This window comes from Spea bombifrons, chromosome 9 (genome assembly GCF_027358695.1).
Source record: "Spea bombifrons isolate aSpeBom1 chromosome 9, aSpeBom1.2.pri, whole genome shotgun sequence".
Taxonomy (NCBI): Eukaryota; Metazoa; Chordata; class Amphibia; order Anura; family Pelobatidae; genus Spea; species Spea bombifrons.
This window is the reverse complement of record NC_071095.1, coordinates 28,162,090-28,432,707: the sequence shown is the minus strand read 5'-3', so window position 1 is coordinate 28,432,707 and position 270,618 is coordinate 28,162,090. Positions and strand designations below refer to the sequence as shown.

The 270,618-nt window shown below is 49.8% G+C and overlaps 1 protein-coding gene, 2 long non-coding RNA genes, 61 other non-coding genes and 13 pseudogenes across 64 annotated transcripts; 75 read left to right on the top strand and 2 right to left on the bottom strand.

The window, feature by feature from the left end:
• Window positions 1–58,747: 58,747 nt before the first annotated feature.
• On the bottom strand, window positions 58,748–58,856 carry LOC128466761 (uncharacterized; annotated as a pseudogene).
• A 7,672-nt stretch (window positions 58,857–66,528) lies between these two features.
• On the top strand, window positions 66,529–67,174 carry LOC128505100 (uncharacterized). The gene is made up of 2 exons (XR_008355536.1): window positions 66,529–66,724; window positions 66,981–67,174. It is a non-coding gene; the product is annotated as an uncharacterized LOC128505100 (long non-coding RNA).
• Window positions 67,175–78,471: 11,297 nt separating this feature from the next.
• Window positions 78,472–87,318, bottom strand: LOC128505098 (cytochrome P450 2C16-like). Its single transcript, XM_053475399.1, has 9 exons — window positions 87,108–87,318; window positions 84,688–84,850; window positions 83,887–84,036; window positions 83,126–83,286; window positions 82,564–82,740; window positions 81,886–82,027; window positions 80,651–80,838; window positions 80,011–80,152; window positions 78,472–79,100 (listed from the first exon to the last, which is right to left on the bottom strand). Exons 1-9 carry the CDS (start codon window positions 87,273–87,275, stop codon window positions 78,883–78,885), a joined length of 1,509 nt encoding a protein of 502 aa, XP_053331374.1. The 5' UTR covers window positions 87,276–87,318; the 3' UTR covers window positions 78,472–78,882.
• A 3,483-nt stretch (window positions 87,319–90,801) lies between these two features.
• Window positions 90,802–93,561, top strand: LOC128505099 (uncharacterized). The gene is made up of 3 exons (XR_008355535.1): window positions 90,802–90,927; window positions 93,066–93,122; window positions 93,291–93,561. It is a non-coding gene; the product is annotated as an uncharacterized LOC128505099 (long non-coding RNA).
• A 15,428-nt stretch (window positions 93,562–108,989) lies between these two features.
• LOC128466730 (U2 spliceosomal RNA) lies at window positions 108,990–109,176 on the top strand. The gene has a single exon (XR_008345525.1). It is a non-coding gene; the product is annotated as a U2 spliceosomal RNA (small nuclear RNA).
• Window positions 109,177–110,323: 1,147 nt separating this feature from the next.
• Window positions 110,324–110,514, top strand: LOC128466729 (U2 spliceosomal RNA). Its single transcript, XR_008345524.1, has one exon. It is a non-coding gene; the product is annotated as a U2 spliceosomal RNA (small nuclear RNA).
• Window positions 110,515–111,661: 1,147 nt separating this feature from the next.
• Window positions 111,662–111,852, top strand: LOC128466728 (U2 spliceosomal RNA). Its single transcript, XR_008345523.1, has one exon. It is a non-coding gene; the product is annotated as a U2 spliceosomal RNA (small nuclear RNA).
• A 1,147-nt stretch (window positions 111,853–112,999) lies between these two features.
• Window positions 113,000–113,190, top strand: LOC128466727 (U2 spliceosomal RNA). Its single transcript, XR_008345522.1, has one exon. It is a non-coding gene; the product is annotated as a U2 spliceosomal RNA (small nuclear RNA).
• Window positions 113,191–114,337: 1,147 nt separating this feature from the next.
• LOC128466726 (U2 spliceosomal RNA) lies at window positions 114,338–114,528 on the top strand. The gene has a single exon (XR_008345521.1). It is a non-coding gene; the product is annotated as a U2 spliceosomal RNA (small nuclear RNA).
• Window positions 114,529–115,664: 1,136 nt separating this feature from the next.
• Window positions 115,665–115,855, top strand: LOC128466724 (U2 spliceosomal RNA). The gene has a single exon (XR_008345520.1). It is a non-coding gene; the product is annotated as a U2 spliceosomal RNA (small nuclear RNA).
• A 1,140-nt stretch (window positions 115,856–116,995) lies between these two features.
• Window positions 116,996–117,186, top strand: LOC128466723 (U2 spliceosomal RNA). Its single transcript, XR_008345519.1, has one exon. It is a non-coding gene; the product is annotated as a U2 spliceosomal RNA (small nuclear RNA).
• Window positions 117,187–118,322: 1,136 nt separating this feature from the next.
• Window positions 118,323–118,513, top strand: LOC128466722 (U2 spliceosomal RNA). The gene has a single exon (XR_008345518.1). It is a non-coding gene; the product is annotated as a U2 spliceosomal RNA (small nuclear RNA).
• A 1,136-nt stretch (window positions 118,514–119,649) lies between these two features.
• On the top strand, window positions 119,650–119,840 carry LOC128466721 (U2 spliceosomal RNA). Its single transcript, XR_008345517.1, has one exon. It is a non-coding gene; the product is annotated as a U2 spliceosomal RNA (small nuclear RNA).
• A 1,136-nt stretch (window positions 119,841–120,976) lies between these two features.
• Window positions 120,977–121,167, top strand: LOC128466720 (U2 spliceosomal RNA). Its single transcript, XR_008345516.1, has one exon. It is a non-coding gene; the product is annotated as a U2 spliceosomal RNA (small nuclear RNA).
• Window positions 121,168–122,303: 1,136 nt separating this feature from the next.
• LOC128466718 (U2 spliceosomal RNA) lies at window positions 122,304–122,494 on the top strand. The gene has a single exon (XR_008345514.1). It is a non-coding gene; the product is annotated as a U2 spliceosomal RNA (small nuclear RNA).
• A 1,136-nt stretch (window positions 122,495–123,630) lies between these two features.
• LOC128466717 (U2 spliceosomal RNA) lies at window positions 123,631–123,821 on the top strand. The gene has a single exon (XR_008345513.1). It is a non-coding gene; the product is annotated as a U2 spliceosomal RNA (small nuclear RNA).
• A 1,139-nt stretch (window positions 123,822–124,960) lies between these two features.
• On the top strand, window positions 124,961–125,151 carry LOC128466716 (U2 spliceosomal RNA). The gene has a single exon (XR_008345512.1). It is a non-coding gene; the product is annotated as a U2 spliceosomal RNA (small nuclear RNA).
• A 1,136-nt stretch (window positions 125,152–126,287) lies between these two features.
• On the top strand, window positions 126,288–126,478 carry LOC128466715 (U2 spliceosomal RNA). The gene has a single exon (XR_008345511.1). It is a non-coding gene; the product is annotated as a U2 spliceosomal RNA (small nuclear RNA).
• Window positions 126,479–127,614: 1,136 nt separating this feature from the next.
• LOC128466714 (U2 spliceosomal RNA) lies at window positions 127,615–127,805 on the top strand. The gene has a single exon (XR_008345510.1). It is a non-coding gene; the product is annotated as a U2 spliceosomal RNA (small nuclear RNA).
• Window positions 127,806–128,940: 1,135 nt separating this feature from the next.
• Window positions 128,941–129,131, top strand: LOC128466713 (U2 spliceosomal RNA). Its single transcript, XR_008345509.1, has one exon. It is a non-coding gene; the product is annotated as a U2 spliceosomal RNA (small nuclear RNA).
• Window positions 129,132–130,279: 1,148 nt separating this feature from the next.
• On the top strand, window positions 130,280–130,470 carry LOC128466712 (U2 spliceosomal RNA). The gene has a single exon (XR_008345508.1). It is a non-coding gene; the product is annotated as a U2 spliceosomal RNA (small nuclear RNA).
• A 1,139-nt stretch (window positions 130,471–131,609) lies between these two features.
• Window positions 131,610–131,800, top strand: LOC128466711 (U2 spliceosomal RNA). The gene has a single exon (XR_008345507.1). It is a non-coding gene; the product is annotated as a U2 spliceosomal RNA (small nuclear RNA).
• Window positions 131,801–132,938: 1,138 nt separating this feature from the next.
• Window positions 132,939–133,129, top strand: LOC128466710 (U2 spliceosomal RNA). The gene has a single exon (XR_008345506.1). It is a non-coding gene; the product is annotated as a U2 spliceosomal RNA (small nuclear RNA).
• A 1,147-nt stretch (window positions 133,130–134,276) lies between these two features.
• On the top strand, window positions 134,277–134,467 carry LOC128466708 (U2 spliceosomal RNA). The gene has a single exon (XR_008345505.1). It is a non-coding gene; the product is annotated as a U2 spliceosomal RNA (small nuclear RNA).
• Window positions 134,468–135,614: 1,147 nt separating this feature from the next.
• Window positions 135,615–135,767, top strand: LOC128466732 (uncharacterized; annotated as a pseudogene).
• A 1,136-nt stretch (window positions 135,768–136,903) lies between these two features.
• LOC128466706 (U2 spliceosomal RNA) lies at window positions 136,904–137,094 on the top strand. The gene has a single exon (XR_008345503.1). It is a non-coding gene; the product is annotated as a U2 spliceosomal RNA (small nuclear RNA).
• Window positions 137,095–138,230: 1,136 nt separating this feature from the next.
• On the top strand, window positions 138,231–138,421 carry LOC128466705 (U2 spliceosomal RNA). Its single transcript, XR_008345502.1, has one exon. It is a non-coding gene; the product is annotated as a U2 spliceosomal RNA (small nuclear RNA).
• Window positions 138,422–139,557: 1,136 nt separating this feature from the next.
• LOC128466704 (U2 spliceosomal RNA) lies at window positions 139,558–139,748 on the top strand. The gene has a single exon (XR_008345501.1). It is a non-coding gene; the product is annotated as a U2 spliceosomal RNA (small nuclear RNA).
• A 1,136-nt stretch (window positions 139,749–140,884) lies between these two features.
• On the top strand, window positions 140,885–141,075 carry LOC128466703 (U2 spliceosomal RNA). The gene has a single exon (XR_008345500.1). It is a non-coding gene; the product is annotated as a U2 spliceosomal RNA (small nuclear RNA).
• A 1,136-nt stretch (window positions 141,076–142,211) lies between these two features.
• Window positions 142,212–142,402, top strand: LOC128466702 (U2 spliceosomal RNA). The gene has a single exon (XR_008345499.1). It is a non-coding gene; the product is annotated as a U2 spliceosomal RNA (small nuclear RNA).
• Window positions 142,403–143,544: 1,142 nt separating this feature from the next.
• LOC128466701 (U2 spliceosomal RNA) lies at window positions 143,545–143,735 on the top strand. Its single transcript, XR_008345498.1, has one exon. It is a non-coding gene; the product is annotated as a U2 spliceosomal RNA (small nuclear RNA).
• A 1,136-nt stretch (window positions 143,736–144,871) lies between these two features.
• LOC128466700 (U2 spliceosomal RNA) lies at window positions 144,872–145,062 on the top strand. The gene has a single exon (XR_008345497.1). It is a non-coding gene; the product is annotated as a U2 spliceosomal RNA (small nuclear RNA).
• A 1,136-nt stretch (window positions 145,063–146,198) lies between these two features.
• Window positions 146,199–146,389, top strand: LOC128466699 (U2 spliceosomal RNA). Its single transcript, XR_008345496.1, has one exon. It is a non-coding gene; the product is annotated as a U2 spliceosomal RNA (small nuclear RNA).
• A 1,141-nt stretch (window positions 146,390–147,530) lies between these two features.
• On the top strand, window positions 147,531–147,721 carry LOC128466698 (U2 spliceosomal RNA). Its single transcript, XR_008345495.1, has one exon. It is a non-coding gene; the product is annotated as a U2 spliceosomal RNA (small nuclear RNA).
• Window positions 147,722–148,865: 1,144 nt separating this feature from the next.
• On the top strand, window positions 148,866–149,056 carry LOC128466697 (U2 spliceosomal RNA). Its single transcript, XR_008345494.1, has one exon. It is a non-coding gene; the product is annotated as a U2 spliceosomal RNA (small nuclear RNA).
• A 1,144-nt stretch (window positions 149,057–150,200) lies between these two features.
• LOC128466695 (U2 spliceosomal RNA) lies at window positions 150,201–150,391 on the top strand. Its single transcript, XR_008345492.1, has one exon. It is a non-coding gene; the product is annotated as a U2 spliceosomal RNA (small nuclear RNA).
• A 7,186-nt stretch (window positions 150,392–157,577) lies between these two features.
• Window positions 157,578–157,785, top strand: LOC128466736 (uncharacterized; annotated as a pseudogene).
• A 1,144-nt stretch (window positions 157,786–158,929) lies between these two features.
• On the top strand, window positions 158,930–159,120 carry LOC128466694 (U2 spliceosomal RNA). The gene has a single exon (XR_008345491.1). It is a non-coding gene; the product is annotated as a U2 spliceosomal RNA (small nuclear RNA).
• A 1,855-nt stretch (window positions 159,121–160,975) lies between these two features.
• LOC128466751 (uncharacterized) lies at window positions 160,976–161,146 on the top strand (annotated as a pseudogene).
• Window positions 161,147–162,290: 1,144 nt separating this feature from the next.
• On the top strand, window positions 162,291–162,481 carry LOC128466693 (U2 spliceosomal RNA). Its single transcript, XR_008345490.1, has one exon. It is a non-coding gene; the product is annotated as a U2 spliceosomal RNA (small nuclear RNA).
• Window positions 162,482–163,625: 1,144 nt separating this feature from the next.
• Window positions 163,626–163,816, top strand: LOC128466692 (U2 spliceosomal RNA). The gene has a single exon (XR_008345489.1). It is a non-coding gene; the product is annotated as a U2 spliceosomal RNA (small nuclear RNA).
• A 1,144-nt stretch (window positions 163,817–164,960) lies between these two features.
• LOC128466691 (U2 spliceosomal RNA) lies at window positions 164,961–165,151 on the top strand. Its single transcript, XR_008345488.1, has one exon. It is a non-coding gene; the product is annotated as a U2 spliceosomal RNA (small nuclear RNA).
• Window positions 165,152–166,295: 1,144 nt separating this feature from the next.
• LOC128466690 (U2 spliceosomal RNA) lies at window positions 166,296–166,486 on the top strand. Its single transcript, XR_008345487.1, has one exon. It is a non-coding gene; the product is annotated as a U2 spliceosomal RNA (small nuclear RNA).
• Window positions 166,487–167,630: 1,144 nt separating this feature from the next.
• Window positions 167,631–167,821, top strand: LOC128466689 (U2 spliceosomal RNA). The gene has a single exon (XR_008345486.1). It is a non-coding gene; the product is annotated as a U2 spliceosomal RNA (small nuclear RNA).
• A 1,144-nt stretch (window positions 167,822–168,965) lies between these two features.
• On the top strand, window positions 168,966–169,156 carry LOC128466688 (U2 spliceosomal RNA). The gene has a single exon (XR_008345485.1). It is a non-coding gene; the product is annotated as a U2 spliceosomal RNA (small nuclear RNA).
• A 1,144-nt stretch (window positions 169,157–170,300) lies between these two features.
• LOC128466687 (U2 spliceosomal RNA) lies at window positions 170,301–170,491 on the top strand. Its single transcript, XR_008345484.1, has one exon. It is a non-coding gene; the product is annotated as a U2 spliceosomal RNA (small nuclear RNA).
• A 1,144-nt stretch (window positions 170,492–171,635) lies between these two features.
• Window positions 171,636–171,826, top strand: LOC128466686 (U2 spliceosomal RNA). Its single transcript, XR_008345483.1, has one exon. It is a non-coding gene; the product is annotated as a U2 spliceosomal RNA (small nuclear RNA).
• Window positions 171,827–172,970: 1,144 nt separating this feature from the next.
• Window positions 172,971–173,161, top strand: LOC128466684 (U2 spliceosomal RNA). The gene has a single exon (XR_008345481.1). It is a non-coding gene; the product is annotated as a U2 spliceosomal RNA (small nuclear RNA).
• A 1,802-nt stretch (window positions 173,162–174,963) lies between these two features.
• Window positions 174,964–175,136, top strand: LOC128466742 (uncharacterized; annotated as a pseudogene).
• A 1,826-nt stretch (window positions 175,137–176,962) lies between these two features.
• On the top strand, window positions 176,963–177,133 carry LOC128466750 (uncharacterized; annotated as a pseudogene).
• Window positions 177,134–184,334: 7,201 nt separating this feature from the next.
• LOC128466737 (U2 spliceosomal RNA) lies at window positions 184,335–184,529 on the top strand. The gene has a single exon (XR_008345529.1). It is a non-coding gene; the product is annotated as a U2 spliceosomal RNA (small nuclear RNA).
• A 1,773-nt stretch (window positions 184,530–186,302) lies between these two features.
• LOC128466748 (uncharacterized) lies at window positions 186,303–186,505 on the top strand (annotated as a pseudogene).
• Window positions 186,506–187,649: 1,144 nt separating this feature from the next.
• LOC128466682 (U2 spliceosomal RNA) lies at window positions 187,650–187,840 on the top strand. The gene has a single exon (XR_008345480.1). It is a non-coding gene; the product is annotated as a U2 spliceosomal RNA (small nuclear RNA).
• Window positions 187,841–188,984: 1,144 nt separating this feature from the next.
• LOC128466681 (U2 spliceosomal RNA) lies at window positions 188,985–189,175 on the top strand. Its single transcript, XR_008345479.1, has one exon. It is a non-coding gene; the product is annotated as a U2 spliceosomal RNA (small nuclear RNA).
• A 7,186-nt stretch (window positions 189,176–196,361) lies between these two features.
• LOC128466735 (uncharacterized) lies at window positions 196,362–196,569 on the top strand (annotated as a pseudogene).
• Window positions 196,570–197,713: 1,144 nt separating this feature from the next.
• LOC128466680 (U2 spliceosomal RNA) lies at window positions 197,714–197,904 on the top strand. The gene has a single exon (XR_008345478.1). It is a non-coding gene; the product is annotated as a U2 spliceosomal RNA (small nuclear RNA).
• A 1,144-nt stretch (window positions 197,905–199,048) lies between these two features.
• On the top strand, window positions 199,049–199,239 carry LOC128466679 (U2 spliceosomal RNA). The gene has a single exon (XR_008345477.1). It is a non-coding gene; the product is annotated as a U2 spliceosomal RNA (small nuclear RNA).
• A 1,144-nt stretch (window positions 199,240–200,383) lies between these two features.
• On the top strand, window positions 200,384–200,538 carry LOC128466753 (uncharacterized; annotated as a pseudogene).
• Window positions 200,539–205,800: 5,262 nt separating this feature from the next.
• On the top strand, window positions 205,801–205,992 carry LOC128466738 (U2 spliceosomal RNA). The gene has a single exon (XR_008345530.1). It is a non-coding gene; the product is annotated as a U2 spliceosomal RNA (small nuclear RNA).
• Window positions 205,993–207,136: 1,144 nt separating this feature from the next.
• Window positions 207,137–207,327, top strand: LOC128466678 (U2 spliceosomal RNA). Its single transcript, XR_008345476.1, has one exon. It is a non-coding gene; the product is annotated as a U2 spliceosomal RNA (small nuclear RNA).
• A 1,796-nt stretch (window positions 207,328–209,123) lies between these two features.
• On the top strand, window positions 209,124–209,301 carry LOC128466739 (uncharacterized; annotated as a pseudogene).
• A 1,144-nt stretch (window positions 209,302–210,445) lies between these two features.
• Window positions 210,446–210,636, top strand: LOC128466677 (U2 spliceosomal RNA). The gene has a single exon (XR_008345475.1). It is a non-coding gene; the product is annotated as a U2 spliceosomal RNA (small nuclear RNA).
• A 7,145-nt stretch (window positions 210,637–217,781) lies between these two features.
• LOC128466733 (U2 spliceosomal RNA) lies at window positions 217,782–217,971 on the top strand. The gene has a single exon (XR_008345527.1). It is a non-coding gene; the product is annotated as a U2 spliceosomal RNA (small nuclear RNA).
• Window positions 217,972–225,093: 7,122 nt separating this feature from the next.
• On the top strand, window positions 225,094–225,264 carry LOC128466749 (uncharacterized; annotated as a pseudogene).
• A 1,778-nt stretch (window positions 225,265–227,042) lies between these two features.
• On the top strand, window positions 227,043–227,235 carry LOC128466746 (U2 spliceosomal RNA). The gene has a single exon (XR_008345534.1). It is a non-coding gene; the product is annotated as a U2 spliceosomal RNA (small nuclear RNA).
• Window positions 227,236–229,013: 1,778 nt separating this feature from the next.
• LOC128466744 (U2 spliceosomal RNA) lies at window positions 229,014–229,203 on the top strand. The gene has a single exon (XR_008345532.1). It is a non-coding gene; the product is annotated as a U2 spliceosomal RNA (small nuclear RNA).
• Window positions 229,204–230,347: 1,144 nt separating this feature from the next.
• LOC128466676 (U2 spliceosomal RNA) lies at window positions 230,348–230,538 on the top strand. Its single transcript, XR_008345474.1, has one exon. It is a non-coding gene; the product is annotated as a U2 spliceosomal RNA (small nuclear RNA).
• A 1,144-nt stretch (window positions 230,539–231,682) lies between these two features.
• LOC128466675 (U2 spliceosomal RNA) lies at window positions 231,683–231,873 on the top strand. Its single transcript, XR_008345473.1, has one exon. It is a non-coding gene; the product is annotated as a U2 spliceosomal RNA (small nuclear RNA).
• Window positions 231,874–233,017: 1,144 nt separating this feature from the next.
• LOC128466674 (U2 spliceosomal RNA) lies at window positions 233,018–233,208 on the top strand. Its single transcript, XR_008345472.1, has one exon. It is a non-coding gene; the product is annotated as a U2 spliceosomal RNA (small nuclear RNA).
• Window positions 233,209–240,391: 7,183 nt separating this feature from the next.
• Window positions 240,392–240,582, top strand: LOC128466734 (U2 spliceosomal RNA). The gene has a single exon (XR_008345528.1). It is a non-coding gene; the product is annotated as a U2 spliceosomal RNA (small nuclear RNA).
• A 1,144-nt stretch (window positions 240,583–241,726) lies between these two features.
• On the top strand, window positions 241,727–241,917 carry LOC128466672 (U2 spliceosomal RNA). The gene has a single exon (XR_008345470.1). It is a non-coding gene; the product is annotated as a U2 spliceosomal RNA (small nuclear RNA).
• Window positions 241,918–243,061: 1,144 nt separating this feature from the next.
• On the top strand, window positions 243,062–243,252 carry LOC128466671 (U2 spliceosomal RNA). The gene has a single exon (XR_008345469.1). It is a non-coding gene; the product is annotated as a U2 spliceosomal RNA (small nuclear RNA).
• A 1,144-nt stretch (window positions 243,253–244,396) lies between these two features.
• Window positions 244,397–244,587, top strand: LOC128466670 (U2 spliceosomal RNA). The gene has a single exon (XR_008345468.1). It is a non-coding gene; the product is annotated as a U2 spliceosomal RNA (small nuclear RNA).
• Window positions 244,588–246,347: 1,760 nt separating this feature from the next.
• On the top strand, window positions 246,348–246,544 carry LOC128466747 (U2 spliceosomal RNA). Its single transcript, XR_008345535.1, has one exon. It is a non-coding gene; the product is annotated as a U2 spliceosomal RNA (small nuclear RNA).
• Window positions 246,545–248,306: 1,762 nt separating this feature from the next.
• LOC128466745 (U2 spliceosomal RNA) lies at window positions 248,307–248,503 on the top strand. The gene has a single exon (XR_008345533.1). It is a non-coding gene; the product is annotated as a U2 spliceosomal RNA (small nuclear RNA).
• A 7,901-nt stretch (window positions 248,504–256,404) lies between these two features.
• On the top strand, window positions 256,405–256,620 carry LOC128466740 (uncharacterized; annotated as a pseudogene).
• A 13,486-nt stretch (window positions 256,621–270,106) lies between these two features.
• Window positions 270,107–270,278, top strand: LOC128466752 (uncharacterized; annotated as a pseudogene).
• Window positions 270,279–270,618: the final 340 nt, after the last annotated feature.

The following is a 270,618-nucleotide window of genomic DNA, read 5'->3' as shown; positions in this document are numbered from 1 at the left end:
TTTTTTCCAGGGACAATTTCAATCAATATTTAATTTACTATGTTGTGATTGAATGGGTGATATACAGCACATTTCAAACCCTCCAACCTTAACTGTTTAAGCAATCAATATCACCCTCTACATTTGTCCATAAATACAAATGAGCAAAACAGTATAAGTGCTATTAATCTGCCTGGTCCTAAAAAAAAATATACTTATAGCCATAGAATTTAATTTATATTTTAAAATGTATTATTATACCCATAGAAAATAGATGGCGTATGGGAAATGCAACGTTGAGCTTCAAAGAACGGAAGTGGCGTCACTTTGTGTCCATAGACAATGCATTTAGAACACCAACCTGCGCGATGCATTCTAGGAGCACTTTTAAGTTAAATCATCATTTTAAATCAGTTTTATAATTTGCCTGAGATATTAACTTGAGCGTCACACAAGTGTTCACACTGTAAGTTTCAGGAAAAGTTTTTGATGCCTTGTATATTTAAAATATGGGATCACTCCCACAAAAGACCGAGAGCTAGACTTCGCAAAGGATCATAATAAAATAATGAGAATATTGCCTTAAGCACCTTTAGATTACTTTTTATTTGTAGAATTTTTAAATTTTTTTATTTTAAATTTTGTTATGAGTTCTATTCCTGCCTCAAATTGGGTGCCACGATATACATTTGTAAGCAGAACACCAAGAACATCCTATGTGGATTACACTAACTCATGCCGGTATTTAATTCCATGGTAAAGTGATTTGGAATGATGAGTTTTAAGCAAACAGCAGGAGTTGGTTATTGTTATGGATAGCCAACACACATAATCCCATTTCACTTATCCCTTCACAATTACCTCTCCACTCTTCTCTTCTTCCTCTCACTCCTTTGTCTTTCAGAAAATATTCCATTCTGGATCCCTCCTGACCATGGTTGGTAAGAACGTCAAAAAAATAATTTGGTGTGACCATACAGAGCGCCAGTACCCCAAAGCTGTGATCAACCAATCAAATCTCTTAATTCAGCTAAACTCACACCACTGACTGTAGTTCTTAGAATGTTCCATTCATCCTCAATCCACGGGGAAGCAGAACTCATAAATTAATGTCAACACATGCACATTTTGTCGTTTTTACTTTATTTTGCCTTTTCCCCTCCGAAGGTTATTAGGGACAGCGGAACATACCTCAATGATAAGATGTATCTATGGAGACATGAGGTGAGTTCTAGTGTCCCTCTTCATTAATAATAAGTACCTCATTGAGTGTCACAGGGTCGTACAACACCACGTGTTGCATGGTCTTATCACTTTGAAAGGGTTAATGCCCCCTTTTCTTGCTCTACCCACAAACCTGTCTCTCATTACATCTGTAAAAGGAGTTATTTAATCTTGCCATGCCCAGTTCTCCTCAATGTACTGCAGAAAAATCATTCCATCCCAGTGGCTAACACACAGTCGCCAATTTTTTTTTCTCAACCTTCCTGTCTATCGCTTTCTTATTATATATATATATATATACAGACATATATTTAAAATATATGACAATGAATATATTCTGGTCTCGCTTTCTAAGAAAGTGCTTAGGATGTTTACGTTAAGAATGTATCGATATGGTGCTATCGGAAAAATTATGAGTGAACAAAAAGTTGCAAAATTCTAGAAAAACTAATCCCATTCATTTTCTTTTTGTGTACCACTTTGAATGTATGAGAAATATTTTTCTACTTGAAAAAATAAACAGTGTGAAAGCATTAAAATGGGTAGATATAAGTAATTTGGTTACCATATTTGAGCCCACCTTTGCAATTTTACTAGGTGGAAGGGTATAAAAAAGAAAGGAACTACAAAAGAGAGACAACCATGCATTATGAAAACTATTCTAGGGTCTATAAAACATTTCTATAAAAAAACCGCTGAGCAACAATTTATTGAGGACAGAAGCACACAGAAGATGTTCAAGAGAACTGGTCCTTACGCTTCAAACCAAACTTAGTTAATGGTACAATACGCAATTCAGATTTGACTAAATGTGTGTAAAGGTATATAAATAAGTTTTAAATCACATTTGAGCACATTAACATTTTTTTTTCCTGTGGAGATTTGTTTTTAGGTTATTTAAAGTGAAGATTTTATTAAGCAAAAGAAGAACACACCAAAAGTTTGTAATTCTTCATATGAACACGATTTTTAAAGTTGGAATTTCCAACCTGAATTGATGTTTCCTTAAACATGAGTGAACAAAAAGCAGGGGAATGATATGACGTCGTCATAAAAAAAACAACAGTTAAGAGAATCTGGATGAATTAGAAAAAGTAATTATTGAAATAGGAACGTGATATTATACATTTGAACTGTGATATCTTTAGAACATTTTTTGTTCTGTAAAGCAGTGATTGTTAACAACATGGTAAAAGAACAATTGTGCTTGAGTACACAATTTTAGGGCAATCAAAGCTCAGTGAATGGGATTTTTACAAGTTGTCACTTAGCTACAACTAAACCATTTGTTTGAAAAAAGTTGTAACTTTGACAACTTTGCTTTGAAGCTGAAACTCGGACTTGGCAATAACTCTGTATCTCTTTGGTGAAACAAATGATTCTATGATATTTTGTTCTGGAAACCCACAGTACATAGTCCATTGCACCAATAAAACCTCATCTGCTCATCATGGACACATCATAAAGCATTATTTTCCACAGCGAAAATCCTTCAAATGTAGCTAATTAGTGCCAATGAGAGGTTTAGATATCCATGCAAGCAGGGAGAGAGCAACTTTCCATGACTTCCATACACACTGCTTTACAAAAGTGTCATCATATGCAGAACACCTTAGTTCATAACCAAGTTATGTTGTGCAATAGAAAGGCGAAGATCCTCAGCTACCCCAGCTACTCTTTATGTAGTAGAAAATATACCTGTTAAATAACTTTGTGTCATAAACGTTGAATCCACCTAGGGGCACTTGTGTAAACGAAACAGAGAAGGGGCAAAATACAAAAAATTATAGTGTAGCAGAAAAAAAACAACAATTGTGGTGATAATTGCATTTAGTGTGTCTGTGTTTTCAATGTTTTTCTCAATATCCTTCACTCTAAATAAGAAGGAAAAAAAGACAAAACAGGAACCAAATGGTGTGGTATCTTCACATATGATCAATAATGTACAGAAGATTTACACTAAGAAGGGCACACTGAAATAGTGTGCTGGCAAGCCTTCAATTAGAAATCGCTTTTGTGATCCTCATGGCTTATGATTGAAGGCTTATAATTTCAGTTGTTGTTGTTGTTTTCTGCCACACTATCATTTTTTTGTATTTTTTTTTCCCTTCTCTGTTTCTTTAATAAAAATTAGTCCAAAACGTAAACCGCATATCCCTAGCTACACAGCAATTACATGTTTACATTAGCTGGTATTTTAACTGGAGAGAAATAAAAATGTATTACAGGCCATGATACCATATTTTCCTGAATATAGGCCGCACTTTCCCCCCCCACGCTTTAATGCGCAATTCGTATCGCCCGACACCCACACACACGCTAATGAAACCAGACAGTCAAAGTAACACATATGCACACGCACAAAAATACTTACCTAGTTACAAAAATATACCCAGACACACAATCACATACACACACTCACATACCCAGATGCACACACTAAGAAAATCAGATACACAGACTGCACACACATATGCACACACTTACACAAACATAGCCATAAAGACAGACGCACACAATAACAGATACATTCACTGACACTAAGTTACTAACATACAAAAGCAAAACTTTTTGCACCACCGGGGAAACGTCCCCATCTGTATATGGGAAATCATGCTGTCAGTCGACAGCCCAGGGTCTCCCCTGTGAGCAAGCGCTTGCATCATTAGCTTCCTGCTGACTGATCTGGTGTTTACACCAGAATAATGGAGAATGCTCCAAACAGAAGTCCTGACACTGATAGAAAGAATAGTAAATGTAAAAGGTTTCCAGAGGAACTGCAATTAGCAATGCAAAACAATGGAGCCCTGCTTGCTGATCACACTGTAATTATTAATAATAATAATAATAATACATGTAAAATGTAAAAAATAGGTGCCCAAACATCTTGTTCCCCTGCCACTACAATGACAGGCTATACAAAAAGTGTTATAAAGAAAAGGAAAAAAGTGTATGAGTACACTAAATATGGAAGCTGGGACACATGGGTGAATAAAGATATGCTAAAATTGACAGAAAGAGCTCCTGTCACTTAGGCACAATTAAAGTGGGAAGTAAATTTGTAAATAATGTATACACTTACAAAAGGAAATATTGGATCAAACAATTACTAGATTATTAACCCAAAAAAACTTGAAACTTGAAATGTGGGATATTATTCTACCGAGGGGATGTTGTTGAATATAAATCAGTGGGGGGGGGCTTTATCAGTGGAGTCCAAAGAAATCCTAATTTGCGGAAGTAAAATTACAAAATCTGTTTTTGGAAACCCAACATATATCATACACTAAATATGAAAATCGTGAATCACAGTTTAATAAAGATATGTTAAAAATGACAAGAAAAGCACCTGTCACTTAGGCACAACTAGAGCAGGAATGGAATTCCTAAAAATACACTTACAAAAGGAAATATTGAATAAAACATAACTTTTACTAGATCATTCAACAAAAAAATCATAAAGAGATAGACGGCTGTGAAGAGTTACTAGTTCCCGCCCGAATATAAGGTTCAAAACTGATTATATAGCAATTATATCGCCATTTTGGTGTCCTTGCATGGATATGTGGCTTAATTGAGTCAATCTCTTCAAAATTTGACACAGTGATGGGCTAAGCAATATAAAGCCATATATTGTGACAGAAAACACAATATTTATGCCTCAAATAGGTGCTCTTAAATAGTGTTTAATGGGAGTGAGCTGATTCCTAGCATTGTTGCCTATTCGTTTTAGTAGCACCCCAAAATCAGAATTTATATTCTTTTTAAGGGTGTGCTTCCCTTCTTGTATTTTTAACCACCTGCCACATAGATATATGGTGTAGTCCCACTGATTCAGATCCGTGGTAAGTAACACGGCTATTTTAGGATTAGATAGGAAACAGCACATCGTTGTGGTTTTTTATTTGTGCATTAATCTAAAATTCACTGTAAGCATCTGTCTTTTATTAAAGCCATTCATATATTTTTATATTTAACAGTGTTGTACTATTGTGCTGTCTTTTACTCGTTTATTACACAGTCACATTCTTAACTTTGTCACCTTGTCATTGAATATGTCAATTGGGTTGCGTTGTACACAAACTATAGGTTTTGCTGGTAGCGTAAATGGCCAACTGTCTTAATAAACTCTACTCAGGTACAGTATTTCAACTGAAACACAGTGTGCATACAGTCAGATACCCATGTTTTCACAATATTCTTCAAGAGTAATTGTTTTATGTTGTCCACAAACTGAGTTAATTTTTAAATTAAAAAACAGCCCTAATAAAGCCCCCGGCAGTCCACATATATCAATAATTATCGGATATAAAATACACTATAGCTTCTCAAATCCACATTTCAAATACATTTTCTGCACTACACTATTGAATTGACTTGCAGTATCAGCCATTGTAAAAATAAGTAAGGAAAAAAACACAACAGGTTGTTGGAAGGCGATTTACTTAGTAACCAGGTGGGTGGCTCTGGGGGCTTGGTCTATACAGATAATAGGCAGAAGCATATATTTTGCCCCCCAAATCAAGGACAGAAAGCCAGTAGTGTTAAACGACAAGCTAAAGGTCATGTCTACAAATGCTCGCAGTTTAGGGAATAAGATCCATGAACTTGTAACAGTTGTGGCAACTGAGAATGTTGATATAGTGGCTGTTACTGAGACATGGTATAATGAGAAAAATGACTGGGACATATCAATACCGGGGTATTTATTATATAGAAAAGACAGAAAGGTCAAGAAAGGGGAGGGGTGGCCCTGTATGTGAAAAAATAACATAAAATCTAACTTCATACAATTTGGTGAGGAGAACATAGAGTCGGTTTGGGTTACAGTACAATTAGGCAAAAGTAAAGTAACTCGTGTAGGTGTGATTTATATACCCCCAGGACAAGTAGAAGAACTCGATAATCTACTAGTGGATGAAACAGCTAAAATGAAGGGGGAAGTTATAATCATGGGTGACTTTAATCTCCCTGATGTGAACCGGAAAACAAAAGTAGCTGGTTGTACCAGGAGTGCGGATATTCTAAACTCCCTACTGGGATTATCTTTAAAACAAGTAGTTGAGGAACCAACTCATAAGAAGGCCATATTGGATTTAGTGTTCACAAATGGAGATTTGTTAACAGGTATTTCTGTAGGTGAAAGTGTGGGATCTAGTGATCATCAGTCTGTGTGGTTTAATATACGAACAGTGACTGAGTCACACCACACAAAAACAAAAGTTTTAGATTTTAGAAAAGCTGACTTTTCTAAAATGAGAATATGTGTAGAGTCATTATTCTTTATTTTACGGTCCTAACACAACAGGCATCAAAGGCAATAACTTTCCCGTAACACAAAAGTAGTGATGCTTCCGAGCCTCTTTTGATACTCCATCCCTTCTCTGGGGATAATCTTGACTGACTCTACTAAGGTGCAATTTGCACCAAGATGGACAATTTCATCTCTCCTTATAATATAAATTATGTAATGATCAGAGTCAGCGTAGGCCTTTTGGTAGAGAAACTCAGTGGTGTATTTTGCTCCCTGAAAGTCTAGAAAGTTTTATTTACTCTTTTTGAATCTTGACGTTGTATAATTAATGCGTTGGGAATTTTTTTTTATCTTGTACATCTTGCCATGGTCAGGAACCTCCTTCTAATGCGTTGTACTGGCATATAGTCCATAGAACCTCTGTCAAACAGACTGAACTGTCTAGTAAAGAAGAGTAAAGCAAATCAAGCAAGCAAATTTGAATCAAGTCTGATTTTTGCTAAAACAAAACATGCACTATGAATGTAATAATATATTCTTATTACTTGAGCTAATGTGAAAATGTTTTGACATATAACATCTTATATAAAGTAAGCTAATAGGGTTTTGCATAAAGATGTAAAATGGTATAAGTGGTGCACCATGCAGTCATCATGAAAATTATTGTTGTTTTATCTCAAAAGTCCATGCACAGGTATTAGTAGTGGAACCTTGTAGACTACTAGTACAGTGCTTCTGGACACAACCCATTTTTTTCTTAGTGAATATTGCTTCTGTTTTGGAATGTTGTTTGGAATCAGATAGGGAGAAGAACGCTCAATGTCAATGAGTCAATGTTTTTAAGTGGATTGAGTTGCAGCCATAATTTGGCCCAGTAATTTGATTTCAGCACCATGGACAGAGCTACTGCGAATGTACACTGTATAGACAAAAATATTGGGACACCAAAAGAGCCTTTGATGACACTGCATTCTAAATACAAAGACACTAATGTGTAGTTCATCCCCCCTTTGCAGCTATAACAGATTCCACTCTTCTGGTAATGCTTTCCACAAGAGTTTGGAGTGTTTCGGTGGGAATTTTTGTCTATTCATCCAGTAGAGCATTCGCGAAGTCAGGTTCTGATGTTGGATGAGAAGGCCTGGCTCACAATCTCCATTCCATTTCATCCCAAAGGTGTCCAATGGGTTGAGGTCGGGGCTCTGTGTGGGCCAGTCAAGTTCTTCCACAACAAACGCATCCAACCACGTCAATATGGACCTTTTGGTGTGCAATGGAACACAGTAATGCTACAATAGAAAATGGGCTTCCCCAAACTGTCCCCACAAAGTTGGAGGCATAGCATGTTGAAGGGTCATGTTCTAATGTTGGACTTAATCCTAATACTGCACTTGATGAAGGAGCAGAAAGTTCCATATTATTAACTAAGCATCTTGACAAGAGGCATCACTTCAAATCCACACCACACAAATCCATGCACAGGCATGAACACAGGCATTGGCCGTGCATTCTCAATCCATTGATACCTTGAGGCAGGCTTAAATTAAGGGAACATTCTGGTAAAAAAAATATTGTAGCCATGATTCTTTCAAAAAAGTGCCCTTTTTTCCACAAAGTGCTACTTTTGAATAGTTTGAACTGCATGATGACCCAGCACCTGGGTAAGAGTTTGCAGGCTGGCTGAAACCCCGCCTCCCCGTCTGCAAGTTTGCTTCTCATGCATGTGTAGGAATGCAGAAGAAAGAAGAAAAAAATCTAAGAGAAAATTTGCCTCAGCTCATAAATGGAACAATCATTTCGGTGACCTGGGACTGTGTACTGTGTGTAAGGAATTTACACTTTTAGAATACAACGTTGTAAAAAAAATGAAAACAAAAATAACGCATTCTTATAGTTATCATACAGGTGCCACCTGCCCTTGATATGGTTAATAGTCTAACCCTTAATCTGCCAGGGGAAATGAAAGCAACAATGTTGTGAATAGAAGGAAAGGTTAGTTGAAGAAGGAGCTTACCTTGTGCATTTTTCACATGGTTTTGAGACTTCCCATCCACCTCCTTGTCCTGACAATATTAGGTTGACATGGTTTTACGTTGCTTGCTGTGGTATTTCTACTTTGTCTTGTCTTTTGTCAAAGCGGGAAGTCACGACCAGCTCCTTCTCGTTGGATGATCTGGTGGTCCGAAGGTTTTGGCGAGACGAGTTCTGTGGAGGCTGACGGCACTCAGACAGAGGACTTGGTAATGAACATCTTGCTAATGTTTGGTGTATCTGTCACTGTATTCGGCAGCTGGAAGGTTTTCATGGTTTGTATGTGCTGGTTTATTTTGAGTTAACCCCAGGATTGTTTTTTATTTTTTGTATCCTTCGAAAAGTGTCTGTTTAAACATTTCTGAAGCGTTTGTGCTCAGCTGTAATTTTCTTCATTCTTATTCACCGTACCTACACAAATTATATATTGCTTTTATCAGAGCAAGAAGTACTTTCGTTAAATATCATTATTTCATCAAATAATCTTTTTTTTTATGACAGATTAATAAAATACAGTAAAAAATGAAAAAAACACCTTTTCTGCCTTTTTTTAAAAAAATCATTGTTTACTCATTTCCAAAAGCTTATGAAATAAATGCTCAATACAATATAATACCTGTATTTTTATGTTTTGTTTTTTTGCACGTTATAGGGTAATAAATACAAGTAGTGTATTGGTATTTCAAAATACACTTTTTTCAAATCGTTTTTAAAATAACCGATGTGCGCGTTTTTCAATTTGGGATTTCAACATCTGGTCATCCTGCACCTATGTCATATTTGGGACAACTTTGAACCCAAACAATTCATATTACCTAGACACCCCAGTATTTTTGGGTGTTCTTTTCACATACATTGTACTTCAGGTATGAATTTACAAATCCTGCCAAACAACACCCTGAAATGTGATCAGCAACATGTCCTGGGTACAGTGAAACCACTCAGGCATGGGTTTGCCAGATTCTTTGGAAAGTAAAATAAAATTAACTTGTTCTCTTCTGCTTTACAGAATTTGATATCACTATCTATAACTAGCAGCACCTATGAACCACATAATCATTAAACCCAAAGTGACATCTGTGTGCACCACATTAAACAATTTTACTGTTTGAACAGGGAAAAGAAAAAATGTCGGTGCGCTAAGCTAGTCACAGGCTCGAATAATACAAATGTATAATACGAGGCCTACCAAACAGGTGTAAGCATGCTGCAAAAACAGTGTATTGGCTGTACAATGTATACAAAAAAAACAAAATATATATTTATATATATATTTTTTATATATTTGTTGCCAACTTTATTAGGGTAAGAAGCGCAGACAGTTTTTGTTTTTTGTATACATTGTACAGCCAATACACTGTTTTTGCAGCATGCTTACACCTGTTTGGTAGGCCTCGTATTATACATTTGTATTATTTGAGCCTGTGACTAGCTTAGCGCAGCGACATTTTTTCTTTTCCCTGTTTGCACATATTTGAGGTTGTTGGCTCCTCATCAGTCTGGTTGCAGCTTGCTGTCCAGGGGTTAATAGGGAGGAGGTTTAATTGCACCTCCCCCAACACATTAATAAGGTTTTGGTAGCAATATAAACTGCTTTGTGTGTCCACTACGTAGGAGGTGAGAGTAGGTTCTCACCCTATTGAGAGTGTGCCTTGACGTGGCGGGTGAGCTTAATTATGCTTTGGCCAATTCATATAACCAAAACCTCTCATTTATATTATGTTTATATATTTGTTGCCAACTTTATTAGGGTAAGAAGCGCAGACAGTTTTTGTTTTTTGTATACATTGTACAGCCAATACACTGTTTTTGCAGCATGCTTACACCTGTTTGGTAGGCCTCGTATTATACATTTGTATTATTTGAGCCTGTGACTAGCTTAGAGCACCAACATTTTTTCTTTTCCCTGTTTGCACATATTTGAGGTTGTTGGCTCCTCATCAGTCTGGTTGCAGCTTGCTGTCCAGGGGTTAATAGGGAGGAGGTTTAATTGCACCTCCCCCAACATATTAATAAGGTTTTGGTAGCAGTATAAACTGCTTTGTGTGTCCACTACGTAGGAGGTGAGAGTAGGTTCTCACTCTATTGAGAGTGTTCCTTGACGTGGCGGGTGAGCTTAATTATGCTTTGGCCAATTCATATAACCAAAACCTCTCATTTATATTATGTTTATATATTTGTTGCCAACTTTATTAGGGTAAGAAGCACAGACAGTTTTTGTTTTTTGTATAAATTTTACTGTTTGATCTAGTTCTTATTAAGAACTGCTTACATTGGCAGTAGTTTCTAAAAATGTCACTGGTACAAAAACAGGGAAAAACTAGAACAATTACAATTAAGCTAACGTATAAATAGCTTTATGACTTTTTTTTGTAATCTGACAGTAACGTCAACCACTAAAACAGCAAAGGAAAAAGATCATAATTATGTCTTAAAAAGTTTTACATCTATGTTCTGGGATTTTATGCCAAAAAACTGATGGTATTTACCCCACCTCCAAAGTCAGGCAAGTATAAGGTTGGTTATTCTGTTTTATACATATGGAACATTTTCTACTTTTCCCATACTGTAGATCATGAACAATTGTTATATGTATCCATCATTTTTTTTAGAGAACGTGAAAGACACAGATCAAACATTTAATGGAAGCCTGGTATGCTTTTAAAGTAAACAAAAACACATAGGGTCTTGCTTTAGTTATGTTGATATCTCACTGATCATTTTAGACCTTGGCATTACTAAAAAAAAACATAGGGTGGCATGAGACATGTGGGTTGCCAAGTGCATTAGCAACTTCCATGTATTTAATAGAGATTTGCCATCCCACACCTGTTATGTTAGACAATCGCATAATTGAATTTCTCATGCTAACCACTTCCTGCTAAATATATGCCAGGATGGCTACATTTTCCATATTTCCAGGGCACATACACTTTTTACATATTGTATATTTCCTGCAATGTATGAGATGTATAACAAAGTAACTGATTCCCTTCCATCAGTTTATAAATCCCACAATGCTTCAGGGCACCACTTTACCTCTTCCGGTCAGCAAAACATGAAAAATATATCATGGAAAATGTGGCTGACGTGGTCACCCTAATATAAACTGTGACGGAGACTCGTACTCAGAAAAGAGTCACTTTTTTGAGGTGATCCTGACTGAGCCGCGTCAATCCCTGGGTACCAATGGAGAGCTCAGTTTCCACAGATGTTATGATCCAAAATGCAATGTGATCTGATGTTGGGATCCTGAGTGACAGCATCGGAAACTTCCCCAGGAATAGTCCGTGCGGGATCCGGGCCAGAGTTTCATAGCCGCAGCTGTGTAAACCCCAGTCCTAAAGATTGTTAATAAAAGCAGTGTTCCCAAACAAGCTCCCTCTCTGTACCCACCACCGAGTTTTGCCCACCACAAGCTTAATGTAACATCAAAAGAGCGACGTGATAGGGCAAAGAGTGTCCGTAACGATGCTTTTCCAATAGTTGGCGGGCATCTACACGGTTCCTAACCGCCATACAGTTCCATGAATTTGCGACTAGGTCCTGGTCAGGCGCATCGAGCAAGAGTAACTTAGACATAAGAGGGGACTGTGCAGGTAGGTAAGGAGTCTCCCCAGGAATCCACCAGTGCCCCCTTCCAAAACTCAAACATGAGTTCTTAGCCTTAGAGGGTTACCATGACATAAGCATATTGAGCACCTGCATAGGACTCTTATTAATCAAAGAGCCTCTCCTAGAACTATGATGTGGAGGGTGGGTAGAGACAGCTTCCTCTTAAATTGTTTATCACTATAACACTGTGCAGCTTAGTTTGCATAGACTTATCCTTTTGATGGCCTGTACTTGAGATAAGGACCCTCTTAATATTTTCTACAAAGACAAAGAGATGTCTTTGAATGCTACCAATGCTCTCGATATGTCACATTCATGTGCATTCTGATTCTGAATACAATTAGTGGTTCAAAGAGGCTTTGTCATGCTGATATTGTTTGGTGGAATGGTCTAAGTACTATCGTTTGGGTCATATTGAGTCTGTCCTTTCTTCTTGTACTGGACGTTGTTAATGATTACTGAACCAATGGCTATGAAATAAGAACATACTGTGTATCTTACACTAATACACTAATATTAACTGCTATCACAGTGATACAATGTTGCCATTAGCATGTAAGTACTAAAATATACTTTTGATGCGGTTTTTGTCAGATCAGGGCACATGTGCTAAAGCTGAGAGATCCTGAAATTCATGTTTATATGCCGCCATTAGGGAAAAGAGTTCAACACCCATGATTTAATTGCATTTGCATTGCATTGACAGTTTTACAGTAGGTGTGCTTACCTTACACACATATAGTTTTACTGTTTGTTGTCCTTCTAAATGATAGCAATATATATTTGTATTGAATCCCCTTTTCCTGCCCCTTCCATTTTCTCTCTTCTTTAACCTACTATATATTTTGGTTTATATTGGTTTGGTTTTTTATTTGTTGGTGGACTACATATATTCAGCCTTTATTAACAACTCTATGACACATGATCAAAATGATGTCATTCCGCAGTTCCGCACACCCTCCTTGACTAATCACTGCAGCATCTTTTTGCTGTGTGAGCTAGCTTCACGTTCCGCTGAGATCCTCCCTCCCCAAGGCATCGGACAGCATTACAACCAATGCTACGATTCATTGATCAAATGAGATTGATTTCTCATCGTAAGAAGAAGCCTGGCCACGCTGCAATTTATCATTATTCCATTAGTTTCTGCTCACAACCCCTCCTGTAGAGCTTTAATAACACTCCAAATGAATAGCTGCTATGGTGAACACTGCAGTATCTCAAAGGCAGAATTTCAGTGACCTTCCTCAATGCCTTTCACTTTTGTACAATGGATAGAAGCTGAGCAAAAAGGACACATTTTTTAAAAAGCCATCCAAAGTCTGAAATGTCGTATGTACATAGTCGGGTCTTTTAGCAGAGTTGATGGAATATACTAAGGGTTGTATTTATATACAGCTCTTTAATAAGTACAGCTAAATTCACCTGGAGTCATTTTAAAGAAACAAGAATACATGATCATAAATAATAACAGTATAATACAATACTATGGATATGATTGTCTAGTGATAATGAAAACAGGAAAGATGCATCCCTATTTCATGTTTTTTTTTACTGCATGTTTATTATCTTGATGACTGGTAGGTTTATGGAAAGAAGCTGTGATGCTGGATATTTAAAAAGCAAATGAAAGGATTTGTAAACTTTGGAATTAAATGTTACACCAAAACAAATACTTTAGGCATTGTGGTGAAAGGCAAATTTCAAATTGAATATAAAAGTGATGTTCCAAACACTGACAATAGTGTCTAGCATCAGAGGTATGTGCCTCCTGTGTGATAGACCTCACACCCTTGTTCTTCAATTTGGCTTGCTCTGTCAGTCACTAATAGTGCCATTATACAATATGATAATACTGTCATCTGTTACTGCAATGTGCATATTACTGCCTCATTTGTAACTGCAGAAGTGGGCATTCAAGAGAGCAAAAGTATAGTAGAATCCAAAGCTAAACCTACAACAGTACTTTTGGATAACATTATGTTATGAGATGCTACAGTATGTTTTTTTAAAACAACATGGATTGAGGTTTGATGAACACCATGGATGTGAGCGTCACCATGACACCTGTTGGATAGCAGAGTAATGCACCAGGACTTATCAATGTCTGACCTTTCTTAACCTGTATGGGTAAAAGAAAGTTGCCAGTCCAACATGAAACGGTCACATTTCCAGGAACTTGAATGCGGCAATAGTTGTGCTGATTTTAGGGGTTCATCTTAATCCTGAAATTTACAATGATCCTCTTTTAACCTGGTCCAAGTTAATCATATCAAAGTTGAAGTCAAAGCGATGTATGATATAATTGCCAGCGTAAACCTAGTAGCAGGGTTCGTCTAACACCAGAAATAGATGTTAAGCTATTTTTTATTTTTCAGAAATGGATTATAAACATTTTTCAATTACATTATGACTAGCTGAGTCGCTGTCCACATCATGGATCCGCCTTTCTTGAGTAGAATGACAGAATCCAAATATCTGGGTCAAGAGCAAGCCAACAACAAGCCAATCAGATGTCAAGCAGGCCAAATTGCTTGACCCTGGTTGGGTCAAAAACAAATAAACAGGACAGTGTCTCTCATGCATATCCGTTCCTTTGAGTGTTGCAGTCCTAGGGCCTGTCACAATGCCTATAATGTAGTGTGATACTTTTATAAATAACTCCTTGTAAACATTTGAGGGACCCGATAGAAAGTATACCATTTTGTGGCTATTCTATGAAGAAAATATCATTATGAATGAGATCTGAAGACATGTAGAATCACTGAAGACACGGTATGCTATGATTACCGAGTGAATGATTTTGTTTTCATTTTCATTCTTGAATCCCAGTGTGCAGGCCAAAGCCATTTTGAAAATGACAACCAATGGCGTCTTGATAACAGAATCTCCATAGCAACACACATCCTTAATCCCTATGAATAAACGCTTCTCACAATCTGCATGGCATGCCAATGACACCCATTACACAACAACAGGTTAACCTAAAATAGTGCCATTCTAACAAAAGCATATTTATTTTCATAAATTCAGACAAGAAAAATACAGTATCAATTATGATGCTCTAAACATTTATGGAATTTTCAGCCAAAAAAAACAAAAACACAGAAGAGGTTGCCTCTTTGTTTTTACTGCGCTACTGAACTTCAGTTATTTGCCCTCGTGCACCCACCTACTGTCCTTGAAGTTGTTGAAGATCTCCAACTACATTTGGACAGTGTTTGCATTGTGTGTGTGTGTGGTTCTTCATATGCTCCTGGACTCTATCCAGGTAAAAGACCTCATCTTGATATAGTCCAAGAAAGTCACAGGTTGTGAAAGTCCTATGTTTTATATGCAGGGTAAGGAAGTGATGCAGGTCATTGCTTTGACTAATTATACCTTCCAATGAGAATGTCATTAGCACAATGTGTTGTGGCTGAGTTGAAAAAGAACGGCAATGAAGAAGAGTACCGTGGGGAGGGGTAAAAAATGGTATTAGGAAAAGTGATAATTATTTTCTGGCTTCTCTGGTTTTAGTCTGTTTGCAGTTCTAAATCTGATTGTTTTGTTTTAGGAAAAGAGCAACAATAAAGTCCAACACAAACACACTCTGATCTACATGGTGATTGAGGGTCTAGTATTTTACTGCCTAGTTTAAATAATACACAGTGCTAAATATATCCCAAGTCTGTCAGCTGTCCCCAATGTCATTCCTTGCCCTGGTTTTATGGACCTTCCTAGTGTTTCCAGATCTGCCCGTTGTATTTAATTTGGAATTTAGTACATTCGAGTGATAAGGGGACATCATTCCTAATACTCTGTGGTGGTAATGTTCTACAAAAGGATTTATTTAAACATTTAATGTATATATATATTTATTTTTTTAATTGTATATTTTTTTTTCACAAACCTTAGAATAGGTGTAATACCACAAAAATCTGAGATACTTGATTTTGCGGGTATGACTCTTTCAAACCATTGATAGGACGAGGCCAGAAGCTATCTTCTTCCAACAAACCTCACCACTAGAACTATGCATTTTACAGGACTACTGCTCTGCTTGCAGAATAAACCGATTTTAGAGTTTCACGCCAAACATTTTACTAATTAGATAATATTAATTCAAAGGATATGTCTGCTTCTTGACTTCACAGTCTGGTCGGAAACTCATCATATTGTATGATTTGGCTTTGTGAAGCTAATCCACCATATTTTTTTTTTAAACACACATTATTTTACAGTTAGTAACATACTCCACCTGGTGGTTTACAGAGAGTAGCTCACTTGTTTAAAGTCTTAAAACTGTTCTTATACCCCAGAGCAGGAAGAACCAGGGATTATGCTTGAGACCTCATAATGTAGGGCATGGAGCCCAATGAAATATGAAAAGATTGCATTTTAAAAATGTTAATATTTATTAAAAAAAAAAAAAACTTTTGGTTTGTGCTGTATCTGAGTAGGTATGAAAATACGTCAAGAGTAATGAACCCAGCTATCAGATCATTCTCAGCCAACATTTATACAGGTCATCATGGCCACCTTTGCAGAAAACATTTACATACATAGAGAGGAAGCAAATCCATGTAGTGATTGAGAGCCAGATGATAGGAGTCAGGATAGCAAGCGTCCATAAAAATATTAGATAATAGAATGATTTTTCCCCTTAGCTTATAACAATAGAAACATAGAAACATAGAAAGTGACGTAAAGTAATATTTTCAAAATACTAAAGTAATAGAACTGTACCTTACAAAATGTGCCATCGGCCTTTGTAAATTGTTGGAATATTTTTTATGTTTACAAAGCTGTTGTTTTATTATCCTAAAACATCTATTTTCTAGACCCTTTATGCACTTTATGACCAAATGTAAGAGAACACCCCTTAAGTTTAGCTGTTTCAGCCGCACACATTGCTAACCCTTTGGCAGTAGGATGGGTTGTACTAAAGAGAAATGTTATTGTAGCATCTAGGAGTAACCACGCACTGAAGCATATAGTGTGTAAAAATCACCTATCTTCTGTAGCAACCAATGTTTTCTTTCGGTCCAATCTACATTAAAGGCAGCCCTGGTAACATCACTTACTACACAGTTTCAAAGTGCCTCTGGAAGAAACATTAGCCCAAGGACTGTGCGTCGGAATGCCAAGCATCGGAATGGTGTAAAGCTCACTTGTCAATGTACTCTGGAGCAGTAGAGCAGTATAAACTAGACTTATGCACAAACTTTAATTTTTAATGAAATTTACCAGTTTTGTGTGTTCCTACAAATCCCTGATAGCGAGAAAGATTACTCAACAATATTTGTTGTGTGCTTTTTGGCACCATTTCAAGCCTCTTTGATAAGATTAAGTGGGAAGGGATTGTGTGTAGGAGGGTACATTTACTGTTGTTTTTTTCTTTTTTTTATACAATCTGACCAAGCATCAGTAGATATATAAGTGTGCTGAATTTTAACTTCTGAATAGCAGTTACAGACTGATGATAATTGGCGTGTGGGACAGTTGGTAGATGCTCATTGCTTATTTACCATACTGTTAGGTGAATTAAGTAGTGTAGAACATTTTCATGGGTGGATTGGAGACACTGTAGTGTATTGTATATTACTTCATTATTGATATACAGTGACCGCAGAAGCTCTTTTAGGGCTGATTTTTTTATAGGCATTTAAAGAAACCAAAATTAAAGATAAAATATAACATTCAAAAAGTCTGTAATAAAAGGAAAAAAGAACAATCAGATAGCCCCAAGTTAGCACAAGATTGTCAAACATACACCATAGAAAAACAAAATACACACAGTGCATATGGATGCACCTGATGACAATTAGTGCTGAGTTGCAACAAGTTACCTTAATTGTTAAAAAGTAACATTAAAAAGCATACACTGTATCTCCTTCAGTAGCAATCCTTGTACAAACAAGTAGTAAATTAAAATAAATCTAGATGGCACTGAATCAATTAAATTATGATAGTAATATCAATTCATGTACCATGCATAAATGACGTCACCAGCTAACTGTATACCAGACATCAATCCGTGCATCATCTTAAAACACAGAACTTCATACAGAGCGTTACCGGTAAATTGCTATCTTGATATGCACTTTGTGTTTTTTATTTTCTTCTGATGTATGTCTGATGTCCTTGTGCTACCAGGAGGGCTATCTGATTGTTCCTTTCTTTATTTTATTGGAGACTTATTCAAAGTTATATTTTATCTTAAAAATTGGATTCTTCTTGTGCTTTTTGGTCTATAAATTATTTGTGTGTTTAAGTTGAAAACTTTTCCTGAGTAGAGTTTATTAAGATAGTTGCCATTTACTCTACAAGAAAAACCTCTAGTTTGTGCAGGCATTGAAGCGCACTGGTGATAAATAATGTGTCCTGCATGACTAGTGGGGTTCAGGGAACGGGAACAGTGCATTTGGGGCTGCCCATGCATTTACAAGGGGGACACACTGTAAATTTAAAGGGACCACTATCTATCGAATGCATTAAAGAGCATATGATGGCTAGAGTTCCTCCAATTGTATATACACTCACTGTCCACTTTATTAGGTACACCTTGCTAGTACTGGGTTGGACCCCCTTTTGCCTTCAGAACTGCCTTTATTCTTCGTGGCATACTTTCTATAAGGTGCTGGAAACATTCCTCAGAGGTTTTGGTCCATATAGACCTGATGGCATCACAGTTGTTGCAGATTTGTCGGCTGCACATCCATGGTGTAAATCTCCCATTTCAGCACATCCCAAAGGTGCTCTATTGGATTGAGATGTGGTGATACTGGAGTCCATTAGAGTACAGAGAACTCATTGTCATGTTCAAGAAACCAGTTTGAGATGATGTGAGCTTTGTGACATGGTGCATTATCAGAAGATTGATAAACTGTGGTCATAAAGAGATGACATGGTCAGCAACACGACTCAGGTAGGCTGTCGCATTTAAACGATGCTCAATTGGTACTAAGGCGCCCAAAGTGTGCCAAGAAAATGTCACCTACACCATTACACTGACCCACCACCAGCCTGAACTGTTGATACAAGGCAGGATGGATCCATGCTTTCATGTTGTTTATGCCAAAGTCTGACACTGCCATCTGAATGTCGCAGCTGGAATCGAGACTCATCAGACCAGGCATCATTCTTCCAGTCTTCTATTGTCCAACTTTGTTGAGCCTGTGTGAATTGTAGCCTCGGTTTCCTGTTCTTAGCTGGCAGGAGTGACACCTGGTGCGGTCTTTTGATGCTGTAGCCCATCTGCTTTAAGGTTCGACATGTTATGCATTCAGAGATGATATTCTGCATTCCTTGGTTGTAACGAGTGGTTATTTGAGTTACTGTTGCTGTTCTGTCATCTCCAACCAGTCTGCCCATTCTCCTCTGACCTCTGACATCAACAGGGCATTTTCATCCACACAACTGCTGCTCACTGGCTATTTTCTCTTTTTCAGACCGTTCTCTGTAAACCCTAGAGATGGTTGTGCGTTAAAATCCCAGTAGATCAGCAGTTTCTGAAATACTCAGACCAGCTCATCTGGCACTAGCAATCATGCCATGTTTAAAGTCACTTAAATCCCCTTTTTACCCCATTCTGATGCTTGGTTCAAACTTTAGCAAGTTTTCTTGACCACGTCTAAATGCCTAAATGCATTGGGTTGCTGCCATGTGATTGGCTGATTAGCTATTTGTTTTAACAAGCAATTGAACAGGTTTTTTATATTTAAGTTTATTGATACAAAACTGTTAATGATAAAACAAACATTTTGTGCCTGTTTTGACAATATTACGTTATCAGTCGATAAGCAGTACTGCGACGCAGCGCAGGGCAATACACGTTACAGTATGGCTTTAGTTATGGAAAGCTCAGTAATATGCAGTAAAAGCAGTGTACAGTTACAATTCCAGATATGGCACATATGGTTAGCGCATTAGTTGAACACAGCCTGGGGAAATGGGATGGTTGGGGTGGGTGAGGGGATTGGTCGAGGAAGATGGGGCTAGTCTTCAGCCTCTAGACTGTCCTTGAGAGAGTAGTCTCTCAGCAGGCTGTGGATAAGCCTGCTGCAGTCACGGACTGTGACCTGCTCCCTCCTCAGCACCAGGCGATTCCTGGCAAACCATAGAGCGTCCTTTACACAGCACATGAGACGCCAAGCATCCTCAATGGCGCTCTCCGTGTGTGTTCCTGGAAAAGGTCCGTAAAGTACAGAGTGGTAGTAAAGGTGCTTTCTCTCGATAGAGTCCTTGAGATCCAGCTCCAGGGCTCTGAACAAAGCCTGTGCAAACGGGCACTGCCAGAACAAGCAATTGAACAGGTGTACCTAATAAAGTGGCCAGTGAGTATAATTAGTATAGCTTTTTAAGAGGGTCTGGTTTCCTAAATATGATTAAATCTGGAAAACACAAGGTGAGAGGCACATGCTAATAACATGAGGTCACCCTTTCTACTGCTGTAATACATTTGTTATTAATAAAATATAATTAACAATTATTTACATTAAGGAGAATAATTAGCCATATCCATCACAATGCATGGATTATAATATAGTGGTAGTGCTGATAAATTGCACTCACTATTAATGCAACTACATACTATTACTGTACGGTAAAATGTAAGTGTTTTAGGAAAAATATGATAATACCGTATGATATGATGACCTGAAACTATTAACACTGTTTTATCAACAACAAAAATAGTTCATTCTTAAACTAAACGTAAATATTTTATGTTACATTATTTGTTTAATTTTTGGTAGTTTATAGAAAAAAAATAGGTTCTGTATATTGAATGTTAATTACTTTGGTGGTAAACCCAGATCAACAAATCAATATGAAATAAAAATAGAACACAAAATAATATATAACTTTTATTGAATCTATAATAAAATAAAAGCGATTAATATCAAATCCCTCCACACATCTGAGGCAAACACACAAATTAATATTCCATCAAGGATGTGTACGGGATATCAGGAGCGTTCAAAATAAGACAAACAATATAAGCTCGAAAGGGTTTGTGTGATCGCCAGAATTTAGAATCCAAATTTATTCCAGCCCCATTAAAAAAGGTGACCAGATACATTCCAATAGGGACAAAATAATTTAAATCAAGTGGGACATAAACAAACAGGTCCTACTATAAATATACTGTACATAGTAAACAAATTGGAAATAGTTAAAACCCTAATCTCTTTGGATCCCAATTAGAGTAATAGACAGCTAGGATTACCTTTTCTATGAGATGAATTCAGCTGATCAATCACCAGAAAACAGAAAGAAAAACAGTTTTTCCATTATGATATGCCTTAAAACTGGAGTCTCCACCATATTGTTAACATGATTAATATGTTCTAAGATTGAATTCCTTTAATGGTTTTGCCAGTGTATTGGATGCCACATTGGCAATTGAGTAAATATACAACAAAAGTGCTTTTACAGTTTAAACTTTTCTTGATGGTGTATGTTTGCTCCTTTATTGAGCTTGAGAAAAGACTAAGAAAGGGGTGATATATTTACACGCCTTACGCTTCCCACATCTGTAGCAACCATGAGTTGGTTTAACCGGGTATGGGTTAAATATGGGTTAAATGGGTTAAATAGAATCATATACAGGAAGAAGCATATGGTATTAAAAGCTATCGTGGACATAAGAGAGTGTCACAGATTGTAAATGTGTTGACGTAGATGTGCAAGCCTATGTCTACATAGATGCTTTAACGTCATAGCCAAGCACAAAACAGCTGCTAGGGCAGGATAACTATTGAAAGTTTTGTGTATGTGTTTTTTGTTTTGTTCCTTCTCACTGAATTTAAGACCACATTTCTTCTTTACTTGTTTCAGGGATAACAGTAACATAACAACTACCTAGGATTGTTCTCTGAAACCTTGGACATCAACTAATCCCTCCCCCCCAATAAAAAAAGACTGGTGAAGGATCATGCTCTTCATATTTTCAAGGTATATTTTAGAAAATGGTGATCATTTCATATGGCTAGTTGGATGCGATATGGCTCATATTGAAGTGTTTGTGTACTCCTTACATATATCTGCAGTAAGCCTCAAATGAAATAATTATTTGATGTAATTTCTCTGCACCAAGACACACAAGGCGAGATGAATGAGAAGTAGAAAGCTCACACACAATAGGGATGAAAGGAGGCTGTTCTATGAGATGGATGCCTGATACTGCGTCACTAGCTCAAGGTGACTCTTCCCACTAATGTGCAGATAATGGATGAGGAGGAGGGAGGCCATGGTGGGAGAAAGACGTCACTGATTGCTTTGCTGCATAGTAATGGTTAGACAGTGGGGCTTTCTATGACTAACAAAGATGTGAGGCTATCCATAAAAGTGATTTTCTGCACACATACTGAATACTAGCAGGAAAATGGCTTGGCATGCTGGTCTGGTAGCAACTGTGCAAAAAAAGGAATCAAATCTGTTTCTTGCAAGCAAATGATTTTGTTGAGGCCAGCTTTCCACGGTAATGTTTTCTAGTGTCATAACTGCAGAAAGTATAGTATCAAAGTATTGGTCTGATCCAGCATAAAACTCCTAGAAATCTAGATCTGACTCCAATTTGAGCCTTTTGAAGCACAAAATATAATCTTATTAATATATCTTTATTTACAAAATTTGATTGGTTCTATCTTTATTGTAGCTAGATAGAAAATTCAATATGGACCCGACAAGTGGTTATATTTGGTCTCATGAAAAAAATATTCAATCGCTGTTTGATTCACACCAGGATTCCTACAATGTCTTTATTTAAAAATACATTTTTTTGGATATTCTTTTTTTTCCAGCAGTAACAGAATACCTCTCAGCCATGGATGGGGGGATTGGTCAGGCGCCCTAGTGATCTTGGGTGCACTGAGAACACTTTTGCTTCTTTGACCTGCTTAGTGTCCATGCTGTAGGATCAGATGTAACAATACTCCTTCTTTTATAGCTGCGTTCCTCAATGTGACATGGTAAAATCATGTTCATGACTTCATGTTGTTATGGTTTTATGGTTTATATTTAATAAAATCAATAAGATGCTTCCTTTAAAAAAAAAAAGTCTTGAAGATGTAATTTTAGATCTTTGGGATTTTTGTAAGATCTTTTGATTGTTACATTATAATGATGCATAATCGGGGCATCATCATGTAGGACGCATGTACAAAAGAGGTGTTTGTGTGTCACTACAGAGATGATTGTTTAGTTTAGCATAGCTCCTAGAACCCTATCTTTCTGTATCTTGGTGGCTGGTCTTCGAATGTAGACTGTCAAGAGAGTCTTTGCCACTTTTCCTCTCCTCCGCCAGGCCTCATAATGATCTGTAGGCAATTCTATTGGCTCCCTCCTCAATCGGTGTTGGGAGAGGGAATGCTAAGGCTGGCGTGATGCGAATTTGGCTCTACACTGGGCGGTATATACTGTATGCCCTCCAGTGCTGGCTTTGGGCTTGGCTTTCAGTGCACAGGTCTTACTTGCAGTCCCTGAACAGACAATGCCATCGAGTGTAGGCTAAAAGCTGCCTGAGGCGTCAAGAGACAGACAGAGTAAAGTTGCCCCTTCCAGTGACAAAAATGGTCACAATTGAGCTGGAGGATTTGTTTTTTTCTGAGTCGTGGTAGCCCTTGTGGGTGGCACCCTCAATCAGATGACTCCAGTGGTCCTTCCCCATGGAGAAGAAGATTCAATCTTCCTACAGGCCCTTGAGCTGGGAAGTGAAGGGCACCTTCCTTTCCTTTAATACTGAATCTTCTTTTTCATGGCCGTACATATTGTGACGCTATTTAATGACGCTTAAGTAGCATAAATAGGTTGGCTGAGGAGCAGGGGAGCAAATTGCCCCGGAGCCCCCCAGCATCACCACACACACGCAATTACACTAGCATGCTCTCACAGACAATTATACATCCATGCTCACACACACTTACACATCAATGCCCACACACACACAGTTATACATCGATGCCCGCACAAACAAGCTCACGCACAATTACACATCCATGCACACACAATTACGCATCGTTGCTTACACACGATTATGCAATTACACATCCATGCTCTCACACACATATACACAAATACACATCCATGCTCACAAACACACATACATACATACATATTGAAATACAAACAAACAAACATACAAACTCCCATGCCCGCTTACCTCTCCCCTCTCCAGCACCTTACTGTCCAGCTGCTCGCACACTGTAAAAGCAGCCTCGGTTTCACCGTGGGGTCACATGACGTTACATGATCCTCATATGTTCCTGTCTCCCTGTACCAGTTCAAATAGTTGTTTTCTAAACAATTTTGTACCTGTATGAGCAGACAGGAACAAGTGGTCGCAAGGTCCCTTGACTGGCCCCTAGAGGAACGGGCCCCATTGCAGCTGTGACTGCTGCAACCTCTGTAGTTACGCCACTGCTGGGGAGATCTCCCTTATAACAGCACAGGGAACAGGGGGGCTTGGTTTTGTGGAAAAGGGAATGTTGCCCCCTGGCCCTGTTGCCCTACGCCAGGATACGTCACTGGTCAAATATATCTTCAGGGAGTGAGGCCCTGAAAAAATAAAATTTGGGGATCTGGTGAGCGTCATGGCACTTAAATGGACACTTTTTTGCACCTTATCATCCTCTTTTTCTTTTTTTTGCACAAAAAAAGCACTGACCTCAGGGCTTCAATAAAAATGGGCATTTGCTAAGACAGCAGGAAGATAACTGGTTAGCTCTCAAGAACGGTCTGGCGAGCTCAAGACTGTTGTCAGCTACAACTTGGTTGGCATTTAAGAATCATTAATGTATAAAATACCCAGAAAATAATCAATCATTTTGCAACGCAGATAGGGGCCACATGTTTAATACTGCAACAAATAGTAAACTGTTTCATTATTCATAAAATCTTTTTTTTTCACCGAAGGCAGGTAAAAATTGTACATTGTTCAAGTAATACTATCTGCCGTTTTAAGATGCTAAAATAGAGATTTTCAAATATTCAGACTTAAAAATTTAAAGATTCAGGATATTTGTATTAGTTTGGTAGACTGGATATGATAACAGTAAGCTGAACTAAATAATATTAACTGAAACGTGGGACAAAGAGGGTCACATTTTTTTTTCTATTTTACATTTTTCTCGTTATTTTATTAATAACGGACTCGAATAAACCGCAATGCTTGATAGAACCCGTAGTCAAGCTCGGAAGGATATGCTACTACTACAACTCCCGTCGTGCTTTGTCAACATGGATCTGGTCAGATGATCCAAAACAGCCAATCAGACTGGGTGACACTTAGGGTGAGCGCTGAGGGGTTTTTAGTCAGTTATAATTGTGATGGTTTTGCGTTAAGAAGCCGTGAACGTCTCATAGGTAAAATGTTTAGAGGGTTAGTTTATCCATTATAGGTAGACATTCATAGTCTTGCTAGACGGAATTATTCAGTTTTTTGTTTTTCAATATAATTGTTTTCAAGAGGTTGAGTTTAAAATGGAGGATCGGTTTTTACCTCAGGAAACTGAGATATGTGGTGAAATTTTTTCTCCTACCTTCCACTACCAAGGCTTCCATCAAAGGAGAGAACTGACGTGATGGTGGTCTATTTGTGTAAGATTGTGTTATCTACACAATTTCATTTACATGTATATTTTCTGATTTATATACACTTTGGTGTATTTTGAGGCTGTGGAACTCTGTGGTACAATAATACCTGCCATAACTTTCTGAGCTCTTATAGGAGGGATACATCAGGTGAGGAAATAAATAGGATTACTTGAATTGGCCTAGTAAGGATGAAAATACCTGACCCCCCCCATCAGCATTGCAACCACTCATGTTCACTTTCTCTTTCCCAGTTTCCATTTTAACATCCGCACTTCTCTACTCATACCCCTCTCCATCAGTGTCCTTACTGCTCTGCCCATCAAATCTCTATGGATTTTAAGGGTATACGGTTATGATGGGAGGCAGGTCTAGACTGGGCATCTGGCACTGGGCAAATGTCTGCTGAGCCTCTGGCCACACGTGCCCCAACTCTCCACGGGGGCCATGCCCCTCTGTCCCTGCCTCCCGGGTCCATAACCCTCTGTCTCCCTCCATGCAATGTCCTTACACCTGTGTCAGTTCATCTCTGTCCCCATCAAACTTTTGCATACCCATCTTTGCCCACCATTCTTGTATTCTGTGGGCATGGTGTGGAGTGCACTCTGCGTCCATGACAAGCAAGAAAGGTGGGTACAGAGGTATAGTGCCAGCATAGCAGTACCCCTAATTCAAACTAAATTTTCATATGATTTTAGTTCATTCTTTTAACCCCTTAAGGACCGGGCTCATTTTTCGTTTTCTACCCTGTGGGACCGAGGCTGTTTTGACACTTTTGTGGTGGTTGTGTTCAGGTGTAATTTTCTCCTCACCCATTTAGTGTACCCACATAAGTTATATATTGTTTTTTTCAGGACAAGATGGGCTTTCTTCAGATACCATTATTTTGATCGTATCATCTTATTTACTATAAAAAAAATAAAAAAAACATGGTGAAAAATTGAAAAAAAAGACATTTTATGACTTTTATTTGAAAAATATTTTACTCACCTAAAAAAGCAAGTAAAAAAACTAGCTAAATAGATTCTACTACTTGTCCTGAGTTTAGAGATACCCAATGTTTTTATGTTTTTTTGCTGTTTTTTGTAAGTTATAGGGCAATAAGTACAAGCAGCGTTTTATGATTTCCAAATCTTTTTTAACAAATCTGGTCAGTCTGCCTCCATCTCCTCTTTGGAACATCTTTGAAGCCGGTTAACTCAATTTAACCCCCTCAAACCATATATTTTTGAAAACTAGACACCCCAGGGTATTCCAAATGCTGTAATTTTAACCCTTTCCATGCACCAATTATACAACTACACTTTGTCAAACTTTGTAATAGTAATTTTTTTTATTTTTTTTTCCACACAAATTGTACTTTAGTTATAGATATACAGGTTCTGGTATATACCACTGTCTAACAACACCCCAATGTGTGTTCAGGAACATCTCCTGAGTACAGCGATACCCCACATGCATGGGTTTGTCAGATTGTTTGGCTGGTAAAAGGCTACTTTTGGGGCATGCGTAATTCAGGTGGTCATTTGGTCATTCTGCCTCCATCTCCTCTTTGGAATATCTTTGAAGCCGGTTAACTAAATTTAACCCATTCAAACCATATATTATGGAAAACTAGACACCCCAGGGTATTCCGAATGCTGTTATTTTAACCCTTTCCATGCACCAATTATAGAACTACACTTTGTCAAACTTTGTAATAGTAATTTTTTTCACACAAATTGTACTTTAGTTATAGATATACAGGTTCTGGTATATGTCACTGTCAAACAACCCCCCAATATGTGTTCAGGAACATCTCCTGAGTGCAGTGATACCCCACATGCATGGGTTTGTCGGGTTGTTTCAGATTTAAAATGCCACATTTGGGAAGTGCGCTTTTTTTCTCCATTTTGGTCAGTCTGTACCTATGCCCTATCTGTGAGCTAGGCCACTCCAATTTACCCCATCAGCCATTTTTTTTATATATTAGACACCCCTTGGGTATTTGAAGTGCTTTTATTTTAACTCTTTGAGATTTTTGAGAAATTTTAGCACTTGCTCAAAATAATAAACTTTATTTTTTTATTTATTTTTATTTTTTTAATACTTTTTTTATATTTTTTTTTACACATTTTGCTGGTACTGGATGGTTCATCTAGTGACATCACTGCATAATTATTTTTAAATGTTAGCACATATTTTTTTTTTTTTTTCCATTTTTATTTTTTTTTTTAATATTTTACTAATCACATAGTGATTAGAAAGCTGGGCTCCATTGACTTGCATGGTTGAATGCAGTACCTGTATTCAACCAGCAAGTGGAGCCAGTTCTCTAGAGGGTCTGGAGACCCTCTAGCGAACTTCTTCGTCTCTCTTGTTTTATTTCCCGGGCCGCCGCCATCTTACTTGATGGCGAAGATCACCGGCAGCGGCGGCTGTGACCGCTCTCCGGAGCGGTCACAGCCCACCTAAAGGTAAGTGTTTGGTGTCGCTGGATGCCTCCTGATCGAGGCATTCCAGCGACACCATTTAAGTTTAGGAGGCGATCGTTGATCGCCTCCTAAACGCTTTTAAAACGGGCGTCCGCCGCCATACAATGTATGGCGGTTGTTGACGCCCCGGGGAGGGGCCAGACATGGCCCCCGATGCCGATCTCGGCCTTGCTGAATGCCTCGACGTCGAGGCATTGCAGCAAGGCCGTTTAAGCGAAGAAAGTGATCCTTGATCACTTTCTAAGCTTATTTAACTTGTTGACGGTTCAGGACCGTCAAAGGTCATTTAGTGACCTTCTTGTCATGACGGTCCTGAACCGGCAAAGGTCGCGAAGGGGTTAAGGAAATAAAACTGATTGGTAGCAAGAAACGCGCATCCTCACACCGCCAAGTAGGTCAGAGATTTCCATTATACTGTGTAGTATAAAAAACCATAGGCCTATTATTGGCATTATTGCGATATATATTCATTGTATGCATAATATGGTAACTGTAACAAGTCAGTACAAGATGTATGTTACCATGTCCAGAGATTCTGTGCAGGTAGTTCACAATATGCCACTAAGAATTTCAATTTAAACAGACAGTCCCACAAAACTGCATATTGAGGTACAAAACAGGTAAAAGAAAAGAAGAAAGCCCTTGCCTGAAATAGAAATCTCAACTCCTCTGTGGTCTAAGGAAGCCAATCGCTGGTTGGAATTCCAGGACAGCACTGGAGCTTACAGAAGGAGAGCATATGTTTTATTGTCGCCATGGGGGGTGCACATTGAAGACGCATAAAAGAAAACATGAATGTCTCACCAGCCTCACCAAACTTCTCCATTATTGCCACATCAATAAAAATATTTAATTTTTTGTGTTCATATTTTTTGAGGCTGCTATTGTTGGTCATTTGATAAATGGAGTGTCTTTTCAATGTCGCCACACTGAGCTGACTCTTTATGGCAATGCCAATAAAGTCCTTTTCTCTATAGACCTTTATTATTCAGCGTGTCAAGCTGGGTGATAGACTGAGCCATTGTATTCTTTACCATAGACTTTATGATTAGGAAGCAGATGTTTGTCTACTATATTGGGCTATGACGACAGAGGTAGAACATGTTGTAATAGCTAATATGCAGCTGCCTGAAACCATTATATTGTGCACCGAGCACACAACTTAGTTTTGATCTGATATTATTAATAAAACTTAGTTCCCATTTAAGTGTCGTAATGTTTTCCTTTCTCCAGGTATAATCCTCTGTTTGTCATCTTGTTATCAAATGTGGACATCTTTTCAACATGTCACTTTGTGAGGTGGAGCCTCTCTGGTTACAGAAAACAAATGTCATCCAGTCATCTGTACAGGTACTGTGTTTTTTTGGGGGGGGGGGTTATTTTTTACATGTTTGATATGTAGTGCAAAGAGCTGTTACCACAAAAAATTATAAATGTTCAAGTATATGTGTGTGCATGCAAATTATATATTTAAAAAGAAAAAAAAAAAGGACACAACACTTTATTTCAAAGTAAAACAGAATAATATATGGACCGTGCAAAATTTGTGCTGTGTAGATAGTGACTGGCTAGATTTAAGGTAATTTACAGTAAAAAGTTTTATTCCGTAAGAGGATGTTCTGCAGGAGAGTTATAGATTCAAATTCTTTTATTATGACAGTTGGTGCTAGCAGTATCTCCAGCTGGGGGGCTGAGCTGCGCCAGCATAATTAAGTAGGTGAGGAGATAGAATACATTGCACTAATGTAACTATGCATTACGTAGGTCCATCAAAGCTCTTTCTACAGCAGAACCTGTAGAAACTCAGACCTTTATCAGCCTTTGTCTCCCTTTATCATCTTGCTTAACGAAAGAGCCACCCACATACTATAAACACCCTCTCCCCCGATTGGGGTAACTAGTCCAAGAAGCCAGGATAATGTAGACGGGTTGTGTATATATTCTAAATATAGACGCTCTTATTGTATTATGTTGCTGCAACCCAAAAATAGTGTACCCTTCAAATACACCACTAAAAGTAAAACTATAACGAAAAAACACCAGTGAGGGTGCGCAAGAACAAATTCTTTTTTCTGTAAGAACAAATGATATACCGTATTTGCTCGATTATAAGACGACCCCGATTATAAGACGACCCCCCAAAATCAAAATATTAATTTAGGAAAAAAAACAAAAAGCCTGAATATAAGACGACCCTATAGGAAAAAAAGTTTTACCAGTAAATATTAATTCATGTAAATATATTTTTTAAATTTCCTTTTATTTGCCAACCTGCCCCCCCCAGTTATGCCACTCTGCCCCCAGAAATGCTTTATACCCCCCTATTTGCCACTCTGCCCCATGATATGCCTTATACCCCTATATGCCACTCTGGCATATAGGGGGTTAAAAGGCATATCATGGGGCTGAGTGGCATATAGGGGGTTAAAATGCATTTCTGGAGGTATATATGCATATCATGGGGCTGAGTGGCATATAGGGGGTTAAAATGCATTTCTGGAGGTCCAGAAATGCATTTTAACCCCCTATATGCCACTCAGCCCCATGATATGCCTTTTAACCCAGCATGTACTGGCTGCCTTGGCTTGATAGGAGTGTGATTGCTGCTAACAGCAATCACACTCCTATCAAGCCAAGGCAGCCAGTACATGCTGGAACCTGGGGATGATAGTAGTGGGATTACAGCCTCCCTATGCCATGCTACAACCCCCACCCCCCTTACACATCCATGATATCACACACAAACACACATTCACAAACATTTAAATACTCATTCATTCCATTAATCACACATACTTCACACATTAATCACACATACTTACCCAAAAACCCTCCCCCACCCCCTTACCTGAACTGCAGATCTCTCACTCGAAAACTTCTGCAGGGGACCGGCTGTACGAACAACTGCTCTGGCCCCGCCCCCAGAGGAGGGAGGGGGAGATAGAGTTCTGTGAGGAAGCTACAAGCTTCCTGTCCTCCTGCTTCTAACGGAAGAGACGCTGCTCGCCACCGGTAAGCAGCATGGCCCCAGCCATTTTTTTGGGGTCTGATTAGAAGACGACCCCGATTATAAGACGAGGGGTATTTTTCAGAGCATTTGCTCTGGAAAAAACCTCGTCTTATAATCGAACAAATACGGTATACATAGCCAGGATTGATCAATCTCCAAAGATACATATGCAACAAAAAATAAAAAGCAACATAGTATAGAGATGTTGGTAAAATTCAGCATGTATCACTATTGTATCCCTCTTGGAGTAACACTCACAGTTTAATGAGCCCTATGATCCCAGCTCAAAGATATCAGCGCTCAGTATATGTGTTTCCAGAAGAACCTTAAGGTCTGGTGGATGTGGGAGAGATTCTTAGGTGTAGGCGGAGAGATGTGCTGCATTTCTCCTGATGTACTACATCAGTGGGGTCCGGCCATATATGTGTCTTGATTGTGGTAAAACGTTCCTCTGTAGCTCACATCTTGCGTTGCACCCGAGAACTTTGATGTTAAACATCAAAGAGGTCATGCTGTGAAAAGAACACCTAGTAAAAGTTATGTTGGGGTTGTTCAGCTGGCAGATGATTTTAGAGGAAATATGTTCATTTATGTTTCACTTGCTTATCATCTAATGCCTAAAAACTCAGCAAATGAGTGTAGTACCTTTTTAAAGTACTTGATCAAAATTTTATTAAAATATATTTGTTTGTGTAAATAACCAAATTTTATGAAGAAAATGCATGGGCGTACCTGAATATTTAGCACCCGGGACTGGTTTTATGTTGTGCACCCACCATACACTTTAAAATGTAAAGACAACTACACTCTTACCCATGCTCACATTCTCTCATGCGCTCTTTCAATGTCTCCCTACTTTCTCCACAAATCGTTTCTTCTCTTGTATCTTATTTCTTCTGTTTTTGTCCTCCTCTCCCCCTTCTTTGTTCTTCCACTTCTCTGTGAACCAGGCAACTCAGAAGTGCAGTTATGCTAAAGGGTAGATCCTACAGACATAACATTTCTCCTGACTGAAGAAACACAGCCTGTGACTCCACTCTTTTGTATAAGTGAAGCGAGAGGCCAGAATAAGACAGATTTGCGGGTTAATAGCATGTCTTTACCTCTTTATTATTTAACCCCGGATGGTCATAATAGCTGTTACAGACGGCACTTATTAACCCCGGGCCGTCACACCAGGTATCCCAGAACACTTCTGGAAAAGGACAGAGCCTCCAGGCACTCTCTCTCTCTCCTCAATTGGAGGAACAGGGGAGTGGCTGTCCTTGTAGAATGCCCTTTTGTAGAAGTACTCCGAGAGGCCAGAATAATGCAGAGTCATTGAGAACCGTCCCCACTACTTACCTCCCCGGCGTTTTGAAATGGATCCTAAGAAAGTAACTGCTATTTTGCAATGGCATAAACCTACTGATCATAAAGGAATACAATGTTTTGTGGCATTTGCTAATTTTTGTTTTAGAATTCTCTGGGACTTCCCGGTGATTATTCAACCTATTATGGCTCTTTTAGCTAATAACACTACTGAGGCTGTTAAAGAGGCACACTAAAAAACAAATTCACCTCTACCCCTATATTGATTTTTCTTGAACCCAGAAAACCATACACCCTAGAATTCAATGCTTCTAATTCCATGGTAGGACCCATTCTATCCCAAAGACTAGATAAAGAACCCTAAACTCGGCAGAACGAAATTATGGTGTAGGTGAACCGCTGGCTATTAAACTAGCACTTGAGGAATAAAGACACCATCTTGAAGAAACCTTTCATCCTTTCACTGTTTTCACGGATCACAAAAACTTAGAATACTTAGGTTTGGCCAAACGGCAAACTAAAAAACTGATTCAACATGGTTTTTGTTGTCTTAACTTAGGGAAAGAGGTATCTGATTACATGCCCTCTTGTGCAGTCTGTGCCCAATCCAGGGACTTGCATAACAGACCTTCTCATTTATTGCATCCATTATCTGTTCCCACAAGACCAGGAGGGTATGACTTTGGGAACCCCATGTAGCCGGTGGAATTCGCACTTCTCCAATTTGCAAAAGAGATTATTCTCTCGTAACCTCTGTAGGACTCGGGGTACATCAGCGTGGTGGCTTTCTATGGAGGTGGAATGGATCAAAATAATGTCTAGGTATACCACCACACATTGTTGGAGCATGTCCCTTAGGACATCATTTATGAATTCCTGGAAAACCGCGGGGGCATTGCAGAGACCGAAGGGCATAACTAGGTATTCATAATGCCCGCTCCTGGTGTTAAACGCGGTTTTCCATTTGTGGCCCTCCTTTATCCTTACTAAGTTATACGCCCCTCGCAGGTCGAGCTTTGTAAATACCTTGGACCCTTTTAAGCGATCGAATAACTCGGTAATGAGTGGAATCGGGTAGGCATTTTAACCGTGATACGGTTGAGCCCCCTGTAATCTATACAGGGTCTCAGTTCGCCGCTCTTCTTTTTCACAAAAAAGAATCCGGCCCCAGCAGGGGGAAGAGGATTTACGGATGAACCCCCGGAACAGCCCATCCGCAACATACTCCTCCATGGCCTTATTCTCTGCGACAGATAATGGGTAGACTCGACCTCGAGGGGGTATGGCACCAGGTTGCAGCTCAATGGCGCAATCGTACGGGCGGTGAGGTGGGAGCTCACCAGCCCGGCCCTTATCGAAAACATCATGAAACTCTTGATACTCCTCAGGCAACAAAGAGACCGGAGAAGTGGTAAGCACCTTCACCACTCTCCCTAGGCATGTTTTGGAACAATTAGGCGACCATGCCAAGACTTCGGCCCTTACCCAATCAAACACGGGATTATGTTTGCGCAACCATGGATATCCTAAAACCACAGGATAATGAGGAGAGTGTATCACCTGAAGTTGAATAATTTCATGATGGAGAGCCCCGACAGCCATAGACAAAAGAGCGGTTTCATGGGTGACCTACGGGGGCTGTAACGGTCTGCCATCGATCGCCTCAATGGCAAGCGGAGCAGTCCGAAGCTGCAACGGAATAGAGTGCTTCTGAGCAAAGGTGCTGTCAATAAAAAGGCCCGCTGCCCCCGAGTCAATGAGTGCCTCTGAAATGACGGAAATCTTGCCCCAAGTGAGACCCACCGAGACTAGAGGTTTATCCTTCTGGACATCTGGGGACGCCGAGATGCCTCCTAAGGACTGTCCCCTCTGGAGCCTTAGGTGCAGGCGTTTTCCCGGACGTGTAGGGTAAGATCGCAGCAGGTGCCCTGTTTTACCACAGACCCTCCCTCCTCCTAAAGGCCCTCTCCTCAACCGAGAGACGGGTAAATCCAAGCTGCATGGGTTCCACAATGCCTGAAGTGTCGAGACCAGGAGGCATGGGAGGAGAGGGAGGCACGGGTGGGGATGAAAAGCTCGGGGCTAAACGTATAGGAGGCCTCCACAGGCGCTCCCGGAAGGATGGTCCTCACGGATTCGTGAGTCAATAAGGATACAAGAAGAGACCAATTCCTCCAAATCACTGGGAAGGTCCCGGGCCGCAACCTCATCCTTCAGTATATCCGAGAGCCCATTAGAAAAAGCAGCCACGAGAGCCTCATTATTCCAACCAACCTCAGCGGCCAGGGTATGAAACTCAATAGCATAGTCCGAAACCGTCCTTGTACCCTGCCGAATGGACATTAATCGTTTGGCAGCCGAAGCAGAGCGTGCCGGTACATCAAATACCCGTTTTAGAGACGCAACAAACTCAGGGTAATTGTGTACTAAATGTTTCTGTGTCTCCCAAAGGGGATTCGCCCATGCCAAGGCCCTGTCTGAGAGTAAAGAAATCACAAAGCACACCTTACTTCTGTCAGACGGAAAGGCCTGAGGTACCATCTCCTCAGGCCTTTCCGTCTGACAGGAGTCTGACCTGGTTCAGGAAACCTCTGCACAAATTAGGGTCGCCCCCATAACGCTCGGGAAGCGGGGCGGACCCTGTCAAGCCTCTGGCAGTATTAAAATCACCAGTGGCAGACGGAGCGGATGCAGCAGCAGGTATAGAGGCAGCCTGTGCTGTGGGGACCTGAGCTGGTAGAACCAGATGTGCAGTACTGAGCAACAAGGTCTGGAGAGCTAACGCAAGTTGGTCCATGCGCTGGTCTACCTGGTCCAGCCTGGTAAAAACATTTGGTGGATTGCCTGCCCCTTCTGGGTTCATGGCCCTTGTGTAATGTTAGGGACCAGGAACCAGACTGACACAAAACGTAAAAATGCAATCACCTTTATTGTAGTGACAATAGTGAACAAAGCCAAATCGTGATCCAAAAGCATATACCAAAAGACAAGCCGGGGTCAGGAACCAAGACAGGTACTCAGACAAGCCGGGGTCAGGAATACAGAGATCAGCGAAGTCAGGAACAAGCCAGGAATCAGGAGCCGGGATGGACGTCAGAGAAAGCCAGGTCGTACACAGGAATTCAGGAACACAGGAACACAGCAATAGCACTTGCAGCCGGAAACAACACAAGGGCAAGGAGGAAGTGAAGTTTAGCTGCTTAAATAGCCAAAAGGGGCTGGCTGTGGGCTGGACAATGGGCTGAGTCACAGGAGTGACAGGAGTGTAGCCATGGCAACCCAGCCAGGCTGTATAGCCTCCAGCAATGCAGCAGAAAAGCAGCTAGACCATAACACCCTATTTGTTAGAGACATATTCCGGCTCCACGGTTTACCTGACAATATAGTGTCCGATGGTGCCCAATTCAATTCACTTTTGTCAAGACCTGCACATTAATGTGTCGTTCTACTGTATTCCATTCTTAGGGTAATGGCCAAATGGAACGCACCGATCAAACTTTAGAACAATACTTTGGTTGGTTTACCACTTACCTCCAGGATGACTGGGTCCAACTTCTTTTTGAGTTTGCTTATAATAATCACACACAGCTTCATAAATATGTCTCCAACTATGGCTATCATCCATCCATGCTTCTGGGTTCTCCTACTCCTAGTGCTGTTTCTGAGAAGAACCTTGACCAGGTCACAGCAAAGTTATACATTTGTTGCTGACCAGCTTCGATCCCCAGCATCAGAGTACAAAAACAGAGGACATTGTTCAGTTGTCCACAAAGCACCTCAAACTGTCTTGTCCCACAATGAAATTAGGTCTGAAATTCCAGAGCTCCCAGATGCCACAGCAGAGACAGTTTGGACTAATGTGGCATCGAGCAGGTTGACCAATAAACAGAAAGACATGGATGGCCATTAAAGGAGGCTTTCTCCTAAGAACATTCATGTTTGCTAGGTGGCTGTGCAGGTTCAAACACTGCCTACAATGCATCATAGCAGAGGATACCTCACTACATGTAATGCAGTTTGAATGGGAAGAGATCTGTATGCAGGGTAAGGCACAGATTAATAAAGGGCAACTTAAAGATAATGTAGTGAAATCTTGACTCTCAAGGGCTTACCGACCACGAGGCCTCGTCTCCATCGAGCTCTCGGGGATCTGACGATCCAGACCCTGAGCGTTTGCCTGACGTAGTTGAACCACCTACCTGCCTAGTTGCTGTCCCTATTTTCATGGAGGGCGGATTTTAGCACCTTGCTAACGGAGTTGAAGCAGACGGTAACAGATGCCGTTGCGGGCCTCAAATCAGAGCTCGCGTGTGTGGAAGGCAGGATCTCCAGACAGGAGGAAGAGCTAGTGCAACAAGCGCTGAAAATAACTGACCTTACCGAGATCGCTTTACGTCACTAGAGGAATACAGAAGGCGGCTGGAAGACCTTGATAATAGAGGCCGCCGCCATAACATTCGTATACGTAGCCTGCCCGAAACGGATCCCCTGACACAGGACGATGTCGAGGACCTGGTGGTGCGCCTCTTTCCAGACCTCCTGGGCCTGCCAGTGGACACTGTCCTATGACTGGACAGAGCATTGCGACCTAGAGGTCCCCCGATATCTCCCCCTCGGGATGTGATATGTTGCGTGACTGATTTTCACGTTAATTTGGGGATATCCCCTTTAGCCTTCACGCGCTATCACGGAAGCCTCCGTGCCATGGGCTCCTGGAGGGGACTGAGTGTTATCCCTTTGTGTGTTATTAATAAAAATATATTTTATTATTTCCTAACTGTTTACACACAGCACACTAAGGTCTGGGAGATAATCTAATCAAGACAATGTGTATTCCTTATTTTAGTGGCGTCTGTATCCTTTTGTATTTTTAATCCCTTTACTGCCCCTGTTGTCTCTGGGAGGCAGATTAAGGGGCCGGTTTGTAGCCCAATATCTTATTTTATGTTAATGTATGTTTTGCTGGATATATCCAGCCGTCTGTGTCTAAAATGAATCAGTTCTCCTCTTGTTGTACCTAAAGACTAGTCTTGCCTGGTTATTGGGGTACTGGATAGCAATATCCCTTTACTTTGCTTAGGGATATTGCCTACGGATTGCAGGGAATTATTGTGCTGTAGGGAGAAGTCGCTCTTGGCAGAGAGGGACAACCTGAGGTCCCTGGTCGGTCCGGCACACGTGTAATCTGGAGGTACCACGATTACGCTTCGCTACCGGCTTTCCTGAGAGATCTCCGTCTCCCTGACATTTCCGTGGAGGATTGGAGCTTACCTGATCTTCGGCAAAGTCGTGGAGCTTCTACCCGGGGATCAGGCGCTACAAGAAGAAACGGTGGCTGCCCAGCGAGGCCATCCAGATGCGGAGTTGGGATACGCACCCCTTCTGCTGGTGCCGCAGTAGCCGCGGCTGAGGCATGATCCACCACTCTTGGTACGGTTACTTCCACAACGATTCCCATATCCCAGTCTGCTGATGCCCGGTACATGTGCTGCGGTATTTTAACTTTCATTTCTCTCCCCGAAGTTCTACTACGGCCGTGAGGGATGCCCCTACGATACTTCACTGGGCACTTCTCTTGTGACTTTAACGTGAGACGTGCTTTTTGTTCCCTAGGTATTTGATTCCTTTCCCTTTCCTCTTTGTCCCTTACCTTGCCCTCCCTTGCCTGTTTCTGTGTTTGTGGTCCTCCCTTCTTCCTCTCCCCACTCCCCCCTTTTTTTTTTCTTTTTCTCCGTCTTTGTTTGTCTGCACCTTTCTTTCTTCTTAACTCTTGGCTTGGTAAACATGGCTTTCCGTCCTACGGATCTAGTGCTGTTCTCACTTAATTCTCGAGGTCTTAATGTTCCTGAGAAGCGCTCTGAAACATCATCAGACATTTCTTCAAGAAACTCATTTTCGTGGCTAATCACTTTGCATATTATAGTACAAGCCCTTTGGCTCAAAGGGGGTGGTTATATTGATTTCTAAGCATTTCCCTTGGTCGGAGGTTGCCTGTCTGTCCGATGAGGAGGGTAGATTTCTTTTTGTTAAAGGGAAGGTGGCTGGAGTCATGTATACCTTCGCCAGTATTTATGTTCCCAATATCAAGCAACATTTGTGGCTTTCTAAAACTTTCCAGAGATTTTGGGATTTCCAGGAAGGAGTCCTGATTTTTGGAGGCGACCTTAACGTTGTCCTGGATCTGAGGTTAGATTCCTCTACCGGCCTGTCCCAGACCCCAGCCTCCGTGATTCAGAAGATACGGGGGCTGTATTGAGAGAGGCACAGCTGGTGGATTGCTGGAGGGCTCTACATCCCTCAGATAGGGATTTTAGTTATTTTTCAGTTCTTCATACGCGTTACTCCCGAATAGATTGTCTGTTTCTCCCGCATTACCATCTGTCCTCCCTGACGAAGGCCCATTATGGCTCTATCACTTGGTCGGACCATGCCCCTATAATGATGCCTCTTTGCTCTTTGTTACATAGACCTACTCAGCTTACCTGGCGCCTGAATGAATCCTTGCTTTCTGATACTGTGGTCTTTGATTCAATTGATTACCCTCAGAGATTACTTCAGCTCTAACTTGAAACCAGAGGTGTCCCTACCTGCTTTATCTTTCTGGTATTGATTCTGGCTTGTTCCTGACCTACGTAGTGTGCTGCCTGCCCTGACCTTTGCTTGTGACCCCGACTACTCTTTTTTTTTTTTTTAATTTCATGTTCCTGTATTATCCTTGCACCTTCTACGTTGCTATCAGTGGTGATCGGCTCACATCTCCGTTGCGCTGGTTGCTGAGAGTCCTCTCTCCGATAGAAGGCGCCTTTTCTGCAGCGCGGATCCACAGCCCGTACCTCAGTCGTGACATCTTCCTTCTAATATCACCGCGATGTTTGTTTCTTATTAGTCTGACTTTTATAACCATTCCCCCCACGCAGACGTGTCTTGAGGGTAAGGATATTCGTAGAGCGGTTCTGGCCCAATACCTGTCACAACACTTAAACCGTAAACTGACGTTGGAGGCCTCTGAGTCATGGAGAGCCCGATCAAGCTCTCTAAAACGGGGAAATGCCCTGGGCCAGACGGGTTCTCCTTGGCCTACTATAAAAAGTGTTTTTGAGTTTTGGGTACTCGTTTAACGGCAGTATATAATTCTATTTTGGAAGGGGCATCTTTCCATCCCCATACTCTTAAAAATTCCTAAAGACGGGAGAGATACTGAGATGTGCGGAAGTTATCGATCCATATCCCTAAGCAAGCTGAGGATTAGCCTGTGACAGTCTTGGACAGTGACCTGTTCTCTAACCACAATCAGACAGTTCTTGGCAAACCATAAAGTGTTCTTAACAACACATCATGCTTCTTCAATGGCAACTTCTGTGTGAATAGGAGTGGAACCTCCTCTCCATTTAGTCTTTTTGAGTTAGTTTTGCAGGGTTCTTGGCAAAGCCTGTGCAAAAAGACACTGCCAGAACAAATGTAGTGAGGTCTCCTCTGCTATAATGCACTGTGGGCAGTGTCTGAGCATGCAAAGCCCCCCAGCATGCATGAATGTACTTAGGGGATGGCCTCTGTTAATGGCCATGCTGTGTCTTTTTGTCCATTGATCAGCCTGCTCGATGCCACATTAGTCGAAAGTGTCTCAGTGAGCACTGGAATCAGTTCCATCGTGTCATTGGCTCTAACCAGTTTATAGAACCCACTTAGGGGACCACAAGTTGATGTTCCTTTACAAACTTACAAGCATCCAGGTAAAAGTGCTATAAAAAAAAAAAAAAGTTAGAGTATACTCTAAACTCTTCAAGCTGTACTACTGCGGACTTTTGGCGTTACAAGCTTTTATGCACGTATCTATGTTGTGCCCATACAGACTGTGAGTGCAATTCGATCCCTTACATCTGTTTTGTCCAAAAATACTGCACTATTGTAGTCTGCTTTTTTACAGATTCTTAACGAAGATTATTAAAAGTCGATCTTCGTTCATTTAAATTGGAAAATTGCATGACTGCGCTAGCTTTGGTCAACTATATCTGACACCAAAAGAGGACGCTGTTTTTAGAGCTGAAATAAAGAAACCGACTGTTGCAGCGTCATTTCTAAATCTCAAGCCAACAGGTGGCGCTGTATGAATAATGAAAGCAGAGTTCAAATCAAGGAAGGCGTGACAGCAACTGGGAACCAGCAAGAAGAAAAAGCCTTTACCAAGTGATGTGATCTCAAACCAATAGATGGTGCTGTATAACTAATGAAATTACAGTACACCCTCTTGAAATTCAAATATCATTTATTGTTTATATAGCGCCATCAGGGGAATAATCTTATTTCTCAGGACCAGAACTTTCCCTTCAAAATGGTAAGGCTTCTGGGGCTCCATAGCCTAATTCTCAGTCTGCCTTCCCAGTTTTTAAGAGCCACGCCATCTCTGCTGAACCAGACCCTTGGGATCTTGATGAAGTCTGTAGTGATGGCAAAAGGCAGCGGGTCGCAATGTCTCCAAAGCATGGTTTCTGACTTTACAAAGTTGACCTTTGCACCTGAAGCTTAGCCAAAGTCCTCACACATCTGCACGGTGCTTTCAGCCACAGGCGATCTGTGCAGAAGACAATGACATCATCCATGTACAGTGTGGTTTTTATCTCTGTTCTGTTTCTTCCTCCTGGTGTGGTGATTCCTCTTATCTCATGGTTCCGTCTGATGCAGTCCACAAACAGCTCTATGCAACAGTACATGAATGCTAACCTACCATGTCTGTGTAAACCACATGTGCTGAGTCACATCTGAAAGCAGTTTCAAAGTCGATCGTCGTTCATTTAAATTGGAAAATTGCATGACTGCGCTAGCTTTGGTCAACTATATCTGACACCAAAAGAGGACGCTGTTTTTAGAGCTGAAATAAAGAAACCGACTGTTGCAGCGTCATTTCTAAATCTCAAGCCAACAGGTGGCGCTGTATGAATAATGAAAGCAGAGTTCAAATCAAGGAAGGCGTGACAGCAACTGGGAACCAGCAAGAAGAAAAAGCCTTTACCAAGTGATGTGATCTCAAACCAATAGATGGTGCTGTATAACTAATGAAATTACAGTACACCCTCTTGAAATTCAAATATCATTTATTGTTTATATAGCGCCATCAGGGGAATAATCTCATTTCTCAGGACCAGAACTTTCCCTTCAAAATGGTAAGGCTTCTGGGGCTCCATAGCCTAATTCTCAGTCTGCCTTCCCAGTTTTTAAGAGCCACGCCATCTCTACTGAACCAGACCCTTGGGATCTTGATGAAGTCTGTAGTGATGGCAAAAGGCAGCGGGTCGCAATGTCTCCAAAGCATGGTTTCTGACTTTACAAAGTTGACCTTTGCACCTGAAGCTTAGCCAAAGTCCTCACACATCTGCACGGTGCTTTCAGCCACAGGCGATCTGTGCAGAAGACAATGACATCATCCATGTACAGTGTGGTTTTTATCTCTGTTCTGTTTCTTCCTCCTGGTGTGGTGATTCCTCTTATCTCATGGTTCCGTCTGATGCAGTCCACAAACAGCTCTATGCAACAGTACATGAATGCTAACCTACCATGTCTGTGTAAACCACATGTGCTGAGTCACATCTGAAAGCAGTTTCAAAGTCGATCGTCGTTCATTTAAATTGGAAAATTGCATGACTGCGCTAGCTTTGGTCAACTATATCTGACACCAAAAGAGGACGCTGTTTTTAGAGCTGAAATAAAGAAACCGACTGTTGTAGCGTCATTTCTAAATCTCAAACCAACAGGTGGCGCTGTATGAATAATGAAAGCAGAGTTCAAATCAAGGAAGGCGTGACAGCAATTGGGAAGCAGCAAGAAGAAAAAGCCTTTACCACGTGATGTGATCTGAAACCAATAGATGGTGCTGTATAACTAATGAAATTACAGTACACCCTCTTTAAATTCAATTATTATTTATTGTTTATATAGCGCCGTCAAATGCCTTAGGGCTGTACATATCAGGACAGCTGTTCCTTAGCAGGTCTAAATATTGGGTCACAAGGACCTCATATGAACAACACATGATATATAACATCGGGTTATGATTTATTCAACAAAAATAAAACCAAAATGGAGAAGCCATGTGAGAAAAACAAAGTACACCCTTACTGCTTTCATGGGAATTAAGATGTTAGCAGACAATAACTGCTAATCAAATGTCCTAGATTAATTGATCAGCAAGTGTGACTTATCCATAGCCTGCTGAGTCTAGAGGCTTAGCCCCTTCTCCCTCATCCCCTCACACTCTTCCCCTCACCCACCCTGGCCACTCCACTACCCCATTTCCCCAGACTGTTTCCACTAATGTGCTAACCATATGTGCCATGTCTGGAATTGGAATTGTATAATGCTCTTACTGTGTTTTTGAGATTTCAATTAACTGAAGTTGTACTGTAATGTGTATTGCCCTGCGCTGTGTCGCAGTCCTCTTTATCGTCTTTCTGTTTTATGAAAAAGGGGAATCAACCTGTTTTATTGTTTTCTGATTGTATTAATAAACTTAAATACAAACATTGATCAGCAAGTGTGACCACCTCTATAAAAGCAGAAGTTTTAGCAGTTTGCTGGTCTGGAACATCCCGATGTGTGTTAACACAAGACATCAGCAATGATCTTAGAGAAGCAATTGTTGCTGTCCATCAGTCTTCTGCGCAGATTATCAGTCGCAGAGAGTGCTCATCGAGACATGCAAAAACTTTGACAAAGCTTCAGGTGCAAAAATCAACTGCAGGAAGTCAGAGACCATGCTCTTCAGACACTAAGGTCCGTCTTTCGACTCTCTGCCTTTCACCATCAATGCAGACTTCACCAAGATCCTAGTGGTCTGGTTTGGCGGAGATCACACAGCCCTAAAAAGATGGGAAGGCAGACTGGACTATGGAGCCTTAGAGACCTTACCAAACTTGCGTGCAACTGTCTCCATGTCTCGCTTTTACGTCCTCTCCCTCGGAGCAGCCGGGGAATACTAACTGGAGGAAGTTAAACCAGACTTAAGGTCATGTGACAGATTGTATAGTTGTAAAGGGGGAGTTGCGCATAACCACTATCTGTAAAACGGGCCATCAGTTTAACTACCTTAGCTGTAGTCTACTGTATCTGAAACCAACAGAGGACGCTGTTGAATTGTGTAATAAAAGGAAATAAGCCATTAGATGGCGCTGTGTAACTAAAGATCGTAGACAAAAACAACAAAGAGAACATTTTGTGACGATGCGATGACAAATAATGCATCCTGCTGTATGTAGTGTTTGTGTAAGGGATATAGCTAGGTCTCCAAAAAATCCAGGGCTAGAGGCCATAGCAGATTTTGAAGTGGTCCCTTGCAAACAATTTTTGACCTGCCCTAGGAGGCCATGGATGTGTATCTGCAAGTGTGTGCATAAGTATCGTGACATCTGTATTTCCACCTTTCATGAGCAGAGGTTTATTAATGTGGGTAAATCAGCCTTTAGGACTAGAAAAGTTAATTTATCTTATTAAGACCTAGTTAGATCACAATTTGGGGATCTGCTTGTGGAGATGGAGTCAGCCAAGGAAGCTCAGGGACAACAATCAACCTGTGTGAAAGTTTTCTTTTATTGGACCCCAGTTATTGAATGCTTACACCTAAGAACTGAAAGTTTTTTAGTTGTTTCAAAGATTTTATTTATACTAGGGTACTAGTTATACTAAGGTACTAGGAACAGGTTATAAGTGGTCATCAGCTTGTCCACCCTCACCACACATGTATCAGACATGCAGTACTACTATCTTATGGACATTCTAGAGGAGGGGGCACTAGTCCTACTCCTCTCCTGTCCCACTCTCCTGAACCTCCTTATTTTCCTCCACCTTGGTCCAAGCCTACAACCCACAACTAGCCCAACCATACCACTGCCCCATCTCCCCAGGTCACTGTTTCCAATGTGCTGAAATGTAATTTTACCCAGCTATTAAAGATTTCTGAGCTTTCTGTAAATTTGAGTTTGTACTGTACATGAATTGTCCTGCACTGCATCGCTGTAGCCATATCGGTTTTTTTTCTGATTTTAGGAACGCTTGTTCTGATGATGCCTCTGTTTTTATGATATTGAATATAAAATTTCAATTATAAAATCCTGGCTACAAAATAGTAGGCAGCCAAGCACTTTGCAGGGAGAGAGTCCCTGCTCTGGTCAGTCTTGATCAAGAGAAAGCTTTTGATCATTTGTCCCATGATTTTAGGGGTTTTGTTTAGTGGATATTTTCTACATTATTTTTTCAATGAAAGGACTTTCTTTTAAAATCATTTTTAAAAGTATACAACACTATATGAATAATATATAAAAATAGGAATACCCCCCACACACACACACACACACACATTTTTCATGATTTTGCTATGATAATTATCAGTAGAGTGGTTAGGTTGACCAAAAACCATAAAATAGATTTAATATGGGTATCTTGAGTTTGGAAGTACTTAATTTCTATAGAATTCCAGTTTCTTTCTAGCAATTAAAGGGCAAATATTAAAAGACATATGAAACCGCAAAAACGAAAGCACGTACATAGCAGGGATTACCTGATAGAAAGCATAGGGTAGTAGTAGAAAACATAACTTTTATTCCAAATGTTGTCACCGGAACCGCCGCCATTTTGGTATGTATGTGCAGGTACAGATGTTGGTAGAGGATTGAAGCGCGAAAGCGGTCGGTAGAGAAGGTCGGGAAACATTTAGAGAGCGTGAGAGAGTAAACAAGAATGAGAGAGTGAATGTGGGCCCACATATTTTGGATAAAACTCAAGAGCTTTTTGCTTCATTTTCGTCTGATTCATGGAGGGTCTGGCCTTGTTTTTGGGTCTACTTACAAATCTCTGAATTTACAAAAGTTTGGTAAATTTGCAATTCGTACAAATCTGAATGCACAAGTTTAGTGCTGGTATACTTTTGGAACCTTCATTGAGAAATAATGGCTTGCTGAATCTAACATCTGTTTAATATAGATTGTTTCAAAAATATTTATAGTTTTCATTTTAACAGTTATCCTGTCTAATTGTTTAATAGTATACTTGCTTTTTATTACGTTTAATCTCTCATAATGTTTGCATAGATACATCTATTGTTCCTAAATCTGTAAATTCAGCTTATCATTACCAAAGAGGTTCATTAATCTGCTGATGTTTACATGAATACATCTATTGAGTCCAAGTCTGGACTCAATATGTAGAGACTAATTAATCTTGTTACGTTTGTCTCTTATGTATCTCACAACACATTTAAATCACATTTTCAGGCTTAGGTTGTGGAAAGCCAAGGCAACTCAGAGACAACAATTAAACCCTATAAATGTATTGTTTAGGAAGTCCAAGAGGTTGAATGTCTACATCTAAAAAATGAAAGTTTCTTGTCAGAATTATTAGAAATGTTATTTACAGTAGAGAAACATAAGATTCTACAGGGAAAAAAAAACTTATGTTGTGAAGCTTTTACCTTTACCTTATTTGTTATATTGTGTTGGAAGTTCTACCATGCTGTTTTATGACTGATGCAGATGGCCGGCACCTTGTAGTAAAAAATACAGTTTCATCTCCAATCATTCTTAAACAATCAGATGCAATGCTTTGTTATTTGAAACCAAAAGGGGGTGCTGTGTAATAAATGTTGGAATAAGAAACCTTTCTTCTTCCTGGTGTGGTGATTCCTCTTATCTCATGGTTCCGTCTGATGCAGTCCACAAACAGCTCTAGCCAACAGTACATGAATGCTAACCTACCATGTCTGTGTAAAGCACGTGTGCTGAGTTGGAAAATTGGAAAATTGCATGACTGCTCTAGCTTTGGTCAACTATATCTGACACCAAAAGAGGACGCTGTTTTTAGAGCTGAAATAAAGAAACCGACTGTTGCAGCGTCATTTCTAAATCTCAAACCAACAGGTGGCGCTGTATGAATAATGAAAGCAGAGTTCAAATCAAGGAAGGCGTGACAGCAATTGGGAACCAGCAAGAAGAAAAAGCCTTTATCATGTGATGTGATCTGAAACCAATAGATGGCGCTGTATAACTAATGAAATTATTGTACATCCTCTTGAAATTCAATTATTATTTATTGTTTATATAGCGCCATCAAATTCCCTAGTGCTGTAGAATGGTTTTACATATCAGGACATAACAATCATCTGTTCTTTAGCAGGTCTGAATATTGGGTCACAAGGACCTCATATGAACAACACATGATATATCACACCGTATCATGATTTATTCAACAAAAATAAAACCAAAATGGAGAAGCCATGTGAGAAAAACAAAGTACACCCTTACTGCTTCCATAGGAATTAAGATGCTAGCAGACAATAACTGCTAATCAAATGTCCTAGATTAATTGATCAGCAAGTGTGACTTATCCTTAGCCTGCTGAGTCTAGAGGTTTAGGACTAGCACCTTCTCCCTCATCCCCTCACACTCTTCCCCTCACCCTCTTCCCCTCACCCACCCTGGCCACTCCAATACCCCATTTCCCCAGACTGTTTCCAGTAATGTGCTAACCATATGTGCCATGTCTTGAATTGGAATTGTACATTGCTTTTACTGTATTTTTGACCTTTCATTTAACTGAAGTTGTACTGTAACATGTATTGCCCTGCGCTGCCTCACAGTACTAATTATCGTCTTTCTGTTTTATGAATTCCCAAAAAAAACAAAAAAAAACGGCCATCAACCTGTTTTATTGTTTTCTGATTATATTAATAAACTTAAATACAAACATTTATCAGCAAGTGTGACCACCTCTATAAAAGCAGATGTTTTAGCAGTTTTCTGGTCTGGAACATCCCGATGTGTGTTAACACAAGACATCAGCAATGATCTTACAGAAGCAATTGTTGCTGTCCATCAGTCTTCTGCGCAGATTACCAGTCGGAGAGAGTGCTCATCGAGACATGCAAAAACGTTGACAAAGCTTCAGGTGCCAAAGTCAACTGCAGGAAGCCCATGCTCTTCAGACGCTAGGGTCCGTCTTTCGACTCTCTGCCTTTCACCATCAATGCAGACTTCACCAAGATCCTAATGGTCTGGTTTGGCGGAGATCACACAGCCCTGAAAAGATGGGAAGGCAGACTGAACAAAGTCAAACAGAAGACTGGACTATGGAGCCTTAGAGACCTTACCAAACTTACCAACTTTATTGAGAACCTTGTTTGCGTGCAACTGTCTCCATGTCTCGCTTTTACGTGCTCTCCCTCAGGAGCAGCCGGGGAATACTAACCGGAGGAAGTTAAATCAGACTTAAGGTTATGTAACAGATTGTATAGTTGTAAAGGGGGAGTTGAGCATAACCACTATCTGTAACAAGTTAAAACGGGCAATCAGCTTAACTACCTTAGCTGTAGTCTACTGTATCTGAAACCAACAGAGGACGCTGTTGAATTGTGTAATAAAGGGAAATAAGAAAACCTCCTGTTACTTCTGCATTGCTTAATCTCTAGCCATTAGATGGTGCTGTGTAACTAAAGATCGTAGACAAAAACCACAAACATGACAGAACATTTTGTGACGATGCCATGACAAATGACGCTTCCTACTGGATGTAGTATTTGTGTAAGTGCAGGGATATAGCTAGGTCTCCAAATGATCCAGGGCTAGAGGCCATAGCAGATTTGGGAGTGGTACCTTCACACACACAGACAAATATTTGCAAAGCATTTATAAATTAACAAAATTCTGATTTCTTTATTTCCAGAAACCACTGTGAAATATGGAACCAAGTCTATCTGCTTTAGACATCCTTTTTAAACTATAATATGTACATATTATCCAAAAATGCTTACAAAGGGCTGGTCCAACCTTGCCCTTTGCAAACAATTTTTGACCTGCCCTAGGAGGCCATGGATGTGTATCTGCAAGTGTGTGACATCTGTATTTCCACCTTTCATGAGCAGAGAGGTTTATTAATGTGGGTAAAGTTACTTTATCTTATTAAGACCTAGTTAAATTACAATTTGGGGATCTGCTTGTGGAGATGGGGTCAGCCAAGGAAGCTCAGGGACAACAATCAACCTGTGTGAATGTTTTCTTTTATTGGACCCCAGTTGTTGAATGCTTACACCTAAGAACTGAAAGGTTTTTTTAGATTTTATTTCTAGACAGTCATTTTTTAATGCAAAAGACACAAGGTTTATCATTTTCTATTGGGAAAAGAAAAAAAACGGAAGCTCTCACGTCTTGCACATCTCATTATGATCTAGAATGTAGGTAAAAGAAGGGGGCCAAGTCTTTGACCACTAGAAGGATCTCTGCTCTCCTAAGGCAAAAGACCCATCAGAGACAGATAGGTTCCTGGCAGGGGTCTTTCACGCAGGTGACCTAGTAGACGCTCGTGTATTTAAGTTGTCTGTGTTAAGATTGGCTATCCTGTGATTCCCCTACCTTCTACCTTCTGCTTTGGCAGCATGGTCTGCCTCCTCCAAAGATCTTGGAGTGAAATATCTTTGGGCTCTGCTGCTTCCTCCAGCCACGTTATGACACTTGGCATGTCTGCCTGCTTTGGCAGGGGTTGCTGCTTGTTGCTTATCCTGCTGAAGGGGAGGCAATGAAACTTCCATAAAAGTCCTGCAGGGTTGAGATGCAGAAAATCATGTTGCCCTTGCGGTTCTCTTCAAAAAAGGGCACATGTCTTTAGACCTTACCTCCCTTGCTGAACTCTTCTTTCTCAGTCTGGGGTCAGAGTGTTTTCGGTTCCTTTGGCTTGGTCAGTGTAGGCGATCGTTGAAGATTTTCTTTAGCTGCAATCTGTGTTATTTGAAACCAAAAGGGGGTGCTGTGTGATACAAGTGTTGGCCCAGCATACCTAATCCTCAAAGCAGTAGATGGCGCTGTACAAAAAAATAATTGTAGAGAATACCGACGGACAAAAGACAGCACAGTGAGATTCAAAATATAAACAAAGGAACAAAAGACTTGTTACTTTTGTAACAGTTATTGCAATTCAAACTCATTTTACTGGTCTCGCTAAGTATCCTATTGATGAATTCTGTGTTATACAGTTTGTCACAGAGCCTTTTTGTCACAGTGGAGCCGAGTCCCCAATCTTCGTCTTCTGGGGCTGCACACCCCGAAGGGATATGCAACCTATTCCTTCCTACCCAGGCAAAAGCCTTATGTGGGCTGGATCTTCTAGGATCTCCCAGTGGAGATGCCAGTGGGCAAAAAGTTAAAGGCTATTAGGCTGTTCAAAATCAGTTAAGTTGACTCCAATGTAGTAAATTTCTAATTATTATTATTATCTTTTATTAATTTAGCTCTAACAAAATTTACGCTGCACTTCTTAGAATACATATATTCAAGGGGTATGACAAGACTAGAATTGACTGACTAAAACCGATACATTAGGTGCTCGCAAGTTAACTATCTTGATTAATCAAAACCAGTTGACCAATTGGGCTATTAAAATAAGCAATTGGATAAAGTAAAATCTAGATCTTTGAAAACGTATCCCATTATTATCTAAAGGCCAGATAATCAAGCTTTCCCTCTCTCAAAGGTACTTACTTGATCTTCGCAAAAAGCCTTAACAGAGCAACGTTATTCATGTCAGAAAGAAACTACAGAGAAAATAAAAGCAGTTTGAAAGTTAATTTGAGTTGGGAAAATTGCATGACTACTTTAGCTGTAGTTAAATATCTCTGAAACCAACAGAGGATAACAAATAATATAAACTTAAATTAGAAAAGTGACTGTTTCCATATCTCAAACCAGTAGATGGCCTTGTACTACTAATGATCATAGAGTTAAACCTGACGGAAAAGAGTTGGTATACTTCTGGAAGCTGAACTGAGAAATAATGTTTCCCACAGTTTAATAGAGATTATTTAAAATATACTTATTTTAAATTCATGTAACAAATATTTTGTCTAATTGTTTAATAGGATACTTGTTTTATTACCATAAATTATTATTTTTACCATAAATCTCAAAATGTTTTCATAGATACATCTATTGTTCTCGAATCTGTGTTTCAGCCTTTCAACACCAAAGAGGCTCATTAGCCTCTTGATGTTTAAATAAATACTTCCATTGTTTTCAAGTTTGTATTTTAGCCCTTTGTGTGTGGAGAGGGTAATTAATCTTGTTATGCTTGTCTCTTATGTATCTTACAACCTATTTAAATCACGTAATCATATATTCAGGCTTAGGTTGTGAAAAGCCAAGGCAACTCAGAGACAACAAAGAACCCCTACAAGGGTAATGTTTTTGAAGTCCAAGAGGGTGAAAGTCTACATCTAAAAAATGAAAGATTTTTGTCAGTGCTGAAATATAATTTAATCCTCCTTCTCAAGACTGCCAATGATGGAGCCATCTCTGATCAAGTTGAGGATCAGCCCTTGACAGTCTGGGACAATGCCCCTGTTGGCTAAGCATAATAAGGCGGTTCCTGGCAAACCATATCCTTAACACAACACGCTAGGAGACGTGCTTCTTCAATGGCAAGCCTCTATGTGAGTTCCTGGAAAGAGTCCATAGAAAAGTGAACGGTAGGAGAGGAAGTTCCTCTCCAGCGGAAGATATCTTGGGGCTCTGCTGCTTCCTCCGGCCACACTGCATGATCTGGAAGGTTAGTCTGTGTAAGGTGAGGAGTCCGGTATGCTGGATATACCAAATGCAGAAGGTGAAGGCAGGGTCTGATTCGTTAAATACAGCAAGTCCAATAACATAGCCGAGGTCAGGGTCACAGAAGGCAGCGTAGTCCGAAAAACAATAGCCGAGGTCGTGGTACAGAAGGCAGCGAAGTCAATGGATAATCCGGGTTCAATAACAGGAATCAACAGCAACACTAGGAAGAGCTCTATTAGGCACAATAACTGAGCACTGAGTGATACTCGGTGCCGGTTTTTAAATCTACCACCAGGGGGAGCTCGGCCTGCGTGCGCGACGTCATTGAAGCACGTTCCCCGCCGTCTTCGTTCGGAGGATTGCTGAAGTTCTCCTTTAGCTATAATCGAAGTTTTCTGAAACCAGAAGGGGGTGCTGTGTAATAAATGTTGAAATGTCAGCATTTAATGTAGATAAACAGAAGATTTCGTTTTGGGAAAGAAAAACAGTCCCTTAGATGTAATCTAAGCTATCTGAAACCAAAAAGGGCTGTTGTGTAATAAATGTTGGAATAAGAAATCCAAATGTTGCTGCAGTATTTCTAATCCCCAAAACAATAGATGGCGCTGTGCAAATAATCATCATAGACAGTTCCGACGGGCAGAGGACAGCACAATGATTATTATACTATTATAGTGGTAAAAGGATCGACAGACTTGTTACTTTTGTAACAATTGTTGCAATTCATACCCACTTTACAGGTTTTATTAAGTATCCAATTAATCAATGTCTCAGGAGAATCCAAGATCTAGTAGCAAATGCCTGCTGAAGCTGTCTATGTTAAAATTGGCTATCCTGATATTCACCTCCTTCAGCTTTAGAAGCATGGTCTGCCTCATCTAGGGCTTTTGGAATGAAAAAGGGCTTCTTCTGCTTCCTCTGTCCATATTGCTGGGTCAGGAAGGGCAGTCTGGCCCAGAGCTTGGGGTGGTGGGACAGTCCTGTTGCTTTCAGAGCTTGAGGCCTTGCTCTGGGCACCTTTCTTCTGTGTTGTGAGGGTATTCTTCTTGCATCTCAACACTTGACAGGTCTGATTTTTCTGGCAGTGCCTGTTTGCACAGGCTTTGTTCAGAGCCTTGGAGCTGGATCTCAAGGACTCTATCGAGAGAAAGTACCTGTCTTACCACTCTGTACTTTACAGACTTTTTCCAGGAACACACATGGAGAGCGCCATTGAAGATGCTTGGCGTCTTATGTGCTGTGTAAAGGACACACTGTGGTTTGCCAGGAACCATCTGGTGCTGAGGAGGGAGCAGGTCACAGTCTGTGACTGCAGCAGGCTTATCCACAGCCTGCTGAGAGACTACCCTCTCAAGCACAGTCTAGAGGCTGAAGATTAGCCCCGTTCTCCTCGGCTCCCTTTATTCTCCCCCTCACCCACCCTGACCATCCCATTTCCCCAGGTTGTGTTCCACTAATGTGCTAACCATATTTGCCATGTCTGGAAATGTAATTGTACACTGCTTCTACTGTATATCACTGAGCTTTCCGTATACTGAAGTCGTACTGTAACGTGTATTGCCCTGCGATGCGTCACAGTACTGCTTATTGACTATCTGAATAGATCTATGTACTATCTGAATAGATCTGAATAGATCTATGTATTCCTGTTAAAACAGAACATCAACCTGTTTTATCTTAAACTGTATTAATAAATATTAAATACAAAACATGACATGTCTGATTGCTGGGGCAGGAGTTGCTGCTTCCTACTGATCCTAATAATAATGATCCTGCCAGAGGGGAGGCAATATAGCTTCCCCCGTAAGTCCTACAGGTCTTAGACACAGAAAATTATTTTGCCCTTGTGCTCTTCAAAAGGGTTGCATATCTGTAGACCTTCCGTCTTTGTTGGTCTTGCTGAAATCGTTGGCTTCTTTCTCATTCTGGGGTCAGCGTCTTTTCACTTCCTCTGCCTTCGTTGTTGCAGAGGATTGCTGAAGCTCTCCTTTCGGAAACCAAAAGGGGGTGCTGTGTAATAATTGTTGAAATAAGAAAAACAAGTCTTTTTGTCAAGAATTCTTTTTGGGAAAGACAAAACACTCTGATTTTATGAAGCTTTTACCTTTACCTTATATGTTATATTCTGCTGGAATTTCCACGTTGCTTGTTTAGGACCCTCGTGTTTTATGTCTAATGCAGATGGCCAGGCCCTGGTTCTACAACTACTGTGAATTAGACTTCTCTTCATCTCCTATTAATTATAACAGAGATACAATACTCTGAGTTATACTGAGTTATATGGCAAGCATATCAATGCATTTTAAGTTTCTAAAGATTTTTTTAAATTATTGAGCAAACTGGCCTTAAAAGTCAGATTTGTTTGCTTCAACCATTTACAAGTTGTAAAGGCCATCTCCTTTTACATAACAGTTTGGCAATCCAATCTAGCATAAGCATACATTAAGTCAATTTAGCTCCAACCAACATAATTATTTCAATACAATCCATATGGATTAACTTGCTGATTAGTTAACAGAGAGCTGTAGTAAGATAAAAGCTCCTTAGGGGTAGTCTAATTTGCTTCAAACTAGACAGTTTTTAATTAAATAAAGCCTCCTTTTAGTTAAGAGTCAAGTAGCTATAAAGTTTGTAGAGTGATAACTCAATCAACTGGTACATTCATAAATAAGGCCAGTTCATCTTTGAACTAAATATGGTTTGCCAGCCTATTTCCAATAGACCTTTGGACTGGTAAGTGCTAACTGATTACAGACAGAATGCTCTTACTATGCAAGTTTAAAGCAAACAAAATAATTCTGAGAGAAAAAAAAGAAGCGCTATAAGAAATAAGCCTAAAATAAAAATCCCTATAGGTAACGTGATTTGCCCTATCGGTAGATTTGAGTACACTCTTAACTCTTGATCCTGACATAGATTGAATGGGGTCCAAAGAGTCTGCCTAGCGAAAGATGAAGTTAAATGATCATAAAGTCAATAACGTATGACAAGGCGTTTAATAAATGTTGAGTCCTTGGGAGTATAACTTTTGACAATTTAACACATACGGTTAAATGGAAATCTAGGAAGGGAAAACCGTTCTGGTCACAGTTATAGTACACCATTGCAATTGAAAGATTTCTACAAAAGCATGTCTTTACACGTTCCCTCTTTGCTGGTCTTGCGGAAATCACTGGCTTCTTTCTCATTCTGGGGCCTGAGTCTTTCTGGTTCTTCTGCCATTTTCCTTGCTGCAGATCGCTGAAGTTCTCCCTTAGATTACAGCTAAATTATCTGAAACCAAAAGGGGGTGCTGTGTAATAAATGTTGAAATACTAAAACCAATGTTGCCACAGCATTCCTCATGCTCAAAACAATAGATGGCGCTGTACATCAAATACAGCATTAGATGTAATTGAAGTTATCCGAGGGTTATTTTTGATTTGTCTGTAATTCAGTGTGTTATGTGGTTCACTTTCTTCTGTGACAATTTGTAAGCGCAGGTTACTCTCTCACTATCTCTTGACCTGGAGTCTTCCCCTTGAGATTTTTCAGAAGGGAGTTCATCCAGTAACTCTGTGTTTTGTATTCTAACTATTGTGCTGACATCTTTACTTCAGCCTTTCATAGACCGGTTTATCTTTGATAGATATACCTAATGTTCTCAGACGCCCTTTTCAGCCATTGATAAGCAGAGAGGTTTATTAATTGGAGAATGGCGACACAGATACACCTATTGTTGATCTGTATTTCAACCTTTCAGGAGTACAGAAAGATACTAATCTTCTTAACTATGTCTTATGTTTAATCAATCCTAGCTAATCACAATTTCAGGCTCTGTTTGTGGAAAAGGAGCCAAAAAGGCCCATGGACAATTAACCTTTGGAGATTTTTTTTAGTCTCAGTGATTAAATGTTTACACCTAAGTACTGAAAGTTTTGGGTTTTTTTGGGGGGGGCAGATTTCAGTCATACATAGTTGCATTTTTAAGAATAGACACAAGGTTCAATATTTTATTTTGGGTAAGAAAAAAGCAATGTTATGAAGCTATTCAACAAGTTTATTCCAAGCCAGTCAGTCTCTAAGTGTATAAAACCAGTTGGCCAATTAGACTACAACATATAAAGAATTGGATAAAAATATAATTTGAAAAAGCAAAATACAGAGTTTAGAAAAATATCCCAAGGCCAGAGGATTAATTTTTCCTTTTCTTGATCTTAGCAAAAAGCCTCAACAGAGACATATGATTAAAACTAGAAAGCAACTACAGAGGAACTAAAAGCAGTTTGAGAGTTAATTTGATTTGGTACAATTGCATGACTCTTAAAGCTGTAGTCAACTTTATCTGATGTTGTCAACTATATCTGAAGCCAACAGAGGACGCTAAGTCATAAAAGTTGAAATAAGAAATGCGTTTGCATCTCAAACCAATAGATGGCCCTGTGCTACTAATGAACATAAAGTTAAACTCGACGAAAAAGGGTTGGTATACTTTTGGAAGCTGCATTGAGAAATGTTTCCCACTGAATGTAATAACAGTTTAATAGAGATTATTTTAAATTAATTTAACAAATATATTTGATATAAATAAATATATAATTATTTAATATTACACTTGTTTTTATTTTTCTCTCATAATTAATCTCTTATAATGTTTGCATATATACGTCTATTGTTCCCAAATCTAGGGAGAGGGTAGATCGTGAGAAGGGGGTTAGGGAGAGGGTCGATCGTGAGAAGGGGGGTAGGGAGGGGGTAGATAGTGAGAATGGGGGGTAGGGAGAGGGTAGCTAATGAGAAGGGAGGGAGAGGGGTAGATAGCCTGAGAAGGGGGGGAGAGGGGGGAGATGGTGTGAGAAGGGGGTAGATTGGGTTGGGGGTGATCCTGACATAGCGCTATAGATTGAATGGGGTTTAAAGCAATTAGTACCCATGCTTAGCAGCTACATAATCCAAAGAGTCTGCCTAGCGAAAGATGAAGTTAAATGATCATAAAGTCAATAACGTATGACAAGGCTTTTAATAAATGTTGAGTCCTTGGGAGTATAACTTTTGACAATTTAACACATACGGTTAAATGAAAATCTAGGAAGTGAAAACCGTTCCGGTCACAGTTATAGAACACCATTGCAATTGAAAGATTTCTACAAAAGCATGTCTTTACACGTCCCCTCTTTGCTGGTCTTGCTGACATCACTGGCTTCTTTCTCATTCTGGGGCCTGAGTTTTTCCGGTTCTTCTGCCATTTTCCTTGCTGAAGATCGCTGAAGTTCTCCCTTAGATTACAGCTAAATTATCTGAAACCAAAAGGGGGTGCTGTGTAATAAATGTTGAAATACTAAAACCAATGTTGCCACAGCATTCCTCATGCTCAAAACAATAGATGGCGCTGTACAGCAAATGATCATAGACTGTCCCGACGGATAGAAGACAGCGCAGTGTGATGCAAAACACAAGTAACAGATACCTCCACTATTATAGTGGTAAAGGCATCGATAGACTTACTTGTTTCTTTTGTAACAATTGTTGCAAATTATACTGATTTTACTTACTACGTATTCAGTTGATTAATGTCTCAGAGGAGGAGCATCAACAATCTAGTAGCAAATGCCTGCTCAAGTTGTCCTTGTTACAAATCCTGAGATTCACCCACTTCAGCTTTAAAAGCATGGCCTTCCTCTTAGAATGCTCCTTCCTCTGACCACATTGCTGGGTCTGGAAAGGAAGTCTGGCCCAGAGCTTCGGGTGGTGGAGGAGTCCTGTTGCGCTAGGAGGTCAAAGCTGTTCCCTGGGTCACTTTTTCATGTGCTGTGATGGTATCCTTCTTTGCCTTTATCTCAACCCTTGGCATGTCTCCTTGCTGGGGCAGGGGTTGCTGCTGATCCTTGTGACGGATCGTCCTGTGTCCCAGACTGGACACATCCGCCCGTCAGCTCCTTCCCTCTCCCAGTAAGCGGACACGCTGTGGCTGTCCGAAGAAAGCAGTCACAGACCAGCACTTCCCTCAATCATGAGACAGAACTTCATGCTTTGAGGTTAAAACAGAACTCTCTTTATTACAAACACACAGAACTTATATACAATCTCCATTCACTGTGCACGGAATCCAACCCCCAATCCCATCAGCCACATCCCCTCACAAATCCCATCGGTATACAGGGGATGTATCAGGTGAGGGGATTAAGGGATACAATGGGTTTCCCCCACCTGTGTTATCCCCCCTGTAGTGCGGGTGCCGTCTGGGCAGATAGGGCTGTGCTGGCTGATTAAGAGCCCCAGCCAGATTATAGGATCGTCTCTTTGAAGGCTGGAGCTGCAGCCACATTCAGACCGGGTACACATAAATATAATAATAATAATAACAGTGAAGATCAGACATAGGTTCTTCACATTCCTAATATTAATAATTATCCTGCTGGAGGGGAGGCAAGGTAACTTCCCTGAAAGTCCTGCAGGGCTGATAGGCAGAAACCCCTTTTGTTCTTGTGATCTTCAAAAGGGGTGCATGTCTTTACACCTTCCCTCTTTGCCGGTCTTGCTGAAATCGCTGGCTTCTTTCTCACTGAGATCTTTCTGGTTCCTCTGCCTTCATCGTTCCAGAAGATCGCTGAAGTTCTGTGTTAGATGTAATCGAAGTTATCTGAGTGAGGCCCATGGACAATTAACCTTCGGAGATTTTTTTGGTCCCAGTGATTAAATGTTTACACATTGTTTACACATTAAGTGCATTAAGTTGGCAGATTTCAGTCATGCATAGTTGCATTTTTTAAGAATAGACACAAGGTTCAATATTTTATTTTGGGTAAGAAAAAAAGCAATGTTATGAAGCTATTCAACAAGTTTATTCCAAGCCAGTCAATCTCTAAGTGTATAAAACCAGTTGACCAATTAGACTACAACATATAAAACTTTTTTTGAAAACGCAAAATACAGAACTTAGAAAAATATCCCATTATTATCCCAAGGCCAGAGGATTAATTTTTCCTTTTCTTGATCTTAGCAAAAAGCCTCAACAGAGACATTATGATTAAAACTAGAAAGCAACTACAGAGGAACTAAAAGCAGTTTGAGAGTTAATTTGATTTGGTACAATTGCATGACTCTTAAAGCTGTAGTCCGCTATATCTGATGTAGTCAACTATATCTGAAGCCAACAGAGGACGCTAAGTCATAAAAGTTGAAATTAGAAATGCGTTTGCATCTCAAACCAATAGATGGCCCTGTGCTACTAACGAACATAAAGTTAAACTCGACAAAAAACGGTTGGTATACTTTTGGAAGCTGCATTGAGAAATGTTTCCCACTGAATGTAATAACAGTTTAATAGAGATTATTTTAAATTCATTTAACAAATATATTTGTTTAATAATTATTTAATAGTACACTTGTTTTTATTTTTCTCTCATAATTAATCTCTCATAATGTTTACATATACGTCTATTGTTCCCAACTCTATAATTCTGCCTTTCAACAAAAAAACAGTCTGATGTTATGAAGCTTTTACCGTTACCTTATTTGTTATATTCTGTCTGAATTCCTACATTACCCGTTTAGGACCATCCTATTTTATGGCTATTGGAGATGGCCAGCCCCTGGTTCTACAACTACTGTGAATAAGACTTCTCTTCAAACCCATCCAGTTTAATCTCCCATCAAGTTATATATTGCAAGCATATTAATGCGTTTTAAGTTTCTGAAGATTTTTTTTTAATTGTGCAAACTGGCCTTAAAAATCAGATTTGTTTGTTTCAACCATGTACAAGTTGTAAAGGCCACCTTGACCTCTTTCATCTGTGTTTAGGAGTGTGGTAACCTTCTCTCCTTTCACTCATAACCATACTTTTAATTGAGCTCCAAGCAACATAACTTGCAAACTATCCAGAATTTACCTTGCTAGTAAATGCTTCATGTTTTATTAAAGACGGAATGGCCATATTATGCAAGTTTAAAGCAAACAAAGTTATTTTGTGATATTATAATTAGGCCTAAAATAAAAATCCAGATAGGTAACTTCAAGTGGCGCTATAGATTGAATAGGGTTTAAAGCAATTAGTATCAATGTCTAACAGCTACATAATCCAAAGAATCTACCTATCTGAAGATGAAACTGTGGTAAATGGTTTTTGAAAAGAAGTCAATAATGTATAACGATAAGGTTTTCAAAAAAAAATTCAGTCCTCGGAATATAACTTTGCAAACAATCTACAACACAAATGGTTAAAAAAAAATCTGTGATGGAAAACAGTTCTGGTTGTGGTACACCATTGGGATTGAAAGATTTATTATTGATGCCACGGGCACATACATGTGAGATGCACTACAAGATACTAAGCAAAATGGAATCATATGCTTTAGGGAAAGATGTTTTAAAGATAGCAGAAAGATGAATGTTGATGGTTCTCTAGGCTTTGTCCTTGGCTCTGATGAGCTTATTGATCGCTCTAGGGGACCGCAAGTCCGGTTTCACTCCCTCCAGTTCATTTTCCTTTTCAAATTTGATAACATCCTGGTAGAACCAGAGTGTATAACATGAAAGTATGAAAGTCTTGTGTAGCTTCACACTATCAAAGGTGCTATGCCCCCCCTACCTCAATTGGGTAACATGGTTTGTTGGTGCCCTTTTCTGAAGAGAGACCTTGAGGGGTTCTTGTCATTGTCTTACACCTCATTTTCCCTGCTGTGCATTCTCTTTTTGCTGACTCTCTTCAATTTTGGCTCCAGAGGGGTGCCTGCTACAGATGAAAGAGGAGGGAAAGGGTCTTGAGAGAGTGGGCTGCAGTGGTGGAGGAAGAGGTTTGTGCCACTAGAGGGGTTCGTGGGTGGCTGAAGGTGGAGGTCGGACAACAGGAGGAATCAGGATTTCTGTCTCTGTAGGGGGTTGGGGAGTTGAGCAAAAAGGGGGGAGGTGCTGCTGACTTATGGCTCTTAGCATTTGGCTTCGGGATGGCCACTCTTTTCTTGTGCCGTGCTGGCGCTCTTGCCGCTGCTTGGGCATATCTCCTTGATTGTTGGGGCAGTTATTATAGATATGACCTGCATCCTAACAGAGCTTGCAGGACATTCCCTTAGGACAGTTCTTTGTTTTATGACCAACAACTTTACAGTTTCTGCACACTTAATTCTTCCATTCCTTTCTCTGGTGTCCAGGCTTACTGCATTTGCAGCTGGTTGTAGGCTATATGAAGAGCTTTGGTCTTGCCTCAGACAGACTAAAAGGGACAGTCCTTTCCTGTCCAAAAAAACATAGAAACATATAAGGTGGTGGCAAATAAGAACTATTCGGCCCATCTAGTTTGTCCAACCTCTGAATGCTTTCCATAGTCCCTGGCCTTATCTTATGTCTAGTTTAGCCTTTTGCTTATCCTGTGCTTGCTTAAACTTCTTCACTGTATTTCTACCGCTTCTGCTAGAAGGCCATTCCATGCATCCACTACCCCATTAAGTAAAATAATATTTCATGATATTACTGTTAAACCTTTGCCCCTCTAGTATAAGACTAAGTCCTCTTGCTATGGTAGTATTTATCATGTTTCTATCATATCCCAGGCTATGTATGTTAAGATCATTTAACCTTTCCTGGTAAGGTCTGAAGGTCTACACTGCAACCCATAAACCATTTTAGTAGCCCTTCTCAGAATTTCTCCAAAGTATCTATATCCTTCTAGAGATTTGATCTCCAGTACTGTACACAATACTCCAAGTGAGGTCTCACCAGTGATCTGTACAACCTCATGAGCACTTTTTACTGCTAATACCTCTCCCTAAACAACCAAGCATTCTGCTAGTATTTCCTGCCACTCCATTGCATTGCCTACATACCTTTAAATCCTCAGAAATAATTACCCCTAAATCCCATTCCTCTGATGTTGAGGTTAGGACAGTATCAAATATTCCATACTCCGCCCTTGGGGTTTTATGCCCTTATGGCATTGCTTTGCATTTATCCACATAAAGTTATTTGCCATTTGGCTTATCCTTCCAGCCAAATGTTGCAAATCCTTTGTGTTATCAGCAAAAAAGACATATCTTACCATCAAGACCTTCTGCAATATCACTAATAAATATATTAAGGAGGATGGGTCCAAGTACAGATCCCTGGGGTCCACTGCTGGTAACAAGACCGTGTTCTAAATATACTCCATTACAACCCTCTATTACCCAGTCACTGTTCATATATTAATCCACACAGACTGATGATCACTAGATCCCAAACGTTCACATACAGAAATATCCAATATGAGTTTTTGAGTTATGGTTCTTTAATTGCTTGACAGTAGTATGTGTACCACATTTAAACCGTTACCTGCATTTCCCTTCTTTGAATAGGGCAGTTTCACACAAATGAATAAAAGGGTATTCGGATGTTGCCCCTGTCAAAGACTCTCAGGATCATCTACAGGCTGCAAATGAAAGAAAGATTTTCTACAATAGACCCCCAAAAAGCCCTGGTTACTTAGTGTCTCAAAGGGGCGGCTGATCTTGCTGACATTGTTGGCTTCGTTCTTGCTCTGGGGTCAGATTATTTCTGCTTCCTCTCACTGAAGTTATGCTTTTAGCTGTAATCTAAATTATCTGAAACCAAAAGGGGGTGCTGTGTAATACATGTCAGAATAAGAAAACCAACTGTTTCCACGGCATTCCTAAAGCTTAAAGTTTTTTTTTATTATTGAATGTTTATTTTCAATAGACAACAAATCGATACAGCTATTCATAAAATCAGAAAGACGATAAGCAGTACTGTGATGTAGCACAGTGAAATACACGTTCTACTACAACTTAAGGTAACTGAAAGCTCAACAATACAGTAAAAACAGTGTACGATTACAATTCCAGGCGTGGCACATATGGATAGGACATTAGTGGAAACAGCCTAAGGAAAAGGGGTAGTGGAGTGGCCAGGGTGGCTGAGGGGAAGAGTGGAGGGTCCTAAATCTCAAACCAATAGATGGCGCTGTACAACAAATGATCGGAGACGATGCTGACGGGGACAGCACAGTGAAAATCAGTAGCGTACCAAGGTGGGGGGGATCTTCCTGGGTGCATCCCTAGAATTTTCATTTCGGTGAATCTTTGCTATATACTAAGCCAGACACTGAAGTGGTAGGCCTACACCACATCAAGGTGTTATGCTGTACCCCCGTCAATGTCTGCTTCAATATATAATGATAAGTTATGTTGTACCCCCGTCAATGTTTGTCTACTGATAGAAGCTATACAATTTTAAAGTGTGTGTGGGGGATGCCACATACAGGGTACGCCCCTGGTGAGAATCATAGAAACATAGAAACATAGAAACATAGAAAGTGACGGCAGATAAGAGCCAGAAGGCCCATCCAGTCTGCCCAACCTCTGAGTACTCTCCTTTAGTACTTGCCCTTATCCTATATCTAGCTTGGCATTATGCCTATCCCATGCTTGCTTAAATGACTTTACTGTATTAACATCTACCACTTCCACTGGGAGGCTATTCCATGCGTCCACTACCCTTTCCGTAAAGTAATATTTTCTGATGTTACCATTAAACCTTTGCCCCTCTAGTTTATGCTTGTGTCCTCTTCTTGCGGTTTTATTTCTTCTTTTAAATAAACTTTCTTCCTTTACTTTGTTGATTCCCTTTAAGTATTTAAATGTTTCTATCATATCCCCCCTGTCCCGTCTTTTTTCCAGGCTATATAGGTTAAGATCCTTTAACCTGTCCTGGTAAGGTTTATTTTGTAATCCATAAACCATTTTAGTAGCCCTTCTCTGCACTTTCTCCAACATATCTATATCCTTCTGGAGATCCGGTCTCCAGTACTGTACACAATACTCCAAGTGAGGTCTCACCAGTGATCTGTACAGCGGCATGAGCACTTCCCTCTTCCTACTGCTAATACCTCTCCCTATACAACCAAGCATTCTGCTAGCATTACCTGCTGCTCTACTGCATTGTCTACCTACCTTTAAATCCTCAGAAATAGTTACCCCTAAATCCCTTTCCTCACACGTTGAGGTTAGGACAGTACCAAATAGTCTATGCTCTGCCCTTGGGTTTTTATGCCCCAGGTGCATTACTTTGCATTTATCCATGTTAAATGCCAATTGCCACAGCTCTGACCATTTTTCCAGCTTACCTAGATCGTTTGCCATTTGGCTTCTTCCTCCAGGAACATCAACCCTGTTGCAAATTTTTGTGTCGTCGGCAAATAAACATACCTTTCCATCAACACCATCTGCAATATCACTAATGAAAATATTAAAGAGAATGGGTCCAAGTACAGATCCCTGAGGTATCCCACTGGTAACAAGACCTTGTTCTGAATATACGCCATTGACTACAACCCTCTGTTTTCACTCAGCCACTCCTTAATCCATTCAACAACATTGGGATCTAAACCCAGAGATTGCAGTTTATTTATAAGTCTTCTATGTGGGACAGTGTCAAAGGCCTTACTGAAATCCAGATACGCAATGTCTACTGCACCACCTTGATCACCCAATCAAAAAAATCAATAAGATTTGTTTGGCAAGATCTTCCTGAGGAAAACCCATGTTGTTTTTGATCTTGAAAGCCATGTGACTTCAGATGTTCAATCAAAATACAAATAATGAATACCTCCGATATTATAGTGGTAAAGGCAACGATAGACTTTCTTACTTTTGTAACAATTGCTGCAAATTATACTGACTTTACTTACTACGTATTCAGTTGATTAATGTCCTGGTGTGTGTGTTTTGGTGTCGGTGTGTTAGAGCCTTTCCTGGTGTGTGTCTGGGTGTGGCAGAGCCTGTCCTGGTGCGTGTTTGGCTGTGTCTGTGTGACAGATTCTTTCCTGGTGTGTGTGTGTTTTGGTGTCTGTGTGGTAGAGCCTGTCCTGGTGTGTTCTTAGGTGTTGGTGTGGCAGAGCCTGTCCTTGTGTGCGTGCCTGGGTGTCTGTGTGGCAAAGCCTGTCCTGGTGTGTGTGTCTGGGTGTCGGTGGCAGAGGCTGTCCTGGTGTGGGTGTCTAGGTGTTGGTGTGTGCACTGTACTTACTGTAGTAATAAATTGATGTATTTAATGTTTACTTATAAAACGCCCTCCTGAATTTGTAGTCACTTCAGAGGACAAAACTTTCTAGGCCCAGAAATCAGTGAGAGGAAAAGTAAAGGTATTGTGTTATTTACTCTTATTTTAATCTGCATATTTTATCACAAAGGATTAATCGCAGAATCTTGAATGGTCGTTGGGATCTTCAGTGAAACCCAATTTAGTTGTAAGAGCTGATTTCATTATTCCTGTTGGTTTCACAGACCTTCCTCCTTAAGAGAGGGCCTTTTAAAATACTGGGAGACCACTTTGCACCATGAACTGTGTGCATTTAAAAAAAAAATAATAATAATGTATCTGGGTCGAGGTATTCATTGGATGATGCCAGTTGTGGTGGTGTTAATAGCCAAAAGTTTCTTAAAAGAATATTGTAAGGAATAATGTGATCACTGTTTTGTTCAACTGAATAAAATGGAACTTTTTCATCTAAAAATGTTTGCAGTTGCTAATGTTTTGATTCCTTTATGTCTAATTTATTTAATTTATTAGGGCCTTTTAACACTTTTGCTTTCTGGCATTTCCATACAAATAATGTGATAAAAAGAATGTTTAGTTATTTCTATGGCAAATAGTGTGACTCGGATATGTATAAGGGGTGCGTGTGGGTACAAGAGCTCGACCACGAGATACAATACATGGGGCTGGTCTTCAAATGTTTCCAGGGCTGCTTTTCATTCCCATTCCGGCCCTGCAAACCCTTGGCATGTCTCCATGCTGGGGCAGGGGTTGCTGCCTAACCCTAATAATAATAATCCTGCTGGCGAGGCAATAGCTGAGACGCAGAAAATCATGTAGCCCTTGCGGTTTTCTTCAAAAGGGGCGAATGTCCTTAGACCTTCCCTCTTTGCTTGACTTGCTGAAATCGCTGGCTTCCTTCTCACTCTGCCTTTCTCATTGCAGAACATCGCTGAAATTCTGCTTTAGCTGTAATTTAAGTTACCTGAAACCAACAGGGGGTGCTGTGTAAAAAATGCTGGAATAAGAAAACCAAAAGTTGGTGCAGCATTGATAAACAATAGATGGTGCTGTACAACAAATGATCGTAGACTATACTGACTGACGGAAGACAGCACAGCGAGATTCAAAATACTAATGAGGATAATGAATGCCTCCGCTATTACCAGAGACTTATTTTCCGTAAGCACTGTTTACTCTCTTACTCTGTCTTTACCTGGAGTCTTCCCCACAGACCAGATTTTTCAGAGGGGAGTTCAGCCAGTGTGTTTTTGTTTTGCAACTATCATACTGACATCTTTATTTCAGCCTTTCATGAGGTTTCAAAGAGGTTTATCTTTGAAATACACCTAATGTTGTCAGACGTCCTTTTCAGCCATTGATAAGCAGAGAGGTTTATTCGTTGGAGAATGTTGACACAGATACACCTATTGTTCATGTATTTCACACATAGCTGAAGTTTGAAGAATAGACACAATGTTCAATATTTTCTTCTGACAAAGATATAGTCAACTATATTTCATTTCTAATTAGCTTCAATGAACATGACTACTGGGAAATGTTGTGGTGGGTTGACATGGCAGACTGGTTGATCAATGTGTCTGGCAAGTTAAAAGCTGTTAGGCTCATTGGAAAGGGTTAAGTTGTCTTCAAACTAGTCAATCTCTTATTTGGTTGAACCAGTTGACCAATTAGAATACTTAACCTGGTTACCAACACAACAGCCATTAATTCCCACCATTATTTGAACCTACCTTTAGCAAAGAGTCAATTTGTGTACATTGGTATATAGGCGATCTGGAAATAAACAAAATTTGGGTCTGTGTGTCAACTTTCCTTTATGAAAGGATGGATGTTTCAGTCAGTTTTACCAAGCTTTTGGCACTGGTGAATATTATGGTGGAATGAATACATCCCAGTATATTGATGCCAGATTTCTACCATTTTCCAAAAAGGTGAGGAAACATACTTTTTGAAAAGCAAAATATATAGCTTGGGAATATTGTCCCATTTTCATGGACAAATCATTTTCTATGTGCTATATTCTCCAACATAGGGGATGGTAGTAGAGATTAATGGTATATATTACATATTAACACATATTACTCTATATTTAGGTGGTTAGACTGAGCTCTTGTGGCCAAAGAGCTGCCCTCGGTTTGGTCCTCATAAATGTTATTTTTTTGTAATGTGGGATACATTTAAACTTAACAGATAGTGATTAAAGTGTGTCACACATGGCTTACTAGACCATATGAGATAAAAGAAGGCAGTCTTCAAAGGTTTCCCCTTGCTTTTCCCTTTTGATATTCGGCCTTACAGAACAAATTATGTGAGTAGCAGTTTTTTTAGCCTGTCTGTACTAATGCTCAATGCAATGATTCAGATCGGAAAGTAACTGTAAAAGTATAAAAGTAGTGTGAATGGTAATCACAGTTCATTTAATATAGCTCTTTTTCATGGCTGCTTTAACCTGTAGTCAACTGAAAGAAACCAACAGGGGATGCCATTTATTAAAAGTTAACATAAGAAAACAGACTGTGGCTGCAGCGTTCCTAACCCTCAAACCAATAGATGGTGCTGTACAAATGATCGCAGGCAAAAAACTGAAGACAGCAAATCTGGAGCAGCCCTGACGAGGGATAATGCTTCCTGCTATATGTAATGTTTGTGTAACAGAGAGTATGACAAAAATACACTTATTTTTTACATTTTTTATAACGTTCATTTTATCTAATTGCCTATTCAATTTATGTTCCTTTAAAAGCATAGTATACTTGTTTTTATTAATACCATTAAACTCTGATAGTGTTTACATACGTACTGTGTTCTGACAAATGCTCTTCGGGAATTCAACAAGTACTTATTGTTCACTAGTCGAAAAAGTTAATAACTCTTCATACTTACGTATGCCTCTTAACACCTAGTTAAATGTCAGGATCTGCTTGTGGATGAGGAGTTAGCCAAGGAGGCACAAAGACAACTGTAAGGTCCTATGCAGGTTTTTATTTATTGGGACCCAATGAATAACTGTTTACACTTGGAAGAACTGAAATTTTACATATTCAAGGTTTTAAGGAGAAACGCAATGATCGAGATTTTGAGAAAGCAAAACAAAATAGGAAAATTTAATTTGTTCACTTTATTTGTTTTATTCTGTTCAAATTCTTATTGATTTTTTACATCGACCATAATTTAAGACAACTCATCTTCACTCAACATGGCTAATGGCAAAATGTGATGGCGTACATTAATCTTTAATTAAATAAAACCACTTCACCAGCTAGACTTAAAAACCTGGTCACACAAGCACATCAGAGCCAAGAACAATGTTCAGTCCAGGGCTACCAACATGTATAAGGACATTCTCTCGATGGCCATTCAGGAAGGCCTCCCCCTAAGGACATTTATGCACGGGAGGGGGTTGTGCAGATACATGCATTGCCAAAAGTACATTGTGGAGGAGAACAGATCTCTTCATGAACTCTGGTATTAGCCATTGGGTAGGGGCATAACTAGAAACCACCGGGCCCCCCATCTTCAACAGCTAGTCTGTGCCATCACTGCCCCCACACAACTGGTCTGTGCCCCCCACACAAATTATGCACACTTACTCATACTCACTAACATGTACTCAAGTGCACATGCATGCTCACTCACGCACTCACTCAAGTACACATGCATGCTCTCTCACACACACACAAAGTACACATGCATGCTCTCTCACACAAACACAAGTTCACATGCATGCTCACACACATCCATTGTCATGTACCTACCTCTCGTTGCCGCCACACCTCCATGGCACGCACTAGGAGGGGCGGCATGGGCATGACGCGGGATGCCGGTTCTTCTGGCGACAGTGGTCTTCCTTCACCCCAGTTATTCACTCCCTGCACCTGTACATGTACTGTACGGGCTCAAAATTGTTTTCAATGGGTTTAGGGACCGCCCATTGTCCTTAAGGGGATAACAGAGGAGGCGCAGCTGTTAACAGAGGAGGCTGTGCTTCTGTGTGCCTTAAAGAAGCCGCCTCCCTTAACCCCATTCATTGCCAGAACAGGCTGGGGTCAGTGTTTCTCCATTAACCCCTCCGTTGCTGGAAGAAGCGAGGGGTTTAGCAACGGGGGAGGTGCCTGCCACTCCTATAAAAGCCCCTGGAACCATGATGGCGGTGCTCAGGTATTAAGGTGTCATCCTGCTGCTGTTATCCTGTCCTTGTGAAGCCTGCTTCTTGACCCGGTTTGCACCCCGTCTTCTGCCTTTTGCTGCCTGCCTTGGACCGTGATCTGGATTACTTCTTGTCTGCCACCTGCCTCTGACCCTTGGAGCCTGACCCAGATTGCTCTTGTCTGCTGCCTGCCCTTGAACCCTGGACTGTGACCTGGATTAGTTATATTTGCTGTTTAACCTATTACCATTTGAGCTGGTTCCTGTTCTCGGTTTCACCACATTGTGGTGCCTCCTTCATTGTCTCCAAGCTCTCTCCTGCATAGTGGGTTCCTACTCATGATACCTTCCCAGGTTGTTACATCCATCTGTGTGTGTGTGTATATATATATATATATATATATACACATACATACATACATACATACACAAACACATATATCCTGCCCCCACTTACCTCTAGAGGGGGAGGGTTCCCTACTCCTTTCCTGACCCACTTGCTTCTTCAAGTCTTTCATTTACTCCACCTTGTCCCAAGGCCTAATATCAAGTTAATACCTATAGAAAGGGGAAAAACGGTCTTCTGGCCATTAGGCTGAAAACATCTATGTCTGTGAGGCCAAAAAAGCATGTTTTCTTTTTTGTTTTTAGCACACTAGCACGTCATGCACCTCTGGACTTTTCAGGCACTTTTGTTTTTACTAGCTTCAGGCTTTTTAGGCTAGGTGGTAGAATAGGATTTTTTATGACACCTATCCAAAGAAGGTTGTGTCTTTGGCACATTTTGTTTTTTACACTTTTTTTCACTTTTTTTGTGTTTTTGCACGGAGCACATTTTTTAATTTCTTAATCACCAAACATAGCAATTATGGCTCCCATGCAAATTAGATTTTCTTTGTGAAGATGATTTGGACCAGAGCTTTCACTGTCTCATAGGTGCTCACATGATCTTAGCAAATAGACTCAAGGAAATGACATTATTCAAGTAAATAAAAGCAGTTTGAAAGTCAATCATAGTTCTTTTAACCTGGAAGAAACGCATGGCTGCTTTGGCTGTAGACAACTATGTTTGAAACCAACAGAGGTCACTGTTTTTAGAACTGTTGCTGCAGCATTTCTAAATTTCAAACCAATAGATGGTGCTGTATAACTAATGAAAAAGGAGTTCATAGTCAAAGAACAAGAGATTCATGTTATTGTGTGGGAAGCAACATTCCCAACCCCGGTAGCACTCTGAGGTTCAGAGTTGAGGCCACAAGTGCCCCATCCCCAGAAGCAGACACAAGGATGCAGAGTGCAACAGTCCCATCCCCCACAGCAAACAAAGAAGTAGAAATGCTGGGTGAAGAGGAACCTTATCTCCAAGACTTTTACAGGCAGTTCAGAAATAGCAGCCAAATCACTCTAGACTCCAATTTTTTCATGGAAGATTCCATTAAGGCAAATCATTTTTCTAAGAAACCCCTTGGTTAGCATCCATTTATTAGTTAGCTATTGGGATTGCGGGGAACGTAAGAAAGGGGTTGTGTAATCCTTTTGAGGAGCACGACAACCAGAGACAAAGATTGGAGATCTGGTGTCTGCCTTGGCCCTTACTGAACACCAGCACATCTTTCACCTTTTATTTTTGTCTTCATATTGGCGCTCCAATAAAGAACAAAAGGTCAATTCATTTCTTTTAATCAATAATGAATCAATAAATTGTAATAAATATATGCAAATATATAATAATAATAGTTAATGATCAACAAATAGTAAATAAATAGAAACAAAGAAAACATAAATCAAGCAGATTAAGTGTAAAATGAAAATGTATCAATATTTGGTGTAAAAAAAGTATTAACAATGAAATTAACAACATTAAAAAATAAAGATACAAAAGTAATATATAAAAAAGAGTAACAATTAATACTTTTCTGCATGAGAGTTGCAAAAAGGAGTTGGAAGGCTTACTGGTTGCTGCTATGGGATAATACGAGACTCTCAATAATAAAATCCTGATAATGCATGAATTTCAAATGATCCGCCACGTCCAAATCTTGTTTCTCACGAAACTCTGCCCTAGGGCAGAAAGCACTGGGAGTAATTTGTCTGCGCAAGCCTTTGTGTCGCTACTCAATGGATCAACATGATCCAAGTCAGGAAGAAGAAAAGCACTTCCCAAGTCATTGTTCATTTAACAATTGCATGACTGCTATGGCGGTAGCCAACTGTATCTGAAACCAACAGGGGACACTGTGCAACAAAAGTTTAGATAGGAAATCCGACGGTTGCTACAGCATTTCTAAACCAATAGGTGACGCTGTATAACTTGTTTGGAAAAGATGATAGCTTCATTGGCTAACTGACGTATAATGGATTGGAAGCTTTCAAGACCATCTAGGTCTTCTTTTCAGACATATTATACCATAATATAATATAAGTATGATATGCCTGATGGTCTTGAAAGCTTGCAATTTTTTATACGTCAGCCAACAAAGGTATCATCTTTACCTGTTTCTATGGCTAACAAGGTACAATGATCGTAGACAAAACAGACCTGTTAACTACTAGCATTAAAATGTTCTTCTTTTAAAAGTATAGTATAACTCTTTTTATAAACACCATTACACTCTGATTATGTTTAGATAGATACAACTTTTGTTCTGACATTTTTAATTCAGCCTTTCATGAGCAGGGAAGTTTATCAGTCTGGTAATATTTTTATAGATTCACCTATTGTTCTAAGTTCTCTTTATCAGTCATTCAGTGACAGAGGAGTTTATTAATCTGAGAATGTTTACATAGAAAATCTTGTTTTGGGGTGGTGTGTTTAATCTTGTTACCACATCTGAATATTTTCTTTAAGTAAATCTCAGTTTATTAAGCACCAATAAAAAAAAACAGACAGTGTGGTATACATGTACAAGCATGACACAATGCAAACTACACAAATCGTGTAAAGAGTACATAGCAAAGCGTACGAAGGTGGCAAAAATAGTCGGTCAGCAGTGGAGAGACGACATCGGGACAATCACACGGAAAGACCATGTATCAAAGAAAAGATCCATAGCGTACAGCATCGCCTTGCCATAAACTGAGATAAAACAGAGGCACATGAGGCCCGTATAACGAACGAAAACAAAATAAGGAAAAGAAAACCAAAGGCGAGGATCGCAGAAACCAGTCCGGTGGAGCACTGACAGAAAACCTGTAACATCTGAATATTTTCTATTCTGAACCTCAGCCCTAGGTTGACAAAACATGCAACAGGCCGACCCAAAAAGTCTGTTTAAGCTGTATTCGTAAGATAAGCATGTATTCTGAATACATAGATAGCGATCCCTGAAACCAACAGAGGACGCTGTGATTTTAAGCCTGAAATAACACTGTTGAAGCTGCATTTCAGCCTCAAACCAATAGACTGCGCTGTATAACTAATGAAAGAGTTAAAATCGACGAGTAGGTCACGGCATACTTAGTGAAGCTGAACGGAGAGTATTTCAACTTCCTTTCATAGCATAATATCAGATAATGTTTACATAGTTACACCAATTTGTTCTTAGATCTGTATTTCAGCCTTTCGTGACCAGAGAGTTTAATTAACCCCTTCTTCATTGAGGTTACTTTGTACCTGAAAACATGGAGTTTTCTTTCATCTTTTCATTTGATTTATTTAATTGTTCAGCTACCATTCCTGAGTTTCATTCTTAGTTCATCTACAAAGTATACATTGCTGTTTTTTTCCAAATATGTTCAGTCTTTTATTATGAATAATATATACAAAAAGGAATACAAAAGTAATTGTGCATGACAATTTAAGCAAAATATACCAAAATATATTAATATGAGTGTCTTGTGTTTGGAAACAATTTAAATTCCTAACCTCGACATGTGAGAAAAGGATTTTAGGGGTAATTATTTGTGATGATTTAAAGGGTGTTAGATGATGCAGTAGAGCAGCAGGTAATGCTAGCAGAACGCTTGGTTGCATAGGGAGAGGTATTCGCAGTAGAAAGAGGGAAGAGCTCATACCGTTGTACAGAACACTGGTGAAACATCACTTGGAGTATTGTGCACAGTACTGGAGACCGGATCTCAACATATATAGCCTGGAAGAAAGACGGGACAGGAGGGATATGATAGAAAAATTTAAATACTTAAAGGGAATCAACACCAAAAAGGAAGAGAGTTTATTTAAAATGAGAAATACTACCACAACAAGAGGACATAGTTGTAAGCCAGAGGGGCAAAGGTTTAAAAGTAACATCAGGAAATATGACTTTACTAAAAGGGTAGTGGATGCATGGAATAGCCTTCCTGCAGCAATGGTAGATGTTAATACAGTGAAGGCGTTTGAGCAAGCATGGGACAGGCATATGGCTAAGGTAGATATAAGATAAGGTCAGGGACTAAGGAAAGTATTCAGAGGTTGGAAGTCTGGATGGGCAGATGGGCAGGTTCTGCCGTCACTGTCTATGTAAGAATTCCAAGATATCTCTAGCTATTAAAAGGCTAATATTAGAGGGTATACGTTGCTGTACCAGTGTCTTGTATTATTTTCCCGTTAGTAAATTGGTTTGTAACGTGACCAAAATAAAGCTAATAAATAAATCACAATTTCTTGAAAATGTAGGGGGTTCCAGTAGGACTTATCAGTCAGCTATTGTGTTTATTCTCTGCCAAAGTTAACCATGATATTATTATTATTAATTGTTTTATACAGCACCATCATATTCTATAGTGCTGTACAATGGGTAGATAGGACATAAGAAGTAGAATATAGCAAAACTATTTGACTTACAGAAACAACAGGTGAGGAGGGTCCTGTTCAAAGGAACATAGAGGATTCATTTTTTGTGATCGTTTTGTAAAATGATGCTTGCAAGTGCGAGTTTCTATAATATTCTATTGGGAATGATAATAAAAAGACTGACATTATGAAGCTCACTTTTTTACTTCATGTTCTATTGGAATTCATATTAATATTTTAAATCACCCATGTTTCAAGTTGACTCAGCGCCAATCAACACAACTACTGGCAAGATCTTGTGGTGAACTGACTTTGCAGATTAGTTTATAAATGCGTCTTAGATAAATGTGACTAGGCTTCTCAAAAGGAGTTAAGTTAATTCTGAACTTGTCAGTCTGTCATTTAAAATAAATACAGTTAACCAATTAGATTACTAAACCTGGTTGTCAACATAACAGCCATTGAGTCAGACTAACAAGTCCCACCAACTTAATGTTCTGATACTTTGGTGGATAGGGCTGTTGCTCATTAAAATAACAATGTATCACTATTCCTCAAAAAAAAAAAAAAAAAAAAATTAAGTCTGTAGCAAAGTTCAGTAAAAACTGTAGCTGGTGCTGGTGCTGTTACTGTATTACTGTGTTATTCCTGTAACAGCAAATGCCCCAATCCCAGTGGAAGTCAGACATTAAAGAATGAGGCCACACCAGCCCCATCCCCAACAATTCTCAGAAGTTCATGGATGAGGCCACAACAGCCCCATCCCCAACAATTCTCAGAAGTTCATGGATGAGGCCACAACAGCCCCATCCCCAACAACAGTCAAAAGTTCAGGGATGAAGCCACAACAGCCCCATCCCCAACAATAGTCAGATGTTAAGGGATGAGGCCACAACAGCCCCATCTGTCACGGTCAGAACTACTTGCCAAGCCGTGGGGGGGTTAATAGCACCAGGCCTCTGGATTTACTAACTTTGCTCCTTAACAAGGCATAAATTATACCAAATTAACCCCTAAATCCTGCCTGTATCCCCCCAGGTAGTCTGCCACCAGTCATGATGTTGATACCGGATTCGTGAGAAATCCGAATTAGAATATCTATCTCTATATATATGTATCCACAGAAAAAAAAGGTTGAAATACAGCACTCAGTAGTGAGAAGGTGCACGAGTTAGTAAATCCAGAGGCCTGGTGCTATTAACCCCTTCATGCCCACGCCCTCCACACAGTCACGGCTTGGCAAGTAGTCCTGAGTGGCCCAGCTGGAACGAGCCAGGGTACCACCAAGTCCTTTAATAAATCCAAAATAAAGAAGCAGAGGCTCAGCACTCAAATGGTTAGGTGATTTTATTTCACAAAGGCAACGTTTCCACACACAGGTCTTTCTCAAGGCTTGAAATGGTTAATTGAGCAAGGGAGGGGGTGGGGGCTGGTCTCCACACTCATGTGGAGACAGAAAAACCCTGTCCCTGAAGCCGCCTCTGGCTGCTGGGGCACAATCTCCTGTAGACTGGAGATTGCAGGGAGGAGTCACTAGAGTGACTCCTACAGGACTGATCAAAGGGCTTGTGGGGGCTGCTTTTTTTGCTGTTGCTGGTCTGCCTGGGCTTCCGGGCAGACCACCAGCAGCAGAGCCCCATACAAAATGGCTAACCCCTAAAATGCCACGATTGCGGCATTGAACGCAGGGTTAACGCTTCACTGGCGCTCTCATTGAGCAATCAGGCAGCAGGGGAATGTTGTGGCAGGTCCCCACACTTGCCTGAAGCTGCCTGTTCGCTCCATGAGAGCGTCAGTGCAGAGTTAACCCCTTCAATGCCATTTTATGAAAAGCAGATTTTGAGCCGAAAAATCACTCCGTGGGAGTGATCTAAGGCTCGGAGGCAGGCTCTGGGTTACTGTGATGTCTGTTCAGACACCCGGGCAGACAGCAGCGCCCCCATGATCATCGCGATTGTGTCAAAGTGGGGACATTTTTTTGAGATGACATACCTGATACGTCCCCGTCTGATGCTGACATGTGATCAGGAAGTACCAGGTACGTCCCGGTCTGGAAGGGGTTAAACACGGGGGGTAAAACACAGGCACTCACGGGTTTCTCCAATAAGTAGGCCTGTGGGAACTCCTTAAGTCCAGGCGGTTTCTTATGATGTTGTTCCGATCGGAGTATATCATGGAGTTCTGCTTTGAGGTGGCTGCATTGCCCCTAAATCAGGCTCTTTTGCAAGAAAGACCACATGGCCAATTATATGACACTTTCCCCAACATTTGGTTCCCATCTTTGATCTTCCAATAAGTTTTGGTGGGGTAGGGGTGATGGAAAACCCCTCCATGTAAGATAGGAATGGAATTCCTATAACTAAGGATCCTTATCTGTCATGAATCACCACAGGGGTCCTTTGGGAAAATGACACCTCAGATTAACTCATTGAATTCTTAAACAAAGAAATTAACCACCTCTGCTGGGTTAGTCTTCCATGCATCCACTATATTCCACGAGTCAATCATGACACCATCCCCAATAATAGTTAGATGTTCAGGGATGAGGCCACAACAGCCCCATCCTCAATAATAGTCAGAAGTTCAGGGGTGAGGCCACAAGAGCTCCATCCCCAACAATAGTCAGAAGTTCATGAATGAGGCCATAAAAGCACCATCCCCCACGGCAAGCAAAGATGTAAAAATGCTGGGTGGAGGGGCCTTATCTACAGCACTTTTACTGGCAGTTCAGCTATGTATGATAAGCCTTCAAAGAACTCTGCAGCAGAATCGTAGAGCACATTTACTCAATCTGTACCTAATAGAAACAAATGCACCCCAAATCCCCGTCATGTTTGTAAATGTCACAAGTGCAACTCCTCTTGACTTAAATTCATAGTCATTGAAAGTATAAAAGCCTCTCCATGGAAAGAGGATATAAACAGAATATTACTACAACAGGAGATTATTATTATTATTTATTGTTTGATATAGCGCTATCAAATTCCGTAGCGCTGTACAATGGGTGGACAAGACACAAAAAGTAGTACGTAACATAACAATTTGACTTACAGAGACAACAGGCGACGAGGGCCCTGTGCACAGGAGCTTACAATCTAGAGGGATTTAGGATGTAAAGTGCCGTTGTTAGGGATGGAGCAGCCACACTAGTAAAAGTATTGCAGGAGAGGGACTAGGAAAGGTGAGATAAAGGAATATGGGGGGTGTTAATGTGCTATGTTGTAAGCGTCCTTAAAGAAGTGGGTCTTGAGGGATTTTTTGAAACAATAAAGGCAGGGGGAGAGACGGATAGGCCATGGGAGGGCATTCCAGAGGATAGGGGCAGCTCTTGAGAAATCTTGTAAGCATGCATGAGAGCAAGAAATCAAGGGAGATGACAGAAGGAGATCATTGGATAGGTGGAGAGACGGGTTAGAACTTTATTTAGAGATGAGTGAGGGAGGGGAACCGCTATGAAGGGCTTTGAAAGTAAGAGTAAGGATTTTGAAATGAATCCTGAAGCGCACAGGCAGCCAGTGAAGAGACAGAGGGGAGAGGTTTTAGTGAAGCAATGGAAGATTCTCTGGATCTATAAAAGATCTTTCTGCCTTATATTGAATAAGCTAATGGAGTATTATAAAAACATGGTTATCCATTTTTTAGGTTGAGCAATAGCCCACCTATAAGAAGTACTGAGCCGTAAGCCAACGAGCAAACAGTATGTGTCAAATTTTATGTATTTTATTCTGTAAAATTCGGGCGCCGGGCAGGCAGCGGGGTTAGGATACAGATCCCCCGCAGCGGTGCAGGGGACCTGTATCCTACTCTCTGATACGCTCAGACAGCCTCCCCTGCCAGCACTTTCCATGGGGGGGGCGGCACGGGAGGTTGTCTGCAGTTGTGCGGATGGTCACCGGCTGCGGCGATGCAGGTAAACAGCCTCCGCTGCCGGCACGTTTGCACGATGTGCTTTAACAATCTCCCTTGCCGGGAATTCCCGCGGGGGGAGTCCCGGCAAGGGAGATTGTTAAAGCACATCATGCAGATGTCCCGGCAGCGGAGGTTGTTTACCCGCATCGCCGCAGCCGGTGACCATCCGCACGATGCGTTTTACCTCTGCCCCCAAGACTTACCAGAGCAGACTCCCAGGTGTCTTGTGGGGCCGCTGAGTGCCAGCACCGGATGTTGTATACGCGTATTGCGTAGATGTCCCCCGCCGGCCCTGCCAGACACCCAGGAGTCTGCTCTGGTAAGTCGGGGGGGGGGGGCAGTGGCAGCATATCTCGGGGGGGGGGGGAGGACAGTAGCAGCATATCTCGGGGGGGGGGGAGACAGAGTGGCAGCATGTTTTTTTTGTGCTTTTTTAAAGAAAAAAACTTTTTCTTTAAAAAAGCACCAAACTTTTAGGGTGCGGCCTATATACGGGGGCGGCCTATATCCGAGCCAATATGGTAATTGAAGGATGATACCCTATACTAAAAACTAGAAGGTTTCTTTTTTACATTTTTTTTTTGTTTTTTTTTTTTCCACTTTCCTGTTTTTTGTCATGTAGTAAGTGTATACTTTGGAACTACCATTAAGCCCTTCAGCCCCAGGGGGTTTGGTACCTCAAAGCTCAGAGCCATTTTTGCGGTGTGACGGTTCAGCAATTATTCTTTCTTTCCTGTGAATAGTGTACCCATGTAAACTATACATTGTTTTTTCAAGGAGAGATAGAGATTTCTTTTGATACCATAGTTAGATGATTAGCTGAAAATTTAGTTTGAGAAATTTAGTAAAAACTAGAGAAAATTTGAAACAAAATCCTAATTTTTTTTATATTTTTTCCCTCTGAATCCTCACAAAATTAGGTAAAGTGGTGGAAAATCCCCTCCAAGTTTATCAATTCAGGTGTCCTGATTTCAGAAATACCTAATTTATATAGATTTTCCATACTTTCCCAGCACCTATAGGGAACATACTATAAGGTGTACGTTATTCGTAGAATTTTTATGCCTATGGTTTAACAGGATTGGGGTTTGTGAATGGGAGCAGGAGGGTTTTACTTTTTAGATGTTACGTTAGGGCAAAGGGATGTTATTAATGCCAGTGACGTCACAATGACATCACTTAGATCACTTTATTCTTTTTTTATTATTATTATTATTTATTGTATTTTTTTAGTGATTTTATTATTTTATTTTTTTTGACAGCCTGATTTCCCGTGTAGCTGCACGTACCAGTACGTCCATAAGGGATTTTTGGGATGCATTTTTTGGAAGTACCGGTACGTCCGTAGGGGACTGAAGGGGTTAAATTAAATGTGTGTTGGATCCTGCTTGGTTTGAGTGTAGTTGTGTAGTTACTGTATGTGTTATGCTACATAAATCGTTACCTACGTGTGTTACAATACTGTTTGTTTTTGACATATAGTAATAAAGCATTAGCGCAAAATATGTGCATCCTCCCTAGTGGTTTATAGCAACTACCTAGGAGAGAACAGATATGACACAAAGGCAAATATGGAGAAAAACGAAAATAGACCACCATGGAGGAGGCTTAGAGGCTGTTAATGATTGTATTAAAGTTTTCTTTTATCAACTTTTTTGTAACAATTGCAATAAAAGCATTTACCAGTTTAAACTCAGGAAAACGTTATGAGCTTTGTTGTTGCTGCCTGGCATTGAAATCTGTTTTTTGATTTAAAAAAAAAAAACAATTATTTTTTTTCCACATGATCTAATAAAATAATAATTAAGTTCTCTGAAATATTAACTCTTATTCTTAACTATCTTGAGGGAAATATTCAACTTTATCAGTTATATTGCAAAGTTGGATTGGTAATATAAAGTCTTATTTATAAATCATTTTGTGACATATGATATTGCTGTCAATTCAAATTGTGATTCAAATAATTTTTTAAACCGCCTTTTATAAATAAAGCAGCTTTTCCTCTCAATAAAATGTATCCCTTCTTGTGTCATATTATATTTCCATGTATTATATCAGTAGCATGAGTTCGAGGGTATGCTTTTAAATGATACTGGAGCCCATGTTTTCGGAAGGCCCTCCTTAGTGTCTTCAGGTCAATGTTGTCTGGATGATTTATAGCTCTGAATGTGAATTTCTGAAGCAGAGAGGTGAGGAACAGGAAGGTTTCTATACGTGCTACTTCTTCCCCCGGACATATTCGTTTTCCTGTAGGACATAATTTTGAGAAAGTTAAAACAAACCTTGTGCTTCCAGATCTTACCTCCATGACTCCAATGCTCTATGCTGAGAACCTGGGTATGATGTCACATCCCAGCACTCTGACTCTTAAGGACACGTGGTGTCACGTATGGTTATAATGAAGGCTCTGCCAACTTTTTACAGACTTCCATATTGTCATTTGACCAGTTTAAAACCGGTCTACACAGCTTCAGTACACTACAGGACCTCTTCGTTCAAGAGGGTAATCTTTCCTCATTTACAAGGCAGAGGAGCTGCAGCCCCATTGGACTTCCCACTCCAACCCTAGTTGGCCTAGGCCAGAATATACCAATACAGGTCCTAAAGTCAGTTTATGTAAAACATTCCATATTAGTGCATTTCTGGATAGTCTTGTGTTGATCACCCAACACAAGACACATTTTCAAGAGTAGGATATAAGCATTTCTTACAAAATTAACTTGTTCAACTCTGTGCACTTTGTAATAGGGTTACTCCTTTTGAGCTGTCAGAATTCTATACGTTAGGGATCTTAGCTTCATTGTCAGTGTGCATGACATTGCATTTATATATGTAGCAAAATAACGTGAAAAGTTATTGATGTTCTACAACTGCAATGACTGACAGATGATCCCTAAAACAAAATGGGTTGTCCACTATACAGGAACCTAATGAAAATCATTGCACCTATTTACTTTGTATTTCGTTATCCTTTGTTTTTCGTCCATTCCAAATCTTTTTCTTGTAATCAATAAGTAACCCTATTACAAAACATACATGTCTTTTAGAACTGTATGCTTTTCAATGTCCTTTGTCCTCTCCTCTATGGTATTGCACCTTTCCTATGTTATTTAAAACACACAATATTTTATTCTACAAATATGTATTTGCTTTGTACCCGCTGAAAAGGGAATAAATGCATCATTCATGCAGAATTGTCCATTGTGGTCCAAAAAGTGTCCTGGGTTAAATTTGTCAGGAGTCTCCCAGCAGGCAGGGTCAGATAATACAGAACCAAGAACAGGAAAAATAGTTGTTCCCTATCAGAGAATAGAAAACAACACATTTGTGCTTGATTTTTGCTCACAGACAAAAGGCATAGGCATTTATTGACATTCTGAGCTACAAACTAATCAAGATTACAGCAGCATTATTCTTAGTAGCCCACTAGGCTACTCAAAATAGACATCTATGATTAAGCACAATTGATAAAGCTACTAATTTGCCTTTCAAACAACAAAGCCATCTTTAATGATTGGGGCCATAGTTAAACCCTTGCCAGTGACCACATACACTTTTGTTCATCTTTTTATAATATCAGACCCCTTCCTCTCTCTTAATAGCAATTCTCCTCGCCCTCTATGTTAGTACGCACCCCCCCTGGTTTTTCCCTATCTTGGCCCTCATGAACTGATTAAGCTGCCTTAAACATAACCATTGAAGAAGTCTGTACAGTCGCCACATAGATCTCCCCCATCTCATTAATATTATCATTTCTGTGTAAACATTTAATTGTAATGATTCATTGAATTTCTCACCCTAGGAATATTGAAACCTCTATAGAATATGTCCTCCATCACTACATGAGGCAGTGCCAATGGCACTAGATCCAAGAACCTCAGGATTTCATGCAGCACGGCATTTGTATAAGGCATCTGGATGCGGTCTGCCAGTTTAGGTAAACGTTCTGTGCCAATAACTGAATCTATTTCTTTTTGTACACGTTCTAAAAAAAAAGCGCATAAACATTATATAACAAGATCTCCCTGCATGGCTGCAGAACATTGTAATGTTCGTAATGTAACTAATGCAGCTTTCAGGTTTGCTGGTCATAGATGGTCTTGTTATGGAAATGATTGTACAATTAAATGCCTGTCCATTAGTGTCTGCAATAAAACATGATCTCATTCCATTATATTGCATTGTTTCAACAGAGTCAGTAAAATAATTTAAAATCACACACAATAACCAACTGGTAAAAAATGAGAAAATGACCCCGCTCTGTAGATGTTGTTGGTCATTAACATGGCTTAATTAGGATGCTTGTTGAGTCTTACTCATTGTTATCTTTCTTTTGACATGCCTAATTTTATTGAGAACATTTTCTATTGCCAGAAGTCTGATTGTAAAATTCAATAGGTTTGAGAAGCATATAATACCTCTATCTCTACCACTTGCCTCCAGACTAATGTGTAAAATAACACGTAAGCGGAAATTCTCTTGACACCATTTAAATTGTTTTCCAATATTTTTACAGTTGTAGTCTGAATGAGTTAAAGGCATTCAAACAGCAAATACAAGGAGTGGTTTTATTTACACAATTGTTTGAATTCATATAAACTAGACATAAAATGTGTTTCTAAATTTTATCGATGAGAGTAAATTATTTTGAAACTGCAAAGGGATCTTTGAATAAGTTAAAAAGGAGACATTGGGACAAAAATAATTAAATATGTGGCACCGTTGCGAGGGTTCCTGGTCACCTCTACTCCCAGTCACAAGCTCCCTGGCTCACTTAGTAAGCTCAGTATGTCTGAAATGACCTGTCCTGTTCAATCATTCCATCACATTTACTTAGTTACTATAAGCTGGTCTTGTGATGGTGAATATGGTGCAGTTAATAAATATCCCAAAATCGCAGTAAGCGCGCATAAAAAAAAAAATCTATTTATTTGGCTATGTCACTTTGACAGCGCATGATTTCGGCTGCCACATTGTACTTTACAAGACGTAAAAACACATAACTCTATTAGATCTGATGTTTTAATCTCACCTTGGACATGTGGAAATTTTATCATAACCAGAAGACCGAACTGAAGGGTGTTGGCTGTAGTTTCAGTCCCAGCCATGAACAGTTCAAAAACTAAACTGATCAAATTTTCTATACAGAACTCACTCTCCTGGAGCCACTGTTCCTGAAATACATAGTCAAGCACATAGGAGGTATGAATGTTGACTTAATGTCAGAATCACAAAACGAGTTACCAAAAAAAGGTAAATCGTGCTTAATATTTGCTTTAAAACACTCCAATTCTGCACACATTGAATTGGGTCGGAAATACTAGCAATTCTTATAGGATAATTCAATATAAATCAGAGAAATTAACACAAATGCTAGTAAAATTTAATACGGGGTCTCATTATATTCGAAAAACCATCCTTTATCTGCACACACGGAGGCTGTTATGGCTGCCCCTTGTGATATTTTAGGTAACCTTTCCTACTTAAACCCCCACTGAGCTCATTCTTTAGCAATGGTAATGAAGTCTGTTGATCAATAGACTTTAATTAGTCAGCGTGTCCTTCTGGGTGATAAACACGGAACCATTGTATTGTTTACCACAAGAATTATGGTAAGGATTTTAAAAAGGGGTACATCAAATATGGAAAAAACCAAACATATGGTAAAAATCACTTGTTTAATCTGATGCTAATAATCGTTATAGCTCACCTTGTTAGCCCTAATGAGAAAGCAGTCAATATAGTCTCGAGGTGAATCCTCATCCAATGTTTCTCTGTGTGAGTTGATTTGGTCCTGGATTAAAGATTTCATATGTTCACAATCTTGGAATATCTTCTGGTGAGAGCCTGGTAGGTATTGCATTACCTTCTGAAATGCACTATATGCCTGCAAGAGACATATCGGTATGTGGTGTCACTCAAGTACATCGCAGCTGATGTTAACTGTCAGTACAGAATTGAGATAAGATGCTCATTGCAAAGGCCATTGGTTTCTGGCATTGGGGATAATTACATTTTTCTTTGGCTAATTTCTACAAATATCATTGTAAAAGTTAAATCCTTAACTTTTTATTGGGCCGGTATAGAAAAATATATAAAGTAACTTAAACTCTGATGTCATAAACCTTATGTAACTTTACATCTTTGTCAATGTTGGGTCAACCACCAGTAAACAACTTCAACTAGGAAAGAGATATACATTTCCCTTTAACTATACCATTATTCATAAAGGTACTTGTATATTTTAATTGTAATAAAGAAACAGCACTGACCACTCCTATTGGTGCTCGAATGAAGTTAAACAAATTGTTAGTTGTTTCAAGGAACTTCAGGAATTGTTCATCTTCATACTGCCAACGTTTGCCAAACACAGTCAAGTTGATAACATTGTTAACCGACCTCCCGAGAAGTGTATGAGGATCGAATGCATCCCCTGTCCAAAAAAATATGTTTGTGTTTACAAAAGTAGAAAATCAAATTTAATAGCAAATGTTAACCAGAATACCTTTGGGTACTGGCAGATAAATGATCAGCAACTAACATTATTAAAAACATCATCGAGCAAGGGTATGGAGAATTCTGAGTGGGATCTTGTTAACAGAGCTACTGTGCATTTAGCAATGTCTTCTCTTCAGGTCCTGTTCAAAATCCCTGAAATAGGGCCGGTCTAACAGTGCAATAACAGTTAAAATGAAAGGCTCCAGGCAAGGTGTGATGTGTAAATGTGAGATGTGAATGATAGCATGATGTGAGTGTTTGTCTTATAGTAGGTATGTGTATCTGTAAGCGTGTATGTATGTGTGCTAGTGTGTAAGTTAGCCACTAGGGTGGGGGCAACGGCCCAGGGGGCCCTTCAGCTATATCTGCCACTAAGCCAGAAGGTGTCAACCCTCCCCTGCTTCTTGTGTAGGTCATCTAATGTGCTATAATAAAAAGGGGAATAGCTTTGGAAATAAAATAAAAAAAACAAACTAATTTAATGATATAATAATGCTTTTGGGCGTATGGCAGTGTTGTCGATTGTGAATTGTACCATGTTTATCTGATATAGCTTGGACAAGGAATACAGCCTCTTCTTGTATTCTTTGTTCCATGGACCTCTTTCCCATTCCAGAATTCCTGAGAGTAAGTGCTGTAAATTTTCGCATTTGATGCCAACGTTTACCATTAGTGGTTATGATACCTAAGTAAAAGAAATAGATGGTATTTAACTGTTTGCACCCCACACCTTACTGTGCCCGAGACAGTTGCCCTTCTTGTCCCACAGAAGTTACGGCTCTGCAATACTTATGCCAAACCAAATATTAAATGAAACATATCTCTCACGCTCCTTTCTATTTTACCACTAACTCTAGGCTCACCCCTTACACTGTAGTACCATATGTTGAGTAAATCATCCCCCCCAAATGGTGGAGCCTAGGACACTATCAGTCATAGGTTGTGCTATATAATCTTCCATTTGCTATTGTTCATTTCATGATTATATATCATTTGAATTCTATCCGATAAAAGGCGTTGTTTTTTGTGAATGAATGTTCATAAGTTATAATATTACTTTGTAACAGTGACATGAAACCCTGTAGGAGGGGACTTGAGATGAGTCACTGTCTCCATGGTCAATAACTAGCAATGAGCCTTTATTGATTTGTCGATTTCCTTACTGGGAGATTTAAGCAAGATTATTTCTATCCCGATACTTTATCAATACAAAGACCAAATGAAATGTTTGTGTCAAGCTATATACCTATATAGTTGTATGAACTAACTTGTGCCAGTATATGCTGTTAGTATAATGAGGAAGTCCAATGTAAAAATGGCTGTGTTTTGCACTTACCATATCCCTTGCTGAGTGTTTCTGATATTGGAATGGATCCCCGAAAACTGAATTGCTGAGAACACTTAATTAATGCATCTTTGACAACATCATACCCACAGAGTGCCACCACTGGTGAAGTACCCAGCCATACAGTGAAAACTGGGCCATACTGCTTACTGAACTGAAAAAAAACAGATCAGTACAATAATACATCTCAGCTACTATGTATTTCTATACTAATATGTATTTCTATATCACTGCTCCATCTCCAGTAAACCTTTTTACTAAAAATGTAAACTTTTTTAAAAAAATTATTTTATCCTAAATATATCTCTGATTCTAAACATCTATTTTACCATAGAATATATTTACAGTTTATTTTGAAAAATTCCTTAATCTATTTGTGACATTTGCACAATTTTATTTTTGTACTGTAATAGCCTACAAAAAAACAACTATTTTTGAAAAGCAACATAACATTCTGTCGGTACATCTGCATTATTCATTACAAATCGTTGGACTACATGCTCTATCTTAACGTCTTGTGTGATGCACATTTGACAGCAATCACCAGGAAAGAATGACAGTTTTTGGTCTTCAGGCAGATAAAAACCTTAATGCGATCATAGGCAGGGTGTTTTTTGCATAGCGCAAAACAGGCAGTCACTTTACATGACCCAGCAGTAGAAGCACGTTAGTGTGAGCTGCCTGAAGAATGGACTCATGTAAGGAAAGAGGGAGGGGGAAATGTAAAGCCATAAGAGTGGGAGACAGACAGACAGAAAGAACAAGAGCTGCAAGGGGAGGAGCAGAGGGAAAATGAAGGCATTGATAGGAGAACTGAGGTAGAGGGAAAGCTGTGAAGGGGGTCTCTGAAGGAGAGTGAGTATGTATGTGCAGGTGTACGGTATTAGTGAGTGTATGGTGTTAGCATGTGTGAGTGCTACTGTATGCTGGAATATGTGTGGTAATGAATGGTGTGTCAGCATATTGTGTTAGTGTATGGCGTTTACATGAGTGTGTGTCAGTGTTTTGTGCTGTCAGGGGTAAAGGCAGGGTTACTGTAGTCTGGGAGAGGAGAAGTATGGGACAGAGTTTTTGTGTCCTCAGTAGTTTTGTTGTCTCTTATACAGTGAGCTTGTTCCTGTGCAGTGTTTTATTTGTTTATTTTTGCCTCATAACTCTGATTTTGACCTTGACCCTGTTTTGATCTGTGAATCTTGCTGTCTGCCTACCAAACTGTTTACCACGTAAGAACTCTGCTTCTTGCCTACCGCCCTTTTTCTATTTACAATGTGTGCTGCCTGCCTACTGTATATGAACTTTGGTACCTGCTCATTGTACCCAGGGTTATCCCTATTACTGGCTTGGTGCTCCCGCTGCTCTTCAGAAGTCTAATTGGTTTATCACACCCTGTGGTCAGTGGTATTCAGCAAGTCGTGTGGATGTTAGAGTGTTTTGTGGGTACTTGTGTCTAATGCTGGAGTGCGTGAGTGAGTGTTAGAGCAACAAAGAACACCAATCTATAGGGTGTCATATTTCTCTACCTCCCTACTCAGCAGCATAGGACACTGTAGAGACATGGACATCTGGATACTCCTGCAGGCTAGCTGTGATATAAGCGGTCACACTTTGATATGAGGAAGTAACCTACAATCACCCAAGTAAGTTAAAAAGCAGCTAAGTAAAGGTATATATGGCAAACTACTAATGACATAGAAATAAAGGATACAGACATTGGTATTATAGCGTTAAATAGTGCTGATCACCCTGGTTATTGATGCATCCATCAGTAATTGGTATGTTTGTATTATCCTCTAAGAATAGCTCTCAAAGATTTGACCTTTATAACACACGAAATGGGACAGTTTAAAGTTCCACTTGTTCTCTGCTATATTCTATTTAGTTAAATGTTAGCCACTCTAACTTATTTTGCTGAAATGTGTTATCTATTTGACCAATGTTTTTCATTTTGCTTTGTTATTAATATGAAGTCCATGTTACTTGTTTACTGCAGTTGAAAGAGAAGTCTAGTGAAGATCAAAAGACCATAGTCAACTAAGAGTTGGCATTGGCTCAGCTGTGGCTTGCAGTTCTCCACTCTTGACAAGCTTCCCTGCCTTAAAACTGCTATGTTTAGCACTAGATAACGATATGAAATGTAAACATTTGATATAAACCAACCTATGTAAACATATTAGAAATTAGTAGACAAAGTTTACACGGCACAGATACTTTAATGAAACTTTGGAAATGATGGATGTTAACATATCATAACAATTTCCCTAATATGTAATATAAAAGGTTGTGTATTTATAAACTTAATCCACAACTATAAAAAAGTTTCTTCTTTAGATGGAGCACGAATGTTACATTAACTAAAATCTTAGTAAATTAGTGCCTAAAGGATCTTTCCAACTATCTGAAAGTAGCCTTACCTTATTGTGAGTTTCATACAGTTTAGTTGCCCCTTGCAACAGGTTTCCCAGAAGTGGCAACGGTAAGGGTCCTGGTGGTAAACGCCATCTTCTCTTGTACATTTTCCATGTTGAAATGATAAATGAAATGAGGAGGAAAAGGCAAACAGAAAGCTGGATAGTGTCCATATCCAAAGCGAAGATAAAAAACAGAGAAGAAGTCAATAGTGGATATGTTTGGAAGAAAGAAAAGGTATGTGTATATATATTTTTTTGTTGGTCTGTTAGCTAGCTGGTTACACATTAACCAGAGATCCAAATAGAACATATTTTCACACCAGAAGTCCCACAGTAAACAGTATCATCTTCATGAAACTATTGCCAACAGTTAGGACCAAGGTAAAGGTAAGCTGAGTGAGCTGCTTCAAAGAATCTCTAAGGAATCCTGCAAATTATTTCAATTTACTTTTATCTCTAAACCCATCTAAGGCTTTAGAGAGGGAGAAGGACAACCCATCCCAATGACCTCCAATTGCACTTAAGTAAGATGAGCTTTAGAAAGATTCACTCGATCTACTCTTGTATTCCCCCATATAAAATTCCAAGGAAAGATTCCTGAAAAATTCATTTTTTCCCACTTTTCTCTCTTTCTTTCTCGTTCCCTTTGAAGAATATACTAGAATACCTGTATAGGCGTGATAAATACCGTATCTCTGAATGTCTCTTTATTAACGTTTGAATTAAAAACATTTGAATTAAAAAAACTAATGTACTTTGCTATATAATCACCCATGTGAATAAATGTAATTGAAAACAATATTATAAAAGAAATAAACCTTGCCGACCCCTGTGACAGTTGTATATACAAATTCGAAGCATCTTATCCTTGGTGGGGTTCTAGACCACAAGAAAGAAAATGTTGCTTAAATTGTTTCAGGAGTCTACCCCTGTATTTAGACAGATCTGATTTTAAAGAACTGAAAAAAATCAACCCAAAATTTGGAATCAATATAAAAAAATGACCAGAAAAAAATAAATATTTTATTTAAAAATACATCCAGCTATAATGGCAGAAAATTAATAGCAGTGAACTGCACACTCATGAAGTAAAATATTGCATGTACTTGAAATGAGAAATAACCACTTTTGAAAAAATATATAATGCGCCCCCTAGTTGGGATCACCATAGAACACTTAGATTGGGTAACGACAACTAAATAAATAATATTGTTTGCCAGAAAAGAAGCTCCTCCATGTCTATGCTGCTGCTTACCAGATGCTCGTAAGAGGTCAGTGCAGACAGCTTTCAGTTGGCCGCAGGCAATGCGCAGCACCTCAAAAACGGTGCTATTTATAGAGCATTTGCGGGCGCGAGGCACCCCCGAGAGCACAAGGCACCCTCTACCTTTTTTTCTGAACTTTTGACCTGTCCTGCTCTACCTGACTGACCTTTGCATGAGCCTTTATCCCCACAACCACATTCCGCCCTGATTGCTCAATTGAGCCAGGGCTATCCCAGTGAATAATTATTAGCCACATGTTAATAAGCTAAAAGCCCCAGAGGCAGTCGCAAGACTGAGCCAATCCGAGCATGCCTGACGCCGGCCTGTGCGGACCACAATGTGCTCCCGCCGACACGGAGCGAGTGGCTCCACCCCCTGCCCCCACGCTGACTGTGGTGGTACACCACAGGAGCCCTACATCAGAATTGAGGTAAGGGGTCTCCCCGGGCGCCATGACAATTTTTGAACCTCAATATCACATTCAAACGTCATCTTAAACTATCAAAGAGACCAACTTAAGTGAATATTCAGCTAAAATTTCCTTTATTTTTAAAGGGGTAAGATTCAAGTATTGATCGTCCCTCAAGCACGTAATAATCTTAACTCTTGTTTTGGTATTTAATGTATTTATTAGAAAATCAGAACAAAATCATTAAAAAGTGAGCTTTCTCTCCCCCTCCTTTTCTAAAATTGAAAGAAAGTGATCAGTGGTAGAAGTTTCTAGGATGAGGGCTTTCTGCACCAACTAAAAATAGCATATCTAGCAACCTCATCCAAGAAATTTGTACAATCTGTCCTTTTTTTTTGTAACAATTTAATTTAATACATGTGAGGCCATACTACATAGTGTATAGAAAATGTAGACAATCATCTTAAAAAATTATATAGGAATAAAAGTAAAATCCAAAATGTTAATTTGGTAATTATCGGTTACCTTTTTAATGGAGGATAAAAAATGTGTGTAGTGCATACATGAATTTGCAATCTGGTAGAGATGGTATGTCCAATTTCAGCATGAAATCCTCTTTTGAAGCTGGGACTCCAACCCTCTGCAAGGTGTGAAATGTCACAGACGAGGAGCTGTCTCTAAGTCTCGCTTCAATGTAGACTGGCTGTCTAATCCACTATATGCCTGGATCCCCTCACAGCATTCATGATTTTATTATAAATTCTATCCTGATCCCATTCATAATCCCTCTGCACTCATCCAGGCACCATTAATCCTTTAAACTCTGTCTGTCACACTGTCCCACACTGTTAGTAGATTAACGCTTCATTTAATCCCATTCGGCCACCGTCTACTTCTATTTACATTGCAAGAATTTAAGACATTATCAGAAACGATAGACTGCGCTTAAAGGTAAAACCATTAACAAAAAAACAAAAACACAAGGTTTGGATGATTGCAACATTGACCACTTCACAGGATCATCCAGCCTGGCATCCCTCTTGTGTTCATTGCTGATTCATCAATCAATGTAAGTTTGTGTGAGGTTCTAGGTGGAGATCCATTAGCAAAGTAGCAAACTAGCAGATGTTTTATAAAGTTTAATAAAGTATCAGTTGGTTTTATTTTGACAAATAAACCACATCACAGACCACAAAGCATCATAGTCATGGCAGCAGCATTAAAGTTGGGTTTTTTAAGCATTACTAGTTAAAGGGAACTCATAGTTATACCACCATGAAAGAGAGAGAAAACAAAGCATTTTAAAGACAAATATTGAAAATAATAATTATAATAATAATACATTAAAAAAATAGCACTATAATACCACAATATAATTCCCAATGAGCACGCTTAAGCCAAGGTTTTTAATTATTATAGCTGAGAAATAAAGCTTTCAACTTAGAAATAGAAGCTTATTTAAGTCAATAACATATATAGGAACTCAAGAATAAAAAATACTTAAAAAGAATAATTATTTAATTAGAATCTCACTCTGTGTTAATACAGATTTTGCTAAGGTTTGCCAAAGGGTAGATATTCCTGGTGGAATACGTTCTAATTACTTCACTTTGAAGAAGTATTTTTATAGTATTTATATATAATATATAACACTTTATAGTTTACGCTATTTATTCATGGCATCCGCTGGCGCTATATAAATACATTTAATGTAATTTAGGATTGAAGAAGTTCCTTAACTTCGGCCGAGATCAAAGAGTGGCGAATACAATGTTATCTGTCGTGAATAATTCATTGTAAAATTAGTTATATTACATTTCCTGGTTTAAAACCACACTGTTCAACAATTCAACACGAAACTACAACAAGAAAAAACAGTCAGCACACAATATAGACTCGATTAATATCGAACGCTGTTTGTAGATTTCCTAATATGTACGCTAAAAAAGATTTAACTTAACCAGCGAGAACGAATACTCGGTTATTAATCATTTTAGGGAACCAGTTTCATTTCGGTGCGTTCCAAGCCTCGATCTGTTTCAACGAGTAGAGTGTTCAGGTTCGTCATGTGATCTGCCTGGAGCATCTCGGGAATTGTGGTTTAACGGTCGCTTTCTGTGAACTGGCGCGGAAAGCGCAGCTGCAAGAGGTGAGTCGAAGTGAGCTGTGTTGTGCTTATGCAGTTGCCTAAACAAACGTGTTTAATGTGTCATAGCGAAAGATACGTAAATATGAATAATATGACGACGAGTACTTTTAAATGTGCTCTTCTGTAACTACTCATTTTCTAACCCAATGTGCCATAGTGTACCTCTATCCATTAATACATTTACGGCTTGCTGATCTCAGCCCTTATGGAATCAGTTTAAGATCTTAATGCTGGGGATCTGTAGATCACAATAACAATGTTCACTGATATCTAAAACCGAATTCACAATCGGGGTCATCTATATAGAGAGAGAGGAAAACTAACATCATAACAGGTAATACCCCCCCCCTTTTTCCATTTTTTTGGGGGGGTCTACAATGCAGGGCATGAGGATCCTGATCATCCTATGATCTGTTCTGGTGCTCCCCTACATATGTGAAGCACTGGGCTTAGCATTTGTAGCTGAAGTACTTAGCAGAAGTAGCTTGCCATTTATTAATAACTTTTTTTTGTTTTTAATTTTATCTCCATTTGTTGCCTACATCACCCTATTATTACAGCATTGGGTGGTTGTAATAACAAATATAACAAAATCAAATAATTAACAATAAGTGTAAAGTAAAGTGCAACTTATAACACACCTCGTGAAAAAAACACTTTAAATTTCCACTAAAATAATACAAATAACAATAAACATAAAGGTGTAAGCGCACATGCTCCAATACACAACCTTAGAGTAAATCTGTATATATACTTGCATAAAATGTGGTATATATGTGTCTATACCACATTTTATGCAAGTATATATACAGATTTACTCTAAGGTTGTGTATTGGGGCATGTGCGCTTACACCTTTATGTTTAATGTTATTGGGTGGTTGTGATGTTTGCTTTGGTGGGTGCAATCATTTGATTATTTTTTATGGCTCTTGTAATACAACAATGTAATAATAACGTGCCTGTTCATATGGACTGTGCAAATCAGGTAATTGCTGTTATGTCATTGTTATATTTGCAAATTTAAGTCGTGTTGAATAATGAAAGTGTCCTTTGGTATTCAGTAACGGTATGATTTTTATGTGGTGTATCTAGCTATGTCTGTGGGATTTTAAATTGTAGAAGGTGGTAGATACATGAAACAGTCACCAGAAGTGGTAGAGGCTAATACAGTGACATAATTTAAACATGCATATGATGGGCATTAAGTTATCCTTAATCTAAGACAAGACCAAATAATGATTAAGGTCTGAGCCTTTACATAACCAAAAATGGGGAAACTAGATGGGCCGAGTGATCCTTTTCTAGCATCAAGTTCTATGTGTATATATCTTCCAAACGACGGAAAGTTAACTGCTTTTAACTCTTTATATAGATAAGGCTGGCCTTGATCATACTTTCTGCTCCTTCAGAGCCCATACAGGTCCTAAGTGGTCATTAAAGGGACATATTACAGCTGAGTGTCCCCATGAATATTTTTGTGCTGTCCCCTCAGAGGTATTCTTTAGAATCTCCCCAAATGCATTGTTAATCTTTTCCTACCCTCTTGGTCCTTGACTGGTTGGGTACCCGCCTCCAGTCATCTTCAGCTCTGGCTTGGGGAGTTGTCTGCTGGGGTTAGAAAATGTCAACACAACTGAAGTGCAGTCTTAGTCTAAAGTGTAAAATTCCCATTAAGTACCTTCGCTATGCCAACTGGATATATAAACGGGCCAACAGCATCTTATAATTTTACTTCAAATGTAATTTAAAAAAATAACTTGTGGCAAACTGTGGCCACCACAGTTTTTATGATAACCTACTTGACTTAATAAAGCTACCTATACCTTGCATCTTTTATCTTCCATTCAGTCTTTGAAGTTGAGATGTTCTTTTGAGGCTGCGTAGTTTTTTTTGTGTGATTAACAGTTTATAGTGAACAGTAATGCTATGTTTTAACTATCAGAAATTAAATATAATATTGTCATGTATTTGAAGCTGTTGATAGTAAAGAATATTTAATGTTACTTTTTGGATGACCATCAAGTCAGTTGTTGTTGTTATGAAGGATGTTGCTAAACAAGTAAACTATAATTTGGAGTCGATTAACAATTAGATGTTAAATAATAAAAATAAATCTTGTTTGTTTTGTTCTTATATAGACTAGTAATTTCAGAAGACTTGGTCAAGTAATCCAATGGTTCTAACACAAGAGTCAGGTATGCGGATGAATGGTATGTTTTCTAGTTGTGTATGTCACTGAACAATGAGTGGATGAACGTTAGTCGTTTTAAAAAAAAATATTTTCAAAATTATTGTTTTTACTTGTTTCAACAGTAGAGTATTGCCATGTAAATTAGCAAAACTTCTTCTTTGTCTCTGTACAGATGCCTGTCTTATAACAAGGATATATGGAAAGTGAGTTAACATTTTTTTCTGTCATGGAAGAAATGTGGTTTGTTCCAGCATCTTGCTCTTATTCAGACTGATAACATTCACATATATTTTATTCTTCCTAGCTATATTTACCTTATCCAAAATGTTGTTTCCTCCTTAATCATTTCTGTTCTTTCCTTTCTTCTTGTCTTTATTGTTGTTGTATCTTGTACCATTGGCATACCAGTTGTCCATCTGTGCTATTCATTTGTTCTTTTAATTCTTTCCACACTTGCATATCTTTATCTTAGCAAACTGTATTTAATGGAGACCATAACGGAATATATCCAAAATGTGTGTTCATTCATTCACTGTTGTAGGCTACTTCATTAGCCACCCTTAAAGACAATCTGTATATAATAAATGGGTTTGCTCTGATGCGTCAGTTTGGAGGCTCATACTCCCCTGTAGTATGGCTGACCTCCTTGATCACCATCTGCAATGGCAAAGCACAGGAGAGTCGCCTAAAGATCAATGACAGAAGGATTAAAATTTGTAATATGTTTGAAGCTTGGGTGGCAAAAAAGGTTTGTAAATGGTTCACAAAACATGAAGAGGTGACATGATGACTTACATGCGATTTAGCATGCTTTTAATATCTCTTATACTGGGCCAGTCAGACTATTCCTGCCATAGAAGTTCAGTGGATTTGTCTAATCAAGGAGTGGAGAGGACAACTTTCCTGTAAATTCTCATGGCAGCCCTTGTTTTCATTAATGGAACCCCATTATATTTCTATATTCACATTACCCTATTTTAAACACTAAATCAAACAGTCTACGAATATTCTTCAAACATTCTTGTTATGGGTTTGGTTATATATATCTATATGTATATATCCTGTATAGTATTAATTTCCCCCTATCACAATCAGAACTGTTAGATCATTGATTAAATTTATTTTTTGGAACACCACTTTTCGATGGCACAGTTATTCTTATGTAGAATTTTAAATCAAGGATTACATTCGAAATATAATCAATCTAAAACATGATACTTGTACTGATGTCTAGCCTCACAAATATATTCACCAGTTTAAAGTTTGTTACTTTTGATGTACGTTGCTACATTGACGTTTTAGGTCAACGACCTACATAAGAGAGATACCCTTTGCTTCTATACAAATTATAAAAATGATTATTATTATTATGTAACATACAGTACTTAACAGTTGTATGTTACCGCATAAAACAATACCATCTATTCCTTTAATTTTAATATCTGACACTACACCTACAGTGTACTTTTTCCTAGGTCCGAGATATTTGAATTCAATATCCCTAGATTGACTTATCTACTATACTACTTGCCTAGTATATCTTCCATACTACTGTGTGTAAACTTGAAACTAATCCATGTGATTCTACGTGATTTTTAAGAAGTATACTACACTTCTTAAAACATGGACTTTTTGTATATGTCTATCAGTTTTAGGAAATTATTAAGTTAAGTGTGTGAGATGGAAGTTTTCACTTGTTTAACTATGCCATTGTCTAATCTTGATGTTTAATTGCCTAATATAATTTCTCTCATATTTGTCATACTACTGCTATTTTTTTTTTTACCAGACACAATGTCGTCCCTTTTGAGTATCATTATTCTAATCAAATCACACCACAATTGTTTCTTTTACCTATGTTATGTGTATATATAAAAAGCCTGTAAAAACTCAATAAAGGATTTCACCGCTTTTAAGACATATTTTGTTTGCTTTCTTGTGAACTGATGAGCTAAGTGCTATCTATCTGTATCTTCAGCCGATTCTAAAGTGGCTCTACCTGTAGCTCTGTCCCACAAAATCTCACCACACTTCTTTACTGTTACGAGCCTGCAGGATTTACTTTACAAACCTTACCCAAGGGTTTGGAACCGGAGGCATCTCCATAAGTGGCCTTTCTGAAGCCTTGCCACTTGTGTTCCCTTAGAGTCGTCCAGTGGCTCTTATCAATACACTCTTGGTATGTGAAGGATGGTAACTTCGATGTAGCTTTTTTGTGTTTGAGTACTCTCTTGATCTCATCAATAAGCACAACAGCTTTTTTATTAGTTTGCATAGTTCATGTAATGGCAATAATTGTAGAATTCCAAAATCTAAATTTTTACGTATTTATACTCATTGTTAGGAATATCTCTATCTCATTAATAGCAAAATCTGCACAAAATATTTGTTGAGTTCTTGGCACATTCTTTTTTAAACAACCAACATGGGTTTCTGACAGCTCTGTTGTAGATGAAATCTCTGAGGGCTTTATTTAAAATTTAAAGAATTGACTATTTACCACCAGAGACTTAGGAAGGAGCTTGTGGAGCATTAGTAGGGCACTGGGCTTGGGCAGATACTGGCAGACGGACACAAACAGCCACTTGATACCCAGCTTAATTTCTGTAATATTTTATGAATTATCCCCCAGAGTAAGGAAGGTGAGAGAGGAGCAGTAGTATTAGTTGGGATTGTGGCCTTGGCAAGCACTGACAGATGACACTGACTCATGCATCCGCTTGGTGCGGTTCTGAATTTCCCCAATATTAAATAAATTACAAAAAAAAAGATCCATCAGATTAAGGCTGGTGAGAGAATGGCAGCTGCATTAGGGAATTCGGCTGGTAATACGGCGCTGGCAGATCATAGAGCCCCTTGGCACCGCACCAATATTATTGAAAATAAGATATTTATCCATACTGACATGATAAATATACAATTTACAGGACACATATAACTTTTACATATTGCTGTCCAGACCAGATAAAACAACAATAATGTTGACTTTGGGACATTTAGGCTTATGTGCACGGCGATTGCTACTGTGCCATATACAACTGTAAGTGCATTCTGACCCTTTACACCATTTTACCAGAGATACCACACCACTGGAGTCTGTTTGTCTTTTAGATTTTATGAAGCTATTAAACAGAATTTCACACTGAATCATTGGATGGGCTTGATATTTTTAATTTGTTTGGATTTTACTCTTCATGTTTTTTTACCTAGTTATTTTGCATTATTGCACTATTGCAGATTGGCACTTATAATGGGCTGATTTGGTTGCACAATGGGCTACTTGACTAGACTGTCTCTCCCCAACTCCCCCCCCCCCCGGTAGTAAATAACATGGACCCCATGCAAATGAGATGGCATGATCAATAGACAAAATTAGAAACTGTCTAAAATGGCAAGGCACATGTCAATGATCCAAAGAGAAAATTAAACCAGGGTCAAAGGCAAACCAAGTAATTCAATAGACAAGCAATAGGTCAGATACTAGGTAATCCAAAATAGACATGGTAACACATGAACGAGGTTAGATCTGCAGACTAGAGTTCTAGGACACACATGAACTAAAGCTCTGGAACACTGGAGCAATGAGGAAGAAGGCGTTTTATTTTTTATACTGTTACAGGTGTCCATTTCTTCCCTATCTTGACTTTGGCATTTATTAGATTGGAGTGAGTTTCTATTACACATACCCCTCTGCTAGCTTGATTACAGTGTATATATATATATTTATATTACTCTATTGTATTTAGCCCACCCTTGTTCTGGACATGTATTGGAGGGTGGGTCCACTGCAGCTTTAGTTTGCTTTGTCCTATACTGTGGCCATTGAGCTTTGAAGCATGAGAAAGGCAGAAGGGACACCTGAGCATGCCAAGTAAGGGCCAATGGGACTTGACCGGACCTCCCTCCAACGTGCCACATCTGTGTCTAATGAGATGTGGCACTTTCCAGGTGAGCACGGTGAAAGGCTTTGATTTGAGCAGGGGCATGGAAATAGTATGCCTCCTATTACCATTCTTCAGACCATAGCCCTTCCAGTGTACTAGATACACCAACAGTCACCATGGAAGAGAACTTCACTTTGTCGAAGGAAAGATCCCTAACTGTCACAGATTCACTCCTGAATCTTAAATTGCAAATAACCGTGTTGCTGGACATCCCTTGTAATTTGTTAGGGCCAATCAATTCAGCATGGATTATTATAGATTTATGATATTAAGTAAGTTAACTCCTTACCATAGAATACAGCCACCACAGCTGTCTATCCAGTTTGCTGTTGTAGTTCAAGCCATTTCATGTTAGCTTCCTTATTTTTAACAATGTTTAGCTCACTCTTTACTAACTGAAATTATCACAAAGATCACTTACCATATTGTTAGACACAATATGCCGCTTAGACATCATAATATATATATATATATATATATATATATATATATATACCGTATTGGCTCGGCCTATATTCGGGGTCTAGCACCTGACGCCCGGGACATGCAGTCCCGGGCGCCGGGCAGGCAGCGGGGTTAGGATACAGATCCCCCGCAGCGGTGCAGGGGACCTGTATCCAACTCCCCGATACGCTCAGACAGCCTCCCCTGCCAGCACTTCCCACGGGGGGGGTGCCGGCACGGGAGGTTGTCTAAGCGCATCGTGCGGATGCGTTTTACCTCTGCACCCCCCCGGACTTACCGGAGCAGACTCCCGGGTGTCTTGCGGGGTCGGCGGGGGACGTCTACGCAATACAACTTCCGGTGCCGGATGTGCCGGTACTGGAAGTTGTATTGCGTAGATGTCCCCCGCCGGCCCCGCAAGACACCCGGGAGTCTGCTCCGGTAAGTTGGGGAGGGGGGGCAGAGGAGGACAGTGGTAGCATATCTCGGGGAGGGAGGACAGTGGCAGCATATCTCGGGGAGGGAGGACAGTGGCAGTATATCTCGGGGAGGGAGGACAGTGGCAGTATATCTCGGGGAGGGAGGACAGTGGCAGCGTATCTCGGGGAGGGAGGACAGTGGCAGCGTATCTCGGGGAGGGAAGACAGTAGCAGCGTATCTCGGGGAGGGAGGACAGTGGTAGCATATCTCGGGGGGCGGGGGGGGACAGAGTGGCAGTATGTTTTTTTGGTGCTTTTTTAAAGAAAAAAACTTTTTCTTTAAAAAAGCACCAAACTTTTAGGGTGCGGCCTATATACGGGGGCGGCCTATATCCGAGCCAATACGGTATATATATATATATATATATATATATATATATATTAGTATCAATAACAGAGATACATTACATGTATGTTAAACAGTTATCTTATGTCAGTCTAAAAAATCCAAATCCCAACTAATACACCTGGGATGTTGACGAAGAAAACGTGTACATGGTTTCTTTTATACTTTTTTTATATATATTTTTTTTATATATATATTTTATTACTATTCATGCACATTGTATTTTGAAATGTCTCAGTCCCACCTAACAGGCAAAATACTACTTTGTAGCTCTTCATAAACTTTTGAGGAAGGAAGGAAGGAAGGAAGGATGGATGGATGGATATGGAGAGGAGATGAGAGATTTTAGGTTGAGCTCTTCATATTTATATTCCTAGCAGCTATATAATTAAATAATATATCTACCTATTTCATCTTCACTCCTTTACCATTGTTGTTTGTTCCTCAATGTACTCTAATATTTTTGTTATAATTTTCCCTTTTTTTTTCATGGAAATATAGGTCTTTATTTATATTTGAACATTTTTATGTATAGTCCATGAATTACATTATTAGTATGTTAATCTTTTTTTAAAAAAAATATAGGTGACAAGTAGAGTTTGAATGATACCTTTATTGGCTAACTGAGTAAATATAGACTGCAAGCTTTCAAGACCTCTCAGGTCCCATCATCAGGCATGTTATACAACAGTGTTAAAAACCTCTATTTAAGTATCAGTCAAATAGCATGATTAAGGATGGGAAACAGATAACATCAAAATGTCTAAGGCAGGGGTAGGCAATCTTCGGCTCTCCAGATGTTGTGAACTACATTTCCCTTGATGTTTTGCCAGCATTATGACTGTAAGAGCATTATGGGAGATGTAGTTCACAACATCAGGAGTGCCGAAGATTGCCTACCCCTGGTCTAAGGCAAGCAAGTTTCTTTGATCAGTCAATAATGTTAAAATCAGAGGTGGATTGCAGTCATAAAAGGAGGTGTCAGGAGGTATTCACAACTCTAATGGGGCCAGGTTGTGTGCCTGTCTGGTTTGTTAATCTACAAAGTGATAATGGTATACAAATTCCCTATCCCGGTTGAGGCCAACATTTAAAGAGTTAAATTTGATTATAACTTTAACCTCCTATATTTTTCTCTCCCTCTGAGTTTTGAACAGTCCCATTAATACAGCCAGTCTGATGTCTCTGATACTATGTCTTTTTTAGCAAAAATGTTCTCCCACTGGTGTCTCTGCTCTCTTGTTGTCGATGTTGAATCTGTGTGAATTAAACCTTTTATGCAACGGCTGGCCTGTTTCACCCACGTAGAGGGCTGTTGGACACTTTGCAGGAGAAGGCACCATTGATCTTATGGTGTGTATTTGAATTTGGTATAGGCACCATGTCCACGCTGTGGATGTGTGTGCATGTTTTACACCTTTCTTGTAGGCAGGGGAAAGTGCCGTTTTTTGTGTACTTGTTCAGGGCACTCCTAGTTATCATTTGTTTAAGATTGGGGGGCTGTCCACTGTCCCCTTAACCCTTTATGTTGATGCTCTGCATGAATAAAAAACCGGTAGCTTGATGATCCCTTTTGGTTATGTGACTGCCTAATGCTTTTCTACAGCTCAAGTAGCCCAACTTCGGTGACTAAATATCCATGTGACATCTAGTAGGGATGAAATGCTCAAATTCAGTTTGCTCTTCAGAACCACCCATTTTCTTCAGAAATGTTTTTCAATTTTTATTCATATTTTGTATAATCAGGCATGTGTTCTTTTATATGTCCCAAATGAGTATTATTGCAAGATTTTATTTTTGCCGGAAGGTTGTTATAAACCTGTTTTCTTAATTTTTTTTGTCCAGTTCACCTCCCCCTATGGCCCACTAAAACTTTATACATCCTCTTTTCCATGCTGAAACAACTCAGCCTTAATTAATGCTACAAGACAGATACTAACCCCTCTTTTCACCTTTCACTCTTACCCCTTTAAATAGTAAGCTGTTGGAAACTTTGTTTAAAATTACCATAAGCTTATGGCCAACATTCTCAACTTCTGATGTGTCTGTATGTATTAATGTATATTTCTTATCTATGTGTTAACGGCTCCATTTAAATTGTACAGCACTCTTTAATATGTGTGCGCTTAATAAATAAAAGTTAGTAATAATAAATGCATAGTGGACGGCTAGGTGATGGATACAGCTGATATGATTCTATACACCTGTGGTAATGTTTTTGGTGAAACACCAGAATGAAAGCTAGCCCCCTGCCCCCATAAACAACCTGCTTGTTCCACCTCTGCCCCTCTTTTGAACTGTGAGTAATTATTTTTTTGGTTTAAATAAAAAAAGTGTTTTACATTTTTTCTGTAGTATCCTAAATGTTTTCCATGATTAAACATAATTTTTTATTATTTTTTATATTCTGAACATGTCCTGATATCGTTTCTGCGGGTTTCCTTTCTTAAAAAAAAAAAAAAAAACTATTTTATTACATTTAAGGTTTTGTGATTTTTTTTTTTTTTTACTTTACAACACTGGTGCAACTCATTTGAAATGCAGAAACTCTAAATAGACTAATTTGTCTCTTAATCTGTAAACATATTATTTAAGGCTGGCTTAATTAGCAATTTTTATCGCATAATAGAACACAATGGGGGTACTTATGTTCAATCCAATAAGGGCAGGACTGCAAGACTAATCCCCATGTTTCTAATTTATATTGTTAAAGACTGATGTCTTATTTCAAGGTGTGACTGATTTAATGTCTCAGACGCCATGTATTTTTAATGTATGTAAATTCTTATTGTTGAAGTTATACCTGCAATGGCCAGATTGCCTCCTGTTCACTTTTCAGCAGACGCCAGAGGAGTAAATGTTGTGTGCCAAACTACCGGACTTAGCCATTGGAGCGTGCCAGACCAGGTTGGGTTCCGCTGGGGACATTAGAAGGACTTGTGGCTCAAATTGTCATCGACCATAGGGCTCCTGGACCAAGCCTTTTCAATTTCACCGATCTTTCCCAAAGTTTTTACAAAGTCATCGGTAAGTTTTATCAGCCACATGTGCTTTTTATGTGTATGTCTTCATTTGCTGAAGTATAAATGTAAGCACTCGCCTTTTTATTGTGTATATATAATTTGTGTGTGAATTAAAAATAATTATTTTTCTAATGATGGTTAAATGAGCTATTGTTTTGGTGTTGTACAATTCTTATTGATGAAAGTCTTGAAATGTTGGTGTATACAATGTATATAAAGAGTAAAGAATTATGCACATTTGTGTGTTATTCTTATGTTATAGCGCTTGCTAGGAAATCAAGAAATCGATTATTGGAATGTTAAAATTGTATGCCTTAGATTAATTTCATATGTCAGCTTTGTTGAGAAGTCGCTAAATGCCTGTCGTTGTATATATTTGGTTATATGTGTAGAATTAACTAACTGTAGTATTATTTGTTATATTTTTAGTATTGTATTGAACGATTTGGCATGTGAATGAGCATACTAATAAGTGTAAAATGGAAAAACAAACATTTATAACCTATGTTTAATGCACTCTCCTATATTTAACGGTGCTAAAGTATTTGAGAATTCATATTTAAAATGTTTCAATTTTATCTGAAGGTTTTGTAGATGTAACAAATATTGGCAAACCGCATTTTGCAGGTCCGAATTGATTTAATGTTTTTTTAATATGAATAATATATCCATAATATTTTTTATTAATATTTTATTGAATCAGAACAAATCGTCTTTATGAAACAAAAACAATCCTACTTCAATGTTAAGATGTTGATTGGTGCAGTTCGAATAGCCATAATTAAAGCACCTTAGTAACATGTATGTGAGCTACAACACTTGATGGGCTATATTTGTCGTGTATTCATTGTCTCTTCATCATTTATATGTTTCATCTTTTAATATTTTTTTTCTGTTTTTTCCTGTTTATTCTTAAAATGAACGTATTTACTCTTAGTTTCATTTTTATGTGTATTGCAAAAGTCTCACTGTCTAGTCTACCTTTTAATTCTTAATTCCATAATCCTCTTACTTTTATTGGGTAGTTGCCATTGATGTCTCTATGATCAGATTATTTCGATCCACTTCTTTTCTTGGTAAACCCTTGTCAGTGAGTTAATTATTTTTAATCAGTTCCTGTGCTATTGAAGGCCAACTATACACTTTTCTTGAATGTTATCTATTTAACATTAAAAATTCTATGTAAAGTTGCTTTTATAAAACATTTTATGTACTTTGAATCTTTCCACTATAATCTCTAAAAGGAGGTTCATTATATAATTTTCAGTATTTTATTAACACTATTTTTTAAAATATCCAGCAGCAGTGCAATGAATGATGAAAAGTATTTCTTGATAAAGGAGCAGGCTTTAGAGGAATGTTTTATTATCCTTAAATTGTATCAAAAGAATATTATAACGTGTTAGACATTTTCTTTATAACTGGTTTGTGAAAAAAAAAAAACTTTATCACTGTAGGCTATTGTAAAATGCATTCTAGATTTTTATTCTTGTCCATTTACCAATGGACTCATATTTGAAAAGTAATCTAGTTAGATATTTTTTGGTAACATTTTGTGTCTGTCATAGCACTGAAGTTACAAATTAGTTGAACTCTTTCTTTAACGTGATAATTATGGTACAATATGTTTCTATATTTTTATAAGTTATGAATTATTCATTCAAGTGACACATGTTATTATACAATGGCATCCTATATTTCTCTAATAATACTCAGTAAATTGTTGCCTGTCTTGTTTAAATTGACTTGTGCTTGTAAAATTGAACAAAATACAGCTTTTTCTATTTGCTTTAGCAATTAGTTCCTGGTATGGGTGTAGCTGCTTTGGTATACTGCTAGACCATATCTAAACCATTATCTGTCTATTGAAACATAGGTGTCCAATATGGAATATAATATACAATATCATCATATAATATAATTTATCTTTTCTATAATTTAAAGATATAAATTGTATTGTATAAAATCAATACTTGTATTTTAGAGAGAGGTTTTTTTAAAGTTACAATCTGTATATTTTAAAAGCAGAATTTAACTAGTCCAAATAATCTCTATGTGTTATGGAAATAAATTCAGTTTTATATACTGTATATCTATACTCACTGGCCACTTTAAAGGGTACAACTGCTCAATTGCTTGTTAACACAAATAGCTAATCAGCCAACCTCATGGCAGTAACTCAATGCTTTTAGCCATGTAGACTTGGCCAAGAAAAATTGCTCAAGTTGAAACCCCAGCATCAGAAATAGGATTTAAGTGACTTTGAACGTGGTATGGTTCTTGCCATTTGTGTTGGTCTGAGTATGATATAAATTGCTGATCAGCAGGCATTTTCATGCACAACCATCTCTAGGGTTTACAGAAAATGGTCCAAAAAAGAGAAAAAAATCCAGTGATTGGCAGTTTTGTGGATGAAAATGCCTTGTTGATGTCAGAGGTCAGAGGAAAATGGGCAGATTGTCTTGAGATGGCAGAAAGGGGAACACTAACTCAAAAAACCACTTGTTACAATCAAGGTATGGAGAATAAAATATCTGAATGCATTAGACGTTGAACTTTCAAGCACATGGTCTACAGCAGGAGAAGACCACACCAAGTGACTTTCCTCTCAGGTAAGTGCAGTAAATTGAGGCTTTAATTGGCAAAGGTGCGCCAAATTTAGACATTCCAGCTGTGACATTCTGATGGCAGGGTCAGACTTTAGCATAAACAACGTGAAAGCATGGATTTATTTTGCCCTGTACCAATACTTAGGCTGGCTGGTGGTGTAATGGTGTTGTACATTTTCTTGGCACACTTTGGTCCCCAATAGAGCATCTTTTGAACAAGACAGCCTACCCGAGTATTGTTGCTGACCACCTCAATCCCTTTATGTCCTCAGTGTACCTCAGTATATCTTTTTTGGGATATGGTGGAATGGGAGATTTGTATCATGGATGTGCATCTGACAAATCTGCAGCAACTGTGTGATGTCATAATTTCCATACGGACCAAAATCTTTCATTAATTATTTCCAGCACAATGTATAAAGTATACTACCAAGAATGAAGGCAGTTATGAGGTCAAAAGTGGGTCTAACGTGGTACTAGCAAGGTGTACATATTAAAGTGGCTATTCAATGTATACCTTGTTCTTTTGAGGAAATTAATTCTCTACTTTCTTTTGATTGTATTCTGAACTCTAGATTTAAGTCAGCTATATTTTTATATACTAATTTAAAGTGCGACCTGTATGTTGCATATTATCTTGTACATTTTTTTTATTTATTAAATATTTTTTAATTATGATACCTAGCTAATTTGTCTTTAGAGATGCATTTGTAATATACCAAAGTGATGTGTTATTTGTGTGAGACCTTATATTTAATGCTCACATTTTACCAGCTGTTGCTTAGAAATTGCTTTCCAGATCTTGTACCTGATTTATATAACCATATTTTATTGTAGTTTCATTATCTGAAAAAAGTGCTTAAAATCTGTTTTGAAAGCCAACTTTGAAATATAGTTTTTAGTTATTAATAATCTATCATTTTTTTTTTAATTCTAAAAACCTTTTTGAAAGCTATGCCATCTGTTAACATTTAGTGTGACTGGTTCTGCATCAGCCTCTATTCAATTTCTAAGTTTATTTACCTAAAAGTACCCACCTTAGATATGATATGTTGGTGTACAATGTATATATGAAAAAAGATAAGCTGGTATTATAAAAAAGGCGAAGTGATTCATATGGTATATTATGCAATTGTCTCAACATACCAGTGAAGGTAATCCAGATATTGTTTAAATTCTGTAAGTGTTTACGTCCCTTCCTAAAGTATGAGCAAGCTTGGAGTTCGTATCATGCTAGATGTATGCATGCTTGGAACAGCATTTGCTGGGTCCGCTGTGGCAAGTGTGAACAATTGGTCTCTCTGGAAGGTGAGGTTGGTGCTCTGAAGAGGCACTTTGAAACACTGAGAGCAGTCTCTTGCTCACTGACCAGAATTTAGATGTTGCCCCTAGCAAGAGGGAGGAGATCAGTCATAAGGGAGTCAGGCACATAGCTTGGTGACAGTAAGATATGTTTGCAGCGCGGGAGGGAAGAGGGAAACCAGGCCAGAGTTTGTCCATCCCAACAACTTTGCCCATTTAAGTCAGCATGTTGGGTAGGCAGACTCAACAACTGGTAGAGCAGTTCATCAAGTGTGCTTGAGATTCTCAAGGAAGGGAAGCCCAGGCAGAAACCAAATGGTTTGTTGTTTCACGGGTTCCCAGGAGTTGCACACATAGTGTATAGAGGGGCTGGTGAGGATCCAGCTCTCTTCGTGCACATTGGCAGCAATGACATAGTGAAATGAAGATGGAGCTAATTTAAGGTAGTAAGATTAAAAAAAGGAACTCCAATGTAGTATTCTCAGAGATATTACCTGTGTCCTGTGCTACACCAGAAAGTCTTGATGTAAGGAGGAGGGCTTTGAATGTTTAGAGCACTGTGCTGATTTTGGTTTGTGGTATGATCTCTATATTCGTAATGGATTGCACCTAAATGCAACAGGGTCCAATGTGCTTGAGAAGAGAATGGCTAGGTGGTTGGAGGAAATTTAAAACTAGTAATGGGAGGGAATAAATACTGGGCTAGACGCTATAGAAAGGGAAGGTAATACAGAAAGTGATTGAAGCATTAGTGTTATTTTTATCACATTATTTGTATTAAAATGGCAGAAAGGAAAATTGATAAAAGGCCCTAATAAATGAAATATATTAGACGTAAAGGAGTCAAAACATTTGCTACAGCAAAAATTTTGAGATGGAAAAAGTTCCATTTTATTCAGTGGAACAAAACACTGATCACATAATTCTTCACAATATTCTTGTAAGAAATGTTTATTTCATAATTAATTCATATTTAAGAAAAGGCGATTGAGAAAAATATATTTTTGTTTTTATTTCCTTTTATTAGGCAACCTGCCCCTCCAGTTATGAACATCTGCTCCAAGGCTTGCTACTCTGCCCCCAAAAATGCCTTATGTCCCCATCTATGCCACTCTTCCTCCCTGATATGCAATGTTCCATCTAAATTTTGTGCGCACAATATCCCCGCTGCATAAAGTTTTTTAAAAAAATGTTATTTTTTTTTCTTTTTTGGGGAAAAACTTGTTGTGCGCACAATTTTTGGACGTGTGCGCTCTCTAAAAAAGCTATGTGCGCGCACACAAGCGCACAGCTTAGAGGGAACACTGCTGATATGCCTTATAGCCTCCTATATGCCACTCTGCCTTGTTATATGACTTTTAACCCCCTATATGCCACTCTGCCCCATGATATGCCTTTTAACCCCCTATATACCACTCTGGCTCTAGAAATGCCTTATACCCCTATTTGCCATGCTGTTTAGGAAAACGCACTGAGGTATTTCAAATATGTGTGTAGGTTCTACTTCAGTTGTCTAAGGTAAAGACAACTAAGTTGATGTTGCCTGATGGGATATACCCCTAGTTATTAAAAGAGCTTCGTGGTGTACAAGCAAAATCATTAATAGATATTTTTATTAAATTATTGGTAATGGGAGTTGTTTTTGGGATTGGAAATTAGTGAATGTTGTGCCAGTTTACAAGAAAGGCATTAGGGATGAGTTGGGTAACTACAGGCCAGTAAGTCTTTTATCATTAGTGGTGAAATTATTTGAAACTATGTTTAAAGCCAAACAGCACCCTGAGTAAGAGTGTTTGTTTGGAAGCTGCTTACATTGAGGGGAGTATTCATTTGTTCTATTTCACGTGAGATTTTGGGTTCTTTTTTATTTATTTTTTAAACTATGTTTAAAAGGACATGCTTGTTTAACATCTGAAGTCTCTTGGGTTTCAAGATTAAAAACAACCTCAGGAAGATCATGCTAAACAAATGTTATGTTTTTATTTTTGATTGGTTGACAAAAGTTATTGATGAAGTTGGTTCAGTAGACATTGCGTATCTGGATTTCAGTAAGGCCTTTGACACTGTGCCACATAGAAGACTTATAAACAAACTGCAATCTCTGATATCAGATTCCAATGCCAAAATATGCAACAGGGTTGATGTTCCTGGAGGAATAAGCCAAATGGGAAATGATTTTGATAAACTGATAAACTGCTCAGAGCTGTGGCAACTGGCATTTAATACATTCATAGTAATGCATCTAGGGCATAGAAACCCAAGGACAGAGTATATAATATTTGATGCCTTCTAACCTCAACGTGTGAGGAAAGGGATTTAGCGGTAATTATTTGTGATGATTTAAAGGTAGGTAGATGATGCAGTAGAGCAGCAGGTAATGCTAGCAGAATGCTTGGTTGTGTAGCGAGTGGTATTCGCAGTAGAAAGAGGGAAGTGCTCATGCGATAGTACAGATCACTGGTGAGACCTCATTTGGAGTATTGTGTACAGTAATGGAGACCGTATCTCTTGAAGGATGTAGATATGTTTTAAAATTTAATCAACAAGATAAAAGAAGAGAGTTTATTTCAAAGAAGAAATACTACCACAGCAAGAGGACATAGTCATAAGTTAGAGTGGCATAGCTTTATAGTTAACATCATTTATTACTAAAAAAATAATCAATATTATTTTACGAAAAGCGTAGTGGACACATTGAATAACCTTCTAGTAGAAGTGGTTGATGTTAATATAGTGAAGACATTTAAGCAAGCATGGTATAGGCATAAGGTCAAGCTAGATATAGGATAAGGTCAGGTACTCAAAAAAAAGTACTTACAGGTTGGATGGACTGGATGGGCCTGATGGTTCTAATCTGCTTTAACTTGCTATGTTTCTATCTTGCATTTAAATAATGCATTATATATGTAGCTAAATCCTGAAGGTTGTAATTGGAAATGGCACATTATTGTTTTATGAACTTATTTATAATGTAGTTTTTCCTTATGTGTAATAGCTATCTCTGTGAATAATTTTTCTTAAAATACTCTTGTGCTTATAATTGTTTTTCATAATTTCTGATACTTAAAAAATGTTATGTATTGAAATATTAATGAAAACTTATTTATAAACCAAAGTAATGATATGATAAAAGATATTTAATAATAATAATCACTAAGCTGTAAGTGAAGAAATTATGATAATTTGGAAATAACTCTTCTTTGTGGAGGAGACTACATTCTAAATTATAATCAGTTGGTCATATAATTTATTGAAGATATGATAATAGTGTGTGACTTTATAGTTTTAATTGAAATTTTTATTACATTTAATAAGAACAGTTTTACTCTTTTTTTTTTAATTGAAATTAACAATAAACTTTGAAGACTTAAAAATCAAATAAGTATTTTCAACAAGACATGATGAATCTAATTTAAATTATTCAAAATTATAGCTAAACCGAATTTATAATCTTTGGGTTCTTTCACAATCTTTACATGAAAGACAGAGAAAACGATGCTCTGAGAAAATTGAAGACATTAAATAAAAAATCAAATATAATTTAACAAATTTGAAATGTAATTTAAAGTTTACTAATAGTCACAATAACTGAAAACAAATCAAAAGGCACATACTAAACTAGAATTGGAAAACACAAAAAATACATGGCATTATAGCCTAAATTATTAAATGAAAAGATATTGTTGTTTTAAAATGTTACTGTAACTTTTCTTTTGAGAACGTCGTCGTCGTCGCCGCCGCTAAGATCAAGTGTAGTATCTGTTCTTATCAGTTTAATATCTGATACGTCCCCTATCTGGGGACCATATATTAAATGGATTTTTAGAACAGGGAGATGGAAGAAGAGCTTGCTCTGTCCACTCCACGCATTGACCTGGTATTGCAGTACCTCCAGGACCGGTGCACCTCTCTTATTTGTGACCAAAAGCAGAACCCAAGCAAAGCCGAGCAACGAGCAGAGCAACGAGCCGAGGAAGGGCCGAGCGACCTGGGGAGCAGCGGCAGCAGTCCAGGGTCGGTCGGTTGGTCGGTCGGTTGCTTCCTTCCTTTCTTTCCTCCCAGCTCGTTGCTTCTGCAGGCGAGTGAGTGCGCGGCGTCTTGGTCGCGACATGTAACGTAAGGTAACGTAACTGAACTGTGCTGCGGTAGGTAATGTCCGTTGTAACGTAACGTAACTTTCGATGTCCTGTCCTGTCCTGTCGTGCCATGCCATGCCATGCCATGCCATGCCATGCCATGTGTGTGGCTGGCCTTGGTCATGAAGGCACATGCTGGTTGAGGGTGCATTGAAGGGTTAAAGTGCTAGTGTGTTTGCTTGCTTGAAGGTAGCATGGCCAGCTGACGGCTGTGCTGCTGCTGCTGCAGCAGCAGCTGCAGCTGCTGCCTGGCTCCTGTGGTTCTTTTGCATGCCTTGGTTTGTGTCTCCCTCTGATGGTGGCTTTGGAGCCAGTGAGCCAGCACTGTGCTGGGTGGCTGACGAGGACGAGGACAAGAGAGTGAGCGAGTGAGTGTTGTTCACAGCAGCAGCAGCAGCAGCAGCAGCCGGCAGGCAGCGCTTAAGAGGATTAGATGAGATTACAGTAAGGCCTGCTACGTCTGTCAGGTGCTTAGGTGGGTCCAGTCAATCAGCGGGACGGAGCCGCAGCAGCTGATCTCGTTGAGCGGGAGGCGGAGGTGCGAAGCGGGGGGGCCCCCGATCCCCCCTTGGGGGCGGACCCATGCAAATGTTTCAGGCCGCGCCGCCTCGATCCCGGCGGGCCTCGTTGAGATAGATAGACAGGCAGGCGGAGGGAGGGAAAGAAAGAGAGAGGAGAGTGTGCGAGCCAGGGGTGCTGGGCTTGGACGCAGGGGTGGTGCAGGCCGTCCCTTCCAGCTGTGGTTGCCGGCGCAGGGCTGCAGTCCGGCGCGGGGATCCGCAGAGGGAGTGCCCTGGGGGGTGGGGGTGGTGGGTGTGCAGCGGGCGGATGGCCCAGGGGCCCGGGCGCGCATGGCAGCTCGCTGCGACTGTGCGGAGTGAGGGTGGCGGGCCCGGGCCGGGCCCGGCGCCCAGTTCGGGTTATCGCTTCTCGGCCTTTTGGCTAAGATCAAGTGTAGTATCTGTTCTTATCAGTTTAATATCTGATACGTCCCCTATCTGGGGACCATATATTAAATGGATTTTTAGAACAGGGAGATGGAAGAAGAGCTTGCTCTGTCCACTCCACGCATTGACCTGGTATTGCAGTACCTCCAGGACCGGTGCACCTCTCTTATTTGTGACCAAAAGCAGAACCCAAGCAAAGCCGAGCAACGAGCAGAGCAACGAGCCGAGGAAGGGCCGAGCGACCTGGGGAGCAGCGGCAGCAGTCCAGGGTCGGTCGGTTGGTCGGTCGGTTGCTTCCTTCCTTTCTTTCCTCCCAGCTCGTTGCTTCTGCAGGCGAGTGAGTGCGCGGCGTCTTGGTCGCGACATGTAACGTAAGGTAACGTAACTGAACTGTGCTGCGGTAGGTAATGTCCGTTGTAACGTAACGTAACTTTCGATGTCCTGTCCTGTCCTGTCGTGCCATGCCATGCCATGCCATGCCATGCCATGCCATGTGTGTGGCTGGCCTTGGTCATGAAGGCACATGCTGGTTGAGGGTGCATTGAAGGGTTAAAGTGCTAGTGTGTTTGCTTGCTTGAAGGTAGCATGGCCAGCTGACGGCTGTGCTGCTGCTGCTGCAGCAGCAGCTGCAGCTGCTGCCTGGCTCCTGTGGTTCTTTTGCATGCCTTGGTTTGTGTCTCCCTCTGATGGTGGCTTTGGAGCCAGTGAGCCAGCACTGTGCTGGGTGGCTGACGAGGACGAGGACAAGAGAGTGAGCGAGTGAGTGTTGTTCACAGCAGCAGCAGCAGCAGCAGCAGCCGGCAGGCAGCGCTTAAGAGGATTAGATGAGATTACAGTAAGGCCTGCTACGTCTGTCAGGTGCTTAGGTGGGTCCAGTCAATCAGCGGGACGGAGCCGCAGCAGCTGATCTCGTTGAGCGGGAGGCGGAGGTGCGAAGCGGGGGGGCCCCCGATCCCCCCTTGGGGGCGGACCCATGCAAATGTTTCAGGCCGCGCCGCCTCGATCCCGGCGGGCCTCGTTGAGATAGATAGACAGGCAGGCGGAGGGAGGGAAAGAAAGAGAGAGGAGAGTGTGCGAGCCAGGGGTGCTGGGCTTGGACGCAGGGGTGGTGCAGGCCGTCCCTTCCAGCTGTGGTTGCCGGCGCAGGGCTGCAGTCCGGCGCGGGGATCCGCAGAGGGAGTGCCCTGGGGGGTGGGGGTGGTGGGTGTGCAGCGGGCGGATGGCCCAGGGGCCCGGGCGCGCATGGCAGCTCGCTGCGACTGTGCGGAGTGAGGGTGGCGGGCCCGGGCCGGGCCCGGCGCCCAGTTCGGGTTATCGCTTCTCGGCCTTTTGGCTAAGATCAAGTGTAGTATCTGTTCTTATCAGTTTAATATCTGATACGTCCCCTATCTGGGGACCATATATTAAATGGATTTTTAGAACAGGGAGATGGAAGAAGAGCTTGCTCTGTCCACTCCACGCATTGACCTGGTATTGCAGTACCTCCAGGACCGGTGCACCTCTCTTATTTGTGACCAAAAGCAGAACCCAAGCAAAGCCGAGCAACGAGCAGAGCAACGAGCCGAGGAAGGGCCGAGCGACCTGGGGAGCAGCGGCAGCAGTCCAGGGTCGGTCGGTTGGTCGGTCGGTTGCTTCCTTCCTTTCTTTCCTCCCAGCTCGTTGCTTCTGCAGGCGAGTGAGTGCGCGGCGTCTTGGTCGCGACATGTAACGTAAGGTAACGTAACTGAACTGTGCTGCGGTAGGTAATGTCCGTTGTAACGTAACGTAACTTTCGATGTCCTGTCCTGTCCTGTCGTGCCATGCCATGCCATGCCATGCCATGCCATGCCATGTGTGTGGCTGGCCTTGGTCATGAAGGCACATGCTGGTTGAGGGTGCATTGAAGGGTTAAAGTGCTAGTGTGTTTGCTTGCTTGAAGGTAGCATGGCCAGCTGACGGCTGTGCTGCTGCTGCTGCAGCAGCAGCTGCAGCTGCTGCCTGGCTCCTGTGGTTCTTTTGCATGCCTTGGTTTGTGTCTCCCTCTGATGGTGGCTTTGGAGCCAGTGAGCCAGCACTGTGCTGGGTGGCTGACGAGGACGAGGACAAGAGAGTGAGCGAGTGAGTGTTGTTCACAGCAGCAGCAGCAGCAGCAGCAGCCGGCAGGCAGCGCTTAAGAGGATTAGATGAGATTACAGTAAGGCCTGCTACGTCTGTCAGGTGCTTAGGTGGGTCCAGTCAATCAGCGGGACGGAGCCGCAGCAGCTGATCTCGTTGAGCGGGAGGCGGAGGTGCGAAGCGGGGGGGCCCCCGATCCCCCCTTGGGGGCGGACCCATGCAAATGTTTCAGGCCGCGCCGCCTCGATCCCGGCGGGCCTCGTTGAGATAGATAGACAGGCAGGCGGAGGGAGGGAAAGAAAGAGAGAGGAGAGTGTGCGAGCCAGGGGTGCTGGGCTTGGACGCAGGGGTGGTGCAGGCCGTCCCTTCCAGCTGTGGTTGCCGGCGCAGGGCTGCAGTCCGGCGCGGGGATCCGCAGAGGGAGTGCCCTGGGGGGTGGGGGTGGTGGGTGTGCAGCGGGCGGATGGCCCAGGGGCCCGGGCGCGCATGGCAGCTCGCTGCGACTGTGCGGAGTGAGGGTGGCGGGCCCGGGCCGGGCCCGGCGCCCAGTTCGGGTTATCGCTTCTCGGCCTTTTGGCTAAGATCAAGTGTAGTATCTGTTCTTATCAGTTTAATATCTGATACGTCCCCTATCTGGGGACCATATATTAAATGGATTTTTAGAACAGGGAGATGGAAGAAGAGCTTGCTCTGTCCACTCCACGCATTGACCTGGTATTGCAGTACCTCCAGGACCGGTGCACCTCTCTTATTTGTGACCAAAAGCAGAACCCAAGCAAAGCCGAGCAACGAGCAGAGCAACGAGCCGAGGAAGGGCCGAGCGACCTGGGGAGCAGCGGCAGCAGTCCAGGGTCGGTCGGTTGGTCGGTCGGTTGCTTCCTTCCTTTCTTTCCTCCCAGCTCGTTGCTTCTGCAGGCGAGTGAGTGCGCGGCGTCTTGGTCGCGACATGTAACGTAAGGTAACGTAACTGAACTGTGCTGCGGTAGGTAATGTCCGTTGTAACGTAACGTAACTTTCGATGTCCTGTCCTGTCCTGTCGTGCCATGCCATGCCATGCCATGCCATGCCATGCCATGTGTGTGGCTGGCCTTGGTCATGAAGGCACATGCTGGTTGAGGGTGCATTGAAGGGTTAAAGTGCTAGTGTGTTTGCTTGCTTGAAGGTAGCATGGCCAGCTGACGGCTGTGCTGCTGCTGCTGCAGCAGCAGCTGCAGCTGCTGCCTGGCTCCTGTGGTTCTTTTGCATGCCTTGGTTTGTGTCTCCCTCTGATGGTGGCTTTGGAGCCAGTGAGCCAGCACTGTGCTGGGTGGCTGACGAGGACGAGGACAAGAGAGTGAGCGAGTGAGTGTTGTTCACAGCAGCAGCAGCAGCAGCAGCAGCCGGCAGGCAGCGCTTAAGAGGATTAGATGAGATTACAGTAAGGCCTGCTACGTCTGTCAGGTGCTTAGGTGGGTCCAGTCAATCAGCGGGACGGAGCCGCAGCAGCTGATCTCGTTGAGCGGGAGGCGGAGGTGCGAAGCGGGGGGGCCCCCGATCCCCCCTTGGGGGCGGACCCATGCAAATGTTTCAGGCCGCGCCGCCTCGATCCCGGCGGGCCTCGTTGAGATAGATAGACAGGCAGGCGGAGGGAGGGAAAGAAAGAGAGAGGAGAGTGTGCGAGCCAGGGGTGCTGGGCTTGGACGCAGGGGTGGTGCAGGCCGTCCCTTCCAGCTGTGGTTGCCGGCGCAGGGCTGCAGTCCGGCGCGGGGATCCGCAGAGGGAGTGCCCTGGGGGGTGGGGGTGGTGGGTGTGCAGCGGGCGGATGGCCCAGGGGCCCGGGCGCGCATGGCAGCTCGCTGCGACTGTGCGGAGTGAGGGTGGCGGGCCCGGGCCGGGCCCGGCGCCCAGTTCGGGTTATCGCTTCTCGGCCTTTTGGCTAAGATCAAGTGTAGTATCTGTTCTTATCAGTTTAATATCTGATACGTCCCCTATCTGGGGACCATATATTAAATGGATTTTTAGAACAGGGAGATGGAAGAAGAGCTTGCTCTGTCCACTCCACGCATTGACCTGGTATTGCAGTACCTCCAGGACCGGTGCACCTCTCTTATTTGTGACCAAAAGCAGAACCCAAGCAAAGCCGAGCAACGAGCAGAGCAACGAGCCGAGGAAGGGCCGAGCGACCTGGGGAGCAGCGGCAGCAGTCCAGGGTCGGTCGGTTGGTCGGTCGGTTGCTTCCTTCCTTTCTTTCCTCCCAGCTCGTTGCTTCTGCAGGCGAGTGAGTGCGCGGCGTCTTGGTCGCGACATGTAACGTAAGGTAACGTAACTGAACTGTGCTGCGGTAGGTAATGTCCGTTGTAACGTAACGTAACTTTCGATGTCCTGTCCTGTCCTGTCGTGCCATGCCATGCCATGCCATGCCATGCCATGTGTGTGGCTGGCCTTGGTCATGAAGGCACATGCTGGTTGAGGGTGCATTGAAGGGTTAAAGTGCTAGTGTGTTTGCTTGCTTGAAGGTAGCATGGCCAGCTGACGGCTGTGCTGCTGCTGCTGCAGCAGCAGCTGCAGCTGCTGCCTGGCTCCTGTGGTTCTTTTGCATGCCTTGGTTTGTGTCTCCCTCTGATGGTGGCTTTGGAGCCAGTGAGCCAGCACTGTGCTGGGTGGCTGACGAGGACGAGGACAAGAGAGTGAGCGAGTGAGTGTTGTTCACAGCAGCAGCAGCAGCAGCCGGCAGGCAGCGCTTAAGAGGATTAGATGAGATTACAGTAAGGCCTGCTACGTCTGTCAGGTGCTTAGGTGGGTCCAGTCAATCAGCGGGACGGAGCCGCAGCAGCTGATCTCGTTGAGCGGGAGGCGGAGGTGCGAAGCGGGGGGGCCCCCGATCCCCCCTTGGGGGCGGACCCATGCAAATGTTTCAGGCCGCGCCGCCTCGATCCCGGCGGGCCTCGTTGAGATAGATAGACAGGCAGGCGGAGGGAGGGAAAGAAAGAGAGAGGAGAGTGTGCGAGCCAGGGGTGCTGGGCTTGGACGCAGGGGTGGTGCAGGCCGTCCCTTCCAGCTGTGGTTGCCGGCGCAGGGCTGCAGTCCGGCGCGGGGATCCGCAGAGGGAGTGCCCTGGGGGGTGGGGGTGGTGGGTGTGCAGCGGGCGGATGGCCCAGGGGCCCGGGCGCGCATGGCAGCTCGCTGCGACTGTGCGGAGTGAGGGTGGCGGGCCCGGGCCGGGCCCGGCGCCCAGTTCGGGTTATCGCTTCTCGGCCTTTTGGCTAAGATCAAGTGTAGTATCTGTTCTTATCAGTTTAATATCTGATACGTCCCCTATCTGGGGACCATATATTAAATGGATTTTTAGAACAGGGAGATGGAAGAAGAGCTTGCTCTGTCCACTCCACGCATTGACCTGGTATTGCAGTACCTCCAGGACCGGTGCACCTCTCTTATTTGTGACCAAAAGCAGAACCCAAGCAAAGCCGAGCAACGAGCAGAGCAACGAGCCGAGGAAGGGCCGAGCGACCTGGGGAGCAGCGGCAGCAGTCCAGGGTCGGTCGGTTGGTCGGTCGGTTGCTTCCTTCCTTTCTTTCCTCCCAGCTCGTTGCTTCTGCAGGCGAGTGAGTGCGCGGCGTCTTGGTCGCGACATGTAACGTAAGGTAACGTAACTGAACTGTGCTGCGGTAGGTAATGTCCGTTGTAACGTAACGTAACTTTCGATGTCCTGTCCTGTCCTGTCGTGCCATGCCATGCCATGCCATGCCATGCCATGTGTGTGGCTGGCCTTGGTCATGAAGGCACATGCTGGTTGAGGGTGCATTGAAGGGTTAAAGTGCTAGTGTGTTTGCTTGCTTGAAGGTAGCATGGCCAGCTGACGGCTGTGCTGCTGCTGCTGCAGCAGCAGCTGCAGCTGCTGCCTGGCTCCTGTGGTTCTTTTGCATGCCTTGGTTTGTGTCTCCCTCTGATGGTGGCTTTGGAGCCAGTGAGCCAGCACTGTGCTGGGTGGCTGACGAGGACGAGGACAAGAGAGTGAGCGAGTGAGTGTTGTTCACAGCAGCAGCAGCAGCAGCAGCGCGGCAGGCAGCGCTTAAGAGGATTAGATGAGATTACAGTAAGGCCTGCTACGTCTGTCAGGTGCTTAGGTGGGTCCAGTCAATCAGCGGGACGGAGCCGCAGCAGCTGATCTCGTTGAGCGGGAGGCGGAGGTGCGAAGCGGGGGGGCCCCCGATCCCCCCTTGGGGGCGGACCCATGCAAATGTTTCAGGCCGCGCCGCCTCGATCCCGGCGGGCCTCGTTGAGATAGATAGACAGGCAGGCGGAGGGAGGGAAAGAAAGAGAGAGGAGAGTGTGCGAGCCAGGGGTGCTGGGCTTGGACGCAGGGGTGGTGCAGGCCGTCCCTTCCAGCTGTGGTTGCCGGCGCAGGGCTGCAGTCCGGCGCGGGGATCCGCAGAGGGAGTGCCCTGGGGGGTGGGGGTGGTGGGTGTGCAGCGGGCGGATGGCCCAGGGGCCCGGGCGCGCATGGCAGCTCGCTGCGACTGTGCGGAGTGAGGGTGGCGGGCCCGGGCCGGGCCCGGCGCCCAGTTCGGGTTATCGCTTCTCGGCCTTTTGGCTAAGATCAAGTGTAGTATCTGTTCTTATCAGTTTAATATCTGATACGTCCCCTATCTGGGGACCATATATTAAATGGATTTTTAGAACAGGGAGATGGAAGAAGAGCTTGCTCTGTCCACTCCACGCATTGACCTGGTATTGCAGTACCTCCAGGACCGGTGCACCTCTCTTATTTGTGACCAAAAGCAGAACCCAAGCAAAGCCGAGCAACGAGCAGAGCAACGAGCCGAGGAAGGGCCGAGCGACCTGGGGAGCAGCGGCAGCAGTCCAGGGTCGGTCGGTTGGTCGGTCGGTTGCTTCCTTCCTTTCTTTCCTCCCAGCTCGTTGCTTCTGCAGGCGAGTGAGTGCGCGGCGTCTTGGTCGCGACATGTAACGTAAGGTAACGTAACTGAACTGTGCTGCGGTAGGTAATGTCCGTTGTAACGTAACGTAACTTTCGATGTCCTGTCCTGTCCTGTCGTGCCATGCCATGCCATGCCATGCCATGCCATGTGTGTGGCTGGCCTTGGTCATGAAGGCACATGCTGGTTGAGGGTGCATTGAAGGGTTAAAGTGCTAGTGTGTTTGCTTGCTTGAAGGTAGCATGGCCAGCTGACGGCTGTGCTGCTGCTGCTGCAGCAGCAGCTGCAGCTGCTGCCTGGCTCCTGTGGTTCTTTTGCATGCCTTGGTTTGTGTCTCCCTCTGATGGTGGCTTTGGAGCCAGTGAGCCAGCACTGTGCTGGGTGGCTGACGAGGACGAGGACAAGAGAGTGAGCGAGTGAGTGTTGTTCACAGCAGCAGCAGCAGCAGCCGGCAGGCAGCGCTTAAGAGGATTAGATGAGATTACAGTAAGGCCTGCTACGTCTGTCAGGTGCTTAGGTGGGTCCAGTCAATCAGCGGGACGGAGCCGCAGCAGCTGATCTCGTTGAGCGGGAGGCGGAGGTGCGAAGCGGGGGGGCCCCCGATCCCCCCTTGGGGGCGGACCCATGCAAATGTTTCAGGCCGCGCCGCCTCGATCCCGGCGGGCCTCGTTGAGATAGATAGACAGGCAGGCGGAGGGAGGGAAAGAAAGAGAGAGGAGAGTGTGCGAGCCAGGGGTGCTGGGCTTGGACGCAGGGGTGGTGCAGGCCGTCCCTTCCAGCTGTGGTTGCCGGCGCAGGGCTGCAGTCCGGCGCGGGGATCCGCAGAGGGAGTGCCCTGGGGGGTGGGGGTGGTGGGTGTGCAGCGGGCGGATGGCCCAGGGGCCCGGGCGCGCATGGCAGCTCGCTGCGACTGTGCGGAGTGAGGGTGGCGGGCCCGGGCCGGGCCCGGCGCCCAGTTCGGGTTATCGCTTCTCGGCCTTTTGGCTAAGATCAAGTGTAGTATCTGTTCTTATCAGTTTAATATCTGATACGTCCCCTATCTGGGGACCATATATTAAATGGATTTTTAGAACAGGGAGATGGAAGAAGAGCTTGCTCTGTCCACTCCACGCATTGACCTGGTATTGCAGTACCTCCAGGACCGGTGCACCTCTCTTATTTGTGACCAAAAGCAGAACCCAAGCAAAGCCGAGCAACGAGCAGAGCAACGAGCCGAGGAAGGGCCGAGCGACCTGGGGAGCAGCGGCAGCAGTCCAGGGTCGGTCGGTTGGTCGGTCGGTTGCTTCCTTCCTTTCTTTCCTCCCAGCTCGTTGCTTCTGCAGGCGAGTGAGTGCGCGGCGTCTTGGTCGCGACATGTAACGTAAGGTAACGTAACTGAACTGTGCTGCGGTAGGTAATGTCCGTTGTAACGTAACGTAACTTTCGATGTCCTGTCCTGTCCTGTCGTGCCATGCCATGCCATGCCATGCCATGCCATGTGTGTGGCTGGCCTTGGTCATGAAGGCACATGCTGGTTGAGGGTGCATTGAAGGGTTAAAGTGCTAGTGTGTTTGCTTGCTTGAAGGTAGCATGGCCAGCTGACGGCTGTGCTGCTGCTGCTGCAGCAGCAGCTGCAGCTGCTGCCTGGCTCCTGTGGTTCTTTTGCATGCCTTGGTTTGTGTCTCCCTCTGATGGTGGCTTTGGAGCCAGTGAGCCAGCACTGTGCTGGGTGGCTGACGAGGACGAGGACAAGAGAGTGAGCGAGTGAGTGTTGTTCACAGCAGCAGCAGCAGCAGCCGGCAGGCAGCGCTTAAGAGGATTAGATGAGATTACAGTAAGGCCTGCTACGTCTGTCAGGTGCTTAGGTGGGTCCAGTCAATCAGCGGGACGGAGCCGCAGCAGCTGATCTCGTTGAGCGGGAGGCGGAGGTGCGAAGCGGGGGGGCCCCCGATCCCCCCTTGGGGGCGGACCCATGCAAATGTTTCAGGCCGCGCCGCCTCGATCCCGGCGGGCCTCGTTGAGATAGATAGACAGGCAGGCGGAGGGAGGGAAAGAAAGAGAGAGGAGAGTGTGCGAGCCAGGGGTGCTGGGCTTGGACGCAGGGGTGGTGCAGGCCGTCCCTTCCAGCTGTGGTTGCCGGCGCAGGGCTGCAGTCCGGCGCGGGGATCCGCAGAGGGAGTGCCCTGGGGGGTGGGGGTGGTGGGTGTGCAGCGGGCGGATGGCCCAGGGGCCCGGGCGCGCATGGCAGCTCGCTGCGACTGTGCGGAGTGAGGGTGGCGGGCCCGGGCCGGGCCCGGCGCCCAGTTCGGGTTATCGCTTCTCGGCCTTTTGGCTAAGATCAAGTGTAGTATCTGTTCTTATCAGTTTAATATCTGATACGTCCCCTATCTGGGGACCATATATTAAATGGATTTTTAGAACAGGGAGATGGAAGAAGAGCTTGCTCTGTCCACTCCACGCATTGACCTGGTATTGCAGTACCTCCAGGACCGGTGCACCTCTCTTATTTGTGACCAAAAGCAGAACCCAAGCAAAGCCGAGCAACGAGCAGAGCAACGAGCCGAGGAAGGGCCGAGCGACCTGGGGAGCAGCGGCAGCAGTCCAGGGTCGGTCGGTTGGTCGGTCGGTTGCTTCCTTCCTTTCTTTCCTCCCAGCTCGTTGCTTCTGCAGGCGAGTGAGTGCGCGGCGTCTTGGTCGCGACATGTAACGTAAGGTAACGTAACTGAACTGTGCTGCGGTAGGTAATGTCCGTTGTAACGTAACGTAACTTTCGATGTCCTGTCCTGTCCTGTCGTGCCATGCCATGCCATGCCATGCCATGCCATGTGTGTGGCTGGCCTTGGTCATGAAGGCACATGCTGGTTGAGGGTGCATTGAAGGGTTAAAGTGCTAGTGTGTTTGCTTGCTTGAAGGTAGCATGGCCAGCTGACGGCTGTGCTGCTGCTGCTGCAGCAGCAGCTGCAGCTGCTGCCTGGCTCCTGTGGTTCTTTTGCATGCCTTGGTTTGTGTCTCCCTCTGATGGTGGCTTTGGAGCCAGTGAGCCAGCACTGTGCTGGGTGGCTGACGAGGACGAGGACAAGAGAGTGAGCGAGTGAGTGTTGTTCACAGCAGCAGCAGCAGCAGCCGGCAGGCAGCGCTTAAGAGGATTAGATGAGATTACAGTAAGGCCTGCTACGTCTGTCAGGTGCTTAGGTGGGTCCAGTCAATCAGCGGGACGGAGCCGCAGCAGCTGATCTCGTTGAGCGGGAGGCGGAGGTGCGAAGCGGGGGGGCCCCCGATCCCCCCTTGGGGGCGGACCCATGCAAATGTTTCAGGCCGCGCCGCCTCGATCCCGGCGGGCCTCGTTGAGATAGATAGACAGGCAGGCGGAGGGAGGGAAAGAAAGAGAGAGGAGAGTGTGCGAGCCAGGGGTGCTGGGCTTGGACGCAGGGGTGGTGCAGGCCGTCCCTTCCAGCTGTGGTTGCCGGCGCAGGGCTGCAGTCCGGCGCGGGGATCCGCAGAGGGAGTGCCCTGGGGGGTGGGGGTGGTGGGTGTGCAGCGGGCGGATGGCCCAGGGGCCCGGGCGCGCATGGCAGCTCGCTGCGACTGTGCGGAGTGAGGGTGGCGGGCCCGGGCCGGGCCCGGCGCCCAGTTCGGGTTATCGCTTCTCGGCCTTTTGGCTAAGATCAAGTGTAGTATCTGTTCTTATCAGTTTAATATCTGATACGTCCCCTATCTGGGGACCATATATTAAATGGATTTTTAGAACAGGGAGATGGAAGAAGAGCTTGCTCTGTCCACTCCACGCATTGACCTGGTATTGCAGTACCTCCAGGACCGGTGCACCTCTCTTATTTGTGACCAAAAGCAGAACCCAAGCAAAGCCGAGCAACGAGCAGAGCAACGAGCCGAGGAAGGGCCGAGCGACCTGGGGAGCAGCGGCAGCAGTCCAGGGTCGGTCGGTTGGTCGGTCGGTTGCTTCCTTCCTTTCTTTCCTCCCAGCTCGTTGCTTCTGCAGGCGAGTGAGTGCGCGGCGTCTTGGTCGCGACATGTAACGTAAGGTAACGTAACTGAACTGTGCTGCGGTAGGTAATGTCCGTTGTAACGTAACGTAACTTTCGATGTCCTGTCCTGTCCTGTCGTGCCATGCCATGCCATGCCATGCCATGCCATGTGTGTGGCTGGCCTTGGTCATGAAGGCACATGCTGGTTGAGGGTGCATTGAAGGGTTAAAGTGCTAGTGTGTTTGCTTGCTTGAAGGTAGCATGGCCAGCTGACGGCTGTGCTGCTGCTGCTGCAGCAGCAGCTGCAGCTGCTGCCTGGCTCCTGTGGTTCTTTTGCATGCCTTGGTTTGTGTCTCCCTCTGATGGTGGCTTTGGAGCCAGTGAGCCAGCACTGTGCTGGGTGGCTGACGAGGACGAGGACAAGAGAGTGAGCGAGTGAGTGTTGTTCACAGCAGCAGCAGCAGCAGCCGGCAGGCAGCGCTTAAGAGGATTAGATGAGATTACAGTAAGGCCTGCTACGTCTGTCAGGTGCTTAGGTGGGTCCAGTCAATCAGCGGGACGGAGCCGCAGCAGCTGATCTCGTTGAGCGGGAGGCGGAGGTGCGAAGCGGGGGGGCCCCCGATCCCCCCTTGGGGGCGGACCCATGCAAATGTTTCAGGCCGCGCCGCCTCGATCCCGGCGGGCCTCGTTGAGATAGATAGACAGGCAGGCGGAGGGAGGGAAAGAAAGAGAGAGGAGAGTGTGCGAGCCAGGGGTGCTGGGCTTGGACGCAGGGGTGGTGCAGGCCGTCCCTTCCAGCTGTGGTTGCCGGCGCAGGGCTGCAGTCCGGCGCGGGGATCCGCAGAGGGAGTGCCCTGGGGGGTGGGGGTGGTGGGTGTGCAGCGGGCGGATGGCCCAGGGGCCCGGGCGCGCATGGCAGCTCGCTGCGACTGTGCGGAGTGAGGGTGGCGGGCCCGGGCCGGGCCCGGCGCCCAGTTCGGGTTATCGCTTCTCGGCCTTTTGGCTAAGATCAAGTGTAGTATCTGTTCTTATCAGTTTAATATCTGATACGTCCCCTATCTGGGGACCATATATTAAATGGATTTTTAGAACAGGGAGATGGAAGAAGAGCTTGCTCTGTCCACTCCACGCATTGACCTGGTATTGCAGTACCTCCAGGACCGGTGCACCTCTCTTATTTGTGACCAAAAGCAGAACCCAAGCAAAGCCGAGCAACGAGCAGAGCAACGAGCCGAGGAAGGGCCGAGCGACCTGGGGAGCAGCGGCAGCAGTCCAGGGTCGGTCGGTTGGTCGGTCGGTTGCTTCCTTCCTTTCTTTCCTCCCAGCTCGTTGCTTCTGCAGGCGAGTGAGTGCGCGGCGTCTTGGTCGCGACATGTAACGTAAGGTAACGTAACTGAACTGTGCTGCGGTAGGTAATGTCCGTTGTAACGTAACGTAACTTTCGATGTCCTGTCCTGTCCTGTCGTGCCATGCCATGCCATGCCATGCCATGCCATGTGTGTGGCTGGCCTTGGTCATGAAGGCACATGCTGGTTGAGGGTGCATTGAAGGGTTAAAGTGCTAGTGTGTTTGCTTGCTTGAAGGTAGCATGGCCAGCTGACGGCTGTGCTGCTGCTGCTGCAGCAGCAGCTGCAGCTGCTGCCTGGCTCCTGTGGTTCTTTTGCATGCCTTGGTTTGTGTCTCCCTCTGATGGTGGCTTTGGAGCCAGTGAGCCAGCACTGTGCTGGGTGGCTGACGAGGACGAGGACAAGAGAGTGAGCGAGTGAGTGTTGTTCACAGCAGCAGCAGCAGCAGCCGGCAGGCAGCGCTTAAGAGGATTAGATGAGATTACAGTAAGGCCTGCTACGTCTGTCAGGTGCTTAGGTGGGTCCAGTCAATCAGCGGGACGGAGCCGCAGCAGCTGATCTCGTTGAGCGGGAGGCGGAGGTGCGAAGCGGGGGGGCCCCCGATCCCCCCTTGGGGGCGGACCCATGCAAATGTTTCAGGCCGCGCCGCCTCGATCCCGGCGGGCCTCGTTGAGATAGATAGACAGGCAGGCGGAGGGAGGGAAAGAAAGAGAGAGGAGAGTGTGCGAGCCAGGGGTGCTGGGCTTGGACGCAGGGGTGGTGCAGGCCGTCCCTTCCAGCTGTGGTTGCCGGCGCAGGGCTGCAGTCCGGCGCGGGGATCCGCAGAGGGAGTGCCCTGGGGGGTGGGGGTGGTGGGTGTGCAGCGGGCGGATGGCCCAGGGGCCCGGGCGCGCATGGCAGCTCGCTGCGACTGTGCGGAGTGAGGGTGGCGGGCCCGGGCCGGGCCCGGCGCCCAGTTCGGGTTATCGCTTCTCGGCCTTTTGGCTAAGATCAAGTGTAGTATCTGTTCTTATCAGTTTAATATCTGATACGTCCCCTATCTGGGGACCATATATTAAATGGATTTTTAGAACAGGGAGATGGAAGAAGAGCTTGCTCTGTCCACTCCACGCATTGACCTGGTATTGCAGTACCTCCAGGACCGGTGCACCTCTCTTATTTGTGACCAAAAGCAGAACCCAAGCAAAGCCGAGCAACGAGCAGAGCAACGAGCCGAGGAAGGGCCGAGCGACCTGGGGAGCAGCGGCAGCAGTCCAGGGTCGGTCGGTTGGTCGGTCGGTTGCTTCCTTCCTTTCTTTCCTCCCAGCTCGTTGCTTCTGCAGGCGAGTGAGTGCGCGGCGTCTTGGTCGCGACATGTAACGTAAGGTAACGTAACTGAACTGTGCTGCGGTAGGTAATGTCCGTTGTAACGTAACGTAACTTTCGATGTCCTGTCCTGTCCTGTCGTGCCATGCCATGCCATGCCATGCCATGCCATGTGTGTGGCTGGCCTTGGTCATGAAGGCACATGCTGGTTGAGGGTGCATTGAAGGGTTAAAGTGCTAGTGTGTTTGCTTGCTTGAAGGTAGCATGGCCAGCTGACGGCTGTGCTGCTGCTGCTGCAGCAGCAGCTGCAGCTGCTGCCTGGCTCCTGTGGTTCTTTTGCATGCCTTGGTTTGTGTCTCCCTCTGATGGTGGCTTTGGAGCCAGTGAGCCAGCACTGTGCTGGGTGGCTGACGAGGACGAGGACAAGAGAGTGAGCGAGTGAGTGTTGTTCACAGCAGCAGCAGCAGCAGCCGGCAGGCAGCGCTTAAGAGGATTAGATGAGATTACAGTAAGGCCTGCTACGTCTGTCAGGTGCTTAGGTGGGTCCAGTCAATCAGCGGGACGGAGCCGCAGCAGCTGATCTCGTTGAGCGGGAGGCGGAGGTGCGAAGCGGGGGGGCCCCCGATCCCCCCTTGGGGGCGGACCCATGCAAATGTTTCAGGCCGCGCCGCCTCGATCCCGGCGGGCCTCGTTGAGATAGATAGACAGGCAGGCGGAGGGAGGGAAAGAAAGAGAGAGGAGAGTGTGCGAGCCAGGGGTGCTGGGCTTGGACGCAGGGGTGGTGCAGGCCGTCCCTTCCAGCTGTGGTTGCCGGCGCAGGGCTGCAGTCCGGCGCGGGGATCCGCAGAGGGAGTGCCCTGGGGGGTGGGGGTGGTGGTGGGTGTGCAGCGGGCGGATGGCCCAGGGGCCCGGGCGCGCATGGCAGCTCGCTGCGACTGTGCGGAGTGAGGGTGGCGGGCCCGGGCCGGGCCCGGCGCCCAGTTCGGGTTATCGCTTCTCGGCCTTTTGGCTAAGATCAAGTGTAGTATCTGTTCTTATCAGTTTAATATCTGATACGTCCCCTATCTGGGGACCATATATTAAATGGATTTTTAGAACAGGGAGATGGAAGAAGAGCTTGCTCTGTCCACTCCACGCATTGACCTGGTATTGCAGTACCTCCAGGACCGGTGCACCTCTCTTATTTGTGACCAAAAGCAGAACCCAAGCAAAGCCGAGCAACGAGCAGAGCAACGAGCCGAGGAAGGGCCGAGCGACCTGGGGAGCAGCGGCAGCAGTCCAGGGTCGGTCGGTTGGTCGGTCGGTTGCTTCCTTCCTTTCTTTCCTCCCAGCTCGTTGCTTCTGCAGGCGAGTGAGTGCGCGGCGTCTTGGTCGCGACATGTAACGTAAGGTAACGTAACTGAACTGTGCTGCGGTAGGTAATGTCCGTTGTAACGTAACGTAACTTTCGATGTCCTGTCCTGTCCTGTCGTGCCATGCCATGCCATGCCATGCCATGCCATGTGTGTGGCTGGCCTTGGTCATGAAGGCACATGCTGGTTGAGGGTGCATTGAAGGGTTAAAGTGCTAGTGTGTTTGCTTGCTTGAAGGTAGCATGGCCAGCTGACGGCTGTGCTGCTGCTGCTGCAGCAGCAGCTGCAGCTGCTGCCTGGCTCCTGTGGTTCTTTTGCATGCCTTGGTTTGTGTCTCCCTCTGATGGTGGCTTTGGAGCCAGTGAGCCAGCACTGTGCTGGGTGGCTGACGAGGACGAGGACAAGAGAGTGAGCGAGTGAGTGTTGTTCACAGCAGCAGCAGCAGCAGCCGGCAGGCAGCGCTTAAGAGGATTAGATGAGATTACAGTAAGGCCTGCTACGTCTGTCAGGTGCTTAGGTGGGTCCAGTCAATCAGCGGGACGGAGCCGCAGCAGCTGATCTCGTTGAGCGGGAGGCGGAGGTGCGAAGCGGGGGGGCCCCCGATCCCCCCTTGGGGGCGGACCCATGCAAATGTTTCAGGCCGCGCCGCCTCGATCCCGGCGGGCCTCGTTGAGATAGATAGACAGGCAGGCGGAGGGAGGGAAAGAAAGAGAGAGGAGAGTGTGCGAGCCAGGGGTGCTGGGCTTGGACGCAGGGGTGGTGCAGGCCGTCCCTTCCAGCTGTGGTTGCCGGCGCAGGGCTGCAGTCCGGCGCGGGGATCCGCAGAGGGAGTGCCCTGGGGGGTGGGGGTGGTGGGTGTGCAGCGGGCGGATGGCCCAGGGGCCCGGGCGCGCATGGCAGCTCGCTGCGACTGTGCGGAGTGAGGGTGGCGGGCCCGGGCCGGGCCCGGCGCCCAGTTCGGGTTATCGCTTCTCGGCCTTTTGGCTAAGATCAAGTGTAGTATCTGTTCTTATCAGTTTAATATCTGATACGTCCCCTATCTGGGGACCATATATTAAATGGATTTTTAGAACAGGGAGATGGAAGAAGAGCTTGCTCTGTCCACTCCACGCATTGACCTGGTATTGCAGTACCTCCAGGACCGGTGCACCTCTCTTATTTGTGACCAAAAGCAGAACCCAAGCAAAGCCGAGCAACGAGCAGAGCAACGAGCCGAGGAAGGGCCGAGCGACCTGGGGAGCAGCGGCAGCAGTCCAGGGTCGGTCGGTTGGTCGGTCGGTTGCTTCCTTCCTTTCTTTCCTCCCAGCTCGTTGCTTCTGCAGGCGAGTGAGTGCGCGGCGTCTTGGTCGCGACATGTAACGTAAGGTAACGTAACTGAACTGTGCTGCGGTAGGTAATGTCCGTTGTAACGTAACGTAACTTTCGATGTCCTGTCCTGTCCTGTCGTGCCATGCCATGCCATGCCATGCCATGCCATGTGTGTGGCTGGCCTTGGTCATGAAGGCACATGCTGGTTGAGGGTGCATTGAAGGGTTAAAGTGCTAGTGTGTTTGCTTGCTTGAAGGTAGCATGGCCAGCTGACGGCTGTGCTGCTGCTGCTGCAGCAGCAGCTGCAGCTGCTGCCTGGCTCCTGTGGTTCTTTTGCATGCCTTGGTTTGTGTCTCCCTCTGATGGTGGCTTTGGAGCCAGTGAGCCAGCACTGTGCTGGGTGGCTGACGAGGACGAGGACAAGAGAGTGAGCGAGTGAGTGTTGTTCACAGCAGCAGCAGCAGCAGCCGGCAGGCAGCGCTTAAGAGGATTAGATGAGATTACAGTAAGGCCTGCTACGTCTGTCAGGTGCTTAGGTGGGTCCAGTCAATCAGCGGGACGGAGCCGCAGCAGCTGATCTCGTTGAGCGGGAGGCGGAGGTGCGAAGCGGGGGGGCCCCCGATCCCCCCTTGGGGGCGGACCCATGCAAATGTTTCAGGCCGCGCCGCCTCGATCCCGGCGGGCCTCGTTGAGATAGATAGACAGGCAGGCGGAGGGAGGGAAAGAAAGAGAGAGGAGAGTGTGCGAGCCAGGGGTGCTGGGCTTGGACGCAGGGGTGGTGCAGGCCGTCCCTTCCAGCTGTGGTTGCCGGCGCAGGGCTGCAGTCCGGCGCGGGGATCCGCAGAGGGAGTGCCCTGGGGGGTGGGGGTGGTGGGTGTGCAGCGGGCGGATGGCCCAGGGGCCCGGGCGCGCATGGCAGCTCGCTGCGACTGTGCGGAGTGAGGGTGGCGGGCCCGGGCCGGGCCCGGCGCCCAGTTCGGGTTATCGCTTCTCGGCCTTTTGGCTAAGATCAAGTGTAGTATCTGTTCTTATCAGTTTAATATCTGATACGTCCCCTATCTGGGGACCATATATTAAATGGATTTTTAGAACAGGGAGATGGAAGAAGAGCTTGCTCTGTCCACTCCACGCATTGACCTGGTATTGCAGTACCTCCAGGACCGGTGCACCTCTCTTATTTGTGACCAAAAGCAGAACCCAAGCAAAGCCGAGCAACGAGCAGAGCAACGAGCCGAGGAAGGGCCGAGCGACCTGGGGAGCAGCGGCAGCAGTCCAGGGTCGGTCGGTTGGTCGGTCGGTTGCTTCCTTCCTTTCTTTCCTCCCAGCTCGTTGCTTCTGCAGGCGAGTGAGTGCGCGGCGTCTTGGTCGCGACATGTAACGTAAGGTAACGTAACTGAACTGTGCTGCGGTAGGTAATGTCCGTTGTAACGTAACGTAACTTTCGATGTCCTGTCCTGTCCTGTCGTGCATGCCATGCCATGCCATGCCATGCCATGTGTGTGGCTGGCCTTGGTCATGAAGGCACATGCTGGTTGAGGGTGCATTGAAGGGTTAAAGTGCTAGTGTGTTTGCTTGCTTGAAGGTAGCATGGCCAGCTGACGGCTGTGCTGCTGCTGCTGCAGCAGCAGCTGCAGCTGCTGCCTGGCTCCTGTGGTTCTTTTGCATGCCTTGGTTTGTGTCTCCCTCTGATGGTGGCTTTGGAGCCAGTGAGCCAGCACTGTGCTGGGTGGCTGACGAGGACGAGGACAAGAGAGTGAGCGAGTGAGTGTTGTTCACAGCAGCAGCAGCAGCAGCCGGCAGGCAGCGCTTAAGAGGATTAGATGAGATTACAGTAAGGCCTGCTACGTCTGTCAGGTGCTTAGGTGGGTCCAGTCAATCAGCGGGACGGAGCCGCAGCAGCTGATCTCGTTGAGCGGGAGGCGGAGGTGCGAAGCGGGGGGGCCCCCGATCCCCCCTTGGGGGCGGACCCATGCAAATGTTTCAGGCCGCGCCGCCTCGATCCCGGCGGGCCTCGTTGAGATAGATAGACAGGCAGGCGGAGGGAGGGAAAGAAAGAGAGAGGAGAGTGTGCGAGCCAGGGGTGCTGGGCTTGGACGCAGGGGTGGTGCAGGCCGTCCCTTCCAGCTGTGGTTGCCGGCGCAGGGCTGCAGTCCGGCGCGGGGATCCGCAGAGGGAGTGCCCTGGGGGGTGGGGGTGGTGGGTGTGCAGCGGGCGGATGGCCCAGGGGCCCGGGCGCGCATGGCAGCTCGCTGCGACTGTGCGGAGTGAGGGTGGCGGGCCCGGGCCGGGCCCGGCGCCCAGTTCGGGTTATCGCTTCTCGGCCTTTTGGCTAAGATCAAGTGTAGTATCTGTTCTTATCAGTTTAATATCTGATACGTCCCCTATCTGGGGACCATATATTAAATGGATTTTTAGAACAGGGAGATGGAAGAAGAGCTTGCTCTGTCCACTCCACGCATTGACCTGGTATTGCAGTACCTCCAGGACCGGTGCACCTCTCTTATTTGTGACCAAAAGCAGAACCCAAGCAAAGCCGAGCAACGAGCAGAGCAACGAGCCGAGGAAGGGCCGAGCGACCTGGGGAGCAGCGGCAGCAGTCCAGGGTCGGTCGGTTGGTCGGTCGGTTGCTTCCTTCCTTTCTTTCCTCCCAGCTCGTTGCTTCTGCAGGCGAGTGAGTGCGCGGCGTCTTGGTTCGCGACATGTAACGTAAGGTAACGTAACTGAACTGTGCTGCGGTAGGTAATGTCCGTTGTAACGTAACGTAACTTTCGATGTCCTGTCCTGTCCTGTCGTGCCATGCCATGCCATGCCATGCCATGCCATGTGTGTGGCTGGCCTTGGTCATTGGTCATGAAGGCACATGCTGGTTGAGGGTGCATTGAAGGGTTAAAGTGCTAGTGTGTTTGCTTGCTTGAAGGTAGCATGGCCAGCTGACGGCTGTGCTGCTGCTGCTGCAGCAGCAGCTGCAGCTGCTGCCTGGCTCCTGTGGTTCTTTTGCATGCCTTGGTTTGTGTCTCCCTCTGATGGTGGCTTTGGAGCCAGTGAGCCAGCACTGTGCTGGGTGGCTGACGAGGACGAGGACAAGAGAGTGAGCGAGTGAGTGTTGTTCACAGCAGCAGCAGCAGCAGCAGCGCGGCAGGCAGCGCTTAAGAGGATTAGATGAGATTACAGTAAGGCCTGCTACGTCTGTCAGGTGCTTAGGTGGGTCCAGTCAATCAGCGGGACGGAGCCGCAGCAGCTGATCTCGTTGAGCGGGAGGCGGAGGTGCGAAGCGGGGGGGCCCCCGATCCCCCCTTGGGGGCGGACCCATGCAAATGTTTCAGGCCGCGCCGCCTCGATCCCGGCGGGCCTCGTTGAGATAGATAGACAGGCAGGCGGAGGGAGGGAAAGAAAGAGAGAGGAGAGTGTGCGAGCCAGGGGTGCTGGGCTTGGACGCAGGGGTGGTGCAGGCCGTCCCTTCCAGCTGTGGTTGCCGGCGCAGGGCTGCAGTCCGGCGCGGGGATCCGCAGAGGGAGTGCCCTGGGGGGTGGGGGTGGTGGGTGTGCAGCGGGCGGATGGCCCAGGGGCCCGGGCGCGCATGGCAGCTCGCTGCGACTGTGCGGAGTGAGGGTGGCGGGCCCGGGCCGGGCCCGGCGCCCAGTTCGGGTTATCGCTTCTCGGCCTTTTGGCTAAGATCAAGTGTAGTATCTGTTCTTATCAGTTTAATATCTGATACGTCCCCTATCTGGGGACCATATATTAAATGGATTTTTAGAACAGGGAGATGGAAGAAGAGCTTGCTCTGTCCACTCCACGCATTGACCTGGTATTGCAGTACCTCCAGGACCGGTGCACCTCTCTTATTTGTGACCAAAAGCAGAACCCAAGCAAAGCCGAGCAACGAGCAGAGCAACGAGCCGAGGAAGGGCCGAGCGACCTGGGGAGCAGCGGCAGCAGTCCAGGGTCGGTCGGTTGGTCGGTCGGTTGCTTCCTTCCTTTCTTTCCTCCCAGCTCGTTGCTTCTGCAGGCGAGTGAGTGCGCGGCGTCTTGGTCGCGACATGTAACGTAAGGTAACGTAACTGAACTGTGCTGCGGTAGGTAATGTCCGTTGTAACGTAACGTAACTTTCGATGTCCTGTCCTGTCCTGTCGTGCCATGCCATGCCATGCCATGCCATGCCATGTGTGTGGCTGGCCTTGGTCATGAAGGCACATGCTGGTTGAGGGTGCATTGAAGGGTTAAAGTGCTAGTGTGTTTGCTTGCTTGAAGGTAGCATGGCCAGCTGACGGCTGTGCTGCTGCTGCTGCAGCAGCAGCTGCAGCTGCTGCCTGGCTCCTGTGGTTCTTTTGCATGCCTTGGTTTGTGTCTCCCTCTGATGGTGGCTTTGGAGCCAGTGAGCCAGCACTGTGCTGGGTGGCTGACGAGGACGAGGACAAGAGAGTGAGCGAGTGAGTGTTGTTCACAGCAGCAGCAGCAGCAGCGCGCGGCAGGCAGCGCTTAAGAGGATTAGATGAGATTACAGTAAGGCCTGCTACGTCTGTCAGGTGCTTAGGTGGGTCCAGTCAATCAGCGGGACGGAGCCGCAGCAGCTGATCTCGTTGAGCGGGAGGCGGAGGTGCGAAGCGGGGGGGCCCCCGATCCCCCCTTGGGGGCGGACCCATGCAAATGTTTCAGGCCGCGCCGCCTCGATCCCGGCGGGCCTCGTTGAGATAGATAGACAGGCAGGCGGAGGGAGGGAAAGAAAGAGAGAGGAGAGTGTGCGAGCCAGGGGTGCTGGGCTTGGACGCAGGGGTGGTGCAGGCCGTCCCTTCCAGCTGTGGTTGCCGGCGCAGGGCTGCAGTCCGGCGCGGGGATCCGCAGAGGGAGTGCCCTGGGGGGTGGGGGTGGTGGGTGTGCAGCGGGCGGATGGCCCAGGGGCCCGGGCGCGCATGGCAGCTCGCTGCGACTGTGCGGAGTGAGGGTGGCGGGCCCGGGCCGGGCCCGGCGCCCAGTTCGGGTTATCGCTTCTCGGCCTTTTGGCTAAGATCAAGTGTAGTATCTGTTCTTATCAGTTTAATATCTGATACGTCCCCTATCTGGGGACCATATATTAAATGGATTTTTAGAACAGGGAGATGGAAGAAGAGCTTGCTCTGTCCACTCCACGCATTGACCTGGTATTGCAGTACCTCCAGGACCGGTGCACCTCTCTTATTTGTGACCAAAAGCAGAACCCAAGCAAAGCCGAGCAACGAGCAGAGCAACGAGCCGAGGAAGGGCCGAGCGACCTGGGGAGCAGCGGCAGCAGTCCAGGGTCGGTCGGTTGGTCGGTCGGTTGCTTCCTTCCTTTCTTTCCTCCCAGCTCGTTGCTTCTGCAGGCGAGTGAGTGCGCGGCGTCTTGGTCGCGACATGTAACGTAAGGTAACGTAACTGAACTGTGCTGCGGTAGGTAATGTCCGTTGTAACGTAACGTAACTTTCGATGTCCTGTCCTGTCCTGTCGTGCCATGCCATGCCATGCCATGCCATGCCATGTGTGTGGCTGGCCTTGGTCATGAAGGCACATGCTGGTTGAGGGTGCATTGAAGGGTTAAAGTGCTAGTGTGTTTGCTTGCTTGAAGGTAGCATGGCCAGCTGACGGCTGTGCTGCTGCTGCTGCAGCAGCAGCTGCAGCTGCTGCCTGGCTCCTGTGGTTCTTTTGCATGCCTTGGTTTGTGTCTCCCTCTGATGGTGGCTTTGGAGCCAGTGAGCCAGCACTGTGCTGGGTGGCTGACGAGGACGAGGACAAGAGAGTGAGCGAGTGAGTGTTGTTCACAGCAGCAGCAGCAGCAGCAGCGGCAGGCAGCGCTTAAGAGGATTAGATGAGATTACAGTAAGGCCTGCTACGTCTGTCAGGTGCTTAGGTGGGTCCAGTCAATCAGCGGGACGGAGCCGCAGCAGCTGATCTCGTTGAGCGGGAGGCGGAGGTGCGAAGCGGGGGGGCCCCCGATCCCCCCTTGGGGGCGGACCCATGCAAATGTTTCAGGCCGCGCCGCCTCGATCCCGGCGGGCCTCGTTGAGATAGATAGACAGGCAGGCGGAGGGAGGGAAAGAAAGAGAGAGGAGAGTGTGCGAGCCAGGGGTGCTGGGCTTGGACGCAGGGGTGGTGCAGGCCGTCCCTTCCAGCTGTGGTTGCCGGCGCAGGGCTGCAGTCCGGCGCGGGGATCCGCAGAGGGAGTGCCCTGGGGGGTGGGGGTGGTGGGTGTGCAGCGGGCGGATGGCCCAGGGGCCCGGGCGCGCATGGCAGCTCGCTGCGACTGTGCGGAGTGAGGGTGGCGGGCCCGGGCCGGGCCCGGCGCCCAGTTCGGGTTATCGCTTCTCGGCCTTTTGGCTAAGATCAAGTGTAGTATCTGTTCTTATCAGTTTAATATCTGATACGTCCCCTATCTGGGGACCATATATTAAATGGATTTTTAGAACAGGGAGATGGAAGAAGAGCTTGCTCTGTCCACTCCACGCATTGACCTGGTATTGCAGTACCTCCAGGACCGGTGCACCTCTCTTATTTGTGACCAAAAGCAGAACCCAAGCAAAGCCGAGCAACGAGCAGAGCAACGAGCCGAGGAAGGGCCGAGCGACCTGGGGAGCAGCGGCAGCAGTCCAGGGTCGGTCGGTTGGTCGGTCGGTTGCTTCCTTCCTTTCTTTCCTCCCAGCTCGTTGCTTCTGCAGGCGAGTGAGTGCGCGGCGTCTTGGTCGCGACATGTAACGTAAGGTAACGTAACTGAACTGTGCTGCGGTAGGTAATGTCCGTTGTAACGTAACGTAACTTTCGATGTCCTGTCCTGTCCTGTCGTGCCATGCCATGCCATGCCATGCCATGCCATGCCATGTGTGTGGCTGGCCTTGGTCATGAAGGCACATGCTGGTTGAGGGTGCATTGAAGGGTTAAAGTGCTAGTGTGTTTGCTTGCTTGAAGGTAGCATGGCCAGCTGACGGCTGTGCTGCTGCTGCTGCAGCAGCAGCTGCAGCTGCTGCCTGGCTCCTGTGGTTCTTTTGCATGCCTTGGTTTGTGTCTCCCTCTGATGGTGGCTTTGGAGCCAGTGAGCCAGCACTGTGCTGGGTGGCTGACGAGGACGAGGACAAGAGAGTGAGCGAGTGAGTGTTGTTCACAGCAGCAGCAGCAGCAGCAGCAGCCGGCAGGCAGCGCTTAAGAGGATTAGATGAGATTACAGTAAGGCCTGCTACGTCTGTCAGGTGCTTAGGTGGGTCCAGTCAATCAGCGGGACGGAGCCGCAGCAGCTGATCTCGTTGAGCGGGAGGCGGAGGTGCGAAGCGGGGGGGCCCCCGATCCCCCCTTGGGGGCGGACCCATGCAAATGTTTCAGGCCGCGCCGCCTCGATCCCGGCGGGCCTCGTTGAGATAGATAGACAGGCAGGCGGAGGGAGGGAAAGAAAGAGAGAGGAGAGTGTGCGAGCCAGGGGTGCTGGGCTTGGACGCAGGGGTGGTGCAGGCCGTCCCTTCCAGCTGTGGTTGCCGGCGCAGGGCTGCAGTCCGGCGCGGGGATCCGCAGAGGGAGTGCCCTGGGGGGTGGGGGTGGTGGGTGTGCAGCGGGCGGATGGCCCAGGGGCCCGGGCGCGCATGGCAGCTCGCTGCGACTGTGCGGAGTGAGGGTGGCGGGCCCGGGCCGGGCCCGGCGCCCAGTTCGGGTTATCGCTTCTCGGCCTTTTGGCTAAGATCAAGTGTAGTATCTGTTCTTATCAGTTTAATATCTGATACGTCCCCTATCTGGGGACCATATATTAAATGGATTTTTAGAACAGGGAGATGGAAGAAGAGCTTGCTCTGTCCACTCCACGCATTGACCTGGTATTGCAGTACCTCCAGGACCGGTGCACCTCTCTTATTTGTGACCAAAAGCAGAACCCAAGCAAAGCCGAGCAACGAGCAGAGCAACGAGCCGAGGAAGGGCCGAGCGACCTGGGGAGCAGCGGCAGCAGTCCAGGGTCGGTCGGTTGGTCGGTCGGTTGCTTCCTTCCTTTCTTTCCTCCCAGCTCGTTGCTTCTGCAGGCGAGTGAGTGCGCGGCGTCTTGGTCGCGACATGTAACGTAAGGTAACGTAACTGAACTGTGCTGCGGTAGGTAATGTCCGTTGTAACGTAACGTAACTTTCGATGTCCTGTCCTGTCCTGTCGTGCCATGCCATGCCATGCCATGCCATGCCATGCCATGTGTGTGGCTGGCCTTGGTCATGAAGGCACATGCTGGTTGAGGGTGCATTGAAGGGTTAAAGTGCTAGTGTGTTTGCTTGCTTGAAGGTAGCATGGCCAGCTGACGGCTGTGCTGCTGCTGCTGCAGCAGCAGCTGCAGCTGCTGCCTGGCTCCTGTGGTTCTTTTGCATGCCTTGGTTTGTGTCTCCCTCTGATGGTGGCTTTGGAGCCAGTGAGCCAGCACTGTGCTGGGTGGCTGACGAGGACGAGGACAAGAGAGTGAGCGAGTGAGTGTTGTTCACAGCAGCAGCAGCAGCAGCAGCAGCCGGCAGGCAGCGCTTAAGAGGATTAGATGAGATTACAGTAAGGCCTGCTACGTCTGTCAGGTGCTTAGGTGGGTCCAGTCAATCAGCGGGACGGAGCCGCAGCAGCTGATCTCGTTGAGCGGGAGGCGGAGGTGCGAAGCGGGGGGGCCCCCGATCCCCCCTTGGGGGCGGACCCATGCAAATGTTTCAGGCCGCGCCGCCTCGATCCCGGCGGGCCTCGTTGAGATAGATAGACAGGCAGGCGGAGGGAGGGAAAGAAAGAGAGAGGAGAGTGTGCGAGCCAGGGGTGCTGGGCTTGGACGCAGGGGTGGTGCAGGCCGTCCCTTCCAGCTGTGGTTGCCGGCGCAGGGCTGCAGTCCGGCGCGGGGATCCGCAGAGGGAGTGCCCTGGGGGGTGGGGGTGGTGGGTGTGCAGCGGGCGGATGGCCCAGGGGCCCGGGCGCGCATGGCAGCTCGCTGCGACTGTGCGGAGTGAGGGTGGCGGGCCCGGGCCGGGCCCGGCGCCCAGTTCGGGTTATCGCTTCTCGGCCTTTTGGCTAAGATCAAGTGTAGTATCTGTTCTTATCAGTTTAATATCTGATACGTCCCCTATCTGGGGACCAGAGCTTGCTCTGTCCACTCCACGCATTGACCTGGTATTGCAGTACCTCCAGGACCGGTGCACCTCTCTTATTTGTGACCAAAAGCAGAACCCAAGCAAAGCCGAGCAACGAGCAGAGCAACGAGCCGAGGAAGGGCCGAGCGACCTGGGGAGCAGCGGCAGCAGTCCAGGGTCGGTCGGTTGGTCGGTCGGTTGCTTCCTTCCTTTCTTTCCTCCCAGCTCGTTGCTTCTGCAGGCGAGTGAGTGCGCGGCGTCTTGGTCGCGACATGTAACGTAAGGTAACGTAACTGAACTGTGCTGCGGTAGGTAATGTCCGTTGTAACGTAACGTAACTTTCGATGTCCTGTCCTGTCCTGTCGTGCCATGCCATGCCATGCCATGCCATGCCATGTGTGTGGCTGGCCTTGGTCATGAAGGCACATGCTGGTTGAGGGTGCATTGAAGGGTTAAAGTGCTAGTGTGTTTGCTTGCTTGAAGGTAGCATGGCCAGCTGACGGCTGTGCTGCTGCTGCTGCAGCAGCAGCTGCAGCTGCTGCCTGGCTCCTGTGGTTCTTTTGCATGCCTTGGTTTGTGTCTCCCTCTGATGGTGGCTTTGGAGCCAGTGAGCCAGCACTGTGCTGGGTGGCTGACGAGGACGAGGACAAGAGAGTGAGCGAGTGAGTGTTGTTCACAGCAGCAGCAGCAGCAGCCGGCAGGCAGCGCTTAAGAGGATTAGATGAGATTACAGTAAGGCCTGCTACGTCTGTCAGGTGCTTAGGTGGGTCCAGTCAATCAGCGGGACGGAGCCGCAGCAGCTGATCTCGTTGAGCGGGAGGCGGAGGTGCGAAGCGGGGGGGCCCCCGATCCCCCCTTGGGGGCGGACCCATGCAAATGTTTCAGGCCGCGCCGCCTCGATCCCGGCGGGCCTCGTTGAGATAGATAGACAGGCAGGCGGAGGGAGGGAAAGAAAGAGAGAGGAGAGTGTGCGAGCCAGGGGTGCTGGGCTTGGACGCAGGGGTGGTGCAGGCCGTCCCTTCCAGCTGTGGTTGCCGGCGCAGGGCTGCAGTCCGGCGCGGGGATCCGCAGAGGGAGTGCCCTGGGGGGTGGGGGTGGTGGGTGTGCAGCGGGCGGATGGCCCAGGGGCCCGGGCGCGCATGGCAGCTCGCTGCGACTGTGCGGAGTGAGGGTGGCGGGCCCGGGCCGGGCCCGGCGCCCAGTTCGGGTTATCGCTTCTCGGCCTTTTGGCTAAGATCAAGTGTAGTATCTGTTCTTATCAGTTTAATATCTGATACGTCCCCTATCTGGGGACCATATATTAAATGGATTTTTAGAACAGGGAGATGGAAGAAGAGCTTGCTCTGTCCACTCCACGCATTGACCTGGTATTGCAGTACCTCCAGGACCGGTGCACCTCTCTTATTTGTGACCAAAAGCAGAACCCAAGCAAAGCCGAGCAACGAGCAGAGCAACGAGCCGAGGAAGGGCCGAGCGACCTGGGGAGCAGCGGCAGCAGTCCAGGGTCGGTCGGTTGGTCGGTCGGTTGCTTCCTTCCTTTCTTTCCTCCCAGCTCGTTGCTTCTGCAGGCGAGTGAGTGCGCGGCGTCTTGGTCGCGACATGTAACGTAAGGTAACGTAACTGAACTGTGCTGCGGTAGGTAATGTCCGTTGTAACGTAACGTAACTTTCGATGTCCTGTCCTGTCCTGTCGTGCCATGCCATGCCATGCCATGCCATGCCATGTGTGTGGCTGGCCTTGGTCATGAAGGCACATGCTGGTTGAGGGTGCATTGAAGGGTTAAAGTGCTAGTGTGTTTGCTTGCTTGAAGGTAGCATGGCCAGCTGACGGCTGTGCTGCTGCTGCTGCAGCAGCAGCTGCAGCTGCTGCCTGGCTCCTGTGGTTCTTTTGCATGCCTTGGTTTGTGTCTCCCTCTGATGGTGGCTTTGGAGCCAGTGAGCCAGCACTGTGCTGGGTGGCTGACGAGGACGAGGACAAGAGAGTGAGCGAGTGAGTGTTGTTCACAGCAGCAGCAGCAGCAGCCGGCAGGCAGCGCTTAAGAGGATTAGATGAGATTACAGTAAGGCCTGCTACGTCTGTCAGGTGCTTAGGTGGGTCCAGTCAATCAGCGGGACGGAGCCGCAGCAGCTGATCTCGTTGAGCGGGAGGCGGAGGTGCGAAGCGGGGGGGCCCCCGATCCCCCCTTGGGGGCGGACCCATGCAAATGTTTCAGGCCGCGCCGCCTCGATCCCGGCGGGCCTCGTTGAGATAGATAGACAGGCAGGCGGAGGGAGGGAAAGAAAGAGAGAGGAGAGTGTGCGAGCCAGGGGTGCTGGGCTTGGACGCAGGGGTGGTGCAGGCCGTCCCTTCCAGCTGTGGTTGCCGGCGCAGGGCTGCAGTCCGGCGCGGGGATCCGCAGAGGGAGTGCCCTGGGGGGTGGGGGTGGTGGGTGTGCAGCGGGCGGATGGCCCAGGGGCCCGGGCGCGCATGGCAGCTCGCTGCGACTGTGCGGAGTGAGGGTGGCGGGCCCGGGCCGGGCCCGGCGCCCAGTTCGGGTTATCGCTTCTCGGCCTTTTGGCTAAGATCAAGTGTAGTATCTGTTCTTATCAGTTTAATATCTGATACGTCCCCTATCTGGGGACCATATATTAAATGGATTTTTAGAACAGGGAGATGGAAGAAGAGCTTGCTCTGTCCACTCCACGCATTGACCTGGTATTGCAGTACCTCCAGGACCGGTGCACCTCTCTTATTTGTGACCAAAAGCAGAACCCAAGCAAAGCCGAGCAACGAGCAGAGCAACGAGCCGAGGAAGGGCCGAGCGACCTGGGGAGCAGCGGCAGCAGTCCAGGGTCGGTCGGTTGGTCGGTCGGTTGCTTCCTTCCTTTCTTTCCTCCCAGCTCGTTGCTTCTGCAGGCGAGTGAGTGCGCGGCGTCTTGGTCGCGACATGTAACGTAAGGTAACGTAACTGAACTGTGCTGCGGTAGGTAATGTCCGTTGTAACGTAACGTAACTTTCGATGTCCTGTCCTGTCCTGTCGTGCCATGCCATGCCATGCCATGCCATGCCATGTGTGTGGCTGGCCTTGGTCATGAAGGCACATGCTGGTTGAGGGTGCATTGAAGGGTTAAAGTGCTAGTGTGTTTGCTTGCTTGAAGGTAGCATGGCCAGCTGACGGCTGTGCTGCTGCTGCTGCAGCAGCAGCTGCAGCTGCTGCCTGGCTCCTGTGGTTCTTTTGCATGCCTTGGTTTGTGTCTCCCTCTGATGGTGGCTTTGGAGCCAGTGAGCCAGCACTGTGCTGGGTGGCTGACGAGGACGAGGACAAGAGAGTGAGCGAGTGAGTGTTGTTCACAGCAGCAGCAGCAGCAGCCGGCAGGCAGCGCTTAAGAGGATTAGATGAGATTACAGTAAGGCCTGCTACGTCTGTCAGGTGCTTAGGTGGGTCCAGTCAATCAGCGGGACGGAGCCGCAGCAGCTGATCTCGTTGAGCGGGAGGCGGAGGTGCGAAGCGGGGGGGCCCCCGATCCCCCCTTGGGGGCGGACCCATGCAAATGTTTCAGGCCGCGCCGCCTCGATCCCGGCGGGCCTCGTTGAGATAGATAGACAGGCAGGCGGAGGGAGGGAAAGAAAGAGAGAGGAGAGTGTGCGAGCCAGGGGTGCTGGGCTTGGACGCAGGGGTGGTGCAGGCCGTCCCTTCCAGCTGTGGTTGCCGGCGCAGGGCTGCAGTCCGGCGCGGGGATCCGCAGAGGGAGTGCCCTGGGGGGTGGGGGTGGTGGGTGTGCAGCGGGCGGATGGCCCAGGGGCCCGGGCGCGCATGGCAGCTCGCTGCGACTGTGCGGAGTGAGGGTGGCGGGCCCGGGCCGGGCCCGGCGCCCAGTTCGGGTTATCGCTTCTCGGCCTTTTGGCTAAGATCAAGTGTAGTATCTGTTCTTATCAGTTTAATATCTGATACGTCCCCTATCTGGGGACCATATATTAAATGGATTTTTAGAACAGGGAGATGGAAGAAGAGCTTGCTCTGTCCACTCCACGCATTGACCTGGTATTGCAGTACCTCCAGGACCGGTGCACCTCTCTTATTTGTGACCAAAAGCAGAACCCAAGCAAAGCCGAGCAACGAGCAGAGCAACGAGCCGAGGAAGGGCCGAGCGACCTGGGGAGCAGCGGCAGCAGTCCAGGGTCGGTCGGTTGGTCGGTCGGTTGCTTCCTTCCTTTCTTTCCTCCCAGCTCGTTGCTTCTGCAGGCGAGTGAGTGCGCGGCGTCTTGGTCGCGACATGTAACGTAAGGTAACGTAACTGAACTGTGCTGCGGTAGGTAATGTCCGTTGTAACGTAACGTAACTTTCGATGTCCTGTCCTGTCCTGTCGTGCCATGCCATGCCATGCCATGCCATGCCATGTGTGTGGCTGGCCTTGGTCATGAAGGCACATGCTGGTTGAGGGTGCATTGAAGGGTTAAAGTGCTAGTGTGTTTGCTTGCTTGAAGGTAGCATGGCCAGCTGACGGCTGTGCTGCTGCTGCTGCAGCAGCAGCTGCAGCTGCTGCCTGGCTCCTGTGGTTCTTTTGCATGCCTTGGTTTGTGTCTCCCTCTGATGGTGGCTTTGGAGCCAGTGAGCCAGCACTGTGCTGGGTGGCTGACGAGGACGAGGACAAGAGAGTGAGCGAGTGAGTGTTGTTCACAGCAGCAGCAGCAGCAGCCGGCAGGCAGCGCTTAAGAGGATTAGATGAGATTACAGTAAGGCCTGCTACGTCTGTCAGGTGCTTAGGTGGGTCCAGTCAATCAGCGGGACGGAGCCGCAGCAGCTGATCTCGTTGAGCGGGAGGCGGAGGTGCGAAGCGGGGGGGCCCCCGATCCCCCCTTGGGGGCGGACCCATGCAAATGTTTCAGGCCGCGCCGCCTCGATCCCGGCGGGCCTCGTTGAGATAGATAGACAGGCAGGCGGAGGGAGGGAAAGAAAGAGAGAGGAGAGTGTGCGAGCCAGGGGTGCTGGGCTTGGACGCAGGGGTGGTGCAGGCCGTCCCTTCCAGCTGTGGTTGCCGGCGCAGGGCTGCAGTCCGGCGCGGGGATCCGCAGAGGGAGTGCCCTGGGGGGTGGGGGTGGTGGGTGTGCAGCGGGCGGATGGCCCAGGGGCCCGGGCGCGCATGGCAGCTCGCTGCGACTGTGCGGAGTGAGGGTGGCGGGCCCGGGCCGGGCCCGGCGCCCAGTTCGGGTTATCGCTTCTCGGCCTTTTGGCTAAGATCAAGTGTAGTATCTGTTCTTATCAGTTTAATATCTGATACGTCCCCTATCTGGGGACCATATATTAAATGGATTTTTAGAACAGGGAGATGGAAGAAGAGCTTGCTCTGTCCACTCCACGCATTGACCTGGTATTGCAGTACCTCCAGGACCGGTGCACCTCTCTTATTTGTGACCAAAAGCAGAACCCAAGCAAAGCCGAGCAACGAGCAGAGCAACGAGCCGAGGAAGGGCCGAGCGACCTGGGGAGCAGCGGCAGCAGTCCAGGGTCGGTCGGTTGGTCGGTCGGTTGCTTCCTTCCTTTCTTTCCTCCCAGCTCGTTGCTTCTGCAGGCGAGTGAGTGCGCGGCGTCTTGGTCGCGACATGTAACGTAAGGTAACGTAACTGAACTGTGCTGCGGTAGGTAATGTCCGTTGTAACGTAACGTAACTTTCGATGTCCTGTCCTGTCCTGTCGTGCCATGCCATGCCATGCCATGCCATGCCATGTGTGTGGCTGGCCTTGGTCATGAAGGCACATGCTGGTTGAGGGTGCATTGAAGGGTTAAAGTGCTAGTGTGTTTGCTTGCTTGAAGGTAGCATGGCCAGCTGACGGCTGTGCTGCTGCTGCTGCAGCAGCAGCTGCAGCTGCTGCCTGGCTCCTGTGGTTCTTTTGCATGCCTTGGTTTGTGTCTCCCTCTGATGGTGGCTTTGGAGCCAGTGAGCCAGCACTGTGCTGGGTGGCTGACGAGGACGAGGACAAGAGAGTGAGCGAGTGAGTGTTGTTCACAGCAGCAGCAGCAGCAGCCGGCAGGCAGCGCTTAAGAGGATTAGATGAGATTACAGTAAGGCCTGCTACGTCTGTCAGGTGCTTAGGTGGGTCCAGTCAATCAGCGGGACGGAGCCGCAGCAGCTGATCTCGTTGAGCGGGAGGCGGAGGTGCGAAGCGGGGGGGCCCCCGATCCCCCCTTGGGGGCGGACCCATGCAAATGTTTCAGGCCGCGCCGCCTCGATCCCGGCGGGCCTCGTTGAGATAGATAGACAGGCAGGCGGAGGGAGGGAAAGAAAGAGAGAGGAGAGTGTGCGAGCCAGGGGTGCTGGGCTTGGACGCAGGGGTGGTGCAGGCCGTCCCTTCCAGCTGTGGTTGCCGGCGCAGGGCTGCAGTCCGGCGCGGGGATCCGCAGAGGGAGTGCCCTGGGGGGTGGGGGTGGTGGGTGTGCAGCGGGCGGATGGCCCAGGGGCCCGGGCGCGCATGGCAGCTCGCTGCGACTGTGCGGAGTGAGGGTGGCGGGCCCGGGCCGGGCCCGGCGCCCAGTTCGGGTTATCGCTTCTCGGCCTTTTGGCTAAGATCAAGTGTAGTATCTGTTCTTATCAGTTTAATATCTGATACGTCCCCTATCTGGGGACCATATATTAAATGGATTTTTAGAACAGGGAGATGGAAGAAGAGCTTGCTCTGTCCACTCCACGCATTGACCTGGTATTGCAGTACCTCCAGGACCGGTGCACCTCTCTTATTTGTGACCAAAAGCAGAACCCAAGCAAAGCCGAGCAACGAGCAGAGCAACGAGCCGAGGAAGGGCCGAGCGACCTGGGGAGCAGCGGCAGCAGTCCAGGGTCGGTCGGTTGGTCGGTCGGTTGCTTCCTTCCTTTCTTTCCTCCCAGCTCGTTGCTTCTGCAGGCGAGTGAGTGCGCGGCGTCTTGGTCGCGACATGTAACGTAAGGTAACGTAACTGAACTGTGCTGCGGTAGGTAATGTCCGTTGTAACGTAACGTAACTTTCGATGTCCTGTCCTGTCCTGTCGTGCCATGCCATGCCATGCCATGCCATGCCATGTGTGTGGCTGGCCTTGGTCATGAAGGCACATGCTGGTTGAGGGTGCATTGAAGGGTTAAAGTGCTAGTGTGTTTGCTTGCTTGAAGGTAGCATGGCCAGCTGACGGCTGTGCTGCTGCTGCTGCAGCAGCAGCTGCAGCTGCTGCCTGGCTCCTGTGGTTCTTTTGCATGCCTTGGTTTGTGTCTCCCTCTGATGGTGGCTTTGGAGCCAGTGAGCCAGCACTGTGCTGGGTGGCTGACGAGGACGAGGACAAGAGAGTGAGCGAGTGAGTGTTGTTCACAGCAGCAGCAGCAGCAGCAGCAGCCGGCAGGCAGCGCTTAAGAGGATTAGATGAGATTACAGTAAGGCCTGCTACGTCTGTCAGGTGCTTAGGTGGGTCCAGTCAATCAGCGGGACGGAGCCGCAGCAGCTGATCTCGTTGAGCGGGAGGCGGAGGTGCGAAGCGGGGGGGCCCCCGATCCCCCCTTGGGGGCGGACCCATGCAAATGTTTCAGGCCGCGCCGCCTCGATCCCGGCGGGCCTCGTTGAGATAGATAGACAGGCAGGCGGAGGGAGGGAAAGAAAGAGAGAGGAGAGTGTGCGAGCCAGGGGTGCTGGGCTTGGACGCAGGGGTGGTGCAGGCCGTCCCTTCCAGCTGTGGTTGCCGGCGCAGGGCTGCAGTCCGGCGCGGGGATCCGCAGAGGGAGTGCCCTGGGGGGTGGGGGTGGTGGGTGTGCAGCGGGCGGATGGCCCAGGGGCCCGGGCGCGCATGGCAGCTCGCTGCGACTGTGCGGAGTGAGGGTGGCGGGCCCGGGCCGGGCCCGGCGCCCAGTTCGGGTTATCGCTTCTCGGCCTTTTGGCTAAGATCAAGTGTAGTATCTGTTCTTATCAGTTTAATATCTGATACGTCCCCTATCTGGGGACCATATATTAAATGGATTTTTAGAACAGGGAGATGGAAGAAGAGCTTGCTCTGTCCACTCCACGCATTGACCTGGTATTGCAGTACCTCCAGGACCGGTGCACCTCTCTTATTTGTGACCAAAAGCAGAACCCAAGCAAAGCCGAGCAACGAGCAGAGCAACGAGCCGAGGAAGGGCCGAGCGACCTGGGGAGCAGCGGCAGCAGTCCAGGGTCGGTCGGTTGGTCGGTCGGTTGCTTCCTTCCTTTCTTTCCTCCCAGCTCGTTGCTTCTGCAGGCGAGTGAGTGCGCGGCGTCTTGGTCGCGACATGTAACGTAAGGTAACGTAACTGAACTGTGCTGCGGTAGGTAATGTCCGTTGTAACGTAACGTAACTTTCGATGTCCTGTCCTGTCCTGTCGTGCCATGCCATGCCATGCCATGCCATGCCATGTGTGTGGCTGGCCTTGGTCATGAAGGCACATGCTGGTTGAGGGTGCATTGAAGGGTTAAAGTGCTAGTGTGTTTGCTTGCTTGAAGGTAGCATGGCCAGCTGACGGCTGTGCTGCTGCTGCTGCAGCAGCAGCTGCAGCTGCTGCCTGGCTCCTGTGGTTCTTTTGCATGCCTTGGTTTGTGTCTCCCTCTGATGGTGGCTTTGGAGCCAGTGAGCCAGCACTGTGCTGGGTGGCTGACGAGGACGAGGACAAGAGAGTGAGCGAGTGAGTGTTGTTCACAGCAGCAGCAGCAGCAGCCGGCAGGCAGCGCTTAAGAGGATTAGATGAGATTACAGTAAGGCCTGCTACGTCTGTCAGGTGCTTAGGTGGGTCCAGTCAATCAGCGGGACGGAGCCGCAGCAGCTGATCTCGTTGAGCGGGAGGCGGAGGTGCGAAGCGGGGGGGCCCCCGATCCCCCCTTGGGGGCGGACCCATGCAAATGTTTCAGGCCGCGCCGCCTCGATCCCGGCGGGCCTCGTTGAGATAGATAGACAGGCAGGCGGAGGGAGGGAAAGAAAGAGAGAGGAGAGTGTGCGAGCCAGGGGTGCTGGGCTTGGACGCAGGGGTGGTGCAGGCCGTCCCTTCCAGCTGTGGTTGCCGGCGCAGGGCTGCAGTCCGGCGCGGGGATCCGCAGAGGGAGTGCCCTGGGGGGTGGGGGTGGTGGGTGTGCAGCGGGCGGATGGCCCAGGGGCCCGGGCGCGCATGGCAGCTCGCTGCGACTGTGCGGAGTGAGGGTGGCGGGCCCGGGCCGGGCCCGGCGCCCAGTTCGGGTTATCGCTTCTCGGCCTTTTGGCTAAGATCAAGTGTAGTATCTGTTCTTATCAGTTTAATATCTGATACGTCCCCTATCTGGGGACCATATATTAAATGGATTTTTAGAACAGGGAGATGGAAGAAGAGCTTGCTCTGTCCACTCCACGCATTGACCTGGTATTGCAGTACCTCCAGGACCGGTGCACCTCTCTTATTTGTGACCAAAAGCAGAACCCAAGCAAAGCCGAGCAACGAGCAGAGCAACGAGCCGAGGAAGGGCCGAGCGACCTGGGGAGCAGCGGCAGCAGTCCAGGGTCGGTCGGTTGGTCGGTCGGTTGCTTCCTTCCTTTCTTTCCTCCCAGCTCGTTGCTTCTGCAGGCGAGTGAGTGCGCGGCGTCTTGGTCGCGACATGTAACGTAAGGTAACGTAACTGAACTGTGCTGCGGTAGGTAATGTCCGTTGTAACGTAACGTAACTTTCGATGTCCTGTCCTGTCCTGTCGTGCCATGCCATGCCATGCCATGCCATGCCATGTGTGTGGCTGGCCTTGGTCATGAAGGCACATGCTGGTTGAGGGTGCATTGAAGGGTTAAAGTGCTAGTGTGTTTGCTTGCTTGAAGGTAGCATGGCCAGCTGACGGCTGTGCTGCTGCTGCTGCAGCAGCAGCTGCAGCTGCTGCCTGGCTCCTGTGGTTCTTTTGCATGCCTTGGTTTGTGTCTCCCTCTGATGGTGGCTTTGGAGCCAGTGAGCCAGCACTGTGCTGGGTGGCTGACGAGGACGAGGACAAGAGAGTGAGCGAGTGAGTGTTGTTCACAGCAGCAGCAGCAGCAGCCGGCAGGCAGCGCTTAAGAGGATTAGATGAGATTACAGTAAGGCCTGCTACGTCTGTCAGGTGCTTAGGTGGGTCCAGTCAATCAGCGGGACGGAGCCGCAGCAGCTGATCTCGTTGAGCGGGAGGCGGAGGTGCGAAGCGGGGGGGCCCCCGATCCCCCCTTGGGGGCGGACCCATGCAAATGTTTCAGGCCGCGCCGCCTCGATCCCGGCGGGCCTCGTTGAGATAGATAGACAGGCAGGCGGAGGGAGGGAAAGAAAGAGAGAGGAGAGTGTGCGAGCCAGGGGTGCTGGGCTTGGACGCAGGGGTGGTGCAGGCCGTCCCTTCCAGCTGTGGTTGCCGGCGCAGGGCTGCAGTCCGGCGCGGGGATCCGCAGAGGGAGTGCCCTGGGGGGTGGGGGTGGTGGGTGTGCAGCGGGCGGATGGCCCAGGGGCCCGGGCGCGCATGGCAGCTCGCTGCGACTGTGCGGAGTGAGGGTGGCGGGCCCGGGCCGGGCCCGGCGCCCAGTTCGGGTTATCGCTTCTCGGCCTTTTGGCTAAGATCAAGTGTAGTATCTGTTCTTATCAGTTTAATATCTGATACGTCCCCTATCTGGGGACCATATATTAAATGGATTTTTAGAACAGGGAGATGGAAGAAGAGCTTGCTCTGTCCACTCCACGCATTGACCTGGTATTGCAGTACCTCCAGGACCGGTGCACCTCTCTTATTTGTGACCAAAAGCAGAACCCAAGCAAAGCCGAGCAACGAGCAGAGCAACGAGCCGAGGAAGGGCCGAGCGACCTGGGGAGCAGCGGCAGCAGTCCAGGGTCGGTCGGTTGGTCGGTCGGTTGCTTCCTTCCTTTCTTTCCTCCCAGCTCGTTGCTTCTGCAGGCGAGTGAGTGCGCGGCGTCTTGGTCGCGACATGTAACGTAAGGTAACGTAACTGAACTGTGCTGCGGTAGGTAATGTCCGTTGTAACGTAACGTAACTTTCGATGTCCTGTCCTGTCCTGTCGTGCCATGCCATGCCATGCCATGCCATGCCATGCCATGTGTGTGGCTGGCCTTGGTCATGAAGGCACATGCTGGTTGAGGGTGCATTGAAGGGTTAAAGTGCTAGTGTGTTTGCTTGCTTGAAGGTAGCATGGCCAGCTGACGGCTGTGCTGCTGCTGCTGCAGCAGCAGCTGCAGCTGCTGCCTGGCTCCTGTGGTTCTTTTGCATGCCTTGGTTTGTGTCTCCCTCTGATGGTGGCTTTGGAGCCAGTGAGCCAGCACTGTGCTGGGTGGCTGACGAGGACGAGGACAAGAGAGTGAGCGAGTGAGTGTTGTTCACAGCAGCAGCAGCAGCAGCCGGCAGGCAGCGCTTAAGAGGATTAGATGAGATTACAGTAAGGCCTGCTACGTCTGTCAGGTGCTTAGGTGGGTCCAGTCAATCAGCGGGACGGAGCCGCAGCAGCTGATCTCGTTGAGCGGGAGGCGGAGGTGCGAAGCGGGGGGGCCCCCGATCCCCCCTTGGGGGCGGACCCATGCAAATGTTTCAGGCCGCGCCGCCTCGATCCCGGCGGGCCTCGTTGAGATAGATAGACAGGCAGGCGGAGGGAGGGAAAGAAAGAGAGAGGAGAGTGTGCGAGCCAGGGGTGCTGGGCTTGGACGCAGGGGTGGTGCAGGCCGTCCCTTCCAGCTGTGGTTGCCGGCGCAGGGCTGCAGTCCGGCGCGGGGATCCGCAGAGGGAGTGCCCTGGGGGGTGGGGGTGGTGGGTGTGCAGCGGGCGGATGGCCCAGGGGCCCGGGCGCGCATGGCAGCTCGCTGCGACTGTGCGGAGTGAGGGTGGCGGGCCCGGGCCGGGCCCGGCGCCCAGTTCGGGTTATCGCTTCTCGGCCTTTTGGCTAAGATCAAGTGTAGTATCTGTTCTTATCAGTTTAATATCTGATACGTCCCCTATCTGGGGACCATATATTAAATGGATTTTTAGAACAGGGAGATGGAAGAAGAGCTTGCTCTGTCCACTCCACGCATTGACCTGGTATTGCAGTACCTCCAGGACCGGTGCACCTCTCTTATTTGTGACCAAAAGCAGAACCCAAGCAAAGCCGAGCAACGAGCAGAGCAACGAGCCGAGGAAGGGCCGAGCGACCTGGGGAGCAGCGGCAGCAGTCCAGGGTCGGTCGGTTGGTCGGTCGGTTGCTTCCTTCCTTTCTTTCCTCCCAGCTCGTTGCTTCTGCAGGCGAGTGAGTGCGCGGCGTCTTGGTCGCGACATGTAACGTAAGGTAACGTAACTGAACTGTGCTGCGGTAGGTAATGTCCGTTGTAACGTAACGTAACTTTCGATGTCCTGTCCTGTCCTGTCGTGCCATGCCATGCCATGCCATGCCATGCCATGCCATGTGTGTGGCTGGCCTTGGTCATGAAGGCACATGCTGGTTGAGGGTGCATTGAAGGGTTAAAGTGCTAGTGTGTTTGCTTGCTTGAAGGTAGCATGGCCAGCTGACGGCTGTGCTGCTGCTGCTGCAGCAGCAGCTGCAGCTGCTGCCTGGCTCCTGTGGTTCTTTTGCATGCCTTGGTTTGTGTCTCCCTCTGATGGTGGCTTTGGAGCCAGTGAGCCAGCACTGTGCTGGGTGGCTGACGAGGACGAGGACAAGAGAGTGAGCGAGTGAGTGTTGTTCACAGCAGCAGCAGCAGCAGCAGCCGGCAGGCAGCGCTTAAGAGGATTAGATGAGATTACAGTAAGGCCTGCTACGTCTGTCAGGTGCTTAGGTGGGTCCAGTCAATCAGCGGGACGGAGCCGCAGCAGCTGATCTCGTTGAGCGGGAGGCGGAGGTGCGAAGCGGGGGGGCCCCCGATCCCCCCTTGGGGGCGGACCCATGCAAATGTTTCAGGCCGCGCCGCCTCGATCCCGGCGGGCCTCGTTGAGATAGATAGACAGGCAGGCGGAGGGAGGGAAAGAAAGAGAGAGGAGAGTGTGCGAGCCAGGGGTGCTGGGCTTGGACGCAGGGGTGGTGCAGGCCGTCCCTTCCAGCTGTGGTTGCCGGCGCAGGGCTGCAGTCCGGCGCGGGGATCCGCAGAGGGAGTGCCCTGGGGGGTGGGGGTGGTGGGTGTGCAGCGGGCGGATGGCCCAGGGGCCCGGGCGCGCATGGCAGCTCGCTGCGACTGTGCGGAGTGAGGGTGGCGGGCCCGGGCCGGGCCCGGCGCCCAGTTCGGGTTATCGCTTCTCGGCCTTTTGGCTAAGATCAAGTGTAGTATCTGTTCTTATCAGTTTAATATCTGATACGTCCCCTATCTGGGGACCATATATTAAATGGATTTTTAGAACAGGGAGATGGAAGAAGAGCTTGCTCTGTCCACTCCACGCATTGACCTGGTATTGCAGTACCTCCAGGACCGGTGCACCTCTCTTATTTGTGACCAAAAGCAGAACCCAAGCAAAGCCGAGCAACGAGCAGAGCAACGAGCCGAGGAAGGGCCGAGCGACCTGGGGAGCAGCGGCAGCAGTCCAGGGTCGGTCGGTTGGTCGGTCGGTTGCTTCCTTCCTTTCTTTCCTCCCAGCTCGTTGCTTCTGCAGGCGAGTGAGTGCGCGGCGTCTTGGTCGCGACATGTAACGTAAGGTAACGTAACTGAACTGTGCTGCGGTAGGTAATGTCCGTTGTAACGTAACGTAACTTTCGATGTCCTGTCCTGTCCTGTCGTGCCATGCCATGCCATGCCATGCCATGCCATGCCATGTGTGTGGCTGGCCTTGGTCATGAAGGCACATGCTGGTTGAGGGTGCATTGAAGGGTTAAAGTGCTAGTGTGTTTGCTTGCTTGAAGGTAGCATGGCCAGCTGACGGCTGTGCTGCTGCTGCTGCAGCAGCAGCTGCAGCTGCTGCCTGGCTCCTGTGGTTCTTTTGCATGCCTTGGTTTGTGTCTCCCTCTGATGGTGGCTTTGGAGCCAGTGAGCCAGCACTGTGCTGGGTGGCTGACGAGGACGAGGACAAGAGAGTGAGCGAGTGAGTGTTGTTCACAGCAGCAGCAGCAGCAGCAGCCGGCAGGCAGCGCTTAAGAGGATTAGATGAGATTACAGTAAGGCCTGCTACGTCTGTCAGGTGCTTAGGTGGGTCCAGTCAATCAGCGGGACGGAGCCGCAGCAGCTGATCTCGTTGAGCGGGAGGCGGAGGTGCGAAGCGGGGGGGCCCCCGATCCCCCCTTGGGGGCGGACCCATGCAAATGTTTCAGGCCGCGCCGCCTCGATCCCGGCGGGCCTCGTTGAGATAGATAGACAGGCAGGCGGAGGGAGGGAAAGAAAGAGAGAGGAGAGTGTGCGAGCCAGGGGTGCTGGGCTTGGACGCAGGGGTGGTGCAGGCCGTCCCTTCCAGCTGTGGTTGCCGGCGCAGGGCTGCAGTCCGGCGCGGGGATCCGCAGAGGGAGTGCCCTGGGGGGTGGGGGTGGTGGGTGTGCAGCGGGCGGATGGCCCAGGGGCCCGGGCGCGCATGGCAGCTCGCTGCGACTGTGCGGAGTGAGGGTGGCGGGCCCGGGCCGGGCCCGGCGCCCAGTTCGGGTTATCGCTTCTCGGCCTTTTGGCTAAGATCAAGTGTAGTATCTGTTCTTATCAGTTTAATATCTGATACGTCCCCTATCTGGGGACCATATATTAAATGGATTTTTAGAACAGGGAGATGGAAGAAGAGCTTGCTCTGTCCACTCCACGCATTGACCTGGTATTGCAGTACCTCCAGGACCGGTGCACCTCTCTTATTTGTGACCAAAAGCAGAACCCAAGCAAAGCCGAGCAACGAGCAGAGCAACGAGCCGAGGAAGGGCCGAGCGACCTGGGGAGCAGCGGCAGCAGTCCAGGGTCGGTCGGTTGGTCGGTCGGTTGCTTCCTTCCTTTCTTTCCTCCCAGCTCGTTGCTTCTGCAGGCGAGTGAGTGCGCGGCGTCTTGGTCGCGACATGTAACGTAAGGTAACGTAACTGAACTGTGCTGCGGTAGGTAATGTCCGTTGTAACGTAACGTAACTTTCGATGTCCTGTCCTGTCCTGTCGTGCCATGCCATGCCATGCCATGCCATGCCATGCCATGTGTGTGGCTGGCCTTGGTCATGAAGGCACATGCTGGTTGAGGGTGCATTGAAGGGTTAAAGTGCTAGTGTGTTTGCTTGCTTGAAGGTAGCATGGCCAGCTGACGGCTGTGCTGCTGCTGCTGCAGCAGCAGCTGCAGCTGCTGCCTGGCTCCTGTGGTTCTTTTGCATGCCTTGGTTTGTGTCTCCCTCTGATGGTGGCTTTGGAGCCAGTGAGCCAGCACTGTGCTGGGTGGCTGACGAGGACGAGGACAAGAGAGTGAGCGAGTGAGTGTTGTTCACAGCAGCAGCAGCAGCAGCAGCCGGCAGGCAGCGCTTAAGAGGATTAGATGAGATTACAGTAAGGCCTGCTACGTCTGTCAGGTGCTTAGGTGGGTCCAGTCAATCAGCGGGACGGAGCCGCAGCAGCTGATCTCGTTGAGCGGGAGGCGGAGGTGCGAAGCGGGGGGGCCCCCGATCCCCCCTTGGGGGCGGACCCATGCAAATGTTTCAGGCCGCGCCGCCTCGATCCCGGCGGGCCTCGTTGAGATAGATAGACAGGCAGGCGGAGGGAGGGAAAGAAAGAGAGAGGAGAGTGTGCGAGCCAGGGGTGCTGGGCTTGGACGCAGGGGTGGTGCAGGCCGTCCCTTCCAGCTGTGGTTGCCGGCGCAGGGCTGCAGTCCGGCGCGGGGATCCGCAGAGGGAGTGCCCTGGGGGGTGGGGGTGGTGGGTGTGCAGCGGGCGGATGGCCCAGGGGCCCGGGCGCGCATGGCAGCTCGCTGCGACTGTGCGGAGTGAGGGTGGCGGGCCCGGGCCGGGCCCGGCGCCCAGTTCGGGTTATCGCTTCTCGGCCTTTTGGCTAAGATCAAGTGTCTTGCCTGAGGTTCGTGACGATTGGTTGTTGTTGGACCTCGGCCTTTCTACTTATGTAGACATGCTGCTATTGGGGTTCTAACTGATGCCTTTCTGAACGAAACGAGATTCGGTCACGGTTGCGTTCGCTCGCTACTCGGCCTCCGGGCCTGCAGACCCTAGGAAACCCGTTGTGGACTCCCCAACACCGAGTGGATGCATGCTGGAGAAATCCTAACACTCGTGAGGCTTGAGCGCACGGTCTACCTTTGGGTGCTGGGAAAGACTCCCCCTCTTCCTGAGGCGGTCTTCTCCCCTACTTTTGGCCTTTTTTAGTGCCTTTTCCCTCTTTTTGGCCTTTTTTAGTGCCTTCCCCTGCCCCTCTTTTTGGCCTTTTTTAGTGCCTTCCCCTGCCCCTCTTTTTGGCCTTTTTTAGTGCCTTCCCCTGCCCCTCTTTTTGGCCTTTTTTAGTGCCTTCCCCTGCCCCTCTTTTTGGCCTTTTTTAGTGCCTTCCCCTGCCCTTCTTTTTGGCCTTTTTTAGTGCCTTCCCCTGCCCTTCTTTTTGGCCTTTTTTAGTGCCTTCCCCTACCCCTCTTTTTGGCCTTTTTTAGTGCCTTCCCCTGCCCCTCTTTTTGGCCTTTTTTAGTGCCTTCCCCCTGCCCCTCTTTTTGGCCTTTTTTTTTTTTTTTTTTTTTTTTTTTAGTGCCTTCCCCTGCCCCTCTTTTTGGCCTTTTTTAGTGCATCCCCCTGCCTTCCCCCCTGTGCTTTTAAATCTCTCCCTCTTCTCTTTTCCAGTTCTCTACGCTTTCCCAGCCAGACCCGACGAGGAGCGAAAATGGCAACCCAGACCTCTGAAGCCCAACAACCCAGCCAGGCCACCGGAAGCCGAGTCCAGCCTGCAGCGACCCCAGGGAGCCCACCTCCCCTGGAGACCTGGATGAGGCAGACGGTGGTCCTAAAGTTAAAGGAAGTGGAGGGCCGCACCCCTGACATGGATGTGGACACCTTCAGCAAGAAGGTAGTGCACGAGGGAGCAGGCTTCAGCCCAGCAGAAACCCTGAGCGTCCAGTCGTTTTTGAAGGGAATGTTCTACGTAACGTTCATTTCAGCGGCGGTCTGCAAAAGGTTCTGGGAAGCCTTCAGGTCGGCGAAACCGGATCAGGTCCTCTCCCGTTTCTACGGAAACAGCCCCATCCACAGGGAGGAGAGACCCGTGACGGTCTCGATGCGGAACCCCCACACCCCAGGAAAAGACGTGGCAACTTTTCTGGGAAGATACTGCCACATCGTGAAAGAACCGACCAAGATCCTCAATCAATACGGCTTCTGGACAGGAAGATGGTCCCTCGTGATCCGTCTGAAGGCAGACTCCACCTCGCCGGACGGGCTCCAACACCTCCCGCAGAGCTTCGCCCTGGGGAATTCTACAGGCATGCTCTTCTACCCTGGTCAGCCCACAACCTGCAGACGATGCAGCCAACTGGGTCACAAGGCGGAGGAATGCCAACAGAAATCCTGCAGGCACTGCAGGGTGGTGGGGCACGAGACCAAAGACTGTCCACGAAAGAAGACCTGTAACCTGTGCGGCGATCCTGACCACATCTACAAGGATTGCCCCAAAAGATCAAGGTCATACGCAGCGGTAGCAGCAGCCAAGGCCCCGGCCAAGGTCCCCTCGTCGGCCCCGACCAAGGCTCCAGCCAAGGCGCCGGCACCGCAGACACCCTCTCCGGCAACCCCGAAAGCGAAACCCAGGAAAGGTAAGAAAGCAGCTCCCCCCCCTGCCGAGACTGTCGTGGCCCTGCCCGCTGTCAAGGCTCCCCCTCCTCCCCCAGAGGCAGCGCCATCCCTCCCCTGCGCTGCCTCCGACCCTCCCTGCTTCACCCCCTTCTCCCTCCCCCCACTCCTCCCCCTCTCTGCAGCAGCTCTAACCCCGTCCCTAGCTGCTGCAGACCCCGACCCTTTCCCCCCTCTTGTTTCCGCTGCAGACAACCACCTGGAGATGCCGCCAAAAGGAGCCGGAGCCAGAAAACGCAAACACAGCGGCAAGAAGGAGGAGGAGGACGAGGACAGCGAGACTGAGACGAGCCCCACCAGGATCTCTGTCCAGAAGAGGGCGCCACCACCAGCCCCCACCGTTCCCTCTCCCTCTCCTCCCGAGCCCGAAAAAGACAACGACGACACGCTCGAAAAGATGGTCCAGGACCTGACCCCGTCGGATGAGCCAGCCACCGAGACCGAGGCTCTGATCCTCAACCAGTTGGACATCGACAACCAGGTCTCCCTCCTGGAACAGCTGCTAGACGAGGCGGTCTGGACCCCCGTGAACCCCATCGACCACGGCGGGGAAGATCCTCCCCCACCAGGGGGAGGAGGCGGTAACTAGTGCCTCTGTTTGAGCTAACCTTCTTTTTACTCCCAACTAATGGCGTCAATTTCTATTTTCTCCATTAATGTGAGGAGCATGAAGGACCAGTTCCGGAGGCGCGGTTTACTAACCTTCCTTTCTTCCCAGCAGTGTGATGTATATATGTTGCAGGAATGTGCTTTACCCTTCTCTCGTTCTTATCGCCATCTATGCAGGGAATGGTCCCACGGCCCGTCCTTTTGGTCCGGTGGGAACGGCTGCAAGTCGGCGGGGGTTGCTATCCTGATCCGAGGAGGCAACTTCACGGTGGACGCTGTCCAGGAGATGGTCTGCGGCAGACTTCTGGTCGTGGACGGATCCTGGGCGGGGGAGCCTGTCAGGCTCATCGCCGTGTACGCCTCCCCGGAGAAGAAGCAACGCCTGGAGCTTCTCCAGAACCTGCGGACCCAGCTGACAACCACCAGGGCCATAGTGATGGGCGGGGACTTCAACTGCCCGATCGAGGAAGGAGGGCGCACTTCCACCCACGCAACAAACCTGGACGTGACTTCGAAACTGCTCAGAGAGATTGTCACAGAGGCATCCTTAAAGGACGCTATGGGCTCCATCGGGACCGGCTCCGTGAACTATTCTTGGAGCCGGCCGGATGGCTCTGTGCGTTCCCGGATAGACTTTGTGTTCACCTCTCGAGCGGTAGAGCATCAGCAGTGCTCCATGGTGCCCTGCTACTTCTCAGACCACAGGGCTGTTCGGCTCCAGTGTGCCCTGGGCAAAGGGTTTCCTCCCGGTCCAGGCTCCTGGAAGCTGAACTGTGCCCTGTTAGAGAGGCAGGAAATCGTGGATGAGCTGCGTAATGTATATTCTGATTGTGTCAGTACCAAGTATCTGTTCCCCACTGTAGCTCAGTGGTGGGAGTTTACTAAAGTAAAGCTGCGCTCTTTCTTTCAGGCTAAAGGAAGACTCCAGGCGTGTGAGAGGAAGAGGAAATTCAGACGGCTGCAGCGCAAGCTGCAGTCCCTGTTGGACCTCCAACAGTGCGGATGGGACGTGGACGAGGAGCTGGAGGAGACCAAGGAGGGCCTGAAAAGGCACTTTGAGGAGGAATCCAAGCAAATCGTCTTCCGTTCCAAGGTGGAGAACCTGGAGAAGGGTGAGAAATGTAACTCTTTCTTTTTCAGGAAGCTCCACTCCGCCCACACGCCCCTGACGGAAATGAGAGACAGCGAAGGTGTGGTACGACAGGGGAAGGAAGAGGTCCAGAAAGTGGTCGTCGACTACTACCGAGATCTCTACTCCCCCAAAGACACAGACCCGGAGGCTGCTGAACGGTTCCTGTCAGGTATCACTAACACCATTGATCCCGCAGGTCGTGCAGCCATGGACGCCCCCTTGACGCTGGAGGAGCTGCACTCTGCCGCCAAATCCTTCAGGAAGGGCAGGACACCGGGCAGTGACGGCCTCCCAGCCGAGTTGTACACAACGCTGTGGGACCTCATTGGCCCGGACCTCCTCGACCTGTACGAGGAGATGGTGGTGGAGGGCAGGATGCCCCCCACGCTGAGAGAGGGAATGATCACGATCCTGTATAAGCGGAAGGGGGAGAGATGCGACCTGAAAAATTGGCGTCCCATCTCTCTCCTGAACGTGGACTACAAGATCCTCGCCAAGGTACTAGCCACCAGGTTGAAGAAAGTCATCGGGCAGATCGTCCACCCCGACCAGACCTGCGGCATCCCAGGGCGCCGGATCGCGGACAGCCTGGCCCTCATCAGGGACACGATCTACTACATCAAGGACCGCAACGTCCGTGCCGCTCTGGTCACCCTAGACCAAGAGAAGGCATTTGATCGGCTGTCTCATGGTTTTATGGGTCAGGTACTGCGGAGGTTTGGGCTGGGGGAGATGTTCTGTTCTTATGCTAACCTGATGTACCTTGATATCCGCAGCTCGGTGCTGGTGAACGGCTGGAAGACTGACCCCTTCCAGGTCCTCTCTGGGGTCAGACAAGGCTGCCCTCTTTCACCTCTTCTTTTTGTCTGTTGTATAGAGCTCTTCGCCGAGTGCATCAGACGAAATCCAGAGATCAGAGGGATCACCGCGCCGGGCAGAGACAAGAAAGAGATAAAGTGCTCGCTCTACATGGACGACGTGACCATCTTCTGCGCGGATCGCCGGTCGGTGAGAGCGCTCGTCCAGACGTGCGAGGACTTCAGCCGGGCTTCAGGCGCAAAGGTCAACTGCGGGAAGTCGGAGACCATGCTGTTCGGGCAGTGGGACCTGACTTCTGAGCCGATCCCGTTTCCCGTCAAAACCGACTTCCTAAAGATCCTGGGAGTCTGGTTCGGCAGAGACGGCGCGGCCCTGAAAAGCTGGGAGGAGAGACTCAACAAGGTAAAGCAGAAATTTGGGCTGTGGAGCCTCAGAGACCTTACCATCGAAGGGAAAGTGCTGGTGCTGCGCAACGAGATTCTTCCCGTGCTGCAGTACGTGGCTCAGGCGTGGCCCTTGCTGGTCACCATTCACCGAGCCATCAACCGAGCAGTTTTCCACTTCATCTGGGGCTCCAAAATGGACAGAGTAAAGCGCGCAGTGATGTACAAGGAACCCGGCAAGGGAGGCAAAGGAGTGCCTGACATCCCCACCATGCTGAGGACCTTCTTTGTGTGCAACTGCGTGCGCAGGACTCTCAGAGACGTAGTGAAAGGCTCTGCTGGAAACTCCATGTCTCGCTTCTTCCTGCTGCCCCTGTGGAGGCAGCTCAAGTGGGAAAAGTGGGACAGCTCCATCCCTTACAATTGGACCATGCCCTGGTTCTACTCGGACGTGGGCAAATTTGTAAGGGAGCACCAACTGGAGGGAGTTAAACCAGACCTGTGGTTACCCCGTGTGATCCACAAGTTCATCAGAGCCAAAGACACTATCGAGAACATCCCAGGGCTCCCCGACGCCACAGCCAAGACTGTCTGGGCTAACGTGTCGTCGAGCAGGCTAACCAACAGACATAAAGACATGGCATGGATGGCCATTCAGGGAGGCCTCCCCCTAAGGACATTTATGCATGCCAGGGGGCTGTGCAGATATAGACACTGCCCACAGTGCATTGTGGAGGAGGAGACTTCCCTCCACTTGTTCTGGCAGTGCCCGTTTGCACAGGCTTTGTTCAGAGCCCTGGAGCTGGATCTCAAGGACTCTATCGAGAGAAAGTACCTGTCCTACCATTCGGTACTTTACGGACTTTTCCCAGGGACACACACGGAGAGCGCCATTGAGGATGCTTGGCGCCTCATGTGCTGCGTAAAGGACGCTTTATGGTTTGCCAGGAACCGCCTGGTGCTGAGGAGGGAGCAGGTCACAGTCCGTGACTGCCGCAGGCTTATCCACAGCCTACTGAGAGACTACTCTCTCAAGGACAGTCTAGAGGCTGAAGACTAGCCCCGTTCTCCTCGGCCCCCCTTTCCCCCCCCACTTCCCCAGGTTATGTTCCACTAAGTGCTAACCATATGCGCCACGTCTGGGAATGTAATTGTACACTGCTTCTACTGAGCTTTCCGTAAACTGAAGTCGTACTGTAACGTGTATTGCCCTGCGCTGCGTCGCAGTACTGCTTATCGTCTATCTGTGCTAATATTACTGTCCTATGTATTCCTGCTAAAACAGATTGATGTCTGTTTTACCATAAGCAGTTTTGTATAATAAACTTAAATACAAAAAAAAAATCTGTTCTTATCAGTTTAATATCTGATACGTCCCCTATCTGGGGACCATATATTAAATGGATTTTTAGAACAGGGAGATGGAAGAAGAGCTTGCTCTGTCCACTCCACGCATTGACCTGGTATTGCAGTACCTCCAGGACCGGTGCACCTCTCTTATTTGTGACCAAAAGCAGAACCCAAGCAAAGCCGAGCAACGAGCAGAGCAACGAGCCGAGGAAGGGCCGAGCGACCTGGGGAGCAGCGGCAGCAGTCCAGGGTCGGTCGGTTGGTCGGTCGGTTGCTTCCTTCCTTTCTTTCCTCCCAGCTCGTTGCTTCTGCAGGCGAGTGAGTGCGCGGCGTCTTGGTCGCGACATGTAACGTAAGGTAACGTAACTGAACTGTGCTGCGGTAGGTAATGTCCGTTGTAACGTAACGTAACTTTCGATGTCCTGTCCTGTCCTGTCGTGCCATGCCATGCCATGCCATGCCATGCCATGCCATGTGTGTGGCTGGCCTTGGTCATGAAGGCACATGCTGGTTGAGGGTGCATTGAAGGGTTAAAGTGCTAGTGTGTTTGCTTGCTTGAAGGTAGCATGGCCAGCTGACGGCTGTGCTGCTGCTGCTGCAGCAGCAGCTGCAGCTGCTGCCTGGCTCCTGTGGTTCTTTTGCATGCCTTGGTTTGTGTCTCCCTCTGATGGTGGCTTTGGAGCCAGTGAGCCAGCACTGTGCTGGGTGGCTGACGAGGACGAGGACAAGAGAGTGAGCGAGTGAGTGTTGTTCACAGCAGCAGCAGCAGCAGCAGCCGGCAGGCAGCGCTTAAGAGGATTAGATGAGATTACAGTAAGGCCTGCTACGTCTGTCAGGTGCTTAGGTGGGTCCAGTCAATCAGCGGGACGGAGCCGCAGCAGCTGATCTCGTTGAGCGGGAGGCGGAGGTGCGAAGCGGGGGGGCCCCCGATCCCCCCTTGGGGGCGGACCCATGCAAATGTTTCAGGCCGCGCCGCCTCGATCCCGGCGGGCCTCGTTGAGATAGATAGACAGGCAGGCGGAGGGAGGGAAAGAAAGAGAGAGGAGAGTGTGCGAGCCAGGGGTGCTGGGCTTGGACGCAGGGGTGGTGCAGGCCGTCCCTTCCAGCTGTGGTTGCCGGCGCAGGGCTGCAGTCCGGCGCGGGGATCCGCAGAGGGAGTGCCCTGGGGGGTGGGGGTGGTGGGTGTGCAGCGGGCGGATGGCCCAGGGGCCCGGGCGCGCATGGCAGCTCGCTGCGACTGTGCGGAGTGAGGGTGGCGGGCCCGGGCCGGGCCCGGCGCCCAGTTCGGGTTATCGCTTCTCGGCCTTTTGGCTAAGATCAAGTGTAGTATCTGTTCTTATCAGTTTAATATCTGATACGTCCCCTATCTGGGGACCATATATTAAATGGATTTTTAGAACAGGGAGATGGAAGAAGAGCTTGCTCTGTCCACTCCACGCATTGACCTGGTATTGCAGTACCTCCAGGACCGGTGCACCTCTCTTATTTGTGACCAAAAGCAGAACCCAAGCAAAGCCGAGCAACGAGCAGAGCAACGAGCCGAGGAAGGGCCGAGCGACCTGGGGAGCAGCGGCAGCAGTCCAGGGTCGGTCGGTTGGTCGGTCGGTTGCTTCCTTCCTTTCTTTCCTCCCAGCTCGTTGCTTCTGCAGGCGAGTGAGTGCGCGGCGTCTTGGTCGCGACATGTAACGTAAGGTAACGTAACTGAACTGTGCTGCGGTAGGTAATGTCCGTTGTAACGTAACGTAACTTTCGATGTCCTGTCCTGTCCTGTCGTGCCATGCCATGCCATGCCATGCCATGCCATGCCATGTGTGTGGCTGGCCTTGGTCATGAAGGCACATGCTGGTTGAGGGTGCATTGAAGGGTTAAAGTGCTAGTGTGTTTGCTTGCTTGAAGGTAGCATGGCCAGCTGACGGCTGTGCTGCTGCTGCTGCAGCAGCAGCTGCAGCTGCTGCCTGGCTCCTGTGGTTCTTTTGCATGCCTTGGTTTGTGTCTCCCTCTGATGGTGGCTTTGGAGCCAGTGAGCCAGCACTGTGCTGGGTGGCTGACGAGGACGAGGACAAGAGAGTGAGCGAGTGAGTGTTGTTCACAGCAGCAGCAGCAGCAGCAGCCGGCAGGCAGCGCTTAAGAGGATTAGATGAGATTACAGTAAGGCCTGCTACGTCTGTCAGGTGCTTAGGTGGGTCCAGTCAATCAGCGGGACGGAGCCGCAGCAGCTGATCTCGTTGAGCGGGAGGCGGAGGTGCGAAGCGGGGGGGCCCCCGATCCCCCCTTGGGGGCGGACCCATGCAAATGTTTCAGGCCGCGCCGCCTCGATCCCGGCGGGCCTCGTTGAGATAGATAGACAGGCAGGCGGAGGGAGGGAAAGAAAGAGAGAGGAGAGTGTGCGAGCCAGGGGTGCTGGGCTTGGACGCAGGGGTGGTGCAGGCCGTCCCTTCCAGCTGTGGTTGCCGGCGCAGGGCTGCAGTCCGGCGCGGGGATCCGCAGAGGGAGTGCCCTGGGGGGTGGGGGTGGTGGGTGTGCAGCGGGCGGATGGCCCAGGGGCCCGGGCGCGCATGGCAGCTCGCTGCGACTGTGCGGAGTGAGGGTGGCGGGCCCGGGCCGGGCCCGGCGCCCAGTTCGGGTTATCGCTTCTCGGCCTTTTGGCTAAGATCAAGTGTAGTCTCTCTTACTGGGAGGAGAGATGACACTGATCCTCTGGCCTTAGGGCTGGGAATGCATGGAGCCCGAGGTGCTTTGATTGCCCTGACTTAAATGTCGGAGTCACCATGTGCAGTATTGCACGCCGCTGCCATGGTGAGCGCACGTCTCTGCACAGGCGGCCATCTATGCACATTCCTCCATAGCACCATTCGGGCATGGAGTGAATTTATTTTTGTACCTGGCTGGGTCATTTTATGGCCTGCCCTTATTTATTTATTTATTTAATCACTATGTGTGAGAACACGTGTGCCTATTAATTTGATTTGATTTTCACGGTCACCAAACCTTCTTGCGAGGCCACGTTCACCCTTTTGTTTTTTGATTTGGCACTTTCGTTTTTGACCACTGCCTTATGGCGGTGAAGCCTAAGGGGGTTTCTCCCTTATGGGAGTACCCCAAAGGAAAGGGTTCTCACCCTTCGGGGTGAGTCCCATAGATCCGACCCTCCCATGGGGGGGGGGAGGAACCAGTCTGGGTACCTTTTCGGAGGTCTCAGAATTCGTATAGGGCTTCTGCTGCCATGTGCACGGAATGCAGCACCAAGGAGCACGCACCTCGGGCTCTAAAAAAAAAAAAAAAAAAAAAAAAAAAAAAAAAAAAAAAAAAAAAAAAAAAAAAAAAAAAAAAAAAAAAAAAAAAAAAAAAAAAAAAATCTGTTCTTATCAGTTTAATATCTGATACGTCCCCTATCTGGGGACCATATATTAAATGGATTTTTAGAACAGGGAGATGGAAGAAGAGCTTGCTCTGTCCACTCCACGCATTGACCTGGTATTGCAGTACCTCCAGGACCGGTGCACCTCTCTTATTTGTGACCAAAAGCAGAACCCAAGCAAAGCCGAGCAACGAGCAGAGCAACGAGCCGAGGAAGGGCCGAGCGACCTGGGGAGCAGCGGCAGCAGTCCAGGGTCGGTCGGTTGGTCGGTCGGTTGCTTCCTTCCTTTCTTTCCTCCCAGCTCGTTGCTTCTGCAGGCGAGTGAGTGCGCGGCGTCTTGGTCGCGACATGTAACGTAAGGTAACGTAACTGAACTGTGCTGCGGTAGGTAATGTCCGTTGTAACGTAACGTAACTTTCGATGTCCTGTCCTGTCCTGTCGTGCCATGCCATGCCATGCCATGCCATGCCATGCCATGTGTGTGGCTGGCCTTGGTCATGAAGGCACATGCTGGTTGAGGGTGCATTGAAGGGTTAAAGTGCTAGTGTGTTTGCTTGCTTGAAGGTAGCATGGCCAGCTGACGGCTGTGCTGCTGCTGCTGCAGCAGCAGCTGCAGCTGCTGCCTGGCTCCTGTGGTTCTTTTGCATGCCTTGGTTTGTGTCTCCCTCTGATGGTGGCTTTGGAGCCAGTGAGCCAGCACTGTGCTGGGTGGCTGACGAGGACGAGGACAAGAGAGTGAGCGAGTGAGTGTTGTTCACAGCAGCAGCAGCAGCAGCAGCCGGCAGGCAGCGCTTAAGAGGATTAGATGAGATTACAGTAAGGCCTGCTACGTCTGTCAGGTGCTTAGGTGGGTCCAGTCAATCAGCGGGACGGAGCCGCAGCAGCTGATCTCGTTGAGCGGGAGGCGGAGGTGCGAAGCGGGGGGGCCCCCGATCCCCCCTTGGGGGCGGACCCATGCAAATGTTTCAGGCCGCGCCGCCTCGATCCCGGCGGGCCTCGTTGAGATAGATAGACAGGCAGGCGGAGGGAGGGAAAGAAAGAGAGAGGAGAGTGTGCGAGCCAGGGGTGCTGGGCTTGGACGCAGGGGTGGTGCAGGCCGTCCCTTCCAGCTGTGGTTGCCGGCGCAGGGCTGCAGTCCGGCGCGGGGATCCGCAGAGGGAGTGCCCTGGGGGGTGGGGGTGGTGGGTGTGCAGCGGGCGGATGGCCCAGGGGCCCGGGCGCGCATGGCAGCTCGCTGCGACTGTGCGGAGTGAGGGTGGCGGGCCCGGGCCGGGCCCGGCGCCCAGTTCGGGTTATCGCTTCTCGGCCTTTTGGCTAAGATCAAGTGTAGTATCTGTTCTTATCAGTTTAATATCTGATACGTCCCCTATCTGGGGACCATATATTAAATGGATTTTTAGAACAGGGAGATGGAAGAAGAGCTTGCTCTGTCCACTCCACGCATTGACCTGGTATTGCAGTACCTCCAGGACCGGTGCACCTCTCTTATTTGTGACCAAAAGCAGAACCCAAGCAAAGCCGAGCAACGAGCAGAGCAACGAGCCGAGGAAGGGCCGAGCGACCTGGGGAGCAGCGGCAGCAGTCCAGGGTCGGTCGGTTGGTCGGTCGGTTGCTTCCTTCCTTTCTTTCCTCCCAGCTCGTTGCTTCTGCAGGCGAGTGAGTGCGCGGCGTCTTGGTCGCGACATGTAACGTAAGGTAACGTAACTGAACTGTGCTGCGGTAGGTAATGTCCGTTGTAACGTAACGTAACTTTCGATGTCCTGTCCTGTCCTGTCGTGCCATGCCATGCCATGCCATGCCATGCCATGCCATGTGTGTGGCTGGCCTTGGTCATGAAGGCACATGCTGGTTGAGGGTGCATTGAAGGGTTAAAGTGCTAGTGTGTTTGCTTGCTTGAAGGTAGCATGGCCAGCTGACGGCTGTGCTGCTGCTGCTGCAGCAGCAGCTGCAGCTGCTGCCTGGCTCCTGTGGTTCTTTTGCATGCCTTGGTTTGTGTCTCCCTCTGATGGTGGCTTTGGAGCCAGTGAGCCAGCACTGTGCTGGGTGGCTGACGAGGACGAGGACAAGAGAGTGAGCGAGTGAGTGTTGTTCACAGCAGCAGCAGCAGCAGCAGCCGGCAGGCAGCGCTTAAGAGGATTAGATGAGATTACAGTAAGGCCTGCTACGTCTGTCAGGTGCTTAGGTGGGTCCAGTCAATCAGCGGGACGGAGCCGCAGCAGCTGATCTCGTTGAGCGGGAGGCGGAGGTGCGAAGCGGGGGGGCCCCCGATCCCCCCTTGGGGGCGGACCCATGCAAATGTTTCAGGCCGCGCCGCCTCGATCCCGGCGGGCCTCGTTGAGATAGATAGACAGGCAGGCGGAGGGAGGGAAAGAAAGAGAGAGGAGAGTGTGCGAGCCAGGGGTGCTGGGCTTGGACGCAGGGGTGGTGCAGGCCGTCCCTTCCAGCTGTGGTTGCCGGCGCAGGGCTGCAGTCCGGCGCGGGGATCCGCAGAGGGAGTGCCCTGGGGGGTGGGGGTGGTGGGTGTGCAGCGGGCGGATGGCCCAGGGGCCCGGGCGCGCATGGCAGCTCGCTGCGACTGTGCGGAGTGAGGGTGGCGGGCCCGGGCCGGGCCCGGCGCCCAGTTCGGGTTATCGCTTCTCGGCCTTTTGGCTAAGATCAAGTGTAGTATCTGTTCTTATCAGTTTAATATCTGATACGTCCCCTATCTGGGGACCATATATTAAATGGATTTTTAGAACAGGGAGATGGAAGAAGAGCTTGCTCTGTCCACTCCACGCATTGACCTGGTATTGCAGTACCTCCAGGACCGGTGCACCTCTCTTATTTGTGACCAAAAGCAGAACCCAAGCAAAGCCGAGCAACGAGCAGAGCAACGAGCCGAGGAAGGGCCGAGCGACCTGGGGAGCAGCGGCAGCAGTCCAGGGTCGGTCGGTTGGTCGGTCGGTTGCTTCCTTCCTTTCTTTCCTCCCAGCTCGTTGCTTCTGCAGGCGAGTGAGTGCGCGGCGTCTTGGTCGCGACATGTAACGTAAGGTAACGTAACTGAACTGTGCTGCGGTAGGTAATGTCCGTTGTAACGTAACGTAACTTTCGATGTCCTGTCCTGTCCTGTCGTGCCATGCCATGCCATGCCATGCCATGCCATGCCATGTGTGTGGCTGGCCTTGGTCATGAAGGCACATGCTGGTTGAGGGTGCATTGAAGGGTTAAAGTGCTAGTGTGTTTGCTTGCTTGAAGGTAGCATGGCCAGCTGACGGCTGTGCTGCTGCTGCTGCAGCAGCAGCTGCAGCTGCTGCCTGGCTCCTGTGGTTCTTTTGCATGCCTTGGTTTGTGTCTCCCTCTGATGGTGGCTTTGGAGCCAGTGAGCCAGCACTGTGCTGGGTGGCTGACGAGGACGAGGACAAGAGAGTGAGCGAGTGAGTGTTGTTCACAGCAGCAGCAGCAGCAGCAGCCGGCAGGCAGCGCTTAAGAGGATTAGATGAGATTACAGTAAGGCCTGCTACGTCTGTCAGGTGCTTAGGTGGGTCCAGTCAATCAGCGGGACGGAGCCGCAGCAGCTGATCTCGTTGAGCGGGAGGCGGAGGTGCGAAGCGGGGGGGCCCCCGATCCCCCCTTGGGGGCGGACCCATGCAAATGTTTCAGGCCGCGCCGCCTCGATCCCGGCGGGCCTCGTTGAGATAGATAGACAGGCAGGCGGAGGGAGGGAAAGAAAGAGAGAGGAGAGTGTGCGAGCCAGGGGTGCTGGGCTTGGACGCAGGGGTGGTGCAGGCCGTCCCTTCCAGCTGTGGTTGCCGGCGCAGGGCTGCAGTCCGGCGCGGGGATCCGCAGAGGGAGTGCCCTGGGGGGTGGGGGTGGTGGGTGTGCAGCGGGCGGATGGCCCAGGGGCCCGGGCGCGCATGGCAGCTCGCTGCGACTGTGCGGAGTGAGGGTGGCGGGCCCGGGCCGGGCCCGGCGCCCAGTTCGGGTTATCGCTTCTCGGCCTTTTGGCTAAGATCAAGTGTAGTATCTGTTCTTATCAGTTTAATATCTGATACGTCCCCTATCTGGGGACCATATATTAAATGGATTTTTAGAACAGGGAGATGGAAGAAGAGCTTGCTCTGTCCACTCCACGCATTGACCTGGTATTGCAGTACCTCCAGGACCGGTGCACCTCTCTTATTTGTGACCAAAAGCAGAACCCAAGCAAAGCCGAGCAACGAGCAGAGCAACGAGCCGAGGAAGGGCCGAGCGACCTGGGGAGCAGCGGCAGCAGTCCAGGGTCGGTCGGTTGGTCGGTCGGTTGCTTCCTTCCTTTCTTTCCTCCCAGCTCGTTGCTTCTGCAGGCGAGTGAGTGCGCGGCGTCTTGGTCGCGACATGTAACGTAAGGTAACGTAACTGAACTGTGCTGCGGTAGGTAATGTCCGTTGTAACGTAACGTAACTTTCGATGTCCTGTCCTGTCCTGTCGTGCCATGCCATGCCATGCCATGCCATGCCATGCCATGTGTGTGGCTGGCCTTGGTCATGAAGGCACATGCTGGTTGAGGGTGCATTGAAGGGTTAAAGTGCTAGTGTGTTTGCTTGCTTGAAGGTAGCATGGCCAGCTGACGGCTGTGCTGCTGCTGCTGCAGCAGCAGCTGCAGCTGCTGCCTGGCTCCTGTGGTTCTTTTGCATGCCTTGGTTTGTGTCTCCCTCTGATGGTGGCTTTGGAGCCAGTGAGCCAGCACTGTGCTGGGTGGCTGACGAGGACGAGGACAAGAGAGTGAGCGAGTGAGTGTTGTTCACAGCAGCAGCAGCAGCAGCAGCCGGCAGGCAGCGCTTAAGAGGATTAGATGAGATTACAGTAAGGCCTGCTACGTCTGTCAGGTGCTTAGGTGGGTCCAGTCAATCAGCGGGACGGAGCCGCAGCAGCTGATCTCGTTGAGCGGGAGGCGGAGGTGCGAAGCGGGGGGGCCCCCGATCCCCCCTTGGGGGCGGACCCATGCAAATGTTTCAGGCCGCGCCGCCTCGATCCCGGCGGGCCTCGTTGAGATAGATAGACAGGCAGGCGGAGGGAGGGAAAGAAAGAGAGAGGAGAGTGTGCGAGCCAGGGGTGCTGGGCTTGGACGCAGGGGTGGTGCAGGCCGTCCCTTCCAGCTGTGGTTGCCGGCGCAGGGCTGCAGTCCGGCGCGGGGATCCGCAGAGGGAGTGCCCTGGGGGGTGGGGGTGGTGGGTGTGCAGCGGGCGGATGGCCCAGGGGCCCGGGCGCGCATGGCAGCTCGCTGCGACTGTGCGGAGTGAGGGTGGCGGGCCCGGGCCGGGCCCGGCGCCCAGTTCGGGTTATCGCTTCTCGGCCTTTTGGCTAAGATCAAGTGTAGTATCTGTTCTTATCAGTTTAATATCTGATACGTCCCCTATCTGGGGACCATATATTAAATGGATTTTTAGAACAGGGAGATGGAAGAAGAGCTTGCTCTGTCCACTCCACGCATTGACCTGGTATTGCAGTACCTCCAGGACCGGTGCACCTCTCTTATTTGTGACCAAAAGCAGAACCCAAGCAAAGCCGAGCAACGAGCAGAGCAACGAGCCGAGGAAGGGCCGAGCGACCTGGGGAGCAGCGGCAGCAGTCCAGGGTCGGTCGGTTGGTCGGTCGGTTGCTTCCTTCCTTTCTTTCCTCCCAGCTCGTTGCTTCTGCAGGCGAGTGAGTGCGCGGCGTCTTGGTCGCGACATGTAACGTAAGGTAACGTAACTGAACTGTGCTGCGGTAGGTAATGTCCGTTGTAACGTAACGTAACTTTCGATGTCCTGTCCTGTCCTGTCGTGCCATGCCATGCCATGCCATGCCATGCCATGCCATGTGTGTGGCTGGCCTTGGTCATGAAGGCACATGCTGGTTGAGGGTGCATTGAAGGGTTAAAGTGCTAGTGTGTTTGCTTGCTTGAAGGTAGCATGGCCAGCTGACGGCTGTGCTGCTGCTGCTGCAGCAGCAGCTGCAGCTGCTGCCTGGCTCCTGTGGTTCTTTTGCATGCCTTGGTTTGTGTCTCCCTCTGATGGTGGCTTTGGAGCCAGTGAGCCAGCACTGTGCTGGGTGGCTGACGAGGACGAGGACAAGAGAGTGAGCGAGTGAGTGTTGTTCACAGCAGCAGCAGCAGCAGCAGCCGGCAGGCAGCGCTTAAGAGGATTAGATGAGATTACAGTAAGGCCTGCTACGTCTGTCAGGTGCTTAGGTGGGTCCAGTCAATCAGCGGGACGGAGCCGCAGCAGCTGATCTCGTTGAGCGGGAGGCGGAGGTGCGAAGCGGGGGGGCCCCCGATCCCCCCTTGGGGGCGGACCCATGCAAATGTTTCAGGCCGCGCCGCCTCGATCCCGGCGGGCCTCGTTGAGATAGATAGACAGGCAGGCGGAGGGAGGGAAAGAAAGAGAGAGGAGAGTGTGCGAGCCAGGGGTGCTGGGCTTGGACGCAGGGGTGGTGCAGGCCGTCCCTTCCAGCTGTGGTTGCCGGCGCAGGGCTGCAGTCCGGCGCGGGGATCCGCAGAGGGAGTGCCCTGGGGGGTGGGGGTGGTGGGTGTGCAGCGGGCGGATGGCCCAGGGGCCCGGGCGCGCATGGCAGCTCGCTGCGACTGTGCGGAGTGAGGGTGGCGGGCCCGGGCCGGGCCCGGCGCCCAGTTCGGGTTATCGCTTCTCGGCCTTTTGGCTAAGATCAAGTGTAGTATCTGTTCTTATCAGTTTAATATCTGATACGTCCCCTATCTGGGGACCATATATTAAATGGATTTTTAGAACAGGGAGATGGAAGAAGAGCTTGCTCTGTCCACTCCACGCATTGACCTGGTATTGCAGTACCTCCAGGACCGGTGCACCTCTCTTATTTGTGACCAAAAGCAGAACCCAAGCAAAGCCGAGCAACGAGCAGAGCAACGAGCCGAGGAAGGGCCGAGCGACCTGGGGAGCAGCGGCAGCAGTCCAGGGTCGGTCGGTTGGTCGGTCGGTTGCTTCCTTCCTTTCTTTCCTCCCAGCTCGTTGCTTCTGCAGGCGAGTGAGTGCGCGGCGTCTTGGTCGCGACATGTAACGTAAGGTAACGTAACTGAACTGTGCTGCGGTAGGTAATGTCCGTTGTAACGTAACGTAACTTTCGATGTCCTGTCCTGTCCTGTCGTGCCATGCCATGCCATGCCATGCCATGCCATGCCATGTGTGTGGCTGGCCTTGGTCATGAAGGCACATGCTGGTTGAGGGTGCATTGAAGGGTTAAAGTGCTAGTGTGTTTGCTTGCTTGAAGGTAGCATGGCCAGCTGACGGCTGTGCTGCTGCTGCTGCAGCAGCAGCTGCAGCTGCTGCCTGGCTCCTGTGGTTCTTTTGCATGCCTTGGTTTGTGTCTCCCTCTGATGGTGGCTTTGGAGCCAGTGAGCCAGCACTGTGCTGGGTGGCTGACGAGGACGAGGACAAGAGAGTGAGCGAGTGAGTGTTGTTCACAGCAGCAGCAGCAGCAGCAGCCGGCAGGCAGCGCTTAAGAGGATTAGATGAGATTACAGTAAGGCCTGCTACGTCTGTCAGGTGCTTAGGTGGGTCCAGTCAATCAGCGGGACGGAGCCGCAGCAGCTGATCTCGTTGAGCGGGAGGCGGAGGTGCGAAGCGGGGGGGCCCCCGATCCCCCCTTGGGGGCGGACCCATGCAAATGTTTCAGGCCGCGCCGCCTCGATCCCGGCGGGCCTCGTTGAGATAGATAGACAGGCAGGCGGAGGGAGGGAAAGAAAGAGAGAGGAGAGTGTGCGAGCCAGGGGTGCTGGGCTTGGACGCAGGGGTGGTGCAGGCCGTCCCTTCCAGCTGTGGTTGCCGGCGCAGGGCTGCAGTCCGGCGCGGGGATCCGCAGAGGGAGTGCCCTGGGGGGTGGGGGTGGTGGGTGTGCAGCGGGCGGATGGCCCAGGGGCCCGGGCGCGCATGGCAGCTCGCTGCGACTGTGCGGAGTGAGGGTGGCGGGCCCGGGCCGGGCCCGGCGCCCAGTTCGGGTTATCGCTTCTCGGCCTTTTGGCTAAGATCAAGTGTAGTATCTGTTCTTATCAGTTTAATATCTGATACGTCCCCTATCTGGGGACCATATATTAAATGGATTTTTAGAACAGGGAGATGGAAGAAGAGCTTGCTCTGTCCACTCCACGCATTGACCTGGTATTGCAGTACCTCCAGGACCGGTGCACCTCTCTTATTTGTGACCAAAAGCAGAACCCAAGCAAAGCCGAGCAACGAGCAGAGCAACGAGCCGAGGAAGGGCCGAGCGACCTGGGGAGCAGCGGCAGCAGTCCAGGGTCGGTCGGTTGGTCGGTCGGTTGCTTCCTTCCTTTCTTTCCTCCCAGCTCGTTGCTTCTGCAGGCGAGTGAGTGCGCGGCGTCTTGGTCGCGACATGTAACGTAAGGTAACGTAACTGAACTGTGCTGCGGTAGGTAATGTCCGTTGTAACGTAACGTAACTTTCGATGTCCTGTCCTGTCCTGTCGTGCCATGCCATGCCATGCCATGCCATGCCATGCCATGTGTGTGGCTGGCCTTGGTCATGAAGGCACATGCTGGTTGAGGGTGCATTGAAGGGTTAAAGTGCTAGTGTGTTTGCTTGCTTGAAGGTAGCATGGCCAGCTGACGGCTGTGCTGCTGCTGCTGCAGCAGCAGCTGCAGCTGCTGCCTGGCTCCTGTGGTTCTTTTGCATGCCTTGGTTTGTGTCTCCCTCTGATGGTGGCTTTGGAGCCAGTGAGCCAGCACTGTGCTGGGTGGCTGACGAGGACGAGGACAAGAGAGTGAGCGAGTGAGTGTTGTTCACAGCAGCAGCAGCAGCAGCAGCCGGCAGGCAGCGCTTAAGAGGATTAGATGAGATTACAGTAAGGCCTGCTACGTCTGTCAGGTGCTTAGGTGGGTCCAGTCAATCAGCGGGACGGAGCCGCAGCAGCTGATCTCGTTGAGCGGGAGGCGGAGGTGCGAAGCGGGGGGGCCCCCGATCCCCCCTTGGGGGCGGACCCATGCAAATGTTTCAGGCCGCGCCGCCTCGATCCCGGCGGGCCTCGTTGAGATAGATAGACAGGCAGGCGGAGGGAGGGAAAGAAAGAGAGAGGAGAGTGTGCGAGCCAGGGGTGCTGGGCTTGGACGCAGGGGTGGTGCAGGCCGTCCCTTCCAGCTGTGGTTGCCGGCGCAGGGCTGCAGTCCGGCGCGGGGATCCGCAGAGGGAGTGCCCTGGGGGGTGGGGGTGGTGGGTGTGCAGCGGGCGGATGGCCCAGGGGCCCGGGCGCGCATGGCAGCTCGCTGCGACTGTGCGGAGTGAGGGTGGCGGGCCCGGGCCGGGCCCGGCGCCCAGTTCGGGTTATCGCTTCTCGGCCTTTTGGCTAAGATCAAGTGTAGTATCTGTTCTTATCAGTTTAATATCTGATACGTCCCCTATCTGGGGACCATATATTAAATGGATTTTTAGAACAGGGAGATGGAAGAAGAGCTTGCTCTGTCCACTCCACGCATTGACCTGGTATTGCAGTACCTCCAGGACCGGTGCACCTCTCTTATTTGTGACCAAAAGCAGAACCCAAGCAAAGCCGAGCAACGAGCAGAGCAACGAGCCGAGGAAGGGCCGAGCGACCTGGGGAGCAGCGGCAGCAGTCCAGGGTCGGTCGGTTGGTCGGTCGGTTGCTTCCTTCCTTTCTTTCCTCCCAGCTCGTTGCTTCTGCAGGCGAGTGAGTGCGCGGCGTCTTGGTCGCGACATGTAACGTAAGGTAACGTAACTGAACTGTGCTGCGGTAGGTAATGTCCGTTGTAACGTAACGTAACTTTCGATGTCCTGTCCTGTCCTGTCGTGCCATGCCATGCCATGCCATGCCATGCCATGCCATGTGTGTGGCTGGCCTTGGTCATGAAGGCACATGCTGGTTGAGGGTGCATTGAAGGGTTAAAGTGCTAGTGTGTTTGCTTGCTTGAAGGTAGCATGGCCAGCTGACGGCTGTGCTGCTGCTGCTGCAGCAGCAGCTGCAGCTGCTGCCTGGCTCCTGTGGTTCTTTTGCATGCCTTGGTTTGTGTCTCCCTCTGATGGTGGCTTTGGAGCCAGTGAGCCAGCACTGTGCTGGGTGGCTGACGAGGACGAGGACAAGAGAGTGAGCGAGTGAGTGTTGTTCACAGCAGCAGCAGCAGCAGCAGCCGGCAGGCAGCGCTTAAGAGGATTAGATGAGATTACAGTAAGGCCTGCTACGTCTGTCAGGTGCTTAGGTGGGTCCAGTCAATCAGCGGGACGGAGCCGCAGCAGCTGATCTCGTTGAGCGGGAGGCGGAGGTGCGAAGCGGGGGGGCCCCCGATCCCCCCTTGGGGGCGGACCCATGCAAATGTTTCAGGCCGCGCCGCCTCGATCCCGGCGGGCCTCGTTGAGATAGATAGACAGGCAGGCGGAGGGAGGGAAAGAAAGAGAGAGGAGAGTGTGCGAGCCAGGGGTGCTGGGCTTGGACGCAGGGGTGGTGCAGGCCGTCCCTTCCAGCTGTGGTTGCCGGCGCAGGGCTGCAGTCCGGCGCGGGGATCCGCAGAGGGAGTGCCCTGGGGGGTGGGGGTGGTGGGTGTGCAGCGGGCGGATGGCCCAGGGGCCCGGGCGCGCATGGCAGCTCGCTGCGACTGTGCGGAGTGAGGGTGGCGGGCCCGGGCCGGGCCCGGCGCCCAGTTCGGGTTATCGCTTCTCGGCCTTTTGGCTAAGATCAAGTGTAGTATCTGTTCTTATCAGTTTAATATCTGATACGTCCCCTATCTGGGGACCATATATTAAATGGATTTTTAGAACAGGGAGATGGAAGAAGAGCTTGCTCTGTCCACTCCACGCATTGACCTGGTATTGCAGTACCTCCAGGACCGGTGCACCTCTCTTATTTGTGACCAAAAGCAGAACCCAAGCAAAGCCGAGCAACGAGCAGAGCAACGAGCCGAGGAAGGGCCGAGCGACCTGGGGAGCAGCGGCAGCAGTCCAGGGTCGGTCGGTTGGTCGGTCGGTTGCTTCCTTCCTTTCTTTCCTCCCAGCTCGTTGCTTCTGCAGGCGAGTGAGTGCGCGGCGTCTTGGTCGCGACATGTAACGTAAGGTAACGTAACTGAACTGTGCTGCGGTAGGTAATGTCCGTTGTAACGTAACGTAACTTTCGATGTCCTGTCCTGTCCTGTCGTGCCATGCCATGCCATGCCATGCCATGCCATGCCATGTGTGTGGCTGGCCTTGGTCATGAAGGCACATGCTGGTTGAGGGTGCATTGAAGGGTTAAAGTGCTAGTGTGTTTGCTTGCTTGAAGGTAGCATGGCCAGCTGACGGCTGTGCTGCTGCTGCTGCAGCAGCAGCTGCAGCTGCTGCCTGGCTCCTGTGGTTCTTTTGCATGCCTTGGTTTGTGTCTCCCTCTGATGGTGGCTTTGGAGCCAGTGAGCCAGCACTGTGCTGGGTGGCTGACGAGGACGAGGACAAGAGAGTGAGCGAGTGAGTGTTGTTCACAGCAGCAGCAGCAGCAGCAGCCGGCAGGCAGCGCTTAAGAGGATTAGATGAGATTACAGTAAGGCCTGCTACGTCTGTCAGGTGCTTAGGTGGGTCCAGTCAATCAGCGGGACGGAGCCGCAGCAGCTGATCTCGTTGAGCGGGAGGCGGAGGTGCGAAGCGGGGGGGCCCCCGATCCCCCCTTGGGGGCGGACCCATGCAAATGTTTCAGGCCGCGCCGCCTCGATCCCGGCGGGCCTCGTTGAGATAGATAGACAGGCAGGCGGAGGGAGGGAAAGAAAGAGAGAGGAGAGTGTGCGAGCCAGGGGTGCTGGGCTTGGACGCAGGGGTGGTGCAGGCCGTCCCTTCCAGCTGTGGTTGCCGGCGCAGGGCTGCAGTCCGGCGCGGGGATCCGCAGAGGGAGTGCCCTGGGGGGTGGGGGTGGTGGGTGTGCAGCGGGCGGATGGCCCAGGGGCCCGGGCGCGCATGGCAGCTCGCTGCGACTGTGCGGAGTGAGGGTGGCGGGCCCGGGCCGGGCCCGGCGCCCAGTTCGGGTTATCGCTTCTCGGCCTTTTGGCTAAGATCAAGTGTAGTATCTGTTCTTATCAGTTTAATATCTGATACGTCCCCTATCTGGGGACCATATATTAAATGGATTTTTAGAACAGGGAGATGGAAGAAGAGCTTGCTCTGTCCACTCCACGCATTGACCTGGTATTGCAGTACCTCCAGGACCGGTGCACCTCTCTTATTTGTGACCAAAAGCAGAACCCAAGCAAAGCCGAGCAACGAGCAGAGCAACGAGCCGAGGAAGGGCCGAGCGACCTGGGGAGCAGCGGCAGCAGTCCAGGGTCGGTCGGTTGGTCGGTCGGTTGCTTCCTTCCTTTCTTTCCTCCCAGCTCGTTGCTTCTGCAGGCGAGTGAGTGCGCGGCGTCTTGGTCGCGACATGTAACGTAAGGTAACGTAACTGAACTGTGCTGCGGTAGGTAATGTCCGTTGTAACGTAACGTAACTTTCGATGTCCTGTCCTGTCCTGTCGTGCCATGCCATGCCATGCCATGCCATGCCATGCCATGTGTGTGGCTGGCCTTGGTCATGAAGGCACATGCTGGTTGAGGGTGCATTGAAGGGTTAAAGTGCTAGTGTGTTTGCTTGCTTGAAGGTAGCATGGCCAGCTGACGGCTGTGCTGCTGCTGCTGCAGCAGCAGCTGCAGCTGCTGCCTGGCTCCTGTGGTTCTTTTGCATGCCTTGGTTTGTGTCTCCCTCTGATGGTGGCTTTGGAGCCAGTGAGCCAGCACTGTGCTGGGTGGCTGACGAGGACGAGGACAAGAGAGTGAGCGAGTGAGTGTTGTTCACAGCAGCAGCAGCAGCAGCAGCCGGCAGGCAGCGCTTAAGAGGATTAGATGAGATTACAGTAAGGCCTGCTACGTCTGTCAGGTGCTTAGGTGGGTCCAGTCAATCAGCGGGACGGAGCCGCAGCAGCTGATCTCGTTGAGCGGGAGGCGGAGGTGCGAAGCGGGGGGGCCCCCGATCCCCCCTTGGGGGCGGACCCATGCAAATGTTTCAGGCCGCGCCGCCTCGATCCCGGCGGGCCTCGTTGAGATAGATAGACAGGCAGGCGGAGGGAGGGAAAGAAAGAGAGAGGAGAGTGTGCGAGCCAGGGGTGCTGGGCTTGGACGCAGGGGTGGTGCAGGCCGTCCCTTCCAGCTGTGGTTGCCGGCGCAGGGCTGCAGTCCGGCGCGGGGATCCGCAGAGGGAGTGCCCTGGGGGGTGGGGGTGGTGGGTGTGCAGCGGGCGGATGGCCCAGGGGCCCGGGCGCGCATGGCAGCTCGCTGCGACTGTGCGGAGTGAGGGTGGCGGGCCCGGGCCGGGCCCGGCGCCCAGTTCGGGTTATCGCTTCTCGGCCTTTTGGCTAAGATCAAGTGTAGTCTCTCTTACTGGGAGGAGAGATGACACTGATCCTCTGGCCTTAGGGCTGGGAATGCATGGAGCCCGAGGTGCTTTGATTGCCCTGACTTAAATGTCGGAGTCACCATGTGCAGTATTGCACGCCGCTGCCATGGTGAGCGCACGTCTCTGCACAGGCGGCCATCTATGCACATTCCTCCATAGCACCATTCGGGCATGGAGTGAATTTATTTTTGTACTTGGCTGGGTCATTTTATGGCCTGCCCTTATTTATTTATTTACTCTATTTATTTAATCACTATGTGTGAGAACACGTGTGCCTATTAATTTGATTTGATTTCCACGGTCACCAAACCTTCTTGCGAGGCCACGTTCACCCTTTTGTTTTTCGATTTGGCACTTTCGTTTTTGACCACTGCCTTATGGCGGTGAAGCCTAAGGGGGTTTCTCCCTTATGGGAGTACCCCAAAGGAAAGGGTTCTCACCCTTCGGGGTGAGTCCCATAGATCCGACCCTCCCATGGGGGGGGGGAGGAATCAGTCTGGGTACCTTTTCGGAGGTCTCAGAATTCGTATAGGGCTTCTGCTGCCATGTGCACGGAATGCTGCACCAAGGAGCACGCACCTCGGGCTCAGTAAAAAAAAATAAAAAAAAAAAAAAAATCTGTTCTTATCAGTTTAATATCTGATACGTCCCCTATCTGGGGACCATATATTAAATGGATTTTTAGAACAGGGAGATGGAAGAAGAGCTTGCTCTGTCCACTCCACGCATTGACCTGGTATTGCAGTACCTCCAGGACCGGTGCACCTCTCTTATTTGTGACCAAAAGCAGAACCCAAGCAAAGCCGAGCAACGAGCAGAGCAACGAGCCGAGGAAGGGCCGAGCGACCTGGGGAGCAGCGGCAGCAGTCCAGGGTCGGTCGGTTGGTCGGTCGGTTGCTTCCTTCCTTTCTTTCCTCCCAGCTCGTTGCTTCTGCAGGCGAGTGAGTGCGCGGCGTCTTGGTCGCGACATGTAACGTAAGGTAACGTAACTGAACTGTGCTGCGGTAGGTAATGTCCGTTGTAACGTAACGTAACTTTCGATGTCCTGTCCTGTCCTGTCGTGCCATGCCATGCCATGCCATGCCATGCCATGCCATGTGTGTGGCTGGCCTTGGTCATGAAGGCACATGCTGGTTGAGGGTGCATTGAAGGGTTAAAGTGCTAGTGTGTTTGCTTGCTTGAAGGTAGCATGGCCAGCTGACGGCTGTGCTGCTGCTGCTGCAGCAGCAGCTGCAGCTGCTGCCTGGCTCCTGTGGTTCTTTTGCATGCCTTGGTTTGTGTCTCCCTCTGATGGTGGCTTTGGAGCCAGTGAGCCAGCACTGTGCTGGGTGGCTGACGAGGACGAGGACAAGAGAGTGAGCGAGTGAGTGTTGTTCACAGCAGCAGCAGCAGCAGCAGCCGGCAGGCAGCGCTTAAGAGGATTAGATGAGATTACAGTAAGGCCTGCTACGTCTGTCAGGTGCTTAGGTGGGTCCAGTCAATCAGCGGGACGGAGCCGCAGCAGCTGATCTCGTTGAGCGGGAGGCGGAGGTGCGAAGCGGGGGGGCCCCCGATCCCCCCTTGGGGGCGGACCCATGCAAATGTTTCAGGCCGCGCCGCCTCGATCCCGGCGGGCCTCGTTGAGATAGATAGACAGGCAGGCGGAGGGAGGGAAAGAAAGAGAGAGGAGAGTGTGCGAGCCAGGGGTGCTGGGCTTGGACGCAGGGGTGGTGCAGGCCGTCCCTTCCAGCTGTGGTTGCCGGCGCAGGGCTGCAGTCCGGCGCGGGGATCCGCAGAGGGAGTGCCCTGGGGGGTGGGGGTGGTGGGTGTGCAGCGGGCGGATGGCCCAGGGGCCCGGGCGCGCATGGCAGCTCGCTGCGACTGTGCGGAGTGAGGGTGGCGGGCCCGGGCCGGGCCCGGCGCCCAGTTCGGGTTATCGCTTCTCGGCCTTTTGGCTAAGATCAAGTGTAGTCTCTCTTACTGGGAGGAGAGATGACACTGATCCTCTGGCCTTAGGGCTGGGAATGCATGGAGCCCGAGGTGCTTTGATTGCCCTGACTTAATTGTCGGAGTCACCATGTGCAGTATTGCACGCCGCTGCCATGGTGAGCGCACGTCTCTGCACAGGCGGCCATCTATGCACATTCCTCCATAGCACCATTCGGGCATGGAGTGAATTTATTTTTGTACCTGGCTGGGTCATTTCATGGCCTGCCCTTATTTATTTATTTATTTAATCACTATGTGTGAGAACACGTGTGCCTATTAATTTGATTTGATTTTCACGGTCACCAAACCTTCTTGCGAGGCCACGTTCACCCTTTTGTTTTTCGATTTGGCACTTTCGTTTTTGACCACTGCCTTATGGCGGTGAAGCCTAAGGGGGTTTCTCCCTTATGGGAGTACCCCAAAGGAAAGGGTTCTCACCCTTCGGGGTGAGTCCCATAGATCCGACCCTCCCATGGGGGGGGGGAGGAATCAGTCTGGGTACCTTTTCGGAGGTCTCAGAATTCGTATAGGGCTTCTGCTGCCATGTGCACGGAATGCTGCACCAAGGAGCACGCACCTCGGGCTCTAAAAAAAAAAAAAAAAAAAAAAAAAAAAAAAAAAAAAAAAAAAAAAAAAAAAAAAAAAATCTGTTCTTATCAGTTTAATATCTGATACGTCCCCTATCTGGGGACCATATATTAAATGGATTTTTAGAACAGGGAGATGGAAGAAGAGCTTGCTCTGTCCACTCCACGCATTGACCTGGTATTGCAGTACCTCCAGGACCGGTGCACCTCTCTTATTTGTGACCAAAAGCAGAACCCAAGCAAAGCCGAGCAACGAGCAGAGCAACGAGCCGAGGAAGGGCCGAGCGACCTGGGGAGCAGCGGCAGCAGTCCAGGGTCGGTCGGTTGGTCGGTCGGTTGCTTCCTTCCTTTCTTTCCTCCCAGCTCGTTGCTTCTGCAGGCGAGTGAGTGCGCGGCGTCTTGGTCGCGACATGTAACGTAAGGTAACGTAACTGAACTGTGCTGCGGTAGGTAATGTCCGTTGTAACGTAACGTAACTTTCGATGTCCTGTCCTGTCCTGTCGTGCCATGCCATGCCATGCCATGCCATGCCATGCCATGTGTGTGGCTGGCCTTGGTCATGAAGGCACATGCTGGTTGAGGGTGCATTGAAGGGTTAAAGTGCTAGTGTGTTTGCTTGCTTGAAGGTAGCATGGCCAGCTGACGGCTGTGCTGCTGCTGCTGCAGCAGCAGCTGCAGCTGCTGCCTGGCTCCTGTGGTTCTTTTGCATGCCTTGGTTTGTGTCTCCCTCTGATGGTGGCTTTGGAGCCAGTGAGCCAGCACTGTGCTGGGTGGCTGACGAGGACGAGGACAAGAGAGTGAGCGAGTGAGTGTTGTTCACAGCAGCAGCAGCAGCAGCAGCCGGCAGGCAGCGCTTAAGAGGATTAGATGAGATTACAGTAAGGCCTGCTACGTCTGTCAGGTGCTTAGGTGGGTCCAGTCAATCAGCGGGACGGAGCCGCAGCAGCTGATCTCGTTGAGCGGGAGGCGGAGGTGCGAAGCGGGGGGGCCCCCGATCCCCCCTTGGGGGCGGACCCATGCAAATGTTTCAGGCCGCGCCGCCTCGATCCCGGCGGGCCTCGTTGAGATAGATAGACAGGCAGGCGGAGGGAGGGAAAGAAAGAGAGAGGAGAGTGTGCGAGCCAGGGGTGCTGGGCTTGGACGCAGGGGTGGTGCAGGCCGTCCCTTCCAGCTGTGGTTGCCGGCGCAGGGCTGCAGTCCGGCGCGGGGATCCGCAGAGGGAGTGCCCTGGGGGGTGGGGGTGGTGGGTGTGCAGCGGGCGGATGGCCCAGGGGCCCGGGCGCGCATGGCAGCTCGCTGCGACTGTGCGGAGTGAGGGTGGCGGGCCCGGGCCGGGCCCGGCGCCCAGTTCGGGTTATCGCTTCTCGGCCTTTTGGCTAAGATCAAGTGTCTTGCCTGAGGTTCGTGACGATTGGTTGTTGTTGGACCTCGGCCTTTCTACTTATGTAGACATGCTGCTATTGGGGTTCTAACTGATGCCTTTCTGAACGAAACGAGATTCGGTCACGGTTGCGTTCGCTCGCTACTCGGCCTCCGGGCCTGCAGACCCTAGGAAACCCGTTGTGGACTCCCCAACACCGAGTGGATGCATGCTGGAGAAATCCTAACACTCGTGAGGCTTGAGCGCACGGTCTACCTTTGGGTGCTGGGAAAGACTCCCCCTCTTCCTGAGGCGGTCTTCTCCCCTACTTTTGGCCTTTTTTAGTGCCTTTTCCCTCTTTTTGGCCTTTTTTAGTGCCTTCCCCTGCCCCTCTTTTTGGCCTTTTTTAGTGCCTTCCCCTGCCCCTCTTTTTGGCCTTTTTTAGTGCCTTCCCCTGCCCCTCTTTTTGGCCTTTTTTAGTGCCTTCCCCTGCCCCTCTTTTTGGCCTTTTTTAGTGCCTTCCCCTGCCCTTCTTTTTGGCCTTTTTTAGTGCCTTCCCCTGCCCTTCTTTTTGGCCTTTTTTAGTGCCTTCCCCTACCCCTCTTTTTGGCCTTTTTTAGTGCCTTCCCCTGCCCCTCTTTTTGGCCTTTTTTAGTGCCTTCCCCCTGCCCCTCTTTTTGGCCTTTTTTTTTTTTTTTTTTTTTTTTTTTAGTGCCTTCCCCTGCCCCTCTTTTTGGCCTTTTTTAGTGCATCCCCCTGCCTTCCCCCCTGTGCTTTTAAATCTCTCCCTCTTCTCTTTTCCAGTTCTCTACGCTTTCCCAGCCAGACCCGACGAGGAGCGAAAATGGCAACCCAGACCTCTGAAGCCCAACAACCCAGCCAGGCCACCGGAAGCCGAGTCCAGCCTGCAGCGACCCCAGGGAGCCCACCTCCCCTGGAGACCTGGATGAGGCAGACGGTGGTCCTAAAGTTAAAGGAAGTGGAGGGCCGCACCCCTGACATGGATGTGGACACCTTCAGCAAGAAGGTAGTGCACGAGGGAGCAGGCTTCAGCCCAGCAGAAACCCTGAGCGTCCAGTCGTTTTTGAAGGGAATGTTCTACGTAACGTTCATTTCAGCGGCGGTCTGCAAAAGGTTCTGGGAAGCCTTCAGGTCGGCGAAACCGGATCAGGTCCTCTCCCGTTTCTACGGAAACAGCCCCATCCACAGGGAGGAGAGACCCGTGACGGTCTCGATGCGGAACCCCCACACCCCAGGAAAAGACGTGGCAACTTTTCTGGGAAGATACTGCCACATCGTGAAAGAACCGACCAAGATCCTCAATCAATACGGCTTCTGGACAGGAAGATGGTCCCTCGTGATCCGTCTGAAGGCAGACTCCACCTCGCCGGACGGGCTCCAACACCTCCCGCAGAGCTTCGCCCTGGGGAATTCTACAGGCATGCTCTTCTACCCTGGTCAGCCCACAACCTGCAGACGATGCAGCCAACTGGGTCACAAGGCGGAGGAATGCCAACAGAAATCCTGCAGGCACTGCAGGGTGGTGGGGCACGAGACCAAAGACTGTCCACGAAAGAAGACCTGTAACCTGTGCGGCGATCCTGACCACATCTACAAGGATTGCCCCAAAAGATCAAGGTCATACGCAGCGGTAGCAGCAGCCAAGGCCCCGGCCAAGGTCCCCTCGTCGGCCCCGACCAAGGCTCCAGCCAAGGCGCCGGCACCGCAGACACCCTCTCCGGCAACCCCGAAAGCGAAACCCAGGAAAGGTAAGAAAGCAGCTCCCCCCCCTGCCGAGACTGTCGTGGCCCTGCCCGCTGTCAAGGCTCCCCCTCCTCCCCCAGAGGCAGCGCCATCCCTCCCCTGCGCTGCCTCCGACCCTCCCTGCTTCACCCCCTTCTCCCTCCCCCCACTCCTCCCCCTCTCTGCAGCAGCTCTAACCCCGTCCCTAGCTGCTGCAGACCCCGACCCTTTCCCCCCTCTTGTTTCCGCTGCAGACAACCCCCTGGAGATGCCGCCAAAAGGAGCCGGAGCCAGAAAACGCAAACATAGCGGCAAGAAGGAGGAGGAGGACGAGGACAGCGAGACTGAGACGAGCCCCACCAGGATCTCTGTCCAGAAGAGGGCGCCACCACCAGCCCCCACCGTTCCCTCTCCCTCTCCTCCCGAGCCCGCAAATGACAACGACGACACGCTCGAAAAGATGGTCCAGGACCTGACCCCGTCGGATGAGCCAGCCACCGAGACCGAGGCTCTGATCCTCAACCAGCTGGACATCGACAACCAGGTCTCCCTCCTGGAACAGCTGCTAGACGAGGCGGTCTGGACCCCCGTGAACCCCATCGACCACGGCGGGGAAGATCCTCCCCCACCAGGGGGAGGAGGCGGTAACTAGTGCCTCTGTTTGAGCTAACCTTCTTTTTACTCCCAACTAATGGCGTCAATTTCTATTTTCTCCATTAATGTGAGGAGCATGAAGGACCAGTTCCGGAGGCGCGGTTTACTAACCTTCCTTTCTTCCCAGCAGTGTGATGTATATATGTTGCAGGAATGTGCTTTACCCTTCTCTCGTTCTTATCGCCATCTATGCAGGGAATGGTCCCACGGCCCGTCCTTTTGGTCCGGTGGGAACGGCTGCAAGTCGGCGGGGGTTGCTATCCTGATCCGGGGAGGCAACTTCACGGTGGACGCTGTCCAGGAGTTGGTCTGCGGCAGACTTCTGGTCGTGGACGGATCCTGGGCGGGGGAGCCTGTCAGGCTCATCGCCGTGTACGCCTCCCCGGAGAAGAAGCAACGCCTGGAGCTACTCCAGAACCTGCGGACCCAGCTGACCACCACCAGGGCCATAGTGATGGGCGGGGACTTCAACTGCCCGATCGAGGAAGGAGGGCGCACTTCCACCCACGCAACAAACCTGGACGTGACTTCGAAACTGCTCAGAGAGATTGTCACAGAGGCATCCTTAAAGGACGCTATGGGCTCCATCGGGACCGGCTCCGTGAACTATTCTTGGAGCCGGCCGGATGGCTCTGTGCGTTCCCGGATAGACTTTGTGTTCACCTCTCGAGCGGTAGAGCATCAGCAGTGCTCCATGGTGCCCTGCTACTTCTCAGACCACAGGGCTGTTCGGCTCCAGTGTGCCCTGGGCAAAGGGTTTCCTCCCGGTCCAGGCTCCTGGAAGCTGAACTGTGCCCTGTTAGAGAGGCAGGAAATCGTGGAGGAGCTGCGTAATGTATATTCTGATTGTGTCAGTACCAAGTATCTGTTCCCCACTGTAGCCCAGTGGTGGGAGTTTACTAAAGTAAAGCTGCGCTCTTTCTTTCAGGCTAAAGGAAGACTCCAGGCGTGTGAGAGGAAGAGGAAATTCAGACGGCTGCAGCGCAAGCTGCAGTCCCTGTTGGACCTCCAACAGTGCGGATGGGACGTGGACGAGGAGCTGGAGGAGACCAAGGAGGGCCTGAAAAGGCACTTTGAGGAGGAATCCAAGCAAATCGTCTTCCGTTCCAAGGTGGAGAACCTGGAGAAGGGTGAGAAATGTAACTCTTTCTTTTTCAGGAAGCTCCACTCCGCCCACACGCCCCTGACGGAAATGAGAGACAGCGAAGGCGTGGTACGACAGGGGAAGGAGGAGGTCCAGAAAGTGGTCGTCGACTACTACCGAGATCTCTACTCCCCCAAAGACACAGACCCGGAGGCTGCTGAACGGTTCCTGTCAGGTATCACTAACACCATTGATCCCGCAGGTCGCGCAGCCATGGACGCCCCCTTGACGCTGGAGGAGCTGCACTCTGCCGCCAAATCCTTCAGGAAGGGCAGGACACCGGGCAGTGACGGCCTCCCAGCCGAGTTGTACACAACGCTGTGGGACCTCATTGGCCCGGACCTCCTCGACCTGTACGAGGAGATGGTGGTGGAGGGCAGGATGCCCCCCACGCTGAGAGAGGGAATGATCACGATCCTGTATAAGCGGAAGGGGGAGAGATGCGACCTGAAAAATTGGCGTCCCATCTCTCTCCTGAACGTGGACTACAAGATCCTCGCCAAGGTACTAGCCACCAGGTTGAAGAAAGTCATCGGGCAGATCGTCCACCCCGACCAGACCTGCGGCATCCCAGGGCGCCGGATCGCGGACAGCCTGGCCCTCATCAGAGACACGATCTACTACATCAAGGACCGCAACGTCCGTGCCGCTCTGGTCACACTAGACCAAGAGAAGGCATTTGATCGGCTGTCTCATGGTTTTATGGGTCAGGTACTGCGGAGGTTTGGGCTGGGGGAGATGTTCTGTTCTTATGCTAACCTGATGTACCTTGATATCCGCAGCTCGGTGCTGGTGAACGGCTGGAAGACTGACCCCTTCCAGGTCCTCTCTGGGGTCAGACAAGGCTGCCCTCTTTCACCTCTTCTTTTTGTCTGTTGTATAGAGCTCTTCGCCGAGTGCATCAGACGAAATCCAGAGATCAGAGGGATCACCGCGCCGGGCAGAGACAAGAAAGAGATAAAGTGCTCGCTCTACATGGACGACGTGACCATCTTCTGCGCGGATCGCCGGTCGGTGAGAGCGCTCGTCCAGACGTGCGAGGACTTCAGCCGAGCTTCAGGCGCAAAGGTCAACTGCGGGAAGTCTGAGACCATGCTGTTCGGGCAGTGGGACCTGACTTCTGAGCCGATCCCGTTTCCCGTCAAAACCGACTTCCTAAAGATCCTGGGAGTCTGGTTCGGCAGAGACGGCGCGGCCCTGAAAAGCTGGGAGGAGAGACTCAACAAGGTAAAGCAGAAATTTGGGCTGTGGAGCCTCAGAGACCTTACCATCGAAGGGAAAGTGCTGGTGCTGCGCAACGAGATTCTTCCCGTGCTGCAGTACGTGGCTCAGGCGTGGCCCCTGCTGGTCACCATTCACCGAGCCATCAACCGAGCAGTTTTCCACTTCATCTGGGGCTCCAAAATGGACAGAGTAAAGCGCGCAGTGATGTACAAGGAACCCGGCAAGGGAGGCAAAGGAGTGCCTGACATCCCTACCATGCTGAGGACCTTCTTTGTGTGCAACTGCGTGCGCAGGACTCTCAGAGACGTAGTGAAAGGCTCTGCTGGAAACTCCATGTCTCGCTTCTTCCTGCTGCCCCTGTGGAGGCAGCTCAAGTGGGAAAAGTGGGACAGCTCCGTCCCTTACAATTGGACCATGCCCTGGTTCTACTCGGACGTGGGCAAATTTGTAAGGGAACACCAACTGGAGGGAGTTAAACCAGACCTGTGGTTACCCCGTGTGATCCACAAGTTCATCAGAGCCAAAGACACTATCGAGAACATCCCAGGGCTCCCCGACGCCACAGCCAAGACTGTCTGGGCTAACGTGTCGTCGAGCAGGCTAACCAACAGACATAAAGACATGGCATGGATGGCCATTCAGGGAGGCCTCCCCCTAAGGACATTTATGCATGCCAGGGGGCTGTGCAGATATAGACACTGCCCACAGTGCATTGTGGAGGAGGAGACTTCCCTCCACCTGTTCTGGCAGTGCCCGTTTGCACAGGCCTTGTTCAGAGCCCTGGAGCTGGATCTCAAGGACTCTATCGAGAGAAAGTACCTGTCCTTCCATTCGGTACTTTACGGACTTTTCCCAGGGACACACACGGAGAGCGCCATTGAGGATGCTTGGCGCCTCATGTGCTGCGTAAAGGACGCTTTATGGTTTGCCAGGAACCGCCTGGTGCTGAGGAGGGAGCAGGTCACAGTCCGTGACTGCCGCAGGCTTATCCACAGCCTGCTGAGAGACTACTCTCTCAAGGACAGTCTAGAGGCTGAAGACTAGCCCCATTCTCCTCGGCCCCCTTCCCCCCCCCCATTTCCCCAGGTTATGTTCCACTAAAGTGCTTACCATATGCGCCACGTCTGGGAATGTAATTGTACACTGCTTCTACTGAGCTTTCCGTAAACTGAAGTCGTACTGTAACGTGTATTGCCCTGCGCTGCGTCGCAGTACTGCTTATCGTCTATCTGTACCAATATTACTGACCTTTGTATTCCTGCTAAAACAGGTTGATGTCTGTTTTACCATAACCAGTTTTGTATAAATAAACTTAAATACAAAAAAAAAATCTGTTCTTATCAGTTTAATATCTGATACGTCCCCTATCTGGGGACCATATATTAAATGGATTTTTAGAACAGGGAGATGGAAGAAGAGCTTGCTCTGTCCACTCCACGCATTGACCTGGTATTGCAGTACCTCCAGGACCGGTGCACCTCTCTTATTTGTGACCAAAAGCAGAACCCAAGCAAAGCCGAGCAACGAGCAGAGCAACGAGCCGAGGAAGGGCCGAGCGACCTGGGGAGCAGCGGCAGCAGTCCAGGGTCGGTCGGTTGGTCGGTCGGTTGCTTCCTTCCTTTCTTTCCTCCCAGCTCGTTGCTTCTGCAGGCGAGTGAGTGCGCGGCGTCTTGGTCGCGACATGTAACGTAAGGTAACGTAACTGAACTGTGCTGCGGTAGGTAATGTCCGTTGTAACGTAACGTAACTTTCGATGTCCTGTCCTGTCCTGTCGTGCCATGCCATGCCATGCCATGCCATGCCATGTGTGTGGCTGGCCTTGGTCATGAAGGCACATGCTGGTTGAGGGTGCATTGAAGGGTTAAAGTGCTAGTGTGTTTGCTTGCTTGAAGGTAGCATGGCCAGCTGACGGCTGTGCTGCTGCTGCTGCAGCAGCAGCTGCAGCTGCTGCCTGGCTCCTGTGGTTCTTTTGCATGCCTTGGTTTGTGTCTCCCTCTGATGGTGGCTTTGGAGCCAGTGAGCCAGCACTGTGCTGGGTGGCTGACGAGGACGAGGACAAGAGAGTGAGCGAGTGAGTGTTGTTCACAGCAGCAGCAGCAGCAGCAGCCGGCAGGCAGCGCTTAAGAGGATTAGATGAGATTACAGTAAGGCCTGCTACGTCTGTCAGGTGCTTAGGTGGGTCCAGTCAATCAGCGGGACGGAGCCGCAGCAGCTGATCTCGTTGAGCGGGAGGCGGAGGTGCGAAGCGGGGGGGCCCCCGATCCCCCCTTGGGGGCGGACCCATGCAAATGTTTCAGGCCGCGCCGCCTCGATCCCGGCGGGCCTCGTTGAGATAGATAGACAGGCAGGCGGAGGGAGGGAAAGAAAGAGAGAGGAGAGTGTGCGAGCCAGGGGTGCTGGGCTTGGACGCAGGGGTGGTGCAGGCCGTCCCTTCCAGCTGTGGTTGCCGGCGCAGGGCTGCAGTCCGGCGCGGGGATCCGCAGAGGGAGTGCCCTGGGGGGTGGGGGTGGTGGGTGTGCAGCGGGCGGATGGCCCAGGGGCCCGGGCGCGCATGGCAGCTCGCTGCGACTGTGCGGAGTGAGGGTGGCGGGCCCGGGCCGGGCCCGGCGCCCAGTTCGGGTTATCGCTTCTCGGCCTTTTGGCTAAGATCAAGTGTAGTCTCTCTTACTGGGAGGAGAGATGACACTGATCCTCTGGCCTTAGGGCTGGGAATGCATGGAGCCCGAGGTGCTTTGATTGCCCTGACTTAAATGTCGGAGTCACCATGTGCAGTATTGCACGCCGCTGCCATGGTGAGCGCACGTCTCTGCACAGGCGGCCATCTATGCACATTCCTCCATAGCACCATTCGGGCATGGAGTGAATTTATTTTTGTACCTGGCTGGGTCATTTTATGGCCTGCCCTTATTTATTTACTTTATTTATTTAATCACTATGTGTGAGAACACGTGTGCCTATTAATTTGATTTGATTTCCACGGTCACCAAACCTTCTTGCGAGGCCACGTTCACCCTTTTGTTTTTCGATTTGGCACTTTCGTTTTTGACCACTGCCTTATGGCGGTGAAGCCTAAGGGGGTTTCTCCCTTATGGGAGTACCCCAAAGGAAAGGGTTCTCACCCTTCGGGGTGAGTCCCATAGATCCGACCCTCCCATGGGGGGGGGGAGGAATCAGTCTGGGTACCTTTTCGGAGGTCTCAGAATTCGTATTGGGCTTCTGCTGCCATGTGCACGGAATGCTGCACCAAGGAGCACGCACCTCGGGCTCTAAAAAAAAAAAAAAAAAAAAAAAAAAAAAAAAAAAAAATCTGTTCTTATCAGTTTAATATCTGATACGTCCCCTATCTGGGGACCATATATTAAATGGATTTTTAGAACAGGGAGATGGAAGAAGAGCTTGCTCTGTCCACTCCACGCATTGACCTGGTATTGCAGTACCTCCAGGACCGGTGCACCTCTCTTATTTGTGACCAAAAGCAGAACCCAAGCAAAGCCGAGCAACGAGCAGAGCAACGAGCCGAGGAAGGGCCGAGCGACCTGGGGAGCAGCGGCAGCAGTCCAGGGTCGGTCGGTTGGTCGGTCGGTTGCTTCCTTCCTTTCTTTCCTCCCAGCTCGTTGCTTCTGCAGGCGAGTGAGTGCGCGGCGTCTTGGTCGCGACATGTAACGTAAGGTAACGTAACTGAACTGTGCTGCGGTAGGTAATGTCCGTTGTAACGTAACGTAACTTTCGATGTCCTGTCCTGTCCTGTCGTGCCATGCCATGCCATGCCATGCCATGCCATGCCATGTGTGTGGCTGGCCTTGGTCATGAAGGCACATGCTGGTTGAGGGTGCATTGAAGGGTTAAAGTGCTAGTGTGTTTGCTTGCTTGAAGGTAGCATGGCCAGCTGACGGCTGTGCTGCTGCTGCTGCAGCAGCAGCTGCAGCTGCTGCCTGGCTCCTGTGGTTCTTTTGCATGCCTTGGTTTGTGTCTCCCTCTGATGGTGGCTTTGGAGCCAGTGAGCCAGCACTGTGCTGGGTGGCTGACGAGGACGAGGACAAGAGAGTGAGCGAGTGAGTGTTGTTCACAGCAGCAGCAGCAGCAGCAGCCGGCAGGCAGCGCTTAAGAGGATTAGATGAGATTACAGTAAGGCCTGCTACGTCTGTCAGGTGCTTAGGTGGGTCCAGTCAATCAGCGGGACGGAGCCGCAGCAGCTGATCTCGTTGAGCGGGAGGCGGAGGTGCGAAGCGGGGGGGCCCCCGATCCCCCCTTGGGGGCGGACCCATGCAAATGTTTCAGGCCGCGCCGCCTCGATCCCGGCGGGCCTCGTTGAGATAGATAGACAGGCAGGCGGAGGGAGGGAAAGAAAGAGAGAGGAGAGTGTGCGAGCCAGGGGTGCTGGGCTTGGACGCAGGGGTGGTGCAGGCCGTCCCTTCCAGCTGTGGTTGCCGGCGCAGGGCTGCAGTCCGGCGCGGGGATCCGCAGAGGGAGTGCCCTGGGGGGTGGGGGTGGTGGGTGTGCAGCGGGCGGATGGCCCAGGGGCCCGGGCGCGCATGGCAGCTCGCTGCGACTGTGCGGAGTGAGGGTGGCGGGCCCGGGCCGGGCCCGGCGCCCAGTTCGGGTTATCGCTTCTCGGCCTTTTGGCTAAGATCAAGTGTAGTATCTGTTCTTATCAGTTTAATATCTGATACGTCCCCTATCTGGGGACCATATATTAAATGGATTTTTAGAACAGGGAGATGGAAGAAGAGCTTGCTCTGTCCACTCCACGCATTGACCTGGTATTGCAGTACCTCCAGGACCGGTGCACCTCTCTTATTTGTGACCAAAAGCAGAACCCAAGCAAAGCCGAGCAACGAGCAGAGCAACGAGCCGAGGAAGGGCCGAGCGACCTGGGGAGCAGCGGCAGCAGTCCAGGGTCGGTCGGTTGGTCGGTCGGTTGCTTCCTTCCTTTCTTTCCTCCCAGCTCGTTGCTTCTGCAGGCGAGTGAGTGCGCGGCGTCTTGGTCGCGACATGTAACGTAAGGTAACGTAACTGAACTGTGCTGCGGTAGGTAATGTCCGTTGTAACGTAACGTAACTTTCGATGTCCTGTCCTGTCCTGTCGTGCCATGCCATGCCATGCCATGCCATGCCATGCCATGTGTGTGGCTGGCCTTGGTCATGAAGGCACATGCTGGTTGAGGGTGCATTGAAGGGTTAAAGTGCTAGTGTGTTTGCTTGCTTGAAGGTAGCATGGCCAGCTGACGGCTGTGCTGCTGCTGCTGCAGCAGCAGCTGCAGCTGCTGCCTGGCTCCTGTGGTTCTTTTGCATGCCTTGGTTTGTGTCTCCCTCTGATGGTGGCTTTGGAGCCAGTGAGCCAGCACTGTGCTGGGTGGCTGACGAGGACGAGGACAAGAGAGTGAGCGAGTGAGTGTTGTTCACAGCAGCAGCAGCAGCAGCAGCCGGCAGGCAGCGCTTAAGAGGATTAGATGAGATTACAGTAAGGCCTGCTACGTCTGTCAGGTGCTTAGGTGGGTCCAGTCAATCAGCGGGACGGAGCCGCAGCAGCTGATCTCGTTGAGCGGGAGGCGGAGGTGCGAAGCGGGGGGGCCCCCGATCCCCCCTTGGGGGCGGACCCATGCAAATGTTTCAGGCCGCGCCGCCTCGATCCCGGCGGGCCTCGTTGAGATAGATAGACAGGCAGGCGGAGGGAGGGAAAGAAAGAGAGAGGAGAGTGTGCGAGCCAGGGGTGCTGGGCTTGGACGCAGGGGTGGTGCAGGCCGTCCCTTCCAGCTGTGGTTGCCGGCGCAGGGCTGCAGTCCGGCGCGGGGATCCGCAGAGGGAGTGCCCTGGGGGGTGGGGGTGGTGGGTGTGCAGCGGGCGGATGGCCCAGGGGCCCGGGCGCGCATGGCAGCTCGCTGCGACTGTGCGGAGTGAGGGTGGCGGGCCCGGGCCGGGCCCGGCGCCCAGTTCGGGTTATCGCTTCTCGGCCTTTTGGCTAAGATCAAGTGTAGTATCTGTTCTTATCAGTTTAATATCTGATACGTCCCCTATCTGGGGACCATATATTAAATGGATTTTTAGAACAGGGAGATGGAAGAAGAGCTTGCTCTGTCCACTCCACGCATTGACCTGGTATTGCAGTACCTCCAGGACCGGTGCACCTCTCTTATTTGTGACCAAAAGCAGAACCCAAGCAAAGCCGAGCAACGAGCAGAGCAACGAGCCGAGGAAGGGCCGAGCGACCTGGGGAGCAGCGGCAGCAGTCCAGGGTCGGTCGGTTGGTCGGTCGGTTGCTTCCTTCCTTTCTTTCCTCCCAGCTCGTTGCTTCTGCAGGCGAGTGAGTGCGCGGCGTCTTGGTCGCGACATGTAACGTAAGGTAACGTAACTGAACTGTGCTGCGGTAGGTAATGTCCGTTGTAACGTAACGTAACTTTCGATGTCCTGTCCTGTCCTGTCGTGCCATGCCATGCCATGCCATGCCATGCCATGCCATGTGTGTGGCTGGCCTTGGTCATGAAGGCACATGCTGGTTGAGGGTGCATTGAAGGGTTAAAGTGCTAGTGTGTTTGCTTGCTTGAAGGTAGCATGGCCAGCTGACGGCTGTGCTGCTGCTGCTGCAGCAGCAGCTGCAGCTGCTGCCTGGCTCCTGTGGTTCTTTTGCATGCCTTGGTTTGTGTCTCCCTCTGATGGTGGCTTTGGAGCCAGTGAGCCAGCACTGTGCTGGGTGGCTGACGAGGACGAGGACAAGAGAGTGAGCGAGTGAGTGTTGTTCACAGCAGCAGCAGCAGCAGCAGCCGGCAGGCAGCGCTTAAGAGGATTAGATGAGATTACAGTAAGGCCTGCTACGTCTGTCAGGTGCTTAGGTGGGTCCAGTCAATCAGCGGGACGGAGCCGCAGCAGCTGATCTCGTTGAGCGGGAGGCGGAGGTGCGAAGCGGGGGGGCCCCCGATCCCCCCTTGGGGGCGGACCCATGCAAATGTTTCAGGCCGCGCCGCCTCGATCCCGGCGGGCCTCGTTGAGATAGATAGACAGGCAGGCGGAGGGAGGGAAAGAAAGAGAGAGGAGAGTGTGCGAGCCAGGGGTGCTGGGCTTGGACGCAGGGGTGGTGCAGGCCGTCCCTTCCAGCTGTGGTTGCCGGCGCAGGGCTGCAGTCCGGCGCGGGGATCCGCAGAGGGAGTGCCCTGGGGGGTGGGGGTGGTGGGTGTGCAGCGGGCGGATGGCCCAGGGGCCCGGGCGCGCATGGCAGCTCGCTGCGACTGTGCGGAGTGAGGGTGGCGGGCCCGGGCCGGGCCCGGCGCCCAGTTCGGGTTATCGCTTCTCGGCCTTTTGGCTAAGATCAAGTGTCTTGCCTGAGGTTCGTGACGATTGGTTGTTGTTGGACCTCGGCCTTTCTACTTATGTAGACATGCTGCTATTGGGGTTCTAACTGATGCCTTTCTGAACGAAACGAGATTCGGTCACGGTTGCGTTCGCTCGCTACTCGGCCTCCGGGCCTGCAGACCCTAGGAAACCCGTTGTGGACTCCCCAACACCGAGTGGATGCATGCTGGAGAAATCCTAACACTCGTGAGGCTTGAGCGCACGGTCTACCTTTGGGTGCTGGGAAAGACTCCCCCTCTTCCTGAGGCGGTCTTCTCCCCTACTTTTGGCCTTTTTTAGTGCCTTTTCCCTCTTTTTGGCCTTTTTTAGTGCCTTCCCCTGCCCCTCTTTTTGGCCTTTTTTAGTGCCTTCCCCTGCCCCTCTTTTTGGCCTTTTTTAGTGCCTTCCCCTGCCCCTCTTTTTGGCCTTTTTTAGTGCCTTCCCCTGCCCCTCTTTTTGGCCTTTTTTAGTGCCTTCCCCTGCCCTTCTTTTTGGCCTTTTTTAGTGCCTTCCCCTGCCCTTCTTTTTGGCCTTTTTTAGTGCCTTCCCCTACCCCTCTTTTTGGCCTTTTTTAGTGCCTTCCCCTGCCCCTCTTTTTGGCCTTTTTTAGTGCCTTCCCCCTGCCCCTCTTTTTGGCCTTTTTTTTTTTTTTTTTTTTTTTTTTTAGTGCCTTCCCCTGCCCCTCTTTTTGGCCTTTTTTAGTGCATCCCCCTGCCTTCCCCCCTGTGCTTTTAAATCTCTCCCTCTTCTCTTTTCCAGTTCTCTACGCTTTCCCAGCCAGACCCGACGAGGAGCGAAAATGGCAACCCAGACCTCTGAAGCCCAACAACCCAGCCAGGCCACCGGAAGCCGAGTCCAGCCTGCAGCGACCCCAGGGAGCCCACCTCCCCTGGAGACCTGGATGAGGCAGACGGTGGTCCTAAAGTTAAAGGAAGTGGAGGGCCGCACCCCTGACATGGATGTGGACACCTTCAGCAAGAAGGTAGTGCACGAGGGAGCAGGCTTCAGCCCAGCAGAAACCCTGAGCGTCCAGTCGTTTTTGAAGGGAATGTTCTACGTAACGTTCATTTCAGCGGCGGTCTGCAAAAGGTTCTGGGAAGCCTTCAGGTCGGCGAAACCGGATCAGGTCCTCTCCCGTTTCTACGGAAACAGCCCCATCCACAGGGAGGAGAGACCCGTGACGGTCTCGATGCGGAACCCCCACACCCCAGGAAAAGACGTGGCAACTTTTCTGGGAAGATACTGCCACATCGTGAAAGAACCGACCAAGATCCTCAATCAATACGGCTTCTGGACAGGAAGATGGTCCCTCGTGATCCGTCTGAAGGCAGACTCCACCTCGCCGGACGGGCTCCAACACCTCCCGCAGAGCTTCGCCCTGGGGAATTCTACAGGCATGCTCTTCTACCCTGGTCAGCCCACAACCTGCAGACGATGCAGCCAACTGGGTCACAAGGCGGAGGAATGCCAACAGAAATCCTGCAGGCACTGCAGGGTGGTGGGGCACGAGACCAAAGACTGTCCACGAAAGAAGACCTGTAACCTGTGCGGCGATCCTGACCACATCTACAAGGATTGCCCCAAAAGATCAAGGTCATACGCAGCGGTAGCAGCAGCCAAGGCCCCGGCCAAGGTCCCCTCGTCGGCCCCGACCAAGGCTCCAGCCAAGGCGCCGGCACCGCAGACACCCTCTCCGGCAACCCCGAAAGCGAAACCCAGGAAAGGTAAGAAAGCAGCTCCCCCCCCTGCCGAGACTGTCGTGGCCCTGCCCGCTGTCAAGGCTCCCCCTCCTCCCCCAGAGGCAGCGCCATCCCTCCCCTGCGCTGCCTCCGACCCTCCCTGCTTCACCCCCTTCTCCCTCCCCCCACTCCTCCCCCTCTCTGCAGCAGCTCTAACCCCGTCCCTAGCTGCTGCAGACCCCGACCCTTTCCCCCCTCTTGTTTCCGCTGCAGACAACCACCTGGAGATGCCGCCAAAAGGAGCCGGAGCCAGAAAACGCAAACACAGCGGCAAGAAGGAGGAGGAGGACGAGGACAGCGAGACTGAGACGAGCCCCACCAGGATCTCTGTCCAGAAGAGGGCGCCACCACCAGCCCCCACCGTTCCCTCTCCCTCTCCTCCCGAGCCCGAAAAAGACAACGACGACACGCTCGAAAAGATGGTCCAGGACCTGACCCCGTCGGATGAGCCAGCCACCGAGACCGAGGCTCTGATCCTCAACCAGTTGGACATCGACAACCAGGTCTCCCTCCTGGAACAGCTGCTAGACGAGGCGGTCTGGACCCCCGTGAACCCCATCGACCACGGCGGGGAAGATCCTCCCCCACCAGGGGGAGGAGGCGGTAACTAGTGCCTCTGTTTGAGCTAACCTTCTTTTTACTCCCAACTAATGGCGTCAATTTCTATTTTCTCCATTAATGTGAGGAGCATGAAGGACCAGTTCCGGAGGCGCGGTTTACTAACCTTCCTTTCTTCCCAGCAGTGTGATGTATATATGTTGCAGGAATGTGCTTTACCCTTCTCTCGTTCTTATCGCCATCTATGCAGGGAATGGTCCCACGGCCCGTCCTTTTGGTCCGGTGGGAACGGCTGCAAGTCGGCGGGGGTTGCTATCCTGATCCGAGGAGGCAACTTCACGGTGGACGCTGTCCAGGAGATGGTCTGCGGCAGACTTCTGGTCGTGGACGGATCCTGGGCGGGGGAGCCTGTCAGGCTCATCGCCGTGTACGCCTCCCCGGAGAAGAAGCAACGCCTGGAGCTTCTCCAGAACCTGCGGACCCAGCTGACAACCACCAGGGCCATAGTGATGGGCGGGGACTTCAACTGCCCGATCGAGGAAGGAGGGCGCACTTCCACCCACGCAACAAACCTGGACGTGACTTCGAAACTGCTCAGAGAGATTGTCACAGAGGCATCCTTAAAGGACGCTATGGGCTCCATCGGGACCGGCTCCGTGAACTATTCTTGGAGCCGGCCGGATGGCTCTGTGCGTTCCCGGATAGACTTTGTGTTCACCTCTCGAGCGGTAGAGCATCAGCAGTGCTCCATGGTGCCCTGCTACTTCTCAGACCACAGGGCTGTTCGGCTCCAGTGTGCCCTGGGCAAAGGGTTTCCTCCCGGTCCAGGCTCCTGGAAGCTGAACTGTGCCCTGTTAGAGAGGCAGGAAATCGTGGATGAGCTGCGTAATGTATATTCTGATTGTGTCAGTACCAAGTATCTGTTCCCCACTGTAGCTCAGTGGTGGGAGTTTACTAAAGTAAAGCTGCGCTCTTTCTTTCAGGCTAAAGGAAGACTCCAGGCGTGTGAGAGGAAGAGGAAATTCAGACGGCTGCAGCGCAAGCTGCAGTCCCTGTTGGACCTCCAACAGTGCGGATGGGACGTGGACGAGGAGCTGGAGGAGACCAAGGAGGGCCTGAAAAGGCACTTTGAGGAGGAATCCAAGCAAATCGTCTTCCGTTCCAAGGTGGAGAACCTGGAGAAGGGTGAGAAATGTAACTCTTTCTTTTTCAGGAAGCTCCACTCCGCCCACACGCCCCTGACGGAAATGAGAGACAGCGAAGGTGTGGTACGACAGGGGAAGGAAGAGGTCCAGAAAGTGGTCGTCGACTACTACCGAGATCTCTACTCCCCCAAAGACACAGACCCGGAGGCTGCTGAACGGTTCCTGTCAGGTATCACTAACACCATTGATCCCGCAGGTCGTGCAGCCATGGACGCCCCCTTGACGCTGGAGGAGCTGCACTCTGCCGCCAAATCCTTCAGGAAGGGCAGGACACCGGGCAGTGACGGCCTCCCAGCCGAGTTGTACACAACGCTGTGGGACCTCATTGGCCCGGACCTCCTCGACCTGTACGAGGAGATGGTGGTGGAGGGCAGGATGCCCCCCACGCTGAGAGAGGGAATGATCACGATCCTGTATAAGCGGAAGGGGGAGAGATGCGACCTGAAAAATTGGCGTCCCATCTCTCTCCTGAACGTGGACTACAAGATCCTCGCCAAGGTACTAGCCACCAGGTTGAAGAAAGTCATCGGGCAGATCGTCCACCCCGACCAGACCTGCGGCATCCCAGGGCGCCGGATCGCGGACAGCCTGGCCCTCATCAGGGACACGATCTACTACATCAAGGACCGCAACGTCCGTGCCGCTCTGGTCACCCTAGACCAAGAGAAGGCATTTGATCGGCTGTCTCATGGTTTTATGGGTCAGGTACTGCGGAGGTTTGGGCTGGGGGAGATGTTCTGTTCTTATGCTAACCTGATGTACCTTGATATCCGCAGCTCGGTGCTGGTGAACGGCTGGAAGACTGACCCCTTCCAGGTCCTCTCTGGGGTCAGACAAGGCTGCCCTCTTTCACCTCTTCTTTTTGTCTGTTGTATAGAGCTCTTCGCCGAGTGCATCAGACGAAATCCAGAGATCAGAGGGATCACCGCGCCGGGCAGAGACAAGAAAGAGATAAAGTGCTCGCTCTACATGGACGACGTGACCATCTTCTGCGCGGATCGCCGGTCGGTGAGAGCGCTCGTCCAGACGTGCGAGGACTTCAGCCGGGCTTCAGGCGCAAAGGTCAACTGCGGGAAGTCGGAGACCATGCTGTTCGGGCAGTGGGACCTGACTTCTGAGCCGATCCCGTTTCCCGTCAAAACCGACTTCCTAAAGATCCTGGGAGTCTGGTTCGGCAGAGACGGCGCGGCCCTGAAAAGCTGGGAGGAGAGACTCAACAAGGTAAAGCAGAAATTTGGGCTGTGGAGCCTCAGAGACCTTACCATCGAAGGGAAAGTGCTGGTGCTGCGCAACGAGATTCTTCCCGTGCTGCAGTACGTGGCTCAGGCGTGGCCCTTGCTGGTCACCATTCACCGAGCCATCAACCGAGCAGTTTTCCACTTCATCTGGGGCTCCAAAATGGACAGAGTAAAGCGCGCAGTGATGTACAAGGAACCCGGCAAGGGAGGCAAAGGAGTGCCTGACATCCCCACCATGCTGAGGACCTTCTTTGTGTGCAACTGCGTGCGCAGGACTCTCAGAGACGTAGTGAAAGGCTCTGCTGGAAACTCCATGTCTCGCTTCTTCCTGCTGCCCCTGTGGAGGCAGCTCAAGTGGGAAAAGTGGGACAGCTCCATCCCTTACAATTGGACCATGCCCTGGTTCTACTCGGACGTGGGCAAATTTGTAAGGGAGCACCAACTGGAGGGAGTTAAACCAGACCTGTGGTTACCCCGTGTGATCCACAAGTTCATCAGAGCCAAAGACACTATCGAGAACATCCCAGGGCTCCCCGACGCCACAGCCAAGACTGTCTGGGCTAACGTGTCGTCGAGCAGGCTAACCAACAGACATAAAGACATGGCATGGATGGCCATTCAGGGAGGCCTCCCCCTAAGGACATTTATGCATGCCAGGGGGCTGTGCAGATATAGACACTGCCCACAGTGCATTGTGGAGGAGGAGACTTCCCTCCACTTGTTCTGGCAGTGCCCGTTTGCACAGGCTTTGTTCAGAGCCCTGGAGCTGGATCTCAAGGACTCTATCGAGAGAAAGTACCTGTCCTACCATTCGGTACTTTACGGACTTTTCCCAGGGACACACACGGAGAGCGCCATTGAGGATGCTTGGCGCCTCATGTGCTGCGTAAAGGACGCTTTATGGTTTGCCAGGAACCGCCTGGTGCTGAGGAGGGAGCAGGTCACAGTCCGTGACTGCCGCAGGCTTATCCACAGCCTACTGAGAGACTACTCTCTCAAGGACAGTCTAGAGGCTGAAGACTAGCCCCGTTCTCCTCGGCCCCCCTTTCCCCCCCCACTTCCCCAGGTTATGTTCCACTAAGTGCTAACCATATGCGCCACGTCTGGGAATGTAATTGTACACTGCTTCTACTGAGCTTTCCGTAAACTGAAGTCGTACTGTAACGTGTATTGCCCTGCGCTGCGTCGCAGTACTGCTTATCGTCTATCTGTGCTAATATTACTGTCCTATGTATTCCTGCTAAAACAGATTGATGTCTGTTTTACCATAAGCAGTTTTGTATAATAAACTTAAATACAAAAAAAAAATCTGTTCTTATCAGTTTAATATCTGATACGTCCCCTATCTGGGGACCATATATTAAATGGATTTTTAGAACAGGGAGATGGAAGAAGAGCTTGCTCTGTCCACTCCACGCATTGACCTGGTATTGCAGTACCTCCAGGACCGGTGCACCTCTCTTATTTGTGACCAAAAGCAGAACCCAAGCAAAGCCGAGCAACGAGCAGAGCAACGAGCCGAGGAAGGGCCGAGCGACCTGGGGAGCAGCGGCAGCAGTCCAGGGTCGGTCGGTTGGTCGGTCGGTTGCTTCCTTCCTTTCTTTCCTCCCAGCTCGTTGCTTCTGCAGGCGAGTGAGTGCGCGGCGTCTTGGTCGCGACATGTAACGTAAGGTAACGTAACTGAACTGTGCTGCGGTAGGTAATGTCCGTTGTAACGTAACGTAACTTTCGATGTCCTGTCCTGTCCTGTCGTGCCATGCCATGCCATGCCATGCCATGCCATGCCATGTGTGTGGCTGGCCTTGGTCATGAAGGCACATGCTGGTTGAGGGTGCATTGAAGGGTTAAAGTGCTAGTGTGTTTGCTTGCTTGAAGGTAGCATGGCCAGCTGACGGCTGTGCTGCTGCTGCTGCAGCAGCAGCTGCAGCTGCTGCCTGGCTCCTGTGGTTCTTTTGCATGCCTTGGTTTGTGTCTCCCTCTGATGGTGGCTTTGGAGCCAGTGAGCCAGCACTGTGCTGGGTGGCTGACGAGGACGAGGACAAGAGAGTGAGCGAGTGAGTGTTGTTCACAGCAGCAGCAGCAGCAGCAGCCGGCAGGCAGCGCTTAAGAGGATTAGATGAGATTACAGTAAGGCCTGCTACGTCTGTCAGGTGCTTAGGTGGGTCCAGTCAATCAGCGGGACGGAGCCGCAGCAGCTGATCTCGTTGAGCGGGAGGCGGAGGTGCGAAGCGGGGGGGCCCCCGATCCCCCCTTGGGGGCGGACCCATGCAAATGTTTCAGGCCGCGCCGCCTCGATCCCGGCGGGCCTCGTTGAGATAGATAGACAGGCAGGCGGAGGGAGGGAAAGAAAGAGAGAGGAGAGTGTGCGAGCCAGGGGTGCTGGGCTTGGACGCAGGGGTGGTGCAGGCCGTCCCTTCCAGCTGTGGTTGCCGGCGCAGGGCTGCAGTCCGGCGCGGGGATCCGCAGAGGGAGTGCCCTGGGGGGTGGGGGTGGTGGGTGTGCAGCGGGCGGATGGCCCAGGGGCCCGGGCGCGCATGGCAGCTCGCTGCGACTGTGCGGAGTGAGGGTGGCGGGCCCGGGCCGGGCCCGGCGCCCAGTTCGGGTTATCGCTTCTCGGCCTTTTGGCTAAGATCAAGTGTAGTATCTGTTCTTATCAGTTTAATATCTGATACGTCCCCTATCTGGGGACCATATATTAAATGGATTTTTAGAACAGGGAGATGGAAGAAGAGCTTGCTCTGTCCACTCCACGCATTGACCTGGTATTGCAGTACCTCCAGGACCGGTGCACCTCTCTTATTTGTGACCAAAAGCAGAACCCAAGCAAAGCCGAGCAACGAGCAGAGCAACGAGCCGAGGAAGGGCCGAGCGACCTGGGGAGCAGCGGCAGCAGTCCAGGGTCGGTCGGTTGGTCGGTCGGTTGCTTCCTTCCTTTCTTTCCTCCCAGCTCGTTGCTTCTGCAGGCGAGTGAGTGCGCGGCGTCTTGGTCGCGACATGTAACGTAAGGTAACGTAACTGAACTGTGCTGCGGTAGGTAATGTCCGTTGTAACGTAACGTAACTTTCGATGTCCTGTCCTGTCCTGTCGTGCCATGCCATGCCATGCCATGCCATGCCATGCCATGTGTGTGGCTGGCCTTGGTCATGAAGGCACATGCTGGTTGAGGGTGCATTGAAGGGTTAAAGTGCTAGTGTGTTTGCTTGCTTGAAGGTAGCATGGCCAGCTGACGGCTGTGCTGCTGCTGCTGCAGCAGCAGCTGCAGCTGCTGCCTGGCTCCTGTGGTTCTTTTGCATGCCTTGGTTTGTGTCTCCCTCTGATGGTGGCTTTGGAGCCAGTGAGCCAGCACTGTGCTGGGTGGCTGACGAGGACGAGGACAAGAGAGTGAGCGAGTGAGTGTTGTTCACAGCAGCAGCAGCAGCAGCAGCCGGCAGGCAGCGCTTAAGAGGATTAGATGAGATTACAGTAAGGCCTGCTACGTCTGTCAGGTGCTTAGGTGGGTCCAGTCAATCAGCGGGACGGAGCCGCAGCAGCTGATCTCGTTGAGCGGGAGGCGGAGGTGCGAAGCGGGGGGGCCCCCGATCCCCCCTTGGGGGCGGACCCATGCAAATGTTTCAGGCCGCGCCGCCTCGATCCCGGCGGGCCTCGTTGAGATAGATAGACAGGCAGGCGGAGGGAGGGAAAGAAAGAGAGAGGAGAGTGTGCGAGCCAGGGGTGCTGGGCTTGGACGCAGGGGTGGTGCAGGCCGTCCCTTCCAGCTGTGGTTGCCGGCGCAGGGCTGCAGTCCGGCGCGGGGATCCGCAGAGGGAGTGCCCTGGGGGGTGGGGGTGGTGGGTGTGCAGCGGGCGGATGGCCCAGGGGCCCGGGCGCGCATGGCAGCTCGCTGCGACTGTGCGGAGTGAGGGTGGCGGGCCCGGGCCGGGCCCGGCGCCCAGTTCGGGTTATCGCTTCTCGGCCTTTTGGCTAAGATCAAGTGTAGTATCTGTTCTTATCAGTTTAATATCTGATACGTCCCCTATCTGGGGACCATATATTAAATGGATTTTTAGAACAGGGAGATGGAAGAAGAGCTTGCTCTGTCCACTCCACGCATTGACCTGGTATTGCAGTACCTCCAGGACCGGTGCACCTCTCTTATTTGTGACCAAAAGCAGAACCCAAGCAAAGCCGAGCAACGAGCAGAGCAACGAGCCGAGGAAGGGCCGAGCGACCTGGGGAGCAGCGGCAGCAGTCCAGGGTCGGTCGGTTGGTCGGTCGGTTGCTTCCTTCCTTTCTTTCCTCCCAGCTCGTTGCTTCTGCAGGCGAGTGAGTGCGCGGCGTCTTGGTCGCGACATGTAACGTAAGGTAACGTAACTGAACTGTGCTGCGGTAGGTAATGTCCGTTGTAACGTAACGTAACTTTCGATGTCCTGTCCTGTCCTGTCGTGCCATGCCATGCCATGCCATGCCATGCCATGCCATGTGTGTGGCTGGCCTTGGTCATGAAGGCACATGCTGGTTGAGGGTGCATTGAAGGGTTAAAGTGCTAGTGTGTTTGCTTGCTTGAAGGTAGCATGGCCAGCTGACGGCTGTGCTGCTGCTGCTGCAGCAGCAGCTGCAGCTGCTGCCTGGCTCCTGTGGTTCTTTTGCATGCCTTGGTTTGTGTCTCCCTCTGATGGTGGCTTTGGAGCCAGTGAGCCAGCACTGTGCTGGGTGGCTGACGAGGACGAGGACAAGAGAGTGAGCGAGTGAGTGTTGTTCACAGCAGCAGCAGCAGCAGCAGCCGGCAGGCAGCGCTTAAGAGGATTAGATGAGATTACAGTAAGGCCTGCTACGTCTGTCAGGTGCTTAGGTGGGTCCAGTCAATCAGCGGGACGGAGCCGCAGCAGCTGATCTCGTTGAGCGGGAGGCGGAGGTGCGAAGCGGGGGGGCCCCCGATCCCCCCTTGGGGGCGGACCCATGCAAATGTTTCAGGCCGCGCCGCCTCGATCCCGGCGGGCCTCGTTGAGATAGATAGACAGGCAGGCGGAGGGAGGGAAAGAAAGAGAGAGGAGAGTGTGCGAGCCAGGGGTGCTGGGCTTGGACGCAGGGGTGGTGCAGGCCGTCCCTTCCAGCTGTGGTTGCCGGCGCAGGGCTGCAGTCCGGCGCGGGGATCCGCAGAGGGAGTGCCCTGGGGGGTGGGGGTGGTGGGTGTGCAGCGGGCGGATGGCCCAGGGGCCCGGGCGCGCATGGCAGCTCGCTGCGACTGTGCGGAGTGAGGGTGGCGGGCCCGGGCCGGGCCCGGCGCCCAGTTCGGGTTATCGCTTCTCGGCCTTTTGGCTAAGATCAAGTGTAGTATCTGTTCTTATCAGAGCACACAAAACTGTTCTTGTTAGAACACACAACTGTTCTTATTAGAACACACAACTGTTCTTTCCAGAACAATCACTGCTGTTCTTGTCAGAACAGATTCTTCTCTTTTTCAGATTTCCACACCTTCCCAGCCAGACCCGACGAGAAGCGAGAATGGCGACCCAGACCTCCGAAGCCCAACGACCCAGCCAGCCCACCGGAAGCCGAGTCCAGCCTGCTGCGACCCCAGGAAGCCCACCTCCCCTGGAGAACTGGATGAGGCAGACGGTGGTCCTGAAGCTGAAGGAAGTGGAGGGCCGCACCCCCGACCTGGATGCAGACACCTTCAGCAAGAAGGTGGTGCACGAAGGAGCAGGCTTCAGCCCAGCAGAGACCCTGAGCGTCCAGTCGTTTTTGAGGGGAATGTTCTACGTAACATTCATCTCGGCGGCGGTCTGCAAAAGGTTCTGGGAGGCCTTCAGGGCGGCGAAACCGGACCAGGTCCTCTCCCGTTTCTACGGAAACAGCCCTATCCACAGGGAGGAGAGACCCGTGACGGTCTCGATGCGGAACCCCCACACCCCAGGAAAAGACGTGGCAACTTTTCTGGGAAGATACTGCCACATCGTAAAAGAACCGACCAAGATCCTCAACCAGTACGGCTTCTGGACAGGAAAATGGTCCCTCGTGATCCGTCTGAAGGCAGACTCCACCTCGCCGGACGGGCTCCAACACCTCCCGCAGAGCTTTGCCCTGGGAAATTCTACAGGCATGCTTTTCTACCCTGGTCAGCCCACAACCTGCAGACGATGCAGCCAACTGGGTCACAAGGCGGAAGAATGCCAACAGAATTCCTGCAGGCACTGCAGGGTGGTGGGGCACGAGACCAAAGACTGTCCACGAAAGAAGACCTGTAACCTGTGCGGCGATCCTGACCACATCTACAAGGATTGCCCCCAAAGATCAAGGTCATACGCAGCGGTAACAGCAGCCAAGGCCCCGGCCAAGGTCCCCTCGTCGGCCCCGACCAAGGCTCCAGCCAAGGCGCCGGCACCGCAGACACCCTCTCCGGCAACCCCGAAAGCGAAACCCAGGAAAGGTAAGAAAGCAGCTCCCCCCCCTGCCGAGACTGTCGTGGCCCTGCCCGCTGTCAAGGCCCCCCCTCCTCCCCCAGAGGCAGCGCCATCCCTCCCCTGCGCTGCCTCCGACCCTCCCTGCTTCACCCCCTTCTCCCTCCCCCCACTCCTCCCCCTCTCTGCAGCAGCTCTAACCCCGTCCCTAGCTGCTGCAGACCCCGACCCTTTCCCCCCTCTTGTTTCCGCTGCAGACAACCCCCTGGAGATGCCGCCAAAAGGAGCCGGAGCTAGAAAACGCAAGCATAGCGGCAAGAAGGAGGAGGAGGAGGACGAGGACAGCGAAACTGAGATGAGCCCCACCAGGATCTCTGTCCAGAAGAGGGTGCCACCATCAGCCTCCACCGTCCCCTCTCCCTCTCCTCCCGAGCCCGCAAATGACAACGACGACACGCTAGAAAAGATGGTCCAGGACCTGACCCCGTCGGACGAGCCAGCCACCGAGACCGAGGCCCAGATCTTCAACCAGCTGGAGATCGACAACCAGGTCTCCCTCCTGGAACAGATGCTAGACGAGGCGGTCTGGACCCCCGTGAACCCCATTGACCACGGCGAGGAAGATCCTCCCCCACCAGGGGGAGGAGGCGGTAACTAGTGCCTCTGTTTGAGCTGACCTTCTTTTTTCTCCCAACTAATGGCGTCAATTTCTATTTTCTCCATTAATGTGAGGAGCATGAAGGACCAGTTCCGGAGGCGCGGTTTACTAACCTTCCTTTCTTCCCAGCAATGTGATGTATATATGTTGCAGGAATGTGCTTTACCCTTCTCTCGTTCTTATCGCCATCTATGCAGGGAATGGTCCCACGGCCCGTCCTTTTGGTCCGGTGGGAACGGCTGCAAGTCGGCGGGGGTTGCTATCCTGATCCGAGGAGGCAACTTCACGGTGGACGCTGTCCAGGAGATGGTCTGCGGCAGACTTCTGGTCGTGGACGGATCCTGGGCGGGGGAGCCTGTCAGGCTCATCACCGTGTACGCCTCCCCGGAGAAGAAGCAACGCCTGGAGCTTCTCCAGAACCTGCGGACCCAGCTGACAACCACCAGGGCCATAGTGATGGGCGGGGACTTCAACTGCCCGATCGAGGAAGGAGGGCGCACTTCCACCCACGCAACAAAACTGGACGTGACTTCGAAACTGCTCAGAGAGATTGTCACAGAGGCATCCTTAAAGGACGCTATGGGCTCCATCGGGACCGGCTCCGTGAACTATTCTTGGAGCCGGCCGGATGGCTCTGTGCGTTCCCGGATAGACTTTGTGTTCACCTCTCGAGCGGTAGAACATCAGCAGTGCTCCATGGTGCCCTGCTACTTCTCAGACCACAGGGCTGTTCGGCTCCAGTGTGCCCTGGGCAAAGGGTTTCCTCCCGGTCCAGGCTCCTGGAAGCTGAACTGTGCCCTGTTAGAGAGGCAGGAAATCGTGGACGAGCTGCGTAATGTATATTCTGATTGTGTCAGTACCAAGTATCTGTTCCCCACTGTAGCCCAGTGGTGGGAATTTACTAAAGTAAAGCTGCGCTCTTTCCTCCAGGCTAAAGGAAGACTCCAGGCGTGTGAGAGGAAGAGGAAATTCAGACGGCTGCAACGCAAGCTGCAGTCCCTGTTGGACCTCCAACAGTGCGGATGGGACGTGGACGAGGAGCTGGAGGAGACCAAGGAGGGCCTGAAAAGGCACTTTGAGGAGGAATCCAAGCAAATCGTCTTCCGTTCCAAAGTGGAGAACCTGGAGAAGGGTGAGAAATGTAACTCTTTCTTTTTCAGGAAGCTCCACTCCGCCCACACGCCCCTGACGGAAATGAGAGACAGCGAAGGTGTGGTACGACAGGGGAAGGAGGAGGTCCAGAGAGTGGTCGTCGACTACTATCGAGATCTCTACTCCCCCAAAGACACAGACCCGGAGGCTGCTGAACGGTTCCTGTCAGGTATCACTAACACCATTGATCCCGCAGGTCGCGCAGCCATGGACGCCCCCTTGACGCTGGAGGAGCTGCACTCTGCCGCCAAATCCTTCAGGAAGGGCAGGACACCGGGCAGTGACGGCCTCCCAGCCGAGTTGTACACAACGCTGTGGGACCTCATTGGCCCGGACCTCCTCGACCTGTACGAGGAGATGGTGGTGGAGGGCAGGATGCCCCCCACGCTGAGAGAGGGAATGATCACGATCCTGTATAAGCGGAAGGGGGAGAGATGCGACCTGAAAAATTGGCGTCCCATCTCTCTCCTGAACGTGGACTACAAGATCCTCGCCAAGGTACTAGCCACCAGGTTGAAGAAAGTCATCGGGCAGATCGTCCACCCCGACCAGACCTGCGGCATCCCAGGGCGCCGGATCGCGGACAGCCTGGCCCTCATCAGGGACACGATCTACTACATCAAGGACCGCAACGTCCGTGCCGCTCTGGTCACCTTAGACCAAGAGAAGGCATTTGATCGGCTGTCTCATGGTTTTATGGGTCAGGTACTGCGGAGGTTTGGGCTGGGGGAGATGTTCTGTTCTTATGCTAACCTGATGTACCTTGATATCCGCAGCTCGGTGCTGGTGAACGGCTGGAAGACTGACCCCTTCCAGGTCCTCTCAGGGGTCAGACAAGGCTGCCCTCTTTCACCTCTTCTTTTTGTCTGTTGTATAGAGCTCTTCGCCGAGTGCATCAGACGAAATCCAGAGATCAGAGGGATCACCGCGCCGGGCAGAGACAAGAAAGAGATAAAGTGCTCGCTCTACATGGACGACGTGACCATCTTCTGCGCGGATCGCCGGTCGGTGAGAGCGCTCGTCCAGACGTGCGAGGACTTCAGCCGGGCTTCAGGCGCAAAGGTCAACTGCGGGAAGTCGGAGACCATGCTGTTCGGGCAGTGGGACCTGACTTCTGAGCCGATCCCGTTTCCCGTCAAAACCGACTTCCTAAAGATCCTGGGAGTCTGGTTCGGCAGAGACGGCGCGGCCCTGAAAAGCTGGGAGGAGAGACTCAACAAGGTAAAGCAGAAATTTGGGCTGTGGAGCCTCAGAGACCTTACCATCGAAGGGAAAGTGCTGGTGCTGCGCAACGAGATTCTTCCCGTGCTGCAGTACGTGGCTCAGGCGTGGCCCTTGCTGGTCACCATTCACCGAGCCATCAACCGAGCAGTTTTCCACTTCATCTGGGGCTCCAAAATGGACAGAGTAAAGCGCGCAGTGATGTACAAAGAACCCGGCAAGGGAGGCAAAGGAGTGCCTGACATCCCTACCATGCTGAGGACCTTCTTTGTGTGCAACTGCGTGCGCAGAACTCTCAGAGACGTAGTGAAAGGCTCTGCTGGAAACTCCATGTCTCGCTTCTTCCTGCTGCCCCTGTGGAGGCAGCTCAAGTGGGAAAAGTGGGACAGCTCCGTCCCTTACAATTGGACCATGCCCTGGTTCTACTCGGACGTGGGCAAATTTGTAAGGGAGCACCAACTGGAGGGAGTTAAACCAGACTTGTGGTTACCCCGTGTGATCCACAAGTTCATCAGAGCCAAGGACACTATCGAGAACATCCCAGGGCTCCCCGACGCCACAGCCAAGACTGTCTGGGCCAACGTGTCGTCGAGCAGGCTAACCAACAGACATAAAGACATGGCATGGATGGCCATTCAGGGAGGCCTCCCCCTAAGGACATTTATGCATGCCAGGGGGCTGTGCAGATATAGACACTGCCCACAGTGCATTGTGGAGGAGGAGACTTCCCTCCACTTGTTCTGGCAGTGCCCGTTTGCACAGGCCTTGTTCAGAGCCCTGGAGCTGGATCTCAAGGACTCTATCGAGAGAAAATACCTGTCCTACCATTCGGTACTTTACGGACTTTTTCCAGGGACACACACGGAGAGCGCCATTGAGGATGCTTGGCGCCTCATGTGCTGCGTAAAGGACGCTTTATGGTTTGCCAGGAACCGCCTGGTGCTGAGGAGGGAGCAGGTCACAGCCCGTGACTGCCGCAGGCTTATCCACAGCCTGCTGAGAGACTACTCTCTCAAGGACAGTCTAGAGGCTGAAGACTAGCCCCGTTCTCCTCGGCCCCCTTTCCCCCCCCATTTCCCCAGGTTATGTTCCACTAAGTGCTAACCATATGCGCCACGTCTGGGAATGTAATTGTACACTGCTTCTACTGAGCTTTCCGTAAACTGAAGTCGTACTGTAACGTGTATTGCCCTGCGCTGCGTCGCAGTACTGCTTATCGTCTATCTGTGCTAATATTAATGTCCTATGTATTCCTGCTAAAACAGATTGATGTCTGTTTTACCATAAGCAGTTTTGTATAATAAACTTAAATACAAAAAAAAATCTGTTCTTATCAGTTTAATATCTGATACGTCCCCTATCTGGGGACCATATATTAAATGGATTTTTAGAACAGGGAGATGGAAGAAGAGCTTGCTCTGTCCACTCCACGCATTGACCTGGTATTGCAGTACCTCCAGGACCGGTGCACCTCTCTTATTTGTGACCAAAAGCAGAACCCAAGCAAAGCCGAGCAACGAGCAGAGCAACGAGCCGAGGAAGGGCCGAGCGACCTGGGGAGCAGCGGCAGCAGTCCAGGGTCGGTCGGTTGGTCGGTCGGTTGCTTCCTTCCTTTCTTTCCTCCCAGCTCGTTGCTTCTGCAGGCGAGTGAGTGCGCGGCGTCTTGGTCGCGACATGTAACGTAAGGTAACGTAACTGAACTGTGCTGCGGTAGGTAATGTCCGTTGTAACGTAACGTAACTTTCGATGTCCTGTCCTGTCCTGTCGTGCCATGCCATGCCATGCCATGCCATGCCATGCCATGTGTGTGGCTGGCCTTGGTCATGAAGGCACATGCTGGTTGAGGGTGCATTGAAGGGTTAAAGTGCTAGTGTGTTTGCTTGCTTGAAGGTAGCATGGCCAGCTGACGGCTGTGCTGCTGCTGCTGCAGCAGCAGCTGCAGCTGCTGCCTGGCTCCTGTGGTTCTTTTGCATGCCTTGGTTTGTGTCTCCCTCTGATGGTGGCTTTGGAGCCAGTGAGCCAGCACTGTGCTGGGTGGCTGACGAGGACGAGGACAAGAGAGTGAGCGAGTGAGTGTTGTTCACAGCAGCAGCAGCAGCAGCAGCCGGCAGGCAGCGCTTAAGAGGATTAGATGAGATTACAGTAAGGCCTGCTACGTCTGTCAGGTGCTTAGGTGGGTCCAGTCAATCAGCGGGACGGAGCCGCAGCAGCTGATCTCGTTGAGCGGGAGGCGGAGGTGCGAAGCGGGGGGGCCCCCGATCCCCCCTTGGGGGCGGACCCATGCAAATGTTTCAGGCCGCGCCGCCTCGATCCCGGCGGGCCTCGTTGAGATAGATAGACAGGCAGGCGGAGGGAGGGAAAGAAAGAGAGAGGAGAGTGTGCGAGCCAGGGGTGCTGGGCTTGGACGCAGGGGTGGTGCAGGCCGTCCCTTCCAGCTGTGGTTGCCGGCGCAGGGCTGCAGTCCGGCGCGGGGATCCGCAGAGGGAGTGCCCTGGGGGGTGGGGGTGGTGGGTGTGCAGCGGGCGGATGGCCCAGGGGCCCGGGCGCGCATGGCAGCTCGCTGCGACTGTGCGGAGTGAGGGTGGCGGGCCCGGGCCGGGCCCGGCGCCCAGTTCGGGTTATCGCTTCTCGGCCTTTTGGCTAAGATCAAGTGTAGTATCTGTTCTTATCAGTTTAATATCTGATACGTCCCCTATCTGGGGACCATATATTAAATGGATTTTTAGAACAGGGAGATGGAAGAAGAGCTTGCTCTGTCCACTCCACGCATTGACCTGGTATTGCAGTACCTCCAGGACCGGTGCACCTCTCTTATTTGTGACCAAAAGCAGAACCCAAGCAAAGCCGAGCAACGAGCAGAGCAACGAGCCGAGGAAGGGCCGAGCGACCTGGGGAGCAGCGGCAGCAGTCCAGGGTCGGTCGGTTGGTCGGTCGGTTGCTTCCTTCCTTTCTTTCCTCCCAGCTCGTTGCTTCTGCAGGCGAGTGAGTGCGCGGCGTCTTGGTCGCGACATGTAACGTAAGGTAACGTAACTGAACTGTGCTGCGGTAGGTAATGTCCGTTGTAACGTAACGTAACTTTCGATGTCCTGTCCTGTCCTGTCGTGCCATGCCATGCCATGCCATGCCATGCCATGCCATGTGTGTGGCTGGCCTTGGTCATGAAGGCACATGCTGGTTGAGGGTGCATTGAAGGGTTAAAGTGCTAGTGTGTTTGCTTGCTTGAAGGTAGCATGGCCAGCTGACGGCTGTGCTGCTGCTGCTGCAGCAGCAGCTGCAGCTGCTGCCTGGCTCCTGTGGTTCTTTTGCATGCCTTGGTTTGTGTCTCCCTCTGATGGTGGCTTTGGAGCCAGTGAGCCAGCACTGTGCTGGGTGGCTGACGAGGACGAGGACAAGAGAGTGAGCGAGTGAGTGTTGTTCACAGCAGCAGCAGCAGCAGCAGCCGGCAGGCAGCGCTTAAGAGGATTAGATGAGATTACAGTAAGGCCTGCTACGTCTGTCAGGTGCTTAGGTGGGTCCAGTCAATCAGCGGGACGGAGCCGCAGCAGCTGATCTCGTTGAGCGGGAGGCGGAGGTGCGAAGCGGGGGGGCCCCCGATCCCCCCTTGGGGGCGGACCCATGCAAATGTTTCAGGCCGCGCCGCCTCGATCCCGGCGGGCCTCGTTGAGATAGATAGACAGGCAGGCGGAGGGAGGGAAAGAAAGAGAGAGGAGAGTGTGCGAGCCAGGGGTGCTGGGCTTGGACGCAGGGGTGGTGCAGGCCGTCCCTTCCAGCTGTGGTTGCCGGCGCAGGGCTGCAGTCCGGCGCGGGGATCCGCAGAGGGAGTGCCCTGGGGGGTGGGGGTGGTGGGTGTGCAGCGGGCGGATGGCCCAGGGGCCCGGGCGCGCATGGCAGCTCGCTGCGACTGTGCGGAGTGAGGGTGGCGGGCCCGGGCCGGGCCCGGCGCCCAGTTCGGGTTATCGCTTCTCGGCCTTTTGGCTAAGATCAAGTGTAGTCTCTCTTACTGGGAGGAGAGATGACACTGATCCTCTGGCCTTAGGGCTGGGAATGCATGGAGCCCGAGGTGCTTTGATTGCCCTGACTTAATTGTCGGAGTCACCATGTGCAGTATTGCACGCCGCTGCCATGGTGAGCGCACGTCTCTGCACAGGCGGCCATCTATGCACATTCCTCCATAGCACCATTCGGGCATGGAGTGAATTTATTTTTGTACCTGGCTGGGTCATTTCATGGCCTGCCCTTATTTATTTATTTATTTAATCACTATGTGTGAGAACACGTGTGCCTATTAATTTGATTTGATTTTCACGGTCACCAAACCTTTTTGCGAGGCCACGTTCACCCTTTTGTTTTTCGATTTGGCACTTTCGTTTTTGACCACTGCCTTATGGCGGTGAAGCCTAAGGGGGTTTCTCCCTTATGGGAGTACCCCAAAGGAAAGGGTTCTCACCCTTCGGGGTGAGTCCCATAGATCCGACCCTCCCATGGGGGGGGGAGGAATCAGTCTGGGTACCTTTTCGGAGGTCTCAGAATTCGTATAGGGCTTCTGCTGCCATGTGCACGGAATGCTGCACCAAGGAGCACGCACCTCGGGCTCTAGCAGAAAAAAAAAAAGTTAAAAAAAAAAATAAAAAATCTGTTCTTATCAGTTTAATATCTGATACGTCCCCTATCTGGGGACCATATATTAAATGGATTTTTAGAACAGGGAGATGGAAGAAGAGCTTGCTCTGTCCACTCCACGCATTGACCTGGTATTGCAGTACCTCCAGGACCGGTGCACCTCTCTTATTTGTGACCAAAAGCAGAACCCAAGCAAAGCCGAGCAACGAGCAGAGCAACGAGCCGAGGAAGGGCCGAGCGACCTGGGGAGCAGCGGCAGCAGTCCAGGGTCGGTCGGTTGGTCGGTCGGTTGCTTCCTTCCTTTCTTTCCTCCCAGCTCGTTGCTTCTGCAGGCGAGTGAGTGCGCGGCGTCTTGGTCGCGACATGTAACGTAAGGTAACGTAACTGAACTGTGCTGCGGTAGGTAATGTCCGTTGTAACGTAACGTAACTTTCGATGTCCTGTCCTGTCCTGTCGTGCCATGCCATGCCATGCCATGCCATGCCATGCCATGTGTGTGGCTGGCCTTGGTCATGAAGGCACATGCTGGTTGAGGGTGCATTGAAGGGTTAAAGTGCTAGTGTGTTTGCTTGCTTGAAGGTAGCATGGCCAGCTGACGGCTGTGCTGCTGCTGCTGCAGCAGCAGCTGCAGCTGCTGCCTGGCTCCTGTGGTTCTTTTGCATGCCTTGGTTTGTGTCTCCCTCTGATGGTGGCTTTGGAGCCAGTGAGCCAGCACTGTGCTGGGTGGCTGACGAGGACGAGGACAAGAGAGTGAGCGAGTGAGTGTTGTTCACAGCAGCAGCAGCAGCAGCAGCCGGCAGGCAGCGCTTAAGAGGATTAGATGAGATTACAGTAAGGCCTGCTACGTCTGTCAGGTGCTTAGGTGGGTCCAGTCAATCAGCGGGACGGAGCCGCAGCAGCTGATCTCGTTGAGCGGGAGGCGGAGGTGCGAAGCGGGGGGGCCCCCGATCCCCCCTTGGGGGCGGACCCATGCAAATGTTTCAGGCCGCGCCGCCTCGATCCCGGCGGGCCTCGTTGAGATAGATAGACAGGCAGGCGGAGGGAGGGAAAGAAAGAGAGAGGAGAGTGTGCGAGCCAGGGGTGCTGGGCTTGGACGCAGGGGTGGTGCAGGCCGTCCCTTCCAGCTGTGGTTGCCGGCGCAGGGCTGCAGTCCGGCGCGGGGATCCGCAGAGGGAGTGCCCTGGGGGGTGGGGGTGGTGGGTGTGCAGCGGGCGGATGGCCCAGGGGCCCGGGCGCGCATGGCAGCTCGCTGCGACTGTGCGGAGTGAGGGTGGCGGGCCCGGGCCGGGCCCGGCGCCCAGTTCGGGTTATCGCTTCTCGGCCTTTTGGCTAAGATCAAGTGTAGTATCTGTTCTTATCAGTTTAATATCTGATACGTCCCCTATCTGGGGACCATATATTAAATGGATTTTTAGAACAGGGAGATGGAAGAAGAGCTTGCTCTGTCCACTCCACGCATTGACCTGGTATTGCAGTACCTCCAGGACCGGTGCACCTCTCTTATTTGTGACCAAAAGCAGAACCCAAGCAAAGCCGAGCAACGAGCAGAGCAACGAGCCGAGGAAGGGCCGAGCGACCTGGGGAGCAGCGGCAGCAGTCCAGGGTCGGTCGGTTGGTCGGTCGGTTGCTTCCTTCCTTTCTTTCCTCCCAGCTCGTTGCTTCTGCAGGCGAGTGAGTGCGCGGCGTCTTGGTCGCGACATGTAACGTAAGGTAACGTAACTGAACTGTGCTGCGGTAGGTAATGTCCGTTGTAACGTAACGTAACTTTCGATGTCCTGTCCTGTCCTGTCGTGCCATGCCATGCCATGCCATGCCATGCCATGCCATGTGTGTGGCTGGCCTTGGTCATGAAGGCACATGCTGGTTGAGGGTGCATTGAAGGGTTAAAGTGCTAGTGTGTTTGCTTGCTTGAAGGTAGCATGGCCAGCTGACGGCTGTGCTGCTGCTGCTGCAGCAGCAGCTGCAGCTGCTGCCTGGCTCCTGTGGTTCTTTTGCATGCCTTGGTTTGTGTCTCCCTCTGATGGTGGCTTTGGAGCCAGTGAGCCAGCACTGTGCTGGGTGGCTGACGAGGACGAGGACAAGAGAGTGAGCGAGTGAGTGTTGTTCACAGCAGCAGCAGCAGCAGCAGCCGGCAGGCAGCGCTTAAGAGGATTAGATGAGATTACAGTAAGGCCTGCTACGTCTGTCAGGTGCTTAGGTGGGTCCAGTCAATCAGCGGGACGGAGCCGCAGCAGCTGATCTCGTTGAGCGGGAGGCGGAGGTGCGAAGCGGGGGGGCCCCCGATCCCCCCTTGGGGGCGGACCCATGCAAATGTTTCAGGCCGCGCCGCCTCGATCCCGGCGGGCCTCGTTGAGATAGATAGACAGGCAGGCGGAGGGAGGGAAAGAAAGAGAGAGGAGAGTGTGCGAGCCAGGGGTGCTGGGCTTGGACGCAGGGGTGGTGCAGGCCGTCCCTTCCAGCTGTGGTTGCCGGCGCAGGGCTGCAGTCCGGCGCGGGGATCCGCAGAGGGAGTGCCCTGGGGGGTGGGGGTGGTGGGTGTGCAGCGGGCGGATGGCCCAGGGGCCCGGGCGCGCATGGCAGCTCGCTGCGACTGTGCGGAGTGAGGGTGGCGGGCCCGGGCCGGGCCCGGCGCCCAGTTCGGGTTATCGCTTCTCGGCCTTTTGGCTAAGATCAAGTGTCTTGCCTGAGGTTCGTGACGATTGGTTGTTGTTGGACCTCGGCCTTTCTACTTATGTAGACATGCTGCTATTGGGGTTCTAACTGATGCCTTTCTGAACGAAACGAGATTCGGTCACGGTTGCGTTCGCTCGCTACTCGGCCTCCGGGCCTGCAGACCCTAGGAAACCCGTTGTGGACTCCCCAACACCGAGTGGATGCATGCTGGAGAAATCCTAACACTCGTGAGGCTTGAGCGCACGGTCTACCTTTGGGTGCTGGGAAAGACTCCCCCTCTTCCTGAGGCGGTCTTCTCCCCTACTTTTGGCCTTTTTTAGTGCCTTTTCCCTCTTTTTGGCCTTTTTTAGTGCCTTCCCCTGCCCCTCTTTTTGGCCTTTTTTAGTGCCTTCCCCTGCCCCTCTTTTTTGGCCTTTTTTAGTGCCTTCCCCTGCCCCTCTTTTTGGCCTTTTTTAGTGCCTTCCCCTGCCCCTCTTTTTTGGCCTTTTTTAGTGCCTTCCCCTGCCCTTCTTTTTGGCCTTTTTTAGTGCCTTCCCCTACCCCTCTTTTTGGCCTTTTTTAGTGCCTTCCCCTGCCCCTCTTTTTGGCCTTTTTTAGTGCCTTCCCCCTGCCCCTCTTTTTGGCCTTTTTTTAGTGCCTTCCCCTGCCCCTCTTTTTGGCCTTTTTTAGTGCATTCCCCTGCCTTCCCCCCTGTGCTTTTAATCTCTCCCTCTTCTCTTTTCCAGTTCTCTACGCTTTCCCAGCCAGACCTGACGAGGAGCGAAAATGGCAACCCAGACCTCTGAAGCCCAACAACCCAGCCAGGCCACCGGAAGCCGAGTCCAGCCTGCAGCGACCCCAGGGAGCCCACCTCCCCTGGAGACCTGGATGAGGCAGACGGTGGTCCTAAAGTTAAAGGAAGTGGAGGGCCGCACCCCTGACATGGATGTGGACACCTTCAGCAAGAAGGTAGTGCACGAGGGAGCAGGCTTCAGCCCAGCAGAAACCCTGAGCGTCCAGTCGTTTTTGAAGGGAATGTTCTACGTAACGTTCATTTCAGCGGCAGTCTGCAAAAGGTTCTGGGAAGCCTTCAGGTCGGCGAAACCGGATCAGGTCCTCTCCCGTTTCTACGGAAACAGCCCCATCCACAGGGAGGAGAGACCCGTGACGGTCTCGATGCGGAACCCCCACACCCCAGGAAAAGACGTGGCAACTTTTCTGGGAAGATACTGCCACATCGTGAAAGAACCGACCAAGATCCTCAATCAATACGGCTTCTGGACAGGAAGATGGTCCCTCGTGATCCGTCTGAAGGCAGACTCCACCTCGCCGGACGGGCTCCAACACCTCCCGCAGAGCTTCGCCCTGGGGAATTCTACAGGCATGCTCTTCTACCCTGGTCAGCCCACAACCTGCAGACGATGCAGCCAACTGGGTCACAAGGCGGAGGAATGCCAACAGAAATCCTGCAGGCACTGCAGGGTGGTGGGGCACGAGACCAAAGACTGTCCACGAAAGAAGACCTGTAACCTGTGCGGCGATCCTGACCACATCTACAAGGATTGCCCCAAAAGATCAAGGTCATACGCAGCGGTAGCAGCAGCCAAGGCCCCGGCCAAGGTCCCCTCGTCGGCCCCGACCAAGGCTCCAGCCAAGGCGCCGGCACCGCAGACACCCTCTCCGGCAACCCCGAAAGCGAAACCCAGGAAAGGTAAGAAAGCAGCTCCCCCCCCTGCCGAGACTGTCGTGGCCCTGCCCGCTGTCAAGGCTCCCCCTCCTCCCCCAGAGGCCGCGCCATCCCTCCCCTGCGCTGCCTCCGACCCTCCCTGCTTCACCCCCTTCTCCCTCCCCCCACTCCTCCCCCTCTCTGCAGCAGCTCTAACCCCGTCCCTAGCTGCTGCAGACCCCGACCCTTTCCCCCCTCTTGTTTCCGCTGCAGACAACCCCCTGGAGATGCCGCCAAAAGGAGCCGGAGCCAGAAAACGCAAACATAGCGGCAAGAAGGAGGAGGAGGACGAGGACAGCGAGACTGAGACGAGCCCCACCAGGATCTCTGTCCAGAAAAGGGCGCCACCACCAGCCCCCACCGTTCCCTCTCCCTCTCCTCCCGAGCCCGCAAATGACAACGACGACACGCTCGAAAAGATGGTCCAGGACCTGACCCCGTCGGATGAGCCAGCCACCGAGACCGAGGCCCAGATCTTCAACCAGCTGGAGATCGACAACCAGGTCTCCCTCCTGGAACAGCTGCTAGACGAGGCGGTCTGGACCCCCGTGAACCCCATTGACCACGGCGGGGAAGATCCTCCCCCACCAGGGGGAGGAGGCGGTAACTAGTTCCTCTGTTTGAGCTGACCTTCTTTTTTCTCCCAACTAATGGCGTCAATTTCTATTTTCTCCATTAATGTGAGGAGCATGAAGGACCAGTTCCGGAGGCGCGGTTTACTAACCTTCCTTTCTTCCCAGCAGTGTGATGTATATATGTTGCAGGAATGTGCTTTACCCTTCTCTCGTTCTTATCGCCATCTTTGCAGGGAATGGTCCCACGGCCCGTCCTTTTGGTCCGGTGGGAACGGCTGCAAGTCGGCGGGGGTTGCTATCCTGATCCGGGGAGGCAACTTCACGGTGGACGCTGTCCAGGAGATGGTCTGCGGCAGACTTCTGGTCGTGGACGGATCCTGGGCGGGGGAGCCTGTCAGGCTCATCGCCGTGTACGCCTCCCCGGAGAAGAAGCAACGCCTGGAGCTTCTCCAGAACCTGCGGACCCAGCTGACAACCACCAGGGCCATAGTGATGGGCGGGGACTTCAACTGCCCGATCGAGGAAGGAGGGCGCACTTCCACCCACGCAACAAACCTGGACGTGACTTCGAAACTGCTCAGAGAGATTGTCACAGAGGCATCCTTAAAGGACGCTATGGGCTCCATCGGGACCGGCTCCGTGAACTATTCTTGGAGCCGGCCGGATGGCTCTGTGCGTTCCCGGATAGACTTTGTGTTCACCTCTCGAGCGGTAGAGCATCAGCAGTGCTCCATGGTGCCCTGCTACTTCTCAGACCACAGGGCTGTTCGGCTCCAGTGTGCCCTGGGCAAAGGGTTTCCTCCCGGTCCAGGCTCCTGGAAGCTGAACTGTGCCCTGTTAGAGAGGCAGGAAATCGTGGATGAGCTGCGTAATGTATATTCTGATTGTGTCAGTACCAAGTATCTGTTCCCCACTGTAGCCCAGTGGTGGGAGTTTACTAAAGTAAAGCTGCGCTCTTTCTTTCAGGCTAAAGGAAGACTCCAGGCGTGTGAGAGGAAGAGGAAATTCAGACGGCTGCAGCGCAAGCTGCAGTCCCTGTTGGACCTCCAACAGTGCGGATGGGACGTGGACGAGGAGCTGGAGGAGACCAAGGAGGGCCTGAAAAGGCACTTTGAGGAGGAATCCAAGCAAATCGTCTTCCGTTCCAAGGTGGAGAACCTGGAGAAGGGTGAGAAATGTAACTCTTTCTTTTTCAGGAAGCTCCACTCCGCTCACACGCCCCTGACGGAAATGAGAGACAGCGAAGGCGTGGTACGACAGGGGAAGGAGGAGGTCCAGAAAGTGGTCGTCGACTACTACCGAGATCTCTACTCCCCCAAAGACACAGACCCGGAGGCTGCTGAACGGTTCCTGTCAGGTATCACTAACACCATTGATCCCGCAGGTCGTGCAGCCATGGACGCCCCCTTGACGCTGGAGGAGCTGCACTCTGCCGCCAAATCCTTCAGGAAGGGCAGGACACCGGGCAGTGACGGACTCCCAGCCGAGTTGTACACAACGCTGTGGGACCTCATTGGCCCGGACCTCCTCGACCTGTACGAGGAGATGGTGGTGGAGGGCAGGATGCCCCCCACGCTGAGAGAGGGAATGATCACGATCCTGTATAAGCGGAAGGGGGAGAGATGCGACCTGAAAAATTGGCGTCCCATCTCTCTCCTGAACGTGGACTACAAGATCCTCGCCAAGGTACTAGCCACCAGGTTGAAGAAAGTCATCGGGCAGATCGTCCACCCCGACCAGACCTGCGGCATCCCAGGGCGCCGGATCGCGGACAGCCTGGCCCTCATCAGGGACACGATCTACTACATCAAGGACCGCAACGTCCGTGCCGCTCTGGTCACCCTAGACCAAGAGAAGGCATTCGATCGGCTGTCTCATGGTTTTATGGGTCAGGTACTGCGGAGGTTTGGGCTGGGGGAGATGTTCTGTTCTTATGCTAACCTGATGTACCTTGATATCCGCAGCTCGGTGCTGGTGAACGGCTGGAAGACTGACCCCTTCCCGGTCCTCTCTGGGGTCAGACAAGGCTGCCCTCTTTCACCTCTTCTTTTTGTCTGTTGTATAGAGCTCTTCGCCGAGTGCATCAGACGAAATCCAGAGATCAGAGGGATCACCGCGCCGGGCAGAGACAAGAAAGAGATAAAGTGCTCGCTCTACATGGACGACGTGACCATCTTCTGCGCGGATCGCCGGTCGGTGAGAGCGCTCGTCCAGACGTGCGAGGACTTCAGCCGAGCTTCAGGCGCAAAGGTCAACTGCGGGAAGTCTGAGACCATGCTGTTCGGGCAGTGGGACCTGACTTCTGAGCCGATCCCGTTTCCCGTCAAAACAGACTTCCTAAAGATCCTGGGAGTCTGGTTCGGCAGAGACGGCGCGGCCCTGAAAAGCTGGGAGGAGAGACTCAACAAGGTAAAGCAGAAATTTGGGCTGTGGAGCCTCAGAGACCTTACCATCGAAGGGAAAGTGCTGGTGCTGCGCAACGAGATTCTTCCCGTGCTGCAGTACGTGGCTCAGGCGTGGCCCCTGCTGGTCACCATTCACCGAGCCATCAACCGAGCAGTTTTCCACTTCATCTGGGGCTCCAAAATGGACAGAGTAAAGCGCGCAGTGATGTACAAGGAACCCGGCAAGGGAGGCAAAGGAGTGCCTGACATCCCTACCATGCTGAGGACCTTCTTTGTGTGCAACTGCGTGCGCAGGACTCTCAGAGACGTAGTGAAAGGCTCTGCTGGAAACTCCATGTCTCGCTTCTTCCTGCTGCCCCTGTGGAGGCAGCTCAAGTGGGAAAAGTGGGACAGCTCCGTCCCTTACAATTGGACCATGCCCTGGTTCTACTCGGACGTGGGCAAATTTGTAAGGGAACACCAACTGGAGGGAGTTAAACCAGACCTGTGGTTACCCCGTGTGATCCACAAGTTCATCAGAGCCAAAGACACTATCGAGAACATCCCAGGGCTCCCCGACGCCACAGCCAAGACTGTCTGGGCTAACGTGTCGTCGAGCAGGCTAACCAACAGACATAAAGACATGGCATGGATGGCCATTCAGGGAGGCCTCCCCCTAAGGACATTTATGCATGCCAGGGGGCTGTGCAGATATAGACACTGCCCACAGTGCATTGTGGAGGAGGAGACTTCCCTCCACTTGTTCTGGCAGTGCCCGTTTGCACAGGCCTTGTTCAGAGCCCTGGAGCTGGATCTCAAGGACTCTATCGAGAGAAAGTACCTGTCCTTCCATTCGGTACTTTACGGACTTTTCCCAGGGACACACACGGAGAGCGCCATTGAGGATGCTTGGCGCCTCATGTGCTGCGTAAAGGACGCTTTATGGTTTGCCAGGAACCGCCTGGTGCTGAGGAGGGAGCAGGTCACAGTCCGTGACTGCCGCAGGCTTATCCACAGCCTGCTGAGAGACTACTCTCTCAAGGACAGTCTAGAGGCTGAAGACTAGCCCCGTTCTCCTCGGCCCCCTTTCCCCCCCCATTTCCCCAGGTTATGTTCCACTAAGTGCTAACCATATGCGCCACGTCTGGGAATGTAATTGTACACTGCTTCTACTGAGCTTTCCGTAAACTGAAGTCGTACTGTAACGTGTATTGCCCTGCGCTGCGTCGCAGTACTGCTTATCGTCTATCTGTACCAATATTACTGACCTTTGTATTCCTGCTAAAACAGGTTGATGTCTGTTTTACCATAACCAGTTTTGTATAAATAAACTTAAATACAAAAATCTGTTCTTATCAGTTTAATATCTGATACGTCCCCTATCTGGGGACCATATATTAAATGGATTTTTAGAACAGGGAGATGGAAGAAGAGCTTGCTCTGTCCACTCCACGCATTGACCTGGTATTGCAGTACCTCCAGGACCGGTGCACCTCTCTTATTTGTGACCAAAAGCAGAACCCAAGCAAAGCCGAGCAACGAGCAGAGCAACGAGCCGAGGAAGGGCCGAGCGACCTGGGGAGCAGCGGCAGCAGTCCAGGGTCGGTCGGTTGGTCGGTCGGTTGCTTCCTTCCTTTCTTTCCTCCCAGCTCGTTGCTTCTGCAGGCGAGTGAGTGCGCGGCGTCTTGGTCGCGACATGTAACGTAAGGTAACGTAACTGAACTGTGCTGCGGTAGGTAATGTCCGTTGTAACGTAACGTAACTTTCGATGTCCTGTCCTGTCCTGTCGTGCCATGCCATGCCATGCCATGCCATGCCATGCCATGTGTGTGGCTGGCCTTGGTCATGAAGGCACATGCTGGTTGAGGGTGCATTGAAGGGTTAAAGTGCTAGTGTGTTTGCTTGCTTGAAGGTAGCATGGCCAGCTGACGGCTGTGCTGCTGCTGCTGCAGCAGCAGCTGCAGCTGCTGCCTGGCTCCTGTGGTTCTTTTGCATGCCTTGGTTTGTGTCTCCCTCTGATGGTGGCTTTGGAGCCAGTGAGCCAGCACTGTGCTGGGTGGCTGACGAGGACGAGGACAAGAGAGTGAGCGAGTGAGTGTTGTTCACAGCAGCAGCAGCAGCAGCAGCCGGCAGGCAGCGCTTAAGAGGATTAGATGAGATTACAGTAAGGCCTGCTACGTCTGTCAGGTGCTTAGGTGGGTCCAGTCAATCAGCGGGACGGAGCCGCAGCAGCTGATCTCGTTGAGCGGGAGGCGGAGGTGCGAAGCGGGGGGGCCCCCGATCCCCCCTTGGGGGCGGACCCATGCAAATGTTTCAGGCCGCGCCGCCTCGATCCCGGCGGGCCTCGTTGAGATAGATAGACAGGCAGGCGGAGGGAGGGAAAGAAAGAGAGAGGAGAGTGTGCGAGCCAGGGGTGCTGGGCTTGGACGCAGGGGTGGTGCAGGCCGTCCCTTCCAGCTGTGGTTGCCGGCGCAGGGCTGCAGTCCGGCGCGGGGATCCGCAGAGGGAGTGCCCTGGGGGGTGGGGGTGGTGGGTGTGCAGCGGGCGGATGGCCCAGGGGCCCGGGCGCGCATGGCAGCTCGCTGCGACTGTGCGGAGTGAGGGTGGCGGGCCCGGGCCGGGCCCGGCGCCCAGTTCGGGTTATCGCTTCTCGGCCTTTTGGCTAAGATCAAGTGTCTTGCCTGAGGTTCGTGACGATTGGTTGTTGTTGGACCTCGGCCTTTCTACTTATGTAGACATGCTGCTATTGGGGTTCTAACTGATGCCTTTCTGAACGAAACGAGATTCGGTCACGGTTGCGTTCGCTCGCTACTCGGCCTCCGGGCCTGCAGACCCTAGGAAACCCGTTGTGGACTCCCCAACACCGAGTGGATGCATGCTGGAGAAATCCTAACACTCGTGAGGCTTGAGCGCACGGTCTACCTTTGGGTGCTGGGAAAGACTCCCCCTCTTCCTGAGGCGGTCTTCTCCCCTACTTTTGGCCTTTTTTAGTGCCTTTTCCCTCCTTTTGGCCTTTTTTAGTGCCCTTTTCCCCTCTTTTTGGCCTTTTTTAGTGCCTTCCCCTGCCCCTCTTTTTGGCCTTTTTTAGTGCCTTCCCCTGCCCCTCTTTTTGGCCTTTTTTAGTGCCTTCCCCTGCCCTTCTTTTTTGGCCTTTTTTAGTGCCTTCCCCTGCCCCTCTTTTTGGCCTTTTTTAGTGCCTTCCCCTTCCCCTCTTCTTGGCCTTTTTTAGTGCCTTCCCCTGCCCCTCCTTTTGGCCTTTTTTAGTGCCTTCCCCTGCCTTCCCCCCTGTGCTTTTAATCTCTCCCTCTTCTCTTTTCCAGTTCTCTACGCTTTCCCAGCCAGACCCGACGAGGAGCGAAAATGGCAACCCAGACCTCTGAAGCCCAACGACCCAGCCAGGCCACCGGAAGCCGAGCCCAGCCTGCAGCGACCCCAGGGAGCCCACCTCCCCTGGAGACCTGGATGAGGCAGACGGTGGTCCTAAAGTTAAAGGAAGTGGAGGGCCGCACCCCTGACATGGATGTGGACACCTTCAGCAAGAAGGTAGTGCACGAGGGAGCAGGCTTCAGCCCAGCAGAAACCCTGAGCGTCCAGTCGTTTTTGAAGGGAATGTTCTACGTAACGTTCATTTCAGCGGCGGTCTGCAAAAGGTTCTGGGAAGCCTTCAGGTCGGCGAAACCGGATCAGGTCCTCTCCCGTTTCTACGGAAACAGCCCCATCCACAGGGAGGAGAGACCCGTGACGGTCTCGATGCGGAACCCCCACACCCCAGGAAAAGACGTGGCAACTTTTCTGGGAAGATACTGCCACATCGTGAAAGAACCGACCAAGATCCTCAACCAGTACGGCTTCTGGACAGGAAGATGGTCCCTCGTGATCCGTCTGAAGGCAGACTCCACCTCGCCGGACGGGCTCCAACACCTCCCGCAGAGCTTCGCCCTGGGGAATTCTACAGGCATGCTTTTCTACCCTGGTCAGCCCACAACCTGCAGACGATGCAGCCAACTGGGTCACAAGGCGGAGGAATGCCAACAGAAATCCTGCAGGCACTGCAGGGTGGTGGGGCACGAGACCAAAGACTGTCCACGAAAGAAGACCTGTAACCTGTGCGGCGATCCTGACCACATCTACAAGGATTGCCCCAAAAGATCAAGGTCATACGCAGCGGTAGCAGCAGCCAAGGCCCCGGCCAAGGTCCCCTCGTCGGCCCCGACCAAGGCTCCAGCCAAGGCGCCGGCACCGCAGACACCCTCTCCGGCAACCCCGAAAGCGAAACCCAGGAAAGGTAAGAAAGCAGCTCCCCCCCCTGCCGAGACTGTCGTGGCCCTGCCCGCTGTCAAGGCTCCCCCTCCTCCCCCAGAGGCAGCGCCATCCCTCCCCTGCGCTGCCTCCGACCCTCCCTGCTTCACCCCCTTCTCCCTCCCCCCACTCCTCCCCCTCTCTGCAGCAGCTCTAACCCCGTCCCTAGCTGCTGCAGACCCCGACCCTTTCCCCCCTCTTGTTTCCGCTGCAGACAACCCCCTGGAGATGCCGCCAAAAGGAGCCGGAGCCAGAAAACGTAAACATAGCGGCAAGAAGGAGGAGGAGGACGAGGACAGCGAGACTGAGACGAGCCCCACCAGGATCTCTGTCCAGAAGAGGGCGCCACCACCAGCCCCCACCGTTCCCTCTCCCTCTCCTCCCGAGCCCGCTAATGACAACGACGACACGCTCGAAAAGATGGTCCAGGACCTGACCCCGTCGGATGAGCCAGCCACCAAGACCGAGGCTCTGATCCTCAACCAGCTAGACATCGACAACCAGGTCTCCCTCCTGGAACAGCTGCTAGACGAGGCGGTCTGGACCCCCGTGAACCCCATCGACCACGGCGGGGAAGATCCTCCCCCACCAGGGGGAGGAGGCGGTAACTAGTGCCTCTGTTTGAGCTGACCTTCTTTTTACTCCCAACTAATGGCGTCAATTTCTATTTTCTCCATTAATGTGAGGAGCATGAAGGACCAGTTCCGGAGGCGCGGTTTACTAACCTTCCTTTCTTCCCAGCAGTGTGATGTATATATGTTGCAGGAATGCGCTTTACCCTTCTCTCGTTCTTATCGCCATCTATGCAGGGAATGGTCCCACGGCCCGTCCTTTTGGTCCGGTGGGAACGGCTGCAAGTCGGCGGGGGTTGCTATCCTGATCCGGGGAGGCAACTTCACGGTGGACGCTGTCCAGGAGATGGTCTGCGGCAGACTTCTGGTCGTGGACGGATCCTGGGCGGGGGAGCCTGTCAGGCTCATCGCCGTGTACGCCTCCCCGGAGAAGAAGCAACGCCTGGAGCTACTCCAGAACCTGCGGACCCAGCTGACCACCACCAGGGCCATAGTGATGGGCGGGGACTTCAACTGCCCGATCGAGGAAGGAGGGCGCACTTCCACCCACGCAACAAACCTGGACGTGACTTCGAAACTGCTCAGAGAGATTGTCACAGAGGCATCCTTAAAGGACGCTATGGGCTCCATCGGGACCGGCTCCGTGAACTATTCTTGGAGCCGGCCGGATGGCTCTGTGCGTTCCCGGATAGACTTTGTGTTCACCTCTCGAGCGGTAGAGCATCAGCAGTGCTCCATGGTGCCCTGCTACTTCTCAGACCACAGGGCTGTTCGGCTCCAGTGTGCCCTGGGCAAAGGGTTTCCTCCCGGTCCAGGCTCCTGGAAGCTGAACTGTGCCCTGTTAGAGAGGCAGGAAATCGTGGAGGAGCTGCGTAATGTATATTCTGATTGTGTCAGTACCAAGTATCTGTTCCCCACTGTAGCCCAGTGGTGGGAGTTTACTAAAGTAAAGCTGCGCTCTTTCTTTCAGGCTAAAGGAAGACTCCAGGCGTGTGAGAGGAAGAGGAAATTCAGACGGCTGCAACGCAAGCTGCAGTCCCTGTTGGACCTCCAACAGTGCGGATGGGACGTGGACGAGGAGCTGGAGGAGACCAAGGAGGGCCTGAAAAGGCACTTTGAGGAGGAATCCAAGCAAATCGTCTTCCGTTCCAAAGTGGAGAACCTGGAGAAGGGTGAGAAATGTAACTCTTTCTTTTTCAGGAAGCTCCACTCCGCCCACACGCCCCTGACGGAAATGAGAGACAGCGAAGGTGTGGTACGACAGGGGAAGGAGGAGGTCCAGAGAGTGGTCGTCGACTACTATCGAGATCTCTACTCCCCCAAAGACACAGACCCGGAGGCTGCTGAACGGTTCCTGTCAGGTATCACTAACACCATTGATCCCGCAGGTCGCGCAGCCATGGACGCCCCCTTGACGCTGGAGGAGCTGCACTCTGCCGCCAAATCCTTCAGGAAGGGCAGGACACCGGGCAGTGACGGCCTCCCAGCCGAGTTGTACACAACGCTGTGGGACCTCATTGGCCCGGACCTCCTCGACCTGTACGAGGAGATGGTGGTGGAGGGCAGGATGCCCCCCACGCTGAGAGAGGGAATGATCACGATCCTGTATAAGCGGAAGGGGGAGAGATGCGACCTGAAAAATTGGCGTCCCATCTCTCTCCTGAACGTGGACTACAAGATCCTCGCCAAGGTACTAGCCACCAGGTTGAAGAAAGTCATCGGGCAGATCGTCCACCCCGACCAGACCTGCGGCATCCCAGGGCGCCGGATCGCGGACAGCCTGGCCCTCATCAGGGACACGATCTACTACATCAAGGACCGCAACGTCCGTGCCGCTCTGGTCACCTTAGACCAAGAGAAGGCATTTGATCGGCTGTCTCATGGTTTTATGGGTCAGGTACTGCGGAGGTTTGGGCTGGGGGAGATGTTCTGTTCTTATGCTAACCTGATGTACCTTGATATCCGCAGCTCGGTGCTGGTGAACGGCTGGAAGACTGACCCCTTCCAGGTCCTCTCAGGGGTCAGACAAGGCTGCCCTCTTTCACCTCTTCTTTTTGTCTGTTGTATAGAGCTCTTCGCCGAGTGCATCAGACGAAATCCAGAGATCAGAGGGATCACCGCGCCGGGCAGAGACAAGAAAGAGATAAAGTGCTCGCTCTACATGGACGACGTGACCATCTTCTGCGCGGATCGCCGGTCGGTGAGAGCGCTCGTCCAGACGTGCGAGGACTTCAGCCGGGCTTCAGGCGCAAAGGTCAACTGCGGGAAGTCGGAGACCATGCTGTTCGGGCAGTGGGACCTGACTTCTGAGCCGATCCCGTTTCCCGTCAAAACCGACTTCCTAAAGATCCTGGGAGTCTGGTTCGGCAGAGACGGCGCGGCCCTGAAAAGCTGGGAGGAGAGACTCAACAAGGTAAAGCAGAAATTTGGGCTGTGGAGCCTCAGAGACCTTACCATCGAAGGGAAAGTGCTGGTGCTGCGCAACGAGATTCTTCCCGTGCTGCAGTACGTGGCTCAGGCGTGGCCCTTGCTGGTCACCATTCACCGAGCCATCAACCGAGCAGTTTTCCACTTCATCTGGGGCTCCAAAATGGACAGAGTAAAGCGCGCAGTGATGTACAAAGAACCCGGCAAGGGAGGCAAAGGAGTGCCTGACATCCCTACCATGCTGAGGACCTTCTTTGTGTGCAACTGCGTGCGCAGAACTCTCAGAGACGTAGTGAAAGGCTCTGCTGGAAACTCCATGTCTCGCTTCTTCCTGCTGCCCCTGTGGAGGCAGCTCAAGTGGGAAAAGTGGGACAGCTCCGTCCCTTACAATTGGACCATGCCCTGGTTCTACTCGGACGTGGGCAAATTTGTAAGGGAGCACCAACTGGAGGGAGTTAAACCAGACTTGTGGTTACCCCGTGTGATCCACAAGTTCATCAGAGCCAAGGACACTATCGAGAACATCCCAGGGCTCCCCGACGCCACAGCCAAGACTGTCTGGGCCAACGTGTCGTCGAGCAGGCTAACCAACAGACATAAAGACATGGCATGGATGGCCATTCAGGGAGGCCTCCCCCTAAGGACATTTATGCATGCCAGGGGGCTGTGCAGATATAGACACTGCCCACAGTGCATTGTGGAGGAGGAGACTTCCCTCCACTTGTTCTGGCAGTGCCCGTTTGCACAGGCCTTGTTCAGAGCCCTGGAGCTGGATCTCAAGGACTCTATCGAGAGAAAATACCTGTCCTACCATTCGGTACTTTACGGACTTTTTCCAGGGACACACACGGAGAGCGCCATTGAGGATGCTTGGCGCCTCATGTGCTGCGTAAAGGACGCTTTATGGTTTGCCAGGAACCGCCTGGTGCTGAGGAGGGAGCAGGTCACAGCCCGTGACTGCCGCAGGCTTATCCACAGCCTGCTGAGAGACTACTCTCTCAAGGACAGTCTAGAGGCTGAAGACTAGCCCCGTTCTCCTCGGCCCCCTTTCCCCCCCCATTTCCCCAGGTTATGTTCCACTAAGTGCTAACCATATGCGCCACGTCTGGGAATGTAATTGTACACTGCTTCTACTGAGCTTTCCGTAAACTGAAGTCGTACTGTAACGTGTATTGCCCTGCGCTGCGTCGCAGTACTGCTTATCGTCTATCTGTGCTAATATTAATGTCCTATGTATTCCTGCTAAAACAGATTGATGTCTGTTTTACCATAAGCAGTTTTGTATAATAAACTTAAATACAAAAAAAAAAAAAAAAAAAAAAAAAAAAAAAAAAAAAAAATCTGTTCTTATCAGTTTAATATCTGATACGTCCCCTATCTGGGGACCATATATTAAATGGATTTTTAGAACAGGGAGATGGAAGAAGAGCTTGCTCTGTCCACTCCACGCATTGACCTGGTATTGCAGTACCTCCAGGACCGGTGCACCTCTCTTATTTGTGACCAAAAGCAGAACCCAAGCAAAGCCGAGCAACGAGCAGAGCAACGAGCCGAGGAAGGGCCGAGCGACCTGGGGAGCAGCGGCAGCAGTCCAGGGTCGGTCGGTTGGTCGGTCGGTTGCTTCCTTCCTTTCTTTCCTCCCAGCTCGTTGCTTCTGCAGGCGAGTGAGTGCGCGGCGTCTTGGTCGCGACATGTAACGTAAGGTAACGTAACTGAACTGTGCTGCGGTAGGTAATGTCCGTTGTAACGTAACGTAACTTTCGATGTCCTGTCCTGTCCTGTCGTGCCATGCCATGCCATGCCATGCCATGCCATGCCATGTGTGTGGCTGGCCTTGGTCATGAAGGCACATGCTGGTTGAGGGTGCATTGAAGGGTTAAAGTGCTAGTGTGTTTGCTTGCTTGAAGGTAGCATGGCCAGCTGACGGCTGTGCTGCTGCTGCTGCAGCAGCAGCTGCAGCTGCTGCCTGGCTCCTGTGGTTCTTTTGCATGCCTTGGTTTGTGTCTCCCTCTGATGGTGGCTTTGGAGCCAGTGAGCCAGCACTGTGCTGGGTGGCTGACGAGGACGAGGACAAGAGAGTGAGCGAGTGAGTGTTGTTCACAGCAGCAGCAGCAGCAGCAGCCGGCAGGCAGCGCTTAAGAGGATTAGATGAGATTACAGTAAGGCCTGCTACGTCTGTCAGGTGCTTAGGTGGGTCCAGTCAATCAGCGGGACGGAGCCGCAGCAGCTGATCTCGTTGAGCGGGAGGCGGAGGTGCGAAGCGGGGGGGCCCCCGATCCCCCCTTGGGGGCGGACCCATGCAAATGTTTCAGGCCGCGCCGCCTCGATCCCGGCGGGCCTCGTTGAGATAGATAGACAGGCAGGCGGAGGGAGGGAAAGAAAGAGAGAGGAGAGTGTGCGAGCCAGGGGTGCTGGGCTTGGACGCAGGGGTGGTGCAGGCCGTCCCTTCCAGCTGTGGTTGCCGGCGCAGGGCTGCAGTCCGGCGCGGGGATCCGCAGAGGGAGTGCCCTGGGGGGTGGGGGTGGTGGGTGTGCAGCGGGCGGATGGCCCAGGGGCCCGGGCGCGCATGGCAGCTCGCTGCGACTGTGCGGAGTGAGGGTGGCGGGCCCGGGCCGGGCCCGGCGCCCAGTTCGGGTTATCGCTTCTCGGCCTTTTGGCTAAGATCAAGTGTAGTCTCTCTTACTGGGAGGAGAGATCACACTGATCCTCTGGCCTTAGGGCTGGGAATGCATGGAGCCCGAGGTGCTTTGATTGCCCTGACTTAAATGTCGGAGTCACCATGTGCAGTATTGCACGCCGCTGCCATGGTGAGCGCACGTCTCTGCACAGGCGGCCATCTATGCACATTCCTCCATAGCACCATTCGGGCATGGAGTGAATTTATTTTTGTACCTGGCTGGGTCATTTTATGGCCTGCCCTTATTTATTTACTTTATTTATTTAATCACTATGTGTGAGAACACGTGTGCCTATTAATTTGATTTGATTTCCACGGTCACCAAACCTTCATGCGAGGCCACGTTCACCCTTTTGTTTTTCGATTTGGCACTTTCGTTTTTGACCACTGCCTTATGGCGGTGAAGCCTAAGGGGGTTTCTCCCTTACGGGAGTACCCCAAAGGAAAGGGTTCTCACCCTTCGGGGTGAGTCCCATAGATCCGACCCTCCCATGGGGGGGGGGAGGAACCAGTCTGGGTACCTTTTCGGAGGTCTCAGAATTCGTATAGGGCTTCTGCTGCCATGTGCACGGAATGCAGCACCAAGGAGCACGCACCTCGGGCTCTAAAAAAAAAAAAAAAAAAAAAAAAAAAATCTGTTCTTATCAGTTTAATATCTGATACGTCCCCTATCTGGGGACCATATATTAAATGGATTTTTAGAACAGGGAGATGGAAGAAGAGCTTGCTCTGTCCACTCCACGCATTGACCTGGTATTGCAGTACCTCCAGGACCGGTGCACCTCTCTTATTTGTGACCAAAAGCAGAACCCAAGCAAAGCCGAGCAACGAGCAGAGCAACGAGCCGAGGAAGGGCCGAGCGACCTGGGGAGCAGCGGCAGCAGTCCAGGGTCGGTCGGTTGGTCGGTCGGTTGCTTCCTTCCTTTCTTTCCTCCCAGCTCGTTGCTTCTGCAGGCGAGTGAGTGCGCGGCGTCTTGGTCGCGACATGTAACGTAAGGTAACGTAACTGAACTGTGCTGCGGTAGGTAATGTCCGTTGTAACGTAACGTAACTTTCGATGTCCTGTCCTGTCCTGTCGTGCCATGCCATGCCATGCCATGCCATGCCATGCCATGTGTGTGGCTGGCCTTGGTCATGAAGGCACATGCTGGTTGAGGGTGCATTGAAGGGTTAAAGTGCTAGTGTGTTTGCTTGCTTGAAGGTAGCATGGCCAGCTGACGGCTGTGCTGCTGCTGCTGCAGCAGCAGCTGCAGCTGCTGCCTGGCTCCTGTGGTTCTTTTGCATGCCTTGGTTTGTGTCTCCCTCTGATGGTGGCTTTGGAGCCAGTGAGCCAGCACTGTGCTGGGTGGCTGACGAGGACGAGGACAAGAGAGTGAGCGAGTGAGTGTTGTTCACAGCAGCAGCAGCAGCAGCAGCCGGCAGGCAGCGCTTAAGAGGATTAGATGAGATTACAGTAAGGCCTGCTACGTCTGTCAGGTGCTTAGGTGGGTCCAGTCAATCAGCGGGACGGAGCCGCAGCAGCTGATCTCGTTGAGCGGGAGGCGGAGGTGCGAAGCGGGGGGGCCCCCGATCCCCCCTTGGGGGCGGACCCATGCAAATGTTTCAGGCCGCGCCGCCTCGATCCCGGCGGGCCTCGTTGAGATAGATAGACAGGCAGGCGGAGGGAGGGAAAGAAAGAGAGAGGAGAGTGTGCGAGCCAGGGGTGCTGGGCTTGGACGCAGGGGTGGTGCAGGCCGTCCCTTCCAGCTGTGGTTGCCGGCGCAGGGCTGCAGTCCGGCGCGGGGATCCGCAGAGGGAGTGCCCTGGGGGGTGGGGGTGGTGGGTGTGCAGCGGGCGGATGGCCCAGGGGCCCGGGCGCGCATGGCAGCTCGCTGCGACTGTGCGGAGTGAGGGTGGCGGGCCCGGGCCGGGCCCGGCGCCCAGTTCGGGTTATCGCTTCTCGGCCTTTTGGCTAAGATCAAGTGTAGTCTCTCTTACTGGGAGGAGAGATGACACTGATCCTCTGGCCTTAGGGCTGGGAATGCATGGAGCCCGAGGTGCTTTGATTGCCCTGACTTAAATGTCGGAGTCACCATGTGCAGTATTGCACGCCGCTGCCATGGTGAGCGCACGTCTCTGCACAGGCGGCCATCTATGCACATTCCTCCATAGCACCATTCGGGCATGGAGTGAATTTATTTTTGTACCTGGCTGGGTCATTTTATGGCCTGCCCTTATTTATTTACTTTATTTATTTAATCACTATGTGTGAGAACACGTGTGCCTATTAATTTGATTTGATTTCCACGGTCACCAAACCTTCTTGCGAGGCCACGTTCACCCTTTTGTTTTTCGATTTGGCACTTTCGTTTTTGACCACTGCCTTATGGCGGTGAAGCCTAAGGGGGTTTCTCCCTTATGGGAGTACCCCAAAGGAAAGGGTTCTCACCCTTCGGGGTGAGTCCCATAGATCCGACCCTCCCATGGGGGGGGGGAGGAATCAGTCTGGGTACCTTTTCGGAGGTCTCAGAATTCGTATTGGGCTTCTGCTGCCATGTGCACGGAATGCTGCACCAAGGAGCACGCACCTCGGGCTCTAAAAAAAAAGAAAAAAAAAAAAAAATCTGTTCTTATCAGTTTAATATCTGATACGTCCCCTATCTGGGGACCATATATTAAATGGATTTTTAGAACAGGGAGATGGAAGAAGAGCTTGCTCTGTCCACTCCACGCATTGACCTGGTATTGCAGTACCTCCAGGACCGGTGCACCTCTCTTATTTGTGACCAAAAGCAGAACCCAAGCAAAGCCGAGCAACGAGCAGAGCAACGAGCCGAGGAAGGGCCGAGCGACCTGGGGAGCAGCGGCAGCAGTCCAGGGTCGGTCGGTTGGTCGGTCGGTTGCTTCCTTCCTTTCTTTCCTCCCAGCTCGTTGCTTCTGCAGGCGAGTGAGTGCGCGGCGTCTTGGTCGCGACATGTAACGTAAGGTAACGTAACTGAACTGTGCTGCGGTAGGTAATGTCCGTTGTAACGTAACGTAACTTTCGATGTCCTGTCCTGTCCTGTCGTGCCATGCCATGCCATGCCATGCCATGCCATGCCATGTGTGTGGCTGGCCTTGGTCATGAAGGCACATGCTGGTTGAGGGTGCATTGAAGGGTTAAAGTGCTAGTGTGTTTGCTTGCTTGAAGGTAGCATGGCCAGCTGACGGCTGTGCTGCTGCTGCTGCAGCAGCAGCTGCAGCTGCTGCCTGGCTCCTGTGGTTCTTTTGCATGCCTTGGTTTGTGTCTCCCTCTGATGGTGGCTTTGGAGCCAGTGAGCCAGCACTGTGCTGGGTGGCTGACGAGGACGAGGACAAGAGAGTGAGCGAGTGAGTGTTGTTCACAGCAGCAGCAGCAGCAGCAGCCGGCAGGCAGCGCTTAAGAGGATTAGATGAGATTACAGTAAGGCCTGCTACGTCTGTCAGGTGCTTAGGTGGGTCCAGTCAATCAGCGGGACGGAGCCGCAGCAGCTGATCTCGTTGAGCGGGAGGCGGAGGTGCGAAGCGGGGGGGCCCCCGATCCCCCCTTGGGGGCGGACCCATGCAAATGTTTCAGGCCGCGCCGCCTCGATCCCGGCGGGCCTCGTTGAGATAGATAGACAGGCAGGCGGAGGGAGGGAAAGAAAGAGAGAGGAGAGTGTGCGAGCCAGGGGTGCTGGGCTTGGACGCAGGGGTGGTGCAGGCCGTCCCTTCCAGCTGTGGTTGCCGGCGCAGGGCTGCAGTCCGGCGCGGGGATCCGCAGAGGGAGTGCCCTGGGGGGTGGGGGTGGTGGGTGTGCAGCGGGCGGATGGCCCAGGGGCCCGGGCGCGCATGGCAGCTCGCTGCGACTGTGCGGAGTGAGGGTGGCGGGCCCGGGCCGGGCCCGGCGCCCAGTTCGGGTTATCGCTTCTCGGCCTTTTGGCTAAGATCAAGTGTAGTATCTGTTCTTATCAGTTTAATATCTGATACGTCCCCTATCTGGGGACCATATATTAAATGGATTTTTAGAACAGGGAGATGGAAGAAGAGCTTGCTCTGTCCACTCCACGCATTGACCTGGTATTGCAGTACCTCCAGGACCGGTGCACCTCTCTTATTTGTGACCAAAAGCAGAACCCAAGCAAAGCCGAGCAACGAGCAGAGCAACGAGCCGAGGAAGGGCCGAGCGACCTGGGGAGCAGCGGCAGCAGTCCAGGGTCGGTCGGTTGGTCGGTCGGTTGCTTCCTTCCTTTCTTTCCTCCCAGCTCGTTGCTTCTGCAGGCGAGTGAGTGCGCGGCGTCTTGGTCGCGACATGTAACGTAAGGTAACGTAACTGAACTGTGCTGCGGTAGGTAATGTCCGTTGTAACGTAACGTAACTTTCGATGTCCTGTCCTGTCCTGTCGTGCCATGCCATGCCATGCCATGCCATGCCATGCCATGTGTGTGGCTGGCCTTGGTCATGAAGGCACATGCTGGTTGAGGGTGCATTGAAGGGTTAAAGTGCTAGTGTGTTTGCTTGCTTGAAGGTAGCATGGCCAGCTGACGGCTGTGCTGCTGCTGCTGCAGCAGCAGCTGCAGCTGCTGCCTGGCTCCTGTGGTTCTTTTGCATGCCTTGGTTTGTGTCTCCCTCTGATGGTGGCTTTGGAGCCAGTGAGCCAGCACTGTGCTGGGTGGCTGACGAGGACGAGGACAAGAGAGTGAGCGAGTGAGTGTTGTTCACAGCAGCAGCAGCAGCAGCAGCCGGCAGGCAGCGCTTAAGAGGATTAGATGAGATTACAGTAAGGCCTGCTACGTCTGTCAGGTGCTTAGGTGGGTCCAGTCAATCAGCGGGACGGAGCCGCAGCAGCTGATCTCGTTGAGCGGGAGGCGGAGGTGCGAAGCGGGGGGGCCCCCGATCCCCCCTTGGGGGCGGACCCATGCAAATGTTTCAGGCCGCGCCGCCTCGATCCCGGCGGGCCTCGTTGAGATAGATAGACAGGCAGGCGGAGGGAGGGAAAGAAAGAGAGAGGAGAGTGTGCGAGCCAGGGGTGCTGGGCTTGGACGCAGGGGTGGTGCAGGCCGTCCCTTCCAGCTGTGGTTGCCGGCGCAGGGCTGCAGTCCGGCGCGGGGATCCGCAGAGGGAGTGCCCTGGGGGGTGGGGGTGGTGGGTGTGCAGCGGGCGGATGGCCCAGGGGCCCGGGCGCGCATGGCAGCTCGCTGCGACTGTGCGGAGTGAGGGTGGCGGGCCCGGGCCGGGCCCGGCGCCCAGTTCGGGTTATCGCTTCTCGGCCTTTTGGCTAAGATCAAGTGTAGTATCTGTTCTTATCAGTTTAATATCTGATACGTCCCCTATCTGGGGACCATATATTAAATGGATTTTTAGAACAGGGAGATGGAAGAAGAGCTTGCTCTGTCCACTCCACGCATTGACCTGGTATTGCAGTACCTCCAGGACCGGTGCACCTCTCTTATTTGTGACCAAAAGCAGAACCCAAGCAAAGCCGAGCAACGAGCAGAGCAACGAGCCGAGGAAGGGCCGAGCGACCTGGGGAGCAGCGGCAGCAGTCCAGGGTCGGTCGGTTGGTCGGTCGGTTGCTTCCTTCCTTTCTTTCCTCCCAGCTCGTTGCTTCTGCAGGCGAGTGAGTGCGCGGCGTCTTGGTCGCGACATGTAACGTAAGGTAACGTAACTGAACTGTGCTGCGGTAGGTAATGTCCGTTGTAACGTAACGTAACTTTCGATGTCCTGTCCTGTCCTGTCGTGCCATGCCATGCCATGCCATGCCATGCCATGCCATGTGTGTGGCTGGCCTTGGTCATGAAGGCACATGCTGGTTGAGGGTGCATTGAAGGGTTAAAGTGCTAGTGTGTTTGCTTGCTTGAAGGTAGCATGGCCAGCTGACGGCTGTGCTGCTGCTGCTGCAGCAGCAGCTGCAGCTGCTGCCTGGCTCCTGTGGTTCTTTTGCATGCCTTGGTTTGTGTCTCCCTCTGATGGTGGCTTTGGAGCCAGTGAGCCAGCACTGTGCTGGGTGGCTGACGAGGACGAGGACAAGAGAGTGAGCGAGTGAGTGTTGTTCACAGCAGCAGCAGCAGCAGCAGCCGGCAGGCAGCGCTTAAGAGGATTAGATGAGATTACAGTAAGGCCTGCTACGTCTGTCAGGTGCTTAGGTGGGTCCAGTCAATCAGCGGGACGGAGCCGCAGCAGCTGATCTCGTTGAGCGGGAGGCGGAGGTGCGAAGCGGGGGGGCCCCCGATCCCCCCTTGGGGGCGGACCCATGCAAATGTTTCAGGCCGCGCCGCCTCGATCCCGGCGGGCCTCGTTGAGATAGATAGACAGGCAGGCGGAGGGAGGGAAAGAAAGAGAGAGGAGAGTGTGCGAGCCAGGGGTGCTGGGCTTGGACGCAGGGGTGGTGCAGGCCGTCCCTTCCAGCTGTGGTTGCCGGCGCAGGGCTGCAGTCCGGCGCGGGGATCCGCAGAGGGAGTGCCCTGGGGGGTGGGGGTGGTGGGTGTGCAGCGGGCGGATGGCCCAGGGGCCCGGGCGCGCATGGCAGCTCGCTGCGACTGTGCGGAGTGAGGGTGGCGGGCCCGGGCCGGGCCCGGCGCCCAGTTCGGGTTATCGCTTCTCGGCCTTTTGGCTAAGATCAAGTGTAGTATCTGTTCTTATCAGTTTAATATCTGATACGTCCCCTATCTGGGGACCATATATTAAATGGATTTTTAGAACAGGGAGATGGAAGAAGAGCTTGCTCTGTCCACTCCACGCATTGACCTGGTATTGCAGTACCTCCAGGACCGGTGCACCTCTCTTATTTGTGACCAAAAGCAGAACCCAAGCAAAGCCGAGCAACGAGCAGAGCAACGAGCCGAGGAAGGGCCGAGCGACCTGGGGAGCAGCGGCAGCAGTCCAGGGTCGGTCGGTTGGTCGGTCGGTTGCTTCCTTCCTTTCTTTCCTCCCAGCTCGTTGCTTCTGCAGGCGAGTGAGTGCGCGGCGTCTTGGTCGCGACATGTAACGTAAGGTAACGTAACTGAACTGTGCTGCGGTAGGTAATGTCCGTTGTAACGTAACGTAACTTTCGATGTCCTGTCCTGTCCTGTCGTGCCATGCCATGCCATGCCATGCCATGCCATGCCATGTGTGTGGCTGGCCTTGGTCATGAAGGCACATGCTGGTTGAGGGTGCATTGAAGGGTTAAAGTGCTAGTGTGTTTGCTTGCTTGAAGGTAGCATGGCCAGCTGACGGCTGTGCTGCTGCTGCTGCAGCAGCAGCTGCAGCTGCTGCCTGGCTCCTGTGGTTCTTTTGCATGCCTTGGTTTGTGTCTCCCTCTGATGGTGGCTTTGGAGCCAGTGAGCCAGCACTGTGCTGGGTGGCTGACGAGGACGAGGACAAGAGAGTGAGCGAGTGAGTGTTGTTCACAGCAGCAGCAGCAGCAGCAGCCGGCAGGCAGCGCTTAAGAGGATTAGATGAGATTACAGTAAGGCCTGCTACGTCTGTCAGGTGCTTAGGTGGGTCCAGTCAATCAGCGGGACGGAGCCGCAGCAGCTGATCTCGTTGAGCGGGAGGCGGAGGTGCGAAGCGGGGGGGCCCCCGATCCCCCCTTGGGGGCGGACCCATGCAAATGTTTCAGGCCGCGCCGCCTCGATCCCGGCGGGCCTCGTTGAGATAGATAGACAGGCAGGCGGAGGGAGGGAAAGAAAGAGAGAGGAGAGTGTGCGAGCCAGGGGTGCTGGGCTTGGACGCAGGGGTGGTGCAGGCCGTCCCTTCCAGCTGTGGTTGCCGGCGCAGGGCTGCAGTCCGGCGCGGGGATCCGCAGAGGGAGTGCCCTGGGGGGTGGGGGTGGTGGGTGTGCAGCGGGCGGATGGCCCAGGGGCCCGGGCGCGCATGGCAGCTCGCTGCGACTGTGCGGAGTGAGGGTGGCGGGCCCGGGCCGGGCCCGGCGCCCAGTTCGGGTTATCGCTTCTCGGCCTTTTGGCTAAGATCAAGTGTCTTGCCTGAGGTTCGTGACGATTGGTTGTTGTTGGACCTCGGCCTTTCTACTTATGTAGACATGCTGCTATTGGGGTTCTAACTGATGCCTTTCTGAACGAAACGAGATTCGGTCACGGTTGCGTTCGCTCGCTACTCGGCCTCCGGGCCTGCAGACCCTAGGAAACCCGTTGTGGACTCCCCAACACCGAGTGGATGCATGCTGGAGAAATCCTAACACTCGTGAGGCTTGAGCGCACGGTCTACCTTTGGGTGCTGGGAAAGACTCCCCCTCTTCCTGAGGCGGTCTTCTCCCCTACTTTTGGCCTTTTTTAGTGCCTTTTCCCTCTTTTTGGCCTTTTTTAGTGCCTTCCCCTGCCCCTCTTTTTGGCCTTTTTTAGTGCCTTCCCCTGCCCCTCTTTTTGGCCTTTTTTAGTGCCTTCCCCTGCCCCTCTTTTTGGCCTTTTTTAGTGCCTTCCCCTGCCCCTCTTTTTGGCCTTTTTTAGTGCCTTCCCCTGCCCTTCTTTTTGGCCTTTTTTAGTGCCTTCCCCTGCCCTTCTTTTTGGCCTTTTTTAGTGCCTTCCCCTACCCCTCTTTTTGGCCTTTTTTAGTGCCTTCCCCTGCCCCTCTTTTTGGCCTTTTTTAGTGCCTTCCCCCTGCCCCTCTTTTTGGCCTTTTTTTTTAGTGCCTTCCCCTGCCCCTCTTTTTGGCCTTTTTTAGTGCATCCCCCTGCCTTCCCCCCTGTGCTTTTAAATCTCTCCCTCTTCTCTTTTCCAGTTCTCTACGCTTTCCCAGCCAGACCCGACGAGGAGCGAAAATGGCAACCCAGACCTCTGAAGCCCAACAACCCAGCCAGGCCACCGGAAGCCGAGTCCAGCCTGCAGCGACCCCAGGGAGCCCACCTCCCCTGGAGACCTGGATGAGGCAGACGGTGGTCCTAAAGTTAAAGGAAGTGGAGGGCCGCACCCCTGACATGGATGTGGACACCTTCAGCAAGAAGGTAGTGCACGAGGGAGCAGGCTTCAGCCCAGCAGAAACCCTGAGCGTCCAGTCGTTTTTGAAGGGAATGTTCTACGTAACGTTCATTTCAGCGGCGGTCTGCAAAAGGTTCTGGGAAGCCTTCAGGTCGGCGAAACCGGATCAGGTCCTCTCCCGTTTCTACGGAAACAGCCCCATCCACAGGGAGGAGAGACCCGTGACGGTCTCGATGCGGAACCCCCACACCCCAGGAAAAGACGTGGCAACTTTTCTGGGAAGATACTGCCACATCGTGAAAGAACCGACCAAGATCCTCAATCAATACGGCTTCTGGACAGGAAGATGGTCCCTCGTGATCCGTCTGAAGGCAGACTCCACCTCGCCGGACGGGCTCCAACACCTCCCGCAGAGCTTCGCCCTGGGGAATTCTACAGGCATGCTCTTCTACCCTGGTCAGCCCACAACCTGCAGACGATGCAGCCAACTGGGTCACAAGGCGGAGGAATGCCAACAGAAATCCTGCAGGCACTGCAGGGTGGTGGGGCACGAGACCAAAGACTGTCCACGAAAGAAGACCTGTAACCTGTGCGGCGATCCTGACCACATCTACAAGGATTGCCCCAAAAGATCAAGGTCATACGCAGCGGTAGCAGCAGCCAAGGCCCCGGCCAAGGTCCCCTCGTCGGCCCCGACCAAGGCTCCAGCCAAGGCGCCGGCACCGCAGACACCCTCTCCGGCAACCCCGAAAGCGAAACCCAGGAAAGGTAAGAAAGCAGCTCCCCCCCCTGCCGAGACTGTCGTGGCCCTGCCCGCTGTCAAGGCTCCCCCTCCTCCCCCAGAGGCAGCGCCATCCCTCCCCTGCGCTGCCTCCGACCCTCCCTGCTTCACCCCCTTCTCCCTCCCCCCACTCCTCCCCCTCTCTGCAGCAGCTCTAACCCCGTCCCTAGCTGCTGCAGACCCCGACCCTTTCCCCCCTCTTGTTTCCGCTGCAGACAACCCCCTGGAGATGCCGCCAAAAGGAGCCGGAGCCAGAAAACGCAAACATAGCGGCAAGAAGGAGGAGGAGGACGAGGACAGCGAGACTGAGACGAGCCCCACCAGGATCTCTGTCCAGAAGAGGGCGCCACCACCAGCCCCCACCGTTCCCTCTCCCTCTCCTCCCGAGCCCGCAAATGACAACGACGACACGCTCGAAAAGATGGTCCAGGACCTGACCCCGTCGGATGAGCCAGCCACCGAGACCGAGGCTCTGATCCTCAACCAGCTGGACATCGACAACCAGGTCTCCCTCCTGGAACAGCTGCTAGACGAGGCGGTCTGGACCCCCGTGAACCCCATCGACCACGGCGGGGAAGATCCTCCCCCACCAGGGGGAGGAGGCGGTAACTAGTGCCTCTGTTTGAGCTAACCTTCTTTTTACTCCCAACTAATGGCGTCAATTTCTATTTTCTCCATTAATGTGAGGAGCATGAAGGACCAGTTCCGGAGGCGCGGTTTACTAACCTTCCTTTCTTCCCAGCAGTGTGATGTATATATGTTGCAGGAATGTGCTTTACCCTTCTCTCGTTCTTATCGCCATCTATGCAGGGAATGGTCCCACGGCCCGTCCTTTTGGTCCGGTGGGAACGGCTGCAAGTCGGCGGGGGTTGCTATCCTGATCCGGGGAGGCAACTTCACGGTGGACGCTGTCCAGGAGTTGGTCTGCGGCAGACTTCTGGTCGTGGACGGATCCTGGGCGGGGGAGCCTGTCAGGCTCATCGCCGTGTACGCCTCCCCGGAGAAGAAGCAACGCCTGGAGCTACTCCAGAACCTGCGGACCCAGCTGACCACCACCAGGGCCATAGTGATGGGCGGGGACTTCAACTGCCCGATCGAGGAAGGAGGGCGCACTTCCACCCACGCAACAAACCTGGACGTGACTTCGAAACTGCTCAGAGAGATTGTCACAGAGGCATCCTTAAAGGACGCTATGGGCTCCATCGGGACCGGCTCCGTGAACTATTCTTGGAGCCGGCCGGATGGCTCTGTGCGTTCCCGGATAGACTTTGTGTTCACCTCTCGAGCGGTAGAGCATCAGCAGTGCTCCATGGTGCCCTGCTACTTCTCAGACCACAGGGCTGTTCGGCTCCAGTGTGCCCTGGGCAAAGGGTTTCCTCCCGGTCCAGGCTCCTGGAAGCTGAACTGTGCCCTGTTAGAGAGGCAGGAAATCGTGGAGGAGCTGCGTAATGTATATTCTGATTGTGTCAGTACCAAGTATCTGTTCCCCACTGTAGCCCAGTGGTGGGAGTTTACTAAAGTAAAGCTGCGCTCTTTCTTTCAGGCTAAAGGAAGACTCCAGGCGTGTGAGAGGAAGAGGAAATTCAGACGGCTGCAGCGCAAGCTGCAGTCCCTGTTGGACCTCCAACAGTGCGGATGGGACGTGGACGAGGAGCTGGAGGAGACCAAGGAGGGCCTGAAAAGGCACTTTGAGGAGGAATCCAAGCAAATCGTCTTCCGTTCCAAGGTGGAGAACCTGGAGAAGGGTGAGAAATGTAACTCTTTCTTTTTCAGGAAGCTCCACTCCGCCCACACGCCCCTGACGGAAATGAGAGACAGCGAAGGCGTGGTACGACAGGGGAAGGAGGAGGTCCAGAAAGTGGTCGTCGACTACTACCGAGATCTCTACTCCCCCAAAGACACAGACCCGGAGGCTGCTGAACGGTTCCTGTCAGGTATCACTAACACCATTGATCCCGCAGGTCGCGCAGCCATGGACGCCCCCTTGACGCTGGAGGAGCTGCACTCTGCCGCCAAATCCTTCAGGAAGGGCAGGACACCGGGCAGTGACGGCCTCCCAGCCGAGTTGTACACAACGCTGTGGGACCTCATTGGCCCGGACCTCCTCGACCTGTACGAGGAGATGGTGGTGGAGGGCAGGATGCCCCCCACGCTGAGAGAGGGAATGATCACGATCCTGTATAAGCGGAAGGGGGAGAGATGCGACCTGAAAAATTGGCGTCCCATCTCTCTCCTGAACGTGGACTACAAGATCCTCGCCAAGGTACTAGCCACCAGGTTGAAGAAAGTCATCGGGCAGATCGTCCACCCCGACCAGACCTGCGGCATCCCAGGGCGCCGGATCGCGGACAGCCTGGCCCTCATCAGAGACACGATCTACTACATCAAGGACCGCAACGTCCGTGCCGCTCTGGTCACACTAGACCAAGAGAAGGCATTTGATCGGCTGTCTCATGGTTTTATGGGTCAGGTACTGCGGAGGTTTGGGCTGGGGGAGATGTTCTGTTCTTATGCTAACCTGATGTACCTTGATATCCGCAGCTCGGTGCTGGTGAACGGCTGGAAGACTGACCCCTTCCAGGTCCTCTCTGGGGTCAGACAAGGCTGCCCTCTTTCACCTCTTCTTTTTGTCTGTTGTATAGAGCTCTTCGCCGAGTGCATCAGACGAAATCCAGAGATCAGAGGGATCACCGCGCCGGGCAGAGACAAGAAAGAGATAAAGTGCTCGCTCTACATGGACGACGTGACCATCTTCTGCGCGGATCGCCGGTCGGTGAGAGCGCTCGTCCAGACGTGCGAGGACTTCAGCCGAGCTTCAGGCGCAAAGGTCAACTGCGGGAAGTCTGAGACCATGCTGTTCGGGCAGTGGGACCTGACTTCTGAGCCGATCCCGTTTCCCGTCAAAACCGACTTCCTAAAGATCCTGGGAGTCTGGTTCGGCAGAGACGGCGCGGCCCTGAAAAGCTGGGAGGAGAGACTCAACAAGGTAAAGCAGAAATTTGGGCTGTGGAGCCTCAGAGACCTTACCATCGAAGGGAAAGTGCTGGTGCTGCGCAACGAGATTCTTCCCGTGCTGCAGTACGTGGCTCAGGCGTGGCCCCTGCTGGTCACCATTCACCGAGCCATCAACCGAGCAGTTTTCCACTTCATCTGGGGCTCCAAAATGGACAGAGTAAAGCGCGCAGTGATGTACAAGGAACCCGGCAAGGGAGGCAAAGGAGTGCCTGACATCCCTACCATGCTGAGGACCTTCTTTGTGTGCAACTGCGTGCGCAGGACTCTCAGAGACGTAGTGAAAGGCTCTGCTGGAAACTCCATGTCTCGCTTCTTCCTGCTGCCCCTGTGGAGGCAGCTCAAGTGGGAAAAGTGGGACAGCTCCGTCCCTTACAATTGGACCATGCCCTGGTTCTACTCGGACGTGGGCAAATTTGTAAGGGAACACCAACTGGAGGGAGTTAAACCAGACCTGTGGTTACCCCGTGTGATCCACAAGTTCATCAGAGCCAAAGACACTATCGAGAACATCCCAGGGCTCCCCGACGCCACAGCCAAGACTGTCTGGGCTAACGTGTCGTCGAGCAGGCTAACCAACAGACATAAAGACATGGCATGGATGGCCATTCAGGGAGGCCTCCCCCTAAGGACATTTATGCATGCCAGGGGGCTGTGCAGATATAGACACTGCCCACAGTGCATTGTGGAGGAGGAGACTTCCCTCCACCTGTTCTGGCAGTGCCCGTTTGCACAGGCCTTGTTCAGAGCCCTGGAGCTGGATCTCAAGGACTCTATCGAGAGAAAGTACCTGTCCTTCCATTCGGTACTTTACGGACTTTTCCCAGGGACACACACGGAGAGCGCCATTGAGGATGCTTGGCGCCTCATGTGCTGCGTAAAGGACGCTTTATGGTTTGCCAGGAACCGCCTGGTGCTGAGGAGGGAGCAGGTCACAGTCCGTGACTGCCGCAGGCTTATCCACAGCCTGCTGAGAGACTACTCTCTCAAGGACAGTCTAGAGGCTGAAGACTAGCCCCATTCTCCTCGGCCCCCTTCCCCCCCCCCATTTCCCCAGGTTATGTTCCACTAAAGTGCTTACCATATGCGCCACGTCTGGGAATGTAATTGTACACTGCTTCTACTGAGCTTTCCGTAAACTGAAGTCGTACTGTAACGTGTATTGCCCTGCGCTGCGTCGCAGTACTGCTTATCGTCTATCTGTACCAATATTACTGACCTTTGTATTCCTGCTAAAACAGGTTGATGTCTGTTTTACCATAACCAGTTTTGTATAAATAAACTTAAATACAAAAAATCTGTTCTTATCAGTTTAATATCTGATACGTCCCCTATCTGGGGACCATATATTAAATGGATTTTTAGAACAGGGAGATGGAAGAAGAGCTTGCTCTGTCCACTCCACGCATTGACCTGGTATTGCAGTACCTCCAGGACCGGTGCACCTCTCTTATTTGTGACCAAAAGCAGAACCCAAGCAAAGCCGAGCAACGAGCAGAGCAACGAGCCGAGGAAGGGCCGAGCGACCTGGGGAGCAGCGGCAGCAGTCCAGGGTCGGTCGGTTGGTCGGTCGGTTGCTTCCTTCCTTTCTTTCCTCCCAGCTCGTTGCTTCTGCAGGCGAGTGAGTGCGCGGCGTCTTGGTCGCGACATGTAACGTAAGGTAACGTAACTGAACTGTGCTGCGGTAGGTAATGTCCGTTGTAACGTAACGTAACTTTCGATGTCCTGTCCTGTCCTGTCGTGCCATGCCATGCCATGCCATGCCATGCCATGCCATGTGTGTGGCTGGCCTTGGTCATGAAGGCACATGCTGGTTGAGGGTGCATTGAAGGGTTAAAGTGCTAGTGTGTTTGCTTGCTTGAAGGTAGCATGGCCAGCTGACGGCTGTGCTGCTGCTGCTGCAGCAGCAGCTGCAGCTGCTGCCTGGCTCCTGTGGTTCTTTTGCATGCCTTGGTTTGTGTCTCCCTCTGATGGTGGCTTTGGAGCCAGTGAGCCAGCACTGTGCTGGGTGGCTGACGAGGACGAGGACAAGAGAGTGAGCGAGTGAGTGTTGTTCACAGCAGCAGCAGCAGCAGCAGCCGGCAGGCAGCGCTTAAGAGGATTAGATGAGATTACAGTAAGGCCTGCTACGTCTGTCAGGTGCTTAGGTGGGTCCAGTCAATCAGCGGGACGGAGCCGCAGCAGCTGATCTCGTTGAGCGGGAGGCGGAGGTGCGAAGCGGGGGGGCCCCCGATCCCCCCTTGGGGGCGGACCCATGCAAATGTTTCAGGCCGCGCCGCCTCGATCCCGGCGGGCCTCGTTGAGATAGATAGACAGGCAGGCGGAGGGAGGGAAAGAAAGAGAGAGGAGAGTGTGCGAGCCAGGGGTGCTGGGCTTGGACGCAGGGGTGGTGCAGGCCGTCCCTTCCAGCTGTGGTTGCCGGCGCAGGGCTGCAGTCCGGCGCGGGGATCCGCAGAGGGAGTGCCCTGGGGGGTGGGGGTGGTGGGTGTGCAGCGGGCGGATGGCCCAGGGGCCCGGGCGCGCATGGCAGCTCGCTGCGACTGTGCGGAGTGAGGGTGGCGGGCCCGGGCCGGGCCCGGCGCCCAGTTCGGGTTATCGCTTCTCGGCCTTTTGGCTAAGATCAAGTGTAGTATCTGTTCTTATCAGTTTAATATCTGATACGTCCCCTATCTGGGGACCATATATTAAATGGATTTTTAGAACAGGGAGATGGAAGAAGAGCTTGCTCTGTCCACTCCACGCATTGACCTGGTATTGCAGTACCTCCAGGACCGGTGCACCTCTCTTATTTGTGACCAAAAGCAGAACCCAAGCAAAGCCGAGCAACGAGCAGAGCAACGAGCCGAGGAAGGGCCGAGCGACCTGGGGAGCAGCGGCAGCAGTCCAGGGTCGGTCGGTTGGTCGGTCGGTTGCTTCCTTCCTTTCTTTCCTCCCAGCTCGTTGCTTCTGCAGGCGAGTGAGTGCGCGGCGTCTTGGTCGCGACATGTAACGTAAGGTAACGTAACTGAACTGTGCTGCGGTAGGTAATGTCCGTTGTAACGTAACGTAACTTTCGATGTCCTGTCCTGTCCTGTCGTGCCATGCCATGCCATGCCATGCCATGCCATGCCATGTGTGTGGCTGGCCTTGGTCATGAAGGCACATGCTGGTTGAGGGTGCATTGAAGGGTTAAAGTGCTAGTGTGTTTGCTTGCTTGAAGGTAGCATGGCCAGCTGACGGCTGTGCTGCTGCTGCTGCAGCAGCAGCTGCAGCTGCTGCCTGGCTCCTGTGGTTCTTTTGCATGCCTTGGTTTGTGTCTCCCTCTGATGGTGGCTTTGGAGCCAGTGAGCCAGCACTGTGCTGGGTGGCTGACGAGGACGAGGACAAGAGAGTGAGCGAGTGAGTGTTGTTCACAGCAGCAGCAGCAGCAGCAGCCGGCAGGCAGCGCTTAAGAGGATTAGATGAGATTACAGTAAGGCCTGCTACGTCTGTCAGGTGCTTAGGTGGGTCCAGTCAATCAGCGGGACGGAGCCGCAGCAGCTGATCTCGTTGAGCGGGAGGCGGAGGTGCGAAGCGGGGGGGCCCCCGATCCCCCCTTGGGGGCGGACCCATGCAAATGTTTCAGGCCGCGCCGCCTCGATCCCGGCGGGCCTCGTTGAGATAGATAGACAGGCAGGCGGAGGGAGGGAAAGAAAGAGAGAGGAGAGTGTGCGAGCCAGGGGTGCTGGGCTTGGACGCAGGGGTGGTGCAGGCCGTCCCTTCCAGCTGTGGTTGCCGGCGCAGGGCTGCAGTCCGGCGCGGGGATCCGCAGAGGGAGTGCCCTGGGGGGTGGGGGTGGTGGGTGTGCAGCGGGCGGATGGCCCAGGGGCCCGGGCGCGCATGGCAGCTCGCTGCGACTGTGCGGAGTGAGGGTGGCGGGCCCGGGCCGGGCCCGGCGCCCAGTTCGGGTTATCGCTTCTCGGCCTTTTGGCTAAGATCAAGTGTAGTATCTGTTCTTATCAGTTTAATATCTGATACGTCCCCTATCTGGGGACCATATATTAAATGGATTTTTAGAACAGGGAGATGGAAGAAGAGCTTGCTCTGTCCACTCCACGCATTGACCTGGTATTGCAGTACCTCCAGGACCGGTGCACCTCTCTTATTTGTGACCAAAAGCAGAACCCAAGCAAAGCCGAGCAACGAGCAGAGCAACGAGCCGAGGAAGGGCCGAGCGACCTGGGGAGCAGCGGCAGCAGTCCAGGGTCGGTCGGTTGGTCGGTCGGTTGCTTCCTTCCTTTCTTTCCTCCCAGCTCGTTGCTTCTGCAGGCGAGTGAGTGCGCGGCGTCTTGGTCGCGACATGTAACGTAAGGTAACGTAACTGAACTGTGCTGCGGTAGGTAATGTCCGTTGTAACGTAACGTAACTTTCGATGTCCTGTCCTGTCCTGTCGTGCCATGCCATGCCATGCCATGCCATGCCATGCCATGTGTGTGGCTGGCCTTGGTCATGAAGGCACATGCTGGTTGAGGGTGCATTGAAGGGTTAAAGTGCTAGTGTGTTTGCTTGCTTGAAGGTAGCATGGCCAGCTGACGGCTGTGCTGCTGCTGCTGCAGCAGCAGCTGCAGCTGCTGCCTGGCTCCTGTGGTTCTTTTGCATGCCTTGGTTTGTGTCTCCCTCTGATGGTGGCTTTGGAGCCAGTGAGCCAGCACTGTGCTGGGTGGCTGACGAGGACGAGGACAAGAGAGTGAGCGAGTGAGTGTTGTTCACAGCAGCAGCAGCAGCAGCAGCCGGCAGGCAGCGCTTAAGAGGATTAGATGAGATTACAGTAAGGCCTGCTACGTCTGTCAGGTGCTTAGGTGGGTCCAGTCAATCAGCGGGACGGAGCCGCAGCAGCTGATCTCGTTGAGCGGGAGGCGGAGGTGCGAAGCGGGGGGGCCCCCGATCCCCCCTTGGGGGCGGACCCATGCAAATGTTTCAGGCCGCGCCGCCTCGATCCCGGCGGGCCTCGTTGAGATAGATAGACAGGCAGGCGGAGGGAGGGAAAGAAAGAGAGAGGAGAGTGTGCGAGCCAGGGGTGCTGGGCTTGGACGCAGGGGTGGTGCAGGCCGTCCCTTCCAGCTGTGGTTGCCGGCGCAGGGCTGCAGTCCGGCGCGGGGATCCGCAGAGGGAGTGCCCTGGGGGGTGGGGGTGGTGGGTGTGCAGCGGGCGGATGGCCCAGGGGCCCGGGCGCGCATGGCAGCTCGCTGCGACTGTGCGGAGTGAGGGTGGCGGGCCCGGGCCGGGCCCGGCGCCCAGTTCGGGTTATCGCTTCTCGGCCTTTTGGCTAAGATCAAGTGTAGTATCTGTTCTTATCAGTTTAATATCTGATACGTCCCCTATCTGGGGACCATATATTAAATGGATTTTTAGAACAGGGAGATGGAAGAAGAGCTTGCTCTGTCCACTCCACGCATTGACCTGGTATTGCAGTACCTCCAGGACCGGTGCACCTCTCTTATTTGTGACCAAAAGCAGAACCCAAGCAAAGCCGAGCAACGAGCAGAGCAACGAGCCGAGGAAGGGCCGAGCGACCTGGGGAGCAGCGGCAGCAGTCCAGGGTCGGTCGGTTGGTCGGTCGGTTGCTTCCTTCCTTTCTTTCCTCCCAGCTCGTTGCTTCTGCAGGCGAGTGAGTGCGCGGCGTCTTGGTCGCGACATGTAACGTAAGGTAACGTAACTGAACTGTGCTGCGGTAGGTAATGTCCGTTGTAACGTAACGTAACTTTCGATGTCCTGTCCTGTCCTGTCGTGCCATGCCATGCCATGCCATGCCATGCCATGCCATGTGTGTGGCTGGCCTTGGTCATGAAGGCACATGCTGGTTGAGGGTGCATTGAAGGGTTAAAGTGCTAGTGTGTTTGCTTGCTTGAAGGTAGCATGGCCAGCTGACGGCTGTGCTGCTGCTGCTGCAGCAGCAGCTGCAGCTGCTGCCTGGCTCCTGTGGTTCTTTTGCATGCCTTGGTTTGTGTCTCCCTCTGATGGTGGCTTTGGAGCCAGTGAGCCAGCACTGTGCTGGGTGGCTGACGAGGACGAGGACAAGAGAGTGAGCGAGTGAGTGTTGTTCACAGCAGCAGCAGCAGCAGCAGCCGGCAGGCAGCGCTTAAGAGGATTAGATGAGATTACAGTAAGGCCTGCTACGTCTGTCAGGTGCTTAGGTGGGTCCAGTCAATCAGCGGGACGGAGCCGCAGCAGCTGATCTCGTTGAGCGGGAGGCGGAGGTGCGAAGCGGGGGGGGCCCCCGATCCCCCCTTGGGGGCGGACCCATGCAAATGCTTCAGGCCGCGCCGCCTCGATCCCGGCGGGCCTCGTTGAGATAGACAGGGAGGGAAAGAAAGAGAGAGGAGAGTGTGCGAGCCAGGGGTGCTGGGCTTGGACGCAGGGGTGGTGCAGGCCGTCCCTTCCAGCTGTGGTTGCCGGCGCAGGGCTGCAGTCCGGCGCGGGGATCCGCAGAGGGAGTGCCCTTGGGGGTGGGGGGGGTGGGTGTGCAGCGGGCGGATGGCCCAGGGGCCCGGGCGCGCATGGCAGCTCGCTGCGACTGTGCGGAGTGAGGGTGGCGGGCCCGGGCCGGGCCCGGCGCCCCATTCGGGTTATCGCTTCTCGGCCTTTTGGCTAAGATCAAGTGTAGTCTCTCTTACTGGGAGGAGAGATGACACTGATCCTCTGGCCTTAGGGCTGGGAATGCATGGAGCCCGAGGTGCTTTGATTGCCCTGACTTAATTGTCGGAGTCACCATGTGCAGTATTGCACGCCGCTGCCATGGTGAGCGCACGTCTCTGCACAGGCGGCCATCTATGCACATTCCTCCATAGCACCATTCGGGCATGGAGTGAATTTATTTTTGTACCTGGCTGGGTCATTTCATGGCCTGCCCTTATTTATTTATTTATTTAATCACTATGTGTGAGAACACGTGTGCCTATTAATTTGATTTGATTTTCACGGTCACCAAACCTTCTTGCGAGGCCACGTTCACCCTTTTGTTTTTCGATTTGGCACTTTCGTTTTTGACCACTGCCTTATGGCGGTGAAGCCTAAGGGGGTTTCTCCCTTATGGGAGTACCCCAAAGGAAAGGGTTCTCACCCTTCGGGGTGAGTCCCATAGATCCGACCCTCCCATGGGGGGGGGGAGGAATCAGTCTGGGTACCTTTTCGGAGGTCTCAGAATTCGTATAGGGCTTCTGCTGCCATGTGCACGGAATGCTGCACCAAGGAGCACGCACCTCGGGCTCTAAAAAAAAAAAAAAAAAAAAAAAAAAAAAAAATCTGTTCTTATCAGTTTAATATCTGATACGTCCCCTATCTGGGGACCATATATTAAATGGATTTTTAGAACAGGGAGATGGAAGAAGAGCTTGCTCTGTCCACTCCACGCATTGACCTGGTATTGCAGTACCTCCAGGACCGGTGCACCTCTCTTATTTGTGACCAAAAGCAGAACCCAAGCAAAGCCGAGCAGAGCAGAGCAACGAGCCGAGGAAGGGCCGAGCGACCTGGGGAGCAGCGGCAGCAGTCCAGGGTCGGTCGGTCGGTTGGTTGCTTCCTTCCTTTCTTTCCTCCCAGCTCGTTGCTTTTGCAGGCGAGTGAGTGCGCGCGCGGCGTCTTGGTCGCGACATGTAACGTAAGGTAACGTAACTGAACTGTGCTGCGGTAGGTAATGTCCGTTGTAACGTAACGTAACTTTCCATGTCCTGTCCTGTCGTGCCGTGCCGTGCCATGCCATGTGTGTGGCTGGCCTTGGTCATGAAGGCACATGCTGGTTGAGGGTGCATTGAAGGGTTAAAGTGCTAGTGTGTTTGCTTGCTTGAAGGTAGCATGGCCAGCTGACGGCTGTGCTGCTGCAGCAGCAGCAGCAGCAGCTGCAGCAGCTGCTGCCTGGCTCCTGTGGTTCTTTTGCATGCCTTGGTTTGTGTCTCCCTCTGATGGTGGCTTTGGAGCCAGTGAGCCAGCACTGTGCTGGGTGGCTGACGAGGACGAGGACAAGAGAGTGAGTGAGTGTTGTTCACAGCAGCAGCAGCAGCCGGCAGGCAGCGCTTAAGAGGATTAGATGAGATTACAGTAAGGCCTGCTACGTCTGTCAGGTGCTTAGGTGGGTCCAGTCAATCAGCGGGACGGAGCCGCAGCAGCTGATCTCGTTGAGCGGGAGGCGGAGGTGCGAAGCGGGGGGGGGCCCCGATCCCCCCTTGGGGGCGGACCCATGCAAATGTTTCAGGCCGCGCCGCCTCGATCCCGGCGGGCCTCGTTGAGATAGACAGGCAGGCGGAGGGAGGGAAAGAAAGAGAGAGGAGAGTGTGCGAGCCAGGGGTGCTGGGCTTGGACGCAGGGGTGGTGCAGGCCGTCCCTTCCAGCTGTGGTTGCCGGCGCAGGGCTGCAGTCCGGCGCGGGGGATCCGCAGAGGGAGTGCCCTGGGGGGTGGGGGCGGTGGGTGTGCAGCGGGCGGATGGCCCAGGGGCCCGGGCGCGCATGGCAGCTCGCTGCGACTGTGCGGAGTGAGGGTGGCGGGCCCGGGCCGGGCCCGGCGCCCAGTTCGGGTTATCGCTTCTCGGCCTTTTGGCTAAGATCAAGTGTAGTCTCTCTTACTGGGAGGAGAGATGACACTGATCCTCTGGCCTTAGGGCTGGGAATGCATGGAGCCCGAGGTGCTTTGATTGCCCTGACTTAAATGTCGGAGTCACCATGTGCAGTATTGCACGCCGCTGCCATGGTGAGCGCACGTCTCTGCACAGGCGGCCATCTATGCACATTCCTCCATAGCACCATTCGGGCATGGAGTGAATTTATTTTTGTACTTGGCTGGGTCATTTTATGGCCTGCCCTTATTTATTTATTTACTCTATTTATTTAATCACTATGTGTGAGAACACGTGTGCCTATTAATTTGATTTGATTTCCACGGTCACCAAACCTTCTTGCGAGGCCACGTTCACCCTTTTGTTTTTCGATTTGGCACTTTCGTTTTTGACCACTGCCTTATGGCGGTGAAGCCTAAGGGGGTTTCTCCCTTATGGGAGTACCCCAAAGGAAAGGGTTCTCACCCTTCGGGGTGAGTCCCATAGATCCGACCCTCCCATGGGGGGGGGGAGGAATCAGTCTGGGTACCTTTTCGGAGGTCTCAGAATTCGTATAGGGCTTCTGCTGCCATGTGCACGGAATGCTGCACCAAGGAGCACGCACCTCGGGCTCTTGGAAAAAAAAAAAAAAAAAAAAAAAAAAAAAAAAAAAAATCTGTTCTTATCAGTTTAATATCTGATACGTCCCCTATCTGGGGACCATATATTAAATGGATTTTTAGAACAGGGAGATGGAAGAAGAGCTTGCTCTGTCCACTCCACGCATTGACCTGGTATTGCAGTACCTCCAGGACCGGTGCACCTCTCTTATTTGTGACCAAAAGCAGAACCCAAGCAAAGCCGAGCAGAGCAGAGCAACGAGCCGAGGAAGGGCCGAGCGACCTGGGGAGCAGCGGCAGCAGTCCAGGGTCGGTCGGTTGGTTGCTTCCTTCCTTTCTTTCCTCCCAGCTCGTTGCTTTTGCAGGCGAGTGAGTGCGCGGCGTCTTGGTCGCGACATGTAACGTAAGGTAACGTAACTGAACTGTGCTGCGGTAGGTAATGTCCGTTGTAACGTAACGTAACTTTCCATGTCCTGTCCTGTCGTGCCGTGCCGTGCCATGCCATGTGTGTGGCTGGCCTTGGTCATGAAGGCACATGCTGGTTGAGGGTGCATTGAAGGGTTAAAGTGCTAGTGTGTTTGCTTGCTTGAAGGTAGCATGGCCAGCTGACGGCTGTGCTGCTGCAGCAGCAGCAGCAGCAGCTGCAGCAGCTGCTGCCTGGCTCCTGTGGTTCTTTTGCATGCCTTGGTTTGTGTCTCCCTCTGATGGTGGCTTTGGAGCCAGTGAGCCAGCACTGTGCTGGGTGGCTGACGAGGACGAGGACAAGAGAGTGAGTGAGTGTTGTTCACAGCAGCAGCAGCAGCCGGCAGGCAGCGCTTAAGAGGATTAGATGAGATTACAGTAAGGCCTGCTACGTCTGTCAGGTGCTTAGGTGGGTCCAGTCAATCAGCGGGACGGAGCCGCAGCAGCTGATCTCGTTGAGCGGGAGGCGGAGGTGCGAAGCGGGGGGGGGCCCCGATCCCCCCTTGGGGGCGGACCCATGCAAATGTTTCAGGCCGCGCCGCCTCGATCCCGGCGGGCCTCGTTGAGATAGACAGGCAGGCGGAGGGAGGGAAAGAAAGAGAGAGGAGAGTGTGCGAGCCAGGGGTGCTGGGCTTGGACGCAGGGGTGGTGCAGGCCGTCCCTTCCAGCTGTGGTTGCCGGCGCAGGGCTGCAGTCCGGCGCGGGGGATCCGCAGAGGGAGTGCCCTGGGGGGTGGGGGCGGTGGGTGTGCAGCGGGCGGATGGCCCAGGGGCCCGGGCGCGCATGGCAGCTCGCTGCGACTGTGCGGAGTGAGGGTGGCGGGCCCGGGCCGGGCCCGGCGCCCAGTTCGGGTTATCGCTTCTCGGCCTTTTGGCTAAGACCAAGGGTACTTTGTACAGGCGGTCTGGTCAGGAGGTCCTAGTGTTAGCGGAGTTCGGCCCTCGGCCTCCCGGCATCGGCCCCTTAAATGGGGTCTTAAGCCGGGTGCTGCTATTGGGGGCCCCGACAGAGCTGACATTAGGAACGAGTTGCGATCGTGGAGATGGCGGTACCGAACTTTCCCAATACGGTACGGATCTGCATCGAGGATGAAGAACGTCGGAGGAGGATTTCGCTGGAGGAGGTGCAGATGCAAATCGTGGAAGGTCTTCTTCAGATGCCTCGTGGGGAGATCTTTTGCCTTCAAGATTTTGGATACCGCGGTTTTTTTGACGTCACTTTCAAGTCTATCTGGGGAGCGCGACATCTGATGGAGCGGAGTCTGACCCAAGCGGAGCACCCATTACTTCGTGGTATTGTATTTCGTCCTTCGATGGCAGTTCGGAAGGTGTGTATAACTGTACATATGTACAACCCTTTTGTTCCGGATGATGCTATCGGGGCCTTTCTCAGCCGTTATGCGTCGAAGGTAGGAGAACCTGAATATGTGAGGAACCCTTTCGGAGTGTATAACGGTAGGAGGAGGTTTTGGGTAACTCTAAAGCCAGATGAAAAGGGATACGGAGGGATGATACATCCTCCGCAGAACTTTTCTATCGGGGGGAATCAGGGGTACCTTTTTTACCCCAATTGTCCTGAATTTTGTCGCAAGTGTTTTAAGTTTGGGCATACTGGGGAGCACTGCGTCGAAGATCAGAAGTTCTGCCGCAATTGCAAGCAGAAGGGGCATATAGCCTTTGAATGTCCTAATCCCAGAAAATGTGATATATGTGGTGATGTGGGACATGGGGCATGGTCATGCCCCGTGCTTAGAGAGCAGCGCAAGAAGGCTGCTGAAAGGCAGGAGGAGGAGGAGAGGAGGATAGAGGCGGAGCGGTCGGCGCACGTGGATAGATTGGTGGAGCAATTCTCTCTTGCGTCCGGAGCGGCTGTCAAACCGCCGCCGGAAGATCAGCCTGCGGTTGCTGTGGTGTCGGAGGAAGCGGTTGTTAAGGTGGCTATGAGTGTGGTACAAAGTGCCGTTGTGGATCCTGGGATGGATATCACGCCCCAGCAGGAAGTGTCACTGTTGGAGGTAATCCAGGATCCTCCACTTGGTGCCGCGGAGTTGCCAGATATTGGCCGGATAGAGCAGGAACCCGGGCAGGCGGGAGGTAGGTTTGTAGAAGCCGCGATGATGGATGCAGGAGAGGGCTGCAGTACCGAAAAAAGAGTTCGGGAGTGCGAAAGTGTGTCCTCACCTGATTCCCCCCGGTTGGATGTATTTTCGGAAGGCGACGGAAGTTGTTCTCCACTTTCTGTTTGTTCTGAGGAGCCTGAAGGTGGCTTTAGTCGTAGAGTGGCAGACTCCGCGAAGAGTTTTTCGGAGGTGGTGGAGGAGACGTTGACTAAAAAGTTCCGATCTGGGACATGAGGGGTGTAGTATGAAGAGTGCTGATGAGTATTAAATATGAGGTCTCTTTGTATTGCATCCCTCAATGTTAGAAGCATTCAGGGAGCTCCAAGGCGTGTGGTAGTTTTCAAGGCGTTGGAGGTTCAAAAGGCGGATATCTTTTGTCTGCAAGAGTGTAATCTATCGGGACCGTTGCAGAGCCAGCCTTGGACATTGGGTCCTTCGGTCTTTTCTTTTGGGGTTAGACGGAATTGTGGGGTGGCAGTACTATTCCGAAGTTTTGACTTTCAAGTAGTCAGGGTGGTGGAGGTGGAAAAGGGAAGGGTGATGGTGGTTTTCTTCAGGTATGGGGGTGTATGTTTTAAGTTAATTAATGTTTATGCACCAGTGGAGAGGAAGGAGAGGGTGACATTATTCCAACATGTCAAGTTATGGTTGCCAGGGAGGGAGATGGTCTTTTTGGTAGGTGATTTCAATTGCGTACTTAAGACGGAGGATAGGGTGGGGGGTAGGAAGGGAGCACAGTTAGATGGATCTAGTAGGGAATTGGGACAAATGGTGGAGGATTTTTGTTTAATTGATTCGGTTAGGTTGTGTAAGTCGTCTGAAAGGTTTTTTTCTTTTTTCAGTGAGGATGGGAGGGTGTGTTCAAGGATCGATTTTATTTTCTTTTCAAAACGTATGAATGGGGTAGAATTGATTGGGGTAAGATTGCCTTTTACGGATCATGCTTGTTTGTTATGTAAGGTGGAATTTGCAGAAGAAATTATGATGGGGAGGGGACAGTGGAAGTTGAATGTGGGATTGATGGATGATGAGTGGGTGGTTAAAAGTTTTGAAAGGTTTTATTTAGGTTTGCGTAGGAGGAAAAGGTGGTTTATGTCGGTGGGTCGATGGTGGGAATATGTTAAAGTGCAAGTGAGGTTATTTTTTGTGAATATGGGGCGAGCTAGGGCAAAGAAGGAAAGGAGGGAGTTGGTTATGTGGCAGACACGATTGGAGTATTTACGGAAGTTGAGGGTGCTTGGTATGGATGTTACGAATGAGTTGAGAGAAGCAAGACAACAGGTTAATCAATATGTTGAGACGAAAGGTAAAAAGATTATGTTTCATGCTAGGGTGAAAGTTTTGGAAGAAGATGAGAAGTGCACTAGGTTCTTTTTTAAGAAGGCGTTTGGTGGGAAGAGTTTAATGGAATGTGTGTTTGATAAGGATGGGGGTGTTGTGAATGGGGTAGGGATAGTGGATGTGGTGGTGGATTTTTATAAGGATTTATATATGGAGAAAGTTAGAGATTTAAAGGTAGAGAGTGAGATCTTGGATGGTGTAGAAAAGAGAATAGATAGTATAGATGCTGAGGATTTGGTAAGGGAAATAACGAAGGATGAATTAGAATGTGTGGTGAAGAGTATGGCTAAAGGGAAGACGCCTGGATGTGATGGGTTGCCTGTCGAGTTTTATTGCAAGTTTTGGGATATAGTTGGCAGTGATTTTATGGAAGTTTGTGTGGAAGTGTTGCGTAAGAATGTGTTGCTAGATTCAATGAAAGAAGGTGTGATTGTGTTATTATTTAAAAAAGGTGATAGAAGGGATTTGAGAAACTGGAGACCGATTACATTGTTGAATGTGGATTACAAGGTGATTGCAAAAGTGTTAGCGAATCGGTTGAGGATGGTTGTTACTAGTTTGGTTGGGGAGGAACAAGTGTGTGCGGTGCCTGGGAGACAGATTAGTGATAGTTTGATTGTGTTACGGGATGCTTTGTGGTATTGTATGGACAGGAAGATGGAAGTAGCGATTGCAACGATTGATTTTGAGAAGGCATATGATAGGGTGGTGCATGGGTTTTTGTTTAGGATATTGGAAAGATTAGGGATACCTGCAGGAATGTTGAGGTGGTTGCGAAGTTTGTATGAGGGAATTAGTAGTAAAGTGATGGTGAATGGTTGTTTGTCAGAGAGTTTTTGTGTAAAGTCAGGGGTAAGGCAGGGTTGTCCATTGTCACCTATTTTGTTTATTTGTGTGATTGAACCTTTGTTAAGAATGATTAGAAGTGATAAGGTTGTGAGAGGAGTAGAAATACCAGGTAGTGATGGGAGGAGTTTGAAAGTTTTAGGCTATATGGACGATGTAACGGTAGTATGCAGAACGCAAGCTGGGTTGAGAAGGGTTAAGTTGTTGGTGGATGGGTTTTGTATGGGGAGTGGGTTTAAGGTTAATTGGGGTAAGTGTGCGTGCAAAGCGTTTGGTGCTTGGAGGGAATTGGAGCTGTGTGGATGGCCTGTGAAGAAGGATGAGATTGAGGTACTAGGGGTTAAGTTTGATGAAAGATTGGATGGACGTGAGAGTTGGGATAAGGTGGTAAGTAAGGTTAATCAAAAGTTAGGTTTGTGGTCATCTAGGACTTTATCCTTTTCTGGGAGAGTGTTAATTGTGAAAGTGGTGATTGTTCCGTTGTTGTTGTATTTAAATGTGGTTTTTCCTGGTAGTGCGAGTGTGATTAGGAAGTTAGTAAGACGTTTGTTTTTGTTTTTTTGGAATTCTAGGATGGAGCGTTTGAAAAGGGAGAAAGTGATCTTACAAGTAGAGAAAGGGGGTATGGATATGCCTGAGATTGAACGTTTTTTGATGATACAGTATATACGGGTATGTATGAAGGTGTGCAAGAAGGAGTCAATGGTAGGTTGCATGTTGAGATACGCGGCGGGTGTTTTGTTGAGGAGGTATGGGTTGTATGTGTTGGATCGTAAGAAACCGGTATGTTTCAGAGTGCCTTGGTTTTATGAGAGGATTGAGTGTGGAATTAAGAAGTATGAGTTGCAGGGTGTGACTGTGGCTATGTGGGAGGAGAAGAGGTGTGTGTTAAGGATGATTAGGGATCGGGAGTTGGGTGTTAGGTTGGGTGGTTTGACAGAAAGTCAAAGTCAGTTGGTGTGGAAGATGGTATCAGATAGGGAGTTAGCTAATAGACAGAGGGATGTGAGTTGGATGGCGGTACACGGATGTTTGCCAACTAGGGAGTTTCAGAGAGTGAGAAAGTTGTGTGTTGCTGAAGTTTGTCCTAGGGATAGGTGTGGTAGAGTGGAAAGTGTGGTGCATGTGTTTTGGGTTTGTGAATATGCAGTACAAGTGTGGCAGAGAATGGGGAGGTTTATTAAGGAGTTAGTAGGGATGGATAGATGGGGGTTTGAAGTAGGGCTGCAACTAACGATTATTTTAATAATCGATTAGTTGGCCGATTATTTTTTCGATTAATCGATTAATCGGATAAAAAAAATGAATGTAAATTTTTCATTTATTTAAAATAATTTACGAAACAAATGATGTTAAATACAAACAGCAGAATAAAAAAACTTTGATAATACGTTTCTTGTCTTTATTTCCCAACCAGCCCCCCAATATATGCACATTTGAGCCCAGGCTTGCTACGCTGCCTCCCAGACATGCCATGCTGCCCCCCCACATATGCCACGCTGCCTACCACAGTACTCCACGCTGCCTCCCACATCTGCCACTCCACGCTGCCTCCCACATCTGCTACTCCACTCTACCCCCCACATGCCACTGTGCCTGATACGCCTTATACCCCCTGAAACACCACTCCATCCTCCCCAGACATGCCACCCTGCCCTCCCCACATATGCCATGCTGCCTCCCACATCTGCCACTCCACGCTGCCTCCCACATCTGCCACTCCACGCTGCCTCCCACATCTGCCACTCCACGCTGCCTCCCACATCTGCCACTGTGCCTGATACGCCTTATATCCCCACTCCATCCTCCCCAGACATGCCACCCTGCCTCCCAGACATGCCACTTCTCTACCCCCAGATATGCCACTCTACCCCCAGATATGCCTTATACACCCTGATACACCACTCCGTCCTCCTCAGACATGCCACACTGCCCTCCCCACATATGCCTTATATACTGTATATGCCTTATACCCCCAGATATGTCACTTCACTGCCCCCAGGATTTAGATTCCCCTAAATTAACCCTAAACTCCCCATTAACCATAACTGCCCCTAAATTAACCCTTAACACCCCCTTAACCACAGCATCCCCTAAATTAACCCTAAAGACCCCATCAACCACAGCATTCCCTAAATTAACCCTAAACACACCATTAACCACAACTGCCTCAAATTAACCCCAAACACCCCATTAACCACAGCTGCTCCTAAATTAACCCTAAACACCCTATTAACATAACTGCCCCTAAATTAACCCTAAACACCCAATTAACCATAACTGCCCCTAAATTAACCCTAAACACCCCACTAACCATAACTGCCCCTAAATTAACCCCCACCTCCCCTAACTTTCAGTAGCCCAAATATATATATATATATATATATATATATATATATATATATATATATATATATATTACATACATATATACACCATATATATATATATATATATATATATATATATATATATATACACATTATATATATATATATATATATATATATATATATATATATATAATATACATATACTTACAGTTAGATGAGTGTCACAGCCATGTGGTTCTGGCCTGGAGAAGGAAGGGCGGGGCCAGTTGTCACAGTGATTACAGGGAGGGGGAGTAAGTAGGAGCTGCTGCTGTGAGACGGTGAGTCAGACTAAACGGATTATATAATGAGGGGGATTTTTCAGAGCGTTTGCTCTGAAAAAACCCTCATTTTATAATCGATAATAATCGATTCAACTAATCGATAATGAAATTCGTTGCCAACGAATTTCATTATCGATTATTATCGATTTTATCGATTAGTTGTTGCAGCCCTAGTTTGAAGAGGTGTTTTTTGGGTTATGTGACTTAGATAAGAAGAGGAGACGTTTGTTTTGGATGTTGATAAGTTGTGTGAAGGAAGCATTGTGGGATGTGAGGAATTTGTTAATATTTAAGAAGGATTTGGTTGAGGTTGATGGTTGTGTTAGGATGATTCGGGGACGAATGTATGTGTATTTTTTGAGGGATTTACGGAAGTTTGGGGAGGTTGATGCGGAAGGGGTTTGGAAAACTAAGAAATGGAGGGAATGGGGTGGGGGTTGAGAGATGTTCTTGGGCGTGAGGTTGGTTAGGGAGGTGATGACGTAGGGTTGGGGGAGGGAGGGAGGGGGCGAGGTTGGTTGTTATGGCTGGTCACGGGAGGATTTTGGAGTATGGGTTTAGTTGAGGTCGGCGGGGGTTTGGGGTTTTTGTATATATTTGTATATATGTGTTTTATGTTGCACTAAGAGGTGAGGGATTATTTGGAAAAATATACCATGAGGATGTTGCCCTATTGCCGTCCGGAATACCATCTGAGGGATGTGCGTGGACTGAGTGGTATAAAAAAAAAAAAAAAAAAAAAAAAAAATCTGTTCTTATCAGTTTAATATCTGATACGTCCCCTATCTGGGGACCATATATTAAATGGATTTTTAGAACAGGGAGATGGAAGAAGAGCTTGCTCTGTCCACTCCACGCATTGACCTGGTATTGCAGTACCTCCAGGACCGGTGCACCTCTCTTATTTGTGACCAAAAGCAGAACCCAAGCAAAGCCGAGCAGAGCAGAGCAACGAGCCGAGGAAGGGCCGAGCGACCTGGGGAGCAGCGGCAGCAGTCCAGGGTCGGTCGGTTGGTTGCTTCCTTCCTTTCTTTCCTCCCAGCTCGTTGCTTTTGCAGGCGAGTGAGTGCGCGGCGTCTTGGTCGCGACATGTAACGTAAGGTAACGTAACTGAACTGTGCTGCGGTAGGTAATGTCCGTTGTAACGTAACGTAACTTTCCATGTCCTGTCCTGTCGTGCCATGCCATGTGTGTGGCTGGCCTTGGTCATGAAGGCACATGCTGGTTGAGGGTGCATTGAAGGGTTAAAGTGCTAGTGTGTTTGCTTGCTTGAAGGTAGCATGGCCAGCTGACGGCTGTGCTGCTGCTGCTGCTGCAGCAGCAGCTGCAGCTGCTGCCTGGCTCCTGTGGTTCTTTTGCATGCCTTGGTTTGTGTCTCCCTCTGATGGTGGCTTTGGAGCCAGTGAGCCAGCACTGTGCTGGGTGGCTGACGAGGACGAGGACAAGAGAGTGAGTGAGTGAGTGAGTGTTGTTCGCAGCAGCAGCAGCCGGCAGGCAGGCAGCGCTTAAGAGGATTAGATGAGATTACAGTAAGGCCTGCTACGTCTGTCAGGTGCTTAGGTGGGTCCAGTCAATCAGCGGGACGGAGCCGCAGCAGCTGATCTCGTTGAGCGGGAGGCGGAGGTGCGAAGCGGGGGGGGGCCCCCGATCCCCCCTTGGGGCGGACCCATGCAAATGTTTCAGGCCGCGCCGCCTCGATCCCGGCGGGCCTCGTTGAGATAGACAGGGAGGGAAAGAAAGAGAGAGGAGAGTGTGCGAGCCAGGGGTGCTGGGCTTGGCCGCAGGGGTGGTGCAGGCCGTCCCTTCCAGCTGTGGTTGCCGGCGCAGGGCTGCAGTCCGGCGCGGGGATCCCCAGAGGGAGTGCCCTGGGGGGTGGGGGTGGGGGGTGTGCAGCGGGCGGATGGCCCAGGGGCGCGGGCGCGCATGGCAGCTCGCTGCGACTGTGCGGAGTGAGGGTGGCGGGCCCGGGTCGGGTTATCGCTTCTCGGCCTTTTGGCTAAGATCAAGTGTCTTGCCTGAGGTTCGTGACGATTGGTTGTTGTTGGACCTCGGCCTTTCTACTTATGTAGACATGCTGCTATTGGGGTTCTAACTGATGCCTTTCTGAACGAAACGAGATTCGGTCACGGTTGCGTTCGCTCCTCGGCCTCCGGGCCTGCAGACCCTAGGAAACCCGTTGTGGACTCCCCAACACCGAGTGGATGCATGCTGGAAAAATCCTAACACTCGTGAGGCTTGAGCGCACGGTCTACCTTTGGGTGCTGGGAAAGACGCCCCCTCTTCCTGAGGCGGCCTTCTCCCCCTACTTTTGGCCTTTTTTAGTGCCTTTTCCCTCTTTTTGGCCTTTTTTAGTGCCTTCCCCTGCCCCTCTTTTTGGCCTTTTTTAGTGCCTTCCCCTGCCCCTCTTTTTGGCCTTTTTTAGTGCCTTCCCCTGCCCCTCCTTTTGGCCTTTTTTAGTGCCTTCCCTTGCCCCTCTCTTTTTGGCCTTTTTTAGTGCCTTCCTCTGCCCCTCTTTTTGGCCTTTTTTAGTGCCTTCCCCTGCCCCTCTTTTTGGCCTTTTTTAGTGCCTTCCCCTGCCCATCTTTTTGGCCTTTTTTAGTGCCTTCCCCTGCCTTCTCCCCTCTGTGCTTTTAATCTCTCCCTCTTCTCTTTTCCAGTTCTCCACGCTTTCCCAGCCAGACCCGACGAGGAGTGAAAATGGCAACCCAGACCTCTGAAGCCCAACGACCCAGCCAGGCCACCGGAAGCCGAGTCCAGCCTGCAGCGAACCCAGGGAGCCCACCTCCCCTGGAGACCTGGATGAGGCAGACGGTGGTCCTAAAGCTAAAGGAAGTGGAGGGCCGCAACCCTGACATGGATGTGGACACCTTCAGCAAGAAGGTAGTGCACGAGGGAGCAGGCTTGAGCCCAGCAGAGACCCTGAGCGTCCAGTTGTTTTTGAAGGGAATGTTCTAAGTCACGTTCGTTTCAGCGGCGGTCTGCAAAAGGTTCTGGGAAGCCTTCAAGTCGGCGAAACCGGATCAGGTCCTCTCCCGTTTCTACGGAAACAGCCCCATCCACAGGGAGGAGAGACCTGTGACGGTCTCGATGCGGAACCCCCACACCCCAGGAAAAGACGTGGCAACTTTTCTGGGAAGATACTGCCACATCGTAAAAGAATCGACCAAGATCCTCAACCAGTACGGCTTCTGGACAGGAAGATGGTCCCTCGTGATCCGTCTGAGGGCAGACTCCACCTCACCAGACGGGCTCCAACACCTACCGCAGAGCTTCGCCCTGGAAAATTCTACAGGCATGCTATTCTACCCTGGTCAGCCCACAACCTGCAGACGATGCAGCCAACTGGGTCACAAGGCAGAAGAATGCCAACAGAAATCCTGCAGGCACTGCAGAGTGGTGGAACACGAGACCAAAGACTGTCCACGAAAGAAGACCTGTAACCTGTGCGGCGATCCTGACCACATCTACAAGGATTGCCCCAAAAGATCAAGGTCATACGCAGCGGTAGCAGCAGCCAAGGCCCCGACCAAGGCTCCAGCCAAGGTGCCGGCACCGCAGACACCCCCTCTGGCAACCCCGAAAACGGCACCCAGGAAAGGTAAGAAAGCAGCTCCCCTCCCTGCCAAGACTGGCCCTGCCCGCTGTCCAGGCTCCCCCTCCCCCCCAGAGGCAGCGCCATCCCTCCCCTGTCCTGCCTCCAACCCTCCCTGCTTCACCCCCTTCTCTCTCCCCCCACTCCTCCCTCTCTCTGCAGCAGCTCTAACCCCGTCCCTAGCTGCTGCAGACCCCGACCCTTTCCCCCTCTTGTTTCCACTGCAGAAAACCCCCTGGAGATGCCGCCAAAAGGAGCCGGAGCCAGAAAACGTAAACATAGCGGCAAGAAGGAGGAGGAGGACGAGGACAGCGAGACTGAGACGAGCCCCACCAGGATCTCTGTCCAGAAGAGGGCGCCACCACCAGCCCCCACCGTTCCCTCTCCCTCTCCTCCCGAGCCCGCTAATGACAACGACGACACGCTCGAAAAGATGGTCCAGGATCTGACCCCGTCGGATGAGCCAGCCACCGAGACCGAGGCTCTGATCCTCAACCAGCTGGACATCGACAACCAGGTCTCCCTCCTGGAACAGCTGCTAGACGAGGCCGTCTGGACCCCCGTGAACCCCATCGACCACGGCGGGGAAGATCCTCCCCCACCAGGGGGAGGAGGCGGTAACTAGTGCCTCTGTTTGAGCTGACCTTCTTTTTACTCCCAACTAATGGCGTCAATTTTAAGGCAAGAAAGGAGGCTTCCTATTTTGCATATCTTCCTCTACTCTCACCAACAGCAGCAAAGAAAGAGTTAATAACACAAGTGAAAACAACCAATAGAAACAGTACACAGGTGGTATATAAACCCCTTAACTATCTTTCTCTTTCTTTGCTGCTCACCAAAGCTGCAGGTCAGTCCTCTTCCTACCTACATTTATTGCTGATTTATTGAATATTATCCGTTTATTATTCATTACATATTGCTTTTTTCACCTAATTCTAGATAATTAGGTGGGTATGCACATTTATTTACGTTATAGATTTCTGGTAGATATATATGTGTATGTATGTATATTTTTTACTTGTCTTTCATTATTTATATTCATTGTTTCTTTGCATCTGTGCATTTTGGGGGAGAGGGTTTCCCCGTCTTTTTTTCCCTATCCGGGACCCCTTTTTATATGAGTTCCGGGCGCTATTTTCTTCAGTTATTTTCTAGATCATTACAGTAACGTTGTGTGTTCTGTGTGTGGAAGCGATTTTGAACCATACATCGCCGGCATTGCTTTAAAGAGCTTCTTCTCATCTGTGCCTCACTGGAGTGGTTATAGGGTGAGCCCTGCATTATTTTCAATATTCGTTGGGGATTTTCTGGAATTGCATCTCCCAGGCTGAGTCCATGTGGTTTTGCACATTATATACAGGCTGCGTCCATGTGGTTTTGCACATTATATACAGGCTGCGTCCATGTGGTTTTGCACATTATATACAGGCTGCGTCCATGTGGTTTTGCACAATATATATGGGCTGAGTCCCTGTGGCCTTGCACAATATATACGGGCTGAGTCCCTGTGGCCTTGTACAATACGGGCTGATTCCCTGTGGCCTTGCACATTATATACAGGCTGAGTCCCTGTGGTTTTGCACATTATATACAGGCTGAGTCCATGTGGTTTGCGCATTATATACAGGCTGAGTCCCTGTGGTTTTGCACATTATATACGGGCTGAGTCCCTGTGGCCTTGCACAATATATACGGGCTGAGTCCCTGAGGCCTTGCACATTATATACGGGCTGAGTCCCTGAGGCCTTGCACATTATATACGGGCTGAGTCCCTGAGGCCTTGCACATTATATACGGGCTGAGTCCCTGAGGCCTTGCACATTATATACGGGCTGAGTCCCTGTGGCCTTGCACAATATATACGGGCTGAGTCCCTGTGGCCTTGCACATTATATACAGGCTGAGTCCCTGTGGTTTTGCACATTATATACAGGCTGAGTCCATGTGGTTTGCGCATTATATACAGGCTGAGTCCCTGTGGTTTTGCACATTATATACGGGCTGAGTCCCTGTGGCCTTGCACAATATATACGGGCTGAGTCCCTGAGGCCTTGCACATTATATACGGGCTGAGTCCCTGAGGCCTTGCACATTATATACGGGCTGAGTCCCTGAGGCCTTGCACATTATATACGGGCTGAGTCCCTGTGGCCTTGCACAATATATACGGGCTGAGTCCCTGTGGTTTTGCACATTATATACAGGCTGCGTCCATGTGGTTTTGCACAATATATATGGGCTGAGTCCCTGTGGCCTTGCACAATATATACGGGCTGAGTCCCTGTGGCCTTGCACAATATATACGGGCTGAGTCCCTGTGGCCTTGCACAATATATACGGGCTGAGTCCCTGTGGCCTTGCACAATATATACGGGCTGAGTCCCTGTGGCCTTGCACATTATATACGGGCTGAGTCCCTGTGGTTTTGCACATTATATACAGGCTGAGTCCCTGTGGTTTTGCACATTATATACGGGCTGAGTCCCTGTGGCCTTGCACAATATATACGGGCTGAGTCCCTGTGGCCTTGCACAATATATACGGGCTGAGTCCCTGTGGCCTTGCACAATATATACGGGCTGAGTCCCTGTGGCCTTGCACAACATATACGGGCTGAGTCCCTGTGGCCTTGCACAATATATACGGGCTGAATCCCTGTGGCCTTGCACAATATATACGGGCTGAGTCCCTGTGGCCTTGCACAATATATACGGGCTGAGTCCCTGTGGCCTTGCACAATATATACCAAAAGCAAGAAGGAGGAGGATGACGAGGACAGCGAGACTGAGACGAGCCCCACCAGGATCTCTGTCCAGAAGAGGGCGCCACCACCAGCCCCCACCGTTCCCTCTCCCTCTCCTCCCGAGCCCGCTAATGACAACGACGACACGCTCGAAAAGATGGTCCAGGATCTGACCCCGTCGGATGAGACAGCCACCGAGACCGAGGCTCTGATCCTCAACCAGCTGGACATCGACAACCAGGTCTCCCTCCTGGAACAGCTGCTAGACGAGGCCGTCTGGACCCCCGTGAACCCCATCGACCACGGCGGGGAAGATCCTCCCCCACCAGGGGGAGGAGGCGGTAACTAGTGCCTCTGTTTGAGCTAACCTTCTTTTTACTCCCAACTAATGGCGTCAATTTTAAGGCAAGACAGGAGGCTTCCTATTTTGCATATCTTCCTCTACTCTCACCAACAGCAGCAAAGAAAGAGTTAATAACACAAGTGAAAACAACCAATAGAAACAGTACACAGGTGGTATATAAACCCCTTAACTACCTTCCTCTTTCTTTGCTGCTCACCAAAGCTGCAGGTCAGTTCTCTTCCTACCTACATTTATTGCTGATTTATTGAATATTATCCGTTTATTATTCATTACATACTGCTTTTTTCACCTAATTCTAGATAATTAGGTGGGTATGCACATTTATATACAGTATAGATTTCTGGTAGATATATATATGTGTATGTATGTATATTTTTTACTTGTCTTTCATTATTTATATTCATTGTTTCTTTGCATCTGTGCATTTTGGGGGGGAGGGTTTCCCCGTCTTTTTTTCCCTATCCGGGACCCCTTTTTATATGAGTTCCGGGCGCTATTTTCTTCAGTTATTTTCTAGATCATTACAGTAACGTTGTGTGTTCTGTGTGTGGAAGCGATTTTGAACCATACATCGCCGGCATTGATTTAAAGAGCTTCTTCTCATCTGTGCCTCACTGGAGTGGTTACAGGGTGAGCCCTGCATTATTTTCAATATTCGTTGGGGATTTTCTGGAATTGCATCTCCCAGGCTGAGTCCATGTGGTTTTGCACATTATATACAGGCTGCGTCCATGTGGTTTTGCACATTATATACAGGCTGAGTCCATGTGGCCTTGCACAATATATACGGGCTGAGTCCCTGTGGCCTTGTACATTATATACAGGCTGAGTCCCTGTGGTTTTGCACATTATATACAGGCTGAGTCCCTGTGGTTTTGCACATTATATACAGGCTGCGTCCCTGTGGCCTTGCACATTATATACAGGCTGCGTCCCTGTGGCCTTGCACATTATATACGTGCTGAGTCCCTGTGGCCTTGCACATTATATACGGGCTGAGTCCCTGTGGCCTTGCACATTATATACGGGCTGAGTCCCTGTGGCCTTGCACATTATATACGGGCTGAGTCCCTGTGGCCTTGCACATTATATACGGGCTGAGTCCCTGTGGCCTTGCACAATATATACGGGCTGAGTCCCTGTGGCCTTGCACAATATATACGGGCTGAGTCCCTGTGGCCTTGCACAATATATACGGGCTGAGTCCCTGTGGCCTTGCACAATATATACGGGCTGAGTCCCTGTGGCCTTGCACAATATATACGGGCTGAGTCCCTGTGGCCTTGCACATTATATACAGGCTGAGTACATGTGGTTTTGCACGTTATATACAGGCTGAGTGCCTGAGGCCTTGCACATTATATACGGGCTGAGTGCCTGAGGCCTTGCACATTATATACGGGCTGAGGCCTTGCACATTATATACGGGCTGAGTCCCTGAGGCCTTGCACAATATATACGGGCTGAGTCCCTGTGGCCTTGCACAATATATACGGGCTGAGTCCCTGTGGCCTTGCACAATATATACGGGCTGAGTCCCTGTGGCCTTGCACAATATATACGGGCTGAGTCCCTGTGGCCTTGCACAATATACGGGCTGCGTCCCTGTGGCCTTGCACATTATACAGGCTGAGCCTCTGTTCTCATCACCTACCTTATACAGACATAATGTCTCAGGATAATGTGCCATCCCAGGATGCCTTTATGGCCTGGTTAGGGGCAAAGTTTTCCAGGGGATATCCTGTACTCCGATGACCTTCCGGGTTACGTCAGCAGTGACGCAACCCGGAAGGGAATGCCCGATCGCACATTTGCAACTGCGTGATCGGGCGCTTTCAACTGTAACAGCTTACCGGCTTTCATGCCGGAAGCTGTTACAGGAGATCGGGCAGCAGAAAGCCGGCGATGCCGGCTTCTGCTGCCAGGAGGGAGTCCAGGCTGTCAAACGACAGCCTGGTCTCCTGTGCAGCGGCAGGGATGTGTCCCTGACGCTGCACGAAGGGCTGGACGTACCGGGACGTCCATAGGGGTTTCTTTGTGGGCGTTTTTTGGACGTCCCGGTACGTCTATAGGGGAATGAAGGGGTTAAGGGGTTTATATACCACTTGTGTACTGTTCTATTGGTTGTTTTCACTTGTGTTATTAACTCTTTCTTTGCTGCTGTTGGTGAGAGTAGAGGAAGATATGCAAAATACTCGCCTCCTGTCTTTATTAAAATTATAATTATTCGGGCACCAAGGCTAGAATAATTTCAAATTTCTATTTTCTCCATTAATGCGAGGAGCATGAAGGACCAGTTCCGGAGGCGCGGTTTACTAACCTTCCTTTCTTCCCAGCAGTGTGATGTATATATGTTGCAGGAATGTGCTTTACCCTTCTCTCGTTCTTATCGCCATCTATGCAGGGAATGGTCTCACGGCCCGTCCTTTTGGTCCAGCGGGAACGGCTGCAAGTCGGCGGGGGTTGCTATCCTGATCCGAGGAGCCAACTTCACGGTGGACGCTGTCCAGGAGATGGTCTGCGGCAGACTTCTAGTCGTGCACGGATCCTGGGCGGGGGAGCCTGTCAGGCTCATCACCGTGTACGCCTCCCCGGAAAAGAAGCAACGCCTGGAGCTACTCCAGAACCTGCGGACCCAGCTGACCACCACCAGGGCCATAGTGATGGGCGGGGACTTCAACTGCCCTCGATGAAGGAGGGCGCACTTCCACCCAAGCAACAACTGTGAACTATTCTAGGAGCCGGCCGGATGGCTCTGTGCGTTCCCGGATAGTCTCTTAGAGTCAGAGACTACTCGGCTGACTGGAGACAGGTCTCGGTCAGCTTGCCTGGGAGCCCGTACGGGCTACGGCGGCAGGCGTCTGTTGCCTGTTAAAGGTGGAGCTGGAGTTTGTGGCATATGAGAGATGGCTACTCCTAATCTCCGAAATACAGTAAGGCTGTTAATTCGTAAGGATAAATTGGACGACGTAAGTTTGCAGACAATTCAGATCGACATTATTGAAAATTTATTGGAAGTACCACGCCGCTGTATCTTCTGTGTCCAGGCTTTCAAATCGCTGGGATTTTATGATGTGTCTTTCGTAACAGCTGCTTGGATGATGACAGCTTTAGAGCGCTGGAAACAAAGGTGTGAAGGTAACCCCTTGGTGGAGGGAATAAACTTGGTGCCTCACAATTGTACCGAGAAGAGACCTATCACAGTACACATGTACAACCCCTTTGTATCGGATGAGGAACTGCGGGTCTTTCTGTCTAGATACTGTACAGACATTTCCAGACCAAAATATCTGGAAAACGAATTCGGCACATTCAATGGCAAACGCAGATTTTGGGCAGTTTTGAAAGAGGACAGAACTGGAATTGGAGGGAAAATGCACCCCCCCCCCCAAAATTTCTCCATAGGGGGTAACCGGGGATATTTGTTTTACCCGAACCAGCCAAGATTTTGCCGTACATGCCAGCGTTTTGGGCACGTTAAAGAGGACTGCACCGTTGGCCCCTGCTGCAGAATCTGTGGTTCCGTTAACCACTTTGCTGCTGAGTGCACAAAACAGAAGACCTGTGACTTGTGTGGTTCGGAGAATCATTTTGCTAGGAGTTGCCCCAAGTTGTACCCTAGAAGACCTGACTGGGTAGACCCTAATGCCGGCGTTTCTACTGTGCAAGGGGGAACTGCAGTTGCCAACCCTACTGCTACGCGGAGCGCTGTACAAACTACTACCGTCGCTGCTATTTTGGAACGAGTGGTGGAGTGCGTCGTGGACTCCCTGGAAAAGGAGGCATCGGGTGTCACGCCTCCTGAGGAAAAAGTATTTGAGGAAACTGGAACAAAAGTCCCAGACGAGCCTGCTGTAGAGGACCCTGCAGGGACTCTGCTCCTGATGGAGGACACTACCTCAGATCCAGGTAGATTAGAGGAAGACCTGGGTGTATCAGCCTCTGAGTCCGAAAGCGACGACTTTGTGCCTGCAACAGCTTTTATTGTGGAACCAAAAGCAGAAAAACGGAAGCTTGAATCATCACACTCGGCTGAGAGTCATAGGGAGGATGATAATCCATCCCCCGAAGCCAAAACTCTGGGAGCCTATCTCAGCGAACAGGCTGTCTTATCGATGGCTGGGATGATGGGCATGAAGCCGAAAAGAAACAAACGACAAAGGCGGGCGCTTAAAAGGCTGAATGAAGTAACATGAAGAGACTAAATTTATTTGAATGGCTCTACATATTGCCTCGCAAAATGTGAGGAGCATAAAAGGGGCTGCACGTAGAGCTCTTTTGTTTGACTTTTTCTCCTCAAAAGGTTGTGACTTTTTGTTTGCAAGACACTAATTTGCAGGAACTACCACGGTCTGCCGTTTGGACCAAGGGACCTTGTTGTTTTTCCTACAGTTTGAATAAGAATAGTGGGGTGGGAATTTTGTTTTAAAACAACTTGTTTACTGTTTTGAAAGAAATGGAAATTGAAAAGGGGAGGGCTTTATTGGTTTATTTTAAATTCAGGGTTACAGTTTTTAGAGTCATAAATGTATATGTCCCAGTTGAAAATAACGACAGGTTGTCTCTTTTTAAAAATCCTGGAAGGGAACCTACCTTTTTGTTGGGGGATTTTAACTGTATTCTGAAGGAAGGTGATAGAGTAGGCGTTGGGGGGGGGGTGTAGATAGTTCTGGGAAAGAATTGCAGACAATTGTTGGGGATTTTAGTTTATTGGATACGGTAAAGTATCTCAAACAAAAGAATGCCGAATGTTTTACTTTCTTTAGTGAAAATGGTAGTGTACAATCTAGAATTGATTATTTTTTCGTCACCTTGGGCGTGAATGTAATAGAAGTGTCGTACGATGCAGTTTCCTTTTCTGACCACGTGTGCCTGGTATGTAAAGTGAGTCTGAATTTAAAAATTGAGTACGGAAAGGTGTGTGGAAGCTGAACACCTCCTTGCTAGAGGATGCCAAAATCGGCTCTCGGTATGCCCGCTGCTATGAGAGATGGCGAGGCAAAATTGAATGTTTCGAGAGTGTATGTGAGTGGTGGGAATGGGTAAAAAAGAAGACAAAAACCTTTTTCCTTAGAGAAGGCAGAATGAGAGCACGCACCCTAAGAAATGAATATGAAACATGGAACAAGAGATTAACCTATTTGCAAAACTTGAAGCGCCAGGGACTGGATGTGAGTGATGAGATTGCGGATGCAAAGGAGCATGTGAGAAAGTATATGAGCGAGCGTGGTAAACAAATCATTTTCCAGGCGCGAATTGACTCGGTAGAAAAGGATGAACAATGTACCAGATTTTTCTTTAAGAAAGCTTTTACACGGAAGGAAAGCATAGAGTGTGTAAGGGATGGTGACGGACATGTGGTGGAGGGCAAAGAAAATGTCCTCTCAGAGGTATGGAAGTTTTATGATAGTTTGTATGGTGAAAATCGTTTTGATAAGCAGTTGCTTGAGGATGTTCTGATGAACATTAATGACACATTTAACAGCATGGAAAAGGAATGCCTAGTTGCGGATGTATGCAAGCGAGAAGTCGAAATGGTGGTTAAAAGTTTCCCCAAGAATAAAACCCCCGGTAGCGATGGTCTGCCAATTGAATTTTATTGTACATTTTGGGATGTGATGGGAGAGGATTTCCTAAATGTCTGTAAATTCTGTATGGAACAGGAGAGATTAGTGAAATCTATGAGAGAAGGGGTGATTCTTAGTTTTTAAAAAAGGCGAGAGAATGGATTAAAAAAATTGGAGACCCATCTCCTTGTTGAATGTCGATTATAAGATCTTGGCGAAACTAATAGCAAACAGATTTAAAGACGTGGCGGACAAATTAGTAGGCGAGGAACAGGCATGTGCTGTACCCAGCAGACAAATTGGAGAATGTTTAAAGGATGCAATTTGGTACTGCAATGAAAGGATGCTGCCTGTAGCAGTGGCCAAAATTGACTTTGAGAAAGCATACGATAGGGTCGTGCATGAATTTGTTTAAAGTCCTAGAAAAAAATGGGAGTGCCGGACCGTTTAATAAAGTGGATCCAGGTTTTGTATAGCGACATTGAAAGCTACGTACAAGTAAATGGATGGATGACCGACCGTATAAAAATCCGATCCGGTGTCCGACAAGGATGCCCTCTGTCCCCGATTTTGTTTATTTGTGTTATTGAACCCCTATTGCAGAGTATTCGAAAGGAGAAAGTAGTGAGAGGTGTGGAAATCCCGGGAAGCGGAAGAACCTCTTAAAAGTCATTGGTTATATGGATGACGTAACGGTTGTATGTCGGAGTATGTATAGCTTGAGGAGAGTGAAACTTTTGACTGATGTTTTCTGTATGGCGAGCGGTTTGAATGTCAACTGGAATAAATGCAAGTGCAAACTTTTTGGCAAATGAGAGGAAATGACCTCGAGAGGCTGGTCAATTGAACATGGAAACATTGAAGTTCTGGGCATTCAATTTGATGCCGAACTGAAGGGTGTCAGCAATTGGGAAAAAGTTGTAAACAAATTGCAACAAAATATTGGTTTGTGGTCCTCGAGAAACTTATCCTTTGGAGGAAGAGTTCTTGTTATCAAGGCTGCCCCCCCCCTATTTTATTATACGTGTGTTGTCTTTCCACCTAATGACAGATATATGAAGAGAGTAGTGAGAATTATCTTTATCTTTTTTTGGAAATCCAAGCTGGAGAAATTGAGACGTGACGTCATGAAAGATGGAGTGAATGGTGGGATGCACATGCCAAATGTAGAGAGATTTCTACTAGTCAAGTACGTAGAGGGGTGTGTTAAGAGCAGCTTAAAAGAAAATATGGCTGGGTGCATGACAAGATATATGGCTGGAAACATAATGCGCAGATATGGACTGTGCGTATTAGACAACAGTAAACCAGTCTGCTTCACTGTCGCCTGGTTCTATGGCAGAATAGAAAAGTGTGTCCGAAATTACAATTTAAAAGGTATTAGTCGCTCAATGGTGCGATAAACGACAGGTGACTAACCTGCTCAAGCAACGTGAAAAAGTGGAAGTTATTGATGGCTTATCTGAGAACGAGAGCGAGAATGTATGGAAGAGAGTGTAAGACAAAACAATTGTCCGTAGACAAAAAGATGTGGTTTGGATGAACATTCTGCAGTGTTTGCCAACCAGAGCTTTCCAATACGCTAGAGGGCTCGGTAGAACAGCAATATGTCCAAGGACTGGCTGTGGTGGCGAAGAGAGTGTGATACATGTTTACTGGAACTGCCAATATGTGAAAAGTGTTTGGAATAAAATGGCAAAACTCTTTAAAGGGCTGACTGGGTTGAATTCCATCAGCTTTCCTATAATGATGTATGGGTTATGCAAGCTAGAGAAAGAAAAACAGAGGGTTTTGTGGTTACTCCTATGCTGCTTTAAAGAGGTAATATGGGATGTCCGAAATTTTCTAATTTTTCACAAACCGGAGATAAATGTAGAAGACTGTGTTAGGATGATTAAAGGGAAAGCATACTTCTACTTTAGGATAGATATAAGAAGGTTAGGTGAATTAGATGCAGAAGGAATCTGGAAGACAAAAAAGTGGAAGAAATGGTGCTCTTGATTTCCCTATTAACTGTTTATTCTTCTCATGTGAATATATTATGTAACAATGTTTCACTGTTAAAACACACTTTGTGATGTTAACAATGTTGCAGCTTTATTGTGAATGTATTTTTGTGCTGTTCATTTTAATAAAAAAAAAAATAAAAAAAATCTGTTCTTCTCAGTTTAATATCTGATACGTCCCCTATCTGGGGACCATATATTAAATGGATTTTTAGAAGAAGAGCTTGCTCTGTCCACTCCACGCATTGACCTGGTATTGCAGTACCTCCAGGACCGGTGCACCTCTCTTATTTGTGACCAAAAGCAGAACCCAAGCAAAGCCGAGCAGAGAAACGAGCCGAGGAAGGGCCGAGCGACCTGGGGAGCAGCGGCAGCAGTCCAGGGTCGGTCGGTTGGTTGCTTCCTTCCTTTCTTTCCTCCCAGCTCGTTGCTTTTGCAGGCGAGTGAGTGAGTGCCTGCGTGCGCGGCATCTTGGTCGCGACATGTAATGTAACTGAACTGTGCTGCGGTAATGTCCATTGTAACGTAACTGTGATGTCCTGTCCTGTCGTGTGGCTGGCCTTGGTCATGAAGGCACATGCTGGTTGAGGGTGCATTGAAGGGTAAAAGTGTTTGTGTGTTTGGTTG

Bases quoted from the DNA above. Each gene is read 5' to 3' on its own strand.
- LOC128505098 (XM_053475399.1), bottom strand. From the start codon at position 87,275: ATGGACACTATCCAGCTTTCTGTTTGCCTTTTCCTCCTCATTTCATTT. The intron at 80,839-81,885 runs GTGAGATTAAAA...CTTTTTTTTTAG, and splicing joins AAAATTTCCACATGTCCAAG to AACGTGTACAAAAAGAAATA. The intron at 79,101-80,010 runs GTACAAAGCAAA...TATGTCCTACAG, and splicing joins ATTTATTCCCTTTTCAGCGG to GAAAACGAATATGTCCGGGG.